The 288358-nt window shown below is 39.6% G+C and overlaps 1 protein-coding gene and 1 long non-coding RNA gene across 35 annotated transcripts; both read left to right on the top strand.

Annotated features, from left to right (window-relative positions):
• Positions 1-41756: 41756 nt before the first annotated feature.
• On the top strand, positions 41757-74863 carry LOC106041829 (uncharacterized). 2 transcript variants are annotated; one of them, XR_001210735.3, is made up of 4 exons: positions 41757-41933; positions 71692-71843; positions 73146-73203; positions 73413-74863. It is a non-coding gene; the product is annotated as an uncharacterized lncRNA (long non-coding RNA). The 2 variants fall into 2 exon arrangements; XR_001210734.3 differs by lacking the exon at positions 41757-41933 and adding an exon at positions 50365-50599.
• Positions 74864-85487: 10624 nt separating this feature from the next.
• On the top strand, positions 85488-288112 carry ARPP21 (cAMP regulated phosphoprotein 21). 33 transcript variants are annotated; one of them, XM_066992408.1, is made up of 25 exons: positions 147946-148558; positions 166446-166545; positions 168112-168253; positions 183252-183420; positions 185158-185363; positions 186129-186161; positions 187021-187110; positions 191262-191406; positions 192620-192698; positions 194016-194075; positions 194964-195104; positions 212891-212999; positions 214799-214900; positions 221434-221471; positions 223475-223534; positions 226053-226285; positions 233573-233803; positions 238125-238294; positions 240451-240555; positions 242987-243250; positions 250709-250835; positions 280033-280080; positions 284564-284731; positions 285948-286099; positions 287301-288112. In XM_066992408.1, exons 5-25 carry the CDS (start codon positions 185196-185198, stop codon positions 287556-287558), a joined length of 2781 nt encoding a protein of 926 aa, XP_066848509.1. In that variant the 5' UTR covers positions 147946-148558; positions 166446-166545; positions 168112-168253; positions 183252-183420; positions 185158-185195; the 3' UTR covers positions 287559-288112. The 33 variants fall into 33 exon arrangements, with proteins under 33 accessions (XP_066848508.1, XP_066848512.1, XP_066848514.1 ...); XM_066992411.1 differs by lacking the exons at positions 147946-148558; positions 168112-168253 and adding an exon at positions 85521-85645; XM_066992413.1 differs by lacking the exons at positions 147946-148558; positions 166446-166545; positions 168112-168253 and adding exons at positions 85545-85645; positions 145907-146070.
• Positions 288113-288358: the final 246 nt, after the last annotated feature.

Raw genomic sequence — 288358 nt, 5'->3', positions numbered from 1 at the left:
GTAAATCAAAATGTGCCTTTAAAGCTTGATGGAGAAGGCATTCTCCTGTGAGTCACCAGGATTTTTGTCATGGATTTTAGAGGGAACAGTGCTTCGGCATGAGGCAGACCAGAGCTCTGCCCACTCACCTTACACGTGATAGGTGAATGAAACAGGCCAAGAAGAGGAAACCAAGAGCTTAAATTTCTTTGCCTTCTCCTGGCACAAGTTATGTGATTGCGCAGGTAGGTCGATGGCTTACTCATGTTATTACCAAGTTTAGGTTGCTGTTCTTCGGTTCAGTGAACTAATTTCTCATCAGTGGGTGCTCACTAACAAATTACCGTAGACAGGCTATGTAGCAACTTTATCCATGGGTCTGTCTATGAGTATTCAAAGTCATCCTCAGGTTTCAGTAGGAATGGCATCTTGGAATCCAGGATCTAAAAATGTCCCCAAGGTTCCTCTGATCTCCTCTAATCCTGAGATCTCATAATGAACCCTTTCATCAGGCTGATCCCCTAATGCTCAGTAACTGTACCCTCAGCTGCTTCAGAGCACTCACACAGCTTTCTTCTTCGCTCCCTCTGCCTTTCCCTCCCTCTCTCTTTTAATAATAAGAAGCAAACAAGTGGGATAATCTGGTTTCGTCTCTGAATGGCACGTAAACATTTCTTAAAATACAGCTCAGCAGTTGTCAGCTGTTTCACTATAGGGATACTTCCTATTAATCTCCAGGTTTTTACTTTCACATTTGTTCCTTGTAAAAATAAATCTTTGGAAATACTATGAAAATATGGAGACCCCAAATCTCGATATTTTGGATTTTAAAAAGCATTTTCCATGTGGGAAGCCTTCTCTGTCTTTTTGTATGTCTGCCACATCCTGTCTTCTGTATATGAATATTACAGCCTGAGTTAGTACCAACTGTCTAGCTCAGAAAACACTTGATGCCAAACTAATATTGATGGTTTGATGCTACATTCCCCCACACCACCACCAAATCATAGGCATTTAATAACTCCTAGTGCCATGAAGTCTAAGCATGCTACCATTCGACCTGCACAGAGCTGCATGAAGTGTCCTCACAGATTCACAGATTCACAGATTTCTCTAGGTTGGAAGAGACCTCAAGATCATCGAGTCCAACCTCCGACCTAACACTAAGTACTCCACTAAACCATATCCCTAAGCTCTACATCTAAACGTCTTTTAAAGACCTCCAGGGATGGTGACTCCACCACCTCCCTGGGCAGCCCGTTCCAATGCTTAATAACCCTTTCGGTAAAGAAGTACTTCCTAACATCCAACCTAAAACTCCCCTGTCGCAACTTTAGCCCATTCCCCCTCGTCCTGTCACTAGGCACGTGGGAGAATAGACCAACCCCCACCTCACTACAGCCTCCTTTCAGGTAACTGTAGAGAGCGATGAGGTCGCCCCTGAGCCTCCTCTTCTCCAGGCTGAACAAGCCCAGCTCCCTCAGCCGCTCCTCGTAAGACTTGTTCTCCAGACCCCTCACCAGCTTGGTCGCCCTTCTCTGGACTCGCTCGAGCACGTCCATGTCCTTCCTGTAGCGAGGGGCCCAAAACTGAACACAGTACTCGAGGTGCGGCCTCACCAGAGCCGAGTACAGGGGCACAATCACTTCCCTCGACCTGCTGGCCACACTGCTTCTTATACAGGCCAGGATGCCGTTGGCCTTCTTGGCCACCTGAGCACACTGCTGGCTCATATTCAGCCGACTATCCACCAATACTCCCAGGTCCTTCTCGGCCAGGCAGCTTTCCAGCCACTCATCTCCCAGCCTGTAGCTCTGCTTGGGGTTGTTGCAGCCCAGGTGCAGGACCCGGCACTTGGCCTTGTTGAACTTCATGCAGTTGACCTCAGCCCATCGCTCCAGCCTATCCAGATCCTCCTGCAGAGCCTTCCTGCCCTCGAGCAGATCGACACACGCACTTAGCTTGGTGTCGTCTGCAAACTTACTGAGGGTGCACTGGACGCCCTCATCCAGATCATCAATAAAGATATTAAAGAGGACCGGCCCCAGTACCGAGCCCTGGGGGACTCCACTAGTGACCGGCCTCCAACCAGATTTGACTCCATTCACCACAACTCTCTGGGCCCGGCCATCCAGCCAGTTTCTAACCCAGCGAAGCGTACGCCAGTCCAAGCCCCGAGCAGCCAGTTTCTCGAGGAGAATGTTGTGGGGAACGGTGTCAAAAGCCTTACTGAGGTCAAGGTAGACCACGTCCACAGCCTTTCCCTCATCCACCAAGCGCGTCACTTGGTCATAGAAGGAGATCAGGTTCGTCAAGCAGGACCTGCCTTTCATAAACCCATGCTGACTGGGCCTGATCGCCTGCTTGCCCTGCAAGTGCCGCGTGATGACCCTCAAGATAATCTGCTCCATGAGCTTCCCCGGCACTGAGGTCAAACTGACAGGCCTATAGTTCCCCGGGTCTGCCCTCCGGCCCTTCTTATAGATGGGCGTCACATTGGCTAGCCGCCAGTCAACCGGGACCTCCCCCGATAGCCAGGACTGCCGATAAATGATGGAAAGCGGCTCGGCCAGCTCCTCCGCCAGTTCTCTCAGTACCCTTGGGTGGATCCCATCCGGCCCCATCGACTTGCGCACATCCAAGCTCCGTAGCAGGTCGCCAACCATTTCCTCATGGATAGCGAAGGCCACATCCTGCTCCCCATCCCCTTCCACCAGCTCAGGGCACTGGGTGTCCGGAGAACAACCGGTATTGCCGCTAAAGACTGAGGCAAAGGCGGCATTAAGCACCTCAGCCTTTTCCTCATCCTTAGTAACTAGGTTTCCCCTCGCATCCAGTAAAGGATGGAGATTCTCCCTAGTCCTCCGTTTCGCGTTGATGTATTTGTAAAAGGATTTTTTGTTGTCTTTAACGGCAGTAGCCCTCCTTTCCGACTAAACTGATTTGTAACTCCACTCTTTCAAGAGATGATGTCAGCCTCTAAATGGAGAGCCAAACTGGCATCAGGCTGTAGGTGCACAGCCAATCTGCTTTCCATATTGTTCTTTTGGCTTTAATACATAATGAATAATCTGTTCAAGACAGTCTGAAAACCTCAGCACAAGCAGGGTGCACTTTGTATCCCTAAATTCACTTTTCACATTTGCATAGGCCTCCTGCCCAGTGAGGAGTCTGTATGCGTGAGAGGGAGAAAATAGAAAGCAATCTCAAAGAAAACAGCTCTGTGATTTTATTTATTTATATGATACTTCTCGAAACCATGACTGAAGACTGTGATTTTTCCACTGACATATGCATGCAATTTTTCCTGAGATGCAGGAACTGAATCTGTCAGCCTCCTGATGAGCATTACAGAGAGAGAGACACTCAGGATAATTTAATTAGACCCCAAGAAATTACCCAAACTGAAGGACATTTTCTGGTTGTCAGGGACTAAATTCATCTTTAGAACAGGCAAAAACACCACCCTGATTCAGAGACTCTCCTGCTCTCTGATCACCTCTGAATTGCATTTCCTCCATAATATTGAGAGTTCTGTGACCCTTAGTAGAGATTTGCTTCAAGGTCTCATCTGCGTCAGATCCATAGTGCACCTAAGGAAGTGAGGAAAAAAGTGACCTTATGCTATAGTGCTAAGTGCTATAAAGAATGATCCAGGTCCAAAGAGTAGTTTAGAGCAGCATCAAGATGTCTAAATTACCTTGACCTGCATTAACTATTGAGGAATAGATGCAATAATAAACGATGATCTAGTTACTTGGGAACGGCTGATTCCTTCTCATTGCCTCTATAGTTCCCAGCTCTGGAAGAAGTTATAATGCTGCTTTAGCAAGTTACGTAGATTCCTTCCTTCCTCCCTCCCTCCCGCCCTCCCTCCCTCCCTCCCTCCCTCCCTCCCTTCCTTCCTTCCTTCCTTCCTTCCCTCCCTCCCTCCCTCCCTCCCTCCCTCCCTCCCTCCTTCCTTCCTTCCTTCCTTCCTTCCTTCCTTCCTTCCTTCCTTCCTTCCTTCCTTCCTTCCTTCCTTCCTTCCTTCCTTCCTTCCTTCCTTCCTTCCTTCCTTCCTTCCTTCCTTCCTTCCTTCCTTCCTTCCTTCCTTCCTTTTTCCTGGAGGTGAACTTAGTGCAGGGGAAAAAAACACACAGTAGTCTGTCTTGGATAAAGTAGAGTTGGAGGAAAGGAAAGGAAAGGTACAGATAGAAATAAACCTGGATAAGTAGGAAGATGTATCTTCCTCCCTTATCATGTCTGAGCTGTCAATTTTGCAAGCTGGGACTGATGGCATACAACCCACGTTTCTCATTATGGCTTGATCCTGTGTTGCATTGCTTGAGAGACCTGTGCTACTAGGTACAGATGCCAACTGAGCTCAGAAGAATAGGATCTGTTCATAGCTGTGCTAATGATTCCCTGTCTGACCTTTGCCAGAATTGTGTTTTCTTTAAAGCCAAATTTTCTGATCTGAGAATGACGGAAGTAAGACCCTTTAAAAATATTTTGATATCTTCATATGCAAAGCTGTTGTAGAAGGGGCAATCTGGCATTTGCTACTCTTCTGAGATTCTTTCTCTTCTGAATAAAGCAAGAGGTTAGCATGACTGGAGCCCTTTACTGAATATGAGAATTATGCAACTTGCCTACTCAGAATAATATACTGTTATTAATAATTATACGTAAAATAGTTCATGAAGTCTCTATTTTACAAAAACTAATATATTAGCTAACTAAAAGTCATGTTCAATGACCCATCTGCTAATTGTCAAAATCAGAATTCACCCTCCATCTGTTCAGAAACATACACAAAACAAGGCATTTAAGTCATCAAAGAATAACTGATCTAAACAATGATGATGGATGTGGCTTTGTAAGCTTCTCAGGTTTATCACAAGTGGTGGAATCATATCAAATAAATGTTGTTAATTTCTGCCAGGCAAAACTGCTATACAGACTGTTTCAGATACTGTTGTTATCATTACAGGTAACTTTTTATTCCCTGATGCAAGTGATTTACATTTTATGCTGGTTCTGTTAATTTAAAAATTAAAGCTCAGTCCTATGTTTTCAGGATTCCATTGATGGTACTGCAATTTAGAGATCTGAGATCTGGGTAATTGAGATGACACTTTTTAAATGTTTAGTATAAATATAGTATATGGAGTAAGTAAACCTATTACTCACCTATGCAGTATAAATATAAATGGCTTCCATAATGTCATAGATTCTCAATTTTCCGTGTGTAGATTTATCTCAAAGCATTAAACTTGAATTTACAGAAGCTAGCTTTGAAAATGGATTTACTGATAGAAAAAATATTGACAGTGGTGAATATTTTTAAAAAAGTTTAACAGGTAACATGAAAGGAAGTGTTGGATTTTATTCACTGTTATTTTGTGAAGAAACGGAGCAGTGGTTGGAGGGGATGGAATGAAATGCATATGAGGTCAAATCTTATGGTATTTAGCACCATTTCTGAATCTTGGTGGTCTTTCTATAGTGTAAAGTGGGGTACATTTGGGAGAAACTGCCCAAAGGTAAGCTAGTTTGGAGCACTAGGAAAAGAAAAAAGAAAAAAGAAAAAAGAAAAAAGAAAAAAGAAAAAAGAAAAAAGAAAAAAGAAAAAAGAAAAAAGAAAAAAGAAAAAAGAAAAAAGAAAAAAGAAAAGAAAACAAATGCTCTTATTTACATTAGAAATATTAATGGAAGTAAAAATAGCTTTTTTCTGGTACTTTTCAAGGATACTCTATGTGGCCGTTAATGCTCATTCAGACTGAGCAGAAATCTGCTGTGTGTTGAATGCAGAAGCTGCAAGGTGACTCCTCAGCAGCTTGTAGGCATTGATGGACCATGGTTTTTAACTTCTTGAGTCAAATTTTTAAAAGTGATTGGCATGTGTGAAATTAAATCAGCAAAAGCCTACAAGCTTATTAAATCACAGCTCAAGCAACAGGAAAGTGATCTTCTGCAAGTCTGATGTTTTGACAACAATTAATATCTGTCCATATTCTACCGAAACCAAGGAAAAAGAAAGAGGCTTTCATTCTGAGCAGCCAAAGCTCAGCTATAGGTTAAGATCTGAATTAGGTCTCACTAACTGTGCAATCATAAATAGAAAACAAATGAATGGCCTCAAATAGGGGTAGACACATAAGGTAGACACATTTTTTTCCTCTTGAGAATTACCCATACTTAAGCTTTGTTGTTGGAGATATTGTAGATTTTATGATACAAAGCAGTTTGTCCCTGTCTATGCATGCTGGTCATTTGTGCTTGACACTGTCATATTTCTCAGTCTTAGGCATTTCTTTGGCACATCAGAGAAATAGTTTGGGAGAGCAATGAACTAATTAAATGGGAGAGAAGTTGAAGGCAAGTTCATGTCCACTTCAAGTAAATATCATCTTAATTTTTTAGGTTAAAGTATCTTTGATCAATAATAAACTGAGTAATTCATTCCTTAAACTTTAAACAGGATTACTTGTAATTGCTTGTAGTATGATTTTTGTAATCATCTCAAAATGCTAAATTTCTATATACATCAAAGGGGAGCCAGTAAACATGGGAGAAGATTATTTATTATTTATTACTTGTGCATGGCTCATGATATACATATGTGTTTATAATGTAGAAGATACCCAGCATGTCTCTTAAAAATAGCTGGAAATGTAAATCATATTTTCAGGGGTATTTCAGTAGTACATAAAAATTATTTTCTTTGAAGAATTAATAAGTAAAGATTAAACATACTTGTAACACAGTAATTGCTAGTAATTTATTACATGGACTTGAATATGTCTTAAGACAGAGCTTAACACTTCAGAATGAAAACTTCAGGACAGGACCTCTCCACACACCCAGAAAAGATGAAAAAATTGAAAATGGTTCCTTCTCATTTTTAAAGTGGTCTTTCAAAAAGTCAGTTCAAGCAAAATAACTTTTAAAGGCTGTTTTGATGACAGTCTAAATAAACTAGTTACTGTTTATTTTTATGAAAGTTTTCTAAAATAGTGCATTTGAAATGGGTCAAACTCTTCCAATTAACCTTCATCACAAGGAGTTTCTCTCTTTGACCCAGCTCTAACTACAAACATCAAACTTTATATGTAAAATGGCAGTCTTAAAAAAGGAATCTTAAGAAAATATTATTTCTGCCAAGAGAAATCTCATTATTTCAAATTAGGATGGTGCTGAATGGAAATAGAAAAAATGCAACCATGTGCAGGACAGATCTTGCTTAAATGTAAGTCTCTGCTTTTGAAGACTGTGGGGAATGAAATGAAAAGTGTGGCTCACTTGGAAAACAGTTTTCCTGCATATATTTAATTGTGGGTGACTTTTTCCTGTCCTAGTTCTGTAAGCCAAATGATACCCTGGTGTGCACCAAGTGCAAAACTAACCTGGTGATGATGATGTATATAGTTCATCTAATGTGTCCAGTCCTTCTGTTTCTGGGAGTCATCTGCTTATGACACCTTTTGCTCTTCTTTCTGCACTGGGCACAGCAGGGATTTAGAGGTGATTCTGTACCCACACAGTGGAACTTTTGTTGGTTTGCCTCAATATTGCATTATCATGAGTTTATTAGAAGTTAGGCAGTGAATAACTTTTCTTCTAAATATGCTTGTTCATCTCCTTGCAGTATATGTGAAGCAAAAAAACACTTCTATTCTCATACAAAGGAGTTTATTTTCATTGATTCTTTCCTTATCTTTATATGAGAATATTTTATCCTAGAGCTTAATTAATAGCTGACCTTCTCTCCGTCTGCTTTAAGCCAAGGAAATATGGTGTTTCTCTTGTAATTACATATCTGCCACAAGGTATTTTTCTTCTTCTAGAAGTTCAAAATGTTATTGACAGCAGGATGCAGTCTTTTCAATATTTTAATCAAGAAGCCCACTAAGTTTGTGTGATGCCTTTGCTCGCCAACAGGAGTTTCTTAGTCTTCTGGAGCATTAACAGCAACTGATCGTTGGTCGGAAGATCTAACTAGCTCCAGGTTATATCAACCTGACAGACAGGACGTTATCTGAGGGCAGCAACTCTTCATTAATTGTTCATGCAGATGACCCTGTGGTGGAAAGGTGGACGTTTTATGATTTGCCTTGGGCAGTGTAAACAAGCCTGAAAAAGCCATTGCAATTAAAGGATGTTAATGAGGAAACAATGAGAGAGAGGGTGGCATGGAGAGCGCTAGTGTGAGCACAGCAAGGGTTTATTCTATTCCCACTGCAGCCAATGGTCAAATCTTTATTGATTTAAAGTGGTAAGGGAGTAGCACTCCTGGCTAAGATCCAGCGCGATAGCTTCCCGTATCTCGTATAAGTTGCTGTCAGGGAATGATGGAATGATGTTCTGTCCTGTGTGAGGCTGACACAGCAAATGACTGTTCTTTCTCTAATTGCTCCTGCTTTAGACACTTGGGTCTCTGAAGATGCAAGGACAAACTGAATGCTTCTCTGCCCTATAGTCTGCTCAGAGAACCAAGGACTGAGAATATCAGTTGGTTCATAGGTTGAGATCAGTAAGGGGTGTTTTTTTCATCTTCTGGAGGAGATGGCATGTACTATTACGCTTGAAAACCTCTAGTATCCATAACCAGAGTGGCTGAATAGCATGAAGTGAGTGCTTCAACACTTATTGCAATGAGCTGAATGGACTGAGAAATCTGAATCTCCCCATTATGGAGTTTTTTTTAGGAATAGTAAGGAGGATTATCAGGAAAAAAACAGATCAAGAGTAAGATCACCAACTGAAAGATCTGACTCCATGGGATCAGGATGATATCACTGTTGGCACAACTGACAGCAGTGTAAAAACTGCTTTCCATGTTGTGAAAAAAAGAGTCCCTAACTGCTTTTGTTTCATTTTATCAGAGCAGAAAATCGAAGAGCTACTGCCTGTTCTGAGCTCCACTTAGGGTAAAGGTGATGACAAAAGGTGATGGCAAAAACTTTTGCTCCATTAATATAATATAATATATATAATATAATACAATACAATATAATATAATATAATCAATAGTGTAGATCTAACAGTATTCCTTTCTGAAAGCAAAATCAAATTTATGTCAGAGTCTGCTTTGGCACTAAAAAGGTGGCACTGTTCAATTCTAAGGACATGCTATCAGGAAGCAAATATGGTCAGCTTGAACTTACAACAAGAAGAGTCTGGGAAAATAGGTTGTGAACTACTTATTTATTTTTAATGTGTAAAATTATGACGCTGTTCTAGCTTACCTTAAATTTTTAAAAGATTTTTTGGTGTTCCTAAAAGATATCAGATTGATAGCAAAGGAGATTAAAGTTTCCTGGCAAACTCATTGGCAACTTCCTGATGTGTTCTTGTCTTAATGCTCCTTGTGCCACATCCAGAAGGGAACTCATGCAAGTGAGTTTTGTGCCCTTGCAGTTCTCCTCCTTTTTCACAGATCTTTGAACTGTGATGATCCCTGTCCCTGCTTTATTTATGTAGGCAGTTCCTAATCCGGAGTAAGACATTCCTAAATACTTGTATCCCTTCAGTGCCTCTGCCATCTTGTGTACCTGCAGATCCTGAATCTCTAATCTGGATGAGGATACTTCATTTTAGCAATAAAATAGGGGATTTGCTAGGGGCAGTTTGGCCATGTTTGGATGAACTGGATGTTAAGATCAAAACTGGGGCCTGAACCAGCTTCTAAAAATTACCTCTAGCAAATGGTTGCTTTTCTCAGAAGGCTTTTTACCTATACTCTGTCCTTAGATGACGAATCCTTTCTTGGCAAGAGGGCAATCCCTTCTGGCCCATCCCCAGGCTCTGCCTGTGCTCTCTGGCGTTGCCATGAGAACCAGCCAATACGTAATGGACAGCACACTGACAGATTAAAAAATGGTTAATTTAAGGGATAACATAAGTAACCAGTAAGACGGGTACTGAACACTTATTATACAAAGGTTGAAATGGGAACAAGAAAAAAGTTCATAGGTAAACAATGCCTTGCTGCTGAGGATAGAATGAAGGTAGTTCTTCTCATCCTTCAGAAAATAACATTTTCCTGCTGCAGAAGCTGTCTCCCCCATTTCCTCTCAAAATCATGTATTTGTTTTACAAATTTTATTAATTAAATATAAACATTTGTCTTACTCCTGCCTAACAAGACCAGATTTCTCCAATATTGAAGCTAGGATAAGATCTTTTTCTTTCTTTCTTTTTTTTTTTTTTAAATGAACCTATCATCTGGCTACAAGCTACATTGTGTCTCGGACTGCATACCTGCAAAAGAGGCTGAGAGGATGGAAAAATTCCCAGTGCATAATCCAGAAACACCGAAGTGAGACGTTCAACCTGTTCATATCATTCTCTCTGTCTGTGCTCAGCTGGAAGCACAGCTGATCTGATCGAGAGTAGATGAGGGGAGGTGGCTAATAATTGTCAGCTAGCCTGTACCTTCAGTGAATTACTGCGAGACAGGAATAATGAGGAAGCATAAGGGAACGGTGACTCAGCCATGTGTGTCTGAGTCACATGTGTGTCTGAGTCACAACGCCTTCTGGGTCTGCTCTGCCACTGTCAGTTTAGTGCAGGGTTTTAGGGTTGATTTTTTTTTTTCCCTAGCACTTTTTCCCTAGCACTTTTTCAGAGCTGGGTCTAGAATCAAGCTAGTGCAAGTTATCTCCTAATGCTTCCTTTTATCTGATTTACAAATGAGTAAGTGATGTAAGGTGAGGTTAAGAGGTTTTTCCTTAGCATGGCAGCTGTAATACAGCTGATTTAGATATGATGGCTTTATTTCTGTAGACAGAGGTTAAGTGCAGTTGACTGGTTCAGTCAAACAAATGGGGGAATTAAAATAAATAGGCATCATAAATTGGATGTATCCTAATCTCTCATCTTTAAGGAGATAGTACATATGAGACCTATTCTCTGCCACAATAGCCTCTAAACTCTGGTCCTTAGAGAGCTAGAAAATAGTCTCAGACTCACCAGTCCAAAATGCCACGTGTGCTTCTGTGCCAAATGTTTATTATCTCCTGCAGTGTGAAGAGCTTGAATGAGACAGCGGGAAACACTGTGCACAGGACAGGAGTCGGATGTAGGCCTATCAGAGCTTGACCTTGCTTCTGGATTTTCTTTCTCTGGCTACATTTCTAGCCCAAAGCCTTCTTTTCAAGCAAGTGCCTAAATGGTTATAAAAAGTATTTGGAAAGAAAAAGAAAGATCCAATGTGTCTTTGTTCAGCTACTGCTATTTCAGGAAAGGAAAAACTATAAATGCTGCTAGTATGACAGTTAAAAAACCTGAAAAATTCTTGCATTTTCTCTGTCTGCACCTGTAATAGTCACCCTAAAATGCCACACAATTATGACTTGTTGAATAGGGTGATTTTTTTAGGTAATGGGGAAAAGGTATTGTGGCCCATTTGTGTTAGTGCTTGTGTGTCTTTCGACCTTTTGCACATACAGCCCCCACCAGCACTGTTAGCAGTGTGCTTGGACAACTCAGCCTGTGCATTTTCCTGTGACTTGCACATAGTTGTCTGGCACATGGAACGTGGATTTGATGATACCGAGAGTGGCTGTGTTATAGATACTGTTGCTTTATAAATTTTCAATCACAGTACACAGGTGTTCAAACCTATAGCATATCTTTAATGCTAAGGCAGTGTTGGGGTAAAGAGGGGTGTGATCTGTGATAAGGCTGTGGCTTTGCTGTCTGTGGTTAGTGCTACAATGGTGGCAAAAGGGGAATCTAGAACAAACTCTGATCCCTGATTTTGTTTCCTGATTTCATATAAATTCTTTATGTTTCTGCTATCTGAGCTAAGGAATTGGCCTCTGCCATTGCTTATGTGTGCTTGACTTATGTGACAAAACAGGCTGCAAAGCTGGCAACTGTCAGAACAATCTTTCCATTAAACTGATGGTCCTTTTTAATATAGTCTGTTTTCTTTTAATGGTAGATGGTATAGTAGTGCAATGGAAAGCAAATTATTTTTTCTTTTTCATTTAATCTTCTTAGGGAAAGAGCTAATCCTCTGCTAATTTCCTCCATCAGAGCAAGCATATGTCTCAATCACATTTGTAGCTGGAGCAGAACAGCACTCAGCTCTCAAATTATGCTAATAACCATTTAGATTACTTCTCTGGCATTTATTCATATTGGGGATCTAGCAAGTAAGTCTTTCCAGTACGTGATTTTATGTGTTAAATCCGCGTTATTTTCTTTAATGCCTCTGCAAGCTTTGGCATGCAACTGTCCATGGCCTTGGCTTCTTGTCAAGCAAATGTGAAGCAATACTGCAGTCCCACCTCACTGCATCTGAACCCTTACTTCTTGGTCTTTCGTACTTTGACCTGGCAGAGACAGGGATCAGAGGAAATTCCAACTTTTACTTCAAAAAGGGGGCATATTTTATTTCAAATGTTATGTAAGTAGATGAGGTCTAAGTCCTGTTTGTATGGCATTCATAGGAGATAGTGTAGTATGTCATCAAAACTGTTAATATCATACTGGGGAGGGGGTTGGACTGGACTGTGTGTATAGATGAACATAAAAAAGCCAAAAGAATTCTAATAAAACATGAGTTATAACCTGCAATCTACAATATAGATTCCCATGTATTCTGAATACTAGTTTTGGAGCACCGTGCTTATATACCATACAACTTTTACAATTTCATTTGTTCCGTGTCTAAACTGAAAATTTATCAATTCTCCCTGGTTTTCTTATCATATCAAAGTATGAACACTGTTCTGTGGATGTACATACAATATAGTACGTTAAGAGTGATTGGGACTAAGTCAACAGGATTGTCACTCATATTTTGATGTACCTCTCCCTTTCTTGTCAACTTCCCCCTTGGAGTACTTCTTGATGGATTTGTTCTGCTGCTGACAAGCACAGATGAGTAGTAGCTGTGTGAGTAACACTAAATACAAATTTCTTTGCAGCATCTCCTTAACAATGCAGAACAACAGACATCAATCATTTGTAATTGAATTCTTGGGATGAAAGATCTCCTTTTGCATCAAGGTGCACATGAATCGTCAAACTCATGTTCCACAGTTGTAAGGATCAGTTGTCACAACCTAGCCATTTTATGTTCCAGAAACCAATGGTTATTGTAAAACCTGAAAGAGCATTTCATGCAACTGTGTGCACCTCAGAAAGGGATAACTGAAACATAGGGAGGATTTTTCCTTTACTCAATCTCTTCCAAGAGGTACACTGAAGCCTGTTACGGGCTCTCTGTAGAGTGAAAGGTTTCTCGATGTAGATCTATGTTTTGAGCTACATTTAGGTTTATGTTTGTACACGTAAACTTCAGTTCCTTAGTAGTTAAGCTTACAACAGAAATACAGCATCTTTGACTAGAAGCTGGAGACTAACTCTAACCAGAGAAAAGCATGCAATGATGTTACATCACCACCATAGTTAATATGAGGATTGCCTGTGGAACTAAGCCAAGAAGAAATCTTTGCAAATACATATTTTTTATCTATGTTCAATCTTTTCTCTCTCTCTCTCTCTTTTTTTTTTTTTTCAGAATCAACCATCTGAATTCTCAATTGAACAATTTTTTTTTTTTTGCTTTTTTCTTGCTTAAATTTGAAGTTACTTTAAGCAGTTGAAAACAGTTGGGCTGCTTTTCTGTGCATATTTGCTTAGCCTTCTGTTTTCTGCATAATATTCAAAGTCAAATCTTTGGCAACATTAGGAAATATTTTCTTAATTATACTATGAAGAAAGCATTTGATATGCTTTATTGTCAGTGTAGCAAAGCTGTGTAACCATTATGTATGTCCTACCATTGGAGCAAATCTTCCTCTAAGACCCAAGATCAACAAAAGACTTAGGCATCTGCTGATGAGATGAAATGCTATCCCAAGGCAATTTTTTTAAATAACACTTTTCATCACCATCTCTGGGATTCTCCATTACTGTTTTATTTAGTTTGCTTGGGAAAATTGAGAGAATTTTGTGACAATGTTGTTCACAGATGGAAAAAAGCCCTGAGGAGAAGCACAGCAATATTTTTTAGTTTTCTTCCAGTACTGCAAGGTTTAGCTGAAAGTATGTTGAAATACAGAGATCATTTACTGCACCAATTACTCTGTTCACTTTATTATCTTTTTCCAATATGCCATCAAGCTAGTCCAATAATAATTTCATCAATGGATTTCTCTTTCTCTGAGTCACTAACCTAATTCTTCAAAAATTTGTTTTTAAAATAGGAGAATTTGTATGAGGGATGCATTGTCAGAACTGATTTATGTTACTTTGGTATTGATTGAGACTGCTTAGATATTCAGCAGAAATTTTCTTTCTTTCTCACTTGCAGAGCACACGAAGAATCACCTTCTTGAAAACTCATCTGTTAACAAATGGTATAAATTATTGTCATTAATGACATTACCAACAGAAGGCTCTGTTTAATAGGAGGGGTGGTTGTGTTAAAAACCTGGAGAAATACCTAGTGAGAGATGACCATGGTTCTGAAGAACTTTTAATTTAAACTTATGGAAAGGGGGTAGTGAAGTAAATTAGAGAAATGTCTTGTCTAAAGTTACGTGCAAGTGGCAGAATTCAGGTTAGTATCAGCAGAGCCACTGAGTCATACTGTCTTCTCAGGACACCATCTGTTTCAACAGACATGTATTTTTGTCTGCATACATGCTTAGTCTTTGCTAATGTGCAATCCTCTTTTTATAACTTGTTCTCTTTCTGAATATTGTAAAGATTATCACATCCTTAAGAGGATGACTGAAATACCCAATGATCTGTTGGGGGATCCCAATTAAAGTTTTAATGCTGTAACAGCTGTTGTCTACTTGTAAATGATTTCTCCTAATTTTGGGATTTTCTGTTAGTACATAAAATGCTTTGTTATTAAATGTGAAAGTCCCCAAGGAATTCTTCGCATTAAACTTTAATAATTGAAGAGTACAGAGGAAAAGCTGAAATAGAAATGACTACATTCTAGAACAACTTTTAAAAGTGCCACATCTACTGAAGATATAAAACCCCATGACACAGCATGTATTTTTGTTTGTCTTCTGGAGGGACCAGCTCTCAAATCCCTAAAACAAGTTGGCCAGGATAGATTATTTGGAAAATTAGAGTTCTCTTAAAATCTCTTTACACCTAGTAAGACATTCTGTTAAGATCCAGAACAGGTCTACTAGCCTCAGCAAAACTACAGCTATTTACATCTTCTGAAAATTTGGCTCACTGTATGCATAAGGCTATCTATCATATACTATTCGACTGCTGTCTTGAGCCATTTCCTTGAACTTCTCACATCAAATCAAATATGACACAGTGCTGGAAGATGCAGGCCAGGCAAATGTGTAGCCTGGAGATGATACAAAACATCCATTGGAGAGGATTATTGGGGGTAAAAAAACAAATAAATAAATAAAATCTATATTCTAAGGGACATAATATAAGGAAGATTAAAACCTCAAATTTACCCATGATTCAGATGACCAGCTTTCCCTGAAAGTGTTTCTTACAGTAGGCATTTAGCCAATTTTACCTCAGTATTTGCAGGTGCTATAGAGGTATAAGGTGATGATGATAACAATAATAATAACAGTAGTAATAACAGTAATAATAATAGTAGTAGTGTAACAATATATATTACCAGAAGTAGTATAACAAGAACAACAATGGAAAGATATTGAAAGTAATATAACCAGATGTAATGAATGAAGTCCTGCATATTCTAAACTAGTGTTAAGTGTAGCCAACGTGGGACTTTTGGGGGACTGATCACTTCATTAGCAGACTCTAACCTCATCCTGTAATACTGACATTCCTTTTGTTTTTTTCTATCAAGGCTGGCCATAATTATCTTTTTCCTCACAATTTCATACACCTTGTTCTTCAGAGAAGTTAACACTAGCTGTTGCTCTAGATCATGTACCTCTGAGCTGTTGCACAGGGAGCTCAATATATTGCATGTTCAGCAGTTGCTCCAGTGTAATTTCAATTTAGATGAGTAAAACTGGCACATATCTTTTCCACTACAGCACTCATTTGTGTACTGCATCATCTCGGTCTCTATGCTAGTCACATGCATTATGCACATAGTACATGCTGTCAAATCATTGCAAGGCCCGGGGATAACCTCTGTCACAACCACTAGCAGATTTAAAACCATCCTTGCTTGCACACAAGGGCTTTCTCCATCAGGGTCTGTGCCTGGGTGTATCGCTGTAGTCCCCAACAGCTTTGCACCCAGCTAGACACTCAGGAGAAATAGCCTGGGCTTCCCCAGCTGGGAGGAGCAGTGGCTTTCCCTTTCTGCTCCTTCAACAAAAAGTGGACCAAGAGTTCTGCCACTAGGTTGCGTGAAGAGGTGCGTGACCGAGCTGAGGTGGGCTGGATCCATGTGCTTTTCTCTTGTTATCAAAAAACAGAAACTTGAGGAACTGCATTGGCAGAGACCATCCAGCACAGCGGCTGTTCAAGTTTGCACACCACCAATGCACACAGGGAATTTAACCGCTCCAGAAGCTGTGTTTTGTGCTTTGTGAAATTCAGGCAGATGAGTTTTCCAGTTTTGCATTAGAAGCACAGCTTTAGGATTGTATGTTCTTGTAGGGGTTACACAGAGGTTCACTGTCTGACAGAGAGTGATACCTTGTAAAGAGAGACCAGCCTGAGTTGAGCACGTGTCCAGAATTTCTTAGCATGATATAGGGGATATTTGTTTGAGTTCAACTGTTTTGCTTAAGCACCAATCTTCCTTCTTCCTTCATTTAATTGCACACTTCAAAAGCTTTTACTTTGAAAAAAAAATTGTTAAATAACTTGATGAAGTAGGATTTATTGGACTTTTTTTTTTAGTTAGAACAAAAACAAATCAGCACGACAGTGTAATTATGAGTTAATTATTCACTTAACTTTCACTTTTAATTTTTATTTTTAATCTTGATTTCTTTTTCTGTGCTGAAGAATAGGAAACAATCCAAACAATGAATTAATTAATTACTTTCAGCTCCTTGATCTCTTCCTTGTTCTTTCCACCCTCTCTTTTCAGATCATTAGAACTATGAGATAATCACGGCAAGATTTTATTTGCTAGCTCCTTCCTTTCTCCCAACTCCTCCAGTCTTCCTTTCTCCTCTAAATCCCATTTTATCTCCTTTTTGTATGCACACCTTCCTATCAATTTTCCATTTTATGCTTTAAGTTATTTCAAGAGCAGGCAGAAAAGGAAGGGGGGAGTAAACAAGACCCCTGCCATTATTAGTTTCTCAGTGGGTGAATTTTGGCAGTTTTGCTCTAGACTGTTGAAGTCAATGGAGCTCTACTGAAATGTGCTTGGGCATCTCCAGTCTCCATTGGCGTTGTCAGAGACATCACTGTGCTTTGCTATTTGGATCTGGAGCATAGGCAATGCACTGTTATGTATTACTGAGTGCAAAAAAAATCCATGCCTCCCACATGGTACTTAATTAGCATCACTTCTTTTTCCTACCTGCTGCAGCTCTCACCCTCAACTTCCACTCCCTGGAAACTGGGAATTAAATCTGGTAATGGAGAGGGAGGTGTCTGTTGCTGGCAGCTTTGCAGTGCAGGCTTTTTCAGACACACCAGATTCACAAACTTCCCTCTCCCAAGAGGCAGCAGTGGGGAATTTCTGTTGGTGCTGTGCAGGACTGTGGGGTCCAGACAGGATCCAGGGATCTTTTCTGCTCAACACTGGAAGAAGCAGACATGAGAAAAGGTTGTTGTGATGAAGATCTCCTGGTACATCTCCTGGTACTCCTGGACCAGTGAAGAGTGACAGGAGAAAAAGACAGAAGCATTGCCTTTTGCAGGCAGACATAAGCATGGTCTGCCTGTGCTCCAAATGGACTAGAAGCTAATATATTTGATGTCTCAGTGGACCAGTGAAGTTTTCAGGGCTGACTGTTGCTACTTGCTACTTGCTTCTGTTCATAAGTAACTTACAGTCAGGGCCTAGGAGTTGCTTGGACTGAGCAAACTTATGCCTGCCACCACAGTGGGGACCCGAACACCTTTGGGGCTTGAAAATACTTGTTCCTCAGGGTAGTAGTGGCGTCAGGTCTAATGCCTGAGCTCTTCTGATGCAAAATTCAGTTATCTTATTTCTGCCATGCACATCATAAATAGGTAATGACGTTTCTTCTCCATTGTTGTGACATGCCATTTTCTATTGGTTTTTCTATTTTCTATTTCTAAAATTTCTATATATTTCTATATCTTCTAAATATTTTCTATTTCTAAAATTTCTATTTCTAAAATTTTCATTTTCTATTGTTTTTTTAAATTTTCTATTCTATACCTCAAGACCACTTGAAAAAATACGTCCTGATCCTTCTGCCCTCACCAGCAGAGTTTCACAAGCACTTTAAGCTGGAATAAGCCATCGTTTACACTAAGGAAGACATCCTTTCCTCTCTTATGCAGACATTCATTCCTGACTCAATGTTCCTCCCTCCCTTCAGCTGCCCAAGCCCTGGCATGTTTATGCAGCAAGTTGAGAACCAATTCACATTAGAAACTGACCAGCAAAAATAGCTAGGTTGACTTCTTTTGGCAGCAGCACTAACTTACGTCATCTGAAAGTGTACATGAAAATACGGTTATAGTTCTGCTAACTAGGAAAATGATTAAAGGTCCAATAAGTCTTGTGGTTCCTTTTAGCTTGTGCTTTTACTGGGTGCATTGAAATACATATCTTTAAGGTGATAAGTTATACTCCTGCAAGCTACTTAATATATGTAGTAGTACCTAATGATGCAGAAATTCAGAGCCCATTATGGTCAGAGACTTTTGGCATTAACTTCAATAAAGACAGAATTTCACATGGAATATCAATATTAATGAAAAACAGATGAGAATAGTAACTATAAATTCTGCTAGTAAATGGTGAAATCGGCAAATCCTACTCAACATTTACTGTAGTATATATTTTGTCTGAGTAAGATTTGCAAGATTTGACTCAAAAGAGATGCATATTAACTTTCAAAGTTTTTTGCTATATTTTCATGGTCTTAAAAAAGCCGTCATTATGCAACTTAATTTTTTTCAGCTCTTTATCTTGTTCTTAGCATCTTTCTCATTTTCTTGTTTAAGCCTGTTGGAATAGTCTTCCTCTCTTCTTTCTCTGCTCTCCTTTCCCTTTCCTTCTTCCTTATCTTCACCCTCTCCCTATCCTTCTTTTTTTCTCTCCTCTCCTGCTAGTCAGAGAACACTCGTGTTTGTATACTAGCCATGCTGTCATTTCCACTATCTGAATACCCATATTAACTATGAGAGCTGTGTTTTCTAAGGCACAGCTCTGACATGTGCTCTGTGAATAGTTACCCCCTTACAAAGCAAATTGACATGTACTCTTTAAACATCGGCTTATCAGTGTTTCTGTGTATTGATAATTATACTAAAAGGCTGCACATCTCCTCCAAGTGGCTGAGCATTACAAATCCCATAGGTGTTGAAGAAGAGACATAGAATATCTGTAAGTAACCCAAGACCTCCTTCTACTCCTAATCTGGATGGTGTAGGAAAGAATAGATGGCATGCTTATCAGCTCTAGTAGAGTTGTCACATTCAAATTAAAATGCATCTGTAGGTGGCCTCGTGCTTGTTTGTGTTAAAAATAAGTCATGAACTAATGAGTCAGGGTGCTCTATGTAGGAAATGAAAATGGCAGGTGATTTTTTTGTTATGTTTGACTTCAGTCTAAAAGTATGTATTGAATAATGACAAGTAAGTTTTTTTCTCCACTTTTGCTCTACCTTTTTCCAACATACTTCACTGACTAACTTCTTCAGTTTCCCAAACTGAATCATAGAATCATAGAATTTCTCAGGTTGAAAGGGGCCTTAAAGACCACCTAGTTCCAACCCCTCTACCACGGGCAGGAATGCCACCCACTAGATCAGGTTGCCCAGGCTCTTATCCAGCCTGGACTTGAACACCTTCAGGGATGGGGCATCCGCAACTTCTCTGGGCAACGTGTTCCAGTGCTTCACCACACTCTGAGTGAAGAATTTCCTTCTAAACTGGTTCTACAGTGAGTAGACTCTATGAAATTAACATTGAAGAGAGCCTGCAATTGCTACTTACACAAGTTATATCTAACCAAAAATTGATTTTAAAGTGAGAAAGAGTCAGCTAAGATGACAGATAACTGCAGTTTGGCTTCTGAGCCCTCAGATACTTCCCATTGCTCTCAGCAACGAATACTCTAACAGAGGAGAAGGCCGGAGAGTAGAGGATGAGTCACATCACAGGGGAAGAGGTCATAAGTTATCTGATAGGAGATGGGCAGGGTCCTGACTTAAAGCTTCAGCCTTTGGTAATGCACCTTCTAGAGTAGCTTCTTGGAGCAAGAAAACCCGAAGGACAGAAACATCATTTCTTTACTTAGAAACCAGGTATAGCCAAAGAGGACCACTGTTTGGACCAATGGCGTGTATCAGAGAGCAGGAGGGACAGAATGCAATGGTCCAGAAGTGAGATTATAGCCCTAGCTGCAGGGAAGGTACTGCCTTTGGACTTCTACTGTGTTGTAGATAAAATAATGATTATACTTGGGAAAGGCATCTATCAGGAAGAGGAGACTGCTAATCACAGTCTATGTACATATCCAGGGCTGAGGGGGTCTGGAGTATCATGAGCTCAAGGGTGACGCCATCATGGGAGGTGGATTTGGAACAAGTCTGTAAAATAGAGTAGATGGTGTCATGGGGACAAAGGGGTCAAGGAACTAACTCACTTTACTCACTTTACGGGTAGGAAAGGGGATGCAGGGACACTGGAAAGTCATAGCCAGACTGAAATCATAGAAGGCAAGTCTTGGGGTCAGGAACTTTTGGGCACTGTTTGGATAAATTAACAAATCATCTTACCAGTCTTTTAAAAAAATGCTGCTTTTTAGGAAGTTACAGACAATGACTGAGGATGTCTTGGGTCTTGAAAATCAGAAAAATGTGCACATTAATGCTGAAAATAAGCAATTTTATCTGTGTCCTGTTAAATTAAACATAAGGTGATATTTTTCATCTTTGAATCTTGACAAATTGGTATTTTGGAACAATATGTGGAACAAAAATATGTAGCATAATAAATCTCTTTGTAGAGTCTTTGCTCTTACTAAAATAAATGGATAACTAATTTTGGATTGTTTTCAGGGAGATGAAGTAAATATTTGTTTCTGAAAAGGCAGTTATATTTGAGCTTAGGTTTTCTACTGTTACTCTGAAATACTGACTTCTTTCTATAGAGTTTATCTTTTTCTATAAAGAGATTAGAGTTTACCTTCACAAACCTGTGGAGGACTTACACAAAAAGTGCATAGTTAAGGATTCCAATGACTTCAATAATTTCTTTCTCATTTTTAGTTTAACATTAGTGCAACAAAGGGAAGTGCAAAGTCCTGCACCTGGGGGGGGGAATAATCTCATGCACTAGTACTTGCTGAGAGCCAATCAACTGGAAAGCAGATTTGCAGAAAAGGACCTGGAGGTCCTGATGGACACCAAGTTGAATATGAACCAGGAATGTGCCTTTGCAACAAAGAAGGCTGCACCACGAGGAATGTTCCCAGCAGGCTGAGGGAGGTGATTCTTCCCTCTCTGCTCAGCACTGGTGAGGCCACACCTGGAGTGCTGTGCACAGTTTTGGGCTCCCCAGTACAAGACCTGGACATATTGGAGAAAGTCCAGCAAAAAGTCACAAAGATGATGAAGGGCCAGGAGCATCTCTCCTGTGAGTGAAGGCTGGGAGAGGTGGGACTGTTCAGCCTAGGCAGAGGTTTGAGTGCTGATGTTATCAACATCTAAAAATACCTGAAGGGACAGTGCAAAGAGGACAGAGCCAGGCTCTTTCCAGTGGTGGCCGGTGCCAGGACAAGAGGCAACGGGCACAATTGGAACACAGGAAATTCCATCTGAACACCAGGAAGCACCTCTGTGCTCTGTGGGTCACCCACCATCACGAAGCACCGGCACAGGTTGCCCAGGGAAGTTATGGAGTCTCCCTCCTTAGAAATATTCAAAAGCCCCCTGGACATGGATCTGGGAAACTAGCTGTAGGTGGTTCTGCCTGAACAGGGGAGTTGGACCAGATGACCTCCAGAGGTCCCTTCCAACCTCAACTGTTCTGTGATTTTGGAATTGTGAATTTCATGTAGTCTTCAAATCATTGGATTGTACCTTTGCAAGCAAGAGCAGAGCATGATCTAATTAAGACATCTATATTCACTTACTCATATCTGATACTATGTTAATATTGCAAATTTTAGGAGAGACATATCTAAAATTTGGGGCCCTGCCTTCCCTCCCCCCAGTTTCTTTTCCTTTTTTTTTTTTTTTTTTTTTGGCTTTTTTTCTATTATATCTTTTTCGTAGCTGAATTGTGAAGCCTCGAGGTCCCAGGATGCATCTTCTCCTCCTGATGACTAGTAGGGACTTTTCAAAGTGTTCATCATATGTCACCACACTTGGAGAAAACTGCTAGCTGTGGACAAGAAGCAGTCACATTTACTATGAGTGCTGCCAGTTCTGTTGGAATTTTCTGTCTATGAGCGATGGTACTATTGTCAAAGTCGAGGGCTCGTGGTGGTATCTGGCAGGGAAAGACCCATCCTATGCTTCATTTCTTACCTTCAGTGTGACTATGGACGAGTCATCTGGTCTGTGTTCCCCAGGTGACAAATGAGAAGCATAGGCCTCTCTACCCCATAGATGGGTTGTGAAGATCATAATATGGGAAACCTATTAATATGCAGTATATAACATATTCCATTCAATATTATTTTTATCAGTATCATAGGAATATATGCAACCTCTAACTGAGTTCAGTCCCATCTTGTTGAACACATCTGCCAAGGGAGCAGGAACTGAAGCCATGCATGCTGACTCTGCCAATACTGTATTCTGTCTTGGCAAAATGACAGAAATTGCAAGTGCTTGGACATAGACCAATTCCTCCTGGGATGCCTCTAAATGAAAATGACTTCATATATATAATTGAAAAGGTAAAACAAATCAAACTGCCAAACAGCCATTCAGAGAAAGGAAATAAAATACATCTTTCTCTTCTCTTTCGTATGCTTACATTGCTTTGCTATAATGATGCCACCTGCTTCCTTTTAGGTGAATAACAGTCTTTTATTTGCAAAGGTTTTTCTTGAACATATTCCAGTTCAGGAAGAGCATGTTCTTATGCTTGTAGAAAAAAAAAAAAGCACGACAACAACAAAAACCCTCTCAAAGCCAAGACTTACGTATGTGGACAATCTGTCTGTCAATATGCACCAGATGTGTTAATCGTAAAGTTGATTTAGTATTCTGCACCCATATTTTCTCATGAGGTGGACTAATGAGAAAGGAAAATAGATAAGGGAAATATCAAGGAGAATTGCAATGAAAATTTAGATTGTTTTGCAGACAGGTAAATAGAAACGGGGATAAAACATGGGAACTTTCATTTTGCCACAATTGCTTCTGCTGTACAATACCACACACTTTGAAAAAAAAACAAAATTTAGGATGGAAAAAAAAAAAACCTTTGTTACAGACACCTAGCTGTCTCCATCATATCTGTAGCTAAACATTCTTGCACTATGTTTGGCAGGAGAGTTAATCACAAACATGACTTGTAGCAAATATATGTTATTATCAAGTATATTCTAGTTTGCTTATGATGGGCATCTGTGAAAACTTGCACAGTTTTAAAGAATCCATTGGTGGAGCACAATTCTTTATTGCTGAAATACAAACATTATGTGACATAGCGACATTTTCAGTGATTCAAAAAAGAGACATTACTGTTGCAGGGTCCTGTATGCTGACTGATGTCCAAATTCCTTTATCAATAATCATTCAAATTAAATTGTCTATTCAGACAGCACATACTGGTGAAATCATTTGTTACCAAAAAGTTATCCAGTATAACTGATCACTTTATTTCCTTCTAAATAGCTCCCGTCTCCTTTTATTACTAGCTTCAAAACAGTTGTTTACAAAAACAAACAAACAAATAAAACTTCTTTCAACCTTTCATTATAGGAAGATGGTGTGAAGCAAAAGAGAGAGCAGTGAACGAGGATTCAGGTTACCTGGGGTTTATGTTAAACTCTCCCATCCATCTGGTGACTGATGTGGGCCAACTCAGGAATCTTGATCTCTCTTTTCTGTTTCCAAGATGGTGATGATGATACTGGCCTCCTTCAACAAAGTCCCTTGATACCTGCTTGCTGAAGATGTACATTGTGTGAAAGTCAAATATTTCACCAGTTATGCAGACAAATGGTCAGCTCCTGCTGCATTCGATCCCTGCTCCCTCTAACTTGAGCTTATTAAGTTAGATAAAAATACATGACAGTAGAAGATAACTAGTTGCCTTCTGCATGCATAGATACATAGATAATCTGAATCAGATGGGAACAAAGAACAGATGTTCTTTAAACATATGTGCAAACAAAAAAATGCAAATGTGAACGTTCATAAGCAGTGAATATAACAGGAGAACTGAATAACATACGATTTCAGGACGTAAGCAACTATTTTTGTGGAATGGTTTGGAAATTTTCAGCTAGCTCTAAAAATGGCACATGTAATAAAATTAAAGGATTTTGGGATTTTTTTTGGAACTTTGAGCCATAAGGACATTTATCTAAGTGTCTTTGGTCTTTTCTGAACACGAATAAGATGGCTAAATGGATGACATCCAAGGATATGCATCTGTTTGCGTCTAGACTTCTTTTTATATGGTTGAATTTGTAATGTAGACAATTCATTAACTTTCCTTTCCAGACTCTTTCAGTGCTCAGTTAATTTCTTGTGGTTCAATTTCAGTCACCCTACACCCTTCCAGAACTTTTGGTTTTCTCAAAGTGAGCATTAAAACAACTGATTAAAAAAATCAACTGTTCTGTTATATTTTGATATTCTGTTACTGTTATATTTTCTTTCCTTTGAAATATCTGCCTACATTTGACTCCAAATATCTCTTAGCCCACTTTTAAGTTATTACATCATAATGCCATTGATTTCAGTGCAGATCTGCAACATCCTGTGGAAGAAAATTAGGCTGAAGTCAAGTCTGTAATTGTAAAGATATTTTTCTACTACCTGACAGGCTACTTATTAGCGATATTACAAATAGGAGACAGGTTGTTAAGCTTGGATTAAATGTCTTAAATCACTACATGCTATCTTCTTTTATTGTTGAATGGGAAGAAAAAGACAACAGTGAGCTTTCTGAAGATATGTAGGAAATATAAAATACAAAATAAGTAAAAGATATATATATGTGTATATATACATATTCTTTCTCTGTAAACGAATTTGTGTTTTCACTGTTCATGCTTCTGGAATTTCAGAGATACTGTGTTTTTATTCTAAATATGGAAAAGCAAACCTAGAGGACATTGTTTTTTGTCAGAATATACATTTATAAATTGTCATGAAAATATGACTCTTTTCTTTTTAGAAGATTTTGAGGACATGAGTGAGAGACAGACGTGTTAAAATATATGTAGTTCTCCAGATCTTTTCATACAACTATACTCAAGAAATCCCATATACCATGCAAAACAGAAACATTTACAAGGGTTTTTCTTTGATGTATACTGGCTTAAAATGTATTTCACTCTTGAGGAAATACACGTATGATATATTTTATACACCATCAGTAGCAAATTCATCTTGGTGAAAATTATTCTCTCTATTTTTAAATCTTCATGTTTAAGTATGTCATCTGCTTCCTAAAGTCAAAGATATCAGTTCTCTTTTTCACACCAACCTGAACAAAGCAAAGGGGAAAGCTGTAAAATATCTGCAAGTTTGCTTGATACCAGATTAGCTCTGATTTACAAGGATGCTCATGTTACTGTTAGTGAATTAATATATTTGTACTAGCCTGCTTTAATTTAAATGTGTTCCAGACCAGTTAAGTGGAAGAGTTAAATAGGTGTTTAGTGTTTAATAGATATGAATATTAGTTTTATTTAACATATTAGTAGAGCTGGGTATAAAATGGTTTTCTTCCACCTCTAGAGGTTTTGAGATTTAGCAAGAATGTTTCTATGCCACATGAGCAAAAAGTTATATAGTCTGTTGGGGTTTTCAAATGTACACATGTGCCCTCACACATATACAGGGTCCTTTTAAGTAAAGAAGGTGGGTTTTTTTTGTTGTTTTGTTTTGTTTTGTTTTGTTTTGTTTTCTATATAGTCTAGTGGTGAGGGTGCTCAATGAAAAATCTAAGTCCTGAGTGAGTGGGCTGAATTTAGGTAATTTTTATGTCTGCAATACTAAGTACTGTGGGATGGCTTTCTCTCCTGTCATCTCAAGAATTCTGCACTGTACCTGATGGGCCCTACCTGAGAAATGTTTAGTCATAGTCATGCTGTGAGAGGTTTGATTTCTGTGAATCCATGAATCACTGAGAAAGCATTTGGTTGAAAAAAAAAATAATCCAAATAATTTCCATTTAGTCATTCCGTCTGCTGTTGGTTGTCTTCTTGCATCTTCCCTTCTTTTTCTTCTCTTCTCTCAAAACATATTTTGCAAAGATGGTCGTTTTCAGATAAATCTGTTGAAATTTTAACAACAGTGATTTATTTGAACATCTGGCACATCTGGGGTTGGAGTCCTGAGAATAACTAGCACCCTCCCTCCTGTCCTCCTCATTCATACTTAAAAAGCAAAACAGGCATCCTGTGTTTTTTCTGCTACCTTTCTTAGCATATAACAAGTAAGAGACTCTGCAGGAGGGGAGCCTTCATACAGAGAGCACACAAACCTCAGAGGTGGTCAGTGCAGTTGGCAAGCGGATGCTGGGATGCTGGGTGCTGCCTTTGCCTCTGCAGCAACTCAGTTTTCTGCCCTTGCTTGGCTTCTCTCTTGTTCCCTTGTAGTCTTTCCAGATGCTTTTTCCTATCCCCACAATTGCAGTTGATTCTTGTGCTCAGATTCATCTGATTTTTGAATACCAAGCTGCCTCTGATTGTTTAAAGTGGCTTCAAGCTTCTGTTTCTCTGCTTTTTCTTCCAGCTTCTCCTGTTGTGCAACTACAGGACATTTGCATGAAGGTCCAGATTGCCAGATGTGTCCAAAGCAGGGTGTGTCCCAACAGACTTCTTTTTCCCTCATGCTGAACTAGCTATTATTTTTGTTTTCAGCTGCATCAGCTCTTCTGGCTAGACAGGGTTTTGCATGGTGTGTTTTAATGAACTCACTGAAAACTTCAGGCTGGTGCATCATATCGCATTTAGCTAACTTTTCAGTCATTACTCAGCACACACTGCCATAAGGTCCTAAAATGATGGCTGGTTTTCCAAGCTGAACATTCAAATCTACTTGGATCAGCTGAGCAAAATCCATTTCTAAAGAGCAATAGCTTTATATTCGAGAAATGTATTGTGATGCTGAGCATCAAGGAAAGACCTTGAACATATTAGTCCTATAGACCACCACACTGTATTTGCTGAAGTCCATACCATTAGCTAGCTATCTTGAAATCACCTTTAAACCACTCAAAGGCAAAACTGGTAGAAGAGTGTGTTTATTAAATGGGTAAAAGGCTTTGAGGCTTACAGAGGTTTATAATGGCACAAGACTTGCAGACAGGCGTGGTTTTTTTCTTAAAAAAAAAAAATTTAAAAAAATAGAAGGGCTCTAGAATTTCATCACACACTCAAGTGACAAAGCATTAGATGTTTACAACCTCCCAGCTATGGATCTTGTTCTTAAGAACCTTTACTGCTTTTATGATAAATGTTTGAGCTGGGGACTCATCTCCTCAGTTGTTTACCTCCCCTCCCTTGTTCACCAATGGCCTGACCAATCCGGTGGCCTTCTATCATAGAGTGACTGCATCAGTTGACAAGGGGAAGACCAACTAATATAATCTATCTGGACTTCTGTGAGGCCTTTGACATGGTCACACATGACATTCTGATCTCCAGATTGGAGAGAGATGGATTTGAAGGGTGGACCATTCAGTGGATAAGGAATTGACTTGAAGGCTGCACCCAGAGAGTTGTGGTCAACGGCTCTGTGTCCAGGTGGAAGCTGGTGATGTGTGGTGTCCCTCAGGGATCCATCTTGGGACTGGTTCTGTTTTTGTCAGTGACATAGACAGTGGGATTGAGTTTGCAACAACAAACAAGTCTGCAGTGTCTGCAACAAGTTTGCAGACAATACCAAAATGTGTGGTGCAGTTGATACACCAGAAGGAAGGGATGCCATCCAAAGGGGCCCGGACAAGCTTGAGAAGTGGGCCCATGTGAACCTAATCAGGTTCAACATGTCCAGGTGCAAAGTGTGGCACCTGGGTTGGGACAATCCCTGACATGAGTACAGACTGGGAGAAGAACTCATTGAGAGCAGCAAGATAATGACCTGGGGGTTCTGGTGGACAAAAAGCTCGACATGAGTCAGCAGTGTGTGCTTGCAGCCCAGAAGGACAACTGCATCCTGTGCTGCATAGAGGGGTGGCCATCAGGTCAAGGGAGGGGACTGTGCCCCTCTGCTCTGCCCTCATGAGGCCCCATTTGGAGTGCTGCATCCAGGTCTGAGGCCCCCAGCACAAGAAGGATGTGGAGCTGTTGGAGTGGGTCCAGAGGAGGGCCACGAGTATAATCAGAGGGCTGGAGCACCTCTCCTATGAAGAAGGTCTGAGAGAGCAGGGGCTGTTCAGCCTGGAGAAGAGAAAGCTCTGGGGAGACCTCACTGTAGCCTTTCAGTACTTAAAGGAGGCTTATTAAAAAAGATGGAGAGGGACTTTTTACTCAGGCACATAATGATAGGACAAGGGCAATGGTTTTTAACTAAAAGAGGGGAGATTTAGATTAGATGTTAGGAGGAATTTCTTTACTCAGAGGTGGTGAAGCACTGGAACAGGCTGTCCAGAGAAGGTGTGGATGCCCCGTCCCTAGAGGTGTTCAAGGCCAAGCTGGATGGGGCCTTGGGCAACCTGATCTAATGGGGGGTGTCCCTGCCCATGGCAGGGGGGGTGGAACTGGGTGATCTTTAGGGTGCCTTCCAACCCAAGCTGTTCTATGGTTCTGTGTTTCTATGAAATGTTAAAGGCAAAGCAAGGTCATGGCATGTGCTTGGCTAAACTATTACTGAACAGTTCCTTAGTAAGGAATAAAGAAGCTTTGTCTGCTTGGTGAAGCAATGAGCAAGTCCCAGTGAGGAGCCTTTCCACATACTGAACATTGTATTTCACATCCATCTGTGAACTGACAGGCATCTTCTGTGCTTATGTACATGGCTAACACTTACTCATGGTACCATGACATTGCCCATTTGACAAATTTTTGGATGAATGGTGTTTCACATTTTCAAGAGAAAGGGTGAAATTCAGAAGGCTTCTATGTACATTAAAAAAAAAAAAAAAGTATACCTAATAAAAACATCTGTGCTGTAGAACCAACAAAGAATTTGATAATAGTTACTTAGACACTGGTGTCTTGTGGCCACTGCTTATTCCGGTGTCCTTTGTTCCCTTGTGCTTTCACCATCTGTTTGACATTTGCTCATAGACTGTTAAGTTTAATGGGCTCTTTTTGGTGTGGCAACATTTTCACTGCTGCTCTTGCACAGTACATAACCACAGCAGGGTTCTAGGTGCTCACACAGGGATATTTTGGGGTTACATTTTTTTCTTGACACTGAAGATCTAGACTAAGACCCCCATGAATTTTATTATGTTCCAAGAATTAGGTTTGTCTCTCCTGCCATCTACATAGGAATCAGTGATTTAAAAATTTGGAAAATTTTAAAAGCTGGAATCAGTGGTTTAAAATTTAAATGCTTTTTTTTTGATATATTTCCCACCTGCCCTTCCACCCAAGTCCCGTATTAAGCCAAAGCTACTTGGTCTCTTTCAGGTACTGTACATTAAACACATTAACATAACATCTGTTGTCAGTAGCTGACACATCTTGCTGTGCTGGGATGGATCATGGTGCATATGGATGGTATTTACTGCTGAATAGATAGAGGGAGAGAAGGGGATAAATGGACAGAAAATTGTGAGCTCTCCAGCTCTCAAAGCCAGAGGTTTTAAAATCAGTAATTCTTTTGTCTTCCTCTGCCTTCTAAAATGCCTACTGACAACATCAGTGAAAAGAATGTATAGAGACTTGCCATTGTTAGTAAGCTGCATTAACGCATGGATTATGAAAATGAGTAAATAAGTAAGAGAGCAGCCTTAGTTAACCTGGCAGAAGTGCGAATCAAGTGCTGCTCTCACTTGACCTCCTATTGTCCCCTTGCCTTTGTGTTTAAATATCTGAGGACCTTTCTGTCTTGCACATTGTTATTTAGGCAGAAGTAAGCTTTGTGTTGGGCTTTGTGAGGCCAAAAGCCACAGCCTGTGCCAGGTCCTCTTTCACAGCCTGGGCCCCATGGGGCTTGTCTTTGGAAACATCTCTGAGAGATCAGAGATCTCTGCCACTTCCTCATCTGGTGCCCCCAGCACACCGCAGCATGGTAGATTTGCAATGGGGCTTGGCAGAAGGCTGGGACCATCACCAGCTGGAATTGCCCGGGGCCAAGGGCAGTTCCTGTCCCTGGGATCAGCTTGTACACCTCCAACATACAGGCCTCAGTCATAGGTTCAACCTTCTTCACCATGATCTTCAGCCTCACTGGTGCTAGCCAGCTTGCTTCATGCCTCAAAGTCTGCTATCCTCGTATGGCTCTTTCTGCATAGCCCTGTGTAGGAAAAAGCACAGACTCCACGTGTGAGCCTTCACATGGTGTTTTCAGGGCCTCAATCTTTGAGAAGAATAACAGGCAAGTGTTGCCTGTTGCAGTTGTTGCTGTTTTAGCCATTTGTTTCTTTAATGTCCTCTAATAACAATAAGTGCTAGTTATTCCTAAGAAAGAAGCAGCATGAAGAAAGGGGTGAAAATATAATTGTTTGCTAGCACAGATTTACTCTTCACTGGAACTGTAAATGTAGATTAATTACTTCTTTTTTTGTTTAGTTTGAGGCTACTTCAAGTTTCCTAGCAGGTTGTGTTTTATTTCCTTTTGACTGCCAATAGTGTGTGCTGGTCTGAAGCATCTTTAAGAAAAAATTCCTTTTGTTTAGCATATTATATCCACCCCATGAGATTTTAGTCACTGTGTATGTACTAACAGTTAAATGGGATGCATAGAGAAATCCCAAATAGTGTAGACATTCTTAACACATGCCTTAACCAACTTCTACTAATGTGCTTTCCAGATTATTGAGAAAGAGATGTAAAAAATGTAAGTCAAACAAGGGAATGAATAAATTAAATATTTTACTATGAAATCCCAATCTATGACAACCTCTGTTCCAGAGGGACTGTGGCGAAATGACCGCATGGACATCAGGGTATCGTTACGGATCAATAACTTCAACAATCACTTTATTGAGGGCAGGCTCCCCTCTTATACCATTAGCTCTACAAGCGGTACTTTCCCACTAGCTATTCATTGGTTAACAACTTCGTCTGGCAACAGCAAACATTTAGCAACTTCCATGTCTTAACAGTTGGAGAACAGGCAGTTTGAGACAGCAAGGCATCTCGTTAATCAACCTTCTTTGTTCATTCCAACGTGTTTACATTCCTTATGGCCTCATCGTTATGAGTCTAATGGTATCACCAACCACAGAGCTTGTCGACCCCCATGGCGATACTCCCACAAGGACCTGTTTCTAATGGCAAGTCCATCAGAATCAGTGGAAATGACTAATGGGTTAGGTCATATTTTTCTCTTTTCCAGGAAAGTCACCTTATCAAGAGAAACCTGAACATGTGCTGATACACTCTCCCAAATTGGATCTGAAGTCAGCCAGCCTGCACTTTACCTGTGCTTTGAGCACTCATTATCATCCTATCAGAGTTTCTGCATGTCTGAAGAGGAGAAGTTGAGGCAAATGTGCCAAGGGGCAGCAAAGAGCAGAACCAGGTGAGGAGACAAAGTGAGATGTCAGGTGGGAATGTTGGAGGTAGTGTTTCATGACCAGCTCTGGAAGGATTTTCAGACAACTTAGCTTAAGTGCCTAAAAGCTTTGCTGAACTGTATCAAGGAGAAAAATCAGTAAAGAATGTGTTAAGAGAGAAAGAAAATGCCTGAGCACTGTAGTATGGCTACGCTATGCCTCTGTTGCTGGGTGAGGAGGGTGTCTACATGAAATTTCCTATTATAGATTGCCAGGCTGGAATAACATTTTTGTTTGTAAATTATGTTTTCTTTCCAGATTAAGCCAGACTGAAGCACTCTGATACACATTGATGATAACTGTGAAGAATAGTCTTGTAATACCTCCAATTCAGGCATCACACAAAAAGGCAAGTCAGTTTCTGTATTTTTATTTGATTGTGTTTAAGCCAGTATTGACAATATCGAGTCCCAGATTTGCAGCCGTAAGGATTGCCAGTGCTGAATTGGAGACCTTCTGCCTTAAAAGCACATGTATGGAGCTAATCAGATAGGAAACAATATGCACAGGCTGTGTTCTGCGTTCTTAGCAGAAACCAAAGAGGATGTCTTCAAAGCACAATTAGCACAGCATGTATATTATGCCTCCTGGACTATTAAATGTTAAATTCTGTAAGAGCTAGACCAAGCTTATGGGCATATATATATGATATTAACATCACAGTAAAGTTGATTTCTCTTTGTCTGGATGTAGTGAAGAAATTTGAAGTTAAGGCATTATTAGTGCTGGTTTATCCATTTTTTTTTCTTTCTGTAGAATGATAATTTGATGCTCATTTAGCATTTTGTATTCAAATCTGTGGAGAATATCAGACCAGACAGTCCTTTATATTGTATTTTCCTGGTGTGTTTAAGCTGCTGTCTACTGTTGCATTAGTTTTCTCACAGACAATGTAACTTACATTATATAACAATATAATTATTAGAGTATAGCACTAAGTCTGTTTAGTGAAACATACAGCTCTTTAATGAACACTGGAATTTTACTTCATTAGAGGAGCAAAAGCAGTTCTTATTTTAATTAGGAATTCCTCTGGATACTAGAAGGGCTTTTAACAGAGGCTATATTTTTGGGGACCTTCGATCTCCAGTTAAAGTCCATTATTTTGTGTTACCATTTCACCCGGGGAGAGGTTGTCATCTTATCATCTTGGCACAAACACTGTGAATGTCCTGAGGTATTTCCAGGGAAACATTTTGGGAAAGTCAGAGCAGCTGTAAAGAAATCTAAAGCAAATGGATGGCAGAACAGGAGAAAATGGGTTGAAAGGAACAGAGAAAAAAAATGGATAAAAGTAAAAATAATAATAATAATAATTTGGAAGATGGCTGAAATACTTTGGAAGACTGAGGAGAAAAATGAACAAATGGAAACATAGAAGAAAAAAAATAAAAAATGTAGTAAGGAAAAAGTTAAAAAAAATAACAAAAAAAAGAAGGATTAAATGTGGAAAATAGGAAAGAATGAAAAATAAGAGGGAAAGAAAATGAATGATGGAAAAGGAAAAAGGAAAAGTGGATGGATATGTAAAGGAATATGGAGAGAGGTTACGTCCTTAGCATTGTCATGCGGGCATTACATGAGTTTTAACAATAACTTCAAAGTGCACTAGGAAAAAAAAAGGCATTTGTCTCTGGATTACAAAGACATTGTGTCAATTTTCAGTAGTCTGAAGCCATAGGTAGATCTATGTGGTTCAGAGCTGACGATGTCAGATTTTGGAAGTAGGCTTGTGAGGTGTTCTGTGCATTTTAAGCAGAAAACAGATATACTGTTGAGACAGGGAACAAGATGAAGGATGTTGATTCCATAGGTCTTAGCCAGCACAGTGGTATGTCAACGACCCCAAAGATAAGTGAGTAAAAGAGTATGCATAGATAAGGGAACCAGGAAGAACTGGCTTGACTGCTGGAGTCTGTCAAAGAAAGGAAGGGTCAGGAATTTAGCAGCAAAGAAGACTCCTGGCCTTCATCAAAAGACCACCAGAGTATGCTGGATGACCACCCAAGGACTCCAGTACGCATGCGAATAGGGACAGGAACCTATGTTAATGATTCTTGATGAATATATAAGAGACTTACAGGAAATGAAATGAATATGTATTTGTCTCACTAATATAAGCACCCTGCCAGTAACCCTTGGTGTGTGTGTGTTAGGTGGAGCGATTCCCCCCATACCCAGCGCCGTAATAAAGAATACCTGCTTAATAACTTTGGTTATTGAGTTTTCACTGCGTCACTGTGACCAGTGCCAGAACTTAGTTTTTCATTTTGGCTGAGAGAATTCACATTTCATGCTTCTCTACAAGTGAGTCAATGTTTATAGTCACAGCTTGGCCCTTCTATAAATTCTATAAAGAGAATGCAATTAGAGGTCAGTATTGCTTTGTCAGTTTGAGAAGATTTGTATTTCTGCAAAGGCGTATCCAAACTTTAAAGAATATAGGCCTTACCTAGACGCATTGAACCTTCAAAATTAAGCTGGAAAGATTCTTTGAAGACTGAGATCATGTATTTCACAGAAAATTTTCTAGCCAATATTGGGGTAGCAACTCTGATCTGCAAGATCAGGGTTGGGGAATATCTGAAGGTGTTCATAGTTTTCCTTACCATTCTTCAGTTGCTCTGAATGCTAGTTTTAAACAGCCCACTGTGTGAATTTCCTTTAGACACAAGGACAATGATTTTTTCCCAAAAAGTTATGGCATAACTGTGTGAGTCTAGCAAAGATATGCAGCTACTAAACAGAAGGAAACTCTTTCCTGAGGAAAAAAAATGCTGATTTTTTTTTTAAGTCAGAGCTCAGTGTTAAACTTTTGTAAGATATTTTGACTTAGAAGTGCTGAGTTGCCTGTTGTATTTATTGATTTGAAATTATTTTTTCTTAAATCACTCAGTTTATTTACATGTTTGAATATGTATCTAAGATCTGAACTTTAGCCTTCTGCTGTTTAAAATTTAGGCTCAGATTTATTACTAAATCTGCAAACTTTTATTCTTGCTATATTAAATCATATGAAAACCTAATGTAGTTATTTTTGGAACAGTTAATTAAGACAAACTAACCATACTTGCCTGTTAAACAAGAACTGTTATGCCCTTACAGAAAAGTTAAATTTGGGGTTGAGATGATTGTTGGTGGACTAATTATGCAAAAATCTTTATTTAAAAAATGCATAAAAGAACATTTTCCTAAATATACAAAGAATGGAATAGAGCATATTTCTTTGCCAACGTCTTTTAGATGTAATTTTGCCCAGAAGTTACTCTTTCTAGACTGTTTTTTAGAGCTACACTCCTTTTTCAGTCCATTACCTTCACTTTGTTTCTTAATTTGTGCTTTCCTGCTACTTTTACTGCTTCATAAGCAACTCTACTAAATAAATGTCCTAGAACCTGTCTGTATTTGTGCATGTATGTACTCTCCGTTGGCCAGAACCTAGTGTTTTGGAAGCTGCAAATTGTTCCCATCTTTTTGTCCATGAAAGAATTTCTTATGTTTGTTCCTTTCCAAATTAAGAACACTTGTTAAATCATTACGTTTCAATAGAATTTTAGCAAATCGTGACGGTATAATGAAAATCCCTGTTATGCATTACTGTCTTTTCAAAATAAATTATCTCTATGAATATTTATTAGCAGTTTTGCAACAACTTCTCTCAACTCCTTCTATTAAAAGAATCAGAAGGGAGGGCTGAGCTTTACAGTAAAGCTGTGACTGAACTCTGGATAAAGTGCTGGTCTGGACAGGTCTGGTTGTGAGCATCATCAAATTGAGAATCCCTTCCCATATGCCTCAAAGCCAGTTGCTGAATTCTTTCATGCTTTAGTTCACAAGATAAGAATGCAAACAATCATTTTCTCCTGTTATTTGCATTGCCCTTTTAAACACTGTACTCTTTCCCATAAATATTCGCAGAAGGTAAGCCTTAGTTTATCTTTGGTTGTCTTGTACCCATATCTAAAAGCACATTTATCACAGATATTCCAAGGCAGTTCTCTTTGTGCTACTGTAATATAAGGCCACTGTAGTTTTCATCTTCTCAGGAAAATGTTAGGGTGGTGACAGATGAAGTTCAGATGGTTCTGAAGTCAAGTTAAACACAGAGGAGTTCAGGCATATAGATGAGTCTCCTGAGAGTATCTTATCTACCTGGAGTATACTTAGGTACAGGCTCCCTCAGGAGGTAATCTCTCCAGTTTCAGACCTAGGTAGCAATACCACAAGACCAGCCCATCTCTGACTAATGGTGATTTCAGGTTTTTGTACTGGCTGAGATTCAGTGGGAATGCTTAAATGCAATATACCAGTAAAATAAATAAATCATTTAGTTAACTTAATTCAGTGTTCCTCTCTCTACCTGCTTTAGAATAGGGTTAATATTTTTCCCTGTCAGGACTGCAGTGCATTTTAATTAATGTTGGGAACACTTGTGGAGTGAATAAGTACTTCGTGACCACCTCAACTTTAATGCTTTTATGCTTTTACTTCTATTACAGCATCATTGTTCTTGTTGGGAAATGGAAAAGAACTATAAAATATACGTGTGCAGAGTATTTAGTTTATATGGACTTTAAAATTGTTTTCTCTAAATCTCTGCAGCTTTTTAAATACCTCCACATGCTGCTGTACAAGCAAAGCTTTTTTTTTTTTTCTTAAGCAGACCCTAACAGTTCATCATGCTTTTGAATAACAAGTGGTTGATCATGTATCTTAATTGCAAGAGCAAATTGAAGGCAGTTGTAGTATTCATCAAAATAAATCATGTATTAGTTAACTAATGAAAAAGTCAACAGAAGAATAATGCCACAGCAGTGCTAATAAACACAGGGGCAAAATTTTTAGCTGGTATAAATCAGCATAGCTTTAGTTTCTTCAACTGAATTGTGCTGAAAGATACCAGGTAAAGATCCACTGACCTTTTTTTTGGGTAAACATGTGAAGAATTTATGCACAGTATTTTTGCACTGAGAAGTTAGGGGCAGACATTCTTATATACCTGTTATTAAAATGATGCTTTTTATCTGTCTTCAGAAAAAAAGAAAAAAGAATCATGTTACTCATATAATGGGAGACTTCTGCTTCCTTTCTAGAGAAATAATGTGATTTGTGATTCCCATTTTCCAAACCAGGTTGATATGCTTAGGTACAGAGATTAAATGTCTAGGATCAGAAAGTTCAGTTATTAAGTGAAGTAAGGAACTGTGATGCTGCGGATATAACATTTTGAGATCTAGCTAGATAAAAGATTAAAGGCCAAAGTTATTCGGTGTACAAGAGGAAAAACATTTCACGCATAAGATAATGATTTGCTTTTAGAGCAGGAGTGCAATAGCTATTTTTGGTGCAGTGCTGGCTTGCATAAACTGAAATGTTTTCTCTGAACACTACTTGGGTCTCTCGTTTTTATTGCTTTTGCTTCTTGAGAATCTCTCCACTGCTTGCAGGTGCTTTCCAGGTGTACAAAGTTCTCATCACTCAAAAAATCACCAGTAAACAGGGGTCAGAGTAAGAAAGTAACAACATAGATTTTCTATAGGAATCAATACATTTTGCTTTAAATACAGCAGGGCAGAAATGTTTTTTGAAGCAGAGAGAAAGAACAGAGGGCAGAGGCAGCTTCAAGGTAAATTAGTAAAGGTCAAGTGATGCAGAGAGGGACCACAGAAGGCTGCCACATGGTGACTCTTCAAGGGTGTGATAAAATGACAGGAAGAGCTCAGAAGTGGGGCAGAATAGAGGTAAGATGGAGGGCAAATCTCCTGTTGAGGTGCAGTAGCCACATGATTTAAAAAGACCTTCAATACATTTAGCTATGAGTATAGCAAGTGCTGGTATATAAGACCATTACTTGGAAAACAAAACCAAAAAAACAACAGCCAAGTGCTAGAAAATTAGGAAATGCCAGATTTCTGGGAGCTGTGCTGCTTTGAGTCTGTTCCCATGCTCTCATGCTGGCTACAGGATAATGTAAGGGCCCTGTGGGGGGAAAAAAAAATTATTACATGCAAAATTTAAAGAAAGTAACAGTATACATAGAGGTGGACAGTCATTTTCAGTGAAGGGAGGTGTGCTAAAGCACCTTAACACAGAGAAATATAGAGTGAACACAAAGAAGGACTTTAGGGTTGAGGCTAAGGGTTTATTTAACCCAGGATTGTGTCTCCATACATAATAATATATAGAATAATCCTTGCCCTGGAATGTTCTTCAAGTATCGATCTGCACAATAAAGTGGGCAAAACATGCACTACATTCCTTCTTTTTTACCAAAGCCTATACAAGTATAAGCTACCTTGTGACAGTTAACAAGAGAGAAGACTGAGGAAGAACAGGCTGAAGTACCTTCCATTCACCATTCAGATCACATATATTTATGACCTTGAGTTTAAGCAACGGACTTTACAAAAGATATACTTGGCTGCTTTGGCCACTCATTCTCAAGAGCTTCTGATTTCAGTGTGTGCCATTGTCAGTGACTAGCTGTCAATACCTGGTGAAAAAACATGTTCAAATGATTTGCCGTCTATTAATATATGATTTGTGAACATACAAAATAGGCAGTATTATCAAGTCATTGACAATTGAAATCATCTATGAAAGAACATGAACTTAAGACAGCTCAGTGAAATCAATGACCAACTCTCAAAGATACCTCGTTTTAAGATCATCTGCATGACAGATTATTTTTATCTGATTGCAAATGACTATTCAAATAATTTCAGAGACTGTTCCTGGGTGAGTGTTGCATAATCATGATAATTTGTGTCAGAGAAAACTAGCAGATTCATTTAATTATCCTTTTGTCCTTTCCTCGTATATTGGAAGGTTTTGTTTTGTTTATATTCCTTTTCCTTTTGCACAAAAGGGAAATGTTTTAGACGGTTGTAATAACTGATGTTTGTGTGAAGAGTAGCCCTGATGGTGTGTGTCTGTCTTGAAAGCTCCTTGTGGCTGTAGGGCTCCTCCACTCCTGAAGCAGAAACAATACCCTGTGACTTCGGCAATCAATCACACAGCATGAATAATGAGCAAACACTCAAAGCAACAGTCACATTTGCATAAACCATTCATTCAGTACGTTTGAATAACCACCAAATTAATGAAAAGCAAAAGGAGTCCATGGATCATTTGCCAACAGGAAGAAGGGCTAAAACCACTGAATAGATGGCTCACTGAAAACAATGTACATGGCACTGTCTTTCCATAACGAAAAAGAGGAGGCAGATCAGAGTAAAAATTGCCAGAAGAACCTCTTCTTGCCACCCCTGACAGGGTTTCTTTCTAAGTAGTTCCTCCAAATCACTTTGTTTCGTCCTGTGATCATTTTTTTCCAAGGCAATAAATAAATAAATAAACAAAACAAATAAAGTTGGGACCCCCTGATCCTAGAAGCAAAGTAGGAGGAAAAGCAAGTAATTAAAAACATGGGTTTAATTGAGTTTTTGCAGGTGGAGAGCCAGATGTAAACATTATCAGGAAATACTGGTTTCCAGAGATGCCTGTGCTAATCAGTTTTTGTTTATGGTGCAGTAGATGCCTGGTAAAAGCAGTTATATGCAGGTCTCTAGTGGCATTCAAAACAGGGCAGTTTCGAAGCAAGCTCAGAAAGAAATGTACTTGCATTTTGTCAGTTTGATTTCTCTTATTGTTGTAGAAGGTGCTAGCAATCCTCTGCCAGGAGTTTATATTCAATTTCAAGAAAGTAAACTTTTCCAGCTGTCACAGCTGAAGGAAAAAACTAAAATCAATGGATAGCTTATCAGGAGGTGCTTTTTACTTTGCTGCTCCTGCCACTGCTCAGGTTTCCCAATTCTTGGGAAGCCTTTTTTTTTGGAAAAAAAAAATCATCATTCAAATGAAGATGCAATTAATTTATTTAGGAAATTCTGTAATCCTGACATAAGAACAATTCCATATAAGATAGAAAATCAAATAATTCATGTCTCCATCAATATTTAAATTAAACAAACCAGTCTCTACTTAGTTACTGACAGCTGAACTCTATTTTTTATGAAGATACTTCCACCTGTTCTTCCTACTTTGGCAATACTAGATCAGCAGAGATTTCATGCATACCACTATAATTACATACATTAAAAGATACATATTTATTGCTTTGGTAACTCTCATAAGTAAGGAGAGAGCACAATACACTTCTGAGAATTCAGTCACTAGCAGACATGGCACTACCAGACAGGATCGTGGTCTGTCTGCACAGTTCTGCAGCCTGGGCTCTTCCAAAATGTCAGTATTTGACATTAATTGATTAGACCAAATGCTGGTACTACTTTCAGATAATTCACCTCTTGCAGGACAGGCATGTTGTTCAACAGGCTGTAGTCTTCCGGAGAGACCTTTTAATTTAAAGCTTGTGTCAGCAGGTTAAACAGTTACTCTGTTCAACAACCAACATCTCATACAGCAATCATTTTAAAGACACCAAGCCTGACAGCTGACAAAATCCAGAGAGCTGCCAGTTCCACAGGGAATCCTGTTTTAGGGAATATGGGAAGGGAGAATGTCACTCAGTATATGGCTTGCTTACTCCTAGAGCAATGCAATGCACTTTGTGCTTTTGGATCCTTCTGGAATTCTTCCAGATGCTTTTGTTGTGTGTTTTTTTTTTTTTTTTTAAGGATTACAGGCAGAAATACAACATACTGACTTCTTATGGCACTTACTTTGCAAGATTTGGAACAGGGTCCCAGGGTTTAAAAGTTGAATGAACTGGGTCAGTTCCTTTGTATGCTCACAGTAGAACTATTATATTCAAGATGTTACCACTCTGACTTCTATAGTTACTGTTGTTTCTACACCTAAATTACTGCAGGATCAGCCCCTAAAGACTAGAGTATTGCCAGTGAAATCACAAACTCCCCTTTCCAGGAAAAAAAAAAAATGCTGAAACTACCCTTTCATATGTTTTATGCACCATTTTAACAGTAGCCATCTGATGTAAGATTCAGTTCCAGCAACCCAAAAAGGAAATAACATATGATGTTTGTCTGTGTCATCTAAATACCAAATGCTAATGACTGCTTTCGGGGAGAAGTATATCTTGCAATTAGTCCCCATGAAAATCAGCTGAATTATATTTTTAAAGTAACATTCATAACAGCTGGTTACAGATACAAAGCAGGTGAGTTTCATGACTTAATTGATAGAAAACGTGAAGGCATCTGGAAATTTCATTGTTATGCTTTTTGTATTTTAAACTAAATCACAAGTGAGCTATTTATGTTTCTTTGCTGTTTACTCTGCAGAAGAAACTGCTGAGACACATACAAGATATCTATCTTTATTTCTCATACCTGCATTTGTCATGGCTTGTTGCTTGCCTGACTGTTGCTTTATATTTCTTTTGTAGCTCTAGACTTTTTATCCTGTTTTTTGTTCTCCCACCTGTTCTTCAGTCACGTCAAAGGATACATGTTCTAGGTAGTGCCTTTCTTGATGGTCATGTCCTTTGCCTGTGATAGCAGCAAAAAGCAGAGGCTTTGCCCAGTTTCTTTGCAACTACAGATATGCAGGGCTGTTCAAAGCTGTTCTGATTGTAAAGCTCTAGATCACCAGTAGTGACTTTAAATGCTACATGCTCATCTAAAAAACCCAAATGAACTGTCATTGACATGTATTTTTCTTATTTCTCTGCAGCAGAGGATCTCATCAGTAGTTCATCTTTTGTCTTCCCAGAATTTCTCACAAGTGTTTCAAATCAGTAAAGCTCAAATGAGAACAGAATGGTAGAAATCAACAGGAGAGCTATAAGAGGAGTAACAGGAAAATAAATAAACATAAATGAGCCACAAGGGGAATAGCATCTCTAGGGAAGATTCCAGTTATCTGGGGCCATACCCACTTTGTCCTCACAAAGTCCCCTTCCTGGCTGCAGAAGATCAGATTCACAGCTCTGCTCTGTCTTGTCTCCACTAGATTGGTGTAATCATCCATGGCCTCCTGATCTCTCTCATCATACCCCTGATGTTTGTACAGTAGGTCTTAATACTGGTTCCCTTGCCTAATTTGTAAACTGTAATACCCTTGCTTTCTTCACCTGTTAAGAACTAGCACGTTTTTTTACTATCCAGATTTGTTTTCATTTCCTAACATATCCATCAGTTGTGTTTTTGTTTTGCCAGTTTAACATGTGCAGATGCTCTAACGCTTGTGAGCTTGTCAGCTGTCTTTGACAGGACAGCCCAGATTCCACACTGTCTTCCTCTGCTTCTTGAGGTCAACCAAACTCAGCTTCCAACTTCTCTATCAGACCTATCTATTAGCTTTTAATGGCAGTCCTTCACCACTGGTACTATGCCTGATTTAAACTTCCCAGACTTAATGTTTATTCTGGAAGAAATAAAATCCTTTGGGCTTTCAAGCTAATGCTTTATATATTGATGTACATAGTGAAATGCATTGCTACATCAGACTATAGTCTTGAACTTTTAGTTCCTCATATACTACTCACAGTTTAAATTAAGTCCTGAAGCTGTAAATTGCTGTGAGAAAGTTTGGTGTCTGTATGAAAATTCAAAGAGCCCCTACTGGTGCTGAGGCTCTGTTGAACACCGTATAGAACCAAGGTCCGAGGCACCATTTATCATCAAGAAAGGACTGTCCTATTACCTAATTTAAGAAATCAATGGAGGCATAATCCAGAACAATGTGAAGAATTTCAGCACATCTCCATGTTGCTTTGAGCTGGAGACTACTCCACACCATGCATGCTCTTATTCCGTCCTTCCAGTTAGTCCTTTTAACCGCTTCAGTGCTTTTCTCTATATTCTTGGAAGAAGATAAAATCACCCATCTGTATTTTCTCTCTCCCAGGCTAGATACTTGTCTGAATCTTTTACATCCATCTGCTACCTTCTCAGTTATGTAGTGAAGCAGAACATCAGAAAAAATCAAATATCAGAGCTAGAGATTTCAGCTTTATTCCAAGCTCAATGAATAGTTTTATAATTACTGTGTGTTTGTTGTTGTTTGTTTGTTTGTTGGTTTTTTTTGGTTTGATACCATGAGAGCTGAAGGGCATGATATCATGTAGACTTCATTCCCCCATGAAAAGTGGTAGTACTTCTAAATATTCCTGACATCACTATACAGTTTATCATATCCAAAGGTATTACCAGCTTTTAATTTAGAGCACAGCTCAGCCATATTTCATTTGTAGACAGAAGTGTTTTTTATTTCTTTTAATGTTTGAATCCAAAGTATGCAGAATGGCTAGGCCATGAATTTAAACTTCCCTTGTCTCTCCACAGATTCCTTCATTTGCACTATTTTGTTTTGATTCCTTAAATAGAATGTAATTTTGAGCAACCAATCAACAAATTTCAACAAGATATAATAGGAAAACAGTTCCCAACTGTTAATTCCTTTTTTTTTTTTTTTTTTGCATCTGTAGTTAGGTTCATTAGAATAAAATTTCCAGGCTTGAATGATAGGCTATTTAGGACATCAGATAAGTACTTACCAATAAAAATTCAATCTATTCTAGCTTAATCAAGGAAAACAGTTGTTTGTTTCATTTAGACTACAGCAAGGAGAAAACAAAACTTAACTAAAACCAAAGAGAAAAATCTCTGTATAGCTTACCAGCATCCAAATTTGCAAATTCTTGTAAGCTCCAGAATCAGAGATGGGGATCTACTGCTGCTTCTTTTCTCATGGTAATTTATCTTTTATTACCAACAAGCTGAAAGGTGAAGTTAGGTGTGTTGGCATAGGTAGCCAGGAGCTGTTGAATGCTGTCATCTGAACACAGGCAACCAGGAGCCCCATGATTGTTTTCCAGGTAACCACAACAGCAGAGCTGTTACAAGCATTTAGGGGATAGTACACATTTCATGCACTGTGGAATTCATCTATCTTCTTCCCAGTTTATCTATCCTAAATAGCTTTGGAAAGTGAGTAGCATTGATTTCACAAGGAGGAAACAATGCCGAAGCAAGCAGAGGAAGAGCACCATGGAAAGGTGTAGTAATCTTTATGTTTGATGCACTAGTTCACTTTTGTGCACAACAGAAATTCTACTTCCAAGCTCTGTTTCATTAGCTAGAGGAAGGGTAAACTACACTGTTTTGAGGGGACATATGCTTGTCCTGTTGTCTATTTGTATTTCAATTTGTATGTCAGTACCATCTAAAACCATCACCCCTTGGTCTCCTTAACATCAGTGAGTTGCCCTTGTCATACGTGAGGTTCTTCCCAGTAACACCGTTTTCCAACTTTGTTAGCTAGACATTCACAAACCAAAATGTTTCACACCAGATTGAGTAGATAAATGATTAGTCTCTGTCCTTAACGTTAAACTGTAAGACAATACGAATTGTATTTTGACTGTCTTCAGGTACAGGTTGATATACATGAAGACATGTACTTATTTTTAATTTCTTAAAACGTATTTGATCATAAAGCTATTGACCTCATACTTTGAACAATTTTAGCACTCATGAATATTAGCTAGATATGTGGTTACTCAGGTTTTGTTGTGACTGCTCACTAACTCTTAGTTTCTGTGACAGTAACTGAGGCCATTCTGCAAACACAGACAAGTCTGCCTTACATCAAAATATCAGCACTGCATTCAGACTGTATTTTATGCAGGGAAAGGTTATTTCAGAATGCTCTAGGAACTTCTTACTAAAGTTTAAGCTGTTGTATATTGATCTCTTTATTATTTGTAAGGGCTTTCACTTCCTATAGGTCTGATATTAGGAATCAAAATGATTTTTGTATGGCAGAGCAGTGACTTCAGAAATATGCTTTGGAGTGCCTTGTCCTGTTAGGGAGAGATTGATCCATTCTACTACCTCAGTGCCTTTTAGGCTTTCTGAGTTTTAGCATGTACCCTTGTGGAGCATAACGTCTCTTTGGTGCAGACACTTGAGTCTCTACTCTCTACAGATGATTACCTCTCCTTTTGGAAGCAGCAGCTGTGCAGTGCTAAGAACTCTGAAGTAATTTTTCATTCCACTAAGAGATTGGTGTATTTACTGTCTGCTATTGATTATTACTTAATCTTACACTTTTTCCCTCAAGGACAAAGAAATAATCTTTCTGGAGTTTGTTTTGCTCTGTGACCAGGGAAGGAAAAGCTGTGGTATTGCTGATTGAAGAGGCTGTTCATTTTTGAATCAGAGTGCATTTGTTTTCATTTTATAGCTCAGTTACATCCCAGAAAGATTTATTTTGAGGTAAAATGTAGTGAAAATTGCCAGGTTGGTGACCCTAGTGACCAGTTTTGCTGTTCACCTGCAGAACAGTTGCAACAAAGGCACATGATGTTCCAGAGATCTCTTTCCCTGTTTGAAAGAAGAGCTTTTTTGGTTGCACGGCATGCTTGAGCACCTGTAGTCTGTTTAGGCAATCAGAGAAATGAGCACTAGCTGCTGTTGTTGGGTACTCTCCACTGAAATCATATCTGGCTTCTGCACTGCTCTAGCTTTGGACATTTTCAGTTGGTGCTAACAGCAGTGTCAGTGTAAGAAATGTCATCTGCTGGGCAATTCACAAAAGCAACCATTTTATTTTGCTTGTCCTACCGTGCTGAACAGCCAATGAATGGCAAAGATGACAGTTTCACGGTGGGCTACATCTACATTAGTGATTTAGAGAGGAAGAAGAGCCCTCAGGACAGAAATTTGTTTTTGCAGCAGAGGGAATTATCTCCCAAACAACAAAGTCAGGTTAGTTCATGAGGAGCTAAATTGAGCATGCTGACTTTTCTATGCTTTTGTATACTAATCCTGGTGCTCCTACTCACTGCAAGGGCTCCTAACTGGCTCCCCATGGACCTGTTCTCTCTGGGTTCACTCTCATGTCCCCTGGCCACTCGGTGGGTGAAGAACTGTGTGTAATGGGGCTGAGAGATGCATATGCTTCTGAGAGGGTGAGCAGGTAAAACATTGGGCCAGTGTTGGCAGGTCAAACACAACTGAGGAAGGTTATGTTTTGCAGCAGCCCTCTTCCTCCCAGGAAATACTCTGTTGGCTCTTTGCTCGGTCTATCCAGCCATCAATTTATATGGAACTTTCAGAAACATAAGAACCTTTAAGATTTCTGTCACTGTCAAATTTGCTTGAAATAAGCTAGGAAGTCCAAAGGTTCAAAAAGGGAAAACGGACTGATGAGCAGAGACTACTGAAGTTTTTGTTCATTAAACAAGAGTAGGCTTAAAAGAAAAACTAAAAAATACATATATAAAAAGGAAGGGAAAAAAAAGGGAGTGAAACTAAAAGTACAGACTTAATTACTAGTAATCTTCTTGTCCAAAATTATTTTTGAGCTGCACTCTATATTTAATTATGAAAAGAAATTAGTGAAAAGAAATAATTTGCAATATTTCCTGTAGATTTTGTGCAAAGACGGTGATCAAACCATATATTCTATGGCCCGAGAAAGATAAAAGCAAGCCTGAACAGCTTGATGCAGTATTTTAATCTCATATATATGAAAAACAAATCATTACCCATAATTATGAAGTACAATAAAGAATAACAAGTATTTCTATTTCTATAGTTGTGGGCTTTATTTATTTATTGTTTTGTTATTTTGTGAGTGTGGGCTTTTTGTTTTCATTTTTTTCACATGAGTGATGGTTTTAAAGGGCTTTTAATTACATACTTGCAATCTACACTAAGAAAGCTGGCAGCTCACTTGCATCTAGCAGCATCTCACACGTAGTTGAGAACTTTGAAAGGAGTTTTTCTTTCCTCCCCTCTACTGTCCTGAAAAACTGAATTTGGTAGACCTTCTGTTTGACATTCCTGGAGACTGAAATACTTTATTTTCTGACAAATGGCAAGTTATCCCACCTTTTCTTACCCCTGTGCCCCAGCTCTCCCTTGAGCATATGGAAATCCCCATAGTGGTTAGGACTGTCCCAGCTCTGCTCTTTTCTTTAACTAACACAGGTTACTGATGAGATTGTAACTGAACTGGACAGTCTTGAAAATCCCATCCCTTATCATCAGCCCTGTGCTAAAAGTATGTAAGGAAGCAATGCTATTCCTTTGACCAGAGGCTCTAAGAATATACTAGAGGGGGAAAAAAAAAAAAAAAAAAAGCATATATATATATATATGTCTAGAACACAGAATATTTCCCTAATCCTGACTAAGGTCTTAACTCCCATTCTCATTCCATTTTATACCTTTGACATCACGGGATTCTGCTAGTGTCAAGCAGAAGGAAATTGACCATGTAGCGCTCACTGGCAGGTCAAGGATAAAATGGGCTGTGCATCAAGATGTATGAGCAGTAAAGATACCCATTTCCCCTTTAGCCCACTTACTTATAGTGGTGGATTCTAGTTCAGTATAGAATATTAATAAGCAGAAAGCCTCAAGACATTTACTCAGGAAAATTCTTCCAAAAACAAAATCTGCTTTTCTTTGCAAGGACATTAAACATAACATTCAGCAGCAGATCGACAGCGATTCTTTTGGACAGAATTTCCAGTCCCTATAAGACAGCACGTAGCAGTGGTGGCTAGAACCAGCAAAGCCATGAAACCTCTTGAGACATCATGAATTAAGTGCACATCTGTGAGTTAGGAGCATATTTACAGTGATGGAACAAAGGGCTGAAGACAGCCCTTTCTGCTTAGTGTTTTCGACTGGCATGCATGAACTCCAGATGATGTGCTAGAAAAGGAACCACCTGGCTATTCAGCCCATTCCCTTTTCCCCTTTTCCTCTCACCATCCACAGCACCTGTGCTTCCAGCTGTGCAGGTGAGAAACTCTTCCAGCCAGCCCAGCTAGGATTCTGCATAGGTCAGCACTACCTGTGTAATTATTACATCTCTCTCTCTTTTTGTAGAGTAGGAACAAATGTTTTATATATTTGCTTTGCAAGCCCACTTTTCTTGTAGCAGAGATGTTTCTAGGCAGATCTTTCTGGGCTGAGTGATTTTTCTCTTTAGTTTAGCAAGACATTTGCACATCTGTCTTAGCACTGGCCCCACATAGCCCTGGATGTGCCTGAACTCTCTGAGCTCCTCATGTTCAATGTGAAAGTTCCCAGGCTGCAGCTGTGACCAAGCACTGATTTTGGACATCTAGCCACACTGCAAGAGCCATGGGAGACTTAATGTGGGAGGCAGCCCTTGAGTACACAAAAAGATAAAGCTGTTCCCACAGGACAGCTGGAGCTATGAGTGCTCAGCTGATGAATCAGAACAGGCAGGCCCTGCATCTATGTGGCTGTAACCACATTGCAGGGTTATGGAGGATATTGTCCTCTTTTTCTCAACTTATAGCCAGGAAACTATACAGAAAAGTGAGCACCTACTTTGTGAATCTGGCAGCCAGAGAGATCCCAGCCAAAGATACTACCATACTGCATCTTATTAATAATCCTGATGTGGCTACTTGTGATGCTTTTGTTTGATAAGGAAATAGGAGATGTGCCCTGTACTCAATTTTTCTTGTTGGTGTACTAGCTAATTCTATGCAGTTTGTGTGTTTTTGAATCTTATTTTTAGGTATCTAATTCATTCTGTGTACTGAATGAAGAGATGAGGGAGAGGGAAAATCAGGAGTGCAAAAACATGTACTTGTGGACTATGTTAAATCATCTAAAATAACACTATTTAAGTATCTTGCCTGGCACAGGTTATCTGTTATAGCCACTAACTGTGTATGGATGTTCCACAAACCTAGGGATGTCTAAAATGATCACAGAATCATGGAAAGGTGGAGGTGGGCAGGGACCTCTGGAGGTTACCTGGTCCAACCCCTGTTGAAGCAGGTACACCCAGAGCAGGATGCCCAGGACTATGTCCTGTTAAAGATCTCTGAGGAGGGAGACTCCACAACCTCTCAGGACAAAAACGGTGGTAGATGCTTACATCTGGACACCTGGATCCCACTGTGGAGGTCTGTATCTCTGCTCTGGATTTATCTTCTGAGGCTTAAAGTTACTTTGGGATATGGTAGGCAAGTCCACGTGTCTTTCTTGGATAGAGCCTTAACTGCCAAGGTACTCCTGCTAATAAGGGTAGCATGACCCTCAAGTCCATCAGGTATACTCCAGTGAAGCACCTACTGCTCAGAGTAATGAAATTTCTCATTTAATAAAAATATCTGACCATCAGCCAAAAAAAATTAGCTGATTTAAATATCCTTCCGCAGTGCCTTCAACGGCTACTGGCTTCATGATATCATTTACATCTCTAGTCAAGTCTCCTTATTAGGACTATTTCTGTCCTGAGGTTCTTGGAGAAAACAGCTTTATTTTCCCAGGGAGAGGCTGCTGCATTAAGCAGAGGAGCGTAATGCTCAGTGGCTGCAGTGTCTAACATGCACTATGAGAAGCACAGTGTTTAGGCAAGGGAAAAAATTCAACATACCATGGAAGGCAAACAGAGCTCATACAAACTTTTAGGTTAGTAGACAATCAGAGGAACTGAATACAGACTTTGGTTTTTATTTATTTTTGTTTGTTTTTAAACTTAACCCACATGCATCACTGATAGATTTTTAAAAATGTTTTAGGAAACATTTTCAGAGGTTGTGAATAACAACAAGAGCGAGTGAATTACTGGGTTTTACTCAAGTGAATATTTGCAATGCTGCTTTATTGCGTAGATACTCCTGCATCTATGCATTACTTTTCAATTTAATTTTAGTATAAATTAACTTACTCCATGGAACAAATAAGTGGCTTTAAAGATAATAAAACTCCTAAAAGAATTAAGATTAGAAAGTAATGCTATCAGTGACAAAGCTAATTAATGTCTTTTTATCACCACAAACTAGTGAACTATAACCAGAATAATTGGCCTAAATAGAATATACTGTTTCTGTAGCCAGGTGTCCTTTACTCTGCTTTACATTAATTACTCCAAGGTTTTGTTCTGGTCAAATAAAATTTGGATGGCCTGTCCACCTCTTTTCTGAAAGCCTGAGCAAATGTCAGGTGTGCTGCTTTGAGAAGTCAGAAAGGGTAAATCTGCAGCAGACAAGATAAGGACACAAAGAGAAAGTAAATACAGAGATGAGGATAATTGCCACTGTGGATGATTTTCAGCTGGCTCCAGAAAGAGTCAGGCAGGATATTCCCAGGGAAAAGGAACTTGACTTTCCAGAAGGACAAAATGCTTGGGTTGGAAGCTATACTCATGTTTTGTTAGTGTACCTGATCAACCTGATTAACTCAGGTTTGCTGGGAGAAAATGACTTTTTAACCCTCTGTTTGATACTTGTTACTATTTTAAAGTTGTTTTAAAGACCAGTGTGAACTGGTCTGTTCCAGGTTTCCCTGAGAGCTGAGAACAACACAGATTTATTTATTCATTTTTTTATTGTGGCCCTTAAAAGTCCTTACCAGAGGGGTAGCCTTCTGTAATAATTCCACATACAATGCCTGTATTCCACATACATGCCTGTAAAGCATTACATAAAGACCAAAGAAGAGGGACTACTCAAGTAAGAGACATCTGGCCTCTGTCTGGAAATGGTGGTTGATAACACTGGGCAGGCAGGAGGGACAGAGGAAGGCTTCTGAACCGCATCTCCCTGTTTTCCTGGCAACTCTAACTGAGCAGTTTGAGTAAGAACTCTGAGTCCAGCAGACTTGTGTCTTCCAGCAGCTACTACTTTGTCTTCCCTTTCCTTATTATTGAAGAAATTATTCAACTTCACAAGGTAAGAAGAGCTAGTATCTTGTCTGGTTAGTTGAAGTGTTGGTTGTTGGTATCTGAAAAAATGGGATTCTGTTCAAAAGCAAGCAAACCAAAGCATCAGGTCAACCCTCTCTTCCCTCCTGTGCCTCTCCAGTCTGGATTAGTGGAGATGAGGTAAAGTACTTGGCCACCCTCCTACCTGATTTTGTGCCCCACAGGACAAGCGGGTAGGATGCTATGGGGTTTAGGGCTTTGAAGGCATAAGAATAAATTCTTGTATATAACTTTCCCTATGACAAAAAAAAAACAAAAAAAAAAACAGAAAAATGGAGATTTTTAACAGTTTGAGAGGCTGTTACAATACTCTCTTAATTTCTTCTTTTTGATAAACATCTTCTGAAAGTGAGCATAAGATTATCTTTCTTATTATTATTTAATTTGAAAAAGACATTTTTGCAGGAGTGCACTAGTCAGCTCGTTTAGCTTTTGCTTTATATTCTTGTGGCATTTCTGATGGGTAATAACTCAAAGGATCTGTTTTTCCCTGTCCTGCATCTCATTTACTGAGCAGCTCCTGCACCTGGCGGGCAAATCAATTCTAAACCAACAGATTTCAGGGAGGTTTGATGCCATGATCTATGCATTTTGCATCAGTTCAAATGCTGAGATCTCCTTTACTGATCCTAAAAGTTTGCTGCATTAGTGCAATACCACAGTGAACAGCCTAGTACCAGTCATGTGCAACTAAATAGGATGAAATAGATACTTAAAGATGCATTAACCATCTTCGTAACTTAATTCATGACATGATATATACAGCTGACATCAAAAGCCTTTCATAGCTGTTCTTTAATTTCAGTTTCAGTAATGAATATAGATCCAATTAGAATGGAGCTAATACACATTCAAAAGAATTAACAATACCCCTATTTTCCATGTTGAAGTAATGGCTGCTATTATAGACTTCTTGATTTTAATCATATTCTCAAAAATGACAGGAGATGCGGATTCATAATGCTAAGCTGATGCTACAAGGGATAGTTGTGTCTCTGTCTTCTTAAAAATAAGTTAAATTTTACAAGCATAGAACAAAAGCTTCTTCCATGTACTACCTATTTTCGTGGAACAGCAATGTTTACCCAAGCAACCAAGAAACAGGTCACAAACAGCATGTTTACCAGCTGGAGTGATTCCTAGTAGCCAGCCCTGAGCTCCAGCTATGTTAGACAAAAGCTTAGCCAGTCTTACTTTAAGTTTGAATTGGCTTACAAAGGCTGTGTGGCACTATCTCCAGATCAGATCTGAGGCTCTGGGTCTAAAGAATGTTATCTTTGTGATGTTGAAAGGGGTACTGGAGCAGTCATCACCATTTAAACTGGATAAAACATTGCAACATTTATGTCACCATCTACGGTGAGGTGACTGCGGGGGAAAAATGCTGCCCCTGAACTGACTATTTCACTAAGTGGTAATGTACTTTTTTTTCAGAAGCATGTTAAACTGAACTGGAGGAGAACTTGCCAGTGACGGGAGATTATTTTGTGTCCTCTGCATTAGGCTGTGTGCTGAAAAATGATACATATTCAAGGTTGCTCTAATTTCTATGACTTGGGCCGATGTAAGAGGGAGAAAAAAATTTGTGTAGATGCAGCACATAGGGAATGAATCTACTTACACAGGCTTTCTTCTCATTCATCTACCTTTATGCTAAAATGTGTGCATGCCTCTTCTGACTGGATTTATCTGTATGACTATCCTTTACCTAGCTCATACAACTGTTAGGATTTGCTATCTCAGGGTAGCATATGAATGATCACAGGCCCTGTGAACAGGGCCAGCTTTTTGCTATGTGCAACATCTAAGGCTGTGACGTAAGATCTCTTCAGTTTTACTTGCTTTTCTGACACTTTCTGAGTTGATCTGTAAGTCAGCTTCAGTACATGGGGGAGAAGATAGGTTATGCGGCATCTCAGGTAGAGACACTGGAGAGTATTACACTTTTTGAAACAATAAAGCCAGGGAGCTTAACTGGACAAATAAACCTATTTAGAGGAATTGAAAGTGTACTGTTTTGTTCTTGCTGAAGAAAAATTCCCCAAACAGGCTCACTTTTTAGTAAGTGCTTGACTGATGCACAAGCTCAAAGTGAAAGCTATTGATAGTGTCTGGCTGCAACATCTGTAAGGCAATACAGGATAAATTTATCCAGATCTGTGTTGGAGGATACCTTGCATTCAGCTGAGCTGTTAATCTAAAGCATGTATTAGTCAAAGAATTTTAACATAGTCAAAGAATTTAAGTAGCTTGGATCAGAAAATTTCATCAGCAGGGACACAATCCTTAAATTGAAAGTGATACTGCAAGCTGCTGAATGAATGTACTTTTGTGTCCAGGCTTAGCTCTATTTACAAGCAGTTTTTAGATGTCCTGCATTTATTCTGGTTTTGAAGTTTGCCTGATGGGGACTGTCTTTGGGATGTGCTTACTTCCCCTTGGCAAGTGTTGTACCTCATAATTAATGCTGCCTGCCCCAGTGCTGGGAGTATTCTTGCTTCTTTTTCCTTTTTTTTTTTTTTTTTCTGGAGAAAGTAAGTTAAACAAACCTTCATTTATTATATGAGATAGCCCGGTATGTGTCTTTGTCAAGATCCAGACCTGCAACTACATTAAAAACTATATTAAGCATGGCTAGAACGGACATTGTTGGATACACATGGATATACTCTCAGTAGTAAACAGAGTTAGGAAAACAGCAGCTGCATTTTACAGTGGTGTTAGGAAGGGAAGTATTAAAAATCTGTTTCTGTTTAATAATATTAATGCATGATCCTTTGTCTCTATTTGATACTTAGCAGCTCTGATGTTTCTGTATGTAATACCTTCACTGTATTAGGCATATGTAACTTGATTATATCCAATGTTGAATCAGATATGTACAAGGAGAGAGAATATTAAGCCAAGTATTATTGTAGCACTATTTTTTCCATACTAAATGGTGTGAATATGCTTGAAAACAAAATTTCTGAAGGAAGATAAATACTTGATATTGTGCTGATACGAGCCTGTAATGGAAACTCTTAATTCCTTAATATGCTTCTTTCCCCTCTATTCCTTATTTCATGCTGCATTGTTCACAGCATCAACTCAACTGTGTTTCAGTAAATTCTTTCTTAACTGTTTCCCAGCTCTTACAAACTTCAAACTTTTTCTTTCTTTCCAGGAGCTATTCTCCAGTTCAAAACTGCTTCATTATTACTTAAACCAGTTACCTAGAAAATATTAAAATGAAATCTGTTTTCTTTTGCAAATATTTTGAAGAAGCAAGAATATTTAAGTGTTTATATTCTTCTTTGGCTTTCTGGCAAATTCTTTTAATTTTTATTCCACTACCCTATCTAAAACTTTAAAAATCAGTACTGGTCTCAAAATGCTTCTTTATGCTAAAAATCAAACCCAAACCATTCCAAGAGTTATTAAGATAATGTGGTGGTTTTACTCGGGTGGGCGGCTGAGCTCCACCACAACTGCTCTCACTCCCCCTCCTCAAAGAGGAACGGGGAGAAAATACGATGAAAAGGGCTCAAGGGTTGAGATAAGGACAGGGAGATTGCGCAGTAATTATTGTGACGAGCAAAACAGACTCAGCACAGGTAGATAGTAAGATTTATTGCCTATTGCTAACAAGCTAGAGAAGCAAGAAACAAAGGAAAGAAACCAAAAGCACCTTTCCCCCCATCTACCCTCTTCCACCTCCTCCCCTTGAGCGGCGCAGGGGAATAGGGGAGTGGGGGTTATGGTCAGTCTATAGCGCTTCGTCTCTGCCGCTCCTTCTCAGTCACTCTCATCCCCTGTGCTGTAGGGTACCTCCCATGGGATGCAGTCCTTGGTGAACTGATCCGGTGTGGGCTTCCCACAGGCAGCACCTCTTCAAGAACTGCTCCAGATATGGGTCTGTACCACAGGGTCCATTCCTCAGGAGCAAACTGCTCCAACCTGGATCCCCCACGGGCAGCAGCTCCTGCCAGGTCACCAGCTCCTGTGTGGTCTCCTCTCCACGGGCTACAGGTCCAGCCCGGAATCTGCTCCGGCAGGGGTCTTCCACAGGCTGCAGCCTCCGTTGGTGCAGGTCCACCTGCTCCACAGTGGTCTCCTCCATGGGTTGCAGCATGGAACCCTGCTCCACCATGGTACACCACGGGCTGCAGGGGGACAGCCTGTTTCACCATGGTCCTCACCACAGGCTGCAGAGGACTTCTGCTCCGGTGCCTGGAGCACCTCTCCCCCTCCTTCTTCACTGACCTTGGTGCCTGCAAGGCTGTTCCTCACTCCTCTCACTCTCCCAGCTGCTGTGTGGCGCAGCATTTTTTCCCTTGTCTTAAATATGCTCTCACAGAGGTGTAAAACAACATCGCTTATTGGCTCAGCTCTGGTCAGCAGTGGGGCCCTTATCAAACATGGGGCAGCTTCTAGATTCTTCTCACAGAAGCCACCCCTATGGCCCCCTGCTACCAAAACCTTGCCACATAAACCCACTACAGATGATTAATTCCTCTTTAGAAGCATGAGAACTTAGTAAATTGTTGCTATTAAAGGTTCGTATCTCAGGTCTTGTTCATAACATGACTTGTAAATGTGTGTTTGTAGTGTGCACCAGCAATCTCCTGTCCCTCCTGATATATTCTGTCTCTGTGTGGGTAAATCATTTATTATAATTGTATCAACTATTTAAAAGCATGTACTACGTATAAGGAGAGATTCTTCAGTCATCAAGCTGAAGTAATTTTTCTAGTTCTAGATCAGCATTGGTCCTTCTATCATCACCATGTTAATATTTGCAGGAACCGAAGACTGCAAGGGAAAATAAAAAAGTCACAGATGAAAAAGCAGCATTAAAATTGTGGCTTAGCCGGGAAGACTGGAGAGCAATGTCTGGCTGTGGATCTACTGAAATTGGTTCTATAGACAGAACTAAAGAATGTTAGCCTTTGTTGTCAATCCATTTGATACCTAATCTTCTGGCCCTCCCTTTCATAGGTATCTCTTCTAGTGTTTGGTTATGGCAGGGATTGTCTGTACATCTCTTCCATATTTGCTGTTATCTATGAAATACCACATCCAAAGTTGGACGGAGACAAAACCTGTACTTACTAAAAGCTGAAATCATAGTTTACAGCAAAATTCAAGGGCAGGCTTTTCATTAGTAGGTTGAAAATAAAAGATAATAAGTAACATGGTGAATCTTTAATCCAACCTTTACAGTTGCATACCTCTCTAGTTGCACAACCTCTCAGGCTGGATTCATGCTATGGCAGCCATCTAAGAAACTCTGTTAACGTTACCTCTTCTGACACGTCTCTTTCTAAATAATGTATATGGAAGAAAATAGTTTTACTCTTGTAAGATATTACCACTCCTGTGGCACTTCAGTGAGAGCACCCCAACGTTAGAGCCAGCAGAAGGGAATAAACTGCACCTTGACCACTGCAGTTCAGTCTGAGGTTGGAGGGCAAACTCCTGTTTTCTGGGAGGTTAAGCTGCTGTAGTGAACTGAATCACAGCTCTGAGGGGCAGAACAAGTGGCCCTTTCCGAAGCCTTGTCCTATGTGAGAAAAGGGTGAGGCTAGACAGGCAGAGCTGGCTGGGCCATAGATCAGTACTCAAATGAGGAGGCTCATTGCCCTGGCCTCCCTCCAGACAAAGAAAGGCAACTGAGACAAAACTGGAATGTGTCCAGGCCTATCAGATCTATTAGGTCAACCTATGCCAACCTATTCCACTCAAAAATATCCTAATCACTAGGCTGCAGGAGAACTAATATTTGCATAATTGATCTGGTGATAATGTCCTCTCTTCTTCCTCAGCTGGAGAGAAAAGCAAGACTAGCCTTAGTCAGAGAAGTTTTCTGATGATTTTTTTCCTCCTCTCACCTGCTCAGCAAATAGAGTGCAGACTGTAGATTGTATTTGTTTCAGAACTATGCCTTTAGAACAATGATACATGGTTTAATTTTACTATTATGCCAAGTCTCACTGAATCCAAAGGAGATTACTCATGGTAGCAAAGTTCAAGACAATAAATGCTTGCAGGATCAGGGATCAGGGGCTGTCTCTGTTCTTTAGTCTGAAGCATTGTCATTACATTGTGCATTACTGGTAATTCGTTTGCCTCAGAAGTTTTCCTCCTGCTTTTTCTGCATTGTACTTCTTTGCAAGATCTAATTGCTGTGCTTGTCTCTGCTAATGCATGGGAGTCTTGCACATGATGTTGTGCTGTATTAAATGCTTTAACCAAGCCAAGTTGAATTCTGATGGTATTGCACAAAAAGCTTTGCTGCTGGGTCCAAGCAGGCAGCTCAATTCAAACCTAGCAGGCACGGTGCTTTCCTGGGTCAAGGCCTCCCTGTGAGTGCTCTAGTGCACATCCTCCTCCTATACCTGCCAGGCTAACTATATCATTCATTAATGACTCTCACCAGCTCTCTTGGTCTTTGGCACGTATTCTTATCTGCACAGCTTCCTATTGCACTTGGGCACTGTCACACAAAGTATCTTCAAGATAAAAAGAGACATCTCTCTCTTTTTTTTTTTTCCTCAAGAAAGAGAAATGAGGCTTGGCTTTACATATGAGTATTAAAATATACTTTCTCTGACTTACTGTTGTATTTAGAGGCAATAAATAGAGATATGATCAGCTGGTCTCTGAAGAGGGGAAATGCTGAAACTGTCAGTAGGCAAATTATTTCAAATGATGGTAATTAACAGGCTGGGAGGTAAAAAGATGGATTTCTTTCAGCTGTAGGGATATTAGGTATTACATGAACAATAACAAGATTGTTGTTGTTGCTGTTTTTAGGGAATTGTCTTTAAATTCATCCCTTCCCTAAATTAACTATGCTGCACATCTACTGTTTCAGTTCAGATCACAGTAATGAGAATGTAGGTGTACTGATCTTCTTTGTTTATTTAAACTCTTGAAGGGCAACAAGTACTTCAGAACTTTTGGATTTTGGTGATTTCCTCTATAGATTCCTTTTTTTAGTTTATTGTAGACGAGCTTTGTAGTATGCTTCCCTTACTATTAGTGATACTGCAACTGTCAGATATATGGTACAACTATTGCAATGTCCTATACATAAAACAGAATAATTTCACAGAGCCAAGAAAGCAGTAATCGCTCATGCAGAGGAATTGCCAGTGAAGAAAAATTTCTTATGAGTATTTTAAATTTTTAATGTTATGTAAATTATTCTTACACTAACATAAACAGGAATGCAGGCTATGATTTTCAGATCATTTTGAGTAAAATTTGTTCGCATTTCTTTCATTCATTCGGCATTTTTATAGCACTACCCAATGACAGTTTCCCTCCCTTTACCACCCCATTCATCCATTAGTGCATAGATAATGACCTCATTGCGTTGCTGTGAAATATGCTTATCGCTGGGATTCATTATTCTGTCATGGCAAGGCTATTTTTAGCCCAGACTCCAGCTGGCAACTGAGAAGAAACATAGGAAAGGAAATTGCCTCAGGTGCTATTAGTGCTATCTAGTTGCCTGTGGTGTCTACCATTTAATGTGAAGTGCCCTGGAGTGCATGGCCCCAAAATTAATCTTATTTTATTTCTTTAGCCTGAAAAGCAGTATCCCAGTCTGGAGAGAAAATATATATATATATATATATATATACACACACATTAAAATAAAAAATGAATACGTGCCCATGCTTTAAGGGGGAGCACTTTACAGCTGATCAATAAGGGCAGGTAGAAAAATGTATAGCTGGCAGAGCTGAGATCAAATTTGTTATCTTCACGTTCTGGACCATGAGCTTTAGCTGTGCTGGGCGCAAGTTCGTGTCATGGCATCAGCTGATGGCTGGGAGATGTTTGCCTAGACATTTGTGCTTGGGAGTGACAGAAAAATTGTTTGTTTTTTGTTTTGTGTAGCACTTGGATTCTTTTTCATTTTTTTTAATTTTTTTTTAAGAACTTCTGTGCGGGAAAAATACCTCTGCAGGTGTTCCTGCTGATTTCTGTGACTTACTAATGATTTTAAGGTTGTGACCTACCTTTGGGGGAAAAAAAAAAAGAAATTCTTCAACTTGTCTGACCTATCAAGGTGTAAGATTTCAGCTGGATTCACTGGTTGTACTATTCCCCTCAATACAGCTTTCAAGAGGTGTTAACTTGGAGTAGAAAACTCGCAGCTGCAACCAGCCTTTGGTCAGAAGTGAATGAAACTAGCTGCCATGTGGCTGGCAGACTTGCCTGCAGGAAAGGGACTTTAAAGGCTACTATCCAGCCCAAAGCGCACAGCTTTCTGCATCTAAATTTACCAGTTTCAACAGAGAAGCTAAATGAATGCGAAACACAAACTACACTGGAGAGCTCTCCCTTGGATTTAGGCAAACATTTTGGAGTGTGTACAGTTTTCATTACTCTAGCATGTAGCCTGACTCACCTTGTGGTCCAGACTTCTTTCTCCTAAAAAATTCTGATGGAGCAGACCTGCATGCTTAAGGTGTTTTGATTAAGAATTGAAGGTGGTTTTTTTTTCTGATCCATCTTGCATTGCTAACACTATTCATAAAATTGAGTTTGAAACACATTTAAATTCTCCACTAGAAGAAGTAGCTAATCTCCCCCATGCCAACGTGTGGTGTATAGTTTTTGTGTAGAATACTCATTTAAACTCATTATTTAACTACAGTCCAAATACTGATTATGAAAGTATGTTTTCAATAGAAAACATATGTGCTGACAACCTTTATAGCAAGACTGTGCACATGAAAGCTAATTCCCTTTTAGCCTCAATAGAGCTTGTGGGAGTGGGAGGGAAGGTAAGGGCTGTTCAACAGGAAAGCAAGCTTGGACAAAACACCCATGTGCAAACCTGTCATGAAGAACTGCAGACCTTACTGATGCCAGAGGGGGACTGCAACTTAAAAGTAGTCACATCATCTTTTCAGTTTCTGTATCTCGCAGCATAGTCTGACGCCTCTATGCCCTCTGGTTGCGTAACAATCCAACCCTGGTCTTCCTCAAGACCAGACTGAAGTGGTGAGACCACTTTCTCTTGAAAAATCCATAAAACTGTAATGAATCTTCATGAAAATTAGCTGTTTGATTCTGAAATTCATCTCTAGATCTTCTTTAGTCAAGATGAGCAGCTATCATGCTTCTGTGATTCACATGACTAACTTGATAGATGTGGTAAACAACCTGCAATAGGAGTTGTATGCCTCTGGGAAAAAAACTTTATGCCAACATAAAACGATTTCAACGCATGCTGTTTATTAAGGGAAAAAGATAAATTTTTATAAAACACAGCTTTATCCTGCTGAGAGGCATGACACCCCCCCCCCAAAAAAAAAAAAAGTGTAGTTATTGAGGTGGGGGGAGCCAAAAGAGAACTGCAAATTTCTGAAAATTTTTATAGCAATACGATCCCTTTGTAAAGGCCATTGCCAACACTCGTATTTTGACTTGAGTTAAACAGAACTCCGTGCTTTGCCTCGGGCATCATTACTTCCAAACTACTCTAAAATGGCTATAATATTCTCCATTATATCCTTAATTAAGCATCACAGGACAACGAACAAAGAAGCTTTGCAAGAAAAGAACATTTTTATACGAATTTGTTGTGGAGGAGGGAATTGTTGTGTGTGGCATTTCTTCGTTGTTCTGGTAAAGCATGATGGAAAAAATAAAACACCCTTACAATATTTTTGTAATGAATTTAATCAAATTACGTGCTATGAACCTGCGAGTGGATAATGACTTGACAGTGATTGGTGAACACCAAGGTGATTATGAAAACATAAAGTTTAAGGAGCTAAATATAAAATGATCACTATATGTATAAATCCATTGTCATTATTCCAATAATTCTAAATAACTGAATTTAAATAGTAGGTGGTAAAATATTGTTCAACCATCAGCCTGTTTCTGGAGCTTTAAGCTACTAGAAATGTCATTTGGCAGCAGTTAGAGGGGGACAAATGAATGTTAATATTTCAGTTATTTAAGAGTGGCAAAATATTAAACCAGCAAAGAAACCATGAGTTAAAGTGATGAATAGAAATCTTCTGACTGGCTTGGAAAACAATCTTTTTCAGACACTTGGAAACTAGTATATTCATTTTAAAAAATCCAATTAAATTAAGCTAAAAATATGTTGGTTTCCAAGCAGCTAAAATGCCACTGTAACCTCTGTGCTCTTCAAAATTTCTCCTCTGAATGAGCCTGGCTGCCCTTCCACGTTCACTTATGTTTGGGTTGGGTATGTGACAGTAATGCCTTGAGGTACCAGCAAAGTTGGTTCCTCAATTGGTTCCTTCCTGGACGCTTCTCTAAGAGGAGAAGCAGCCTCTGCTGAGGAGCTTGTGGAGCAAAGGGACCAGAGAAGCATGGGACTGAGAAATGAAGACTTCTCCATGGCTGTTAGTGGGGGCACTGATGCAGAGCAGGACTAAGACCACAACTCTGCATTTGGTGATATTCAAGCAGGTGGTTTCTCCTTGTCTGAGCCCTATTGGTTTCCTGATGGTGGTGAAAAGTAGTTTGCAGATATGATGTCTTTGGAAGGTGAGACAAGACCTTTGTCAACCCCTTTAAACCAGACAGGTATCTGATTTTTTTGATCAGAATGGTTATGTTGTGAAAATCAGTTGTCATAGCAAACAGGACCAACCCTAATTCTTTGTCACCATAGTGTTAAAGTTGTTTTAGGCCATTTTCTGTGCAGAACTAACCATGCTACCAATGGAAGCTGTATGAAACAAACCAAGTGTGTCAGCTAAGCAGAAGCACACTGGTGAACTGCCCCTTCTAGTGTCACGCTCTCCAGTTTGCCCGTGTGGTGAGGACTGGCAGAATGATTTATTGTGACAAATGTACAGGTTTTCCAGAGTAGCTGCTATTGTGCTGAGAGCTTTGCAAATGCAGCATGCTGGCAAAATGCTCATTTCCCATGTGTATCAAAGTCTTCGATTCCTTGCTCTGTAAACTCTGGTTTGTGTTTTTGCAAAAGAAGATTTATGACTCTAAGTGGAAAGCTAGATGAGACAGTTAAAAAAAATAAAATTTTCATATGGACAAAGGGAAAGTTTATACTAATTAAGTATAAAAGCAAAAGGGAGATAACAGTAGTTTTTTAACCTGGAGTGGATGAAAATGATCTGGAAAGAGAAAAAAATCTTATTTTGCATCTGGGATCATGTGGTCTGAAGGACCCTTGGCATAGGAGCTGCTCGGGTCTTTCTGGAATGACTCAGAAGTTGGTGAAAGAAAACAAGGCTGCTTAAAAACAGTGGAAACTCAGGAAACCCCAGAGCAATTCCTTCTTCATTTAGAGTTTCAAATATTTTTTGTAAATTTAAATAGGAGAGAGAAAAACAGCTGCACAGTGCTTTAGGGATTATATGCTAGTCATTAAGAAAACATTCAGTGGCCTTTGCTATTTCAGAGCAGACAGATGATATTGAAAAATGTTATGACAAAAAAAAAAATTGAAGTTAATAGTTATATTTGTCCACTAGGTTTCAAGTAGGTAAGTGGAAAATTACTGATCAAAACCCAACATTCCTGATGTGTTTGTTTTTCTCAAAGAGGATTAGAGCTGCTTTATACTATTTCTTTGTTTTAAATTGTGGTATTTGAAGATTTTGCATCTAAACACTTCAGGAGCAGGCTTTGTGGCATTGGGGCACCCCTGGCAAGAAGGGCTGTGGTACATGGGGTTCCTGTGCTCATCTCGGGCTGCTGGGACATGGCTGCCCAAGAGCAGAAGAGGCCCAGAGATTTCAGGGCTCTTCCAAGGGCTTGTTTGAGGGGAAAAGACAACTGGTGCAATTCCTGGAAAGTGGGAAATGATTTAAGATCTATATGTTTCAAATTCCAGGTTGGTCACAAATACTGATGTGAAATTAATGATGCATGAGTAATTTTTATTAATTATGGCTTCCTGTTTCAGCCCAAGAATTAAGTTAGAAAAAACTCTCTAGAACTGATGGCTTTCTACCTCATTTTAGCCTGGTTTTGCAATAGTATCATAGGGCTTCTCCTGAACCTGTTTGCTAATTTTCACTAATTTTAATAAAGGAATGGATGTCTGAAATGTATTAGATTCCTATGTACTGAGTGAAACTTAATGGCAGTGGAGAGGAAAAGCCCTTTTTAGTGCCTACTGGGGGAGGGGAATGACACACAACAAAAAACGAACATTATTCCTGCGACCCACATGCATAACTCAGATCCAGTCACAACATTATATATCAAAGCATAATTAATAGCTTAAGGGATGTAGAAGAGATCTGGGGAGCAACAGAAGCATTGGAGGACACAGGGGAAGGGAAGGAAGAATGGCAGCATAGCCCTGGAGGAGGCATGGGTTAAGATTCAACCGCTGGGAGAAGTATTGCAGCAGTACACACAAGTGTATGGCTCAAGTCCATACAAAAATACATTAATCTGAGGTATGTAGAATAACTTGTTCTTCATCACACTTCCAGCTGTAGCAGCTAGTATCTTTATTAGAGGGAGGTCTTTTTGCATTATGGGGATCTGCAGTTCATGTTATTTGGTTAGCTCTGACTGGACTTGTGAGTCGTGATGATATTTCTGTCTCAAATCAGATGAAAATAACTCTCTGACTGTCAGCAAGCTTGTCCCAGAATAAGCCTCCTGTGGTGCCTGCTTAAATGCATCCCAACTGAGTTTTCTGCTATGTTTGCTTAAAATGATTAGCAAGCAGGTTTTCAGAATTAATATATTTGTTGGCATAACTGAGAAAAATGAATGTAACATGCAGCTAGAATGAGCTGCCTCCCATTTTGGTGACTGTTCTGTGCATACACTTTTTTTTCAAATATTCATAGTGCATAATGTAGCTATTGTGCTTGTTTAATTTCATCACTTGGCAGTTTGTACAGTATGGTCATGTTTCAGGAAACTAATAACTTGGATCACAAAGAATAAATGTAATTTTTTTCCTCCTCCATTTTTCAGTTTCTTCCCATTGATTGAAAAGCTTCTGTATGTGAATCTCCCGGATTCTTCCCCCATTTCAGCAAACATCAAATAAGCATGCTGTTGTCTGCTTTTCTTTCCTGGCACATCCTGGCACATCTAGCATTTCCTTTCTTTCTCCTGTTTTGAGTGATATCCTGAGGTGTTAGAACTGAGTTTTTAATATCTAATAATTTCCTTTAGAAAGTTGTCCACAACAATTTGTCTTGGTTTGGAATTTATTAAAGCCACTGCATTTGAGGGCAGGTTGGGACTAAAAGGTCAGAATAGAGCAAAAGTCATGCCGCAGCCAGATCTGCGTATTTCAAATCATTTCTGTATGCTTCGGTGTAGTTAAGAAGTCCTGTCCCATTAATAAACCCTCTTCTGTTTTTTCTTAGTATTCCTTTTTATATTGCTTACATCTGTCATGCTGAATTGAAATAGTGATGCAGTGCTTACTGGAGGTGGTTGGAGGATTGGGGGTGTTTTGGGGTTCTGTGTTTATTTTTTTTGGGGGGGGGGGTGTCAGGGTTAAAAATGCGTGAAAGACTACCAAAAATAAGAAGGAAGAAAGAAGGGAAGGGAAGAGGAAAGAGGAAGGAAGGAAGGAAGGAAGGAGGAAAGGAAGAAGGAAAGAAAGAAAACACTTGCGTCATCCTACCCACATAATAATCAATTTTGCAAATCTTAGTGATGAGTGAGGTTGCTTATTGTTGTGTACTACTGTGGGATGAGGAGAACTGTCATATCAGTGCCTAATGTACTGAATAATGGGCCTTCTACATTTTGTGCATTTGCTTTGTTCCTACAGTGACAGATGCAAGGAATTAATTTCTCTTAGCAAGAAATGTTCATTGAAGATAAGGCCTGAAATAAACACTGACACACAACTGTGAAACACCCTGAAACTGTTTCTTGGTGACAAATTACTGCTGAGGTACATAGACCCTTCCACAAAAGTGACACCTATTGAATTTATTAGACAGATTATAAAGAGAGGACTGAATCATTTTTGTCCTGTTTGTAGAGCTGACATTTACCAGCTCTCCTAATGAATAGGATATAGGCTGCTGGAAACAAAAGTCAGATGGTTATGAAATCTCTTGGACTAATGGCCATGGATCATACAGCTACCAGCAGTGTTTTTGTGCAGTTGTACTTCTGTGTGGAGGTGGACATAGCCTGAGACTGAAGCTTAGGTCATTCATCTTTTCATGGGAAATTGTGCTAGAGTTACAGTCGGAGCTGTGAAGCCTTGGAGAATACATTAAAGCATGCAAACAGCCGGTACATTGCACAAGCTGAGGTGGGATGTGCTGACCAGGTTGCAGCAAAGAAGGAACCTTAGGGGTTGAAAATTGTGCAGCGGAGCTAGTGGGAAATTTGATTTTTACCAAGTGAAGGACCCAATGAAATCAGTAAAGTGTAAGCAGACATTTCAAAGTTGGCTTTTTATATAGGAATAAACGCTGTGATAAATTTATTTTGTGGGTGTTTATCGTTGGAGACTTCTGTTAAAACATTGGTCATGAGTCAGCCTGAATGTGAGCTAATCTTAAATTATGTTTCTTATTTACATAGTCAAAAAAGATTTAATGTGGCATGTCTCACCAATACTTTGCAAAGTATTGAGCTCCAGTTTATAGAGCAGGAAACTGAGATGCAGGAAAGTGATCAAGTTGCAGTCATTCCTCCCTCAGCCTGTTGACGGAATTGGTGACAAAATCAAATCTGTTGATCACAGCCCTGTATTACTTTCTCCAGCCCAATTCATAGAGCTACAGCTCATTTTAGTCTCATAATCTTGTTATTTTGGTATTTGAGTCCAGGTGGCTGTGGCGTGGGGCACAAATACTGTATCTCCTGTATCGTCAGGTCACAAGTCACCCATGCATTCAAGAGTGTGGCAGGCCATGTGGCTTAATGTGCAAAGGCATCAGTTCAATGACTTGTTTTTCATGTAATCCTGTACTTAGAATGCAAGCTAGCAAGCTCCTAATTAAAAGGCTTCTATATAATTTGCAAAAGCAGAAGCATAAGGAATTTCCCTGTTGCATATCCATCGGAATTGTTATCAATGATCTTTTAAAAGGTAAACAGAGAAGTAATCCTCCCTCAAGGTATCTGAAGGAGAGGAGAAGAAAGTATCCTTCAGCAGCTTCGGATCAAGGCATCTATGAGACAAACAACTTCTGGTGAAGGCAGATTTGTGAAGTTATCTCTGCTCTATACTCAACAGCTGTGTTTGTTTGTTTTCCTTGCTTTGCATTCCCCTTCCCTACAACAGCCCCACTGTAAGTGGTGTCATACTGACAGCCAGGCACATATGCTGTATAAAGAAAGCTAAAAAAGCCCCGCTTCTGAACCTATAGTACAGACGATTTTTGTGGCATGGCTCGTGGTAGTTGTTTCACAAGGATTAAATTGATACTTTCCCATAGTGCTGTATAAATCCAATGCACTGCTTTGATCCCATTTTCCTTCCTGTTTTGGTGGGCTCAGATATATGGATGACTCTACCCCCAGGGTAGGATGGAAGGAGATGCAGTGAATAAAACAATACAAATAAATATTACACAGCATTTTCTTTCTGTTTGCCTAACATAGGAAGAGTTCTGCAAATAAATAATCTGACTTTGGTTCAGCATGCTAACATGGAAAGGTTGATCTCACTTGCAGACTTCTTCATGAGTTTCCCACAAACATGTGAGTGGAGCAAATATATCTGAGTAGCAGGTGCCAGGAGCTTTGGGTCTGTTTGGCCTGATGCATGTGAAGACAGCCCAAGGCTGTCCTGTTTCTACAGTGAAGTCTTTGAAGCATTAACTTTAAAATCTTCATCGCGTTAACTAAAGAAGAAAAAAAAATCACTTTGATTCCAATTTTTCCCTTCCAGTCCTGTTTGTGCTCTCTTCTCTAACATTAGGGATTGGCTGGAATTTGACTCTGCCAGTCCTTTCTTTCTTTTTACCTACTCCAAAATATCTCCTGTGTAGGGGAATGCAGAAACCTTTCTCCATTTGGCATAATATATTTCACACAACCAATGTGATCTGTGCCATGGCACTTGAGCAAGATTGTGCACATACAATTAAAAAAAAAAAAAGACGAAAAAGACAAGCCCCTAAGTGCTTTGAATCTTAGAAAAGATTGTTTTGATATCCTGCCTTATGTGTAATTTTAGTATTATTTTTTTCTCCCCGGTGATTTAAATTAATTTGAATCAAATCATTAGTCCCCAGACTGGTACTGAACATAATGATTCATTCCTAAATTAATATTGTCTACCCTGAACTACTCCTGTCTAAATCACTGGAAGACTCATGCTCCTCACAAAGTCAAATACAGTCAAATGAGTTCTGCAACAGTTCATTAGGTAATGATGTAATTTATGTGTCTGGGCTAGCAAAGGTTTCTTGCTGTGGCTTAAAATGGACAAAGTATGGGTAACTAAACAAGTGTTTTGAAATTTTTAACATTTCCCTGTGTGGGGAAAAAGGTAGGGTGGAAAGAACAGTAAGCAGAGTTTGAATGAGGACAAAATGCAGCATTCAGTACTGCAGGAATTTCCAGCTCCAACCTTGCTTCTTCCTAGTACAGTATGGCTTTATATAATAAACCTGCCTCTCTTTCAGCAAATTCTATCTTATAAATGATGTGCTTGACACCAGCACTTGAAAGGGGCTATACTAAAGAGATCTGTTAGCATGAAGAATAAATGCACATAATTAGGCTGAGTTCAGTGGTCTACGTGAAACAAGTCAGTCATTTTAGATGCCTGTTGTACATTGGACCCCTCACATCACTATATTACTGTACCATGTACTATATTTCAACCACCTCAATATTAAAGGAGAGACTGGCAACAGCACACCAAGAGCAACCTACAGGAGATTCTCTGTGGCTGTGCAAGAGGGAATTCCTCCCAAAGGTCTTATACAGTACATCTCCAATGAAACATGGAGAATTCATAATTTTTACCAGTTGAGTATCAAACCTTTCTGGTTTTAATTGTTGTTGTTGTTTTCCTTCTAATTATCATCTTATGACAGTGGCTATTGTTGTGTATTACCAAGACCCCCCAGTAAATGAGCTTCTTTCCTTGTACACCTGTGTTGACAGGGTATGGCATTTTGGAGTTAAGACTTAAGTAATCTTGGCCTCCTTAGGGGAAGAAACTGTCAGTTGTTCCACATAATGAATGGAAGGTTTATGGTGTGAGGCACTGCCTGTAGTATTAAGCAGCAAAGAAAGCATGCCTGTCCTATACTGTAAAATGCTGGCTTCAGGTTATGGTACCTGTAATAATGAATAACTAAATGATACAACCTGACAGCTGCTCCGTTTTATAAAATATGACTAAGTTTGCCTAATTTCTGTGTTTTCATGAACAGCTAGAGCTTCCTATCTTCCTTCCACAAATAAGAGAGAAGTAGCAGTGATGGAAAAAGAAATAATATAATTATTTCCTTTTCCCTCCCCTTTGCTGCGATAAGGTGATTACCTGCCTATTGAATCCTTTAGTGCAGGTCTCTTCTGAAGCAATCTCATGGAGCATTTATATGACCAGCCTTGTTTGCACTGGTTACTTCTGTAACCTGAATATGCTGGATGCAGAAAATATATTTCATTGTGTCACTCCATTCAGAGGAAGTGAAGGAATAATGCTAAAAATGAGTGACTGAGATGGTGGAAGTGACATTCAAAATGTCAGTTCAGAGGGGTTTGGAATAATTCAGGTATAATGGATGTGAATCACGCCCATATCAGCAGATTTGCTATCTGGAAGCCAGTTTACTGAAATGCTTATCTAGTTGTATTTCTGCAGCTTCTGGGTTGTTGGCAACTGCTCAGTCCCCAGGGTGTGTGGAGATGGGCTGATGTGACTGCTTTTCATCTGCTGACCATCAGCAGTCCTATATTGCTGCCATTGTTTTCAAGGTACTGAAGCATAGAAATTTCTTGTGGAAAACTGACCAAGGCACAGTCCTGGGTCTATTAGTAACAAGTATTTTTATAATAGATGAAATCTATCAGAATCATAAATAATTCAAAAGTGTTCAAAGTATTTTTAATACTTTTGATTCTACTTTTGTTTGGGATTGGTCTTGTGGTGCCTTTTTTTTTTCCCTGTTATCAGAAGTATTACAGAACCTGAAATAGTCATAGAAAAGTTACAAGAACACTCTAAAACACTCAGTAAAAGGTTACTTTGTGTCTTTAGGCCTTAAAAATGAGCAATGACTTTTTTTCATTTGTTCTTCATTTAACGGGATTTCTAAACTATATATGGATGTACAAATTGTTGGCTATATCAGAATAAACTCACCGAATAAATTCTTTAAACAATACACTAAACAAATCCATTAGTGAAATATTTTACTTTGATTCTATAAAAGCTGTAGTTCAATCATGTAATTTTCTCCTTTGGCAGATTTTCAAAGTTTTCAAAACATAGATTGTTCTGTAATTTTAGTCCCCACAGCTGTGGCAGAGAGTTAATTTCCTTACTAGTGAAGCCAATCTGCATAATCATGGTCTGAAACAATGGTATTTTTTCTGCTTTTCCTGCTGAATGTCTGCCTAAAGTGATTCTAGTCCTATCATAAACTGCTTGCAGGAATATAGAGCAGAATGCACAACAGAGAGGTTTCACATGAAACATAACATAGTGAATGATTTAATAATGCTGCAAACTGATTGTATGCATAAACATGTGTACTACTATTACCGTGGATGAGTCGTGCCTCGTATTTGTGTTTCCCAGCACATTGTTTTACATGTAGACTCCTCTTCTTGAAATCTCATGCACACTGCATTTCCTACAGACAGCCCAAGGAAGACTCCTGCTTTCCCAGAGGTGAGCAAAGACTTAAATTTGTACAGATTCCCACATAAAGTCTCTCTTAGAATGTGTCAAAAACAACAACAACAAAAAGACAGGCCAGAGAGTTGACAGGTGAGTACTGCAGTGAGCCTCTGAGAGCATGTCAGCTGCTGAAAGCAAAGTAGTAATTGGGCAAGAAGAAACGGTGGCAATAAATGAACTTTGATAATAAATATTGCTGCAGAAATTAATTCCCATGCAGTATCAGTGGGGACCAGTGAGGTGCAAAGGGATGAAAAAGTAAAAGCAAGTTTCTGGCGTGCTGATGATTGCCAGGCAGTCTTTTTTTCACCAGAGGTCCAGGAACTGAAAGGCTTCCCATGCCCTAGTCAGTGGGATTTTGCTGACAACTTCAAGATTTCATGGCATGCCCAGCATGCCTTTTATTGCTGCCTGCACTCTGAGATGACTTATTCTGTCCAAACCCAGTAGTCAGGTGAATCCTGTTTTTTAAAAACACCATGAATAGAGAGGTTCAGCACAGGTTCCCATTAGCCATGTTATGAAGGACCTCTGTGACCCATTCACCCTTTGCCAAATATTACTATTAAGAATTCCAGTTCAGACAACACAAGTGTTAGATCTATGTGCATACATATCTGTTTATACGTTATATGTATATGTATATTCATATATATGAAAGCCTTGACAGATGTGAGCAGTATGTGTTATAGCTGGTTGTAACACGTTGAAGAGACAGCATTACAAGTTGTGATAAACCATGTGGCTGATCTGCATTTTAATTCTACAACAAGCCATAGCAGTTGAACCACTGTTTTCAAAGCTGTAGTTAAGGTGAGCAAACTGCATCTAATTCGCACCACACATGGGAAGCTAAATTTCCAAAACGGAAGAGGACCAAAGAACTGGTTCACGTAAGGGAAAGTTAACGGCTCCTTCAGGGAAAACATAGGACTAGAAAGGTATAACTAATCCCTGTTTACAAACTACAAGTCAGAAGTACCTTGCACCCTGGTTCCCTGAGCAGAGGGTGCTTGAAGAGAAAAAAAAATGTAAGCTCCAGACTGGAAATTTGCTTCTTCCAGAGCTCAGTGCTATACTTCCCACATGCCAACTGCTTCCACTTTGGAAAGCAGAAGCTACAAAGATTCAGGAGGTGCTGAGCTTAACGTTAAAACATGTATTCATAAGCCTGAGCACTTTCAGAATCCAAGTTTTATCTTTCCTGCTATATAGATGGGGAAACTGAGGCACAAAGAATATAACCTGTTTAAGGTCAGACAAGGAGTCTGTGATACAGCCAAGATAAGAATTCATCTCCTTCCTTATCGTGAGGCTTCACCACTTCTTCCCAAAATACAATTGGTTCAAGGTCACCCTGGCACCCTGCCCTCTGGCACGGTTTCTTCCCTTTGTTGTAATTTTGACCAACTCCATTGTTGAATTATTTTAACAAATAAACAGTTACAATCTTACTTGTTCTTTCTTTCACAAAAATTGAGGCATGTTTATTTATTTTAAGAAATCAAAACAGCCTTCCAACTGTTATTACCTTTCAGAGTAGACATTAAATCCCAGGATCTCTTTTTAGATTTCATTTGTGTATGTTTTTCTTAGTCTAACTTTATTGAACAATATTCTATTCATATCAAAGTTTAGGCTTTTGCTTGATGAAGTTGTGCTGCTCCCTTTTCTAGTTATTTTAATATGCTATTTTAATTGCCCTAAATAATTGAACTGTTTTGCACATAGAAATACCATTTCATTGTTTCATTTCTGTACAGAGTTTACTCATTTCTATCATAACTAAGAGGCAGAAGTGATTAGATAAATAATGTTAGTTACAGATGATAAAAATTGAAGTCTGTCCCTTCTTTCTAAGCCTGATGTAGTTGCTGCACTACTCATTAAATTCAGACTGCCGGTGAATTTATATATTGAGTGTTGTTATTTTATCTGTGTCTCTTGCTGCTCTCTGCTGTCCCACTTCTTGAGACAGCAACAGGAATCTGATAGTGCCGTATTCTTCAGGGATATCATGTGTTTCACGCAGTGAGACACCTTTGCTGTTTCTGTAAACAGGCAAGCAAACAAATGCAGCTGAAGGACTTGGGAATGACTTTGCCATTGAGGAAAATATTCTGTGTCCTACTCACACTGTTTTTCCAAGGCTGTAACTGTAAGCAGTCTTTCAAGGTTCCCCTTCTCTTGTCATCACTTAGTGATTATATTGACTGGATCTGTTTTATTTGCAGGCCGTACTACAGGGTTTGGCATCTCCTGGAAGGCCGGGAAACCTTTTGGAGGCTTTACTTTTGATGGAGCATTGGAATACAATGCTTGGAAAAGAAAGCAAACCATCTTCTGTCATGAGATCAAGGAGGGGACTGCTGGTCACCATCTTTTGGTAAGAAATATCACTTGATGAGTTCACACCAGTATTGCTGGGGTTCTGCCTGCTGTGCTAGCCCTCCAACAGCTGTGAGAATCATATAACAAAGTTTTTAATCTCATCTACAGAAACCTTTTATTTCACTGAATGTTTCCTGATCTTTATATGTGGTTTCTCAGTATTGGGTATACATGAGAAAAGGTCACTGATAATATACAGATACATCACATTGGTACTTAAGGGGGGGCTATGTTGAGCCTGTGTGTGTAGGGAAGACTGCAGGGTGATGGGGAGGTGTGCAGATAGAGTCCTGGCAAGTGGGGGAAGGAGGTGAACAGTGGTGAGACCCGCTGGGTCAACCAGGAAAGCTGAGTTTAGCTCTGATTCTTAAACTGAGGTTCATGAGTTTGAAATGCTAAATGGACTGTCCACTTCATGGGTCAGTGCTGATTTAGAGGAATATGGCAAAGCTTTTAAACCCAGCTAGCTGAAGACTGATCCTGAGAGCTCTTTCTTGGCACCTACGAGCAGCCTGCTTTTGGAAAGCAGTGGGCTTCAGATGTCGCTGGTGATTTTGCACATCTAGGAAGGAGAGCACACCAGGCTGTCCTGTCAGCCCTAGAGCAGGGTTTTGTCTTCAGATTACAACCTTGAAGACTGCAGAGAGTTTTAAGCTACAGAGGTAACAACAACAAAAAACATTAAATGAGGGTTGTACAGTAGGTAATGGTGCCATGTTCAGAGCTCCGTAAACACGAGTCCCTGTCCTCATGTGCCAGCTTGGGAGCTCGTTCCCAGTGAAAGAACCTGCCCTAGGGCTCACCAGATCACAGCACCTCCTCCTCCTTCCAGCTTCTCCTGGCCCTGGCCGCAGCACCAGGAAGGAGACCCCAAGCACTGCAAGTCTGTCTGACACTCCCTCCTCGCCCCATGCCCCAGGCAGAGCACCACTGGGCAGGGCTCACAGGGCCACCAGCCCTCCAAAGACCAGCACGTGACATACCAGAGTCCTCACTATCACCCACACAGGCCTTTTTTCAACCATTTTTCACCCATTTTTCAACCATTTTTCATCCATTTTTCAACCCTAGACCTCTTCCCTTTCCTTCCTGGTTTGCCACTCACTGTTTTAGTCTAGCCTCTTCCCACCACAGGATGGATTAGGGTTTGGTTAGGGGGGAGTGAGACCCTCAAAGGGCAACATTAAAGGATGCCTGCAGACTGTCAGTGTAAGTCCTTTGGTCTTATTAGTTGCAGCTGAATCACAAACATGCTGTCTGCATGAGGATGAATTTTCCCTCTTTTCTTCTTTCCCAGCCCCTACCGACAATGCATTATGCTCAGCTCCTCCGTTTTCCGTTGCTGCTATAGGACTGTAAGTTTTTTTCATTACCCATAACCTTCCCCCTGCCCCCTTTGCCTCGCTCGCACATCCTGGAGAACCTCAGACCACTACTGTGCTGCCGTGGCCTTAGGTCATGCTGTTTCTCTCATCCTCTGCTGAGTGTGAAGGCATATTAACTGCAGCTTCTGAGAGCTGCAGGATCGGCAGAGCTACTGACGGAGTTTGCTTTCCACTCTCAGGGCTGGAGCAGTTGACAGATGTTTAGAGGATTTCTTGTCTCTGGACCAGCGCTTCATCTGTTCCAAGTTATTCAAAACACAAACAGGGGGTTGGCAGGAGTGAAACCTGCTCAGAACTGCGACGTCAAAACAGAAATATATTTTTAAAAAGACAAGTGTCAAAAAAACAAGTGTTTGTGCGGTTTATAACAAGATGTATTTAAATGGTTGAGATTTTCTTCTTTTAACCCCTTGTACTCCCACCTGAAATGACATTCTTCAATACCTACAGCAGTTTTCCTGCTTAAATGTACTAGCTAATAACATAATTTGGGACTATCTTGTCAAGTGTACTGTTGTAAAGCTGTAGTGTGATCCTGCAAATGCCATGAGCAATACTGTTGAACAGAGTGGTGGAGGGGGCATTTAGTGAGAAATAAAAAAACAGAGAGGGGTGAGGGAGAGATAGGGAGAGGAGGATGGCGGGATTAAACAACCTGGGTTTAGAGGAGAAAAGATGCAGTTTTTCATATTTCCAAATCTAAATCAGTATAGGTAGAAGAATTTCGGGAGAAGGTAGCTGATACTGCTTGCCTGCTAGCTCATTCAGCTGCTGTCTTATTCAGCTGCATGAGCGTAGTAACGCAGGACTGGTAGCTGGTACAAAAATGAATCGACAACTGAGCCCTCTGAAAAAAGGTGCACTCCATTGGTTGAGTTACAGTATGCAGGCTATACGATAGTAACTCCAGTCATAAGTAAAGGAGTAAGTTTTCTTCTGAGTTTTTTAGACAGTAATCCTAACAAAATTTAAGGAAAAACATGGGAAGCAAGTGTTTAAATAAGCAATGAAAACAAAGTGCAAAAAAAGAAAGAGGACAAAAATGAAATAATTTCGGTTATATTTGTTCTATCTTTTTTTTTGAGTTTGATGATTATTTGGAGGGGAAACAAAAACATCTCTCTGCACTAATAAATCAGCAGATTGCATCTTTGTTGGCTCTTCAGCTGTTGCAGAAATACTTCTTTCTTCAGCTATTGATGCTATAGATGTATTTCTCATGTGGGTGCCACTGCTGTCATTTTCTACTCTGGTTATAATCCTTGTCATCAGGACAGAGTCATGCAGTGATACTACTGATCTCATGATAGTCTGTGATCTACGCAGTAATCTGTTGCTGCATTTTCTTTTGAGCATGCCTTTGGTGATAGTGGATTCTTGCTGTGTTGTCACTGCCCATTGTCATGACAATGTGCTTGGTAGGAACACTTATTATTTTTAGGTGTTTCCTGTTCTTGTGGCAAATAGTATGGATGCTCCAGCATTTTCAGTTTTTGTTGACGTGTGATGTGAAACTGAAGGCTCCAAATGTACATCCATGGTATATTTATGAATTATAGTTTTGAGCTTGCAGCACTTTTATTACCTTTGCAGCAGTCTGGACTGTGACTGAGTGCCTGTTCCTTTTTCTCTCCAGCAGATGGATGGCTGCACAACCAGGGCCCAAGCTAAAAGCGATGGGACTGATATTCTTTTTACATTAACATAACTCATCTGACTTCAGCCCCAATGAACTTGACTGATACTTAATGTCAGTGACAAATGAGCAAAATCTGCTGCATGCAGTGGATATTTTACTGATTTCTATTATGTCCTCTTTTTTTTTTTCCCCTCATGTTAATGTAAGTAGAATTTATAAATTCTTACTGTCCAAAAAGAAGGCACATAGCCAGGGAAGATGCTGCAGGGTTTTTTCTACACAAAGAAGTGGTGATATTCACCCATGCTAGATTCATAATGAATGTCAGTTTTGATCTGTTGGTGTGCATTTGGGGGTGGCCACTACTTAAACATTCATACTTAAAGCATTAAAACATTTTGTAAACTACTGTAGCTGAGGGCATTAGGTACACCTACCAAGATAGCATAAAAATTGGTGAATGGGTGTGGAGACGGAAAAGGACAGAAAATTATTTAAAAATAAAATTTTAAAAAGCAAACCTGGGCAACCTGTATTTCACATAATTGGATCCATACAATAGTACATCCTTATTCTCACTAACTCCCAGGTTTACGATGTATTTGCTTTCTGTCACTGGAGGCATTTTGGCCTGCTATGTTGTGAACCTGATGCAGAGGTGGGCTCTATCTCTGGACATGGTGCCAGGTTGCTGGCTGATCCTAGAAGCACCCTGCTGCCTCCAGCCATCCCTGCTTGCTTTTGAGGCAGACCCAGCAGACTGAAGCCCAGGTCTGAGTCGAGGAATGCTGATCCTCTTGAGGGCAGAAAGGCTTTGAAGAGGAATCTGGACAGGTTTGATCAATGGGCTGCGTTCAGTTGTATGGAATTCAACAAGGCTAAGTGCTGGGTGCTGCACTTGGGTCATAACAAGCCCATGCAGGCTTGGGGAAGAGTGGCTGGAAAGTTGTCCAGCAGAAAGGGACCTGGGGGTGCTGGTTGACAGCCGGCTGAACATGAGCCAGTGGTGAGTCCAGGTGGCCGAGAAGACCAACAGCATCCTGGCCTGCATCAGGAATAGCGTGGCCAGCAGAACCAGGGAATTGATTGTCCCCCTGTACTCAGTGCTGGTGAGGCCACACCTCGAGCGCTGTGTTCAGTTTTGGGCCCGTCACTGCACAAACGATCTGAGTTGCTGGAACATTCAGAGAAGAGCAATGCAGCTCGTGAAGAGACTGGAAAACAATAGGTGTGAGGAGGGGCTGGAGGCCCTGGGGCTGCTCAGCAGGAGCCTGAGGGCAGAGTTCCCCGCTCTCCACAGCTGCCTGACAGGAGGCCGCACCCAGGAGCAGCATGTCGCTCTCCTTGCTCAGGTGGCAAGCGACAGGATGCAGCCCCAGGCTGCACCGGTGGGGTTGGGCTGGGTGTCAGGAAGGATTTCCTCACAGAGAGGGCAGCCAGGCCTTGGAAGGGGCTGCCTGGGGCAGTGGTGGGGTCTCCATCCCTGGAGGTATTTAAGAGTTGTGTGGATGTGGCGCTTAGAGGCATGGTTTAGTGGTGGTAGTGTTAGTTTGATGGTTGGACTTGATGCTCTTAAGGGTCTTTTAGGTCAACCTAAATGATTCTGTGGCTCTGTGAAATACAAACCTATAATGGTGGGCAAAGACTTCTAACATGGGAAGTTGGAAGGCATGTTTACTGTGAGAGGACACTTGTGAGAGCCCAGATACATAACCCTGCTCTGCCATGGAACTAAAAACTGGGGGCACTTTTAATTTCTGTCTTGGAAGCCAGCAGCACTAAGCTGAAGTGTCACTGTCCACACCTAAAAAGCATTCTGATTTTTGTTCCCTCTTCATTCCCCTTTCTTTTAGGAGTAATTTATTTTAAATTGATTTTGTTATTAGTGGGTCTGCTCAGAGGCAGTGCACCTGTTGCATATATTGAGAAACTGACACCTGACTTTAGTGGGAGCAGGTGACAGTATTTTAAATTAAGCTGTCCTCACTGCAACTGTCCTTCTTTCCTTTATCTCCCCATCCAGCCATAAATAACCAGGCAGCAGAAAGCAGGTAGTGTTATAAATTGTCAGGCTACACAATTGCCTCATGTTCTGCATTCTGTTCTCCTTCCCCATTATCATCCATTTTAAACTAGAAGTTCATCCATTTGTGGCTGTGCCATAAGGGTATGCCGAATAAATTGGTATTGTAGTATTAAAGAATACAGATATATGCCAATATATTGATAATGCTCAGCAACTCAAAAAAACTCATACTAACGGGAGAGTAGTGCTTTGTTACTGTCATTTAAAGACCAAGAGGAGTGAAGCATAATATGTGGAAGAGCGATTATCATTCATAGTGTCTCATTTAAAAAGATGAGTGCTGGTTTCATTTGCTGTAGTGGCCCATGATCTATTAGCCCTCCATTTCCCTTATACAGTAGGTGTTCTTCTAATAAAGAGCTCACTACTTCTCAAATGTCAGTATATCATCTGTTCTATGTCTTCAGGGTGGTTCTACGACTCGGTTGCAGGCAGGAATTGCAATGAGATATGGACCTCTTTTTTTCCAAAGTACTCAGCTAGAAAGGCATGGCACAGCAACTGCTAGGCTGCTGGGGTGTCTGACAGGGGCTCCATCCTTGGCTAGCCTTGTCTTGCTCTTGGGCTTGTACTCACTCTCCACTTCTTATCATGGCGTTTCAGGCCACCTTAGTCTGTTCCATTCCCCCTTGTAAGGTGTTTTGCTGTATTTCCAGAGACGCAGTAAGAACTGTAACCTGTTTCAAATTGCAGATACTTTCTTAAGCATGGCTTTGCTATCATGTAATGTACATGGATTAGGTTTGAGTTGCATAAATGAGCTCACACTAGTACCTACAGCTCATTCCCTGCATCAGGGCTGGAAGGTGAGTGTAACTTCCTGGGGGACTGCTTCCCATGCTGTTCCAGGCTGCTGTAGGCATGTAAAAAGGACAATCTCAATTGCTCATCAACCCAAAGTTTCATTTTCCTTTATTATAAAATGCGAAGTTGCACTTCAGTTCCAGCCTGGAATATGGACCTGCGTTTGTCAGCTGTATAATGCTGAACATACAAAAAAAAACCATGTTTAGTTTACATGAGGGAGAACACTGTTTAATTCTTATGTCTCTTCTCATATTGCTTGCAATGTGTCTTTTCGGTCTCCCTTGCTGTTTCAGTGATATTTTTTTTCAACATTATTATTTTTGCCCAAGGAGTCAAATGACAGAACAGCATACACAGTGTAGTTACCTAAATGATTGCACTCACTGAAAATGTGCAAATCCCAAGGCCAAGGCATACTTTGTCTGCTTCCTACCTGTGCCTAACGTGTAGAAAATGATGTATTCTGCGAACAACTCACAGCCTTCTTGGAAGAAAGAGACAGAACAACATCTACCCTGTCTGAAAACTTTCCACGCTTTCATTGTCCAGAATATGACTGGCATCTTTAAGTCTCAATAAGTATAAGAAGACAAAAACAGGTTTGGCCTAAACAGTCACGTTCCCTGGTATGCCAAATGCACGGGTAAGTCAGCTTGTAGGTGAAGGGGACTGAAGTGGGTGCTGGCAGGTAGGTGGATTTTTTGTTTTTCTTTTAATGACTAGGAGGTTCTAAACTGAGTAGTCATGCACAAGGCAACAGAAACGTCTTAACCATGCTGCCCATTTCCTAGTAGAACTATCTGTTTCCCATTTTGGATAACCTTCAGGCATTACACAAGACCCCACAGACTGTATCCTGCTAACAGTTTTAGAGCCACACACCCCTCCAATTGCCATTGAAATTCAGATGGAGAGAGGTGGTTTGCATAAAAGTGATGACACAATATGGTCCATGATCTTAACAAACCAGGCTGATTTGCCAGATGGGTTTCTACTGTTGGGAGCAGACAATGCAACATTTGTTGTGTCTGATTTTTGCAGCTCCAGGGATGGAAACCATAAGTGGTATCACTGAAAGTAGCCTGACATTGGTCAAATTGCTTCCCCTTATCATTCTTCAAAAAGTCTTTAGAACTATTTTTGACAGTGAAAATTTGTGCATAAATATGCACAAAAGCTAACTTGAGAATTCAAAAAAAAAATAAATCCGTTTCTACATACTTGAGCCAAGCTTTCAGGATATCTTTCATGCCATGCTTTTTGTGCAGTGCCAATCTCAAAAAATTATACAGAGCTGTTGAGAAAGAAACTGCAATACAGTGCTTCTGCTCTGCAAACTAGTAACATCTGAGAGGCAGCATGATCAGTTGGACAGCATGATCCTCTTCTTGCTTCCTCCTTTTTCTTCTGATTTCAGGGGTTAAGTCACAGCCTTCAGAAGTGACTTCTACAGAAACAGTCACTAATAAAATCAGCTTTAGCAGGAGGAAGACGATAAACTTTATTATATTTGTGCTGCCAACTTCCAGGAGAATAAAGAACTATTTAAATAGATGCTCTGACTCCATGTAAGGAATCACTGACCCTGGGATGTGAATACCAGAATGACTGCAATGATGTATTCCAGGATGGAGACTAATCAGGAGATGAATATGTGTTTGTCCAGTTCCATGTTAGTCTTGTTAGTTAAGCTGTCTAGTGAGAGATACAGATGGGGGCAGAGGGAGGATTTGTTATCTGCTATAACAAATCAGTCTATAAATAAACATGCTACAGAATTAGCACCATAAGTTGGGGAAATTGTTTTTTTATTATTATTTTTAGAGAGATGAGGATGTTTTATTCCACCCAAAACCGGAGGCACTCAAGCTAAAGAGTGTGAGATGATTGTGAGAGATCAGAAACAGGAATCAAAGTCAGTAATAATCTTTTTTGCTCTGCTTCTTGCTTGCAAGTAGGAAGCTTTTTCATAGGAGAACTCAGTGATAAAATGTGAGTTGGCCCTGGTAAGGGATGTTAAGGGTAGATCTGGCAGCATCATGGGATGAGCCTCATACATAATTTGGGGGTGGAAGGGAGCTGTAAGTGAAATATAATTATGGCTTGCCTGGCTGGCAATGCTGCCTTGAAGTTGTTCTCCTTCCTGTATTGTGAAGACAGTTTCAGTGCAGCTAGAAATGCTGTTGCTAACCAACACATGAATGTGAACACTAAGAATATAAAACCACTGGCATTTTTAGAGAGAAAATGTGAAGGCTCTTCATCTGGAAGATATTTGTACTTGGTAATAGCTTCTAACAGTGATAAATTTGTGCGTAATATCATTTCACAAATGAGAGGTTGAAAATGTGAAAAGATTCCTCTGAATATGTACCCCGAGTGTTTTTAGGGTTCCTGACATTGGGGAGGTCTAGCCCAGGCTGCCGTCTAAAGATGGACTTGTTCATTTCCATGCAGATCTTTCTGTTCTCCTGGTTAGTAGTGAGCAAAATAATAACAAATATTGGAAGTGGTTATATTTCAGGAGACTACATCTTGCTTATAAATAGAGGAATCGCAGCACTAGCCATAATGATGCATCCAGTCAAGCATCTTTAATAAGCTCCTGATGCTCTGCTCCATTTGTGCCAGACGGCAGCCCAGCACAAACATGGGAGATGAAAGTTGCCCTTCAAAGCTGGGTCCGTAACAACTTGCATTTCACCTGCATGCTCTGCCAGGCTGTAGAGCTGCACAGGGCCTGTCTCCACAGCAGAACCAAATTTGTGCTACCCTGCTAGTCCTGGGCACCAGCTCTCCACTCGTGACTTAGGGAAACTCATTCTGTGTTACCAAAAGAGGAACAAAGACAGAGATTATTGCAGTACATGAATGCCTGAAGAGCAACTGCAGAGAGATGTGTTCCATATATGTGTTGTTTTCAAATCCACATTCTTTTAAGAAGAGTCAGAAAAGTCTTGACGTTCCCCCAAATCATCCTTGAAATCATTCAAACTTGTTTTTCTGAGTCTGAGAATTAACTAGGATTGAACTATGTTTGACGTGAAATAAATACTTCACGTCAGTAAATACTAACTTGTTCCTAGTCATTCAGAATAACTTCTTTTTGAATATGTTCCCTTGCATGAGGCACAGCAATGCATATGTAAAAGCAACCAGAACCTAGATAAATGTATTCCTATAACAGCAATACAATCCTGTTTCCTGTTAGGTGCATTTCAGATGTACATTTTATGTTTAATCTCCAATCATTACACATGGAGCCAAGTCCAAGCTAGACATGAGAGACTTCTAAGGAAGTGCAGCCTCCCCTGGAGTCACCAAATGCCAACTCCAAATGCCAACTCCATCACCGCATGAGTTGTCTACAGGACCAGGTGACATCCCATTAGCCCTGGGGAAAGGGTCTGTGGATGGCTGATCCCTTTTCTGCCTTTTCTCTTCCTTTGGCCCTTTGGCTTTACTGGCAGTTTGTATCAGTCACATGTTGAGGCCAATGGCCAACCCCATGTCAAGTCGATGCAGCTTGTACCACCCTTCTGCTTCCATGCTCCCTCTGCTCATCTCTGCTATATGTTCTTCTCTCAGCTGGCAAAATTTAACACCCCCATCTCTGCTCATTAGGACTTCTTAATTCTCTGTCTTGCTTCTCTTAGGCTCTTACATCATTCAAGGGCACTTTAAAGCACCTGTCTCAAGCAGATCTGCCATCTGATGGTTTTAAAAACTTAGTGTATATATATATATTTTTCTTTTGGGGAGCAGTCTCTTCTGTTTGGGGTGAAAACAAGCTGTGCTCAAGCATTACTTCATGTCTCTAAAAATAAAAGTTGGCTTTCAAAGTGCACACGTGTTCCCTCTCCCTCTGCTTCTCTGCCCCCCCTCCCTTCCCTCTCTCCACTTGCTTCTTTCTGCTGGAGTGACGGGGGGACTTGGCAGCTACTGAAGATGGATCCTAAGTGGTGCACAAGTGCACACATAGCAATTTGGCACACAGCAGGGGCTGGGGGCGGGAGGCATTTTGGATTTGTCAGCTCATTGGCACAGCTAGGTTCTTGTCAAACAGCAGAAGTTGCACAAGTCCCTGGTGGCTGAGATGCAATTGGCGAAGCTGAATTGGTCTGGAAAAGCAAAGATGCGAGGCCATAGGATCATTTCTTCCCCCATGCTGCATCACAATTCACAAACAGGGTTGCAGCCTGGTGTTAGCTCCTCAACACCTACCCTCTTTCTCGTCTAGTGGGCCCCAGATTTTATGTCAGTTTTTATATCTGTTCTTTGCCTGTGTATCTTCATCTCTGTGCATTCACTTATCAGCAGTTGTATTAATTGTGATTCTGAGGTAGTAACTGCTTAGGAAATGCCTCACAATTAAGGCATTCTGCCAAGTTAAAGTCCAGTTGCCAAAATATGTTAATATTCCATTGTACATACAGACAAGCTGGAAACTTGAGTATTGATTTTGTCTTGTTCATAAGAATTTATTTTATCTATTCTACTAAAATAGCAACAGTTTGCAAACATCTACCTCAGAGTGTGCTGTTGCTGTAGTGTGGTGTGTGCAGGTTTTTGTTGGGTTCAATTCCCTTCAGACAGGGAAGGGAAATTAACTTCCACACACACGCACCCCCCACCCCCCGTATACTAACCACCAGGTGGTTTGGCAAAAGAAAGAAGAGAGATAACTACATAAGATGTAGTGTAGATTGGCCTCATCTTCAATATAAACTACTTACCTACCTGTTTAGTGCTACTAGGATAAAGTGCAACTGAGTATGCCAAACTACAGGTATTTGGACACTTGTAGCAAAAACCTGGGGTACCTCCACGATGAGACAGAAGCCAAGTGTGGCTTATGAGTGTCTAACTCTTGTGGATCTGACCCGATCTATTTTTATTGTCTCATATCCTTGGGCATAGGTTTCAAAGTGGAACAGTACAGGAATTGGAGAGGCTGTACTGAAAAATGCTTTTCCTCTTACTATTGTAATATTGTTTGCATTGATAGTGCATAGCAAGCCGGGCTGACAACATCATAGGAGACCATACATTCCCTAGAGAAGTTTTGATACCATTAAAAATAATAATAATTTAAAAAAAAAATCAAAATATATGTGAGAAAACTCAAAGATAGAGTAAAATCTCTTGGGAGATTTACATGCAGGTACATCTACAGGAGCAGGTCCAACTTTAGCCTGATGCCAGAGCCCAAGTAGCTTGTTTCATAGTGCTTGCGCATTATTGAGTGATAATACCAGCTGTGCTCACGTTCTCAAATTGCAGTGAGATGGTGGCTGTAAGGGGACAGGCTGTGCCTGCAGGAATGTTTGGCTTGCTGCTAGACCCAAGAGCTGAGGGCTGGAAACAGAGATGAAACAGGAAGAAGTAGTTTCTTGAATCTATTATTTATTAGACCTCTCTTGGAGAATACGGTTTTGCATGTCAAATTTTTTGTTCTGACATGTTTACCTTCTTATGACATGCATTGGCATATTGCCCCATATACAGTACAAGCCCAAAGCAGACAGCTAAATCCCAGTGCACCCAGAGGTGAGATAGTGTCTTACCATCCCTCAAGCTTTGTGACTAGCTTCCGTCTTCACTTGGTCTTAAGCTGTTTGCAATGGGAAGCCTAGCTAAAGACATGCTAAAGTATTTCCTGAAATGGATATGCTACCCGTGCCTCAGCAACAAATATCCTTCATTAAATTGATGTCTGATGCTTTCTTCTTTTAAGGAAAGCTATAATTTTCTTCCTCAGTCAGCTTAATGCCTTTGAAAGAAACTGAACAAAACAAAGAAAAATCAAAGATAATTGTTTATATAGGTGGCTGCCTGTGGTTACTTAACAGCTTCTGTCACATCAGGACAAACCAGTCTTCCCATGTTCCAGTTTGGTATGTACTATAAGGGTTGCAAGAAGTTGATTTGAATCCACATTCCTTAAGAGAAATGCTCGTTCTCTAGAAAGTTGGGTTATGTAGCTCTCATCACTTGACATCTCATCTCTGAAAGGCTGTAAAATGCAAAGAGAATTGTCCAAATTTACCTAATGCTATTTGAAAGCTTTAAATGCTAAATATGTTGTGACGATTTAGTCTTTAGTCTAAAGATAGATATTCTGGCAAAATGATTTTTTTTTTTTTTTAATGGAACGATTTGAATGGTTAGTCAGGGTAGAGAATATTTGGCTATTGCAGTCTTGTGAGACCATCTAGACTCAGCTGGGTAAACAAACAACAGAGCTCTAAGGGAAAAAGAGAACCTGCCCAAATCTTGGCCCGATCTCTATGCTGCTATCAAAAAGAGATTTGGCTGTGAAAATTAATCGAGTTCTTTTTTTCCCCAGGGATCAAAGGGGTTACTCAGAGGATGCAAGGGGAACGTAGGGATTCAGCTGTGTCACGTTTTCCAATTTAGCTGTCTAGGGAGCCTCCCACATTTTACAGAAGTGGAAACATCCAGTTTAATTTCATCTTTCTCAGACTGTGGCAGCGTTCTTCTGAAGAAGACGAAGTCTCTCAGTGTTTACTTTTGGTATTCGTTCCTTTAATTCTCCTACAGTTTCACAAGTGCTTCTGGTATATTTTTTAATTTTAGCTTGCAATCACATTTTTCGAAGAGGCACCATCTGTTTCCTGACATAGTTTAAAATAACAATCCAACCAACACGAACCCCACAGTAAGGCTTTGCACCTTTCCCAAACTAGTACGATAGTTTCCCCACCTATATTTCTCCACAAATGCTGCCACCATTGGATCTCATCCCTTCTGATAGGTTTTGCAGAAAGAGGGGTCTTGCAGCTCTTTCATCCTGAATGGAGTCATTGTAGGCAAGCAAAATGGATGCATCAAGAAAAGCTCACAGCAAGGACTGTGGAAGATCTGCTGCTCAGTCAGAGAATTTGGAGCTGGAGCTCACGTTCGTATTTAAGCTGCTCTCTGGTGCTTATCGATGCAGCAGTACATGCTGTTATTGCTGCCCCCAGTGCTCGGAGTCCCCTGTGATGCCTGGGGAGCAGAGGAAATCGAATGCTGCAAAAATTCCTTTAGAAAAGAGAAGTGGCCCAACACTGTGGGTGTTTTATTTTAGGTAGGACATTAACAGGCTATGTTAACACTGCAGGTTATGCGGGGTGAGAAAGTTTTCTTGATTTTGGCTTTTATGCGCCACTTAGAGCACTGGCTTATTGTACCTTCTCACTGCATGCAACAGCACTGTGTGTCTGTGTGCTTTCCCTGTGAGAGCCTGCCATCAGGTAACAAGATGGTGTGGGGCCCAGGTTTGCCCGCAGGTCCTGAGGACCAGAGATCTCAGTGCTGAGACAGGAGAGGCAGCAAATGCAAATGCTCCCAAATCTATCTGTGGCTGGCAATTTTGGAAGGGCCAAAACCACTGCTGGAGGGAAAATTCGGCTGAGGTGATGAACTGGAAAGGACCACTCAGGGTTCTTGGGCTTCCACCCAGATTCCCCGGCTGGTGGCACTGCCCACACTTCACTCATTTGTGTTTTCCCTTTAATTAAAGGCAGAGAGGGACAGTTATTTCCCCACGAGCTGCTTTGTGGTTGGATTGCGCTCCTGCCCCGGCTAATATTAGCTGCACAGCTGATTGTCATGGTTTGAGCCCCACAACAGGTGCAGGAGGGCCGCGGCACTGGAATCCAGCCCAGTCCAGTGCCGACGCTGGCACTGGCCTTCCCATTATATCAGGAAGGGCCGCGTCCCCTTGCCGCCATGCCACGGCCCCCCCGGCTGCCTCAGCTGTCCACAGGACGTGGAGCGGGGCGGCAGGCACCCTGGAAGCAGCAGAGCCATCAGCCTTGCGGTGGGGAAAGCCCAGAGAGTCTGGATGCAACCGCTGCTGCTCAGTGGACAGGGTAAGGAGAAGGCCTTAGCACAGCTCCAACTGCTCTCAGAGGAGGGAGACAGGAAAAAAAAAAAAAAGTCAACTATCAGCAGTGCTGATGAGCAGATATGGGCTGAGTTTGCTCATGTGTTGGCCCTGGTTTCTTTCCAACACAGCAAAACATGAGCACTTTGTGGTTTTTTGCATTAATTTTAATCGGTGTTCTCTAAGTTTAGAATGCTCCTGTGCAAAATTACTTTCAATTCCAATGGCGATTAGATAGCACTGACGTGTTTTAATAATAAACATGGGAGAGATATAGAAAAAGAAATCGAATGTGCTGACTGCACTTGCGGGGAGGGGAGAAGCGCTGCTGCTGTGCTCTGAAAGTATCAGATCTGCCTGCTCAGGGATAGGGTCTCAAGTCTACTGTCTCCTGGCGTTTTCTTTTCTTTTTGAAAGAGTAACATCAGCTTCTTGTGGTAAAAACAGCACAATGTCAAGGTGGCATTTACTTAGAGAAGAGGGGGGAGCCAAAAGGCTTGTAGTGCTTCACAGGACCATTTCTGGTACCTGTTGCCTCTGTGTGACCCTCTCCTCTTGACTGTGCGATGCGAAGCAGGGCCAGCAGGCAGACCAGAAGAGATCGATGTGCCGCTGCGTGGCTCTCCCCAATGATCCTGCACATGTGCATGCACTTGCATGGCACCTAAATGCATGGTCGTGTGTGGCATGATGCAGATTTGCTCGTGGAGTTGAGCAGGCTCTGTGTGCAGTGTGATAGCCTGCTGCATGCTGGAAGTCATATACTGCTGCTTTTTCTAAATTAAAGCACAAAGCGTTAAGAAAGTCACCTCTGAAAACCAGTGAGTTCTGCTCTGAATAGGTGCATGGCCAACAGCAGAAGGTCAGCTCCAGCGGTGTTCCTAGAGAGCTAGATTGATGCAAGACACACTGAAAACAGTGGCAATTTCTCCCTTGACTTGGAAGGCTCTGGTTCAGTGTTCTCCTCACCAGTTCCATACACGGGTAGTGGTGAAACAATTTGCTGGGAAGTTGTGGAAAACTAAATAAGTGCTATCTGGGCCAAAGAAACAGTGTGGAACTGATGAGGAAGATACTAACTCCACATGTGGCAGGTGCCTCTAGGCACAGTCTAGGAAATTTATTTCCAGGACAGGTTTCTGTCTGAGGTTGTTAAAATTTTAGCATTGTCTTGACCAGACAAAGAGAAACTGCCTTTCCTCAGTGCTGCTTGTGACAATTGTGTGGTGGGTCCTGTCTGAAAGCCCGCCTGAGGCTCTCTGCTGCAGAAACCACAAGGACTTCTTGGGGGTCTGTGGGATCCTTCCTGGGCCACGACCTCTGACTGAGGACACTGTGCTACTGTAATAATATTACTGTCCTGCTGCTCGTGACCTCTCCACAGCCAGCACTGTGCTGGGGACTTGACGTGGTGGTATGGCAACGAGGACACTATGTAAACTACGGTAATCCCATACATCTCTTATGCCTTGGCTCATGCTTCCAGCCAAGACTTTCGCCAGCTCCCTCTCTGCTTCCCACTGCCCACCCACCCTGGTTTCTGTTGCCCATATTTTAATATGCAAAGAAGAATTTGTTGTACCCCAAACTAGTGCTTCAGAAATGCAGGAGCTGCTAGGCAGGATTGGGCCAGTGCTGAGTGCTGGCATATTGCTGATGGGAGGCTTGTCAAGGGCACAGAGAGAATACATGGCCATCTCCCTTTGAAAGTCATTTACTTGCAACTTTGAAAGCATCTTTCCAAGCAGCTCAAAGACAGGCGATTTGCAAATTTGATGCCATTTTTTAGATGCAAGTGTATTTCACTGCCAGTAAACTTCTGCAAGATAGTAGCAGTCTAGGTCCCTGGAAAGCCAGCTCTATTGCCTTACAAAGTATCTTGCATCCACCTAGGAAAGAACAAGTAATGTGAATCTCCAGTGGTGCTGGGGACACAGTAGATCAGAAAATCCAGGATATAGGGCAGCACATTTAATTGTTTATGTTTTTCCCATAATGATTAAAAACAAAACAAAACAACAACAAAAAATGATCAGAATTGCAGAAGTTTGAGAAGAGTAAAATGCTTCTCCTGTTTTGCACAAACATTGCTGATCTTGGATAGAAGTTAGAAGGCATATCCAAATAAGTTTTACAATTGACCTTTCATAACCAGGCAGGTCATGCAGTCATTGCTGTATCTGCACAATTCTTTTTTTATTATTTTATTAAAATTATGCATCAGTTTCATAGGAAACTGACATTATGGGTTTATGGGCTCCTGTATTACATTATGTAGTACATTACACTCATAATTTACCCTGCCATCATAATCTAGTAATTTCTTGGGTATTTAGCTTGTAATATCACTGCAACATTATGAGAAAATCCAATTACTTTTCTAAGCAGCATAGGAATCCCCTCTGGTACTGTAAACACATCACCTGGTCAAATTATTTTAACTTGGTGATAAGGAAATAGAAGAACATACTATAATAATATGCACATTGAGGTACTGAGGAAGATGATCCGTTTTGCTTCATCAACTGTTAGAAACATCTATATATATATTCTAGGGCATAGGAGTATGTACATGTGTGCATTTAAGAGTGTGACTTGCATAACATACAAAAGCATGGGCTGGCTACTCTTAACTTCAACCTTCTTAGGATCATGATGAGGATCAACACCACTGCTGATGAGGCTGATGATAGCCAAGCATGCAAGCAAGGTATCCCTTGGTCATATGTTGACAGTCCTGCGCTTCTGTGGATTTGTAAAGGAGCACTTCTTTCCCTTTCTGTCACAGAAAATCTGATGATGTCTGCTCCTCACCAGGGTCTAGAGATAAAAAGCAAAAGGCTGTTTGGCAGAGAGACTGGGAAGAGAAGACTGGGACAAATTTTCCACCAGGTGTTCCCCAGAGTGAAGGCAATTTTCAGACAAGTTTATTTGCAGCTACAGTTGTGTTTTGTTTACAAACTCACACCTCCTAAAAAGCAGAAGAGGGAGGGGAAATTACTGGAAACGTAGGAATAAGAATGCATGAACAATCTTAATGGAAGCTGTAGAGGCACTCAAGTAGATTACATAATTCATCCTTTGGGGAGGTTTGAGGGGGATGAGCCCACCTGGAGGTGAATCCGTTGCTGTCTAGGTGCCTCCTGTTCTTGTCTCACTTGTTATGAGCAACTTTCACTAGCAAACTAGGACAATGATAGCGTGCTCTCACTATGACTGATTCCCTTTATCCCTTTAAATAGCTTGTCTTGAATACAGTCAGATCTACCTAATGCTGGACTTTCCTTGTTATTTTCCTAGCTAATTCAGACATCTCTCCCTTGCTGCTACAGTAGCAACTGCACCTTTTCTTACACTCCCAACTCTTCCCCACAGCAGTTAAGAAAGGTTAGATAAAAATCTATGCAACCCGCCCCTCAGGCCAAAGGTGTTAGTAGGTATGTGTGGAGAGGAGGTCGTGAAGGTAGCATGGCTCTTACCAGAGAAGGAAAAATCCGTTACATACGTTTCTTCTTAAAGGAAGGAGAAAGTGATTTGTTTACAAAGCAGGCAGGTTCATGTTTCCTACCTTAAAGGGATGTTGGTGGCAAGGCTCATAAGGAAGGTGCCCCTTTGAACCTTTTAACCACACTCATGCACCTCCAGGCAGGCCAAGTGGTAACAGCAGAGTGACGAGATGGAAAACAGCAGCAGGCCCCTGGCAATCACGCTTGCAGATCGCCGCGCAGTACAAAAGCCTAGAGCTTGAGCAGGGTAGGTGAATACCAGTGATGGATGAAGTTGAGAGCTCACAGAGAAATGATATAATAAATGGTTGGTCTGACTCAGTGCTGGGGCCAGTCCTCTTTAATATCTTTAATATCTTTAATATCTTTAATATCTTTAATATCTTTAATATCTTTAATATCTTTAATATCTTTATCGATGACCTGGATGAGGGGATCGAGTGCACCCTCAGTAAGTTTGCAGAGGACACCAAGTTAGGTATGTGTGTCGATCTGCTCGAGGGAAGGAAGGCTCTGCGGGAGGATCTGGATAGGCTGGAGCGATGGGCTGAGGTCAACTGCATGAAGTTCAACAAGGCCAAGTGCCGGGTCCTGCATCTGGGGTGTAACAACCCCAGGCAGCGCTACAGCCTGGGAGATGAGTGGTTGGAAAGCTGCCTGGCAGAGAAGGACCTGGGAGTACTGGTTGATAGGCAGCTGAATATGAGCCAGCAGTGTGCTCAGGTGGCCAAGAAGGCCAACAGCATCCTGGACTGTATAAGAAGCAGTGTGGCCATCAGGTTTAGGGAGGTGATTGTCCCCCTGTACTCGGCTCTGGTGAGGCTGCATCTTGAGTACTGTGTTCAGTCTTGGGCCCGTCGCTACAAGAAGGACATGGAGGTGCTCGAGAGAGTCCAGAGAAGGGCAACGAAGCTGGTGAGGGGTCTGGAGAACAAGTCTTACGAGGAGCGGCTGAGGGAGCTGGGGTTGTTCAGCCTGGAGAAGAGGAGGCTCAGGGGAGACCTCATTGCTCTCTACAGGTACCTTAAAGGAGGCTGTAGAGAGGTGGGGGTTGGTCTATTCTCCCACGTGCCTGGTGACAGGACGAGGGGGAATGGGCTAAAGTTGCGCCAGGGGAGGTTTAGGTTGGATGTTAGGAAGAACTTCGTTACTGAAAGGGTTGTTAGGCATTGGAATGGGCTGCCCAGGGAAGTGGTTGAGTCACCATCCCTGGAGGTCTTTAAAAGACGTTTAGATGTAGCCCTTAGTGATATGGTTTAGTGGAGGACTTGTTAGTGTTAGGTCAGAGGTTGGACTAGATAATCTTGGAGGTCTCTTCCAACCTAGACGAATCTGTGATTCTGTGATTCTGTGACACAGTAGAAAATGTTTGGTTAGAAGTGATGGGTAATAAATAAGCTCATGTTGCTACAGATTCTCCAGGCAGTGCTGCAGCAAAAATGCTTTCTGATTTTCTTTCTCTGAGGGAAAAAAGGTAGGGAGTCAGAGGCTCGTAATAACCAGGCATGAATAAAACTGTTTGCTGCATGCAGTTGGTGTAATCTAAGGCTGATCCAGACCCAAGTCAAGTATTCCTTCAGCTGTACGTTCTCAGTTGTCATAGCTAAGATTACAAAACAACTTCCCTTGCGGCTTGTCTAATGTCACCGTCTAGGGCTGAGGCCCCTCTGTTGTATTTGTGGTTATAACACCTTCTTTTCTTGCAGTTACTGTCAGAGCTGCCAGGAAGATGGGGACAATCAGACAGTTTGCCCTAGGCATAGGCTCATTATATATGATACATGGTAATAAATCAAGGGCCACAGACTCGACTTTTGCCCTTAAGTTTCCAAGTGTTCCTGTTTATCATTTTCCATATATTTTTTTCATTTTTGTATGATTTTTTCTCATCTGCTCATTTTTATTTGAATACAAGTAAACAGACCTCTATTGCTATTGCTGTAATGGCTAGTTGGGTAGGCTTTCCAAATTAGTTTTTGGTAGATAAATAAATATTATCTGGATGCATCGTTACAAAATTAATAAAGACTTTGATTAAGAAATCTATTAATTGATTTGGTAATTTAAAAGAGATTTCTCAAGAAATAAATTAGCAACTCTTGGTTTAAAAAGAAGAAAAAAAAGGAGTGGGGAGAATACACTGGCTATGTTTCTAACATTTTGAGGTAGCTTCAAAGAAGCTAAGTCTTACCAACAGACTCCTGAAATAAGTGAAAAAAATATCCACTTTGTGTTTTCATTATAAACACCTAAGCAATGCTTTAGAAATTTCATAGTGATTAAAAAAAATACATCTGAGGGTTAGTGAGCAGTCAGGAAATGAGATTGCTAAAATTATCTGCATAGCTTGAATGTTTAAGTACAATGTGTTTTAAAATATTTTCTGCAGGGTTTTTAACTCACTCCATGAAATGACAGCTGTCCAGTATTAATGCATAAAGGAGGGGCCAGGGGAGTATTTCATGTCCACTGCCAGATGGGGTGCTAGTGTGTGCAATGGGACTAATAGGACTGTCTGAGAGAGTTAGCATTTATAAAATCACCACTGAAGTTAAATGACATAGTTCATGTGCTATCGTACATTTGTATCAGAGTTTTAGAAGCTGTGATTTTAGAAACTTTGTAATTTCACTGCTTTCTTGTGCTCCTGATTTTATTTATCCTATTTTCTTAGCCATGCTAAGGGTTTCTGGGACTTGGCATGCACAGAGGATTATTTTGAAATAGGCATGTAGTGACCTATGATTTGATTTATGATATTAGGCAAAGGCCCAGCAGTTGCTATACAGACCTACTGAGTTCCAGCATTTAGAAAGCGAGGGCTTTTGGAAGCCCTATTTTGGAAAATACAGGATTTTCCAACTACTGGCATATATGATGTTAAATCCTGTAATGTAGTTTCCATACTATTGCATTATGTTCCTTCTTCATTAATCTGTTGGCCCCTAAGCCCCATATTTTTAATGATCAGTTAGCTGGTTTGTTACAGATAACTCTAATAGGGTTAAGTCTGGTTGGTAAGCAAGCCTACCAACTTTTACTTAGGAGAATAAAAGGGGCTGGAAGAAATGTATGTTGGAGAAGTAGATAATTACATATGTAATATGTCAGTTCCAACATCATGTTTATCTTAATTTGAGAATCTGTTAAGAGGTAAAGAAACTTTCCCTAGAAGACAGCTAACTAATAGCAGTAGTTTGATCTGTTCTGCTATTGTTCTTTTTATTTGTAGATTTTACATGCTTTACAAAGTGGTTGTGAATATGGTTATTCCTACTTTATAGATGAGTAATCCTCAGTGAAGCATTTTGTTGGAGATCAGAGAAAAACTTAGAGGGGAGCATTAGATATGCTGTCACTCACACTGCGTCCTCTTTGACTTTTCGAAGAACTGTGTTTACAGCCACCCATCAGTGACTGCAAAAGGGAGGTCATTATGGAGGGACTAGGAAAATATTGCTCCCCACTGCAGGCTCCAAACAGCACGCACATATCTGGCGTAGAATTTCAACCCTACTGCTCTGCTTTTGCTGACAGCGCAGTAATGAGCTGAAACAACACCACACTATTCCCAGAGCTGCGTAGACATTGCTAAGGCCAGTGAATAAGTAAAGCTTACTTGTTGTGACATGGTATACTTGTATGTTATTCATATACTTGTATATATACCAGGTCTGATGCTGTTAAATAAGAAAATCTCTCCCGATTCTAATTTCACTCAAGAAAAAATTATAAAGGAGGGAAAAAAATCAATATTTTCAAACTGGGAACGTATATTTATCAGATTTCTGAGAGAGATTGGCTAAATACAAAGCCTCATGTAACGATTCAGCTTGAATAATTTTGCCATGAAATTAAAATCTTTTTTCCATTTTCACACTTCTAGGCACCAGAGATATAAGAACAGTGTCAAGCCAAGTAGTTGGGGAAAGTTGGGATTGGGCAGAGCTGGTTATTACTCTCCCAGCGGTGTGTCAGGCCCTCACCAACACCCTGAATTTAAGGCCCCATTGGCTGTGTGAGGAGAAGAAGACGTGAGTAGGAGCAAGAGCGGTTGCTTTGGCTAGCACCAGTTGTTTGTGATGATGGTGTCAGCAGCACACAGCGCCAAGAGTTTCGGGCCCCAGCTTGGTAAGGCAAATGAGCAGATATGAAGAGTTTTGTTGGCTTCAGCACAGCTCGAGTGGTACAGTCAGTGTCCTGATGGTCTTCAGTGAGCCTGACTGCCAAAAGCAGGGAATTGTAGTGAAGGTGATTTGTTTAGAGTTTGTATCTGGAGAAGATTATAGCAGAAGTCTGTCAGGAAAGCTTGGGCTTATTCTGTGGGGGTTTGGGCTGGTTCCCTAGCTGTGTCTGGTTACAGGAGAGAGGAGCTCTCGACATGGGCCCTCCCTCTCTGACTTGCCCTGTCTCCTCATAAAATCTTCTGCATTACAAGGAGGCTTCACAGAATGTCACAGCAGAGACAGGGATGGTTTTGGTGGCAGGTTATGAGACAAAATTTTCCAGCCAGAGCTTTCAATGAGCAACACTAGCCAGAGTAAACATCCTCACATCTGGCCCCTGGAAAGGAAGAAAAATCAGTCTTAAATAACCAACTTTATTGACAGATAACTCAGTCTGTGATGTGTGAAAGATCTTGTGCTTTTCACTGAGTCAAAACTGATCGGTGCCATAGTAACCAGGTGGTTCACCAAGTGGCAAAAAAACAGAAATCAGAAAATGCCTTGTTACAACTGGTCAAGTGCAGCACAGGTCCTGCCTGTTTTGCTCCAGGTCATCAACTGAGGTCAAAAGAATCTCTGCACAGTTCAGATTCAGAGCCATCAGCTCCACTGTTCATCCCAAATTTTCGTTTTTTTTTTTTTTTATTGCAGAGTGAGGAGATTCATCTAGCTTAGGTTCTTGACAAACAGTCGGGACTCAGGGAAAGAGATGGGGCATGTACAAAAAAGTCCTCTCCATGCTACAGTTCCTCACCTTTGGGCATTGAGGAGTTTAGGAGCTTCCTGAGAGGTGTGGCATCCCAACCATCGTGTTTGTTAGACGTGCCCCTCTTGAATTTGCCTATGCTTTTAGGTTTATTTTACACTTTTGGCCTCTACAACACCCTGTGGCAGTGAGTCACAATTTAATTACACCTTGTGCGAATAGGTTCAATGCCTCACTGGAACCAGCAATTAGTACTTGCAGTGGCGATGCGAAGAGACATTTCCCGTGCGAAAAGTACTTTTCATCAGCGCTACTCCATGAGGGGAGCTGCCTGTTGAAGCTTGTAGAAGATAACAGTTTTGAGGGGGAAGGGGCAGTGCCAGCTATCAAGTTGCTGACGAGCAGCACTGCAGCAAGAGTAGATAGTTAGGCACTGTCAGCGTGGTGCCGCTCACTTTGTGCTACCTGGCACTGGAACAATTAAAAAATCCACATCGCTTGCTGAACCCTAACTGCTTATCTGGTTCACTGTGGCCATGGAAACACCTGACCTATTTACACCTTAAGCGGAGTGAGTGGCAGTTGCTGGAAGCAGGGTGGGAAAGAAAAGAATGCTTTGAGTTTTGATTTTGGAGATGTTTAATTAAGACAATGTATGTGCATGTGTGCTCATGAGGGACAGCAAGAGGAAAATGGTCCGAGCAGGCCACGGGTTCCTGTCTCCATTCAGCTGCAGCTTCAGGCACTCCTTGAGCAAAAATGATTTGCCAGGAGCCTGTGTTCTGCATATGTAAAGCAACATTTATCTTCTCGTCCACCATTTCCAAAGGTTTGTTGGTGACTTTCTCAGGTCTTATGGGAATTCATCCTTCTGTCACTTTGACACAATGTACTACTTCATGTTTGCCCTGCAGCATTCATTCCTAAAAATGTTCCTAATGTAGAAATTAGCTTGTTCTGTCCAGGAAGGAACTGAAAAGTCTCATCCTGCACATGAGTTGCCCACACACCTCATGACTCTCACATGCTCCTTGTTCATCTCTCAGTACAGGCAGGAAGATGGGAATGTGCAACATAAAGTCATTTGGTCACACTGATTAGAGCAGGAGATTTCATTTAATTGCAGCTCGGGCTTTTACTTACACTGCAGGTTCCCATGGCAGGGTAACACTCTGTAAGTTATCAGAGCATGGGCAAAGCAGATGTCAGGCTGGCTTTTGAAATTCCTGGCCTTCCCCAGGCCAGTAGAGAACATAACTGATCTTCTGAGGGCAAGTATTAATAAAAAGGGGCAAATTAGGTAATGACAGTTACCTGAAAGGGAGCCCCAGCTGAAGGAAGAAGAGATCTGCTGGAAAGAGGAAGATATTAAAGTCTAGGTATAAAGAACTCTGCAGATACAAGATAATCAAGGTGCATATTAAGAATGAAAGGAGCTCCAAGACTTTAAAGATCTGTTGGGAAATCTTCAGGAAAAAAAAAGGACGATTGCATTCAGTATTAGTGAGAGAGAGAGCCTTTAATATCCCCAAAGCATTTGATTAATAACCATAGCATCAGACCTCAGGAATGCAAATTTGGTAGCTCTTTAAGATGAAAGCTCCCCTCCTCACCCCCACCCTCCTTTTTTTTTTTTTTTTTTTTTTTTCGCATGTTTCAGAACCATTCACGTTCTGGCAGGTAACAGTTTTTATCCTGAAAGTAAGGGTTGACTGAGGAACAAACTGTGCAAATTCTGTTTCTCAAACACCAAAATTAGAGAGAAAATACCATCTGTCTCCTCTCCAGCCTACTCGCCCTGGTCCCTGTAATGCCTTCTAGTGGAAAAACAGTCAAGTTAGTCATGAAGACACAAACATGGCCAAGAGCAATGCACTCTAATGTAATGGCCTGTGTGTGTTCGGAGGGTCTGCTTTGCTTCTCCTCCCTCGAGGAGGCAGGTGGAAGTCCTGGTCCCAGCTGGATGGGGAGGATGCTCCCACTGCAGTGCTGGGCTTCTGCCTGGGCTTGGTGGGACACCTCTGCCACAGCAAAGGCTTTCATGTGGCCTTCCTGAGCTTTCCCCTCGCCCTGCTATAGCAATCAAACTGATGGAGCTTTGACAGCAGCTGTGACTCATTTCAGGAAGAAATCCACTTGAGTGCTCATTATCACTTCAGCATCATTTACATTTTTCCCAGTTGGGGTGAATATTTTGTCGTGACAGGGCGCAGGCTGTTTCTTTCGCCCTGGGAAGCCCATACAAACATAGTCTGTACCTGAAAGCTCCTGCCAGAAGCTTTGCAGCTGTCTGACTTCTGTTTTTTCTTTATTTCCTCCTCCTTGTCCTAAATGGCTGTCTGGGTTTTGGAAACTAGTTACACAACACTGTTTTCTCCCTCCTCCAGCACTGCTGAACAAATTTCAAGGCCATGGAAGAGGGGGAGGATAGACTGATGTGCTGAGCCACCTTTGCCCATCCTCTTTATGACTGGGGTGTAATAGGTACAGTTGATTTGAGACTGCCAAGAATTTGCTGCCAAACTGAATTTTTCATAAACTGATTATTGCAAAGTGCTCTTGGCTGTGGAAAGTTCAACACCTTTCTAACAAGCTCAGCACAGCTAGTAAGAAGGTTACTGTAAGTAATCCCCCTCTGGATCCTTGGCCAGGATTTTGGATTTACTGAGAAAGTGTTTCCACCCCTATCCCCTCGCCCCTGAGTAAACCCACTTAAGGTTTTTAAGCAGTTATTATTGGTGCGTGCATAAGAAGACTTTTCTCTGGTGTAAAACAGCCTACTTTCACTGATTTTGGTGCACCGAGTTGCTTTAGTACTGTGTGGATGATCATATGATTTGGACACGGTCAAATCATAGAATCATAGAATATCCCAAGTTGGAAGGGACCCATAAGGATCATCAAGTCCAACTCCTGGCACCGCACAGGTCTGCCCAAAAGTTTAGACCATGTGACTAAGTGCACAGTCCAATTGCTTCTTAAATTCAGACAGGCTTGGTGCAGTGACTACTTCACTGGGGAGCCTGTTTGAGTGCGCGACCACCCTCTCGGTGAAGAACCTCTTCCTGATGTCCAGCCTAAACTTCCCCTGCCTCAGTTTAACACTGTTCCCATGGATCCTGTCACTGGTGATAACAGAGAATAGGTCACCTGCCTCTCCACTCTGTCTCGCGAGGAAATTGTAGACTGCAATGAGGTCCCCTGTCAGCCTCCTCTTTTCCAGACTGAACAGGCCCAGTGACCTCAGCCGCTCCTCATACGTCTTCCCCTCTAGGCCTTTCACCACCTTCGTCGCCCTCCTCTGGACATGCTCCAACAGTTTAACATCCTTTTTGTACTGTGGTGCCCAGAACTGCACACAGTACTCGAGGTGAGGCCGCACCAGTGCAGAATAGAGAGGGACAATCACTTCCCTCGACCGACTAGTGATGCTGTGCTTGATGCATCCCAGGATACGGTTGGCCCTCCTGGCTGCCAGGGCACACTGCTGGCTCATATTCAACTTGCTGTCAACCACAACCCCCAGATCCCTCTCTGCAGGGCTGCTCTCCAGCGTCTCATCGCCCAGTCTGTACGTATAGCCAGGGTTGCCCCGTCCCAGGTGCAGGACCTGACACTTGCTTTTGTTAAACTTCATGTGGTTGGTGAGTTGCTTTAATACTGTGTGGATGATCATATGATTTGGACACGGTCAAATGGCTGAGACACATTGGTGGCAATCTGCACCCAATAGCTTACTCTTAGCATTTTCATCCAAAGATAGTTATGGAGCCAGGGAAAGGAGCTGGCTGAACTACTCAATTTATCTCACAATTCCTGCTTTGTGTTTTCATCTTGCAAAATAATCACCTCAAAAGTTTTTGATTTGTAATGTGCTCATTCTTAATTTCTTGCCAGTGGGTTATCAGATAGGTAGGTAAACTTGTCTACTTAAGATGTGATGTTGTCTTTGTTGCCTAACTGGTGACTGTAACCCTACAAGCAGGAACATTCCTCAAGACGTAGGACAAATTCCTGCCTGCAGGTGAGTACCTTTGTTGGACAGAGTCCCCAGAATATGCTTAAATTGCATGAGTGTCTGCAGAAGGATAAATAGAAAACAGATTGCAGTTGAACCAGAGCTGCTATTTGCAATTAGCCCAAATCAAGTTTAGAGCTCAAAAAATAACTCACCAAGAGCATTACTTTGGACAAAGCATCCAGTTTATCTACTCAAGACTGTGCCCATTCAGACACTGTGGAGAACCTGGTTCGTGGTGGCATCTTGATGGGAAATCCAGCTGGATATCCCAGGGGTTGGGCAGGTGTCCCATGGTGCAGGTGCATCTGCTTGGCAAACCTGGTAGAACAGATGCCAGTTCTGAGCGAAACTTAAAAAACAAACAAACAAACAAAAAACAAACAGGATTTTATAACCTATGTCCCTTAGATCAACTTTCTAGCTCCTACTTTCAAGTAAATAGTATCTTAACAGCAGCAACAGGGGGAGAGCATGTCCTTATTTATTATTCTATTTTCTTTGCCTTTTCTTAATATTTATATCATATATAAATATGGCATATATAAAATATGGCAGGGCTTCACACATGTCAGGGACATAGATGCTACAGAAAACCCATGCTCCTCCAAAAGGGAGATGTTTATGACAGCGCCAAGGAGCAGAACAAAGGCACAACGTGCTGCTCACTGCCAGCAGGAACTTGTATGGAATAATCTGTATGCTGTATGGGATACATGTGGACAACATGGACACAATTTAAAACTAAGCCATCTGTTTGAGAAAACTGAATGTTTTTGATCTGTCACTGAAACGAAAACAGAAGTAGGAGTGCTGGGGCTTGGATGCTCTTGGGTGGTACAAACAAGCAAGACATTTCCAAATGTCCGAGCACACCCTCTTCTGCCAGGGAGAGGGTGGCAGTGCTGGTCTGTGGAGTAGGGAGGAGAACAGTTTCCATGCTTGCAAGAATTGTGAATTAATTCAAGCAGTATGGATATTTATAATTAAAATATTTCCACTCTGATTTGTTACTGAGATTGAGCAACTAGAATGTTCTTGTGGGTGTAAAATCTAGAAAAGCTGGCGGGGGGTGGGGGGGGGGGTTGGGGAGAGAGGGGAGGGAAGGCATGAGGTCAAGTCAGGAATTCTTTTTCTTTTCATTTTACTCTAGTAACATGCCTTTTTGCTGTCCTCTAGCATCCATTTTGAAATGAAAACCATTTTGATTTGAAAAATGAACCTTTGTAATTAAAAGAGAATTTCTGTAAGACATTTTAAATGATGCGGGCTGTTCACTGAAAATGACCTAAAACCAATGCCAAATCCTCTCAAGAATTGCTTCATTGAGTGCTTTCAGCTAGCTCTTCTCACTGCATGACATTATCTACAGTAGTAGGAGTTCTGCCCTTAAAACACAAAGTGCATATCATGAAAAACTGTCATTTCATTCAGATAATTCATAAATATTAAGGATAGTTGTTTGACATGACAAATGATACTGAAAATTACTATGTGGTAGGAGAGTAAAAATGGCAGCTGTGAGTATACTAAGTTTCCAAAGCCTTTGGCAGTAAGAATTCTTATAGTCATTGTTTTTAACAAGAGAAATTATGTTTTGTTCTGTTTTTTGTTTGTTTGTTTGTTTTTAACATTTTAGACATTGAATAATATGCCAGTAAAGATGGGTGAATTTAGGTTTTCTTTTCTGAGAATAAAATAAAATAAATCAAAAGCAAGCACTGTAGGTTCCACCTAGAATGAAATGTCTTTTCCCCAACTTTATTCAAAGAAAAAAGCTCCACACCAAGTTCTTGTTTGTATATGTTTTTACAAAAACGTGTTGTTTTTTTTTTCCTTTTTTTTTTTTTCCGGAGAACAGTTTTGGATTTTCTTCCTGATTTTCCCTTTAATCAATTAAGAGAAGGAGGAGAGGGAAAAGCTGCCATTGCAAAGTTTGACAGTTTCATTAAAAAACAAATTAAAAAGCTCTTTCATTTCTTCAAAAAATGTAAACTACTCCTCAACAGCAGTATATGAAGGTGGCCAAAAATAACCAAGCCTTCTGTTGCTTCATTGCAACAAAAATGTGTATCTGCAGTGTAGCACTAGAGAGATGGGTCTGTACATCTGCCTCTGTGAATCAAGAGTCTCCTTTTGGTGGGAGCTGGGCAAGGAAGATTATGGCATGTTTTACCGCTTGCCATATGTCCCTCCCAACCACTTCATCCGTATATATAAAACACAATTTGAATTGACCTCTAGAAGGCAGGCAGCCTTTAGGATGCCCATCTGCCCTCCCTTGTACCTCCACACCAAGTGGGTTTCACTCTGAAGGAGAGGGCAACATCAAAGACTGAGATGCTCTTTCTCTTCATCTGCAGAACTCCTTACAATGAGTTTATGGCTGGAGCAGATGAAAATAGGACTGTGAAAGGGCATGCAGCTGCAGTGGTTTCCATAAGCAGTTGCTCATCCTCAGGGAAACGGGAGTGCAGCACTTGTGTGCCTGGCCTGCTGGTTCAGGGCATGCTTTGCAGGAGGCTCATTTCTCAAGCTTGAATCGAGCTCTGTCTGACACCAGCTCATGGGGAACAGCACCAGAAGTGTTTCCTTCCATTTCACTGTAGTCGAACGCCACTTTCACAGAAAGCGCAGGCAGCTCTTGAGCTAACTAAACTGTCTGCAAATGCCACCTAGCTGAGGCAAGAGATGAGTTTAGGACCAGCATGTGCCAGCGGGGTGGTGGGAAGAAACGCAGACAGCGTGGGGAGTAGCCAAGCACCAGCAGAGCTTCTTCCCTTTCCCACCACTGGGAACTGGCAGGACTGGGGATATGGTACCAGTCTGGAGTCACCCAGACACAGCTCAGATGAATCAGGGACCACAATGTTTCAGGTTTCCCCACTCTGCTACCACTGGCTGCGGGAGAGAAGAGAGACAGTGCTTTGGTTCTGCAGGTCCTTTCTGTTTTTCTTGCCTTTGTTAACACAGATATCAAATTTGAGGGGAAAAAAGCTCCGCATTTTTTTCAGAGAAAAAAAGCTGAAGTGCTGTTTTCATTCTGAATTGTGAACAAAAGTGCTCTTGACTTTCTCAAGGCACAGAATTCTAAAAATTCACTTAGCATCCTATTTTACTGGCTTTTCAGTTCTGAATTTATTTTCTGTATTCTTCTCTGGTATGTCAATAACACACAGTACTAGTTTTGCTCTTTTTTTATTTTTTCAATAGCTGAAATACTTATTTTAATAAATTCTTTTTTTAAACCTTGGGAGCAGCTGTTACTTGGTGTTGACTAGCACATTTTAACATTGCTTGTAGATCACAGAGTTTCTTTTTTACATTATAGCTGAAAGTGTTTTCTACTTAGCTTAATCTTTTCTATAGGTGTCTATTTAGGTACCATTCATTTGGATGTATGAAAAAAAATGAAGTAGGGCCTCTATTTCAATTTGCGCGGCATTATTCTGTTAGACCATATAGTCCAGCATCAAACATTTCTTTAGACATATGCCTTGCGTAGTTTCATTTAAAGCATTCCTCTGCTTGGAGGCATCAGGCAGACCCCTTGGGCAATTTGTTTCCAGTCGAGAAATATTAATGTTCCTATGTGATAAAGTGCTACTGTTTTCTTCAGTTTCATCTTTCTGTGGCACTGAGATTGTGAACGCAACAAGTGTTGATGAACGAGGCGCTTGCAGAGCCAAGCAGCAAACCCACATCAGTGAAAACAGAGTGGCCTGATGTAGAAACAGGAGTCATCTTTTGATCCATTAATAATGCTTTGTGTGTACGTATAGGTTGCTCTAAAGTGCAGTCTCATTTACTAGATGGCTATATGACAAATGTAGTGCCTGTGTCATTTCTGACCTCTGCCTATGGAAAATGAGCTTTTAAAGCCGTGATCTTTTATATATATTGCCCAGCTTGCAGCCAGAGGATGTCGCATATATGTATGATATCATCAACTGATAAACAAATTGTTCTTGCAGTTTGTCCAGCATCATTAGTTAATTAGACCCTGGCTTTTTAGGCACCTGGAACAAGCAGTGGGAATATAAATTCTTCTGATAAAAGGATTTATTTGTAACGAGTCTTGCCACATAATGAGTTCCAGCTGGGGGAGACTGACCATTAGTGGATGACTCACAGCATTGCCATAAAGATCAGAGTCAAATATTCAGTGTTACAAGGCTTACATACACTGGGTGAGAGCACAAATTCTAAAAACAAATCTTTTGACTCCATTTTTTTTTTACTGTGTTAGATTTCATACAGTCCTCCTAGGCCTGAGAGTAAACATGTAGGACACAGCAGACTATTTATTTTATTTCACTCTTTTATTGCTCTTCCTTTCTCTGCAGTTTCAAGAGGAAAAGAAGCTGAGTATTTAATATTGCGAGAATGCTCAGCCCTTTTCAGCTGGGAGGTGTCAGAAGCAGCTGCAGACCTAAATGAAAGGAGCTCATCTCTGGAAATTTGCTATGCTGTAATAAATGCAGGGTTCTGCTGGTGAGCTGCTGATGGTCCTTTAATGTCTTTATACTCCAGCAGTACTCAAAGGCACTGCGCTTCCTCTCTCTCCCTCCCAGGCTTCAGCAGCTCCTTGCCCCCTTCTTGCTGACCCAGGCTTAGGATTTGATTGTGTGAAGGCGAGAGTTCACCACAACATTCAAGTACTAAGTACTAGGCTGAGTTTGAAGAAGCGGGCTGTGCCTGTTTTTATCATGCAGCCAGCAGCTACCCTTCCGCTCAGATTGATATTCTCGTTTACTGGCATATTTACTCTAAACATTTGGCTCCCTGAGTCACCATCCTATACCACGTCGTTGGTGTGCAATACGGCAGTTGTTATCTATTTGTTTTATTTAGGTAGCACATGCTATGCAAGGAAGAATACATTTGCTCAATATCCTGGTGCAGTATTTCCCCAATTAGAGGGACTGCATGACAGAATGAAAACCGAGGATTACCTTCCAGCCTCCAGGTTTCTGATCTTTTTCTGCTAAGCTGGGAGCATCGGCATCTACCAGCCTGGAGACTGGCGAAGTGTTAAGAGCTTGACAGGTTCCCCAAAGACACATTTACAGCTGGGGAGGTGAGGACAGCATGTGCAGATCTTGGTAAAAGGATCTCAAGAGTCTGAAGGAGGCCCTGGGGAACCGTCTGGATGAAGTGCAACCTGTGGTTTAGAAGCCTTAGAAAGCATTTTCTCCTTTAAGTAGTAGAGATGCTGAGTCCAGTCATGTTGGGATCCATCATGGGGTACATGAGTATTGCGGGCTGGCAGGTGAGACCCCAAGGATGAAAGGGGAGTGAGAATGACAGGCACACAAGACGCTGCCTGGAGCAGCACTAGGTAATGTGGAAGAGCTTGGGCTACAAGAATCTTGTAATGGGCAAAGGAATCGTTCTGGGGTTAGCATGCATGTGCAGATGGATGATAAAACTGCAGGATAGTTTGGATTATTTGGAGATTATCACAGCTGAAAGGCAAGAGTAGTGTTCACTGCTGGATAGCAATGGGAATAAACACAGCATAAAACCCAAAATCTCTCTGACAGAGGAGTAAAGAGACGAATAGTTGGGATTCTTCTCAGCATAACAGAACACAGGGTTGTTTCTGTGCAGTGTTGAAACTATGGTTAGAAAAAAGAGCCGTATGTGGTTTATCAGACTGTAACGAACGTGGCATTTAGAGCCCTGCGGGAGGCAGTGTTGCGGTTGTGAGCTGTCACCACATCTGCTGAAGCTTGGCGGTAAGATGCAAGAGCTGCAGTTGCAGTGCAATACTGGTTGTTTGCAAACGCCCTGGTTTCAGGGACAGCAAAGGATATGGTACCAAAAGCTCTGCTTTTAGCAGATTTACAGTAGTCTCCATCGGTTGACCTGACTCAGGAGGGCAGGTGCACAAGCAACATGGGAGTCCAGCTGATGATGACCTGCAGGATGGAGGAGATGCGAAACCCATGTGAAGGCCTGCAGGCCACAGTAAAAAGGAGGCATCAAATGACCTGACAGTGATATAAACTACTTTCCTAAGGCATGTAACGTTCTGGAAATCTGTACAGGTCAGCCAATGCCTTCATGTGAGACCAAGCACCCACACCTGCAGAACGAGGTAGTCCCTGGAACTTGGAGGAAAGGATGTGTGTGGTGGGATAGGAGAGGAGGACAGCCTGCGTGCCCATGGTCAGCAGGTATAAGGCAGTTACTACCTCATGGAAAAAGTTTTCTTGTTAAAAGCTCATTTTGTTTCATAAGCACAGAGCCCTCACCTGAGCTTACCCAGCACTCGGTCGGCAGGTGTAGTGTAATAAAGAAAAGAATTGGCAATCATTGTAATGAAACTTCAGTTTTTCCATAGCTTGGAATATTGCAGTAAAATACCACCAAAAAGTGACTTGCTCTGACTGACATGATAAGTATTAACATTGGGAAATCATTTTCTGTCTTAAATTTCCCTCACTTTTTTTTTTTTTTATTTCAGATGCTGTTTTTACATCAGTTTGATTTTTTTTTCAGACATAAATAGGCCCTTACATAAGACTTTAGCTGTCTATTTTCTTCTGAAGTTGCTCATTTGTTCTTCTGTTTTAGGAAACCTGTTGGTAGCTAGGATGTGCCAAGAAAATACAACAGACCTTTTGCTCCTTTTTCCCAGCATGCTACCCATCTGTCCCAAAGTCTCATTGCTCTTTAATATGGAAGACTTTGCAGCAGAGAAAGAGAAATAGAAAGAGACTAAAAGTACCTTTATATGGGGCAATCTGCCATTTGGCACGAGCCTCAGTCTGAGTCAATGTTTAATTGTATTTGCTGATCATAGTTCTGGCCTGACTATTTTTAAATAGATGTTATCTATTAAGAAAGAAAATGGGAAAAGCACAGCAAATTCACACAGCAAAGTGCCTGAATGCTTTTAAAATTTTATTTTTCCTTTTAAAATCAAGAGCCTGGGAAATTGAAAACATCCACATTATACTATATAGAAGTAGAGACTTTGAAGCACCAATTTACTAAATATGTGCAAAATCCAGGTGTAATTCATCCCCGATGTTGCAGCCAGGATGTATTTATTCCAAGATCTATACAAAATCCTTTAATTCCCTGGTCTGACAAAGGCCGGCAAAAAGACAGGTTGTATTGTACTGCCAGGCATCATAGGCTGTGTTTCTTTTTTCCTAAAATGTCCTCAGTGACCTCATTGTTGTGAAGTATTTTCTATGGTATTGTATGCAAGAGCAGTCAATGTGGTTCATTCAGTCTATACTATCATTGCAATTAGCTAATGGTGACACGTTTTCAGACATAAATACATATATATAATATATAATTTTTTTTGAACTTCCTTTGTCTGTGATCCCACACCATGATATTCCTCTGCTAACCATGCTGTGAGAATGGGGTATTGCTCTGCAATAGGAAGCTGAGCTACAAAACCAGAAATCATTCTCTCTATGGCTTAGTGAAGGAATGTTGCAGTGTCACTCAACCTGTATGCAAAGCAGCCTGCAAATGAAGAAGAACCGCAGTGAAGCCGGAGTAGAGGCGGGATTGGAGGCTGATGCTCCCACCTTCTAGCTGCCTGGAGAGCAGGCACAAATCTCCTGAATATCTGGCAGGAGAAGCGTGTGTCCCAGCAGCCTGAAGTTTCTTGCTGGAACAGTTTATCCGCCCCACCATCAGGGTCCCACACAGGTGTGCCTTGCTTGAGATCTCTCTTGAAGAACAAGAATCCATTTCTTTTTGGCAAAACTGTTTCCAGGTGCAGGCGTCGAGCTCTGCACTTGGCTCCTAAAGTTCCACGTTCCCAAAAGCAGCCTGCCACAGCTGTGACAACACTGCCAAATAATAACAAAAAAAAAAAAAGAAAAAGCTGTCCATTTTCCGTAGCTCATTTTCTCTTAGAATTAATGGCAGTTGTAAAAAAGCCAAAATGCCAAAATAAAATCTGACCACCCCTGGGAATTTGACATGGAGTTTGGCATGGCTGAGGGCAGGGAGAGGAGCAGAGTATCAGGCTGCATGTCACGTGCATGGAGGTGATAGGACAGCTTTTCCCCATGAAAGTGATTCCTGGCTTTGTTTTCTAATTTTCTGACTTGGTCTCCAAAGGAAGTACAAGAAATAAGAACAGATCACGTATAAAATACCCAGGTGGAGTGTCGCTGCTTTAGGTCTTTCATCCTTAAATTGACAAGGATGTTGGGAGTTTCATAAAACCTGAAGGATGCATCTCTTTTCCTCTGGCAGCACAATAATAAAATCAGCAAAGGCCAATGTTACTGTGTGGATACATCGCTCACAATAAACATTTGAAAGGCATTACAGCTCCCCAGTAAATGAGGCTGTCAAAAAAGGCCACTTTCAACAAATCATACTAAATTATGGCATGTGAAAAGTATTGCAGATTAGCTACTCTTAGTTCATTCTGCGCTTCCGTGAGTGGCAGGCAAGAAGAGGGAAGCTGGTAGTATTCAGCCTTTTATTAGCTATGTAAATACAGGGGAGGTGTCACGAACCCCATTCTTCTGCTGCACGCCCTGCACCTTTGAGATGTAAGGGGGCTTCGCTGCGTCTCCAAGGAGATTGGCAGCCAGTGCTGGAGCGGACTGGCTGCGGCTGTGGCACATTGTGGTCTCTTTGTGGAGACATGTTGAGTATTTTTCATGTGCCTGATCTCATTGAAGCCATTCAGGCTGAAAATGTGTTTTGCTCTTTGTGTATCAGTGTGACAACCAGTATAAATGTCTTGTCATCTCAGCATTAGCAGCTGACTAGCAGCCACCCAGCTGTCCATTCCTGCCTGTGTTCTCTGCCAGATCTGCCACCAGCTCTCTTTGCAGCCTTGGTAAAGTCATCTCCCCCTGCCTGCTGTCAGCTTTACCAAGGGGAGCTCCCAATGCTCACTTTCCTTTGTGGTTGGATCTCATGGATGAAAACCTCAATAGCAATGAATTATTGGTGTTTGTGGAGGGAATTATTAGTATTTATTCTGCCCCTGGCAAACTCTGTGTTCTTGAAGGAAGTACCCATAACTTGTTATGGTGTTTTAATTAAAGAGAGCAATCTGTAATTAACAAAGGGATCCTGTATTTTATATGTGATTTTTATTATTTTTGTTAATCAGCGGTACCTGACAGATGTTAAATTTTCAATTACTCATAGTGCTTTTTTGCATATTTTTCCACTTCAAGGTGGAGTATTTGGGTGAAATATTTTTGCTGTATCTTAAGACATGGTCAACCTTATGGGGAGGCTCTGTTAATGTCAGTGCTTGTGGCAGTGTAGTACAAGTTAGAATCATAGAATCATAGAATATCATAGAATATCCCGAGTTGGAAGGGACCCATAAGGATCATCAAGTCCAACTCCTGGCACCGCACAGGTCTACCCAAAATTTTAGACCGTGTGACTAAGTGCACAGTCCAATTGCTTCGTAAATTCAGACAGGCTTGGTGCAGTGACTACTTCACTGGGGAGCCTGTTCCAGTGTGTGACCACCCTCTCGGTGAAGAACCTCTTCCTGATGTCCAGCCTAAACTTCCCCTGCCTCAGTTTAACACTGTTCCCATGGATCCTGTCACTGGTGATTACAGAGAATAGGTCACCTGCCTCTCCACTCTGTCTCGTGAGGAAATTGTAGACTGCAATGAGGTCCCCTGTCAGCCTCCTCTTCTCCAGGCTGAACAGGCCCAGTGACCTCAGCCGCTCCTCATACGTCTTCCCCTCCAGGCCTTTCACCACCTTCGTCGCCCTCCTCTGGACATGCTCCAACAGTTTAACATCCTTTTTGTACTGTGGTGCCCAGAACCGCACACAGTACTCGAGGTGAGGCCGCACCAGTGCAGAATAGAGAGGGACAATCACTTCCCTCGACCGACTAGCGATGCCGTGCTTGATGCATCCCAGGATACGGTTGGCCCTCCTGGCTGCCAGGGCACACTGCTGGCTCATATTCAACTTGCTGTCAACCACAACCCCCAGATCCCTCTCTGCAGGGCTGCTCTCCAGCGTCTCATCGCCCAGTCTGTACGTATAGCCAGGGTTGCCCCATCCCAGGTGCAGGACCTGACACTTGCTTTTGTTAAACTTCATGTGGTTGGTGATCGCCCAGCTCTCCTATCTGTCCAGATCTCTCTGCAATAATTGCGTGAATCCAGGAGAAATGAAACATCATTTGATCTCTGGAGTAAGCACTTAGCTCTACCCATGTGCATTTACCATTTAGATAAAGTTTGGGTGCAACATAACTGAAATTCTGCTCTCTCCTTGACTTGGGCACCTCTTCTCCAACCACAGTAAGTCCTACCCTGCACATATCCTCCAAGTAGGGTCCCAGGCAAGTGGTGATCTCACAGGAAATAGAGATACACAGCTGATACATATAACGTCTTCCCTGCATGTTACGTGGGGACTTAAACAGGGAATCCTCCAAGCATATCATCAGGATCAAGCTCATAAGAGACTTGGCAGGATAAGACACCAGACTGGTCAGCTCTACAGAGCCCAATGGCGCGTGAGGAGATGCACATCTAGGCATACAGGGGCCTGTCAAGTTACTTTGAATGCTCCTGAGAGAAAGTAAATTTCAGTTGTTGGGCTTTGTTTGTTGAATGCTTTGCTTCTTCTGTGGTGTAAGTGACTTGCTGAATGTTAAGCATATAAGCTATATAGAAACTTAGCTTAAATCCACTTCTCCTCTAATAGGTGGCTGTTTCTATTAGCTGGCTGTTTAGACACTGTCATGCGATAATCTGATCAAAACAGCTTACATGCAATTGATTATTGAACAAAATATTTTTTAGTTGTTCTTTTTATTTCATTTCTGAGAAAAAAAGTTTCACTTAAAACTTGATTTTGTAAACCTGATGAACTAAGACACTTGTTGCAAAGACAATGATATATCCCAGTTTGAATGTGAGGCATATTTTATTTTAGCAAGTGGTTTTTCTTCACATGGTTTTTGTTAGGCTGGATAGCTGAAATTGGTATTAAAACCTAGTAAGGACCAGTGATGACAGCAGGACAATTTTCAAAGAGCCTATATTTTTCTGTATTGTCCTGTAGAGATGTATGTTTGCAAGAATCTAGCTGAAGATGGCCATGGACATTAATTTCCTACAAGATGTGAATGACCATTCATCTGTTTCTGTATACTTTTAAAGACAGCAAGAGCCAGTCTTGAGGATCATATCCTCCTTAAATAGGTTGCATTGCTGCAAAAGCTGGCAGAAAAAATCCTGAACAGCTTCGCACTGTTGGCGTTAGCAGTTAACACTCTTCTTGTATGTGACAGCGCATGTGAAAAAGGCACATGGCCACCTAAGCTCACTGCAAAAAGCAGAGGAAAATAGTACAGAGCTGTCAGTACTACAAGAATTATATTTGTTCCTTGCTGTTATGTCCTGCACATACTCTGCAAACTCTTAGCTGTTGGCACCCGGATTTTAATTTTCAGGCTAAGTCCCTTGATGCTTTCAGCGCCCTCACGTCACTGGTAGAACTGTTCCTGCAAAGCATAGCCTGATGGAGAGGCTATAGCTGCAGAGTTAGTCTGAATGTTAATGGGACATGGAATTGGTATAGATAGGAAGGGGGAGGAGATTTTTCTTTCCAACCAGAGATGCCTCTAGCCAGTGAAATTGGCGTGAGCCCACCAGTCTTCTACTTAGAATCATAGAATCATAGAATATCCTGAGTTGGAAGGGACCCTTAAGGATCATCAAGTCCAACTCTTGATACCGCACAGGTCTACCCAAAAGTTCAGACCATGTGACTAAGTGCACAGTCCAATCTCTTCTTAAATTCAGACAGGCTCGGTGCAGTGACCACTTCCCTGGGGAGCCTGTTCCAGTGTGCAACCACCCTCTCTGTGAAGAACCCCCTCCTGATGTCGAGCCTAAATTTCCCCTGCCTCAGCTTAACCCCGTTCCCACGGGTCCTGTCACTGGTGTTAATGGAGAAAAGGTCTCCTGCCTCTCGACACCCCCTTACGAGGAAGTTGTAGACTGTGATGAGGTCTCCCCTCAGCCTCCTCTTCTCCAGGCTGAACAGGCCCAGTGACCTCAGCCGTTCCTCGTACGTCTTCCCCTCCAGGCCTTTCACCATCTTCGTAGCCCTCCTCTGTACACTCTCCAACATTTTCATGTCCTTTTTATACTGTGGTGCCCAGAACTGCACACAGTACTCGAGGTGAGGCCGCACCAGCGCAGAGTAGAGCGGGACAATCACCTCCCTTGACCTACTAGCGATGCCGTGCTTGATGCACCCCAGGACACGGTTGGCCCTCCTGGCCGCCAGGGCACACTGCTGGCTCATATTCAATATACTTGTATACTGAATACTATATATGAAGTATACAAGTATACTTCATATACTTGTTGAAAGACTTCTGCTGGAGCTGGTAGAAACAGTGATGTGGCCTCTGTCTTGGACCAAGGGGCACATGTGTGCATGCTGTGTATCCAGCCAGGCTTTGCTGCGGGGGCCAGAAAGCCTTTAGCCTTTTTCTTCTGCCTCTCCCTCTTCTACTTCCTTACCTCCCACCTATAAACCTACATCTGGATGTAACCACTATTGTTTATTTTGAAGTCATTTGGGAAACAATAAAACAATAAAAGGTTAACATATCACTCATATCACTCTCAATTTCTCCATTTATCTGTAAAGATACCATTTAAAAGAGTAGCCAAGTTTTAGGATGCACCCCTCGGACTATAAGCAAAACCTTCTCAGATATCCTCATCACCTTCCCTCCTACCTCCCCTCCTACCCAGTGATTCAAAAAAAAAAGAGGCTTCCTTGAGGGGAGTGCTTACCTGTGCTTAATTAGAGATTTAATGATAGCCTTAAATGCTTTTACAAATAGGAACCATCAAGTGAATCACAGCTTTGTGAAAATCCCTGGCAGGGAAACATGGGTTCTGGGACTTCCAGATGGTTAACCATGCCCTTGTTTAGAGCTTTACTGAAGAGTGCATGGCAAGATTCACAGCTAGAAATACTAGTTCTTGCCTTTATGTATTTATTTATTTATTTTATTTTGGCAATCCTCCTGTGCCTGCAGGTTTGTCATTCTCTCAAAATGAGGTTAGTGAACATTAGTGTTTACCAAGCAGGAAATAATTATTGCTTCAATGTGTTTATAAGGTAATACAGATTTCTAAGGTATGGGAGGGAAAGTCCTGGAGGTCCCTCTCACTTATTGTTGCTGAAGGGAAGAATGGAAAGGCAGAAAGAAGAGAGCAAAAGATAGGAAGAAAAAAAAAAAGAATTAAGAATTAAGAAGCTAATAACAGAGAAAGCTCACTGCCCAGGCTATGTCTCTTGCAGCGTTCAAATGATTTTTCCTTGTAGACAGCTTTGCACGGCCCTATTTTTAGAATCTCTTTAATAATTGAGTTGTAGCGATTGTGCTCAGCAGTTAGAACAGGCAGGGAAAATAGCATCTCAAAGAAACAGTGCGCCAGGGTAATAATTTAAATCAAACTGCATTATACTGTGTTGCCTTTTCCTCCCTCGCCTGGAAAGGTGAAATGCTGCAGAACCCTGAACACAGGGGAAAAAATAAAAATTGGGCAAGTTTACAGCATGTAATAAAATCCATCAAGAGAGTTTATGTTTTAGAGGTGGAGCACAGGAAGAGGAGATCTGACCAGCTGTTAGCAAATTACTGTTACTAGGTGCTTTATGATGGTGGTACCTTGACTTCCCGCCATCAGCAGTGAATTGGGAGAGAGCAGCCTGGCTCTACATTGCAGTGAGAGTATTGCCACTGAGAAAAACATTTGTCAAACCACGCTGAAATGAGCACAAAATCTAGTGAGATCCATGAAACTCCAGTTGTACTTTAGGTGTTAGCTGTGTTTGGCTATTGCCTGACTGTACAATAAAGTCAGCACAGTCCAGCATGGAGCTCCTACCGACTGTATTGTGCAGCTGGGACAAGCAAAATTCAGCTTGCCCATATTGATTGCAATGTCTTGACGTTAGCGTCTCCTTATGAGCAGCAAACCTGGGGCTGTCACAGGGAAGTGTCTGAGGTTTGGGCAGCAAATCCAGAATAAATGGATCAATGTCTAACAGCAAATGCAGGACAACAGCTACAGTGGTAATTTATAGATTATTACACCCTGTTTTGATTTTTAGTGAATTCTATCCAGCCAACCACTTAGCAGCATTTGAAACGGTTAGCAATTGTTGATATTTTTGCATCTTAGTGCTACTACCACATAATACTGTTATTTCAAACATAATTTGATATTTTTTTCATTATTTTATGATAATATTTTTATTACTGATATGCCCAAGCCTGGTGGCATGATTAAATCTACTTTAAGATTTTTAAGCAATTTGCTTTGCAGTTCCAAATTGGTTGTCTTGTCTTATTTTAATATGCTTCATTACTATACAGTCAGAAAATACTTTGAAACAGAAAAAGAGTATAAAGTATTATGATTAGCACTAAGTAGTGGTGGGCTTTAAAAATATAAACATCGAAGTTTTCTGTTATCATCTCATAATGTAATATTACAGCACGGTAATAATTAGAATTCATCTCTGAACAAAACCATGGGATCTTGTAAAAAAAATCAGAATTTCAAAAAGGAAAATCATTGAGCTCCTATTCCCTAGAATTTTCTTTTAACATAAAACTCTCTTAAGCAAAGAGAGAGAGTATTTCTTATCAGTAAAAGAATCCAGGTGTTGAGGTGTCTGCTTGGGATGTCTGAAAACTGGGTGTAAGCTTGAAAAAATGCAACAATCCACTGGCTTTTCAGAGTAGGACCTTTCTAGGTGATGACCATAAAGAAGCTGTACTTGTCTATCAGAAAGTTTGATCTTGCAGCCAGCATACTCAAGATCTGCTTCAGCATTCCTTTATTCAAACTTTTTACTATTACTAGAGTTTATTCATCAGTATTTAAACTCAGATTCTTCTCTTATAACACCTTTTCCTTCCAATTGTGTGACAGTTTGTATAAAATAATAATATTGACATTGTGATATGAGAAATATTCCTACGATAAGAAGCTGATGTCAGAGCCTGGGAAGCTTATGGCTTCCCTTCAAACTTCAACAACTTGACTGTCAGGTGAAAAGGCTTTTTTTTGAAAAACAATTATATTAGCCTAGGTCACAAAGGTCCACAAAAAGTACTGGAAATATAATTGTATAGCATCAGCCTTCTCTTCTGTTCTGACCTAATTTGGAAGGGAGTCCCTTCTTTGAAATTTAAGAAGAATATTAAAATGAATTCACTTCTATGTTTTGTCTTAGTTGGTTGGGATTAAAAAAAAAACTTTAAAGAAAAGTTTTTTTTGTTTTGTTTCTTTTTGTTTTGTTTTAATGGTGGGCACTGTTTTTGCCTTGCATCTACTCAGACTAATTTTTGCAGATATTGCCATTGCAACTAAATTTTAAGCTCCCATTTTTTTCAACCAATTTGGAGTTGTTGTATCCTAGCTCATGAATTGTATGTTGACCCGGTTCCCAGAATATTTAGTTTAATTTTGGAACTGTCAAGCAAAATAAAATGTGTGGTGGAATATGTCTAAGGATAAGTAGTTCCTCAGTAAACATGGAGATAGCATCCAAATTGTTAGCTTTGAAGTGTCTACTGCCTGTCTGCAGGTGAACTAGTTTGAAAATTAAAATAAGACTGCCACGTTCATAAATAATAAAGCAATCCTAGCAGGCTTATGTCAGGGGTTGTCTCAAGAACTGGTATTTCTGAGACTGGGCTAGAACTGTGATCTTGATACAACTCCTATAGGTTTGCCTGGGCTATCACAAAGCAGTAGGAGATGCTGAGGTGAGACCAATGCATACTTTAAGGCAGGTTGCTTATTTTTCAGGAACCTTTGAGGTTGCTTTGAGACCGAGATGTAGCCTGACAACCATACTTTTCTGACATGTCATCATGGGCGGATTAGATTGAGAAACCCTAATTCCTGCAGTTTGGTGGCTTCTGGAGACAGGATGTTAACAAGACCAGGTGCAGAAAGCATCTTTCACTTTTCTTCAGCTGATAAGGAAAAGTTATTAGATGTAGTAACTGAGGGCTAGAAGGGTATGAATAGGCAATAAAAAAATTAATTGTATTGTTTTCAGCATCATATTTGATTTTATGCTTACTGAATATTGGCTTCTATTTATTGTTGTGCCTAAGTGCTGGAGTTATATTTCAATATAAAATGTGTATTTAAAAAAAAAAAAACAGTAGTATGAATTCCTTGGCACAAAAAATTCATTGTTTATGGTTTACAGGTTGGCTGATATGCAAAGAATATGTGTGAATAACATCTCTCTGCAGAAAGATAGAAAGATAGAAATATACATACATCATTATACTTACAGGCATTCAGCAGAATGGCAATTTTCAACTTCACAGGCTTTCCTAAAGCTCAGCTGCATGAGCCAATTGGACCCATGAAATTGAAAATGAGCTCAGATTGGTTTGGAGGGATTAGGGCTACAAAGAGAATCCCCAGAATGGCGAACTTGGCCTCTCTGAATTATTAGAATCCAACCTTAGAAATTCTAGTTGGAAACTTCATTTGATGGAATTTATGGCATGCTGGAGAGTCAGCAGACCTGTGGTCTCAGAGACAGCTTTGTGGTTTAAATGTTGTGAGCTCTCAGCTCAAGCCTGACTCCTTCAAAGCCTGAACAGATCTATTTAGTATTTGGGGCATTTAGGTGGATTACATGTCAGCTGGAAAGCCCACAAGTCCTAACTGCTCATGTAAGCTTGTAACTCTACTTCTGTTCATCTCAACCTTCCTTTTCTGAATTATGAGTGACTGAATTATGAGTGATGGGAATTGGCATTTAATTTATTAATTTTGTTTTCAGTGGAGGGAGAAATGGAGGAACCTAACTTTTTTTTTTTTTTTTTTTTTTTTTTTTTTTTTAAGAAAGAAAGAAAGAAAGAAACTGAGCTAATAGTTAAAAATCTGGAAAATCCTACAGGTGTGACCTTGTTAGCATCTCCAGTATTCTCTGTGTAAATACAAAGTCTCCTTCCACCACAGATTCCTAAACTGATACCAGTAATTCCTGCTTTTGCTACATCCCAGCTTCATAGGAATGTGAGAAAATATCTTCAATAAGACACAGGGTGGCTGAAATACCTCCATCTTGGTGACAAATAAAAGCATCCTGCTGTTGGGAAGGTGCCTCTTGCCTTTTACAGCTTAGGCCATTCTCATCTCTTCAGTGTTCAGCCATTAAGGGTTAATCAACGTCTTAATACCCATTTCTTTACAGAGTTGGCTGTAATCATTTAATCTGGTTTTCAGTGTATGTTTCAGACCCAGTACAGTTTTAAAAAGTGAAATCCTACCATTCTTCCTCCTGAGATCTTTTCTTGTTGCAACCCCTAGAGAGAGAGAGAAAAAAAAAAAAAGCTTTTACAGACTTTAGGATCACTTGATACATCAATTACTTTTTTAATCGTGACTGTAAGCAATTCTATCAAAGCAGAACTCTAGTCATGCCCTTGTTGCACCATCTGTGTGTATGGTAAAAGACGTTCATTTAAGGATATGCTAAAAGGGAGATAGGTAAGAAATTCAAGTCTCCTATTAGTGTCCTAATTCATGGACACTAAACTGCTGTGCAGTGCTCTAATGGCTTTGTAACTAAATTCTACACAAAATCTTGTTGTAAATAAGTTTTATTTTTAGGACAAATATTAAGAATTAACAGCAAAATATATAATAACCATTTGAATATATGGTTGAATATCTATCTTCCCACAGAGGCTAATTTTTTTTTTTCCCCCCCTCTGGAAGCTTGAGAGAAGCTGATGTTCTCATAACAGCATCTTTCTTCCACTGTTTTTATTCAGACTGGCCTCTGTGAACAAGCAGTCATTATCCTCACTTAAGACACCCATTGTAAAATGACCTGCTTTCTGTGTCAAAGTAGAGAGAGTGAAATTACTGTTAGTCTGGTGTTTAGTAGTCTCATACTGAAAAATAAACCTCCAGAAATGAAGAGTAATTGAAAGAAAATGATCATTTCATCCTAGCCAGGTAGACATAGCAGAAGGCATCTGAATATTAATTATATAGGAAATACGAAGTCAATTCATTGTTATGTTATCAAAATCACTTGGGATGAGGCAGCAGGCTATTGTGACATGCTAAATTTACTGAAGGGTCCATTTTAAATTATATCCTAATTTAAAAACTGATTAAGCAATTTGCTTGTAAACACATGGAAATATTGATTATGTTCTGAAACTGTAAGTGCATCAATATTAGGAGCCTGAGCAGTGTTCTTCCTACATGGCAATGTAGTTAAATCCAGCTTGAAATGCAAAAGCTACTTCAAACTTCTCAAGGGGAGATGTATATATGTATATATTTGAAGAATATATACAAATGGGTTTTCTGGTGCTGTATTTGTAGTCATTCCTCTATTCAAAAATGTTTCTTTGAAATAAGAGGGTTTTATCAGCCTAGAAAGTAATTTAAGACTTTGTATTATATTTGGGCAAATACGTACTTCTTGCTAATTTATTACTATTAGATACTCTAATGTAGAAATGCACTTACAGAAAACCAGCATAGCTCTCAGGAAGCAAAAATTGCCTCACGTTGAAGAAATCATATAGCGATTTTATGGTACCATTAAGGCTGACCCTAGGTAACTGGTTGGGGAGATTTTATGCCATCACTGCACCATTCATCCTAAAGTGTTAACCCAGCATTGTTACAGCATCTTAAGTGAAATGGAGCTCCTGATAGGTCTTAGCAATTATTTTGCAGTTCTTATTCATTAATATGTAATGGTCAGATCTTGTATATTTTACTATCGTTTCTCCAAGCAGGAACAAAAATAAGGGATTTAAGAGCACCATAATTATCCAGTTCTGACATATTACAGAGCTAATTCATTGTGAGCCAAATTTTCAAAAGGTGACATTCAGGCTAAGTTCTCAAATGAACCAGTACCCAGTTCTGCATTTCAGTTAGCAAAACTGCAGGAGAGTATCTAGATCCAGTGATTATTTTGGGGAGGAACCTAGTTTGACTGGAGCCAACATCATGCCCTGGTGCAGTGACCACTGATGCAGAAGCCACCAACCCTGAGGAGGCAGGGGAAATGAATGGTTGTGGAGGTTGCTGCTATTCCTTCATTGTGCTGAAATTAAAAGCACCTGCTTACACCTTCAAGGTTGAAAAGCAAGACTAGTTTATTAGGTATTAAATATAGTATTAAGGATCAATGACTTCCTAATTCAGCAAATTCAGGAAGTTTGCAGAGATATGAGGCTTCAGACCTAACTGACTTCTGGTGACAAATCTATCTTTAGACAGTGGTTGATATGGATCTGTATATAGATGCAGATCATGAATACAGCAGGGTGGAAACAAGGTTTGTACCCCTGGGCCCCAACACTAGATTGTCTACGCATGTATTCATGGAATAGGAAGGACGCATATCCTTGTATCTCCATCAGCTTTCTCTGTTGGCTAGCAGGCAAAGAAAGCAGAGAGCAAACTTGTGACATCTGCAACACTTTCTCTAGTACAACTCTCAAAACTTGCCTAAAACAGTCACAGCATTTCTTCAGAAACTGTATTTCTTGTACCAGGAGGAAGACTATTCTGAAAGCTGATGAGAAACCCACTGCCATATCCACTCATATCCACTCAGGTACTGCTGTTGGTGGAGTAGGTAGCACAGCCAGACACTTCCATTTTTAAGAACAAACAAACAAAACCTTCTTTGTTTATCAGTAGTTATGTCTAATTCCACTCGCTGGATAGGTACTTTCCAAAGCGTATGCTTCGTGCTAAATTTCATTGTAATTTCATGCATTGCCATCTAGCTACTTCTGAGAGCAAAGCTATGCAAAAAGCTGGATGTTTTTCCATTACTAAAACCAAGCAAATGAAAGAACCACTCTGAAAAACTTTCCTGAAAAGCCGTATTTCCCGAAAGACCCGAATCAGACCTTTGAAAAGAGCAGTTGTTTTGGAGATGTGCATTTTTGCTCTTCCCATGAGCATCCACTAAAATTACAACTTTTATAACTAGTGCTCAGACATGTGCAGTAGAGATTTAAAAACAAAGAAACAAAAACAAAAACAAAAAAACCCTAGTAGCTAATTTTCCTCATGTTTCTACAACATTTTATAAGCTAAATTCTCTAAATAATTTAACTGTCCAAGGCTGCAGCAATAGAGTGAGTGTAAGCAGCCAGTCTTGGCACTGCTGGGGATCTGTTAAAGAAGTAACAGTGGACTATTGATTTTCTGCCCCTTTCAGTCTTTGGGTCATACTACACTGCACAGAGGTTTTGGCTGACATGGTTAATATTTGAAACTGTCTGACATGCACATATCAGATATGCCACATTTCTCATAAAGGTCTTTCACAAGTTCTGGCTTTCTCAAGGAAGTATGATATGTGTGTTTTATCAGTTCCATAGCATGTGTTGCTGCCTATAACATGTTTAATTAGGTGCACAGATTTTCTGTTGGTCTTCAGTTACTTGAAATGGTTGATCAGTCAAGGCACTGACAACTGAACAGCTGTGTTTACTTCTGTTGGTACTTTGTTTGACCCATTTGTTTTGATCCCTCTAACAAAGAAAAAGCCATTTTGATTCTCTTTTTGGCTCAGAAAAACTGAGTTTGGTGTATACAGGCCTGTGTCCTAACTAGAGCTCTGCCCTGCATGCATTTTTCAGATGATGAGGAAGGTGGAGCTCAGTCCCCATCCCACTGAAAAGGGTGTTAGGGGAGCTGAATGGGACTTGCTGGATTGCCAGCAGTGAAAGAAGGGGAGTCAACGGGGTAGAGTCTGGGTGCTAGAAAGCAGGCTGCAGGAAAAGCTGAAAATGAAATCTGGAGAGAAACAGAAAAGACTAGGAATAACTATACAAATAACACTGGTCTGTGTACTATAAGGAGTTTCAGGATAAACTCCCTACATTTGGTATTGATGAAGAGTAAGTTATTAGGGAAGAGGAATGGATCTGTGCTAAAAGTCTTAGGTTTAGAGGCTGTGATTGCTATGGAGGGAGAATGATTGTGGGACAAGGAGTCAAGCTGGAGGAGAAGCAAGTCAAGGTCACAATCAGGGGTTTTGAACAAAGCATCACACTAGAATCCATACAGATGCACTATTTCTAGAACCTGAAGTGGTTCTTCAAGGACCTTGAAGAGAAGCTTTGCTTGTAGAAATTTCTGTGAAGCCCATTCCCTGGCAAAGCATGTGCTACTTTTTAGTGTTGTTACACCTGAATAACACTAACCTACTAGACCTCTACTAGGAAATTACAGAATTAGCTTTTCCTGTGTCACTTTAATTAGCCCCTCCCTGCACTGCACATAAATAATTTACTCTGTGCAAAATAGACTTTAACTGCTTGATCAATTTTTTCCCTCTGGACTCATGCCTCATTCATTTCAAATAACAGATCTGATACAGCAACAAATACAAACTGTGCAGCAAAGGGTGCTCTTTATCTAAAGAGCTCCTGTCCCATCTGTTGCAGAAATTAGGGATTGTATAGTGAAAATGGAGAAAGAAAATTATCATAGTGAAATGCTTTCCTGAAGGCTTTCCTGAACGCTTTCTTTCTTTCTTTTTTTTTCTTCTTGCTGCTTCTGATTTCTGATGCAATATTAATTAAAATAAGACAAAGGCAAAGAAGCTTTTACAAGTCCCATTCTAGTAGTTCCACTTTGAACAGAAAATGTCCCCTTAACTGAGATTCAGTCACTGACCATGTGAAAGTTGTGCTATTGATTCACTGGTTGGTAAATGGATCCAGTGAGTCTTTTACATGACACTGAATAGGAGCCACAGTGCCTCTGTAGCCACCCACTCTTTCTCAGATGAACCCATAGTAACTTTCAAGTAAACTCCTGTAACTGGGAGTTGAGAGGCACATCAGAAAGACTTTCAAATTCAACAGCAACAGCACTTCACTGAAACCCATCAGATGGCAGTGAAATGTCTTCATTTTTACAGAAACACGAGGGGCTCATCTCTATGAGCATTTGAGGACTCACAGCAGCAAATGAAATCAGTGGGAGATGTGCTTTGGATATAAAAGATGCCATTGAATACTAAGTACACATCAACTCTCTAAGAAAGTTGAATGCCTTTTTAGCATCTTTTTATTTTAAATAACAAAACAAAAAAGTTGAGCTTCTGAGGCTCAATTCCCATTATTTAAAATTGTTAGAATCACCTTCTAGTCCCACAGAGTTTGAAAAGAAAAATAAATATTTCCAAAATTGCTTGAATGCTATAACATGCCAAAGAAAAGTTTGTAAGAAAATCATTTTATTCAGAGCAAGGAGTTAAAGTATGAAGCCAAACCATTAACACTCATTGATGAGAAACAAAATATTGAATAGGTTCACACAAGGTGAGTACCATCCATCCAGTGTGTTGTATGGTGCAAGGAATCTGCAGAACAGTAGTATGTGGCCATATGATTAACAACTCCAGTGCATTCTCACAAAGGGAGTTACACAGGTTTTTGAAGCTGCTTAAGAAAACAGGAGGTTAGGAGGAGTCTTGAGAGTGACAACATCAGTAAGGTGCAGGTGAGTATGCTATTAATAATAATTCTCTGCAGTTTATCATGTGATTGTCATCATTGCACATGCAGACTTGTGTGTAATTGTAGAAAACTTTTCTGTAAGATCAAGTTTCTTTCTAAGAATGGCCATGAGCTGTCATTTATTGTTTGTTGCTAATTGCAACTCTATGAAAAGCTTTTAATAGGTGCCTCCTCTCAACATCACTCAAAATATTTTTTCCTAAATGAAATTCACTGTTGTTTTTTTTATTTGTTTGTTTTTGTTTTTTCTTTAATAGTAGTCCAAATTTAACCTTTATTCTAAGGACCTGCTCCATGTCTGCCATAGGCTTATTTGTAATAAACTGTTTTTAATTACAAGTAGTGCTGGCCAGGAGACAATTTCATACTTATGCTGCATTGCAAGCTTCAGTTGATACCCCTATCTTTTTGTTTCCCTGACTTCTTCATTCCCTGAACCACACTTTTTGCAAACATCATATACTTACATTTAGTCATTTAGATGTGCTGAGCAGCTGGCACTAATCATTAGAAATAGTTAAGTGTTTTGTCCAGGTTTGCTCATGTGATTTCGGAGTTCAGTTTGTGGGGTAACAAAAAGAAATCTGAGTTACCCTAGGGGAAAGAAAATCTCATGACATCAAGTAAAAGTATAAAAAGGAGCAGAAGTGCAAATGTGGATGTTCTCCCTTACCTCCTGTGTCAAGTCAGAGTTAAGAAGAAGGTCTTGAATGGTTTGTTACTGGTTGGAACACAGCAGAAAAGATTCATAAATTTATGAAGTGCTTAAGCTTGCTTCCCAATCTAAGTTCAAAACTTGTTTAGCTCCTTTGAACTATGAAGAACCTTCCACTTCTATTAAGCAACAGAAAACATAGTGGTACTCAGAATATTGGGTTCTTATAACCACGTGTCAAGATTACTCAATTTACTAAGTAATCTAAAGCTTTTGGTTTTCAAGGAGACAATAATTCAAATACGATATAAAACAGCAAACAGAAATATTCAGCATTTTTCATAGCTTCTGAACCTTCACTTTCTTTAACACAGCTCTGATTTATTTTGTGAGCTTGTGTGATAACTTAATAAAAAGGCTAAGAGCACCACAGTGGTATCTGTGATTTAGGGAAACGAGCAAAGCAGTTGATATGTCAGGAATAATAATGGTATACGCCTTTTAGTCAAAATAATTAGCCTTGAGTAATACTGTGAGATATGCATTGGTGTTAATGCCCAGTCAGAATCACCTGGGTATTTTCTTCCACTGGGTCTCATGATGACAGGGAGAAATAAATTAAGCAACAAGAAAGAGCAGGTAGTATATGGGTATCATTGCTACACCAAAGTTTCCTCTAGATGTTTGTTTATTTTCCCCTAATAACTATCTTTTGTGGTGATGCAGAAAGTCATCTTTGGTCCTGTGAAGAATGTTTGAGAAGCAAAGTTGAAGAAACGAGGAGCTGGAGTTTTACGATGAAATTTGGTGACAAACAGAAACAACTAGGAGGAAAAAAAAGGTCTGACATGGAATGTAGAACAAAAAGTACCTTTATTTTTCTGAAAAAAGTTGGTTTATATTCCATTAGTTCCTATTCCGTCAAATTATTATCTTGCATAAGACCTGATGAAAGGTCATTTATTATCTGATGTGCTCTCTGACGGTCTAGTATTTTCCACCATACAATTGTTCATTAATATGGTTGCATTTAACTTTGTTTTAGGAATTCACTGTACTATACAATTACCTTGAGACCGAAGAAGAATGCATAGAGAAAAGTAGAAGTGACCAGTTTACAAGAAATATTGTGATACATGTTATTGAGTTTCTGTATGGCTTCCTTGGAAGTTCCAGATTTTATTTAGGCAGTCAGTGGTGGTCCACAATGCATGGGGCCATTTTAGATCCAGAATGTATGCAAAATCACCTTTCATTCTTTATTTTGTCACATTTTAGATAATCTGTAAATATCTTGGGCACCCTCTGACATTTGGCAACGAAATTCATGCATAGTGGACCTTTTTTTCGTCTTCTTTTCTTCTGGAACAGTGTTCAAGGAGGCTGTTCTGTCAGAGAGCATCACTAGGGCTTCCTGTCATCAGGTATCAATGCTCCTTTCCCTTGGAGCTTACTTCTGTTGGCAAGAATCATGAGCCACATCAAGTAACCTTCAGATCACCATTCAAGGCACATCATTTGCTGTTCCTGTCTTTTTCTTTGGGGTTTTGCAAACAGCATACATAATTCATGTAGCAGGTGCAATTTCCTGTTGTCATTGTACTACAGTATGGTGTGTAGTAGTAATCAGTAAATTAAAAAATAATAATAGTAATAAAAGGAAGTGAAGAGACCATGGTGGGAAATCGAGATATTTGGATATTCTCAGAAGGTAAGCTGGAAGTGAAATGCTGCAGTTGTATACTACTACTGCTGTTCACAGTATTCTCTCTACTTTATTTATCCTGCATGTCATGCATTGAGGTCCACCTCCATCAGTTAGGAGTTTAATTGGAATTGGAAGGATCGTGTAATAGAGCAGAAGGCTTAAGTTAACCACAAATGTAGAGACACATGCTCAAAAGTAAAAACAAAAAAGGAAAAAATGGAGCACAGCTTAAGATGCTTTTCAGTTGTTCAGGGTGGTAAAACAGTTTTACATTATTAATTAACGTTTTAGGGCATGCTATATCTAAATAGCAAGAGACTGTGTTTTGTGTGTGTATGTGTGCGTGGGAGGTGTCATTTCACAGCAGAAATAAATAAAAAGCGATCATTTTCTGAAAAGTCAGGTTTTACTCACGGTACAACAAAAAGGTGAAAAGCATGTTTTTACTATCAGATGAAGAGTTTGGGTATTTTGGCAAATGGCATTAGGAAAGTGAGTCAGTAAAATAGTTTGAGGAAGAACTTGAGGTGTACATGCATGTCACTCCCTGTTTCTGCTATTAATTGCCTGTCCTTGTCTCTGGCAACCAAGCTGTCCCTCCTCCATTTCACATGTAATGAAGACACCAAGAAAAGTGGCACAGTCCTTTCCTCCTCACTCCATAGGTACAAACACTGAAGCCCACAGAGGGGTTCCTCTTTTGGTACAGCAACTTTAGGATATGCCCGGAAGCCTTCCTGACCATGCAGATCCTTATTGCCCTGTTCAGAGCATTTCACCCCGTTCTTCATGCATTGCCCCCTCCCATCCCATCTGCATGGCCTAGGATGCCAACCTCAGCCTCTTACTGCTGAGCATCGTCTTTCCAGTGTCTCCCCCGTCACATAGCACCTACCAAAAAGCAGGGTTCATGGGACTGCTCCCCTCTCTGCTCCTAACTCTTCCTGGTATCTTGCTTCATAGTCTCTTCTAGATGCAACATCTTTTTTCTAGAAAGGTGGCAGGTAGATGAATGTGCATATCAGTGATTGAAAAATACCATGAAATCTTCAAAATACTTGACTACTGTCTCGTGTACAGTTACTGTCTTGCTGCTCATGTTTGTGTGTATCTTTGTGTGTGTGTGTGTGTGCACTTTTGGGCCCTGAACCTGTGTTTCACTATGCCAGTATAGTGATTTACAAAAACTGTATATTTTTTGTAGGAGTTCACAGTGGAGGGTGTTGATATTTTAGCATTTGACCATTGTAATGATCCCGCTTAGGCATATAAAGGGGATTTGGAGTTAATTGAAAAAAATGTATTCTGTGACTAAGAATACATAGTAACAAAGAGCAGCTAAAAGCAGTTGATTGTAAACACCAGGAAAGAAATCTTCCTTGCTGGAAAAAGAAAAAAAAAAGCTAACTTTTCAAGGGGACTTAGGTAAATAGTAGAACTAAATAGTGGACAAAATCAACACTAAATAAAATGCCTTAAGAGAAATCTTGATATCAGCAGCAATTACACATTCTAATATGTCATTTATAAGATAATGAGGATGATTAGGGCAGGTGTCCGATTATATATTTATAATTAAGCCGTTATCTGATATCATTTTAAAACCAGTCAATACCAGAAACTGAAGAACACAGCAGCAGGTTTTTGTAAAGTCTATCCTTCGTGAATCTCTGTGGCTAGCTGTGTATTGATGTCTACAGTTCTGTTGTTAAAGAAATCATCAATCAGTCATTATGGTATGATGCTGGATGTACTTTGGCTTTACATTCTGACTACTGCAGGCCAAATCATTGATATGATTTATTTTCTAAGGTTGTGTGTTATAGAAGTTAACCAACAATTCAATAACTCAGCAGCCTCCTTGAATATAGCTTCTTTATATTGTTTTGCTCTCATGAAGCAAAATGGAAGGCAGAAGGCCCAGCTGAGATGCACAGTTCCAGCTTCTCTGCATTTTTCAGGAAATATCCCAGTGAAGTGTGTTAGAAAGTTAAATGATAGAAAATCTCACCAACTCACACGCTTAGCTCTACCATTGTTTGTGGCAGATTTAGGTAGAAAGTGAATTTTATAGCTTCTCGCAATTTTGATAAAGAAGAAAAATATACTTTTAATTTAATGCAAACATATGCATACAGCTATCTATTATGCATCTCAGATTACATGAAAAACAGAAGTTTCAAGTCAGATTGCATGTTTTGAATTCAGATACCTGAGCACGTTTTATTTCTGAAAAGTACAAGAAATGTATTTCAGCAAGGGTTGTTTAAAGACAAAACAGTAAAAGCTGTGAAATTTTGTTATAATTATCTTTAAAATTTCTGATGTGTTGAAGTTCTTTAGACTGATGAGAGCTAAAGCTCTTGTAAAGCTTTGACAAATGGCAATTTTTTTCTTTGAAAGATAATAATAATAAAAGAGGTGGCTATTTAAAATCAGGTGGAGGCATGCATCCCAACAGTGACTCATGCTCCTAATGCTCTTTCTTGTGCCTGATACATCAACATTTGCTCCCTTGCCTAAGCCTGTAGCTTTCTTTCTGTTGAAAGAGGAAATACGAATTTTACAGCAGGAGCCGGGAGAGCAGACTTCTGCGATGTGTGTGGTGAGACCTCCAGCTGATAGCATTAGCAAAAATTTACCAAGAGTTTAGGAGGACTGCTGCCGGCCCGCTAGCCCCACTAGGCACGGTGCGTTTCTTGTCTTTGAGACCACATTGCACAGCCATGTGCGAGAAGCACTAGGCATGAACGGTAATCCCCGTTCTGCGCTCCCTGTGCTCGGGGACCCACAGAACCGGGGCTTCTTTCTGGGTGGAAAAGATAACGTAGTGAGGCAGCGGTGCCACAATGCTAAACAATTTCATGAGGCTTGGAATGATATGATTAAGTGAGAAAAGTGTGTGTGGGGGGGAGGGCATTTCTAGCTTGCATATGTTTGTGTATATATATTCACATGCGAATGTATACACAAGCCTTTAAATGCTCCCCTGTGCCAAAAGGTTTGACAATCCCAAAGTAAACAAGATGCCTTCTTTATCTAAAACATCATGACGTTTTTTGAAATACTCTCTGCACATCTCTTTAGGGGGGACTGCAACCTTCAGATATATCCATAAGCATTCCACTGAGTTGCTACTATTATTACTAACTGCCTTTGGTGAAGAAAATGTTTTAGTAAATCATAAAAGGTATAAAATAAATGAGTGTAGATTCATGTAATATTTTTTCCTAAGCTGTTTCACATGTTCCTCCCACCTTAAATGAAGGTTGCATAATACATGTACCATGATTATACACACAAGATTTTAAAATATCATTTAGCAATAATTAGTTTTCATGAAACAATTGAAAGCTAGCAGAGTTTTCTCAATAACTCTCTCAGGAGCTAATCAACTGCTTCACTAAAGCTCAGTCTTTACTGTGAGTTCATTTTCCTTTCATCTTTTGTCTCACAGAATGAAACAAAAAAATTGAAAACTATAAAAAACTGTAATGTGAAAAAGTAACAAAGTGAAGAACACAGCATACAATCAGATTATATGAAAGGGTATTGGCTTTACGTTAAGAATTTCACTGATTTCTAATTGCCCAAAATAAACTGTCTCAACAAAAGGCCATTTTGAATGTTTCTCTTAAAACTGTTTTGTATGGAGGTTAAATTCAAATCCTACTGCATTATCAACTTCCCTATGTTCAGTATTAACACATATATATGGATATATGAACAAATAAAGCATTGGCTCCAAATATTTGGGCTGAAATTATAATATAAGCCACATAATGAAGTAGTAGAAAGTCTGAGGGTCTTAAAACTGTTCTTGAGAAAAGAAAATTGCATCTCAACTATCTATTAGTCTTTATCACAGAAGAGAGAGAAGGAAGTACGATGGCTTGCCTTCATTCAGGCTGTGATCTACATCTGAGCTGCTGGTGGCTTCACAGTCACTGGGAGACTGGGAAGAGTGTAGAGAGAGCATTCAAGCTTTTGTTTGTGTGTGGCTTATGCACCCTTTCTCTCATAGTTCTTCCTGAAATATTTCAGAGCCTTGTTTTGAAGTGGATTGTTGAAATCTTGGCAATCTTTTAAAAAAGGTATTTTGTTTACTAGGCAGCCCTTATAGGATTTTTTTATTACCACTATTAAGATGGGAAAACGGACATCTAAATGCAGGCATATTGGCAATGTGCATTTGTGGTTATCAATTAGGAAAGTGATGAATTAGGGTTCATTAGGAGTGTGACTGAGAACAGTAAAAGTAAATGTTGACATGACATTATAGGCTCAGAAATACACTTTCACCTGGAATAACCTGTATAGAACAGGTCACTGTTTTAGAGAGGATTCTGTGGGAGTAGCGGATGTTTTGGGAAGGAATGACAACAATGAATAAAGGCGTAGGAAATCTCTAGTAGGAAGTGAAAAACTTCTTTACTTTAGAAATAATAAGGCTCAGAGGAGATATAGAAGTATATAAAGCAATAAAAAGTTGCAAACAGTAAAGGAATTTCTGTTTAGCAGCGCTGGTGGAATATACAATTGAGGGTGCTTAGAATTAGAAAAGAAATGCTATGGACTATTAGCAAAATTCATGCACATGGATCTTTTTCATTCATAGGAAAAATATTGTAAGTTAGTGCTAGAAAAGAGCTTGGGAAGAGTTATTTGAGTATTTACTTTAGTTCACATCAAGATCAGAGGTAAGATTCTGGTAGGATCAGATCCACTATGGTGATTTCTACATCTGTGTATGTGTGCGCAACTCACAAATGTCCCTTCTTTTACAGTAAATATAACTGCAGTAAAAGCAAGAAAGGAAAATCCCTAACCCTGGCACAGTACGCCCCAGGAGACACTTTAATATTTGTAAGATTTTACCTAAAGGGAGAAGAAATTTCTCAGCTGGAATTTTTCATGAAACTAGGATGTAGTTAGGCTATGCTATAGGAACTAGGAGATAGTTAGTCATGCTGTAGGAACTGAAGTTATTTGCTGGCCATAGAAGAGGCTGAACAAGAAGACCAGTGTAATTTCTTCCACTTATGCAGTCCTTTAATCTTCTTGAGCTGGTAGACCTTGTGAGCGTAACTGATGGCATCTATATAACCCAGAACTTGGTCCAAATCCTTACAGACTTTCTATGGCACCTCTGTTGCAGAATGTACTATTTATTTTATTTTATTTTATTTTATTTTATTTTATTTTATTTTATTTTTTTTATTTTAGGTAGAAGGGATCACATCAAATACCTAAAATAATGATTTGGCTAAATTACAACTAACCAGAGATGATCTTATGGCTTGATTCTGTGTATGTGAAGTGAGCCCTGGCGTGTGGCATGATGGCACAAGGAGTCTAGAGCACAAGAACTGCTGAGACAATTGTGGAGCCTTTCACCACCCAGATTCAGTGCACTATAGGTTCATGTACTGTGGAGCAGGCATAGGCTCAGACGTGTCCTGTCAAAGCCAACAGCAAACACCAGGTGCACTTACTCGGAAAACAGGGTCAGGAAAATTATGGAAAGTGCAGTGGTTGCAGCAAATGGATAGTGAGCCTTCCCTCCGATAATGTGTTAATTCTGTCCCTGTGGCTTGGCTCGTGTGATAGAGTCATAGGTAAAAAAATGAACTTAGCTTCACATACCGAGCTGTCATTATAACGTGAGTAATGACTTACAATGCTTCAGTCTGGGCAACTCTTTCTCCTTCTCTGCTGCTGTTCAGCCTGTAGGAAAAGGCAACTCATTCCAGAATTGCTTCAGCCAGGCAAGGCTTGCTTTTGTTTCTCTCATTCCAGAATGGCCAGGAGAGGTTTGACCATTTTTTATCATTCTCAAGGAGGAATGTCTGGATAAAGTCATCCTTTCTTCCAGCCCAGCAGAAAAGGCTCTCCTAGTTTACTGGTAGAAATGGAGTATGTTTCCTTCTATTGAAGTCCCTTTCGACAAGAAGAAAAAAAAAAAAAGAAAAGAAAAGAAAAAAAAAGAGATGAAAGTTCATAGCAGACAGTTTGCAAAAATGAGCATATGAAAGGTCAGGGAACATTTCTATGGCAACAGATTATCAAATAATAGCAACAAACACTTACAGAAAGGCCTGAGATGGATGAGGAAAATAAACCCATTTGCCTTCTCAGTGATAAGTTACAGTCTGTATTACATCTCATGAATATTATGACCCTCTTAGAATAAGAGAAGGGAAGACTTGGGACAAGAGTAGCTAAATGTTTCTTTTTATAAGGAATTACATAGAAAACCCTAGAATTTCCCACAAACTGCAACAACAGAAAAAATATCAATTTGTTTTCTTCTTTGGTGTATTAATTGCAGTGATTGCATTTATACTGTATGCATGACATTCCAGTATGTTGTTGTTCTTCTTTGTTATCACATGAGTTGGTTTGTTTTCTCAGCAAAACTTGGCTAGTTAACAGTGACTTGTCATTCATCTGAAAGTCTTTTCTAACGGTATGACTGATCTTGTCTGCCTTTGATTAAATTATGTTTTAAAACATACTTTCACTTGGACTTGTAATTTTTCCAGCTGCTGTTTCTCATTTCACCAGCTTGCTGAGCTGATTTCAAATGGTTTTACTGGAAAATAATTCTCTTGAGACATATCACATAACTAAAAAAGCAAAACAAAAGAGAAGCTAATTTACCTGAGAGAATAATCCTAGAAAAACATCTACTGCTGAGTATCAAATAATAGTTTAGTAGTACTCCAGAACAACAAATGAGTGTATTCCTTTGGTCTTGGGACTTCAGTCTGCTGGACATCACTGGGAGATCTGGAAATTGAAGTTTTTGATTCCATCAGTAACTGTTTGGTTTGTTTTTTAGTTTAGTTTTTTTTTTTTTAAACATATAGTTCCTCCATTGCTCAAAACAACATCACCTTCTGTTCCAGCTGCAATAAAAGCAGCTGAGTACTGAACTGAAAAAATGGTTATTGCGCCCCAGCAGTGTGCTGCTATAAAAATAGTTTTTACCTCATAGCCCACCTTCATACACACAGTGTTTTACTGTTGGAATCGAACAATTGTTTTAGCCTGTAATCCATTGCTTTCTTTCTTTTATTTTTCCTTCCAGCTCTCAAAGAGGCCAGCAGTAACATCTGTTAAAGTTACGATACACTGCAATGACTTTTCTGATGCTGGAGCCCTGTAGCACATTGGCTATGCAGTAGGAAGGAGATAGGCTTTTCTGTCTACATGATCTATAACACTGTGCTTCTAATTCAAGTTGAGTGAACTATTTTTAGAGGTTACCAAATGACTTAGAATAAAGAAGCGATTGTATAACAGATGTGAAACTGAACATTCAGATTATCTGGCTGCTAAAAACCTGGAAGAAATCAACCGAATTTCAGTTCAGCTGGAGGGAGTAAGCTTCTTTAACAGCATCCCAAGTTAATTTACAGCATGTTCCTGAATGTAGAACCTTTGCTATCATGAGCTATGGATGCTTTAAAGACAAACAAACAACCCTTTCCCCCCTTCTGATGGCAGACAGGAATTTTACTGCGAGAGATTTATGCCAGTGTTTGATGTTGACTGCATTGCACCTAGAGTTCTAAATCCCATTAGAAACTGCTTATCTTACTGAGGAGTTTAATAATATGCTTGGATAGTCCACAGTCAAACCAAGATGAGTTGTGCTTTCACATAGTAGGAAAAATGATAAATAAGATGATGTCTGAGTACGTGCTAAGTGTCAGCTCTGTCAGGATCATGGGCTTGAGATTTATGTTTTAATATAATATTTCTCAACTCTTATTGATTGCTGCTACTTAAAATTCGCAGGTTCTTCTCATAATGTTTTGGGAATATTGGAAATTTCACTACAAACTCAACACCTGGAAAGTTTTGCATTTGAGTTAAGGAAAAAGTAATATAAAATGACTATAGTGTTTACTCTTAAAAATGGAGACAACTTAATAACCTTAATATTTCAGCAGTTTTCTACAGCAGTTTATTAGGTGCGCTGCATGAGGCTAAGATAGAAGTTTTTCATTACATACCATGAAATGAGCAATTTTTAAACCTTAACCATTGTTGTATAACACCCTTGTAAAGATGGCCATTAAAAATTAAGGCTCAGCTGAAATCAGTGACATGAATTCACCAGTGCTCTGATTTCACCCCCAGCTGCTAAAATTCTGCCGCCTTCTACAAGTTGCTGGCTTTGGAGCAAATACTGATGATGAAGTGATTTCTACTTTATTGTAAGGTAAGACAAGCTGATGAGAACATGCTAGGATGGAACAACAGGATGGAGTCAGGATGGTAACCTTTGCGTACCCAGCTTTGGGGAAAAAAAAAAATACAGAATGAACTAGAAAAACTGGCAGATGGAAGGAGGCAATACCCTATTGTGGCTGAGATAAGGGCTGACAGCAAATTCTCACTGGTTCGGTAGACAGGTGGAAATTTTCCTGCTGTGTTGGATTTTTCAGTTTAATATGGTGGAGCTCCTTACTGCTCCTGTGCTGGGGGCTAGGTACTAGAGAATCTAAACGCTGCAGGACTGTGGGGAAGGAGCAGAGCTGTGGCATTTACTAGCACTGGTCTTGGTGTGTGTTCTGTCTATTTGTGATACCCAAACACAGAGAAAACTCTGCTAGTCAAAGGGAAACAAATCCAGTTGCAGTGCATTTTTTTTTTCCTGCTAGTTGCATTTCCAACTCCAATGAATGAAAACTCATCTGCAGAAATAATAATTGGGTTTGACACCACAAGCACAGCAGTAATGGAAGCAGATTTCTCAGCTGGGCAATCTGATGATCTAACAAGCTGTCTCAATAAGATTAGCAAGTTGAAGGTCTTGTGACATTATTCATTAGTTTTCTAACACACTAATCTTTACAGTACACTTCCCAATTTGATGTTATACCTCCTTCTCTAGCTATAAGCTCTGTTCTTTTATACACAAGATAATGCTGCTTATTAATTCATTGACACTCAGCAGTAAAAAAAACTGACACTCCCTAGCACTTCACCCCTCTCACAACAGCTCTGAGGATGTTTGTTTCACATTGATGTCATTTTGTCTTTAGTGGCAGGGGGATGAGTTGATCAAGAGGGCATCAGTAAGTAGTTATAAATTGATATCTGGGAAATTTGTCAGTGCAGGAATTAGTTTTGAGCAAGAGAACTGGTAGAATATAATTGCATTTTCAGGAATGGTCAAAGTGCAGGAATGTAACAGTTGATTGCCAGAGGAAGTATCAGCATTCTGTGATTAGCAAGTTCTTTGTTCATGACAGTGCAGGAATTGGAAAAAGGCAAGAGTCAGAATGTCTACAGTTTCACACAATACGAATGAGTGTGTGTAGTGGGTTTACGTGGCAAAGTTTTGGTAGCAGGGGGCCATAGGTGTGGCTCCTGCAAGAAGAATCTAGAAGCTGCCCCATATTAGATAAGGGCCCTGCTGCTGACCAGAGCTGAGCCAATAAGCGATGTCGTTTGCACCACTGTGAGAGCATATTTAAGAAAGGGAAGAAAAAAAAAAGAAAAAAAAAAACAAACACTGCCACACAACAGCTGGGAGAGAGAGAGGAGTGAGAAACAGCCTTGCAGGCACCAAGGTCAGTGAAGAAGGAGGGGGAGTGGTGCTCCAGGTGCTGGAGCAGAAGTCCCCTGTGGCCTGTGGTGAGGACCATGGTGAAGCAGGCTGTCCCCCTGCAGCCCATGGTGTACCATGGTGGAGCAGGGTTCCACGCTGCAGCCCATGGAGGAGACCATGGTGGAGCAGGTGGACCTGCACTGAAGGAGGCTGCAGCCTGTGGAGGACCCCTGCCGGAGCAGATTCCGGGCTGGACCTGTAGCCCATGGAGAGGAGACCATGCAGGAGCAGGTGACCTGGCAGGAGCTGCTGCCCGTGTGGGACCCGTGCTGGAGCAATTTACTCCTGAGGGATTGACCTCGTGGTACGAACCCATATTTGTAGCAGTTCTTGAAGAGCTGCTGCTTATGGGAAGCCCAAGCAAGATCAGTTTGGGAAGGACTGTGTCCTGTGGGATGGACCCCATGGCACAGGGGAAGAGAGTGACCGAGAAGGAGCAGCAGAGACAAAGCGCTATAGACTCACCACAACCTCCATTCCCCTGTTCCCCTGTGCCCCCCGGGAGGAGGAGGTGGAAGAGGGCAGGAGGGGGGAAGGCGTTTTTGGTTTCTTTCCTTTGTTCCTCACTTCTCTAGCTTGTTAGTAATAGGCAATAAATCATACTGTCTCCCTACTCTGAGTCTGTTTTGCCCATCACGATAATTGTTGAGCGATCTCCCTGTCCTTATCTCAGCCCTTGAGCCTTTTTCAAGGTATTTTCTCCCCCCTTCCCTTGGAGGAGGGGGAGTGAGAGAGCAGCTTTGGTGGAACTCAGCTGTCCACCCGAGTAAAACCACCACAGCATGGCAAGAAAACCATAACAGAACTCATGTATCTGTCTGTCAATAATGCTGGCCATATTTAGACATCATTAGGATTACAGCAAAGCATTGTCTGTACACTGTCAGATTTTAAAATCATCTACAGGTCTCTTTGCGATCACTGGTAGTACTTTTTGTAATAATTCCTTATCAGTGTCAAAAAAAATCTTAGCATTCAAAATCTGTATGTCGTTTTCAGGTCAACCTAAGAGAAAACTAGGTTGTTATCATAAAATAACTGCACTTAACCAAAAGGACAAATATTAGCTTCAGTTACAGGGACAGAGGATTTGCAGAGGAAATATGCTGTGTTACTCCTTTTGTCAACAAAAAATTGTAATGTGGAAGAAAAAAATGTTTGGTATGCATAAACAAAAATCAACAAACAAAATGTATCTAACAGTATTTGTTTGTCTTGGCAGTTTCACACATTTCTTTATAATGAATCATAGTATGGATGTAAATATCAATTGCCATCTCTCAAGAATTAGGAAGGTTCATCCACTTGTTTTTTTTTTTGTTTGTTTGTTATTCGTTGTGCAGATGAACATTTTGAGTATCATAAGGAAAAGCTGCTCACAAATGGAGCATTTTTCAGTTTGGAAATAAGATGACCTATATCGTTTTATTTAGCCTATGCCTATAAATAGAAATCAGCTGCCTGAAATGAGTTTATTGTGCTAAACTAAACTGTTTTATTTTGCTACTCTGCTAATCCTGGTAAGACTGAAAAATAGTTAATAGGCAATCTGTAAGATCTGATAAGATGACATTTGGAAATCCTGCAGTCATATTAGTCATTAGCCATGGCAATATTCTGCCATAAGGCAATGAGTCAGGCAATTGATGAGAGAACTTCATCATGATATATCCTCCGTCATGAATATAGAGAGAGGAAGGAAAAGGAGAAAGAGTGTATGGGACATAGGACAGGAACATGGAGGAACAGAAGGGTAAACAAAATCTGAAAGAGCTGCTTTTAAAAATTTCTTTCCTTCTTTCCTTTTTTTTTTTGTGAGATGTAAAGTGTAATGGGGGTGATGATGGAGAAGAAGCAGACAGTGTAAAACATGAATCTTGAGGACCTACAATGTATGCTGCCCTCATCCATCATGAGTGCAACATCACTGGAAAATCTAACTTTTCTTGCTTTTTAAGCAGGTCATCTTCTAGAGACATGGACACGTGGCAGATGTTGGCTTCCTTACAGGTGTTATATAAAAGTCACAGAAAAGACTTGCATTGAAACATTGTTTAATTTTGCTCATTTTCTCAAATGGCTATGTGGATATCTATGGCTTTAACAGCTATCATCATGTTTGCAGAGGAGCATCACCAAAATGACTGGGAGGGCACAGAAGGCCTACAGGGGACACCGGAGAAATGCTCACCTTTGAAAAATATTGCTGGGCACAGCAGTTAAAAGGAAAGAGGTCAGCTATTTAGGGGTTTGTGGTGCTTTTATTGGTGGGCAAGTTATGACTCCCCTGCTGCTGTTTTGGAAATGAGCACACTGATTTTGGCTGTGATGCTCAGGTATGCAAGGCTGCGTGCCTGCCCCATCCCTGCAGTCAATCTTAAAAGCTGCCAGCTCCTGGTAGGAGAAAGGCAGGACATGGAAAATATAAGTATTGTACTAGTAGTAAGAATGGTACACACAAGAAGAAATCACTTGTACAGCTAAGATTTTAGTGCAGCACCTTTTTTTTTTTTTTTTTCCCAAAATTCATCTCTTTAATGCGCGCTTTTCTCTATAGCAGGGTATAGTGGCTTAAGCACCTTATTTGCAGTATTTCCAAGTATCCATGTCTATCTTGATTTGTCCTGAATCAAATTCAGCTAGGTCCTCAAGTGATGCGCAGTTCTATCAAAAATTGGTGAGCTTTGTAATTTTACTCCTGCGGATTTAGTACCACTTGTCCAATGTACTTGTATTAGAAACAGTCAGGGACACTACTGCCTTTATTGCAAGGAAGCTATTACTAAGATGCTTTCCTTGAAGGTACTTTCTTTAATGGGATTCACTGGCTTTCTTAATCTGCAAGGCTCATCTCTTTTCTTAGGCATTTCAGGAAAGAGATTCCCAGTTTGGTTTGTGTGTGTAGGAAAGTGATTACAGTTATAATGCAGGGAAAATCTGATCTGGTTTATTTTGGCTTATTTTCTGAAGTATTCTGATTTGTGTAGAAGTGCTCCACCTGTGATAAACACTATAACTACTTTATAAATCAAAATGAATAATTTATTGTTTGTGCTTTTAAAAATTGTGTTAATCAATACCAACATTTCAGAAGAATACATACAGATGATATTATTGGCAAACAAGATTGCTGCGGAGATCAATGTAAAAATCTCATCATCTTCAATGAGACTGTTTTCAGAGTAGGATGTAGGATGTCACATTTTTGCAGACTGCCATTATGTAAACTCACATTGATGGATAGTCCTTTACCCGGAATTACAACAGCCATAGGAAAGATCAGAAGAAACAGGTGTGAAAGATAAACAGTGGCATCAGGTGGTGGACTGAATAGCTCAAAATTTGCCATTAAATAAAAAGTAGAAAGAGGATCAGAGCCTTGAGGCTTGAAGTCAAGACCTGACTCCTGCTTAATGATATTGCTTCACATGCAGCTTTCTCAGGTGATGCATAGCTCATCTTTCTTGGGCTGTGGAGATCTTGTAGCATGTAATACCAAAATAAATTGTAAGAACAAGCTTCAGCAGATTACTCCCCACTGCCACTAATTGCTTGCATAATGGCATCTCACCTTTCTCTCTGCCCTATCCTTGTGGCCCTGTAATACAGTCACAGATATGAAACAAGGCTGCTGTTCACCATGCCTATCTTACTTTCAAATAGCTTAATAAATTTCTTCTTCTTCACAAGGAATCTCAGAGGTCTTGTACTGACTTTATTTTCAGGAGAATGTTGTGATATAAACACATTTAATTATCTTAAACAACTAGAATTTTCAATCACAAATATTACAATAAACAAAATTATTGTTGAAAGCTACATAGCATTACGATAATGCCATGTAAGATTCGTTTTTTTTTAGTTGTCATTTTATATGGACATTTCACAAGTTTTCTCTGCATTAGGAGTAAGCCATAGAATTGTAACCTCAAACCCTGGTACCACTTGCTAATCTGTGACTAATTTTCCCTATTCTGACATTATTATCGGCCTTCTCTAGTCATTTTGATATCTTTGTATAAAGATCAGCTCAACTGTTTTAGTACATTTGTATCTTGCTCTGTGATGTCTCATTTCTTCTGTGTAAGTGCTGTTACTAATAGTCAAGTACATGAAGAAGTCCAAGGACTCCATAGTTTTCTTTAGATTACAATTATTCCTAGATAATATCGGAAAATGCATAGGCTTTCCAGATTAATGTGTCTAAGCATAAAAATGATTTTACATGAAGACAATCAAGATTAACGGCAATTGTGGTTCATTATCCAAATGTATTTCAATTAAGATCATCTGTCACATAAACTATCAACAAATAAAACAGAATTAAGGGTAGTCCAACCTTTCAAGAGTATGTAGGATTTCTCTTACCCTGTTCAAATGAGTTTTTTGTGTATGTGCATTCAATTGACTCTAAACATGATTGATATGAAATTTCTTGATGGGCACAGAAATGTGACTGCAGAATATAATCTGGCCCCTTATGAAAGACAGACAGGCTCTGCCCAAAATGCTGCGAGTGTTTGAATGCAAACAGACGTGTCTTTTAAATACGTTAGTCCAGTGTTGAACAATTGCACCAACCACAGAAAGCAGGTGAATCTTGAGGAAAAACAGATTTGGGGAGCTCTCTGTGTGCACAGAGCAGTTATACAATATCTAAGGGCAAACGGAGATTCCCCCCTGTTGATTGAAGTTGGAATAGCACAGAAGTTGCCAGTTTTTTTGAGTGCTGAGCAAAAGAACTTTATTAGACTCAGGAAACTAATGTTATTCTGAGAACTACTCTCTTCCTGCATCTGCCTCTCTTTCTGCCACCTCTGCTATTTGTTAAATTTCTGCCAAGAGCCTGCCTGCCCTCTAAAGCTTGCCTTGTAGACAGATTTAGAAAAAGAATGCAAGTATTTTGTACTTTTTACTTCATAATGTACTCATAATAGCTTTTGGTAAAATAAACAGCATGGAAGACAACATTAAAGAAAATGGATGGATCTTTGATTCTTTTAATTTTTTATTTATGTATTTTTTAAACTGTAGGACATTCCCTGATGCTAGGGAGTTTCATAATTCACATAACTGAAATGTTGATGAGTAGCAGCCTTGGAATGAGATCTTAAGACAGTAGGATGATCATACAGTTTACTCTGTGGGTCTTGGATCAGGCCCTGAGAAATTTTCTTTTTAAGTTGTTTGCTCTGTAGGACCAACATAGTTGCCATATGCATCAAGGGATGTTCGAAAGCAGACCAAAGTAGGGTATCATCTGTTAGGATCTTTACAAGGCCAGAGCTATGCTATCTCATTATGTTATACTGAACTTTCAGGGAATTATTTAATATGCTTCCAGGCTTTTTCATGAAACTGGAAAGTGATTAGAAAATTGAAGCATATAATATTAAAAAGAAAATGAAGTGAATCTGAAAGAGAACTGGCTTTTCTCAGGAAAAAAAAAGGCAGCTTTCTTATCTGTTATGTCAGCAGTAGAAGTAAATATAAAGGTAACGCATAAGTAAGTGGCTCTGGCAAATTGATCTTCTTGTTTCTAGGTGTTTCCACGCATGGTTTCAATGATATGCCGCTCATACCTGGCTAGACAGATTCAGTTGTGACTGTATGTGCTTCAGTCCTTTTTGGGATAATACCCCTATTTGGATTATGTGTATATTTGCATAGATATTGACTTCCTGCTTTACTAACAGGGAGAGGCATAAAAAGCAACTCCCCTTGGGTTGGCAATAAATAACTTTCTTATGTGGTTCCCCATAATCTTAACATCAAGGTTACTAGGTAGCAAATAGAGTAAGAGAAGCCACACTTTACTTAACCCATTCTTTCCCCCATGGTTGTCAATAAATTTAAATTTGGCTGCAAGAATCCAATTGCTGTTGGCAGTGCAGGCATTGAGACTTGTACAGCTTCTGCAGCCTCTGGTACAGGCTTCAGTCTAAATATCGAGTTCTGAATTTCATTGCTAGCCTACTCAGTGCCCACACAGTGTCTTCTGTAGGCTCTGGCTTATTGTATTACTTTTGTCAGTCTGAAGTGAAGTAATTTATATTTGTCACAACTACCCTTCATCTGGTGTGGAGCAACCTTTTTTTTTTTGTTTGTTTGTTTTTGGCTTTTTTATCAGTGAAGGAGTCTGGTATTTTGAATAATTAAAAACACATAAATAGTTGATCTGGATGATACAGCATATAACACTGAGATGTCTTATGTAAAAGCCATATGTTTTTACTTCTACCGTCTCATTTGCTTGAAGTAGATTAAAAAACTGTTCTCATGAAAAATTAAAGATGATAATAATAGGCATTATTATCCTGTTTACTACATGCCGCTAATATAGAGAGATTTAGATTTCTCCTGAGGAATGGTTTGATGTATATTTGTTTTCAATTAAATTTGCATATGCTACTTTAAAGAGAAAGCAACTCTATTTATCTCTCTCTTTTCTTTCACTGAGGAGAGAATAAAAGTTCCATACTTCTCCCACTTTACTACATCACTGCAGGAGAGGCCTGTATTGTGCATCGTAAAAAGACTGGGAAGCTGGGTAATTAATCATGAGCTTTTATGTAATAGAAAGTTTAAAATTCATTAGCTTTATATCAGAGTGAGTGTTATGAGGGAGAACATGTGAATGAGAGGGAGAGCCTTATAATTAAGGAAGTGTGTAAATAATAATGAAAGTCATTAGTGTCATTCAGTTTGTAAGAATGTCATAATGTAATTGGAGCATTAAAGTGAAATTTGTGATGACAAACATTAACGATACAAAAGAGAGAAAATGTGGTTATCTTTAGTTTGACAGATAATGTCAGCTTTTTTGCAAGGCCCAGATGGTGCACAGGAAAATGTTATGAACAGCTTTATTTTAATATTTTTTATGATGTGATATTTGGGAATACAATGTCACAAACACATGAGGAGGTTTGTGTTTGTGAACCAATAGTGCCTTGCAGAGTACAGAGCCCAATGCTGAGTGACTGAAGCAATAGACAGGGAGTTCTGTCATTGATGCAAGATTGTTGTTGCAATAAATGTAAGGCGCAATGTAGCGTGGTATTACAATGCTGTTAAGTTTTCTGTCCATCTCCCTCTCTCCCTCTGGATGTGCACTTTGAATCTTTCTTTCCTTTTGGTTAAGAAAAAAAAAAAAAAGGAAGAAGAAGAGAGAAAAGAAAGAAAGAAAATGATTTAACAATTACAAGGGAAATTATATGATGCTAAAATTTTACCATGTTCTGCTCTTTCAATGAAGGGACTTTCTACAGTATTGCACATTGCAAAGGCTATAATTTCAGGGTATAAAAAAATGTAGGTTCCAAACAATGGAAAATTTAAATATGTCTAGTGGATAAGGCAAGGCGAAACAAAGAGAAGGCAGCTGGAGAAAATCTGGGGGAACTGTATTAATTTAAGTCTCAATGACTGAGAAATAACTATGCTTAAGACACCAGTCCAAGACCTCAAAGTAGTGGAAGCTTAAGTGTCTGTCTTAGCATTCAATCTGTGACGTGTATCATGATGGGGTTTCATAATGCCCCTGCTCGCTTTGTAATGAATGGACCTAAGTTTTACATCAGCAGCCATCCATTCCTTACTGTCTCTTTTCTGCAGCAGGCTTTCTGATGTAAAAGTTGATTCCAAAGTGTTCAAGAGAAACACTGCAAATTGCTAAATTGATGATAATCAAACTCATTCTATAAGATTCTTTGGAAATGAGCAGTGGTCCTGGATGAGCAAAGCTGGAGAGAGAGGTGAGGGTGTGCTGGAAAGCAATAAGCTCTGCTCCCAGGGACAGGACTCATGCTGAGGCTGCAACGGCAGTCAGCCCGAGGAATAAAGAGCCCACTGGGCAAGTGCAATGTAGCAATACCCATACCTTATCAAATGGATTCAAAAAATCCTCAGTACAGTTTTAACCCAGAGCTCCTTGAAAAGCCTCTGAGAGTCCCCAGTTGTGTGAAAAAGGCCCCATTTTTGCTGGTTTTATCACCACTGGCAGAACTCGAGAGGGTGTTAAAATGACACATAGTGGGAATTCTTCTGTTTACTGTAGGGCTTCTGCTTCTGTTGGAGATTTTGGATATGACAATCCAAAGTAGAGTCATTGCCGACTATGAACATTATAGTTTCATCTGAGCCTTTCTTGGTCATTTTTATCAAGCATAAACAAAACTAACGTAGTGGTACATAAGGTATAAAAAAATAAGCTGTCTCACATTGTTTCCAATATTTTGTGAAGTGCTAATTTTGGAAAGCATGATTTAGAACAGAGTGGGCTTTTTACTTGTTTGCTTGTTGTTTTCTAAATGTCAGGTCGTTTCTGTTGTTTGGCACACACTCTTAACTCCCTCTGTTGTGGAGGGTCTCTTCATCTCCTCTTGTGCAGAGTTCATGACCAAAATTTGAACTCCCTTGCCTGTTGTTTGCTGCTTCTCTAACTGAGCAGGTTAATAAAGCTGTGAGAGGGAGGGGTAAATGCAGACAGTCATAATTTTGCAGAACTAGCCCTTTTTCCCCTTATGTTATGTGCAATTCCAACCTTTATATTAATTTGTGTACGGATTCTGAGAATTAGTTTGTGATCTAGCAGGTTCATCCCTGTTTAGATAAGATGTATTGCTCGTAGACTTCTCTTTTAATTATTACTGGTACAATAATGTTTAAGATGTGACTACCCACAATACCAGTGGCCGCATCTTGAAGTCATTATGCTTTTTTTTTTTTCCAAATAATATCTTTACTAACTTGAATTGAAGTTACCTTAGCAAAGATAAAGCTGAACCTTCTTCCACAAGTAGATTTCAAACTGGGGATCCTATAAGAGCAACAATTTTCATCTCTTTAAAGAGTACTGGACTCCTTCATTTCATATTTATGGTCTTGAGTCAGCAACCCAACCTTGCAGCTGCAGCCAAAGGAGGTCTGAGGTGGGAGCAGGTGCATGATAGTCAAAACCAGTGGCACTCTCCCAGTTGACTTGCTCCATATAATAGTTCAAATACAAATCAACATTGAGGCATTGTGGTCAGCAGGAAAACCTGAAGTCCCAGGATTACTATGCATACATATTCTGCTCATTGGAGGCCTGTAATGTGGCTTTCTGGCCAGTGTGTGCCTCAGAGAATACAGCAGTGAGGTACAGTGGGCTGCAGGAAAACACACATCCAGCTTACAAAGATGGGATGGGATCCTTTCTAGCGTTTCTGATGGGAGAAGTTAAACATTATTCTTAGAATAAAACATTGTAAAGGAAATCCCCAAAATGGTATCTAGTTGAAGAGTATCAACGTGCCGGTTTAGTATTAAATCATGTGTGAAAATCTCTGCAAGATAGGCCTGGGCCTAGTGTCAGTGGGAGCCTTTTCTTAAGTTGTTGCATTTCAGAGAAGACTAGATGTTTCTAGAAGCAGAAGTTAAGAGGACAACATGTTCACGGGGATTTCAAATTGAGAAATTGGTAGTTGGTGAATACTCTGGGCTCCAGGGGCCAATCAGCACAGCGATTCTTCTTTTCTTCACCTCCAGATAATTTGCTAGCTTCAGTCTCCAAGTTTTCCTGTTGTATCTGATCTACGCTATCTACTACTGCTTATTTAACAGACAGCACATTGAGTTGCATCTGTGTGCCCTGACCAAAACACAGAACAGAAAACTGGTAAATGTTACCAAAACCCATACTCCTCACAACATGAAATAAATAGCTGAACAGAAATACCTCACAGTCTGTATGATTGTTCTTTGTCTACTTAGGGCTGTTAAGTTTATCTCTAAAACATACTGGTGTTGCTTTTGAATGTTAAACCAGACCTACAATCCCATAACCGTGTTTTACTGCTGTACTTAATATTGCTGTGGCAGGATTTCTAGAGGGTAAATGGCTATTCTTTTCAAAATTGCTTTTTTCCCCCTCTTTATTGTTTCTGTATCTACTTACTCACCCAGGAAGTCCCCTAGTCCCTTGGCTTCTGCCAGGATAGTTTAAGGACAGATGATGTAGGTTTTATGATGGTTCAGCAGAGAGAGAGATAGACCGTGTACTTTTGAAAGTTTTTATTGTCCATGTGTTGTTATAGTAGCTGAAAATCGTTACCAAAAAAAAAAAAAAAAAAAAGCTTGTCTGCTTTCTAGGTGTGCTGGAAGGAAAGCTTTCCTTTTATTCTTAGCTTTAGACAAAGGGCTGCAATAACAACTTTTCTTAGTGAAATCTTGAAGGGAAACTGCTTTGTGCTAGAGAAGTTGGGATACTTATGGCTCTTATGCTGAGGACTGTAAGTACTCCCCTGGAGATGCTGTGTTTGTCATGTCTCCTTTGATCCACTCATATTTGTGATCCAAACTGTTCCTGGGCTCTTAGGTGACCCTGAGCCATTGGATTATTAAAGCTCATAAATTGTATTGAAAGACTTAGGAATTTCCTCAGCTTGATTTCTACCCTACAATACTCTAATGTACGTGGGTAGTGCGCATTCCCTGCAGTGAGTCACAGATCGCAAGATAACCAACTCACTGCATTCCCTGCCTGGGTCTCTCCTCCTCCTCTTCTTTTTCTCACCATTTTCTCTCTGGCCCATCCTAACACCAAAGCGTTCATTGGCTGACTCTCTCCTCTTACTGCTTTTGCCCACTCACCACTGCACATCTCATCTCTTTGCTCTAACATGCATGTCGCATGTACATATAATAAAACAAACCCCCACAAATACTGTGATGCTAAGTCATCAGAGATGGGCTTATGCCCAGAGCAACTGAGAACTACCCACTGCCTGAATTGTTTAACCTGTCAAAGCTCTTTGAATGTATGAAGGATACCAGGCTGAGCCCTTTGGCTTAAAGTGCGGCCTTTGAATTACTGTTGAATATCCTTTGTAAACTGCCAGCCCCCCTTTAATCCATAAAATCCATTTAATCCACTGTCTCTCCAACACTGTGACCTGAAAGTCCTCTGTCCTTCTGCCTATAAGCATAAATTAAGCAAGAAGCTTATACAGGAGAGACCATTTGCACCAATGCTAGCTCTCGAGGCTAGAGTTCAAATTCCTGCTCATTTTCTTTTGCAAGTCACAGCTGAACAGGGACTGCAGTTTCTGGTCTTAGGAGGGATCAGAAGACCAGCATTTGTTTATTTATTTATTTGGTGGGGTGAGGAACTCCACATTGGAATAACATTTTCAAGATATATAGATACGGTACATCAAACACTTTGCAATTTCTAAAAGAAACTAGGAGAGGATTTGAAATGTCAAACACAAAGAAATGGTGTGTTCCTTCTAGTGGGGGAAAAAATATCTTCCTCAGCCCCTGTAGCAACAGATTATATTTTTAAAGGGCTGTTCATTGATCTTCCTCCAAAGAGAGAGTCTTAGATTTAGGTACTTGATCTTAATCCTAATGAAGTCCATTGCAAAATTCTCACTGACTTCATTGAGCATAAAGCTTTTTTCTTTTTTTCTTTTTTTCTTTTTTTCTTTTTTTCTTTTTTTCTTTTTTTCTTTCTTTTTTCTTTTTTCTTTTTTCTTTTTTCTTTTTTCTTTTTTCTTTTTTCTTTTTTCTTTTTTCTTTTTTCTTTTTTCTTTTTTCTTTTTTCTTTTTTCTTTTTTCTTTTTTCTTTTTTTCTTTTTTCTTTTTTCTTTTTTCTTTTTTCTTTTTTCTTTTTTCTTTTTTCTTTTTTCTTTTTTCTTTTTTCTTTTTTCTTTTTTCTTTTTTCTTTTTTCTTTTTTCTTTTTTCTTTTTTCTTTTTTCTTTTTTCTTTTCTCCCTCCCTCCTTCCTCCTCCTTCTTCAGTCTGAACTACTATACAAGCTGTACACAAATCACTTGGTTAATTTTCCTTTACTTGTGATGTTGTAGCTGAAATAAATATTTCAGCTCTTCCTGAAAAGTGTCTGAGACTAGAGCAGTTTAGCTATATTTACATATTGTAAAGAGCCATTTTAAATATAAGTGCAGTATTTTTAAGTCCATCTGCAAATTATGCATGATTAATTTGTTTGTAACACGTAGTACAAAAATGGGAAAAAAAACATTTATATAAGCTACTAATACTGATCTCTTTTGCAGAGGACAAAATACATCAACAGTTAGGTTATTATACTGCAATGCCTTAATCTGAATCATTCCGTAACTCCTAAACAGACTATATACTAGCTTTGTTTCACTGAAAAATGACTAGAGGCGGAAGAAATGTGCAACCAGTCGTGCAAGCTTTTATTAAGAAACACTGCATGCCTTCTATTACAAGAGTCTCCTGTGGTTGTAGAACTGCACAAATCTCTGTATATTTGCCCAACATCATATACTTCCAATCTGATTCTGTTTTCATAAGCCCACTAATGTTTTCTTGATTTCTTAGTGAAATTGAGTGAGCATAGTTGCAAAGCGTGCCCACACTGAAAAAGTAATACAATCTGTCGTCATGCTTCAAAAACATCTCAAGTTGATGCTGCCTGTTGGAATTTTGTGCGTGTATGGTGTGTGTATGCCTCACTGTCATATGGGGGTCCTGTTGCACAAAGGCACTTGGCAAGACCAGAGTTCTTGAAAGCATGTGCTGCAGGTTAACTGTCTGCTTATTGCAAAAAGTACTTGGAGAACCAGGTCTCGTGTCTCTTTTTTTTTTCTTTTTTTTTTTTTTCTTTTTCTTCCAATTATCCCTCAAATCTGGCTACGTAACAGACAGGAGAAGTTATCAGGGATCTTAAGAGTTTATCAAATTCTGCCTCTGCTTAAACACAGAACTCCTGCTGACTTCCACGAGGCTTAAATGGACAATTATCCCTGTGCATGCCTACAGATCAGTACAGACAGCAGCAAACCATTGCCATGGTTTCCCACCTCTCAGATACTGTGATTGTGACTGTGCAGTGATTGTGATTTTGTGTTTATTTTTTCTGCAAAGAAAAGTCCAGAAAAAGCAAGGTGCATACTCCATTAGATTCATATCTAACTCTTGGATGGTCTGACATGACTTCTACACAAAAGGAGGTAATGTCACCTCCTTGCACATGCTGTGTTTGATGCTGTTCACCATTCTGAGCTGAAACAGTAGCTAGGATGAGGATTTTTATTTATTTTGCGTATTTCCTTTGTTGTTGCTGTAGCTGGCAACTTTTAGCATTTGGTAACTTACCCCAAACACATCCTGCCACACAGGAGAGAGTGGAGTGAACTGTGAGGACTACAGCTTGGATGCATTTTTATCTACTTCCAGATCTGAGGTACAGCTTCAGTGCTTCCCACTGAGGACACCCCAGTATCCAAACTGTGAGAGAGAAGCTGTTGACACGTGGCTGTTTTACATGTTCATTGTACCTAGTGACCGGGGCAAGGTTTTGAAGCAGCCCCCTCACACCTACTCACCTACTTTACAGGCAGGTGAGTTGTGAGCCATCTAGTGAAGTCACTGAGTGAGTACCCCTTTCCCGTCTTGATGCAGCCTGAGGTCCCTCCCTCCCCTTAGCTGGGTAGCCTGCTTAGGAGGTAAGGGATGATGCGCAGTAGCCAGGCAAAGTCTTCTGCATTTCAATGCATGCTCAAAGCAGTTTTGATATCCATAAACTTAGGTCTGCAGTGGAGATGGCTGGAAAACAAAAACAGGAAAAAAAAAAAAAAAGAAAAAAAAACCACAACCCACTTCAAAAGCAAAGAATGGACCCTACCCCAGTCACCAGCTCTTGCACACTTCAGTGCAGTGCCATATATAGCCTTTCTGCCACTCTTCTTCCTTTCAGGAGCAACTTGTAGTGGATACCATGGGGATATGTTAAATAACGAAATCAAAAGTAGATGGAACCACACGCAACCCTCATAGGAGGAAGCCACATCAGGAGGTGCATTAGCAGCACAGGTTTTGGTGTGTGTGGCTGAATGCCTCTGATCACTTGAGGCATGCACCAGGACTCTGCTAATGCTCACCCTGGTGTGGTTCATTGCTTGCTGTATTCTTCCAGTCTGACTCCATTCAGCGGTCCCCAGTAAAAGCAGGTGTTTACTGCTAAGGGGAAAGAGGGATTCCAGGGGTGCCGGGATAATGCCTACTAAAGCAAACAAGGGGAAACCCTCCACCCTCTGTATATATGTCTGCATTCGACTGGTATATGAGTTCTTCTACAGTCGCTAATTGCGGAAAACTATTTTGAAACAAGGACTTTTTGAAAGTACATAATGAAAAGAGTGCATTTTTCACTGTATATTTTAAATAAGAATTGTCTGTCTGTGGGAGTTGGGCTATTTGTAACACTGTAGACAGAAACAATCACTATGTTTCGTAGTACCTTGCTGCTTTATATTTATTGACTGTTTATTTTTCATCTATAGGATTACTAATTGCAGCTAGTACCAGACGCTTGTCTCCTTTCAGGTTATTGTAGTAGAGGGCATTGTACCAGATGCATGGCTATTCACAGAGCATGCGTTTCCAGCAGCTGAATTGCTGGATCTGCTCTAAATGATCTATGGCAATTACATTTGGCATTGTACAGCTATAATTTTACTGTGTATTAATAGCCACCTAGCAAAAAGGTAAATGCCCTTTTGTCGGCTGGGAGCAGGATGAATGCTTGGATGTATTCAATTGGGTAAAACGAGGCTTTTTTTTTTTTTTTTTCCACAACGGATAGCAGAGGTTTTGTGTGTTGGAAATGCGTGTGCTGGTGAAATGTCTGTTTCCCTCTGCCTCGATGGTATGCAGCGAGGCTCTTGGAAAAATAGCAAGTCAGGTCCTAGATGGAGACACGCTGGGAAGGGAGGAAGAGGGGGCTCATGTGCCCCATTTTAAGTGGCTAATCTGCTCCCACCCAAAATCTGCTGCAGTCTTCACCCCCTCCTCCCCTCCCCCCCCCCCCCCCCCCCCCCCCCCCCCCCCCCCCCCCCGCCGCCTCCTTTCAGCAGCTCGGCTCATCAGTGCGGACGCTGTCAGCTTTCACCAGCAAAAATAGTAATTAAAAACACCCTCCCAACACCTTCACCAAAGCTGTTCTCGGGGGATCGGGGACCCCTTTTTTCCCCCGTGTTTTTGGGTTGGGGGGAGATGGGGAGCGCGTAACGAGGAGTCGGAGGATATGAACGAGCCTCCTCCTCATTAGCGTCGGCCGGCTGCTTTGTCTCTCTGCTCCCGGCTGGGGATGGGGGCTGGGTACAGGCGGCGGTGCGACGGAGGAGCAGGATGCCGCACAGCCCAACAGACAGGGACAGACAGACGGCCGCGGTGCCTCTGAGGAGAGGGGCGGGAAGGGAGGGGAGAGGACGAGGCAGGTCGGGCGGGCGCAATGGCGGTGGGGCGCGGGGTCGCTCTGAGGTGGCCGTTGGCGCGGCCGAACCAGGGCGAGCCGGAGCGGCGGTGGTAGCGCTGAGAGGAGCCGGCGAGGAGCGACACGAGAGGCGCCGCCGTCTGCGGGCCGGGGCGCACCACGCTGCGTGGGCGGGGAGAGAGAGAAAGAGAGAGAGAGAAAGACAGAAAGGGAGAGGGAGAGACTCGCAGGCAGGCAGTGCGGCGGGGCAGCGCGGCGCATAAAGGACGGGGGACAGGCAAAGCAGCGGGTGAGCGGTAGGGACTCCAGTCAGGCACGGAGGGAGCCGGGACGGGGACAGGGATAGGCAGGGCGAGGCAAGCCAGCCCGGCACGGGTCGGCCTGGCTCGGACAGCAGCAGCAGTAGTACCAGCGGGAGCATCACGGCGGATCTCCTCCCGCGGCGGAGGCGGAGGCAGAGACCATGTCTTGCAGGAAGACAGGCGCTGTGCTGTAGCAGCAGCGTGCCCGCCGCCACATAAACAAACCGGCCAGCAGCTGCCCCATATACCAAACAAACAAACAAATAACCCGAGCCGCCAAGACGCTGGGGTCACAGTCCGTTTTCAGGCAAGGTAACAAAAGGAAAAAAAAAAAAGGAAAAAAAAAAAAACAAAAAACAAAGCAATCTGTAGACATTTGTGTGGCGTGCTGTTCTTTGTTGTTGCGATTTTATATTATATTTTTATTATTATTTTTCCTTGTAGCATGTGTTTCGTGTCATTTCGTCTTCCGTGTCGTAGTCGTTCCCCCCCCCCCCCCCCCTCCCCCCCGTGCTCTTTTTTAATTGTGGAGGTCAGGGAAGTTGGGCGGGCGTGCATGGGGGGCAGCATCCCAGCTCCGAGTTGCGGCGTCTGGAGGAGGAAGGAGGGGAAAAACCCCGCTAATTAAAAAACCCTGCATCTCAGTGATATAGCGGGGGAAGATGAACTCGGGGCCGAATCTGGAGCCGGATTTCTCAGCCGGGGTAGGTGGTGCGGGTGCCCGGGGGGCTAAGGGGGGTCAAGGGGAGACCCCCTGTTGCTCCCGGGCTTTGGGCACGCAGGCCTCGGCCGGTGCCGTCGCCCTCTGGCTGGGGACGGGTAGTGGTGAAAGGGGGGGACACGGCCGTAGGAGGGGGATCGCCGGCCTCCAGAGGGGTATTTTGGTCGAAGCGAGTCTAAGCGTCAAAGGGAAGGCAACAAAAGGCAAACTTTCCCACGCCGGTTTGCGAACGACGCCGAGGAATCGGCTCCGAGACCTTTGCGAGAAGGAAGGAAGGAGACTAGCAACTTGCATTGTTCTTGCGGGTCGTGATTTGAGGGTAAAGGGTTTACTTGGTGCTTCGGTGGCATCTATCTTTTTGTTCTTGCATGCAGTGAAGGAGAGGTTCAGTCGTGTTGTTAGACAGCCTAGTGGTCTGTATTCATTAAATATAACGCTACTCTGCCTAGTGTGATTTTACATCTTTGTATGTGCATTTCAGCAGTATCGCTTGTGGAGCTAAAGACATGCTTATCCAGCACAGCCATTGCGCAGTCTTGTTTAATTATTGTTATTTTCCTGCATTCATTTACCGTCTCAGCCACCTGGGGGGAAACGTACTCAGATTCGGGGATCATTTTTGTGTGCTAGGTGTGTCTTTGCACCACTGCTCACCCTCCCGTCTTTGTGCTTCCAGGTGTGTGCAGTTTTGTTTCAGTTCATCCCACTGCTGTTGTGTGACATTCAGGTAAATGTGCTGAGAAATGAAACAAAGGAATTAGCGAGCAGCACAGGTGTTCATGGCTCACCTGTTTGACTTCTCTACCACAGCAATTAGGTAGATGTATGTATGTCTGGTGTGTTTCCTTCCTAACCTTCTCCAAAATGGCATATGTAAGTTCTAGGCAAGTACAGAGCATTGAAACTGAGAGTTACAGGGAGGGGAAAATTCCTGTAAAGTGACCTGTAACTTTTCAGTCACATAATCTTAACTGCACACTGACTTTTTGTTTTAACAGTCTTCCTCATGGATCGAGGCAAGTTTGTGTGCACAATTAGGCTTGCAAATTGCTAATCTTGCATGGGCTTTGCCTCTCAGTTCCCAGCTGGGCATGGTTACCTTGAGAGCTGAGGTATCAGCACTGTTGGAGCATGCTATAGCAGGGAGATCGGGTGTGTTCTATTCTTAATACTATTTAATGAAGGTGCTTCTCACTCTGCAATATGCCAAGCATAATGGAAGGACAGAGCGATGATTGGTTATGGATACTGGAAAAGGAAAAATGCGAAGGTAAAAATGGAAATTTAATGAAAGAAAATGTTGTTGTGTGGAAAGCTAAGCGATTAGCTCTTAAGTCAAACTGTTTTGTGGTGCCTAAAATGATCTTAGCATCTTTAAGAAGCTGTATGGAACAAACTGTAGGTAGAAAATGACTGCTGTTTTGTGCTGTTGATAAATCTGATTGTATTGGGGTATATATAAGTTGAATTCTGTTTAACTTCCTTTTTGATGTTGAAATGTCTTACAATAGAGTAGCATTAAGGAACATTTGCAAGATTTTTTTTTTCCTTTTCTTGTGATTACAGTGCTAACCCGTTTTAATGGTTACTATGTATGTTCTTATTGGTAGCTTCCTGAAGCAGGTGTTCAGAGTTTTCATTGTTGCATGTAATGCTCACTGAATGCAAGCAGCTGTAAACCACTTGTGATAGATGTGTAAAAGCAAATACCTCTAGATAACTACAGTGTATGCCATTACACAAGATGTGTTTAGATAGCTCTCAAAAACTGCCTGGTTTAGTTTCACAAATCTGTAGTCAGAAATATGTTTACTGGCCGTTAGCAATAATCCTTGCCTGCGAAATCGTATATAGAAACTTGCCTTGATTAAAGATACTGTCTACAAAAGAACTGTATTTTCTCTCTACTGCCTATGGTTTTGCAGGATGGTGGTCTGTGCCTCCTGCAAAATCCTTCTTCAGGCAATCATTTCTTCTTACTGCTTGCCAGCCCTTCTGACTGTCTTGGGGCTAAGTGTGCAAGTGAAGGTTGTTCAAATGAGTGTTCACTACATCATATCCTTGGAGGAAAAATTGCATGAGAGGGATACAAGAAACAGTGAGAATTTTAATGTAGGTGTAATGATAGCTCATGGAGAGATGTAAGGACAGCTACTTTGAAACTTTATCCAGCTGGGGTAACACTTTGGGCCAAATAATGTTTTCCTGATGGTGCCGCATTTCCTGTGTGCTTTATTGGAGTTTTTTCCATGATTACAGCGAACTGGGCTTGGCCTAATAGATCACTGTTACCAAGTAGAATTTCTGGGAGTAGGTAAAAGAAATCAAATCTTAAAATCCACTGTGCCCGTGACTTCCTCACAGGTTATGATTTTAACAACTAACTTTAAACTTAGAATAAACATGGGGTGGGAAGTATGCTATTTCTAGGACGGCTTGCTTACAGTCTTTTCTTCTTCCTTTAGGTATCACTCTCGCTATAGTTGGTGGGAGCTTTATATATGGAAGTGTGTCCAGAGTTTGGTTCAATGGTTTTATCAGTGCTGAAGAAAGACCTAGGGACAAATCTTCAGCAGCTGTAAATTGATGTAGTTCCGTTGGATTTAAGAACAGTATAGATTTACACCAGCTGATGATATGTCTCTCTGCTTATAACATACAGGATCCATAACAGGCATTGAGTAGTATCATCAATTTTGATGGCGTTAATTTGAGAGTAGGAAAATGATTTTGGCAGACTGGCAAATCCTTGTTCACAGGGACTACTCACAAATGAATGTCTTGATCCAGTGAGTGCTTCCATCTCAATTTATTTGCTTAGTTGTAAAGAGAATTGGTAACCTACATGATTATTTAAAGGGAATGCTATTTGTGTTAAGTAATATCTTTTTCAAAAACATCATTAAAGATTGGTCAGTTGAGAAGTAATGTAACTACAGTGCAATAAACTTGCAAAATCAATTTGTCCCCTGCTCATTCATTTATAAGATTTGAAGTTCTGTATTAATGTTCTCAGCAGGTAGTAAGTCACGCAAATGGGTCACTTTTTCTTCTAGAAGATTGAAACCTTCATCAAGTGAGTAGTTAAGGAGTACATGGCAAAGACTGTGTACGTTCCAATGGAAAAGATTTGATTCTGAAGACTTAAAAGTGCTGTGTATGTCTTTGTACTTCTATGGAAACATGCGTTTTTAGGGCACATTCTGTTTTGATGACAAACTGCAGTCCAGGTAAGTAGACTTCTGCCCATTTTAAGGCTGGGTAAATGGAATTGCAGAGAGATTATGCAGACCATGTGAGGTCACACATCTAGTTTTTTACAGTGCCTGTAAATGAGACCCTTTTCAGTCCCTAGTCTTATGCCAGTCTTATCTCTGGTGGATAAGAGTTCCTGTTTAATTGATGGGTTTACTTGGGAATTTTTGGATCTCGTACATGAAACGGTGACTTTCAGGAAACATGTAGATGTAAATAAATTTAAATGCTTATGTTTAATACAAATACTACATTTTTACATAATTCAGTGATAAGCCCTTTTAGCAAGGAAATACCTTTAGGACAAGTGAAAGGACTGTCTCATGCTTGGTTGTGGTTTCTTTTTGAATTACTGAGCATGCCTATAAATTCAGGTGGACATACTGCGTACTGTTAATGGACCAGATACATTTTTGGGGGGCTCTTATTTAAGGAGACTTAGACTCCACCATAATAATAGCCACTGTAGCTTGTGTGAGTATGCCAGTGTGTATACACACAGTTCATTAGAAAAAAATAAAGAGCATTATAAAACTACAGAACTTGTTATTCATCGAGAAACAAATCATAATATCTGTGGTGGGTTCATGCCAAGTAAGTTCTCATTTGTCAATGAAGTCCCAAACCACTTGGTTACAGGACTTCAGAGCTAAACTGCTCATCGTTTTCTTGCATTTCTGAAGTAACTTCAGTTTAAAACTCTACGTTATCACATATGGTGGTTATACAATAGGTGAACTAGGTTTCAGGTAATTCATTATAGTTATACCTTTTTTTTTAAGGTTCCTTGGGTAAAGGACTTGCTGAGTAAGTGTCCTTGCATTAAAATACATAACTTCTTCAGTTGTGGTAAAACTTCTAAACTACATTAGACCGTTCTGGATTACCAAGTAAAAAGCTAGTATATGCAAACATCACATGATATTTTCCCCCCCCTTACTCCTAAATTCTATTTTACCGAGGGGAGGAAACATACTAAATATGGCGAGAAATACAGAGAAACCAGGAATAAACAAAATAACCTGTTTTACAGAGGTGAGTTCATAAGGGTTATTTAGATTTAATTGCGGTTGTGGTAAACATGAAAAATTCTAGACAGTCCAGTAGCTGTGGGTTTTTCTGTTAATGCTGAAGAAGCTATGAAGTGCGAGAGAGTGATAATGTCATACAGTATGACATAACTATGCATTCTGGATTTCAGCTAGGCAGTGACAGCTGGGAATTTGAAACTTATGATTTGGATATCCAATGACTTTCTGAAGCAGGGGGTGTAGAGTATTTTCTGGTCACTGGTATTATGTGGATGCAGCCAGCTTGTTCATGTAGCATTTGTTGAAGTATGTAAGGTAAGAAGTGCATTTCTATAACTGAAAGAAAATGTTATCCACAGAGAAATTGGGATGCTTTTCTGCTATTTTTCTCCAAATCTGATGTCTGCTTTTGATCTTTTCAGGCCAGGAGCCTTAGTTAAAAAGAAGGGTACCATAAGAAAAGTCATATGAAAAGTATTCTTGTATTTTAATGCTTTCTAGTGTATTTCCCATTTACTCTTAGGCAATACTATGATTTATTTATGAGCTGTTTACACAGCACCTGTGTTAGAACATCTTCCAATTGAGCAAGCTGTCTGTTCCTAAATAGATACCTTAAAGTTGTTGAGTCAAAAGTTGGCTTAAATGGTCAGCAGAAGAAAGTTCAAGAATAATTGCCAATAAAAAAAACAAAACCTATTCCCCCACTGCTAAATACAGGTTTTATTTTTCAGTCTGTCTTCTGTTTGCAGTCTACAGTAAAACATGAATATATACTGATCAGATGCTTTCAGGCTTCTGTATCATCCCAATTTTGATGGTTGCACAGCAGTGATTTTTACAGGGTTCATAAAATCATCTGAGCCAGTTTTATATTCTAGGGATTGAATTTAGTTATCAAAAACATTCCTGAACAGCTAATAATTTTGTCATTAATTAATAATGTTGCAGTATTTTTATTGCCTTGTTACTGGAAGTCTCCCTGTGTCTCCAGTCCAGAAAGCATTTTTTAAATTTTCTTTATGCTCTTGAATGAGAGAATCAGTTTGTGGTGCTTTTCTTTGCAGGAAGTACAGGCATCTCAGTTTTGGTGACTTACAGTGCCTGCAGTGCCTCTTTGGATACAGTGCTTTATTGACTCTGAAGAAAGTTATCACAGTCTTCCTGAGCAAAGAGGGATGGGATGGCAAGGCTTTGCAGTTTAACAATATTAGCTTAATTCAACTGAACCGATTAGAAGCATATTATAAATACAATTAAATTGTTGTATAGTTTAATGTTCCATGCTAATTAAGATTGAATTCAGTGGGAAGTTTTACTGGGGAGCAGCCTTCAGTGTTGATGCTGTGATGTGATAGGTACAGCACGATGCACTTCTGGAGAATATGCCTGCTCTGTGCTTTTTGGGCTTTTGTGTTATTGAATGTGATCTGAAAGCATTTGTCTTCAGTTGCACAAACATAAATTGTGGTGGTCAAAGCTAAACTTTAAGGTTTCTCTGTGTGCAAGCAAGCGTTCCATTTCTAAGTACATTGCCATAGGCATAACATTTAGAATCATTTGAACGAGCTTGTTTAATGTATTATAAAGTATTTGTCATGGAGTCAGAAATGTTTATGATGTCATAAAATCTTTAGGAGAAAGGCATCAAATAAATTGGTCCACTCTAGAGGCTCACTGCAGATTTTAATGTAAGCCAGGGAAATGTCTGATAGCTCTATAATTTGTGTACTTTATAAGCCATGAAATTGGAATCGAGGAGGTCTGACTTCTGTGCTTTTGGGTTTTGTTCTGTTAAGGAAAATTCAGAACTTTCCCCTACTAATGAAAAAGGAAATTGTGAGCACAGATCTGAAAGAAAAGCATAACGAGTGACTTAGGGGGTCTTTAAGTGCCTTATTTCATAACACACTAACACAAGGAAAGTGATAACCATTTCTGATTCAGGTATGATTATAGGGAAGCTTTAATTCATACAAGTTTAACTAATTTGGAAAGTGCTCTATATCTACCAGCTTTATGTATCTGAATATGCTTTTCTACTACAATACAGCAATCTGTTCTGCATGTAAGCAGCAAAATGGAGCAGTTTCTAGTGACAAGAACTGTAGCAAGCAGCACAAGAGTCCTGTTAGATACTGAAAAGACAATGAATTATTACTGATGGATAATGTAGTTTTTATTTATTTAACCTGTGCACTGATGAAAATGACAGCACCGGAAAGAAGTCCTTGAATGACCTGCTTCTTGAAGTAACTACCTCAGAACTGAAGGCTGATATAGGGGTGTGGTGGGGTAAGAGACCTAACAGAGGATTAGCAGCAGCAGTACTGTTTGAAATGTGAAAGCGGGTATTGGGGCATCAGAAATAGAAGGACAGCAAAGGGCAGGAGAATTTTCAGGAGATATTCCCTGAAGATTAAGTACCTGGAAATTTGGAGAGGAAAAATACATACAGCTGTAGCCTCTTTTCAGTATGACTTTTTTCTTGATTTTTGGGTGTGTATATACATAAAAGATAAATCTATCTCCTTATGCATGTGATGTCCATGCCCTGTCTTTGCATGGGGTGTCAGGACACAGTGGGTACTACACTGCAATCCCATTTTATCTCTTCAAATCTGAGATTGCAGAACTGTAAATGCTCTCTCTCTTCTGTATTTTGTTGCTGCTGAATCGCTCCTCTCTGCCACCTGGCAGAAGAGAAAGGAAGATCACTAAATTGTTACCAAGGAGGAGGCAGGGCAGCTACACAACAACGTGTGCTAGGACAATGCTTCTTGGCCTGGCTTAATGTCAGTGCACACAGCTGGTGGGCAAGTCCTGGTGGTGCTGGGGAGGTGGGTTCTCTGACATGTAGCCAAGCAGCCTGCGAAAACAAATTGGTGTATATCCTTAATAGTGCTTGCCCCCACGTGCCAGTAGCCTCATAAATTAGTATTTACTGAAATAGCATAAAGGCCCTGTGACTACATAAATTCATGTATTTTTTTTTTTTTTTTTGCAAAGGGCTTTTATGTCAAAGGGCTTTTATGTTCATGGCAGCAGGACTGGTAGCAAAGAGTGGATTGTGAGATGCAGATGGTGGTGCAGCATTTTGGCCGTATGTGGTTTTGCTACCAGTAACCGTACAGCCGTAATCACTGGGCTGCAGTTTCTGCAGACACCTTGTCCACTCATTCATTTGTTGTGATCATTTCTGCAGTGCGGAGGAAGATGCGGCAAGCACCTACCTCTTTCAAAGCCTATGCATTTCTTTGATGTTTTTGTTACTCCTGAGGGTTTTTTTTTTCCTTGAAGGAGAACAGAGAACATAATTTGTACTCACTAAGGCTAATTATGATTTTTCCTCTACAGATGATTTCTTAGAGAGCTCTATGTTCAAAGAATTGCTGCTAATTCTTTCCTTTATTGCAGTAATATTGCAGTCATGTCCAGATCATGAAAGTCAAAATGTAAACTTCTTTGGCATCTCTTTCAGTTTGTTTAATAACATATACCTCTGTCACATCTTTTATTAATGCTGTTAAGTATTTTAAATCCTTGTATAATAAAACTGCTTCAATATAAGAGTTTCACAAAACAAAATGGGGAAAATATCAGTGGTACCTTAATAAAACATTTTATTGATTAAATAGCACAATTTCAAACTATGGAAAACGAAATCAGTGCCAGTTACTTCAGTCCTTTGAGAGAAATTACAGTAACACCTGATTGTTTGACTTGCATGTAAAATCACAACAGACTACACAATTCAAATTGCATGGTGTACTAAGAACAGATTTTGTGGCATGGGAATATGTTTTTTTAGATTCACATTGGCTGAAGATCATAACAAAGGAAGAGCACAACTAACCCAGGTACTTCTGATGTGCAGTTAAGTGTTCCCTTGCAATGTAGCCTTTGCTATCTACATACAGTAGTTAGAATGAGGCTGGCATGTGGTGGCCTAACGCACAAGTGCTCTTCAGAATATCAGCTGTGTTATGCAAGTGGTTTCAATGTCTGTCCAGACAGGTGATTTCAATAAAAGGAATTAGCACAGGTCCTCACATGCAGACATTTGATGGACAGGTGATTTCAATAAAAGGAATTCCAGTGTTCTGTTTTTGACATCTGCTGGTTTATTTCTGGGCCAGTAATTTAAGGTACTATAGTTAAATGTTGTAAAATTGAGATAATTTCAAGTAGCCTTACAACCCAAGTGGAGGAGGGAAAAAAAATACAGAGAGCATCCAATGTTATATTCCTCTGGCAACAGTAGAGCGGGAAATAAAGCACACTGAAGTTATGACTTACTGCATCCTTAGGTATAACACACAAACATGGGATCTTCATTAAAACCAGCCTGCAGCCCTGACTTAAAAATTACTGAAAGGGAAGTTAAATGTTAGAGGAAGTCGCTGCTATCCTAATATAAACTTCTTTTTCTTTACATTCCTATTTCAAGCCGACGCTAGCATTTATGTCTCTGCCTTTTTCCTGGTCCCTTTCATGTGTGAAACAATTGTTCTGTTCCTTATATCATCTGACCATTCTTCCTACTGGGTCTTCACTTTTGTAAGTGCCGTGTGTGTGCTTTCCATTGTTAAACTGCCTGGACTTTCTTTGTTTTGCCATGTTTGCTTACATGTCTTAGGTTTTGTTTCTTGCATCTGTCCACATCAGTTGCATGCCTGTATTTGAAATGACCGAAAACTTTGATTTTTTCAGCATAGTTGTGTGCTTTTTAAAATGATTCTGTAGGAATTTAGGCAGTTTATACTCAAACCTGTTCTTTAAAGTATGTTATCATTATTCAAGCTATGGTGGTTCCCAGGTCTCTTGGACTCTGTTCTGGTATCTCCTAAGGAAAGAGCACCAAAACAGTCCTGACTGCATCTGTAAAACAAGGTTTTGTGGTGGGTTCTAGAAGACCTTATGCTTTTGAACCTCTTCATGTATTAGTTCATATCAGTGTATCTAGGGCCCTTTGGGTCTGTGTTCAAATTCCGTAGCTCTGTAGGATCGTGTGTTTGCTGCTGGAAAATGTTGTGTCCTGAGCTCGCCATCTATTTATGTAGAGATCATTTTTGTATTAATAATATTGCAATAAATATCATGGTTTTTCAGTTGCTCAGAAAATAAAATGTAATGGAAAAGACACAGAATTAAATGCTTCTGACTGTGTTTATTGTCAAAGACTTCTTATGTGTTGGCTCTTTGACCTTTCAGATGGACTGCTGTCTGGGGTGTGGGCAGAAGACCCCACACGTAGCACAGCACCTCGTGTGTTGCATTGGATGCAGTTTACTGTATTAGTGTATTATGCAATGAAAAAAGAAAAATGGATGTAGTTTTATTTGTATGTAATCTGTACACTTGTTGAATAAGCTTGGAAACTGCACCAAAGCCTGAAGGCTCTATATTCTTGTAATTTTAATTATAATTGTGTAGCCATGTATCACATTTAAAGTAGAGGAGACTGACTATAAAGATAGTTATAGAGTAAGACATCTAACTATCTGCATTTGAGGACCTGTGCTAAATACCTAATGCATTTATAGATTTTCCTTGTAAAGACAGGGAAATAAAAATGATGTAACTTGCTACTGGTATCTGAATGTTGAGGATTATTTTTCCTGGAAACAGTCTTTTTTTTTATACATTTTGTTTCTCATTTTAACCTCTCTATGTTGTTGGTGAGATATATCAGGAGAAATGCCTGCATTCAGTTGCTAATTACTGATTTAATTGTTTTTTTTTTCAGTAACTGACATTAGTGTCTAGTTCACTAATTGCCCGCTGTACTCTGTGAGTTTATTCTGAAAGCAACAATTGGAGTATTCCAAAATGTAATCAAGTAATATGCAAAGATGATGTATAGTAGTTATGAACTGATTTTCTTTTGTGGGTTAATTTTCAGACTGGGGGCCAGTCAATTCAGTCATCTCTCCAGTACCATTGAATTGAAGAATTTTCTCACCAGTTAAACCTGAAATTCTGTGCCGTGGAGTCACTCTGTGTTTTAGTGGGGTGTCATATTAACAAATTGTTTATTCCATAGGTAATGGTGCCAAAGTACTGAATGATAACTGAACTATTGACTTTAGCTGTTTCCTGAGGAGATAATTTGTGATATTTTTTTTTAAAGCACATGTGTAAACGGCTATTGTTGCACAGAAGACATGGAACAATTTATTTTTTTTAACATAGCCTACAATTAAGTTGGCTGAAGAAAAGCTCTCACTTTTGCTGACGTAATTCTGTAGCTTTAATCCTTGCAAATAAAGGTGTGCAAATGCTAGTCCATGTTGCTACAACTCGGAGAAATGTGCAACTTAAATGTATTTCTGCAGGAGGGAGCAGGTATGGCTATAAGTTCCTTCCAAAATGTGCATCCATGTATTTTGTGGTCTCTCAAGTTAAAAATGCAACACTTGTATTTCTGAGTAAAACTAAAGTAGGGATGTTTCCCAAATGACTGGATTACCAGTCTGCTGCTAAATTGCCTTTCCAAGCCAGTGTATTGGAGTGTGTTATTTACATAGAACAACTAGGCTACATCTGGAAAGAGAAAGGTGAAACACTTGTTTTCAGCTTTGTGGAAAATTTGGAAAATGGAATAGGTGAGCCCCTGTCTTGTGATAAGGGAAGCTGCTATGAAAATAAGATTGCTTTGTGTATTGCAGCCCACCAGGATGGCTGCAGATGCAAAATGTAGTCTTCATTACCCCCTTCTCTGGCTCATTAGTGTTCCCTGAATGAAAATTGTTGAGAAGATGGCTGACAAGATGCAAAGCAACTTAACATGAGGAGGATGATGCTGGGCTAATACCGATACTGTGAATAAGTATGTAGCTCTCTAGGAGAGCTGCTTCCAATGATGCCTGGCTGTAAAGTGCAGGGGGAAGGCTGCCAGTGGTAATGGGTCAGTGGAGGCCTGTTCTTCTTTGCCCTGCATGAGCTACAGTCATAAAATGCATGTTTGCTTCAAGAAACAGAAGAAGACCCTTTTTAAAATTGGCTACCTATTCCACTGAGAGTGTATGTTCCCTGAGTCCATAGCAGTAAAAGAGGGCTGCTGCCTTTTAAAAAATATCCTATGGTACAGACAATGATGCACCATAACGTTTTTATCCTGGAAAGGGACAGATCTTCAGTGCTTCCAAATGCCTGTCAGAGGTTGCTATTTGGATCGTGCAGGGTTATTCTTCTCCTGTGGAAGCTTTTTAAATACTTGTGTCTTAACAAGGGGCTCGGCGAAGGGTGGGGATAGCTACGAATAGTGCCAGTTGGAGACCTGTATATATACCATATCAATATTGTCATATACACAAACAAAAAAACAGCTTTTCCAGAAAAAGCATTTTTCCAAAAAGCAGAGTATGTTTCTTGGGTGTATTGTGAGTGAGCAATGTGAAACAGTTTCAAGAGGGGAATGGGTCTACCATGAGACAGTAACTTGGAGAAAGATACCCTAGCAATAGAAATCCATAATCAATTTTTATTTTATATTTTTCTTCTTAACATTCTCCTGCGCAGAATTTCCCTTCCTCACACTCAGCTTCAAGAAGTGTGGTGTCTTCATGGAAGGAAGATAGGCAACCAACCATCTTTGATCACTGAAATTTTTCAAACAAGAATTAAATTGGGGAGCAAGGAAAGGAAGGAAAAAAAAAAAAGGAATTGTTTTCAAACAAAAATGCACTTCCACCATCATTTGCGCTCCACAATGAAAAGTATGCCATAGGTATGTCCGTATGTTACGCAGGTGTTTGTACTATGTGGTAGGCAGTGAGGATAAAACCTATGGTATTTATACCTATGGTAAAAATGAATATTCTCAGACTTTGGAACATGCTGGGAGTGAATTCTAACTCAGGTAATGAAAGCAGTCATAGACTGAAATTGAACTGATCATCCTTACTGATTGATTGCCTTGTTTGGTTTGCACTGGTGCTCTACAGCATCCTTTAATAAAGCATTCAGCTGCTGTGCCCATGCCTCTTCAGGATACCCTAGAGAAGCAGTCCTACTGTGAAACTGAAAGATGAGAGGCTGCTTTCAGAAGTGTAGGTGCTGCTAATCAGGGGAGTAGAAATATGAAGAGTACCATTCTGCTTTCAATCCTACAGTTGTTGTAAATAACTAAAATATCATCACAGTACTATTTAGATGCTGATGTGACTACTTGTTTTTCCCTGTATTTGTTGTCAGTACTACAGTGCAGTCTTGCATAATGCCTTTTTCTCAGTTCATTTCTCTTTCTCAGAAAGTAAATCTGAGCCGTTACTATAAATTGCTTGTAAGTGTTCTTTCAGTCTAATTAAATTTATAATGAAACAGATCTTGTAGACAGAATTTTACATGAATAAATGTCTTTATTGGTCTTTCACTCTTTTACCTATGATCTTGTACTAGTTGTTTCTAAAATGGTTTGATACAGAGGTTACAGTTAATTGCAGTGTGCTTCAGAGGGTCATACAAAAGAAGCATGTAAATTTGTTTTCTGATTCTTATCACTATTGTTAAAACTGCTGAACTTTTAGGTTTCGTATATGCCTTATCTCCTGATGAACAGTCATAAAAATATTTCTAAGTTTACTTAGCTTTGTCAGTGGCTGCTTTTCAGCTTTATGCACATGTTCGTGCATAAACTTCTTCCACCAACATTTCTGTGTGTAAAGTGGGCACTGGAGAATGGAAATTACTGGAGAATTAAGGCTGTGTACCTGGGGAAGGGGATTTTGCTAACCTTTCAATTCTTGTTTTGACCAACTTCACTGCTAATTTAACCTCTGTATTCTTCAGTGTCCTCATCCTGAAGGAAATGCCCATTTTTGGTACTCGTTCCCTGAATGTATTTTCCCCTCTTAATTAGAGACTATGGCATTTTTGAGTGTTTTATAATAAAGGGGCACTACGGGAATATAAGCGTGACCACTCTTGTGTTAATATTAGGTACAATCAAGTTAACGGTATCTTTCACAAGTTAGCTTGGTCACAGTTGCTATTTGTGTGTAGTCCTTCAATCAAATGTGAAGATGTTCGCTAAGTAGTTGCTGCTGTTATCTTTGCTGTCGGTGTCAGGTATTATTGCCTTTATTTAGTCACTTTTTTCTTTCTCTCTTTTTTTTTTCCCCACGGTGCAAGCTACAATGTGTTTCTGGTAGTTTTAGAGGAGGATAATGTCAGAGAACTTGAGCAAGATGTACAGAATTTGAAAAGCAAAGTTTACATATGTTTAAAAAATACAGTCATAGCCATGTTAAAACTTAAGAATTCTAGCACCTGAAGCAAAGCTTAAAAGTGATAGGTTTCTTTCAACTGGTTTATTTTATACTTTATATCTAGAAATACATGGTTATGTATAACAGGAGTTCGTTAGACCTGGTCAGGATAGTGGATAGTTTTTTAAACAGTATATTTTAATCTGATGATTCGTGCAAATAAATAGAACGCATTCACAAATGCCAATTTTAAGTGTTGCACAGCTTTCACTGAAGTAGGTAGATTTTTGTTTTGCAGGACAGCATTTAATGGACAAAATGGTTTGAGGAGGAAGCTTTTGATAAGGTTGCAAAGTAGATATCACCGGTTTTATTATAGGTTTGAGTTCCCCTCTTACATGCCTTTTAATCTTCAGTTTGTATAGAGAGTTTATGCAAGGTCATTCCCCTTTTAATTTAAAAGAACAACAAAAATAATTGTTTTTAATTCCCTGTGCTAGTTTCCATTCAGTGTCTCAAAAATACTAATTTTCCTTAGAAAGCTGTGATTCTAAAATAACTGTTATTTAAAATGTCTCCTTTGTTTATGTATCCTTTTAATTATTAGAGTGTAAATATTTTACCAGACAGCTTTTCAATCTGTATCATGAAAATGTATGATATTGCAGTGATTGTGCAGGTATACATAAGAACTCAGTTGCCTCTTACATCTCTGCTTGGGTTTGTAATTTCTATATCAAGCCTCTTATTTTGAGTGAGAAACGAAGTTCTAATTCAATGGGGTTTTCTCAGAGGTTGACAAATAGAGGCAACTTAAAACATTTTAACATTGTCTGGTTTTCTGTGCTCGGTATATGCGTGAAGTTCTGGCTTTTGCCTTGAAAGCTTCCACCAACTTTTGTGGCATCACGGTTTCGTCCTTGGACATGGCCTGGAACTTGCTGCAGCTTCCCTAAGTGATTCCTTAAGCTACCTTAAGTGCTTTGCTGTGTTAGTGACTTGCTGCTGATTTCAGCAGCTTCTGAAATAGCTTTCAGTGGTTCTGGATAAAAATGTATTTCTGCTTTGTCCTAATTAAAGTTCTTAGTAATTTTCATATTACCGTTCTATGCCAGTAGACTGGAAGCTGGCAAATGTTGTGCCACTTTTCAAGAAGGGTAAGAAAGAAGACCCTAACAATTACAGGCCTGTCAGTCTCACGTCAGTGCCTGGTAAAATAATGGAGATGATGATCCTTGAAGTTACTGAAGCGCACCTGGGGGACAATGCAGTCATTGGTCCCAGCCAACATGGGTTCATGAGGAGTAGGTCCTGCTGAACAAGTTTGATTTCCTTTTATGATAAGATCACCCATCTAGTCGATCAAGGGAAACCAGCTGATGTGATCTTTTTGGACTTCAATAAAGCTTTTGACACGGTTTCCCATAGGATCCTACTGGACAAAATGTCCACCATACAACTAAACAAAAACATCATACAATAGGTGAGCAATTGGCTGACGGGCAGGGCTCAAAAGGTTGTGGTAAATGGGGCCACATCTGGCTAGCTGATGGTCACTAGTGGGGTCCCCCAAGGCTCCATTTTAGAACCAGTCTTCTTCAATGTTTTTATAAATGATTTGGATGTAGGACTAGAAGATGTTTTGAGCAAATTTTCTGATGACACTAAACTTGGAGGAGTTGTGGACTCTGTTGAGGGTGGAAGGGCCTTGCAGAGAGATCTGGACAGATTGGAGACCTGGGTGATCACCAACTGCATGAAGTTTAACAAAAGCAAGTGCCGGGTCCTTTACGTGGGACGGGGCAACCCTGGCTGTACGTATAGACTAGGCGACGAGGCGTTGGAGAGCAGCCCTGCAGAGAGGGATCTGGGGGTTGTGGTTGACAGCAAGTTGAATATGAGCCAGCAGTGTGCCCTGGCAGCCAGGAGGGCCAACCGTATCCTGGGATGCATCAAGCACGGCATCGCTAGTCGGTCGAGGGAAGTGATTGTCCCTCTCTATTCTGCACTGGTGCGGCCTCACCTCGAGTACTGTGTGCGGTTCTGGGCACCACAGTACAAAAAGGATGTTAAACTGTTGGAGCATGTCCAGAGGAGGGCGACGAAGGTGGTGAAAGGCCTAGAGGGGAAGACGTATGAGGAGCGGCTGAGGTCACTGGGCCTGTTCAGTCTGGAGAAGAGGAGGCTGACAGGGGACCTCATTGCAGTCTACAACTTCCTCGCGAGAGGGAGTGGAGAGGCAGGTGACCTATTCTCTGTTATCACCAGTGACAGGATCCATGGGAACAGTGTTAAACTGAGGCAGGGGAAGTTTAGGCTGGACATCAGGAAGAGGTTCTTCACCGAGAGGGTGGTCGCGCACTCAAACAGGCTCCCCAGTGAGGTAGTCACTGCACCAAGCCTGTCTGAATTTAAGAAGCGATTGGACTGTGCACTTAGTCACATGGTCTAAAATTTTGGGTAGACCTGTGCGGTGCCAGGAGTTGGACTTGATGATCCTTATGGGTCCCTTCCAACTTGGGATATTCTATGATTCTAATTTTAAGCATGGTATGGGCTTTTTTTTTTTTTTTTTAACATCTTTAATTACTGCTGTAAATTCATCTTGGGTAGTTGTTCTGACTGCTGTGCAGCACCAGGTACCCTCCATCGTGGCTGTTTGCACCTTTCCTGTTTTCTTGTTTATGCAAGGTGGTACCAGCCATGGATGTGGGAGAAGTGTTCTAATTGCTTTTCCCATCTTGTTCTTCACATAAACGCAGAGTTTAATTTGAAACAGGAGTTATCTTTTTTCTTTTCCAGCTGCTCTGGTGCCTTTCCTGATCTCCAAGTTTTCTCTTATGATTGGAAATCTTACAGTTTCCCACTTGCTGCAGCTAGCTCCAGCCAGTCTTCTCTTTTTTTTTTTTAGTAACATCCTGTTTCTCTGAATTCCTTTTGAATTTTATGATTTTTTTGATACCTGGCATTACCCATGTGCCGCACTGCTGTGAATCAGGCAGCAGCACTCCAATGCCTGTTGTCTTCCCTCCACACACAAGAGTGGCTTCCCTGGTGCAGAGTCCTTGGTTTGGTTTTGTAATGGTTCCTTATATGGCTGAAAATGTGTAATGTATTTTAAATGTTGCACGAAACAGGTGGCTAGTGGCGTGAAGTCCAGATTTAGTAATAAAATAAGCCTGGGGTAACAGTAAAACATTAATGTATTTAGCATTAACTAGCTTTTTGAAAGGTCAGATGGAAACCTTTTATATCAGCCGGTAGAGCCAAAAGACGGTGTTTCCCTACTGTGGTGAGGCATGGATTGAGTTACGGACTGTTGCCTTGTGTTTTTGAGTGTCTGATGAGAATGTATATCCGCTGTATGAACAAGTAGGGCACTTGCATTCGGTAACTTTGTATGTAGAGTGAGGCAGAAGCCTAAATTGTCTTTCATGTATGTCGCTATTTAGTTTGCATGTATATTTTGTTAGGACTTAATGTTGCAGAAAACTTACCTATGGTCTGCTAAAGCAGCTGTGAATCTTCTAGTGTTAATTACGGGAGTGTGTCAGTGGTTACAGGGTGTCACTACTCTTTTGTCCCCAGCAGGTTGACACTCAGCTGACTATGGTTTCCCCAGAACCCTTTAATTGCAGATAACTCTGCAGTCAGTGTTTGGTGACACCTTGTTTTACTCATGCCCAGGTTTTATTTTCATATAAACATACATCATAGGCTGCAACTAAATTTTTGCATTCATTGTGGCTGTGAGCTGTAAAATAGAGCTAAGGTAGAGGGAAAGCATAAAAACGATCAGGCTAAATTTAAGCAAGTAAACTAATGGCCTCTTTGGTTCTTAAAATCACGTGCGTCAACCAATTACATATATGTATAATGTGGTGACGGGGGAAAAATGTTTCGTTACTCTAATATTCTATTCTTAAAAAAAAAAAAAAATACCATTTGGGTTATTTTCTTTTTCTTTTTTTTTTTTAAAGATGGCCAGTCAAAGGCTCTGAAGTATCACATAAATATTCAGTGATTTAACCAAGCACAGACACTAAGAAGAGAATGAAATCTTTCAAGAAAGCATTTCAGGTGAGAGTCTTACTGCTCTTACAAGAGCAAGTCTTATGGTACATCCTTGGGATCAGACTTTTTCAAAAACATGTTTCCCAAGAGACAGTCCACAGATGAAAAGACAGCTGATTCCTCCAGGGGATTCTATAGGAACTGAAGGTACCAAGAAAACAAAAATGTAGTAGTTGTAAAGCTTTTTACTATCTCTGGTTCACATCTGGAACCAATAATCTATAGTATAGGAGCAAGCCCAGAATCAATGCAAAAAAGCTCCAACCTGAGGTATTCTCCTGGGAGGTAATTTTGAGTTTGGACCATTCTCAAAGTGTTTGGCAGAGAAACTAAAGACCATTGAAATAAGTTTTATGTTGTGTCTCTTGAAACAGAAATAAATTTAATGTACTTAAATTATCCCTTCAGACCTCGGGCTCTATATTAGTATGTAATTCTTTTGTGTTTTTTTTTCTTTGTTCTCCCACCACCCTTGTCTGAGTTGCCAGAGATTCCAGCTAGGTATGCAAAGTTCTTTCTTGTATGATACCGGTTCACATACCTGGATTAATACAAATATTTAACAAATTATGTCAACAAACATTTTTCATAAGAGATTATAAAAAGTGAAGAAGTGATTTTAAAAGAAAATTATGTGAATGTTTTTACTTCTGGAAAATTTGAAAAAGTCATTTAAATGCTTTGCCATGTTTTTAGTTAGGTTATATCCACAGTTTGTCAGGTTGCTCACACAGATTTCTTAATCTTTGGACGTAAATGAGAAGAGCTTTGAGTTCTGTAGAAGAAAGAGTATTTTCAGTATAGAAGACGGTAAGCTGATCTAGAGGCCCCTAATAGGGAGTATAGTACTTGGATGGAATTACAGCTAGAAGCCACATGTGATTATGGTGTTGGAAGGTTGGAGCAGTAGCGTTGCCAATCCCAACTTCAGTTCAGTTGCAATACTGCTAATTCTGCTGTGGCAAGGAGTCAGTGCAGTCTGATATCTGAATCAATTGTTACAAGATATTAAATGTTCACATACTGAGAAAATTACTTCCGCTGAAATTCAAAAAGTTTCCTCCAATCCTATTGTATCTGAACCTCTGGCAACCCAAAGAAAATGACTATCCAGAAGTTAAAGGCTTGAGAGACCTTTCGTATAGCACAGAGGATAACAGGAAGGCATCCGATGATGAGAAGAAAGGAAGGGATAGCCTCTAGAGGAGGTCTTTTAGAGCAGTGGTAGGTGCATCGCCAGTGGTTTGCAACCCATCTCACAATGCTGCATGAGTGATGCTTGAATGGCCAAGTGTTTTGTCCTTCTCCAGTAGCCTGTTAGTTGTTATATTGCCAGTAGTGGTTTCCACCAAAAATATGAAAACTGCCTGCTTTCATTATGTCTGCTCAGTCTGAGGCTTTATCCTTCAGTAGTTTTTGTAGACAAGTCCTTTGAGGAGCGGGAAAGCCTTAAACTGTTTTAGAAGACTGATTTTAGCCTCTCTAATTGACTATGTGAAAGAGTTATATTTTACAGTTGTGCCTAGACTTTGCAGCCAAGATCAAAGATCTATTAAACTCTTCCTTTTTCAGTCCCATACACTGGAAAAAAGGGTCCATTGCATTGAACAAACATAGGTGGGAGGCAGATGAAGAAAGAGCAGCAGAAATTCACATTCATGTAGCCAAACAGCATGGGAGGCAGATGCATTTGTAGCATTTTATTTTTATTAAGGTAAGTCACATTCTTCTGAACAGTGAGCAGGAAAGCGACTGCATGTCTTCAAACTGATGCCTTTATTACGATAGTGTTGAACCTAAAGTAGTTAGTAGTGATTTGGGGAAAGTTACAGGAATAAGGACACCTTTTGAAAATTATTTTACTTTTTCTTTCCTTTTGTACTTTTTCCTCTCTGAAGCAAAGGATAATACGAAAAAAATTACAGCTTGTAGTGTAATCAGTCTGAAATAATTATTTAAGTTTTGCGTAGTATACTTGCTGCCCAATATTGCTGATAATCTTAGCTCTATCTATCCTAGAACACGATAATATTTATGCAGCTGTTTAAGCTGTAAACAAACGTGTCCTATTTAAGCATGTGTAATGTACTGAAATGCTATATGCTTCATTGTTTAGGATGTGCCAAGTATTAAAAATTAGCAGAGCCTCCAGAATAATTATGTTTGTGTCATGCTCTGATCACAATCAATACATGAGAGATGCAATGTTTTGGTAGAAGATGAAATAGTCGAGAACCAGGCAGTAGTTGGTGATATGAATTATAGGTGTAATATGGACTGAATCAGGATTGTTGTGTAGACAGGCAATCTTCAGGTTTTCTTCTCCTGATAAGCTTGAAATCTTTTCATTGTGGCACCCTGGTCTCACCAGCTTCAAACTGCATGGACTGGGATCATGTGCGGTAGACAGCGTGCTTGCAAGTGCTAGGCTTTCCTTCACTGTTGCTTCTAAAACCACCATTGGAAGGAAGCAGGTGCCCACCTTCTGCCATGTTTATCGTTTCTCTGTTGGTTTTTTTGTTTGTTTGTTTGTTTTTCTTTAAATTGGTGACATGCTCTTTTCAGTGAAAGAAACTTGATTCTGTAAATGTTTGTGAATAGGTATGTAAACATTCTGGGTTTATATTGGTTTTCTGAAAATAGAAGTTTTATTGGTCAAAGCAAGTATATTTGAGAGAGATGCTGGTTTTAGTATACTATTATGGTGAGAAGAGGTTTCATTCAGTTGGCACTCCCATGTCCAGCCTCGTTTTCTTCTGAGATGTCAAGCCACTAGTATGGATGCTGAAGGCTGGTTAGTTTGTGTTTTTTCTACTCTGTCAGTGTCTTGATATTTTGATTTTGTGAGGTCTGTAAATGTTTCCCAGAATGAAGGTTTACAAGACAGTCGAAAGACCCATTGTTGAACCTGACAGTCCTATCAGATGATACCTTTTAGGAGGCTATTAGCCTTTCAAATTCTAACCTTTGATTGAGTAACAGAAAATGTAACATTAGGCATAATTGAACATGCCAGTGGTTGTTTGCCAGCCTTTGCACCTGTCATTGGGCACAGTCATATACAAATGTAATGAGTCTCAGACCCTTCACTTTTAAATCTCCTATTAGACTAGAAGTATCATAAAACTTGTCTGGATTTAAAATGGGAATAATGTGGATAAGGATTAGGAAAAGTCAGATGAAGAAAAGACATGAAAAAGTGCAGTGAACTGCTTATCTATCCCTTGTTCTTCAAAGACACTTCTTGGCAATAATCGGGTGTTTCCTAGCTGTTTGAGGTTTTGAAATGTGAAGATTCAGAAAGCAATAGTGTGTCTGGATTTTATTTTTTTTTTTGAGGAGAAAACAGTCAAAGGAAGGCTAGAATTTTCCTCTTTCACAATTTCTGTATGTGAAAATGTGTTAGAAATGAGGGGGGAAAAAATCTGCAAAATGTAAATATGAAGGCCAAGCTCTTTGAGTGAGAGATGGTCTTTTATTCCTCCCTCACCTCTCCTTCTCTCCCCAACCCACAGAATAATCTCCAAAGCTGGAAATCATAATAATTCGTATTCACATTTGTCATGGTACTTAAAGGGTTGGTCAGGTCCCACTGATTTAACTGATTGTGCAGTCTCACAGGCTTTGTCTATATTGAGAAGATGAAAAGGAGCTGGGAAAGTAATAAACATGCACACTGAATAAACAACATATAGCAGCGAATGCTGTAAGACTTGTATGATAATGCATTTTCATATGGTTTGTGAGAATGGGTTAGGATATAGACCTCATGTCTGACTCCTGGGGATAAGGAAAGAGGGAATGTTTTTTCTCTTTAGCTTGAATTTGTCCATCTTCAAAACTCATTGGCCCTTAGTGTTATTTCTGGTATCATATTATTGCACACTGAAAAGTTTCTCTTCTGCCACAGAAGATCTTATTATGACCTGTTAGTGGAAAATGGAAGGCCTTTAAGTTGACTTAAATTCCAAGGTCTGTTCTTGGCTGGCTGCATCCATACTGAGAACACAAAGGGGATACAACTGTGTAGGTGTAGCACATTAAACTTGCAGTAGCAAAGTAGGGTATAAAAGGGATAGTAGATTTACCTGCAAGGTATTTTAAAAGTGTATTAGTGTAAGTACTGGCATTCCTAATACTTGGTGCTTTTAGCTTTTTTTTTTTTAAATATCAAGTGTACTGTATACCTAGATAATTAGAACACGTGGAAGTGATAACATTCGCCCTTCCTTTTCTTGCCCTATTGTAAGTTTTCCTTTCTTCTCTTCCCGTAGTTTTGAAACAGACAAGGAGATTATGTACCAAAACTCCATTAGTACTAGTTGAGAATGAAATTCTTGGGATGGCTGCTTATGGTTCCTCCAACAATCATAACTAAGCTAAGCTGCACATATGTATTAAGACATAAAACATAGAATATACCAATGCATAATGTTTCTTATAACACATTGTGCATGCTGTGGGGATCATCACTTTGAAAATCTTGACTTCTGTGTGCTTAAAATCTCTCTTGAAATCTAACATTATTGTATTTTTTGCATATAAATTTATTTGTGCCTGATGGTGATAAAAATCAGGTCACGAATGCCATCTTAGTATCCCTGTGAACTCTGCATAGAAACCAGTTCTTCTCCTTCATTTACCATTTTTGCAATAGAAACTGATACAAGAAGAAATAGTTATTTATGCATACAATGAGATTAAAACTCTAAGCTCCCATTATGACCCTGTTATGTCTCAGTAAGTTCCAAATGATCTCTGATATTTATTTTTTTTGAAAAACCAGATTGAAATACTGCTTACTTGGATTACGGATATAAGCAAAGGAATACTTAAATAATATTTTTATTTTGTTGACCAGAAGGTATGGGACCATTTTGCAATCTAGTCAACCTTTGGTCCTTGTCCTGCAGTACAGTTAACAGTTCCTGTGTCAAGATTTCACCATGTAGATGTCAGGAGATTATTGAAACTTAGAACAGTGAGGAAGTAAACCCACAGTGTCTGCTGAAGCTAACATCACCAACTTGCCCTGGCGGCATAGCGAGCCTTGGTCCCTCTAGTCCAGTGGTGGGATTCCTAGGCTGTCAGCTTTTAGCCTGCTTCCACTCTCATCTTTCCTTTATCCTGTTCAGTTTGGCTCTCCGATGTTTGAGTGTTTTAGTTAGCCATATGAAGTAACTTACACATACTGGAAGATTGACCTGAAACTGGTCCTGTGAGGGTCTGATTATTTCTGCTCAGTTGAAGAAGATAGCTACACAGTCAGTGTTACTTTGTTCATCATGCTTTCTGCTGTCATCCTCTTTCTAGGACTCCTGTTGAAATTGGGAGAAATTTGCATGGAGCAGCATGGCAATTTGTAATCATCAGCAGGGTATTCTATTTGAAATGATTTTGTTCTATTTGCTGTAATTGAAATTGAGGTGCGGAAATTTTGTTTTGTTGTATCTTTGACTAGAAGCTGGGATTTTCATAAGGGTCTAAGGTGTCCAAATTTTCTTGGACACTAATGAATGCTTAAGAGCCTTTGTTATCCTACATTTTGAGAAATGCATGTTTAACATTGATAACAGGATGTTGATATAACTGTTACTGTTTTAAGAGATTTGGTTTTGTCCCTAGACATATGTATTGCATTATTGTCTCATACTGGCTGGTGGATTTGTTTACTGTATTATGGTAGCTCTAGGCAGCTCCTTTCAAAATTTGCTATGGAGGATGCTGTGTAAACATGGATTAAAAATATTCCCCTCATCAAAAAGGATGCAATCCATTTAATTTTGTAATGTTAAAATCACAAATTAGACTTCAAGATCATGCCTGGAATACTTGAAAAGCAGCTGCAGCCTTTCGTTTTAGAGGTGCTGTATTTGCAACTGCTGATAATCTTGAATTGGTGTTGGAAGAATGTATCATGATATAGTGGCTATGACAGCCACAACTTCAAGACTCCTTGCTTATAGTCCAAGGTAAAGTCATCAATAAAAGCAAATGTTTTTATGGTCATATACTTGCAGGGAGATCTCAGGTTGCATGCTTAATTTCTATGAGCTGGTTGTGCAATTCAACAGCTCTCTTCATGAGAACCAAAATTCAAAAGGCGGGTAGAAAGAAGAGAGATGGCTGGTCCTTGGCGTGTTGTCTCTTTAGTTGTCCACTGATGTAAAAAAACAAACGAACAAAAACAACAACAACAAAAATATCCCTTAGGTATAACACTTGCCAAGATCATAGGTGTGAAGTGGCTTCAGATCTCCATTCATGGACGACTTTCTGAGGATCAGGGCTTTTCTGGCATGATTCTCAACTTGAAATAAATTTCGCTTGTGGTATTTGTTTGAGCCTGTGGTACGTTGGCCTATGTGGTGCAGTTACATGAGTTGCTGGTGGGCTTGTTCTTGGTCCTTCTTAAATCATGGAGGTTTCCTAAATGTAAGTCACTTAACTATTTTAGAAGGCATCCTAGACTGTGCCTTCAGGTGTTCTGACTCATGGCAGCAATGGTCCTACTTGAAAGTAAATTAAAGCACTGAGCTTGCTGCTATATTCCTTTTTTTTTTTTTGAGCTATTCAATAGTTTTATTAAGTAACTTTTTTTCTTTTTTCTGTTGCACTTTAAGGGAAGAATAAGACACTTGTCTGGTTGTTCTGTATATATTGCACATGTGTTTAAAAGTCAATGCTGGTTTTTAAAGCCTGTGACTGATCAGATACACAACATAGAAAATTAGGTGATAGCAAAAGGAAAAAAATTGCAGCTCTGCCATTCCTTTTCAGCAAAAAAGAATTCTTGAAATGTCAGCTTGATTTTTTTTTTCTATTTTAAGGAGAATTTAGAGAACATTGCTCAATAATTAAACCTCTTTCTATTGGAAATATTTTGGAAAATAAGTAAGTTTTAGAGGAAGCTGAAGCTAATTTCAAATCTATTTGTTGTTAAATTATTTTTTCAAGTCCTCCCTTAGGTTTGTTTTCAGATATTACCATAATTTTCATACTGTTGGGTAGTTGCTCATTTTATTGACATATTTCTTGCAGTAAGAAAATGCTTGGTGTTTTATACTGCAATTTTTTCATTTCTATAATAGGGTGAAAGGTTTCATTCAATCATACAGATTTATCTGAAAGTCGTGCATTATTGTAAGTCCAGTGAATCTTCAGAACAGTTGCTTCTTTGTGATTATTTACACTTGCTCCTGTAGATATATGCTTAAAGTGGAATATCTGTAAGCATGCTTATAGTCAGCACCTATCTTTAACAGTTCCCTGGGTGTTTTAACCACATACTGGAATGGAACCTATTTACTATTTTATTTGTTTGTTTTTGTTTAATAGTTATAAACCAAATTTCAAGAATATTTTGTGAATTTGGAGATACTGTGGCACTTACAACACTGTATTTGAAATAGTTGCTTGTTTTATTCTGTTGTAAGAAACTGCGATTTTTCCCTCTTTCCCTCTTCACAGTTTGAACTAGTACAGTAGATACATGTTTTAAAGCAATATTCGATCAGAAGATTGGTTTTGCTACAAACTGTGTCATAAATAAAGCCAAACATGTAGGATGATAGTTTTACTTCTTTTGTTGTCTTTTGCAGAAAGTTCTCAGGCAGATAATTTTTAATGCCAGGAGAAAAGACAAGGGCATAAATTCTGGCCATTGCACTTAGATGATAAAACATGCTTAGGGTAAGGCCTTTTTCATTAAGGAGGCTGATTTGCAAGAAGGATCACAGTTCCTCAGAACCAGGCTTACAGCAGCAGAGTGGTTACTGACTTGCCCTTTCTCATAGTTGTGTCATGTTTCATCAGTCTTTGGATATCTTGAAGATATCAGAATAAATCCTGAGGCTCAAAAGAATAGCATAATATATTAAGAAATATTGGCCAAACAGTTTTTGTCTTCTGCAAAAGTTCTTGTCTTCTGGCTTCAGTTCTTGCAAGGGGGAGGGTCAGGCTAGACTCAAAATACAATTAAATTGGCAAACAGTATTCCATTCACAGTTGTGTGTTTGTTTTTTTTTTTTAATGTTGAGAGGAGAAAAAAAATCACTGGATTACGTGGTTGAGTGCTTCAGCAAATTTTTAATCCCTCTCCCATACAGCAAATTGACTTAGTTTGTGGAACATTCTCTTTGGCATTTTCTTCTTTGAAAAAGAAAACACAAATATTACTAATTGCGTTGGTATATGAAGGATGCATGTAATGCATTTTGATTTCTATCTGGCATTGGGTGCTGTACTAATTAAATTTATAAAGCATCACCTGATTGTTATATATTGAAATTAACTAATTTTATGAGCAGTTTCAAAATTTCAGTGAGAGAAAGGATCTCAAGCTTGCCTCATTTAGAAGACTGTGAATCAATATTTTTCCCTTCCTTATGAGAATTCCAGGGCCAAATTTTTACCTGCTCTGTCTCATATCTTCCAAGTACTTGCACGACTTGGTATTTAAAGAAACATATTTTGTTCATTAAAAGGATTGTTTGCAAATAGAGAATAAAATGTGTACCTCAAAACTCTCAGAATGAAATATGTCCTTGAATTAAACGGGCAGCAGAACTGTACCAATGATAGTGGTCTGCATCAGAGGCACTTAAGATCATGCTTAGCTTGCCTAAATGTCACAAAAATCCTTTGGCTTAACCAATAAAAGACAGACTGTAAGATGCTTCTGAAAAGCAATTTACATGCTAAAATGTTCATAACTGGCCAGTATGAGATTTTATGTAAAGAATTAAGAACATCTGAAGCTACAGAGTACTCATTAAATTCAGAAATCTTATGGGTACTTTCTTGAACTTTTATTAAGGTCTTTTGTTTTTCCAAAGACATATAAGTGAAGGTCCCATTTAACAGTTCCATTTAGCGGAGACCCAAACCTGGAAATAAAATCTTAAGGAACCTCTAGCACAGAGCTATCTTTGAAAGATATCAGTTGCAGAGCCAGTACCTCTGTTTTTGTTCCTCAACCTTTACTAATATATATTCCACTCTACCATTTCAGTGTTCTGCTTTATAATCAGATTGCTGTTCCTCTCTGATACGTAGCACAGCAATGGGCTGGGGGGGCATGGGGGGGTGTAGAGAGACGATGTAGCCATTCTGCCATGGAAATAGAATATATTATGGACTGTAGAATTTCTGTCCTGTACTTCTATTCTGTAACTTAAATCTCAGTATTTTTAGATTACTGATGTAGTTAGTGGTTTCTAGTGCCAAGTAAGATAGATTGTCTCACAGCAGGTAAACACAATTTTGGATATTATAGAGTTTTTTTTATTATTGTATTCAAACTTGTGGAGACTTCAATCTGTATAACAAGATTTAAAGTACTCAAAAAATCTCACTTTTTCTGATTTTTGTTTTGAATGTACTTTTTGATAAAATATATGCTTTTCTACTTGAAATTTAATAGGACATATTCCTTGGAGACGTTGGCTTGAAAGTTTGATTTCTGCTGTGTATTCATTGCTCTTTTACTAGTTTATGTGTCATGAAGCTTTCTGGCTGGGTATATTTGGGGTGGCCAGATACATTTTCAACAAAACTAATTAGCTCTCTTTGTCATACATATGTCATAATTTCTTCCCAGAAAAAAAAACACAAATAGACATCCAAATGCTTTTTCTGCCTCTTCTTTTGTTCACAGTATCACATGGAGTTTGGAATTACCCACTGGAAAAGTCAAACATAATGCAGAAACCACAGGATTTCTGGCAAGATGTTTTCAGCAGCCAAAGCTACAAATCCACTCTAGGAACTGGCACTGCTGCTTTTGTAAACCAGGGCTTTTGCCTTTTCTCTTGTTACAATTGTAATAATTGCTTTTGGAGAGGATTTCTTCCTCTTGCTAACCCTTCCCGTGCCAGTAGAGCATACCTGAACCTGTCTCTGCTTCATTTTTGTAGCTTTGGTTGAATTTTTTTTTAATTGTACTGGTGTTGCTAATAACAAAATGTGATGTATATCAGTACCTGTCTTAAGATGTGTGCTAACATAGATTGGGGATCTCTGAGAACATTTGTTTTAGAGACAGTGGAATTAACAGAAGATCTGAATGTTGATATCTTTGTTATTTCCACAAGTGAGCATAAGCTGAAGCAAATGCAATTATTTCATTGGCTTTTGTAACATGCATTGTATCATTAGCCAGTTTAAATTCTAAGTTATAGTATTAATTGGTGTTTTCCTTTTTTTTTTTCCCAAACGATGGTAGTATAGTTTGCATTGAATTCAAACTGTGGCATGTTTTAACATTCTTTTTGTAATGTGTGGTGTTTCTTGACTGCATTGCCAAAGACCATCCAAAATGGGACTAACAAAGTGGGATTAATATAGTTGTATAAAGTATAAATATCCATATACTAAAACATAAATTTTAACTATGTAAAATGTACACGTATTTTTATATAATTATAAATGTTTATAATTTCCCTGTACTATTGGAACAGTAAGCTAACTAATGTTGGTTTTGCCTTAATTTCCTTTTTCTTCAGAAGCACCTCAAACAATGATAAAACTTGGGGGAGCAGATCTGACAAGGAAAAGCAATAATTATTGGGAGATTCAAAACTCTAAATGAAGTGCAGCTCCAGATTGGATTGAATATTGCTAAAATATATGCCTCTTGCAAGATTTTGGATAGGATAGTGGTATCTAACAAAATGAACTTGCTTAATGAGGCATTTGGCTTTAGGCTTTAGGAAGAATTGAATAAAGGAATAAGTAAAGCTGAGCTTTTAGTTACTGTGTGTAAGGCAAAATGTATTTAATGCGTGGATTAAAAAAATAAAGTATTGAAGGTACGAGAAGCACAGCTTGACTTGCAGAACCAAAACAAGTTTTAAGAACTTCTGCATTAAATTAAAATGTATATATTTAAAAAAAATAAAACTAAGCTATATATTCTTTCAGATTTTATTATAACAGCAATCCCAGTTTACCACAAACAGCTTGAATTTTCTCCCCTAGAACATGCTGGATACCTGTAGTCTCTCTGTTACAACTCATGGACTCTGCAGTAGTTCTGACTGAAGTCAGTAACTTCTGCTGTGCTGTTGATCAGCATTTCGTATTGAAACCATAAGTATTCATTCCGTGTCTGCAATTGCTTATGATAATTGCTGTCTGAAACTGTTTTTAGTGTTTGTGGAAAAGGAGCTCCTCTAGTGCGTTCAGTGCTATGCTGCAGGGCGTGAAGGAGTTCTGCCTGCACAATGCAGAATGCAGTCCTGGTGGAGGAGGAGTAGGAGAGAGGTGTAAGGAATGGCTGAAGCAGACTCTCAGTTGATAGAAGTCACACTAGGTGTAGGTAATAATGGAAGTGGTGTATACCTGTTTATATGTCAATTAAAAGGAGTTGGCTTTTTTAAGCCTAACAGCGGTGAATGAGGTGATGTACAGTTATTTCCCACAGCACAAGAAAAATATCAAGAAATCAGAAAAGCAATTTAAAATGAAGAACCTGTATTGGCACAAGAAGAAAAACGTACAAAAGATTTGTATACAGCTGGGTGGTGGAGAAGGGTGTCCTGCTAAGTCAGTGAGGTGTGTTTGGAGTCACGAGAGCTGTGCTGCTTTCTGCCAACTGAGAGCCTGACCAGTTAGTTGAATGATTTTGGTTTTAGGGAAATTTGTCAGGATTATGTCTGGGAATGAGATACAAATTGGCATGTGTTTGACATGCGTGACTCTGTTGAATGCTGGACTAAAGCATACAACTCGTTCCAAGGGTGCTGATTGATACATTTGATTATCTTGTTAAAAGTTTGTGTTACTCAGCTTCTGACAAACGTATGTGATTGACATTTATGAGCCAGTTCAATCAAAGCATCTTTTCATGCTGATCCTGGAAAACTTCAAATGGTCATCATGACAGAAAAAAGAGTGTGGGTATTTTTTTTCTTTTTTGAAGCCTTTTATTATGCATGAAAACAGGTTTTCCCTGTAGGCCATCCATATTTATTTTCCTGGTCAGACCTTCTAGCTTTGTAGAAATATAACAAGCTAGGGGGAACATGGTCGTTTATTACTTGGCTGAAGATGGTGAGATTGACGTGAGGTCTTCTGACAGGAGATTGAAGTGGAAAATATTGGTGAAAATCCATTAGGAGCAAGAGGATCTCTTTGAAATACAGAATCAGGTAGAAATCACAAAAAAATCACTTTCTTTTTTTGATTATTAGACTGTTCTCATCCTGCTGTAACTTGTAAATACTGGATTTCATGTGCAGGTTGGGAGGAAAGTTAATGCTAGTCTTTATTCATCTGAAGACAGAGGCTTCAGCTGGGATGCTGTTCCTCATATCTGCTCTTCTCCTGTTTTCTTTCTAAAAGAGAATTGGGTGTCTCAGGATCTGAAGTCTGATCCAAAATAGCTCAGTTCATCCCATTTATGTTAAGTTTGACCATTGTTGCCACTGAGGGCTAGTGTGGGTCAGTGGCCTCAGCACTGTTACAGAGATGCTTGTGTTTCAGCCAGTCCTGGAAAAAAAAAAAAAAAAAGAGCTGTACTATCTGACAGTTTGTGTTAAAATGCCAACAATAAATAAGTCTAAATAACCTTTTATCCACAAAGGTCTGTAGCATGTGGGAACAGAAAATGTAGGCAATCACTACATCAGTTTTTGTGGTGATGACGGAGAGGGGACAAAGTGAAAACGAGGAGGTGGGAAATCAGGCTTCAAGCATTTCCACTATAAATACTCTGTCCTTGTTTTTTTAAGGTTAAACAGACAGCTTACAAATCCATACATGTGAGAAAACAGGAAGGAGCACTCTGTACTGCAGGTCTAATGACGTAGATTCAGAGGACTAGGACTGATAACTGAGTAGTAGTGTGTACAAAATTAAAAAATATAGGATTTGTTTTATTTGCTTTTTTTTTTTTAATAGGGTTTATTTTCTAAAGCTTTTCTTTGAAGCTACCACAAAGACTTGAAGCTTTTGTTTTCAGTTTTAAACCTGAGATTGCCTTAGAATTGCTTGATGCTGGAAACTGCAACTTTTAAGTAAAGGTCAAATAGCAGCAAGTTTATGCTTTAAACCACAAAAGTTTGGCAACATCGAAGGCTGTGTGTACAGATGATTTTAAGGTAATGCTGTAGTCAGTTTGTAGTCACTGTGTTGTGTAGTGGAAATCATCTGACATCTGTCTCCAGTGGCAGAGAGGATTCTCTCTGTAGATTCAGAGGTCAGAAGTGCACTCTGAATCCTCCCATCCCAATAATTTCAGTGTATGGGCTTGTACCTCTGAGCCATCCATGTGAATGGAGAACCACCATGAGATGAGGAGGATCCTGACATGTAGGTACTGCCTACCTCAGCCGCAGGAGCTGAAAAGGACTTCACCACTCTGCTCAGCAGCTTTATTTGGAGAAGAAACTTGGCTGTCACTCAGGCAGTGTGCAGCTGCTGCCTGCTCCTAGGTAAACTCTTTGGGCTTAAAACCTGCTCATCTTCTCTTCTGAACTAGGACATGACAATACTTATTCGGAGCATAAGGATCTCAAAATTCCTCTTTTGGTAACTGAAGCATGCAATACCTTCGAGACCATGAAAATATTTCCTGGTGCTTAATACAAGAATGGCTTGCTCTCCTATGGTGGGCTTTTAGGGTTTTGTTAGAAGCCTCTGTTTAATTTCAGTTGATGATCAGCTATCAGATGCTCATTGAGAAGGGCTTTCTAATGCTTTTGCTCATTGTTCTATTCTGTGCTTTTTATGACAGCTCATCTTCTGGGTATAGTTTCTAAACTCCTGCATGAAATGAAGTGTATTTCTTCCTACGGACTTTTTTTTTTTTTTGGAATCTGCATGGCATGCGTTGTACAAACATATGTGGCCGTATGCTCCCTCTTCTGTCCTTTTGTCTTTGAGCTTTGGCAGTATCTGCTCCAGCTTGGTAGCGTCCTCAGCTTCTGAAGTGAAAATCCTATTGATAAAGAAAACCATTTGAAAAGAAACAACATTTTCATCCTGCAGCATATTCTGATCAGCTGGTGTTCATAAATTCTTTGCTAACTGATCATATCATTTGTGTTCAAGAGGGTCTACAAAAAAGCTTGGTGTGCACCTGCGTTTTCTCTTTCAGTGCTGCGTGTAGTGCTCAGATTGCTTTAAGGAACTAGAGGCTCAAATTTTGTCGCAAGCTCCTGTAGACTACTTCAAAGATCCCAAGACCCCTATAACATTTGGCTCACTTGCAAATGAGGAAGGTGCTTTTTGCCTAGCAACAAGCTTTGCTGTTTTTACCTGAGGATCAAAACCCCAAGTGCATGTGCTCAGCCTCTTGCGTCACTTGGGTGCTGAAGGTTTGACAGTCAAATCAGCACTGACATTTCTGTTGATGTGCAGGAAAGAGAATAATCCAATATGTTTCTCCATGGCAGTGTTGTCACTGCAGGACTGATAATAGCAAAAAGTGCATTCATCGCTGAATAACTAGATATCCTGGAAACATGCGAAAAATAGAAACGTATTTTCCATCAAAACCTCTCACTCTTAATGGCTATTTCCTGACTGATGCCTTTTTGCTATTTATATACTCCCTGAAGCATTTTGTAGAAATCTGAGTCTCTTTGGAAACCCACCCAAACAACCAGAAATGTATTTTACGTATTGTAGTATGTAAAGGGTTAGTCATCACTTGTAAGTTACCTAATGAAGGAGGAGGAAATTTATATTAAGGGAAGGCAAAGGCTTGACTCTGACTGGTATATGTCTCAATTCTTCCTGCCTTCCCCCCCCCCCCCCCCCCCCCAATCAGAAGATAATTCTGAAGGAATTTTTAAAATCATCTGAACAAACATGGGCATTGCAGGTTTGAAAAATGGTAGCTGCATGCTGTAAGCTTATTTTCCCACTTTTTCTTGGGAAAATATATGGGATTTTTTGTTGTTGTTGTTTTAACTTAAGATTCTGTGGTTTTCTCATAGATTGACAATGAAAAATTATGTTGGCATCAGAGATCTTAAGTGTAACAATACGGGGAATTCAGTTTATGAAGAAATGTGTCTTTGGTAAAGCATGATAAGATTATGTTGAGCATCTGTAGCACAGGACCAGAAATGCCATTTATTGAAGTCTTGGCAGATCACTTGCTGGATCTGATACCCTTTGTTTGCTCGGTTTGTAGCCTGTTTTTGTTTTGCTCTGTTTGCTTTATGAACAGTTAATTTGTAACGCTGAAGGATCCTGAAATAATCTTTTGTTTTCTGATTTTGGTACAAATTACTTATTTCTAGGGTTAGTTTTGAAAGCTTTTGATTGCATGTTATCTCCTCTGGTTGGCTGTTTTACAGGTGAAACTGTAACGCACTGTATTTCCTTGGGTTTCTTTTTTTTTCCCTGTTTTTGTTTGTTTGTGTGTCTGTTTTGATTTGGGGGGATATTGGCTCCATGAAGTCTGTTTTTACATGTGCTTGATTGCTTAGGCATGATTTTCTATATTGTTACTTTGGCACTCTCATAGTGATCCTTAAAGTATATTTCTCAGTAAGATAAATTTACTGAAAATAGCCTGTTGGAAATACTAGAAAGTAAGTGGGAAGACATACTCTGTATTATTCTGCACAAATAAAGCATGTTGAAGAAAGGAAATACTTTTTGTATATGTTAGTTTGTAGGCTTATAGAAGTGTATAGAGCTGTGTGCTCTTTTCCTGGGTGCACCTGAGATTCTGGAGGCAGCAGGACTTGATTTTTGTGAAGTGGTAAATTCTGTTTCTGTCTCATGAAATTCAGCTACCTTAATGTTGTGAGCCCCTGTGCACGGTAACATACTGCAAGGCAATTGCAACAAGGTGCAATTTCAAGTGTCTCAGAAACAAGGCGTCTAATATTAGACTTGAAACAGTCTTCAGTTTTTTTTTTTCTTCCCAAGCAGAGTGCTGTGGGTTTCTTCCTACTGTAGTTTTTGTGCATGCAGCCATGGCTTGTAAATCAGATTTGTCCCAAAATGCTCCTTTTTTGTCAGACCAGTTCTTCAGCTGGCCAACACGGGCCTGATGCGCAGCATATATTACACCGCTGAGGCAACTCTTTCTTCAGGTTTATTTCCCCGATGATAACCTGGAGATCTCCTATGTACCCTACACGTAGCCTGAAAAGGAAGTTATTTTTGGCAGTGTTTGGAGGGATAGGGTTTCTCTTCCCTTCCTCCTCCTATTCTTGACCATTTCAACTTTTATTCAGCGTATTAAAACAAGTACCTCAATTTACCGCCCTGGCAGAGGGTCACTTTCTAAAAGCATCTAGCTGCTTTTTCAATTCTGTTTGAATATTGAGATTTTAATTGTAGCACAAGCTGTAGTTAAAAACAGTCGAGTCTTTCTTGCTCATTCCCTCATTGATTTCTGTTGAAGCAAACAGATGAGCTTATATATAAATATGTATATATGCTTTTTATAATGAAAAGTGCTGGAATTCACTAAAAAAGGTTAAAATTGAAGTGAGTAATCTTCAGTGCATAATGCAATTGTTAATTTTATCTCTTTGCGTAGGAGCTGTTATGACTTGAACAGCCGGCTCTAGCCTTCATTAGAGAAGAAGCAGGCAGTTTTGAGACAGGTGCAGCTGGATCAAGCTGTGAAAGTGATTTGCTTTAAGCCGGTCATTAGTGTTTGAAAACTGGTCCTATCTATTGCATCCTTAACCGTACAATGATCATTACCGTTATTACTTTTTAATTTTCATCTTTTCCAGGTTGACGATGATCCGTCAAACTCCCTGAAGAACCAGCATGGAGGTTGGCATGCTGAACTGTTAATGGGGACATGGGACTCAAGTTGTCATTGATCATTTGTGTGGACTTAACTAGCGAAGAGCAACAGAAGACGCTAGCAAGACGGTGGGAATTATAGCAGTTTTTCAGGTAAATGGTTTCTTTGGTGTGGCTGATAAACTATGACTGTACTTGTTTTTTTGTTGTTGCTGTTGTGTTTTTTTTTCCATGTTGTGTAAGTATGCAGATGAGCTACCAGGATAACGTGCCCATGAAGAACTTGTTTGTACGCATTTCTTGACTGTAAATCCTTAACAAATCAAAGATCTTTTAACAGACCAATTCCTGGTCTCGCAGTTCATCATGGTTTGAAATGTTAGCAAAGTGCTTCAGGTTTCAGATGTAGCAGCAGAATAACCAATGCCATTACACTTCCTGGGTAGGAGGGTGGGGAGAATGAGACCAACTCAAGGCTTGAATTGGCTTACTGTGATCTAATTTATAAGCTTAATATTCCAGTTGCCTTGTTTATGAACCAGTAGTTTCCTATCTTGCAAAATCCGTATTTCTTCTCAAAATAAAATAGTGTTTTAATGTATCATGTAGGAAGGATTTTATTTGCTTACCATGTCAAAAATGAGCAAAAACTTGAACCAGTAAGGTTTTAAAACACTAGTATGTTTGATTTTTTCACTTTAAAGAAGCCTAAAAAATTGGAGGTAAGTGATGATGGATCTGTTGAGTGTTGATTACAAGCCATAAAAAGAAACTTGGCAAAGTGTGGTTTTGCTTAATTGCCACTGTATCATTGTTGCGAAGTGGCAAGATATTGCAGAAGACTTTCTGAAATAACTCTTCTTCTCTACTGCAGTTTTTTTTTTTCTTAAAATGCATCTTAAGCCACATGGATTGGGGGGGGGATTAAATTATTCATGAGTCTCATTTGACAGTTGATAAGTGGGGGAGGCTTGGAGAGGGAGCTAGAGGGAAAAAGAGAGAGAGAGAGAATAATAACAGGCTTTAACTTTAAAAAGCCTTTAAAGCTTCTGTACAACAACCTATTGTGAGCTGAGAGTAAATGCAGTTCAGTTGAGATATCTTCATTAGAAATAACCTGCCAATGGCTTCCTGTACGATTTTCACAGTGCTCGAGAGTGACATGGGGTTTGAGAAGAGGCTTATGACTTTTAATAATGGAGCTGTCAGTTTGATGCCTGAAAATGCTGACCATGAGAGCTTTATTGCCAAATTTAGATTTCTTATTTATGTTGAGTTATTACCTCTCCAACTGACTTTTTATATATATATATATATATATTTTTTTTTTTAACCAATAGTGAGTGCTACGGGCTTCTGCCATATGCAAAAGCCATGGTTGAATGTTGAAAAGCTGCGGTATTGTTGGTGCTTGCTTTTTATTTTATTTTTGACTGTTCTCTTTTTCTTAAAAGAAAGAAAGGTCTAGAGGAGGGGAGCACTAGCATGCTAGTGACCTGGAAGGCAGAATGGGTCCTTCCCTGCCTGGTGTCACTGAACTCCATTGCAGAGGGTCCCTTACCATCCCTGCCTGCACCTCTGCAGCCAGGGGCTGGGCAGGGAGTCCCAGTGACATACCTTAAATCTGTTTTCCACCAAGACTGTTTAGGTTGGAGTTCTGCTTGTTTATCCCAACTCAATTCTGCTGTTACCCAATATTGCTGATTCACTACATCACTTCACCTGGGGCATATGTAGCTTTCAGATTCCAAGCTGCTTGGTTTGGCTTGTGTATTGAGGGGAATAAAATGACTTGCTTGGGAAGAGAAAAAAAAAAAAAAAGTAAAATAAAAATTCACTCCTGGTGTTTTGTTTTATGTGTTTTTGTGTTGTGGTATCTTGACCTTTCAGGTCACCAAATCTTGTTATTTTAATTTCTGTCTGGAAGAATGTCTGAACAAGGTAAATTGAACCAGGAGACAGCAGAGGAAGCTGTGAAAGAGCAGGAGTCTGCCCTCTCCGAAGCGACCCCAGACAACTGTATCCTTAATAAATCTGAAAGCTCAGAAGTAGAGGAAAAGGAGGAAAAGCTGAGCGATGCCAAGACAGAGCTGCAGGTAAGACACGAAAAGTGAATATGTGTGTTAAGTATTAATGTGTTATGCTTGCCTTTCCACTTCTGTGATCTCTTCCATTGCCTATACTTCTATTTTTTCTCTCATAATTTTAGACTGTCTCTTTTTTATTTTTAATTTTGGTCCTTTTATCTCCCTATAAAATAAATATTATTGTTATACCTTTCAAGCTCTTTAGGCTGCTGTCCATGTTACTAATTTTTCTGAGAAGTTAATTCCTACACATCTGTGTTAAAGCTTGGTGAAATATTTGACTGTTTTCCCTCTTTGGGGATTTAGAAAACTACCTTGATCTCATGAATTTACAGGTAATACTAATAAATAATTACTTAATGTGTGGTTTGGTTTGTAGGTGTTACTGCCAACAAAAAGTTGTTATGCAAAGCCTAAGAAGATAATTTAATAAGAAGACTATGGGATGAGGGGGTCTAAATCCTTTTTGCTCAATGGAATATAGAATAAAGGGGGAGACTATAATTTAAGAGGAATTTGGAGAGGGAGAGCATTTACTTAAGTATGCCTTTTCTTGTACTTTTATTATATGCAAAAATTGCAAATCACTGTGCAACATTTGTTTTATTTGTACATTTGTTCCAGACTGGGTTTGGGGAAGTTGTTTTTGCAATCAGCACCTCATTAAAATAGAATTCTAGGAGTGGTTTGATCTCTTTATTTATTGGTAATGCTCTTGTCATGCACATTTTCCCCTGAAATGATAACTACTGCACTTTTTTTTTCTATAACCAGAAACGAGGTGCAAACCAGAAAAAGAGATCCAAGGTAATGGTCCATCTCTGTTTGGAATTGCATGATGAGGTGTCGTGGTAGGATAAAGAAATTCAATCAAATGTCTGTCTGCAGTTGAAATGTTGGCCTTTCATCAATTGGTTGTATTTTTTTTTCCTTGCTTTTTTCATTTTGTCTTTCCTTTTACCCCATAATCTTGCTGCACAAAGGCAGAGGAGTTCCTCTAGATTAAACTATGTCAGTTTCCCCTTTATTTATCCATCATGCTTTCGTGCTGCTGAGTTTATGTATGCTTGTGTTAGGCAGCATGTGTGTTTGAGTGCACCAGTAGAGAAGGAAAAAAAATCATTGATTTTGCTTTAGAAGTTAACGTTTTTGTTTGAATTTGATTTTAATGGTGTAATCTCGTTGTAAAGGAGCAGAGACTGACCATCTCTCTGGGGAGATGTGGGATGGGGAAAGAATCTTCCTGGAGTGTGGGAGGGAAGCTTCTTTCAATTTTTCAAGTGCTGAGTCTGTGAAACTTGCAGGTTTTATTGTTTGTATTCCTTTGGTATAATGTTACTGGAAGGAAAAAAAACAGAGAACCTTTGAGTTATACTTTATGTTGAATTAGCTTTGGATTGGAATAACTATTTCAATTTTTTAGTGGACTTAGATGAAGTAAGTGAACTGCAGCGGAAATTATTAAAAGCAAAAAGAAAACTACCACCTTCCGTATGTGGCAAGTGGCTCATTGCTTACAATCTGTCACATCTAAGGCAGATAAGGTTTTTCTGGGTGGGTATGTAACAGTTATTTGGGATGTTTAGGGATAGCTGATGTGTGCAGCTTATGCGACTTGAGGTCAGCAGGAGTTTTCTCTGTCTTGTGTTCTTTCTCTTTTATTCAGTCAGGAGCTAAAGGAAAACTTGTCCGGAGTCTTGCTGTGTGCGAAGAGACATCCCCTCGCCCAGGAGCAGAAAGTCTTCATGATAATCAGGTACATTTACCATCATTGCTGTTAGCTGCATGGTTAAACTCCATGTGCTGTTGCATGGTTATGTTACTTAACTGGGCATTTACCAATGTCTTTCTTGGGGGAAAGATTACATCCAACAACAAACACATTTTTATGAAGTTATCTGGTTTAGCGTGAACTTTATTTTGAAATACTAGTTTTACATTATGTCACAGGGTGTTGTTTGCTTTTTTTTCCAGACCCCCTGAAAATTTCAGCAAATGGAAAAGAATTCAAAAGAATTTAGATTTAGAAAAAAAAAAGTAACAATCAAAAAATATGTTCTTTTTTCTAAGGCTATCTCCTTCAAGGCTGCACCAGTTACAATTATGATTATGCTCTGGTTTTTGGTTCCTCTGAGACCCCAGTTCATATCAGTCACATCAAATTTACAGGTCCTTCACTCTCTGAAATACTTTAATAGAGTCAAAGGTGCCTCCTACTGAGTGGCATTTGCTTACTAAACTCTTGGTGTAGAGTTTCCAGTATCAAAAAGCTTATATTTGAGTTTATCTGTACTGGTAGTGTTGTATTCCCAGCGGCTGGTAGAGTTCTGTCCCTTCACCTTGGAGTCTAATGCTGGTGGTAGTCTTTGTAGATTCGCTGCAAACCACCCCCCTCCACCCCCAAAAGCAAAAGTAAAAAAAAAAAGAAAAATCAAATATTTGTTTGCTTGTTAAGAATAAGACTTGAGAAGGAAAAAAAATAAAATCACAAGCACTGCATATAATTTGTATGTGCAAATGAGATCAGCTATAGAAAGAGTTTGAGGAAATAACTTCTTGTGAGCTTAGCACAAAAACAAAAATCACATTTAAGTGTACTTTATCACAGTTTCTTCTGACTTGAAATAAAACAAATTCAGCTCTCCTCTTAGCTCATAAGTATGGAGAGGTTTTTCTTTTTTTTTTTTTTTTCTTGAAAGACCAAAAACCAGGTTGTTTAGCAGGGGGACTTCTACATGTTCTACTGCTCTACAATGACGCTTATGCAGTTGATAGGTTATTTAATCAGTTGTTCTGTTGTAGTTATATGCTTCTAGCTTAACATGTGTTGCTCAAGATGCGTGGCTTTTGTTCTTTCATTTGTATTTTCTATTGTTTAACGGAGAATGAAAAGGAGAGTAATATAAATATAAAGAAGTTGTACTAAGCATGGCGCCGTAGCTGATAATGTACTGCACAGGTCCTGTACCACATCTCCAAGAGACTGGCAGGCGTTGAGGTAAAACTCCTGTACAGGTCGTGCCCCAACACCAGGCAGAGGAGGGGTTCCTGCCACACAGCCTCTGGTCTTACCTGATCTGACCAGGTATGGCAAGGATTTCCTGGACCATATTGACACAATAACGGAAGATAAAGTGACTCCCAGGACCCCAGCATATGTTTTGTAAAGATGCAGTTGGCTGGGTGTAATTAATGAGGGAGGAATTGCATTTTTGCTCTTGCTGACCTCTTGCTAATGAAAGCAGCTCAGCTTTGCCATGGAAAGCTGGACCTACAGTCTCCTCCTTGGACTGGCTGAAGGGTACAGAAAGTTTTGTGCCAACCTAATTGCTTTGCTTTCACTTTAGAGGAGGAAAAGCTTATTTTCAGTTTGGATTTATTTATTTTTTTAATTATTTTATCTTAATGGTTTACAAAGCACAGGAAATTAATTACCAGAGAATGTATGGTACATTGCCAGAACTACAGAGTATGGATTATACTGCAGACTTGATGTTTGTATTTATATTTGAATACTTGCCTTTATTCCCCTGTGCAGGGAAAAAAAAACTTGTTTACCTGTATTACTTGATCTTGAACGCTTACCTGATGGTTCACTATTTCCTTACTTACAAGGAATGTTGCCTTTAATGTTATACTATTGACCAGTAAGTGTATTATTGCAATTTGAACATTTATTTTGTTGTTCACTATACTTACCTTGTATCAATGTATTTATTAACATTGTATTTTATTATTGAGAAAAATCAATAAAAATATAACAAAATATACAGTAGTTTGCTTTCACGACTCTACAGCTCTTTTGTGTATTTCTTCTAATGCAATCAAATATGTAAGTATTACGTTACATGTAAAACAGTATTTATTGTGTGTTCATATGTGTGCTTATGTGTAAAGTCTGTCCTTTTTCTTTCCAATGAAATAAGTGCATTTTAACAGCCACTGTGAAGCTTAAGATTAATGTCCTGAGAATGGCACAGCCAGTTACATTTTTCTCCTCTGTTGGGAAAAGCTAATGGCACACTCACTCTGCTCTAGGCAGTGCAGGGAATCAGAGCTGTCCTTCAGGGTCTTTTGGCAGTGGTTGATCCAAACGTGATTTGAACGAGAAATTGAACTGCCATTTGAAGTGAAAGAAAGCAGGCATAACGTTAGCCCCCTGAGAGCAACTGAGCAGGTTAGCAAACATTTTTCTATCTATCCTTATCTCAAAAGGCCAGGAGTTCCCCCTTGTTCCCTTTGTACACTCAGATTTTGGCTAATATTGTCATCCAGAACTAACAGAAGCAGGGATTAAAGATGGTATTTCAGGTTAAATTTGGGCTCTAGGGCTATGTTTCTCTTTTACGGTACCTTACATCTTGAGTCTTCCGTGCCACATTTGATTAAGCTGAGAAACTATCCAATTCCTGTCTTACCGTGGCATGTTTATGCTGATATCTTGTTCTGTAAGGATTTTGTCTTACATGTGTTATGGTGACTGATTTTAGTTCTCATTTAAAAACAAACAAAACGCGCACACACACAAAAGACAAAAAATAATCCCAAACAACCACATCCAGAAACCTAAGGTTTATTTTTAAAAAATATGTTGAAAATATCACTTGGATTCATAATGACCTGGTTACTTTAGAAATAAATAAATAAAAATAAAAACCACCCAAAAAAAGCCCTTACTTTAAAGTTTCATATTGATATTTCTGGAATGCTGGTATTCTTTGAAAAATTGTGACATAAGGGAGTTTACTAGCATTCAACAATTTCAGATTTTCTCTATTAAGGGTAAATTTGGATTTCATTAATGTGATACCAGAAATTTATTGGGCATGCAGGATTCTCATGTATTAAATACTGCATTATCAGGGAGTTTTGTCACAGCTTAATGCAAGTGTGCATTTTTACACCAAAGCATATAGTTGGCCAATTTTTTCTTCAAAAAATGTGAACACAGAAGTATGCTCCCTTAAGTTTTGTACAATCAGCTTGTTTTCTTTGGAGGTTATCATGGCATTATTTATATTTTTCAAGATGTATCAATTTGTGTTTTGTCCAAACAAAACCAATGTAAAGTAATGTTGTTAAGTGGGAAATAACAAGTTTCTTAAAGCAAATCAGAAAAGGTGAAACAGCTTGAATTCTTGGTTTTAATTAATTTTTAAAGCTGAGGCATGCTTTCAAAAGGACTCAGACTCTGAAATACTGAAGTTTGAGGATAAAATTTGTGATGCCTTGGAAAATTTCACTTACCACAACTTGTTAGAAAATGGTGGTGCACAATTCACCCCTTAAGCTAAAGGCCTGTTTGCATATGTCTTTAAATATAAAGTACCCAATAACTTAGTAAGCCCTCTTGAGTACAGCTGATTTCATCACTTGCTGGCATGCTTCTTCTGTCAGAGCTGAAAAGCTCAGGCTGGCTGATGCTACATTTTCTTGTACAAAGCAGTTCACGTGAACTTGCAATGTTCTTTTTTTTTGGGGGGGGGGGGGGGGGGGAGTTGCATCTATCCATAAATCATTATATCACATATTTAATATAGGTTAAATTTTAGAATTACTTAAAGCTCATATGAAATGCATTTCACTGTTCTAGCAATTCTTGGAGGAGAGTTATTAAAGTGTAGAATAACGTACCTTTAACGTACGTAGGTAGAATAAAAGCTTATAGATTGCAAACAATAGGAAAGAAATTCACCTAGTATAAGAATTTGGCCTCTAAGATGTCATTATTCTCCTGGAGAGAGAGGAGGGGAAAAAAAAAAAAAAAGGAAAGAAATGTATCTGGCTTTAGCTTTTCTAGCCATGCACAGTTTAATGCATATCTGCATATCTACACAGGTTAAAAGTCATGGGAACTGTACTGAATCTGGCCCTGAATTTATCTTTTTTTTTTCTTCCTCCCAACAGGAATCAATACAACTACAACTTTCAAGTTTTCCTGGTTTGCAAGAAGAAGACAAAACTAGTAAAGATGACACCGAGAAAGAAAAAGAAAAGGATAAAAATAAAGATAAAAACAGTGAAAAAAACAAGACCAGAATGTTATCAAAAGGTGAACTTGAAATATTTAAATTGATATAATTACTTTAACAAGCATGTATTTCTTTATGTGCATAAATACACAATATTAATGTATTCTCATGCATTGAGAAAATTCAGAACATGTAATGTGTATGCATGAGTGTTTTTCATACAAATGCTGGGCTTTGAAAGTGAGAAACCTTCCAAACTGTTTTAATGTGGATGTTATATATATATATATATATTTTGTGTGTGTAAAATTAGTTCTTCTGAACATGTAATCATGGTAGCGTGAACATATATACGTAAAGGTGTGATTATATAAGTGTAAGACTAATACTTTTCCCTGTTGATGATAATACACTGACAAGTCATTTGTACAATATAGGCAGCAGAGTAATCCTCTTCAGTATTGCTCCTCTATCTTGGAGAATTTCTCTTAAATAGCGTAAGGAAATCCACCCGTGACCTTTAACCTGTATTGCCATCTACTATTAGTTATCTGTCATCTATTACCACCTTCTATGACTTGTTTGGTTTTTGTATCTAAATATAGTGTTAAAAAATATATATTTTTATTTGTCAGTGGTACCGAGTTGCAATGTAATCTCTTAAAAAGAATCGTTGCCTACCTGGGTGCGGATCTGCAGCTGGTGTGAATTGTCAGTTGGCTTCAATGGAGCACTCACAGTTCACATCAGCTTGAGGATCTGCACACGCCTTTGACTCAGGCAGTACGACAGTACTGAAAAATTAATTCTAACTGCTGTCACACATCACCGTTACCTGCCCACTCTTAGGCATCACTGGGTTTTCAGTCTGTTAATGCTAATAAAATTCCCACTGGCACGATGCTTCATTTTCTGTGTGTATAGTGTATATTAAGTGATGCAAAGACGTATCAGTGGATAAAACTATTTTTATACTTCGTAGTTTAAAGGAAGAACACGGAAGGATCTTGATTGGCATTGAAGATACCTCATGATTTTCAAATAACCAACGCTTTCCTTCAGTGTCTAGTTTTGGTTCTGCATTCTCTGTGAAACACTATAGAGGAATCATGCACATCCACCCTATGCTTCCAAGAGTAGATTTTTTTTCACCTGAACTCCAAACGAATATATTATTTCAGAACATATGCTCACAGATTGTCACTGGAAAATGAAATTTGGTTTACAGTATAGCTTAATCATAACTGTTGAAATAAAATAAATGAATGTGAGGTGTTTGTTTTTATTTTTCAGATTGCAGTCAAGAGTATACAGACTCAACAGGCATAGATTTGCATGAGTTTCTCATAAATACATTAAAGAATAACCCCAGGTAGGTATTTTCTACATTACAGCTGGTACTCTTGAAATTGTAGCTGGCATTCTCAGAAATCCCATAAGCTGAATCCCATAAACTGTACACCATGTTTTATTAGTTCTGGAGATGGTTATGAGGGAAAATGTAAAGGAGGTAGGTTTTCAGCTGAGCAAAAAGCTATAAGAAGTCACTGATTCTTACTCCCCTTCTAGTTCACTTCTAATTTCGCTTTTTGACATTTGGTATTTGTCCTTAGCTTCTTGCATAAAGCCTCTACATGATTTTAGCAGTAGTGTAGTGATTACAATTGGAGACTTGTATGTGAGTATAAAGTAGCTTTCTTCTGGCAATGCTGTACACAATTAATATTGTGTGCATAGTGCTGAATTCTGCTTTTGGTATTTCCAATTTTTATTTGGAGCAGTTAGTTCATATCAAAATTAAATTTACCTCTAAATGTCTAAGGAAGAATCTGTTACATTTTTATACTTTGTGCTTTAAATGTTTAGTTCAATGGCATCTGTTAAGTAGATACTATATAATACTGAAATTAAGGAAAGCTATGAATAATTAGTTACCTAATAGGTTGTGTAACCTTTTGTATAGATAACAAAGTCCTTGAATTGTTTTATCTGCACAACATTAAAAACTTCAAAAGCGCTAAGGAGTGTTGGACTCTGTCAAGCTTAATTGTATGTGTGGGACTATGCAGGGGAAAATTTTACGTGTTTTCTTCAGGAGAAGGAGGAAAAGAAGGAACATCTGAGAACTTCCAGTTGAAAACAGTATTTGGAGTGAGAGCAATATTGCCTCCTGGGAGTCATAGTTCAAAGGCATTGTTCTCCATTGTATCCTCTAACTAGATTAGCTTGCCCACTCTTCTCACTTAATGGTCAATGCCTAGGGAAAGATGTGTCTGACAAAATGCTGAAAATTTCTGTGGACGGCATCTCTGTTCTTGCAAGAACTAGGTTAGTCGAAAATCTAATTTTCCATCAAAAATGGTGATAAAGCACCAGAGCTATCCATAGCAGTCAGGGTTATTCTTTGCAGGGACTGCAACCTACTGATCACAGCCCTGTGTGGCTAGAAGCACTCTCAGACTATGCTAAGAGCAAGGAAGGGCTAACTCTGTTGCTCGTGTCAGGGAAGTTGCAGCAATGCAGACTGGAATCTTCTCCAGATGTGCCAAGGCAAAGCACATTTCATTTTTAATCAGGGTGGCTGACCACGCTCATGGAATTGCCTTACAATTATTGATATACTCATTTTTTTCAACTAAAATGGCTATTGGTAGTTGATGCTACAGTTCCTTGCATTTATTTTTGACAGGGACAGAATGATACTCTTGAAAATGGAACAGGAAATTATTGACTTTATTAGTGACAACAAGTAAGTAGAGCTCCACGCTCGGTTACGAAGTCGTGTGTGTGTGTAGAAGTGCAAGCTGAGTGAGTGATATACTCATATAGACCCCAGCACTCTTGAGCCCTGTTACGTTGCAAGATCAGGCTTTTATTTCCTGACACATTTGGTCTGCTTAAAATACGGTGGATGTAAATGAGAACCTTTTGCTTTTCCTCGTGTCATAATCTTTCAGTTGCTTCTACTGGCACTCTACTCTTCTGGGTCCAAAAATACTAGTCAAGCTCTGAGTGCAGAGGATACCACTCAGGTATTTCTAAGTAGACATACTCAATCAAATATGCTATCATGCAGGTTTCCGTGTGTGCTATGTTATTCTAGCATGTTGGAAAACAACTAAACTTTGGGGAGGCAGGGAGGGAGGGTTACTACCACCTGCTCTTTTTAATAAACTGTTTCTGCAGCTTTAAAAAGTAGAGAGTCAGAATAGAAGAAGAGGAAGAAATTACACTCTTGGGAAATAAACGTTTTGACAGAAAGAGAGGAAAAATGAGTATGTGCCTTCCAGCATCGCTCTGCCTGATCTCTGGGACAAGGGCAGAAATCTGTTGAGGGATTATTTGTGCAGGGTGTGTGTGTATGTGGGGAGCGAGTTCTTCCCCATGTACAACATGTCCAGTCAATAGCATAATGTGTGAGCTTTGTAGCATGTAGAAATGTGCTTGTTAGAAACTGTAAATGCAATTGCTTTCTCTTGTCTGCCTTCTTGTAGCAAACATCTATGTGCGAACACACAAAGGAGAAATTTTCAGTTAGATTATTGTCCACTGAATTATGAAATGTGTTGCTATTGTTATTTAATTATAGCTCAGAGGGAGATGTAATTATCAATGCAATTTGCTTTCTTTTTACCAGTAATCACTATAAAAAGTTCCCTCAGATGTCATCATATCAGAGGATGCTAGTACACAGAGTGGCAGCTTACTTTGGAATGGATCACAATGTGGATCAAACTGGAAAATCTGTAATCATCAACAAGACCAGCAATACCAGAATGTAAGTAGCGTCTGTTTTGTTTTCCTCGTTCCCTTTCACAAGACCTGGTTGGTACCATGACTACATGTAATTTTTTCAGTTTATATATGTAATAAATATACGTTTTGTTTTGAGTGAATACTGTTTATCACTTTCTAGGGTGGGAGAGGAGGACAGGGATGTCTCCACAGCTAACATTGTCAGCTTGTTTAAGGATTTAAAGGTAGTTAAGGAGAAATCAACCCAATCCGTTCTTTGCAAGAATTTTGTCCAGTACCTTGGAATGTTATGTTTCCAGACACCTTAGTGCCACCAGTGCCACTTAGCGCAGAAATGAGTTTATTACTTTACATGTATACTCCTAAATAATCTAAATTTACTTGGAAGGTTGCCTCTTCCCTTGTTCTGGCTCTCCTTGCTTCAAGATTAATTGTCTGCCCAACCTGATTATTTAACATTTGGTTCCCCTCCACCACCTGCCACTGTTCATTCCCCCCTTCTCCTCCTGTTTCTAGTTTATTTCATTTTCAGATCTCATAGAGACCACAGAGTCCTTATGGGTTATAAACTCCGTCTGATGGTTCAAATGCATTCTGGTTCAAATTTCTGGCAAGTTAAATGTGTGCTGGCATGCTTTATGCTTTCCTCTGTGAACTTGTATAAAGCTAGCAAAAGCTCAATACAAAGCTTTTTGGCTAATTCAACAAAGATGCAGTCACGTCTGTGCCTACCAGCATCACTTCTTCTGCCGAGTGTCCTTATTCTTTAACCATCATGGAAAAAATGGTCTTACTCTCCCTCTTTACCTATAAACTACATAATGAAGAGGAAATAATTACAACTGCATAATGCAGTTTTGATATCTGGTATTGAAACAGGAAAGCCCCATTTGAAAATTGTGTACTTCCTGTATTCAATTAGTAGGAGAAATAAAAACCTTTATTTCTTTTACATATCCAGATGATATCCATATCCTTTATTTCTTTTACACATCCAGATGATTTACTTTGACTCAAACTGCTGAGGATGTGTGTATGTATGTATATTTTTAAATGCTATTGTCTTCTATTGTAGAAGGCTCAGATTTTGATCTTGCAGAAGCAGGTAGTCTCTCTAGCCTAGCACAATGGTATTATTTCTCTGAACTCTAAAAACCTTCCATATGTGTGAAGTAAATTTAAGATCATGGAAAATTTCTTGTAGATTCTTTTCATGGGCTATCCCTGAGATACTCAGGCACCTGAAAAATAACACTTAGACATCAATGTTTTTAAAGGTTTAAATAAATTGTGCTCCAGAGGTCTGATTTTGAAAGCTGAGAGAATTACAACAACTCGATAAATGTGACACTCAAACTGCTGACACTTAGGATCTGATAATACCTGCCCATGTGCAAGAGCTATGTTTGGTATGAATAAGAAAAAGCTGTGTATACAGCAAACTAGTGTTCATTTCTAAGCTGTAAATGAGGAAAAAAAAGCTTAATTCTCTCTTAAACAAAACACAATCATATTTGAAAGCTTTTTAGGCATTCCTCTCTTTACAGTTGTCCCTTTTCCATTTGTGTTTGTCACCTCCGTAGTGCAACAACTGCTGCAGACCTTCCCTTGCAGCATTGCCTTCTCCTGGCTGACTTGGTAATGTGATATCATCACATTAATATTTGGTAACGCCTTGCATGGCTGCGTGGCTGTGCATCTCGTATTGATAGCATTGGAAGCGCTGATGTAAATGCTTTCACAGTGCTTCTGGAGAGGACACCAAAGTCCTAGACCTCTTCAACAGCTGAAACTGAGTACTCTGGTGAAGCTGTGGCTTCTTGCGTGGTGGGAATGAGAAAGCAAGTCTGGTTACCAGGCGTTAACTGATATCTCTGTGGGCAAATTCTGAGGGCAGGATGCTGCAGGAGCGTGCTGGCTCCGATGACCCTTTCAGCTTTGGAGGTGGTGATGCAGGCTGGAGGCAAGTCATGCAGCCAGACAAATTGGTTCTGACACCATTCGTGTGCAGATCTTCCAGAAATGAACACAGGGTTTGGCCCTCATTTTTTCTGTGAGTACAACCATTCTGTAAGCACCATATAAACTGCAGGTTTTTACTCCTTCTGCAGTGTTTGAGGGTAGATAACTGAATCATATACAGCTCATATTGCATCATGGTGCTTCCAGTGTGTTATCTACAATACTTTGGTACTGCTCTAATGTAAAGCTTTGTAAAGGTCCTCTCTTTTTTCATAATTGGAGGAAACGGCATGCTTTTTAAATGTACCTGGCTCTGACAGAAAATAGACATTGTTATCCAGTATGAATAAGGGTTGATGAGATTTTATTATCCATAGCAAATAGTCTACAATTTCCACATCTGAAAGTGTCCAGTGTGATTTCATGTGTGTTTCATTTCAGTATTCTCAGGAGAAACAATTTTATGTAGTTCAGAGTCAGCACCAAATACTGGGAATGTGTTGACTCTATTAATGACTACTTGGAAAATATCCAGGATACTGGAGTATCTGGAGAACAATCAAAAGGCAGTTCAGTGTGGTTATGCTGTGCTGTAAGCCTGAGTCTTGATTGTTTAATGCAACTTTACCAAGGGGCTCCGTAGATATTTTGAAGATTTGTGTTCTGTCAATAAATTATTTCCTTATGCCATATAGTTTCCAAAATACTTAAGCTGCATACGCTGATGAGGCTTGAGTTCTTCAATTTAGAAATTCTGCGCTGCCTGTTACTTCTGTGAGTGCGCACCTGTTGGAGAAGAGCGTATGACTGCGGAGTCACTGCGTGGGCTTGAATAAGCACCACGTGGTTTATTTCTGCGGTTGGGCGAGGGCTCGTGTCACATTTTGGCTCCCACTTGCAGGCGATGAGTTGTTTCCTCACTCCAGGAAAAGAGGTGGATTCACTTTGCTCACCAGAGACTTCCTGTTCTCACTGTCCACAGGTTCCTGGAAGCACAAGTGTCAGAAGAGTTAATGGCTTTGAGATGAATGGGCTGGTTGGGAAGATTGGGTGGATGGGGCTATATTAGAGGCACCACAGTATGGAGTAGGGTCTGTCAAATGGAGGATATGAATGGAGTGGATGAGGGCATTTCATTTCCTTCTTCAGTTGGCAATCTGATAGAGCAACATATGTCCGCTTTTGGGTACCTGTGCCAATTTAAAAGTACCTCCTTTTAGGGGGGTTGGAATTGGAGAATGTGCTTATTGAGGAGGCTGTGGCTGGAAGGAGGGCTGTAACTTTGTCTGGTTAACCAGGCTGTTTTATAGAGAGGGGAAATTGGTGGTAAAAATGCATTATGATTTGATTCTCTCCAGGATTGCAATCTTGGAGCTTTAGTCACCTCTCAATGGAACCTCTAAAGAATGCAGTCAGACCCTAATGAGCACTTTTGCAGTCTGAGGACTACTTATAATGAGGGGTTTAGTCTAAGGTGTTTTTTTTATTTTTTATTGAAATGTGAACAAGTCATATTGTTTGATATTTTTTTTATATGAAATTAAACTCTAAAGCACAGAGGTGACCTCAACTAGCCAAATGCTTGTTAACCTGCAAAAGATAAACCTGTACTCCAGCTCTCATTATGGAATAGTGGGTCTTCAAAACAAATTATATTTCAGTATGTCTTCTGAAATTAGGACAACTTCAAAAAAAGAAATATCTTTTTTTCCTGGTGTAACATCTTAAAAAGTTCTGCCTAAACAAAACTGTCAACCTTAATAAATAAATAAATAAACAAAAATTTCATTCTCAGCCATATACATGCTAAAAATTGCACAGAAAATGGAGGACTTTTAGTATTGTTTTTAGACCCAGAGAGCTCCAAGTACTACTTAAAATGGGAAGTCTACTTTATTCAATATGAAGTTGCTCTTGTGTGACCATTGTAATGTATATTTGTCTGTCTTCTGTGTCCGCCTGTCACCTATCTAAAGATATACTAAAATGTATAGGGAACTTAAGAAAGTGAAATACGATCTAAACAGAGGTTTGGAATAGAGGCAATATGTTAGGGCATCCCAAACTGGAGACAAAAAATGTGTGTCACCTTCTGTGTATTCCTCGTAATTCCTATCAGACAACTGGAAGTACCTCAGAGCATTTTACAGAAATTGTTCATATTATAATATGTATTAGTGCAACCAAATTCATTCATTATGTTATCTGTGATAGGTGGAGAAACATAGGGGAAGTACGTTTCACGTGCTTGGTAAAGGGAAAGGCTTTTCATTTGGTTGAGATCATCACACATCTGACAAGTATGTCTGTACCACAGCCCCCACGCGTTCATGTACATTTCTATATATGCGTGAGTGGCAAGGTTAATTAGAATTCAGAAGGTGGAGTGCTTATGATATATAATGGTTGTATTTATACACTTCCATGCATTCTGAGGTGAACACACCTATTATGAACTTTATATCAATACTCACATCTTCGGTTATGACTAATTTTTTTTCCAAGATCATCATGAGTTATAATCCTTGTAATATCTGGTTCTTTTCTGTCTTGCTCTGTTAGTATGTAAATGTTTATATAACACTAGCCCAGTCGGAAGGTTTTTTCTGCCTTATAGATACATCTAAAAGTTCTGGGCAGTACTAAGATGTTTTAAGCAGTTCCTTATAGTTCAGAGCTGAACTGTATAAGCAGGAGACACACACTTTGTATGTCAGAACTACAGAAGTCTTGCACATTATTCAGTCTGTACTGTTCTGTCTTCTCTATGTAAGGGTGATTTGAATCACCAGTGCAGAAGAAAAGTTCTCATTAGCTTTCTTTTGTATATACACAGTGATCTTTCTGTCGATAACATCTGTGCTAGTAGAGATGCACTGTGCTAATTTCACCATTTTACGATAAGAATCTGGACTTTGGTACAGGATCCTGCAGACATGTCAGTAAAATGGCATTTGCTGTATATTGACAATTTCAACGAGGACTAGTTCCTAGGAGATTTTTTTCCCCTAGGCTGATGTTACAAGATCACTTCCTTGAGATGCCAAATGTAACAGCCTGCAGAGCATGCAAGAAAGTATGCCTTTCCCCTTGAGTGAATAAGGTATTCATGGTTGCTCAGTGTAAATGACTAATTCATTTAAATAGTTGTTTGCTGATGGGAAATATAGAACATTTTCTACACACATTTGGTAACAGTTTGTTTTTAGTCAGGTATATGACAGTAGTTACAGCTGTGTATCTGAATGCATATATCTATTGTTAAGTCTCAGTCAAAGCAATCAATATTTGCCAGAGTTTGAGACAGTTTTGTTTTCTAGTGTTTTTTAGTTTTGTCTCCCCACACACACTCGGATAATACAGAGTAGTTCTCTGGCAAATGGCTTGCTGTATGGTGTTGCACCTCCACTAAAGCACCTTATGGTGCCCTTGATTATCGTATATGCGCACAGGGTAATTGTCTTATGAGAACAGAATCGCTTTTATGAGCCACATGATATAGAAAAGCATGTCAACACCATTATATTTATTTATTATTTTTTTCCGTTGAGGTTACCTTTTTTTCAGGGAAGTATTAATCCAGCTCTATTACTTAGTTTCCTATTGTAGTTACCTCTTTCACATGCTCACTACAGCATAGGTCTTCCTTGACTACTAAGAAATAAGCGAGAATTGGGGGTAGCTGCACTTTCTCTCTGGCTTATAATTGGTGTTGCCTAATCAGTATACCAGTGTTGTGTTTTATGAATGTACAGAGGAATGTAAGGATGTGTAGGAGATGCATGCAACTTATATGGAAAAGCTATACAAATGAGAAACAGCACTTTAATTGGCTGACATTTTGTTCCAGTTTAAGACGAACATTAAGCAACCAAGAATTTAGTAAAAATTTAAAAACAATTAAAACACACATTAGTAACTATAAAGATTCTGTAGCTACATAGTAACACGTGCAGGTTTGAAGTAACAAATGGTTTTCACAGATTTTATTTCTTGGACAACTTTTCATACAATGTTTTTTTAACTGGGATCAGATTAAGAATGTATTAGGGATTTAAAAAAAATCAATGCAGTGGTAATTGTGTTTAGGATGCAAGAGCTCTGTTTCCCATCAGTCATTGCTGTGATGTTTAGGTTTTAGTCTTTAGCTTATTGCCGGCCTTTCACACTGCAGCCTGGAGCTGGGCAGTGTATCTCTGCACACCAAGCAGGGGAAAGCTTTCACATCCCAAAACAAGTGGGGAACTTCCTGAGAAAGAATTCAGAAGAACATTAAGGGGGTTTACACATTTCGCATTGAGATTCAGGATATGTCCACCTCCAGAAGTGGCCTGAACTACCTATGTATGTTACTAAGTGTCAGGGGTTTAGCAATATATTAATATTATGCTACAGGCATTTGTTTCAGGCATAAAGTTGCAGTGTTTCTCTGAATGCTTTATCTGAGATTGTGCTTTCATCATGTCAGTACTTGATGCTCATCTGGAAGAAAGTGAGCTTTTTTAATATCTCTTATTTCTTTTTGAAATTTGTTTGTTTTCTTTAGCTTAACAATACTTGAATTTAGACAGCCTTTTTTTGCTCAACAAGCAATCTCTCCTTTTAGTCACATGCCTGTCTTACATGTAAGAAAAAAAAAAAGGTTGGTATACTTGAGGTTGAGCTGAATTTGACTCTTAAATATTGTCTTCATTTATATGTCTGTCTTTGCAAGATGTATACCGGACCCCATGCAAATGACTTGCTCTGTAAATGAGATGTTAGGGTAAATGAGCCAGTTCTAATAGCTCCAATATTAAATTTTCATCTAATGTAATTTATCAAAACTAAATTGTTTATAATTAAGGTGGACATGTACTTTACAGCTGTTGTATAGCATAATGAAATATTAGTTAGGCATTAATTGGAGGACTTCTGTGGTATTTTCTTGTTTTTTAATTCTTGCAACTACAAGATTGCAGTTTTAAGTTTTCGTAAATGCAGAAGGATATGGTCACCTGGACTGCATTGGGGAAAGAGGAGTTTACCTAGAAAAAGAGTGCTATGGAACAGCAATGAGGTAATTCAATTGAGAGCTCTTCCATGCATATTTTATCACTATTAACCAGTGTCTTTATGTGCCCATCCAAACTGTAGCAGAGAAGTGCCTGTTAATCAAGCTGCTTTTGTCCAGTTTTTATACTTTGAAATTACTTGAGGTAGATCTGGAAATCTGAAATGGCATCTGTGATTTACTCAGAGTGAACTCCATAAGTAGTGGAAATAATGTTTTCAAATCTGGGCTGTAGTTTTCAGAAATGAGCTGCTGATGTGCAAGTAAGTGTTTTGTTTTTTTTTATGTGGTCAAAATTGTTCTTTGTAATTGCCTTTTACAATTCTGTTGCATGCCTCCTGTTTAATGTAGGAAGCATGACATGATCAGTAGAAATGAAAAAATATCATGATTTTTGAGAATTTTTGTGTCTTTACAAGCAAAGTCAGTTGCTTCTGCTCTCCAAAGATAGACTTGTTAGGCTGTCTCGGACATGTTATTAAAAACACGCTTTTCTTCAGGCCAGTGATCATTCACGGGATGACTTCTGATTCATGAGTCTTCCTGCTCAAGAAGGAGAAAATGCCTATGGCTTGAAGTGGAAGTAAGCAGAAGAGTTTATGATGTAGCAGAGCATTACTCATATACATGGTGTATTTGAAGAGGACTAGCAGTTTCTTCATTAGCTTGTCAGCTTTTGGGGAACCACCTTGCCTTCACTGGAAGTCTTCAAATCTTTGACTCGCTTTTCTTTTGTTTATCTCTTCCTTGTTAATTTTTGAACTTCTGAGGTGTGAAAATGTAATTTTAAATAGATCTCTGCAGTTATGCAACACTAGTTTTCAGCTACTTGGAGAGTATGCCACATCCTTAAAATCAAACATTAATGAATTCCGCAATATGCTATGCTACCACTCCAGAGCCTCTACTAGCGGGAAATAAATTGACACTCTGAAAAATGTTCAGTCTAGCTAGAAATCTTGAATATCAAGAACTAAATCCAATCCAGGGGATTGGGAGCAGGAGAAGCAGGTTCCTGAGGTACAGAAATAATCCTAGTTTGAGCACAGGAGGACAAGAGAGTATTTTGAAGCTCTCAGTCCCTGGCTGAGAGAAGGCTTTGCATTTCAGCCCTGTGCAGCAGAAGAGCTGGTATTTGAGTGCACCCTTGGCCTGCTGGGTTCTTTCGGAGCAGGTTTCCATATTCTGGACACAAAATACTGGGCAGAATATCGAAGTCTACTCAGGCGAACTCAGTACTCAGGGAGTCAAGATGTACTGTGTTTTTCCATCTTGTGAGAAACACTCCGTAGCCAATAACTTAGGCTCAAGCGAGGATCTCAGTGAAGTAGTAATTTTTTCGCGATTGCAATGGCGGGCGTCCCACAAGCAGGAGCTCACCTACTAGTTCCAAAACACAGTTTATATACTTTTTGATGACAGGACCCTCCCCTGTTTCCCCACTGAGTGGGTAATCCAGGTTCACAATCTATCTGATGTTTCACAGACAATGCATGGCCTTTAGTTGCCGGCCTGTTAAATTTCAAATTTCTTTTGACTTTTTTACTGTTTGAAGTGGTAATGTTTCTTCACTTATCTGACTTGACTTAACACCATGATTTTCACCTAATTGTTCCAAGGGGTCTGGTTGTCTGCATTTTACAAGGTCGCCTGCTAAGTTTTCTTATCACTGCAAGCATATCTCAATACCCCATTCCTTACCTTTAAACAATGTAACTCTGCAAAAACAACATTTTTATTCCCACAATCTGTAGGTTAAAACGGAAATTAAGTGTGGAATTAAGTGTTGGGAAGGCGTGTGAGTGTCATGAGCTGTGTTATGATAAATTGGATCAAATTCTTTAAATACTGTGTAGTCTGAAAAACTCCAGTATCTGGCCCTCTGCTTGGTCCTCATGCAGAATAACTTGGCATAGAGGAGATTCAGTGTACATTATCTCTCCTGCAGCTTTCAGTTTCACCATTATCTTCATAATGAGAAATGCTACCAGTGACAGCCCCACAGAAATCATGCTGCTAGGGTACTAGGTCAGAAAATTTTGAAGTGGTGAGGGTTTTTGTTTTTTAATACATGGCAATCTACCTGCCTGCTCTAAGGAATGGGAGAAGGTGACAAAACAGACCTCACCTCTGTGGGAGTGTGGCCATGGGGGTCGACAAGCCCCATGGTTGGTGATAACATCGGACTCTTAACGATGAGGCCAAAAGGAATGTGAAGCGTTTAGAAGGAACAAGGAAGGGTGATTCAAGAGATGCCTTGCTGTCTGGGACTGCTTGTTCTCTGGCCGTTAAGACATGGAACTTGCTGTGTGTTTGCTGTTGACGGGCAAAGTTGTTTGACCAATGAATAGTTAGTGGAAAAGTACTGCTGTAGAGCGAATGGTATAAGAAGGGAGCCTGTCCTCAGTAAAGGAGTTGAAGTAAGAGTTGAAGTTATGTCATCAATAAAGAAGTAGCAGTCACTGATCTTAAAAGAACCCTGGTGTCTGTGTGGTCCTTATGCCACACACCTCTGAACAACAGCAAGAAAAAAACAAAGTCTTAGCTTCCATGTAGTTTTACAAGCTCTGTTCTTTTCAATCCTGTAAGATTTATCTGAACTCTGATCATTTCTAATAGAGAAGGAGAATACCTATCAGAATTTTTTGTGACTTTTAATATCCTTGTTGTTTAGTAATAAATACAGAACATGTTTAGCATGCAGATGCTGTTCTGAAAAATGTTAGAATGTACAGTCTTTAACCAGGAAAAATGTAGCATTTGGTATTTATTTTTTTCATACGCTACAGAGAAGGCAGCACTTTGTACAGGATAGATTTTTTTGATTGCTTTCAGTGTGCTTTTATCATCATAACAGAAGTTCTTAGTGACTCATACTATAAAAGCAGCAATCTGTTAATGAGGCATTTACCTTCAAATGCTTGAAATGCCATCTTGAGTGGTTTTAAGTATTAAGTTGTGATAATATAACTGCACTATACTTTAACAATTATCTGTATTTAAATTCCCACTCTGACTTTTAGAAAGTGTGTTTGAGCATCCATCAGCCCCTGAATACAGGGTCCTCGTTCTCGAAACTATTGTTCTGAGAGAATTTAATCAAATAATTTAAGCACTAGGGCTGTAATTCTGCCTTACATCATTTAGCTGGTGCCTTTTGACAATGATGGTATTTGCTTCCAACTTCTGTTCTGCAAGTTCAAGAATTTACAAATCCACATGCCTTCAAGGTCAACGCAGTCAATTTTACTGCAGATAGTAGACCTTTTTGGTCCAAAAGGTAAAGCAAAGAAACAGTAATGCTTATGTAGTTTTATTGTGGCTGTAATGTAGAGCCCTAGGAGAGCCTCCAGCATAAAAAAAAAAAAAAAAAAAGCACAGCTATTCACAAACTAGCAAAGCAAGAAAGGATACCATACCGTGTCACAGCATGCCTGCAAAATGGAGGCCAATGTGGTGTTGGTCTGAGCAGTCGGTTTAATTAAAGGCAAGTGCAAATAACAAGAGAACACGGTTAAACCATCAAAACACCTGTATAACAGTGCCCTAAATCTTCACAACTTCTCCACATCCTGTCATCAGATGCACTTCTTGCTTGTTCTTGCCGTCCCATTACTCTCCTGATGGTCTGCTTATGGAAGAACACAGAGTCAGTTATTCATTTCGTTTGCCAGATGATGATCCTGCGGGTACCCAGGGGTGCTGTTTTGCCCGTTCCTAGCCCCATTACCCTACCTGTCTGTCCCTCTGTTGCCACTTATTCGGGAGAGGATTATTAGCATCCTGTCCCCCGTTAAGTGCATTAAATGAGCATTGCATTCAAATGCAAAGCTGCACTTTTTTTTTTTGACTTGTGCATACCACAGCGATCTTCACTTTTGAACTTGCTTTCCAATATTGCATTCCTTCAGACAGCTGCCTCACTATTACCTGTGAGGTTTTTGCAGATGATAAGCGCTACAGCACTTGCTAGATTTTAAACTTTATCAGGCGCTGTACTGGTAAACTGTCTTTTCCACACATGGTGAGGTTGTTGCTTCTTTTGAAAGACATCTTGCAACAGCCTGTGCACTGTGGTGCTGTCAGAAACATATGCCACATAATAAAGATTGATGCACTGTGTAAGTCAGCCCTGACAATCCCGGACTGCTTGTGTGCTCTGCTAATACAGTGACTAAGTCTTGAGAGGCATAGCATTCAAAGCTTGTGCTTGTCTTTTTTCATTTGTCCTTTTGGTGTGGTATCTGTGTTTCCTGTTTCCTAGCCAGTTATTTCAGAACTAATTAACTTATTTTAAATGAATGCAGATTTTTTTTCCCAGTTCCATTTCTTATTGTTACAAATGGAGATACAACTCAATCTGAATTTAGTAATATTTATAAAAGGCAAGTAAACAGCGCTGGGTGCAGCAGGGAGTCTGCACTCTACCAACATCCACACACAACCGTCGAACTTTCTAAATATATAGAACATTTCTTTTACATATTCATAAGAAACCTGAGTACACCTATACATATGTATGACCTATCCCCGCTTCGTATTATAATTAATATTTTCACAAACTCCTCCTTTTGGCACCTGTGCAGTGTCTCTTGGTGGTGGTCGTTGGGGGTCGTGGGGATGAAGGCTCACAGTTCCACCCCATCACCGCTAGCAACCTTTTGTTCCTGCACAGACCCTGTGGGTACCTGGATCTCGTCCAGACCGCAGGAGCGGCTTTGACCAGCTCCCTCTTCTTCTGCGCATACTCTGCCCTCCACAAGGTTCCCGAAAGCAACAAAACGTGCTCGACACCAACCCATGCAAGGCCGTCTTTTCCCGCGTTTCGTTAACCCTTGAAACCACACTAATTATATGATTATCATATAACATTAAACAACAAATTTTAACAGTTTCAACCAGCAAACCCCCAGCAACTTCCATGCTTTAACGACGGGAGAACAAGCAACCCGAGAAGGCAAGGTGTCTCCTTAATCACCCTTCTTTTTTCCCTCTAAACTCTTTACATTCCTACTGGCCTCATTGTTAAGATGTTATCACCAACCTAGGGGCTTGTCAACCCCCATGGCCACACTCCCACATCTCCCCCTTCTTTATTAACATCAACCATCTTCTTGACACGAATTATTACTCCATATATCACATTATCTTCCATATAAACGTTTATGAAAGTTCATTAGGATGTTTCTAAACATAATGCATGCAAGAAAATGCCCCATGACTTACTTAGTGTGTGTATCCTGATGTCTGTTACCACTTGGCAAAATGTTTTTAGAATGTGTTGTTTGATTAAGTACTGAATACCTGGTTAAGACACTTAGGTAGTAGGGTTTTTTTTGTGTGTATTTTTTGCCCTTTTTTTTTTTTTAACGTTACTTCTTACAATGGTTGACTTGGAATGAAAAGCATTAAATGAGTACGTAATGGGGAATTTTCCTTAAATATTCCATTAAAAAGTATGCCCGAGAACTCTCTTCTGTCATACTGACATAAATTGAGAGTAACTCTGAAGTCAATGGAAGAATGAGGCTACGTCACATTAAAATCACCATAATGATAGTGGAAAAGTTATATAATGGATGTTGCTATCAAACCTTAACTTTTTTTTTTTTTTTAATTTGATACACAGAAATGTTTAGTTACTTATTCCAGCTCTAACCTTTCCAAAGTACAGGCTTCATTGTAAGGAATGAATCCAGAAAAATTGTTGGGACCTTGTTTAAGTAGGGACTGCAGATGTGTTTTAAGTAACTATAAAATGCCAATAGAAAATTATAATAGCAAACTTGCAAGACAAAAAGCAAACAAAAGGTAGTGATGGAGATTGTTTCTGCTAAGGATTTGTTACTGTATATCAGACTTGGGTTTCACAGCGTGGCTGAGGTTGGAAGAGACCTCTGGAGGTCATTTGGTGCAACTCCCCTGCTTAGGCAGGGTTGCCTGGAGCTGGTTGTTTATCCAGATGGCTTTTTAAGATCTTCTCGGTGGGAGGCTCCACAACCTCTCTGGGTAAACTATGCCAGTGCTTGGTCATCCCTACAGTGAAATTATTCTGGGCACAAAAATATGAAACTTGACCCATACCTTGAAGTGACCATTGTAATGTTCTCCCAACACAAAAATGAGCCTGAAAGAGTTGAAATGACTGCATGAGAAAAGGAGCACAGCCACTAGAAATGGGGAGCAATATTGCTCTGAGATTTTACCTGAAGGTTTTCCCCAAGCCTGGACCTGACAGTTCAGTAAAATATATAGAAGTGCTTCTGAACCAGGGGAAAAATGTACTTGATCCAAGGTGTAGCAAGACCTTTTTTCCATACTGTGTCTGGGAATTGGGTAAGCTGATCACTCACCAAAAAGTTATTTTGTAATCAATTCTTTCTTCATTGTGAAAGGAAATGGAATATAAAAGGTTTCCTGAGATTTTGAGCAACATGAGGAGACTATGCAGAGGTCTGCAGATGCTTGGGAAATTTAGGGAATCTTAGCATGGCAAAAGGTTTGGGTGCTGCAGAACCTACCGAAGTTGTCTCTCTGTAAGTATTCTGCTGATACCGACCTGAATAATTTGCTAGGCAGGATAGAGAAGAGAGGTGGTCTTGCCTGCTGAAAAGGCCTACCTTTTTTTTTTTTTTTGGAAGATCTGAGGGGGGTGATAAAGGGGTTCTGCATCTGTCTGAGGATGCAAGGTAAAGAGCAGTGATTTCCTCTGAGAACCAATTTATCTGAGTGAAAACTTTACTGGGAAGGAAGAAATACACAGTGTTCTGCTCTGAAACTTGTTGCCAGGAAAACAAGTATCTAACTGATACTGAGGGTTAGCTGACAACTTCTAGGAAATGCTAAGTGAATTCTTAATGTGATTTATGTTTTTGTGAAGTTGTGCTTTAGGGCACAGATAGTTTATTCCACCAATAATGTCAAGCAATAATAAATTTGGGTGATCAAAAGGTTGTACCAAAGAAAAACTTCATTCCCTGTTCATTTTTTTCCTCCCCTGTGTGTTGGTTTCTGAGCCTGTAAGGTATAATTGTCATACATTCAGATTTTCTCAGTACAATTCCATATCACAAAAATCCCATTGATATTAAGGGAATTGGTATCTCCTTAGGCTTTTTTGGAGCAGTGGAATTTGAGGTTTTCGAGTGATCCACTGATCCCAGGTATAGGGACTAAATGAAACACTGAATGTCATGCATGTGGGCAGCAGTCTTTGCAAGCATATATTTGCAAGTCTGTTTTCTTGCACACTTTCATTAGCCTGTAAATAAATGAGTATATGGGGTTTGCCTGGGGTCAACTCCTCAAAATGGGATAGATAATATAGGTTGGTGGTTTTTTTTTGTTTGTTTTGTTTTTGTGGAAGATGCCTAGGAAACTAAAGTATTCAAGTTACTGATAATTCAATGTCTCCTCCAAAAGTCTATGCAAATCCCGTTTTTACCACTTAAATTGAGGTGTATTTAGGATTTGAAGGCAACTGCTATGGTAGTAATAGTGAACAAACTCCTGAATCTACATGATATTTTGATTATGAGTGTAAGCCATGCTTTGGCGTAAGATCTTAATTTAGACCTGTACTCCCTTCACTCCCCAAAATTCACTCCCTTCCCTGCATGAACACAACCTAGTGTATTGTACAGACTCTACTAATGACACTGTCAGGGCTAAAAAAGCTTAGAAGAAAAGTAGATGTGATATTTTATCAGTTAGGACTTGTATGAGACGAGTTCACTGTATCTGCTGTATTACTGTAACTGTATACTGTATTTATTATATTAGTATATTGACAGTATGCTGCACCTTATGCAAAATTAAGTATTCTTTTTTTTCCAACAGTTGATTCACCTGCAAGTTCATAAACTAATGCAGCAGATTTCTCCAAATAAAATACAATAACTCTATTTCCTTTTAGCAAATGAATTATATGATTATATGGGATTTTAAAAGCTTTGAATGTGGCACTTGCACCAGCTTCCATCAGATGACCAGATCCCCATCTTTGCAAAGTCAGCCTCTTCTGTGCCCAAGTGATTAGAGAATTTGGTTCCACTTACTGTTTTTAAACTTTGCTGTCTATATCCTGCTGGTTTTATAATTTTGCAATAGATGTTTAAAAAAAAAAAATGCAGTAAACAGTATTGACCAAAGAAACTATATGTAAATATCGCTGGGCTGTGATATATTTGAAATAGTCCTTAGTTTATGCTTGTCTCAACTGATTGTCCTTTTCTGAAATTGAGCACTTATGCGGGGAGGCCTGCAGGTTGGTTTGCCCTAAGATGCTTGTTGCTGTGGTGTCCTAGTTCTCACTTGACAGTCTTCCCTCAGCTTTTGCATCCCTATTTATCCAGCTAGTTATGCTGTTTGCAGCCTAATTGGTAACCGTGACCCGGACTTGCAGTGATGACTGAGAGGGGTGGGTCATCTTATGGGGCTCACGTAGCCCTGCTGTGTTCCATAATGCTCTGTACATACACAGGCTCTCTCTGCCCAGACAAATGTCTTTTCACAACCGGGGATCAATCACATACTGGGCTTATAGATCAATTTTACTAACAGGAACATTACCAGATCATTAGATTACGGCTTGATCTCATGCTTCTAATCATCTTCTGACAGGTGAAAACATTTTATAAACAGTTAATGAAATGAAAATTGGATTAAAACATGAAAGTAATATATGAGATATGAAAACTTGTTATTTAGATGCTAGTAGTCAGAGGAGACAATTTGTTTTCTCATACTTTTTTCTAATTTTTGATGAGTTTGAAACTTTTTTTTTACATTTTAAAACCCCAAGTATTTATTATGCTTGATTTATAATTGGTTAGATGCCTAGCAGATAGTTTGCAACTATAAGTTTTACACTGATGGTACAGTTGCAGAATTTTTGTTTGTGTTCTAAGCCACAAAGCCAGAAAAATAGCAGTCTTCTGCTGGTGATCTCAAAGCAGAATATCTGAGGTAACACATCTTTTCTGGTTGTACAGGTACAGTGTTTATTCATGGGAACAAAGGCAGAAAAGCTACCAAGCAGTCCATTAATTGGGATTTGTAGTATTTCTGGTATGAGCAATCACCACTGCCTTTAATGACATAACGACTGTGCAGAGTGCCAAGCCTCTCTGGGTTTGCCAAAAAAGGGACTCAGTAGGTCAGGTTGATGGTTGGACCTGGTGATCTTGAAGGCCCTTTCCAACCTAGATGGTTCTGTGATTCTAAGGCCAGTAGGGCATTCAGAGAGCCTGCTAGCTTTCACGCTTGGGCTGATTATCTTAAAGTGCTAACACCTCCAGCTGATGGATGAAGGGTTGTTGAATTCTCAAAATATGTGGAAATGAGGCCATTATGTTTTGTCACTTTGTCACCAAAATGCTAATTGTGAAAAGATGTGGGAGTCCTTCAAATTCATACAGGAAACAAGGCAGGAGAGCTGCTGTCTCTTAATACTAAATTTTTAACAGTACATTACAAATGCTTCCTGTGCATCTGAGAATGAATTGTAACGGACTGTAATTATGGCATGAATACATGCTGTTTTTTGATTAGAAATACGTTGCTAATTAGTTAAGTGCAAATCTGAGTGATAGAACAACAAAATGATGGCTGACTTAGGCATCAGATTTAATTTTTCATTCTGGAATAAAACAAAGCTGAGATTTTTATTTTAAAGTTTGTAGAGGAGTTTTAGAAGTTATTTATGAAGTCACTGAATTCTGTAAATTTTACATTTGATTTCTTCAGGCTTGTTAATGTCAGTAACAGTTTTGTCTGGTTTGTGGAGATCTCTCAGGTACAAGCATCTCCTTTGAGTGCTGCTGCTAGAAGCAGAAGTGCTCCTTCAGCAGAGTGCAATGTTTGTGTTCCCTGGTAGAAACCTTCTGACACAACGTGCAGTACTGCTGCTTTTTAAAACCAGTTTGTGATTTATCTGTGGGTGATAGTGTATGAATTTCAGCTCTTCATTTCTTGAGGCTGTTGGTTGCCCTATTGAAATCAGTTGGACTTAACAGGTCAAGGGTTTGGGTCCAGGAATGGCACAGCCTTGAGCACTGTTAGCAGCTACAATGGGTTGCAGTGACCAGCTCAGTGACATTTGATGCTTCTTAATATTTGCTTTTTATGTAAGGTGTGAACATGGGAGAATGTGAAACAGCTCCTCCTGGCTTTTGAACTTGAAAACTTGAAGCTTTAAACATGTATCGTTTGGCAGCTCTTAAAAAATAAATGTCTGGATGGGTTTCAATCAGTGAACTAATTGATACTCCCTGACACTTCTGGAGAATTTTCCCCACTTAACAGTGATGAGAAATTACTTTAAGCAAAATACCATCAGTCCCTCCAGTTAACGTTTTTATTTGCTAGGAGTGAGAAACCAGGCTTTACTCTTAAGATTTCCATCAGTTTTTCCTTACTTGTAAAGGTGGGCAGTCTTCATGAAGCTGCAGCATTGCCAGAGATCCTAGCTACTGAAGGAACAAATTAACATACAGTATGCTAATTTGTTTTCCCGTCCTTCAGTCACAGGAGTCTAAATATTTCAGCGACTGAGACTTTGAAATTCCTGCTCCTTGCTAAGTAACAACAACAATAAAAGCTATTCATAGCAATAACACTGAACACCGAGGCAACAGCCCCAGACAGCTTATAGGCAGCATCTCACCAAGAACATGAATGTTAACTGGTTTTGCACTGAATGCGTCTGTGAAAACAAAGAGCACTGAGAAAATAAAGATCAAACCAAAACCAAAAGAAAGATTTTTTATTGCTATGTTTTACTTTGCTGGCAGACCAGAGCAAAGGTTTTCTGAACATTTAAAAGATGAAAAAGGTGAAGAATCCCAGAAGCGATTTATCTTGAAGCGAGATAACTCTAGTATTGATAAAGAAGACAATCAGGTTGGTTCTCGGTTCGAGAGTTGCTGAAATTTTTTTTTTTTTTTTTAAGGTGGGCTGACTGATGTTATTGTTGTTCTTTTGTTGTTGCTCTCTTCCTCCTCCTCCTTCTTCTCCTCCTCCTCCTCCTTTTGCACTCCCATCCCGTCCACCCCAGCCTCCTCTGGTGTACATACTGTGGGTATCATCGAGCCCTGGCGCGGCAGCTTCAGCCATGGCAGTGTGTGGGTCTGCATGGGTGGTTTGCTTGGCGCAGGACTTGCTGCATGCCCATGGGGGGGAATGCCGAGGCTCCGGGCTGTGTGGAAAGGCTGTGTCAGTTGTATTTCTAAATGTCTTGCGTAACTATGGCAGTTGTTCCACTCCCTACAGCTTTCTCCTTCAGTTGTACCCATTCAGAGTTGGATTTCAGTATGGACCGATGATAAACTGGTGTAGCCCAAAAAGGAGAAAAAAAAAGCCCCAAACAAACATGTGATGGTGAGGCCAGGTTGCTTTTTAAACCATCCTAAAATAAGTTTTGACCAAAAATGAGTCAGTTTCATCTTTTAGTTCCCTCCCTTCTCCTTTGCCCTCACCATGTTTTACTTGTCTGTGTGACTTACTTGCTTGTTGTGCATGTACCGTGGCAGAAGTGTCCCCCTGTGTTGCTTGTCCCATAACACTACATTGCTGTAGGTGTGTCAGGTGCCTAGGGGAGTGCCAGGGATGTGCGTGCATTTTTGCTGCCTTCACAAGTGAGTGTTGTGCTGTTTCGATCTCGTGCAAGCTGTGTGTGTGGAATATATTAACAAAAGAGAAAAATAAAAATCAAAACAGGTTTTGATGTGAATTGCTGTTCTGAGAAAATTCTCACAGGTAAGTAGACTGTGTGTGTTTTCTTTGCTTAGGTTGTATTTGTTGGAGGTACCTGCCAATGAGTCTCTCATTGCCACTCTCCTTCATGTTTTCAGTAAACGACTGATTTTCCTTTTTTTTTTCCCTTGTCTTTACATTGTATATAGCAGCTTTGCCAGTTATGCTGCATATCAGTTGGCTTCAAAAACAAAACCCAGACATTTTCATGGTGTGGTGAACATGGGGATCAACCTAAGGAAAGCAGCATGACCAATCTCACAAGGTGCTGGGTGGGTGGAGAAAGAGCAATGCTTGAAACCTAATTGCAAACGAAGCCTTTCTTGCTGGGGGTCCTCCTCTGTTCCCTGCCTCCCTCAGGACACAGCCATTTCCTGCACTGTGGTTTATTTAGGGGCTAAAGGGGCCACAATTTTCCCAGTAAAACTGAAGTTAAATGTTCCTTATGGTGTGGAAATGGTTAAAAGTCTTATGCCAAATATTTGGGACTTCTCCTTGTCAAGACAGCTCTTGGTAGGTTTCTTTTAGGGCTTGTAGCTTAGTTCTTATTGCCTGGTTTCTGCCTTTTCTTCCTTGATTTCATAGGTAGCACAGCGCTGCCTGCCCCCCTGCTCCTCATGCCACTAGAAGAGCTGAGAAATGGTAGCAGTCAAAAGCAATGGCACTTAGGCTTGGGGTGAGAACACCTGAATTTAGGACTACAGGTTCGCAGGTGTCGGGCAGAAAGCCTCCTTTCAGCCCCTTGACTCTGCGGGCAGCATCTACCTGGAAAGCTTCGGGTGCCCAGCCCAACACACAGTGCTTTGTGCACCACTGTAGGAATGAAAGCTATCGTTTTCATGCTTCATTTGTTTGAGTGAACATTGATTATTCTCAGCTGATAGTTTCTTAATGGCAGTTTTTAACAGCTCAACTTATATAACCCTCCTGGTTTTTTTTCTGCTCAGCAAAACAGAATTCTTCCATTTAGAGATGACAGACGAAGTAAATCAATTGAAGAGAGAGAAGAGGAGTATCAGAGAGTGAGGGAGAGAATATTTGCACAAGATGTGAGTAGTTGTTTTCATTGCCCCTTTAGTGCCATACCTTTCCTGGTAGTCAGACAGTATTCTCCCCCTCCGATGTGAACGCTGCAGCTGGATTTGCACTGTGGAGCTGGAGATGACAGGGAAAGGCACCTGGAGAAGAGGCTCTTAGAGGAGCGCGAGAAGTGCTGAGCTTGCTTTCTGGAGGAGGAGGAGATGATGATGATAAGAGTTGCTGAGAGATGGATAGACAAGAGATGAGGCCCAGCATGTTGTCCGAGGAGTGCTTATCCTGTTTCCTTGAATGTTTGTGTTTGTGTGGTCAAGGTTTTCTTTTTCCTTCTCTTTTGCCAACCAAAAAGCAGTGATTTAAATGGACACTCTCAACGATTTCAAGTAGTAGGATCACATACGCCTCAAGCTAGATCATTTTTTTTCAAGCAGCATTCTGCAGAGCCTCCCGATGGTTATGTGCTTTAGACCACTGCTGTAGGACTGAGGACATTAAGAACAAAGCAAAAACAGAGGTTAAACGTGAAGTTGCACTTTTTTTTTGGTTAATGACCAATTATTTCTGCCACCAGAAAGAGTCATGTTGTTGATGATTTTACTGTGAAAGAAATAAAAAGGAAATGGCATTGTAATTCCTGCCTTACCAAAAAATGAGAACTTTCACAAAAAAGCTACACGAAAACATTTAAATTAGAAACATCTGTGAGCTCTACCTCATGTTTCTGAAAAAAGAAAAACATAATTTGCTGTACTACAGTAATGAAAGGATCCTAAAAGGGGAGAGAAGAAAGAAGTGGGGGAAGTTAACATTTTATTGTTTTATCTCATCTCAGTGGAAGCTCTTTCACTTAGAGGAAGGTGGGAACAAAACCAATTAAAACTTACTGAATCTTATTTGGCAGTGTCCTTTTAAATTAAAACTGTTTATATGTTGCAGGACTAATACTATTCTTTAAGGTATCCTTTTATATTGCTCTGGTTTTGGAGTTTCATACATCCAAATTATTTTTGCTGTAGCAGAATACATTCTATAGTTTTAAGGTGTGTTGTCTCATTTGTCATAAGTAATTTTGCTTGTTTATAAGTAGTTTGCTGAATTTTTTTAGGCTGGCTTTTTCTTTCTTAACTGTGACAGTCCCAGTAAAAGCAGAAGTCCTTCAGTTCACATTATGCTTTCAGCATGTGGGTCTGATGTAAATATTGTCACAATATATACAGTAGAGTTGCTGAGTCGTTCAAGATCCTCTTTTTGCAACCTGTCTCCTATATGAAAGTTGCTGTTTATGGCTTATAACAAAGGAGCTTGGGCAAAACCAAAAATAAATTTAAAAAAAAAAAGGGGGGGGGTTGTTGAAGCAGACTGCAAATGAGGCAAAACATCATGAAAAATACCACATGGAAAGTTGTGGCCAAAAAAATGTCATTTATATCATGAGCAGCAGCTAGATATGCCAGGCTGGGAAACTGAAGTGGCTGGAGAAGTGTGCTGAAACTCATTCCCCAATGTGCTGCTGTTTTTGTCTTTAGACTTGTGAACTTTGAGGGCAGGCAAGTGGTGAGCTTGTAGTTGCCCACAGCTGGAGGTTGGTGTGATCTTTTGGGTTAGCATCTCCAAGTAGCAAGTGACAGTGTGGTTTGTGGTAGGCATCTTAAATGGATTGGGAGTGAGCTTTTTTAAAGATCAGCAATGTAGATATCTCTCCCTCTCTCTCTTATATCCATTCATTTTCTCTCTCTCTCTCTGCTGTTGCAGGTGCTAGTGAGCCAGGAATGAGGAATGAGCCATGTTGCAGTGAATTTCAGCAAGTTGTGCTAATAATATGAACAGGAATTTGTTTCTTAGCTGAACTTTTTTTTGTGTGGAGCACTCCTCACAGATGAGGTGTTTCTAGGATGATGGCAAAGTGTTGTAGTAGTGAACAATATCATTTTTTGGTCAATTTTAAGAGGGGCTTCATATTGTAGGTAGCCACTTGCTGCATGTAGGACTTCATAGTTTTAAAGCATTTTGTGATCATTTGTTATTTCCCCACGTTTCTCTGAGGTAGGTACCTAAGCACATAAGTCTTGTCATCTTGCAAATTACAGACACAGAAAGAGAGACAGGGAAGGATTAATCATACAGTATTTTTATTATCTGTGTGCTGTTTACACTCCTGTAGTCAAGCCTTTATCAGTGCCTTGCTTATGAACCTCAGAAAATGGTTTACAGATATTTCACTTCTAATTAGAGTATGCATGAAAAAGGTTTGCATGAGAAGTCTCCAAAGGGCAGCAATGAAGGTCAAGAATACTGCCGTAACTTCTTGCACCTAGCATTACTCTAAATATGCCTCAAGTGTCCCAAACTCTGTGGGCAACATATCAGCCCAAGAATCAGAACTTAGAACAAAATTTAGGAGGAAAAGGCAGCCCAGTTACAGGGGAAAAAAATTCTGTGCATGTTTCTAGTGCTGTGAAAAATGTTTTAACCTGGCCCTCACATGTTGGTTAACAGAAAGCTTGCTTGCCCTTCTTTTGATTATTTTATTTTTGCAGCACTCTAGTGCACCAGATATCTTCATCTCCAAGTGGAAGTTTTAACAAAATAAATACGTTCATGAATAATGCCATCATTATGATAGATAGCCCTTATGATGATTAGTCTGATATTAGCCAGTTTAAATTATACTCTCTGTCAAGTTTTCCATCTGCTGTGTTGGCTATCATAAATTTTGATAAGGAGAGCTGGAGGTTTTAATGACTCCTGTCATGTAGAGTCATAGCAGGTGGCAGGGACTGAGAGAGAAGCATGTTAATGAAGTATTTTAATGAAAGGATTGGTAAATAAAGGATTAATGAAAATCAAAATGTAAGGGTCGATGAAGAAATATTTAATGCATTTGATCACTTAAGCTCACTGAAATAAGAACTGCAAAACATGTACCTCCTAAACTTTTCAGGCTGCTAACAACAAAGCAGCACTGTGTGAGCTCTGTCATTCTATTGTAAGGCCTACAACCATCCTTTTGTAAAACTTACTTTATTGGAAACCTAGCTTTACAACACCTCATGAATTTTACAACAAAGTACACTGGAACAGAGAACCTGGAGCATCTGGGTCTTGAAAAGAAGTTTCTCATCTGAACTGTTTCAGTTGTTATTAGTACATTGAAAAGCTAATTGTCTCCCCCGCCCCTGAACAATCTAAAAGAATAAAAAAGTATATGTTGTTCTTTCTGTATGCATCAATCCAAATTGTAGATTTAACTGAGACTCTCAAATGTGTGTGTAAATGGTATAGTACATTTGGCTTTTAAGCATGCAGAAAATTGATTCTAAAGACTAGCAATCAAATTACTTAGGAGAAATTTAATTCTTTGAGGTTAATGCAATATATAACTTCATGAGCCAGAATCATATAAGGGCCATCCATTGTTCATAAATGCATTCTCTAGTAATTATTGTTTATTCACTGAAAAACTTAGATGCTTTATTAATTACACAAATGCTAGAATTGCCCATGGTATACATGGAACTTATTAAAGGAAATAAATCACACTTTTTATTTTTGTTTGTTAGTTGTAATGGCTATTTTTGACTAAGCAGTGTATTATGAAGAGCCAGATCCTTTAGATAAATTGTCACGATTCCTTTGCTTAAGAAAACATTGAGGATATTTTTGCTCTCTGATTCAAGAGTCACAGAATAAAGCATGAAAAGCTGGCTACACCCTGTCCTATCCTTCTAATAGGAAGAAGAGCTTTTAAAATAAAGCCAAAACAAAGACATGCCTTGAGTTGGCTACCATAAGCCAATAGGTATTAAGACTGCTGTACAGAGCCTGCCTTTGTTGTTGCAGATCAGGCAATAAGCATTAGTTGGAAGCCTGAGACCTATCACATCTTGTTAACTGACATGCAGATGATTATCTGATGGTATCCACTGCAGGATATTGCTGCATGTTAATAGTTATCTTTGTTGGCTAATGCAATTAAGAACAGCAACCCCCAGTATACCTAGTGCACTGGCAAGGCTGATGCACGTTGAGACTTGAAAAGGTTCTGGGAAATTGAAGAGTAAAAGACTAGTTTCATAAATGACAATTAGTTGTAATAAGAACCCCAATGGAAATCTGACATGTAGAGGTTCCCAAGGAGGTGAATTTGTAGATAATCTTGCATATCTTTTTTTTTTCCTTTTGTAGATTTGTTGTCAGTATCTTTGATCAGTGTATGAGAACCAAATGTTAAAAATGTTTTTGACAACAGCTGTGCTGTGTACTTAATGTTCAGTTTAAAGCACTAGGAAGGCTTATTGATGCTGTATATCAGGAAAGCCAGTCCTGACCTTGTAGTAGCTAAATTGCTATCAAGAGCAGCTTAACCATGTGATTTTTTAACACTAAGAATAACATAATAATAAAAAACCAAACAAACAAACAAAAAAAGCCTGTCTTCTTAGCCCCATGCCTGTACTGAAAAATACTTTCCAAGGGTCGGTGGCCCTGTGCCAGCATCTTCAGCCAGGAAGACAAATGAAGTAATTACAGGATCTGTCCTTAGGTCTATAATGTAATTTGTAGTGGTTCCCATCAAGACACTGTAAAGGGAGCAAACCTCTCCGCTTGCTTGATGAAGTGTAAAAATCTCATATGAATTCTGCCCATGTATTAAAAAACCTAAAAGATAAAATGATAATAATAAAAAAATACTCATAAGCACTTTTGCAGGCAGGTACATGCCCCTTTGCTTCTGTAACTTAGTGGGGATGCTGACCAGTACTCTGGTTGAAGCTGAGGTTTTTACTCACTCGATCTGGAAGAGCAGCTGTACGGCTGCTTTGGGTGTGTGACTGCACTGAAGTTACTGCACAAATGCCCGTCATGAACCTCAAAGAGAAGACACAGTCCCACAGCTGAGGTTGTACAAGCCCATAGGGTAATTTCAGTAGGCTCGTATGTAGTTTGTGCAGAAGTCTGCATAGTCACATTGTTGATGAAACCTTGTGAGTAAGGTACACAAAATGGGAGAAGATGCTGTGTTATAGTTGTGCAAAAAGATACCGGGTGGAACAGTTTGTCTCCCCTCTCAGCTTGGGGTGAAACCCCAGGTCTGCTGTAAGCAGCTGGAAATTGGTCCCTGGCAATGGAGACTGACCCTGGTGTGCTGAGGTTTTGTGCTAATGAGAGATGCATTTGCCACCAATGTAGCCTAGAGCCCTGTGTGTTGATGTTTCCTCTGGAATTCCTCACCTTCAGCTGGAGCGAGTGGTAGGAGCTTACCTGGGAAGCCTACACCACAGAGCTGTCTGCTGCAGATAGCATCCCCCACACGGGTGATGGGTGGACAAATTACAGTGCTAACAAGAAAATGTGCTGCTTTCTCAGGGCTGAATTCTTTCCTTGAGTGTATTGATACAATGGCACTGGCAGTGGTGCTGGTTTATAATAAGGGAAAACTTTGCCCATCTGTTTGCTGAGGCCTTGGGAGCAAGTATGGTGTTGGTTCTGGCATTAGCCAGGGCTCTTTGAGTAGGTAATTAGCTGACCAGTCTCAAAACAGGAACATCCCAAATCCATGCGTTTCCTATAGAATTAAAATTTGAGATGTCTAATGATGCCATTCCATTATTCTTTGAGCTGAGTCCCACTGTTGTGGAAGGGATGGGCGTAATCTCTGGTGCCCTCCACCCTTTGCTTTCCATTTGTTTAAATTCTGTGCAGGTACTGACTGTCCTTTCTTCTGTACCTCATGGAGATATAATCCATGTGACAGCTATGAGGCACTTTATGTAGACAACATGAAATAGGGGGGGAAACGAAAAAATCAAAGAGGGAGAATTATTCATGGGAAATTGAGCACAGCTTCATTTCTCTGCAGAAAAAAAATAAGTAGCACCAAAAGAATTACACGCTTGCCAATAGCATTTATTTCTTCTGAGCCCTTCACCTGTCTTGGGATCTATGTCTTCCATCAGGGAACCTTTTTACAATAGATTTTGTTATTGATGTTAATATTATTGTGAATATTATTATCATCATTTTATATCTCAATGTGGGTATGGCTGTTTCCTCTCCAAGTGAAATCACTTAGTATTTCTAGGTACTACAGACTATTCTCTCTCTTTGAAGAACTTTGTCGACTTTGCATGCTCTCCTCCTGTTTGTCCTCCCTACCTGCAGCTCTGTGCTATTCTGTAGCCTTATGTCTAGGTGGTAGGGCAGACTGGTGGAACCTTATATTATGTAGGAAAAATGTGTTTTCCCTTTGAATCGCCAGTATTTTGCACATACTGCCTTCTTCTGATCCCAGGACTGAGAAGTTTCAGTTTGTTTCCAAACTGAGACCCCTTATTGGCAATGTGTTGTAATGCATGAAATTTATTTTACTGGTCTGACCTTATTCTTGACCTTTTTTCCCCTCTTGTCTTCTGCAAATGCAAATGGTGCATGAATTGAAATCCCCTTAAGCCTGAACAGGGGAGAAAATTCTAAAATCAAGGAAGGAATTGGAACAGCAGAGCATATCTAGAACGTCTGATACAATGCCTTTTTTATTTTTCAGTCAGTTTGCTCCCAGGAAAACCTTTTTGTGGAAAACAGGTAAAAAAAAATAGCTTGCTTTTTAAAAAACAGAATAATGCTTAGCTGTTGCTCTCTCTTATTTTGTGTATCCATAGCTGCTTATCTTAATGCAAAGAGCATTGAGCAGATTCATAATCCATATTATCTGAAGTGTTTTTCTGTTTTAAGAGGGGTGTGGGGCACGGGGGTATGGGTAAGGAAGAGTTTGCCTTTCAAAACTGTATTTGAACAGATAAGTAAGGTATTAGTGCTGCTTTTCCAACACTTTGCCTTTCAGTTTAAAAAGTAGTTGCTGTGGTGGTGTAGGAAAAAGCCCCTCTAATGTTTTATTTCAGGTGACTAATCTCTCTGGAATGCCTTCAGAATTTAATTTATCTTTAAACACCACTCTAGCAGCAGCTGGATGACTGTATTTATGCATCACATTTCTGCTTCTGGTGTTCAACCTGCTTTCCTGTGGGGCCGAGTGGCAGCACTGACTTCACTTGTTGCTTGTGATGGCTGAGGAGTCCCCCAGATTCCACCTGCTTTACTCCTGCAGTGTAATAATGAAATGATAGTATCTGAGCCAAATGTTACTTTGCCATTACTGTGTGATGGTTCTTATGGATGTTCATTATAATAAATCCACTTACAGCAAAGGGAAGAAGAAACTGTGTTAATTATGAAGATGTACAGAATACTAAGTGTTAGCTTTGTAGCAGCCATAAATAAGCATAACTGTGTTGAAGATTGTAGAAACTGTGTGCCTTTAAGGCAAATAAGGCTTTCAATCAAAATGCTGGGATTTCACTGGCAAGTGCTGGAGCAGTGCTAGCCCAACTCTGTCCTGTGCAGATGTTAAAACTGATCATCACTGGCTTGAGGAAGGGAAGATATCTTTTACAATATTTCTATCTTTGTCCATCATTATTTTTGTCATTTGTGGGTAAGGCTGTTCCCATGGTAAATGACTCCACAGTAACGGTAGAAACCAGCCTTTCTGATGGAATAGTCCTTAAAGTGGAAGGAGGGATGTCCCTTAAAGAATGGCCACAGCCACCTAACCACTTTGTGTTCTGAGAGCCAAGTATATTACCTCAGCTGCTGCTTCTTTATCATGACTGTGGAGATAATGTTTTGTTAAAATAAATCTAAATTGTAACAAAGGAACCCTGAAAAGCCAAAAGAAGATGTTCCCAAGTCAGTAAGCTCAGCTCCTGTGCTGTGAGGTGTAAGATGGGAACCTCTGAGGAATAAATGACGAATTTCATAGCCAGGCCTCCATTTGGTTGTGCATCAAGTCACACACTTGTGTGCAGGTGAACATGGCCAGTTCTGATGTCTGCATGTGGTTCACTTCGTTTGAACCTGTGAGCTGGATTACCAGCTTTCCTGGTGTGAGGATACACACTCAGGTGGAGATCAGTAAAAGGCCAGGGTGAAATTTGGGCTTGTGTTACCATCAGCACTATTATCCGGAGAGAGACCTCTGCTGCATCCATCAGAACACTGCTTTTTCTTGCTGCATGCCTTACAGCCTTTGGCTAGGTTAAACACTTAAACTCATACTTAGCTCTCTGCATATGAGCAATCTTGTTGATTTGCTGTGTTGAAAGTATGAATAGGTTTAAGTGCTTTGCCTCTTTTCATCAGAGAACTTGAGCATTTATCTGAGCTGCAGAGACTTCCAAGGGACTTAGCAAGTACATAAAATTATATGTGGTATTTTGCTGGCTTGCATTTTTATCTTATTAGGTGATATTTTTATTAATTTTCTTTTGGAGATAGAAATATAGTTCCTTGGCTTCTGAGAATTACCTTGCTTGGTAATGGGAAATAAATGGCCTTCAGCCTCCCTGGATGACATTTCTTATGTTCTGTTGACAGTGTGCGGGTGGGGTGGGGGGGCAACTTTAGCCTTGGTTCTTTAACTTTTAATCTGGCAAATGGGAAGATGCTCGAAACTAAATGTAATTTTACAGATAAGAGAAATTTGTATTGCTGTATGTGCTACCATAATCTTTCTTTTCATTTTTCAGTAGGCTCTTGGAAGACAGTAGTATATGCAATGATACCCATAAGAAAAGACAGCTGTTTAGGTTTGTATGGCTTACTATATTTAATGTTTCCCAGTAACTCTCACTTCTGATTCTACCTGTGTCCTCACCAAGGGATACCTTGACGGGTCTGGGTATGTCATTTTTCTGTCTGGAAGGGAGCACAGAGATCAAAGTTATTACTCTGCCAATCCTGTGCTCTCTGAGTGGGGAGGTCACAACAAAACTTCCTTTGGCTTTACTGATCATCAGCTCAGTCAGCTGCTTGGACTGACACAATTTGGTGGTGACTGTGACTGGTGGAAGTTCATTCTGCTTTGGTTCAGGCATGTTTCACAGACTAGTGCCCAGCCCGACTTTTTTTTCTTTTCATTGTTTTATTAAAAGCTCAAATAAAAATATACTGACGTAAAACTCGTTGAAGTTTTTAATTTAGAGCAGAAGTGTTTTGAAAAGTTTTGTGCCCCCTCCCATCCAAACCCTTGTTCCCTCTGCCTGGAGAACAGTCAGGTGTATCCCATATCCCAAACGACATCCCATGATCCAAGGAATCAGTCCAAATTTTCATGGAGAATGCTGGAGCAGTGGAAGACCCAACCTGAGTATCTCTGAGGGGCTTAGGCAGACTCTCTTCCAACACCAGGAGCACCCACAGTTTTAAATCAACCAGAGTTCACCACAATCAACCAATAAACCATGATAAATCTTAATCAGAACAGGCAGAAGTAACAAATGCTTTCAGAAGCATGTCCTTCACCAAACATGGGGATAGCTAGGTAGAAGTAGAGTGATCACTATGCTCATCTACACATTGTTGTTTGCATATGTAGCAGTGATAGTCTGTCACTTTAAGTCTGAATCATTTGTATCACATAATTTTTCACAATGAGGTGCAAGGATGCAGGATTATTTGATGTGTACTTGTGTTTGCCAACTGTGTATGTCTGCACAGCAGCTGCAGAGATGAGAAGACCACTGAAGGAGGAAAAGAGCTGGAGCTGCGTCCCATGGCCACAGGCAGAAAAACTTCTCCATGCTTTAGGCTAGCCTTGATGATCTGAGGGTCTTGGACTGGGCATGCAGGAGTAAGGAGGCATCGAAAATATCCACGCAGAGGCTTTTAATAACTAATATGTATTCAGGTTTGGGGAGCAAATAAGAAATAGAGAACTGGGATATAGAAGCATTCATTTTCTCTCCCTGCTTTTTCACTAGAATATAAATATAAGATTTTTTTATACTAAGTTTTAAGCAGAAGAATGCAAAAGAGTTTGTAAATAATATACCTCTTTTTATTTCCAATTAAATCTGCAGGATAGTTTCTTTTTAAAATCTTTTTCCTTTTTCCTTTTTTTTTTTAATGTTGTTGCTTCTGTGCTGTTTCTCTTTGTGCTTTCCCATTGTCTGGGTATAGCAAAGGTCAACAGGTAAATACTGCCAATCACATTGGTGTGAGGCTCTGGTCACAGGCAAGGAACGCGTCAACCTGATCTGGTCTTTGACACCCTGCTCCTTCACGTCCTCAAGGGCACAGCTTGGCAGGTTCTCCAAGTAGAGAGCAAGAGCCACGTTTGCAAGGAGAAGGCGACTGGGGAGGCGGAGAATAGATACAGTCTCATCCTTTTGATTTGTAGAAAGTGCCTTGAGCCTGCAAGATATTAGAGTGTGAAATAAGACAGAGGGTTGGGAAATGTCTTCTCAAAGCTTTCCAAAAGTCAGTGTTATTAGCCTCACTTGGGATAATGGCTGTGGTGCTCTAAGCTGTAGTAGGCATGCTGGTTTTGTCATTTTAGCAGCACAATGTAAGCTATTCATCATAAGTAAGTCAAATTCTCCTCTGGTTTCTGCTCTCTGCTCCCTTTGCTGCATTGCCATGCACGGTGCACTGGCTGCTTTACAGCTGTTCAAGTACAAGTAGTCCCTACCTAGAGCTTTTTGCAATTTAACGTTGGGATACAGAGGAGGAATGTGGTGCCAAAACTGGTGGGATCTCTAAATGGATCATTAGCATTGAAGAGTTTGGGGTCATGCTAGGAGCTAGAAGGACACATTTAGGGAAAGGGATTGGATCACTTTGCAGAGCAGATGAAGAGGCAGTGAGTGGCAATAAGCTGCAATAAAATTGAAGAGAGTGGATGTGAAGACAAGGCCAGAGGGCAGGTGAATTTGTTGAGGAAAACTGTACAGTTGATGGACAGCAAAGAGAGAAGGAGTGAGGGATTTTCTGCAGGAGGAGATGATCAACAGGCAATAGAAGTGCTATGTCAGTCCTATGTAATATTGCTTCATCAGTCCTGTCTAGTGAAATGCTCTTGGGATATATGCAAAAGGGAAGAAGCAGTAAGTGCTGCTTACACTACTACAACAGGAGCTACAACAGTGTTAATTTGCTGAAGGTGGATGAGTATTGGGGTCAAATTCCCCCTTCCAGGCATGCTTCTGTAAATACAGAGTATTTATTTTTCTTCAGTAGGCTCACTGCAGAGTACCCAGAGATAGGCTCTAACCTGTTGTCTTTTTTTTTTTTTTTGGTGCATAAATCTTTTTTTGATGTCCGCAGGGGTAACAGAGATAACTCGGGGAAGGCATCTGGCAGTCGGCAGAGCAGTACGGAGAATGAATTGAAATGGACAGATCACCAGAGGCCATGGAGCAGCACAGACTCAGACAGTTCAAATCGAAATTTGAAGCCAGCCATAACAAAGACAGCAAGTTTTGGTGGCATAACCGTCCTGACAAGAGGAGATAGCTCATCAAGTAACAAAAGTACCGGCAAACTGTCTAAAACAGGTAGCTAGTACTGTATTGGGTTCACAATACACTTTGTCATGGGTGATAAGTGACTGTACTGAGGATACCAGATATGTGTGTCTATCTATATATATTCTAGTAGCAATAGTAGGTCTACAAACCCTAGGTGAAGTAGGCTTTTCCTGGATTAGAGCATTTGCACAACCTATTCAAACACTATCTGCAATTCCTGTAGCCTCAAAAGGTAGTAGTCCTTTTGAACAGAACAAATTAACAGCACATATTTTACTTTTTTGTTAATCTTACTCTTTGTGAATAGGGAAGAATGTTGTATATCCAATGAGAAATCCAAGAAAATTTTGTTGTCAGTGCTAAAATGCAGACCATCTGTACAGCCTCTCCCTATCTGTTGGCCGATGAGCCAATGTGCTGTGGTGGAAGCTCTTGATTCATAGAGGTCCTGCAGCCTCTCCATTTTCTCATTTGTTTCCAATTAAATGAAAGCCGTATTTAAGGGGACTATGAACCTGGTGGGAATTCTGCATTTATTTGCATTAGCTTCATGGCTGCATTAACATATGAGTGAGTCACAGGGTCTGGATCTAAGTAATTTTAAGCCATGCCATCAAGCCACTTTATTTTATTTTATTTTTATTTATTTATTTTATTTTTATTTATTTTATTTTATTTTATTTTATTTTATTTTATTTTATTTTATTTTATTTTATTTTATTTTTATTTATTTTATTTTATTTTATTTTAGTGTAAAAGTGCATAATAAATAATGAGTCCATCAGATAATTCCATCAATTTGATTCACTTGATAAATATTGTACAGGGAAAGTGGTAATCAATACTTAGCACTTAGTGCTTTTTCAGCTTGAGAGTGTTTTATGGATGGTACTTAATTTAAACCCAGTTTATCAAACCTAGATTAGTCGGATTTCACTCCTGTTCTCCAAATGGTATGATACCTTTTCTCTGCTTCAGGATGCCCAGGAATGGTGTTTTCAGAATAAATCAAACAAACCTTTGACTTGGTAACTACATTCTGGATCTCAAGATCTCAAACGTAGTCATGGATTTTGGTGCATTTCACAGATGGAAAGTCACCAACTAGTCAGGAACCTTCTCTTTCAAAACCTGCTGCTCATAAAGATGGTGGGAGCTTTCAGAATAGCCTGCTCGTTTCTTAATGCTTTTATTTTACCTTTCTTTTTGAGACCTTAGACAATGTTTGTTTTTTTTTTTTTTTAATCTTAAAATTCTCCTTCAGTTTTACTCCACTTCTGTATATGTGTAATTCTGTGGAATTAAGACATGAATTTGTCTTTGAATATGGTACAGTATAGTTTTGTTTTGTTTTGTTTTACACCTCCAGATTGTTTCTGAGCATAAGCATATGTAACATAGCACAACCACTGTGTACGTAGCTTTGAAAATGTGCTCCTGTGTTTTTGTTTTTAGTCATATAAAGGATGAATAGGCTACACAGTGTAGTCTGAAGTATGCAGTAGACCATGTTTATACTTCCAGGTTTCTTTGCCTCCCATGAAACTTTCGTTGCATCAGAATTTAATTTGTTATGCATGAATTAGGGAGGAGGCAGAGGTTGCTAGTATGCTTTTTCATGTAGTTCACCTTCAGCAGAGAACAGTTAAAAGTACTTCTCTGAAGCATAGTATTGCAGAAGTTCAGAGCATTTACCACAGTGTCAGGGAAATCCAGTTTGAATTGTTGAGACATCTAGTTGCAAAAGACTAATACTTTTAAATAACCATTTTAGTGTTAAAAACAAACATATTAAAGGGTGCACTTAGGAAGATATATTAAAGGAGACATCTCTGAAACATTCCAATAATTGTAAATGCATCTGCACTCTATAGGCACCAAACCCAAAATTGCTTTCAAATGAAAGCTCTTACAATAAATTTTTAAAACATAAATGATATTAAAATTCCATGTTCTTTGCAGAGAAATTACATATTGTAAGTAGTTTGACTTTTTTAAAGCAAAGATCACTGTGAAAGCTAGATGAGGCATAGAAAGAGTAAAAAAGAAATTAAATAAAAGGGCCTGGGGGAGAGCAAGGCTGGATGTCAAAACAAAGACGCATCTTCGAAGCCAGGACACAAAGTGAAACTGTCAGTCAGCCTGTGGAAAGTCAGAGGAAATAATATCTGAACTGCTATTTCTGTCCTTCTCTCTGAAATGTTTTTAAATGACATTAAAACAGAAGCAAAAGACTTTTCAAAAAATAATGGAAATATGTCTTGTTAGTGTTCTCTCTTCACTTAAAAAGAAAAAAAAGATGCTTAGTGCATTCATACAGCTGTCAGAGCCTCCATGTGCTATTTGCGTATGTTTTGCAAGAGGTACTTGAGGTACTAAGCAACATTTCATTTTGCATGTTTCTGTATTAGATCTTCATTACTCTGTAATCCAGTCATAGGCAACACTGGACATATGCAACAGTGATAGGCAACAGTGGTCCACAATTACACAGTTAAAGCTTTATCATGGTTTGGGGGTTTTGTTTATTTACAATAGTGATTGAAATGGAATTTCCCAGGTATCATTACAAACAGAAGGCACGCTGCTGTGGTAAGGCAGAGCCAAATAGATGCTAATTCTGTCCTAGTTTTCATCTACAGAAAGTACTGGTATATTCTTTGAAGTGCTTTATGATTCATAGTAATGGATTTAAAGCTTTTCTGTCTTAAGCATAGTAAACATGAAATCTGTCTGAAGTCTGCAGTGGCTCAGAATGTTCTTCATTGGCCAAATGATGGAAAATGACAATTTTGAATGTGAAAGTTATTCTACATCAATGACAGTCATCCAGAAACACTGTCAATTATGTTTCTCGAGCATGGACTTTAAGGGATTTTCATTGATGGCTAACAGCAGCCTTTGAGAATATATATTGCGATGCAATATTAGCAGTGTAGTCTTTCCAGATCATTTCTAATATTGTCACCAGAATTAAGTGTTCTGCCCTTAACCTTAACTTTGACAAATCAGTAATTGATTTTACATAGCAGAAATAGAGGAACTGAGCACAGAAGGATGTTTGCCTCCTCTTAGGCAAAGACAGATCAGAGAACATGCTGTTCTCCACAGTAGAGTGTAGCAGTGTCTATTAGTCTTATATTTTAATTGCATTCAGCTGTATGGTAATAAAAGTGTTTAACAAAGGAATTATGCTACTTCATTCTTGCAGACTTCACAAAAGGGTCTGTTTGAAATCCATTGTGTGGCTATTATACTGGTTCTGAGTACTATTTTCATGCACCTGTTGATTGTTTAGAAGGCACTGTTCCACTTAAAAGCACAGTTCTTATATTTGAAATAAAGTTTTCTACTTCATTATTTTGCAGCTTAGTAGATACATAGATGTTTTATTTAAGTCACAATTCAGTGCTGAAATGGGGACTTAATAACTTAACAAATCACTACTGAATCGTGTTCCTACAGTGTAGGGACATCCTACAAAACCTTGGTTAGTTTAGATTTCCCATAGGAGTAGTGGACTTCCCAGGGTTGACTAAATGTGTGTAGGTGCAAGTGAAATAGACGTCCCTATGGCTAACAAAGATATATCTCTGCAGTCTCTAACCACACCCATGAAGGGAAAATCTAGCTCATAAACCACCATGCTGTTTTCTGGCACATTACAATAGCTTTTAATGCACATTATTAGGAGGGAAGACAAGATGTGTTCAAAAGAAATGTGTGCATCTTTATATCTACTTAATTATTGGAAGACATACTGCAATCTTTACTTTCAATACTGCATTATTTAGCTTCTCTTAATGCATTATTTTCCATTAAGTGGAATGCACATCTGTTGGAGTATATTTCTTTACCCCCCTTTATGAAAAGCTGGCTGTCTTCGGATATCAGCTGTGTTGATAGATATCTGTAGGAATCATTAACTTCCTTGGAGTGACTCCAAGTAATTGGAGCCCCAGTCTAATCTCTCCTGTTAGGTGTTCGTTGCTACTCCTGTCAGGCGAAGGCGATTATACTGCAGGCGTTTCATTACATTAACTTTTTTTTTTAATGAGATATCCTATAAATTATAACTTTGTATATGGGTTTTGGGAAATTTATTTCCGCTTCCTTATGATTTCCTTTAATCAGGTATTAGCCTGATAGATCTCATAACTCCAAGAGAAGTTGTAGGAGTGCTGCTGTGTGGGCAATAAATCTTGAGCCAACTGTTTCAGTCATACACTTCCCACCAACTGACTGTGTTAAAACATCAATCTTAATTTTAGAAGCACAGCTTGCAGAAAATTGTGTTCATGTGAGCACGTATGATTATCATTTAAAAAAAAAAAAAAGGAAAACCCCCTAAATATATTATAATATACAGAAATGCAAGTGACTTATGAAAGTAGCAAACAAATATTTCTAAACAGCACTGTACTGCTCCTGAAAAATTGACCAACTGGAGCAAATATTGGGTACAACTTGTGTCCAGTTGATAAGAAAGGAAAAACTTATCATGGACTCACAAGATGGGCTGAGCAAAGAGGCTGAAATTCATCAGATACTGAATACTAACCAAAAGAAAATAGAGCAAGCCATGTCACATTGCTCACTAGAGCTTGAATACTGGAAAATGAATGCAACCTTCTTTCTTTCCCCCTAAAAATTAAGCTATTAAGACTTTGTGGTGATTTTTCTATCTCATTCTCTTTCACTGCTCTTTGAACTGCTATATCTGTCAGAACACTTAAATATATTTATATTAATTGGAAATGATGAGAATATGAAGGTGATTGTCAGCTGTGAAGCAGTAAGAAATAGAAGTAGCCATCATTGCATACTGGAAAAAGAGGTTGGGTTGTGTAACGGGGGCAAAAATCTCAATTACTCGAAACTTCTTGCAGAAGTATTTAGTAAGACCTTTCGTAATGTGAATCTGAATAAAGTTAGATAGTTGACATTTTCATTTGCTACACTACTGAATGCATTAAGTGGTGATTTCTTATTCCAAGTTTAGAAACTGTGAAAACAGCTAATCAGAGCTACAAAGACAAGATTAATCGGTGGTAATTTCCAAACATTAATGTTGGAATTTATTTGGCTTAATATGTCTAGACTTAAAATGATAAGAAGTAAGTTGTAGTGTTGGGAAAATTTAACGTAAATTGTAGTAATACTGGATAAATGGTGGCAAGAGTGATGAAGTAATAAGATCTGGGATTTTTAAAAAATATTCAGGTAATTGCTAAAATAATTTTGTGCCTTGTTTTCATTCTTTCAAAATTGCCAACTTGATCTACTGCTACATGATAGAGCAGATTTCTGATCTTTTAAGGCAGACATTTCAAAGCTATCATCTTAGGCAACGTGTGGTGATAGCTCCAGAGATTGTTCTACTGTTCCTGGCTGCCATTTGATGAGTACATCTGAATTCATTACAGTCCTTTGGCTTTTAACATTCAGAAGCTGGTAAAGATCAATCTGTGATTCTGCCATAAAACCAGCTGAAAGGAAGGGAAAAAATTGGATGTCAGAGCTTCATGTTTTTATTTTTTATTTTATTTTTTTTTTTAACCTAACAGCATTTCTTCAAATAGCACAAAATGGGGAGAGAAGAATCTCAACTTAGGTTTGATACTACTTCTAGGTGTAGAAATAATAACAGGGATGTGGTAGTGATGGGGGCTATGGAATCTCATCCTGAATTTCCAGGTGGCTTTGTAGCCAATGGAATTCAATAGATGACAGAGAAAAGGAGAAAGTAAAGCAAAAACTCCAGCAACGTGAAATGAATGTAGAATTGCCAGAGGGGTCCAGGAAAGGACCTGGTAAGTGCCATAGGAGGGAAATAAAATTCCAGCAACTGCATTTACATCTGGGAGAAAGATGCCAAATATCACTTGTAGCTTGCTGAGGGGATGACCTCCAAGAGTATCTCTGCAATTAGTACAAATGCTGAAATCTTTAATCATCCAATAAATAGGACTGTCCCCGGAGGAATAATCTCTCCGTTTCCAGCCTCAGTCTACACAGAGAGCAAAAATTAACTAAAACATTAAACCAACTTCTTCTGTAAAGATGTTTTTTGAAAAAATCGTATTTGTAGAAATAAAAAAAAATCTGAAATCACTATGAGTTTCTTGATTAGATATTGGAGAAACAGATTTAGTGTCCTACCAATGGCAAGAAGTGCACAGCTCATAAAGAGGATTATCTCTGTCATAGCTGCAATACAGAGGTGAAGTTTGAAATGTACATTAGCTTTTAAACAACAGTCAATAATGATCTGTGGAAAGACACTGTATGTTTTAGATAACGGGATGCCGGTGTGATTTCTTCAGGGGAAACCTGTTTTGTTCTAATTATGAGGAAAGAAATGAATTCCAATATGGATTTGATTGAGAACTGAATCCAAGTAGTTGACTGCTGGGTCCTTCTGTAGCATCCCCATTATGAATGCTGTATTTTGGCCTTGAAGTAAGAAGTTTGATGAAACTGAAGTCTGAATTCTGTCTTTCCTTTTAGTTTATACCTGCAGGAAGACCCTAAGAAGGTTATAAAAAATTTAAGTTGCACAGAAGTAAAATACAAAAAAGTTGCATTTTTTTTTCCATCTGGAAAGAAGCATCTGTATAAGACATTTACTTTCACACCTCCTATGTATTTGCCTTAACATCCTGCTATTCATCTGAAGGAGCTATTCATCTGAGCCTTATGTTCTCAGAGATTCTTATCATTTTTACAGGACAGAAATTGCAATCTGATCAAGTAAAATCTCTGAAATTTGGAAATTACATTGTTTTAAAAGAATGCAGCTCCCTATCCTCCCAGGCACAGATATGTTTTAGCACATTTGATTTAGCTTCATCGATCAGCTTAAATAATCTAGGTGCTGAAAAATCAAAGTTGCAGAAATGTTAGGTAGCTGTGAGTTAATGCCACATGTAGCACAGCTACCATGTTTTCTGACTGAGAAAGCAGTTGCTGTTTTTTTTCCTTGCAGAAAACATTTTTAATTTCTGTCCCTGTGTTTAGCTTTTATACTTTATGAACCAGTGCCTTTGCATTCTAAATACATACTGAGCAGTCTGTGTTCTGCTTGATAAAACTGTTTACTAGATACGGAGGAACAGGCTTTGCTGGAGGAAAAAGGGATCTTTTGAATTAAGTTCATCTGAATACTGAGCTCAGTGGCGAGGGAAAACTCCACTTCTACCAGCTGGGCATAGACTAGTGCTTGCCTTTGCAATATGTGAAGCCTTACACCTGTGTATGCGATGTGTCTGATGGAGACTTGGGTCCCTCATAACTGTGGTTGTGTCTCTCTGTTAGGCTCAGAGTCTTCCAGCAGCGCTGGCTCCTCAGGATCCCTGTCACGAACACATCAGCCTCTCCAAAGTGCACCTCTTGTCCCCGGGGTGACGGCCAGCTCTTCAGGCACCATGTCCTACCCTGAGAATGGGATGAGTGGCCAGGTGGCACCCAACAACACCAGCTATATCATTCTTCCACTTGAAGCTGCAGGGATACCGCCTGGCAGTATCCTGCTCAACCCACACACAGGTCAGTCCAATGCTCTCCTGCCTTGTACTGGCCTTCAGTGGTTCTGATGGCATCTAGGGACTCAGCAAATTCCGTGTTTCTAGAGAGATTTTCTGGTCAGAAGTGATAGAAACATAATACTCATGCAGACCCAGGCAGGATTTTCATCTTGTAAAGTCCTGGCGCTCCTTGGCTATGAATTCTCTGAGATCCCATTAACTGTAGTAGAGGTTGATGCTCTTCCATATCGAACATGCTGAGATATGGTGCAACTGAATGAAGTCTGATGCTCAAAGTTTTAGAAATTGCATTTAGCAGTAGAAGAATTTCAAAAGGCTTAGATGCTGCTTTTGAATTAGCACTTTGGAGTTGATTTTCTTATGTAAGCTATGTGATTAGCAATTGTATTTAAACTGGAAGTTTTGTGATAAGAGAAAGTTGTATTCTCCTCAGTTCTGCATTGGTCTGGTAGTTAGCAGAACTGCAGAGCATAAGCAAGATGCTCACTGTCGTCTAAGCACTTTAGAAACCACTCAGCTTGAACCTGAGTGCTTGTTGAAAGTTTAAGGCAATTTGTTACCTTCTTGGTCCAGATGAACCTTAAAAAGGTTCACAGAGGTTGAGACTGTGATGCTTCTTCGGTGTTTTTGCACTATTTCAGTGACCATGACTAGCTGTGCTGTCATCCTTAGCTGAGTTATGCTGGGTTTAAAATAACAAAGCATACAGTGCACTGAATTTTCCATTATGCTGGGAATTGAGATTTCAACTCCAAAATATTTTTTTTCAAAGTCTTTAATAGAGCATTCAGGAGCTTTTTATTTGAGGATTATTACTTAAAACCAGTATTTTATATATATTACACCTCTCTGTTATGAGATCTTAATGCAAATGTGTAAAGCTGATCTGTGAGTCCACTACTAAAAATATTCTTTTAGTTAGAGTGGAGTCAAGAAAAACTGAAAGTTGCAGTATTTAAGAAAAACACGCTCTCAAAAAACTATTAAACCAAGCTTTCCTTAGGCGTAGACAGATAGAAGCATCTGGTGTTGCATAATACCCATCAGTACTGTCACTAGACCAGAGTACCCGGTCTTTCCTCTTAGTTTGCCTCATTGTCTGCAGAGGCATAACCAAGAGCTCCACGTGTGTTGTACGTTTAATATTCAGAGAGTAAGTGGGTTTTGTGCACACATAGTAGTGTGTTGTTGTGTTTTGTGTCTTTTTTTTTCCAAACCGTAACTTTTGTTTCTGTAGTTAATTTGTAAATATATGCATACTGAAGAAAATGGAGGGAACAAATCCATCTAAGGACTGAAATTCTCAACTTCAATGTATAGCTTTCATGCTGTTACATGTGCTGGAAGTCAGTCTATAATGTAGTGTCTACTGTGTTTTTAAAATGCAGCAAAATACATGCTGCAAATTTGCCACTCCTTGGGCTCAAAATCTTTGCATCTTATTACAGTAACATTACAAAAGAAGCTCTGTAGGGAGGAGACGTAGAGATTGCTGGATGCTGTGCTCGACTATCAAAGTGATGGATGCTGTCAGAAACATAGATGAAGAGAAGACAGTTTAAAGAAAAGGGAAAAAAAGAGCTTTGTTTCCTGTAATGAACAGATTTTCTTTCTTTATGTAATATTATTCTTTAGTTCTTTATTCTCCTCTTGGAGAGTGGTTACTTCCTATCTTCTCTTTTGATCCTAACATTGTGTCCTTTAAAGATCTTTGCTTCCTTTCACACTACATAGACACCGACTGTGCAAGCCCCTAATGGCACCCAGAAATGCTGTCAGACTCCCTTCTCTCATTATACTGCTCAGCTCCTTGTCAGGTGTTAGCAACCATGCTTTCTTTTCCATATCCAGTTTCCTTCGACTCCTCTCCTTGAGTTTAGCCCTCTTCTTCCCAAGATAGAGAAGGTTCTGGCTTGCTTTGGAAAGAGACCATTAATGCAGCTATGTTCTTATACTTTGCATTTCACCTGCCTCACCAGTCTGTTTTACTCTTTAAAGGATTCCCCTTGACATGTTCTCTGACTTGACCTCTTTGACAGTCTAAGAGCATTTATGTTTCATTCTTACTCCTTCAAATTGACATAACAATCTTTGTCCTATCAGGGCCACAGTTCATAACTTAAATATGTCTTCCCTGTTACCATCTGATCTCTCCTCTTCATTTTCTGTTACAAAAATTCTTTTTAAAAGGTCTTTTTCTCATCTGTGAAAGCATTGCTGGACTTTTTCTCTTATAGTCCTGTCATCATTTGCTGATCCACGTGAAACGTTCTTTATGGTTTCCCTTCAGCATCTGGCACAGGCTTCAGGAGCCTGTTACCCTGCAAACCTAGTCTGGCTTCCAGCAGGCCACTTAGTGCTTTTTGGACTCATTTTCTCCGTGAGCCTCTGCCACAGTGTTTTTCCCTTTAGACAGCAGTCTGTGGCATTTTGGTTACAGGTATTTATTCTTTGCAGCTTTGCACCATGTGACCAGCAGGGTCACAGCTGATTCTTAAGGAGAAGATAACCTTTAACTAAACTTCCACTATCTCGTTTTGTGGGACTTGAATATCCCAAACCCATGAGAAGACACCAATTGGAAGTAAATATGTGTTGTTGCAGAATCACAGAATCGTCTAGGTTGGAAGAGACCTCCAAGATTATCTAGTCCAACCTCTGACCTAACACTAACAAGTCCTCCACTAAACCATACCACTAAACTCTACATCTAAATGTCTTTTAAAGACCTCCAGGGATGGTGACTCAACCACTTCCCTGGGCAGCTATTCCAATGCCTAACAGCCCTTTCAGTAAGGAAGTTCTTCCTAATATCCAACCTAAACCTCCCCTGGCGCAACGTTAGCCCATTCCCCCTCATCCTGTCACCAGGCACGTGGGAGAATAAACCAACCCCCACCTCGCCACAGCCTCCTTTCAGGTATCTATGCTATTCGTAAGTATCATTGCAGCCTTCCCCAGTCTCCTAAAGTACTTCTGCCACCTGAGACTTCCAAGCTGAGAGGGAGGAAAACAGGACAGGACATTTCTCTCCATGCTGTTTTCACCCAGGGTCTTCATAGCAACAAGCAAGAAACCATCTAATGCACAAAACTGACCTCTGCTTACCTTCTACTTGCTTTGATCGTTACCTTTCTCACTGTGAGCGTGACTTAAACCAGCAAATGTGGAGAGAGAAGGCAAGGTTTCTTTAGCTGGTTCTTCTCATATGGTTCTGACCACAGTAAGAGGAAGGAACCGAAAGACAGGCTGATGAATAGACAGAATAGGCAGAGGCACTAATTCTACCAGAGGTGGTATAAAAACCAGAAGTTTGTCATTTCACTATTACTGAGTCACCAGATTCCTCCAGACCTCCCATTTTATCTGAAATATTCCTGCTTCAGGTAGCTACATTGTAATCGCTTTGTGGTTTAAATTTATCATTTCTAATGTAAACATATAATTCCTTTGATTTATGAATTTATAATTTATATATTTGTCTTCACTTCTATAAAGTGAAGACAAACTAAGGTCACAAATACATGTTGCCTACAGAGGAAAACCAAAAAGAAATGTTTTTCCTCTGTAAGGCAATGACTTTGATAATTTTTTTTTATAGATATTAATTTTGCAGGATTGCTTTCCCCAGCTAAAATATCTGAAGCAGAGTTCAGCAACTTATACGTATGTATGTACCAACTTCTGCCCTTAGTGGAAATGTATGTAAAAAGATTTTCACAGACATCTTAAGTATTTCTTCCCTGATAACTTCCAGGGCTGTCTCCCGTAATTACTTAGGATACCACTCTCAAGAGAATAGCACTGTTACAGTGTTGTCAGTGCTATAACAGTGTGTAAATAAATTAGTAACAACGTCTTTTTTTTTACTTCTATGTATATGAAGTACAGTGTGTCAAGAGTAGCTGTATACATTTAGCTACTGTTGTGCAGCAATAAAATGTACATGAATATCCTCTGGCTCCAGTGTTTGTTCCAGAGTTCAGTTTTAATATTAACTGATTCATCATTGAATGACTTCAAGTAATCATAGCACCTGAATCATCTTATAGTCATGGCAACCTTTTACTCACTCTTTAGAAATTAGTACTGCCAAAACAAAAATCTGTTATCTGAACAAAAATCTGTTATCTGTTATCCTTGCCTGAAAAAAAATAAAAATAAAAAGATGGCCAATACTGTAATGAGGCATTAAGAGTAACTAGAACTTTACTGTTGTAGTAGGTCAGTTAGTAATCACTTAGACAAGCTTCTGGACTTTCACACAGAAAATAGAACATTTTAAAAAGTGTTCAGCACTTTTTGGTGTTGTTTTGTTTCAGGTCAACCATTTGTAAATCCTGATGGGACGCCTGCAATATACAATCCTCCCAGCAGCCAGCAGACAATGAGAAGCCAGATGGTGGGACAGTCTCAGCAGCAGCCTTCATCCCAGCAGCCTCAGCAGGTTCAACAGCCACAGCAGCAAATGGCAAGTCACCTTGTCACACAGGTAGGTGTGGAGGCCATTGGAAAAAGAAGTGAAGCTCTCAAGGATATGAAGAATGACAGAAAGATTAGGGTAGGGAAGGATGCAGCTAGAAAAAATAACTTTTCTTTTGAGATAAATGGGGCCCATGATATATGTATTCGACATGGATGAAACAGCTGGAGTAGGAGAATTCCTTTAAAAATTCCATCTAAAGGATGGTTTCATTTTGAAAAGGACCATTAAGCTAGTTGGAATATGTCTACATAGTCTTTAAATTTATTTTGGAAAAATTGCCATGTACGTGAAAGTTGAAGCATTCAATTTCAGACTAGTTCAATCTGTAGTTCTGTACAAATTGTGAAATTGAGTGAAGTTATGGGAGCTCAGATCTATATTGACTCTTTGCCGGACAACTTTCCATGGCTTGGAAAATAAAAGTGTGTATTAATGGTTTCTCCTTTGTAATGTTTAATTACTCTCCCCATTTTCTCTATTTTTACTGGTGTGTAGGTTTATACTATATTAATAGTAAAACTCTTGGTAAATTTGCTCCCTAATGCTAGTAGACCATTAGCAGTACTGCGTAAAATTTTACAGTACTATTCTCATTATTCATTTCTGCTATCTCGATAAGAGAGTTGTGGCATGCAACATAGGTAGCGGTTACAAGAATATTTACACAGACCAAACAGGCATGAAGATTTTCATCACCACCATGCCTGAAGTAGGGTATTGACCACTGTTTCTTAGCTGCAATGTCTGTCAAGCTGAGGGCAGAACTAGAATCCATTAGTGATAGCGTGAGAGGGGAAGGAGGAGAATTTGAACAGCAACTTTTCAAAGTTTACCATTTTGTGGATCTTTAAGGATCCTTGAGAGCTCTGTGCATGCTTGGCGGCTCTGGCCATTCACACTTCTACAGATTTCTCCTGATGTGATGTGAACTGCCACAAACTTTTCCCTGTCCCTTTCAGCAGCAGTAGGGTTGAGTTAAAAAATTCAGGAACAACTTGGGGCCCTACAAACTCTTCCTTTTGAAGTTATATCAGGGCTAGGCTGTAGGTAGCCTTTTCTCCAAGCACCCCTGCCCCAACAGGAAGACCCACTATCTTCTGTCTGTGCACCATTCTCTGGCTACAAACCCACTCCTAGCTGGAACTCTGGAGCTACAGCAGTAGTGGGGAACAGCAGCATAGTTTAGGCACAGTGCCATTGTGCTTCAACTCCTTGGCCCCTGGATGGCTGTGGCACATGGCCAGCCATAGCCAAGCATGGGCAGCAGCCTTTCAGTCTGATTCAAACTTAATTTTGTGGATTGTGTGCCTACTCCCTCAGCATGAACTGCAAGAGGGAACTATTCCAGCAAGAATCCTATATTCTACTTGCTCCCAGAGCAACCAAAACCTACAGGGCTTTTTGTGTTATAATTTGGCACAGTTTCATCCCAGCTTATCCTGTGAGACAATGTTTAAATTCAGTGAAGTGCTCCGATTTTACTGGGTTTGGACTAATGCTTGTGGTTTTTGTCTTGATTTGGTCTCAGCGGTTTTAGAAGGAGGTGGTAGCAAACCTGTGTAAGATTCAAGTTAAATGATAGATTAAAATAAAAGGAATAGTAAAGCTATTCCAAGGCAATAATGCTGTAGAAAATTGTTCTTTTACTTAGATAAAATGTGATTTGAGCTGACAGACCTCCCTCTTGTTAATTCACAACCTGTTTTTTCTCTTTCTAGCTACTGTGTTCTGCCAAAGCAGCTTTCCAATCAGTATTCCTTTGCCTATAGGACACTCAGAGTTAAATCAGTCATTATCGGCAAAATCCACGTGTATACTTACACTGTGTTGCTCTTCTATTTTATCTCAGTAAATTAAATGTAGAATCATAATTTTGGCTTTGCTTCACATCAGTAATAAGAGAGTGTAGCTGTGGCTTTATTTACTCTAACAGCCATCAAATATAAGAAAATAAGCAGAAATTCGTAATAAAGAATTGTTTGTGAAAAGCTAAATCGAGGACTAAAATCCCAGTACCTGACCTCTTGTACTGTACTGGTGATTAGTCACCTGCATTTTCAGAGCTATGTTTGAGAAAGACCTTTGTAATCAGTAACAGAGTTTGTTGTTGCCGTTCTCTAAGTGGGTTGTATTTATTGTCTTTTGCTGTGTTTATTTTGCAGCCTGTTCAGGCAATGCAGCCATCTTCTCAGTCAGTCCAATATCCAGCAGTTTCTTATCCTCCCCAGCATCTCCTGCCAATCTCTCCAACGCAGCAGTTTTCTGTGGTACTAAAGACTTTGTATTTTCCTTTACTTGAAGTTGTGTGTGTGTGTGTGCATGAGTGTGCTTGAGAGCCTCGAGGGCTTGATACTGCAAGGGGCTTCCCAAAATGAGACCCCCATCTCAATCCCTTTTAGCCTTAACACTTTTGATACTGACAAGCATTTTGTAAGAGTGTACCCACTGATTCTCGTTATCCAGCCTGGGCAATGAAGTTAGGAGAAGGGTTCTCTACCTGGTTAGTGGAACCTCCAGAAAATATTCTGTTGTGCCTGTGTTAGGAGCCTGTCTTTCACCACTTTGTCAAGGGAGCTTAAATTGCTAACTTGAGTATTTGAGATTTGAATATTTTATGTCCACAAAGACAGGAGAAGAGACCTCTAGGACATCAGTATACTAAAACTGCTGCCTAGATTTATTCCCTGATCATACCAGAGCACTTGGAAAATAGGGTATTGGTGAGCCAGCTGCAAAAGGTGTGATACTATCATGTATCATGACAAAGCACTAATGGCTCACATATAATAAAAATAAATAGAGTACACTTTTGGAGTCTGAATCTGGCTTGGTGCTTATAAGACTAAGTTTACATGGTTGTAAAATTAAGCTGATATTTTAAGAGGTGCTACAAGTTTTTGTTTTGTTTTTCTTTTCTGTTATTCTCTCTCATGCTGGTAATATTGTTTAAGGCTGATTTTTTCCAAGGTAGAGTTGTCACCTAGTTATAATATAAGATGGAAACAAAGCCGAACAGATCCCTGCAGCTGGAATAGCATTATTAATTCCTGGTAGATGAACAGTAAAAGACAAGAAAAAAAAGACCACTGCTGAATGGAAGTTGGATATCTCAGTGCTAGTTCCCGTGAAAACTGCAGGCATCCTGCAGGCATCTCAGTTTGTTCTAAGTGGTAGTAATACCTCGGCCGATAGTTTTAGCAGCTAACTTAATAGAGAAATTTCACCTTCTTTCTGAAATTGTTTTCATAAATGCTGAATTAGTGTCCTTAATATCCATTACATTGTACATACAGTGTGTTAAATTGTAGAGTTTTGAAGCTCTTGGTCTCTGTTGTGCAAATCCAGAGGCATTCCAGGTGCAGTAAAGTTTCTCATTGAATTTGTTTGCAATCATTTGCCATCCAGGTAGTCAGTGTACTAAGTTTTTAAAGAAACAACTTCAAACAGACAACTTATGTGCCTGAACATGAATGTAAGGTGACGCTAAATTTAATAGCGATCCTTTCTTTTGTCACCTGAAGTTCTGGCTAAGAGCGTTTAAAATGTTTGCACGTTATCTGCTTGCAGACTGGAAGGGTGAGTCTCTGTGTAGCAAGTGCTTGTTGCAGTACTCTCCGCAGAGACCCTTTTTTCTATTTTGAAGTTTTCCGTCATAAGTATATTGTGTGGAATGGTTTTGGAGAGTGAAACACCATAAGGATGTCAACACAATCAAAGAGGCTCCGTTTAAAAATAGATTGGGCGTTTTAAGTAAAAATAATATTTGTATTGCTAATTCCCTGTTCCTGAGGAGGAAATAAAGAAGGGACCATAGTCTGCATATTAGCACACACTAGTTTTATGATGGATTTATTACTATATAGAATACATTTTAATGTTGGATATTTAAGTCTTGTAGTATGGGCACAAATGAAGATGCATAGAGCCACATTTGTAAGTCTTTGACCTTCATAAAATAAACTTGAGAGTTGATTTTGTATGGATATTTTTGCAAGACTGAACATATGCTGTCTAGAATCCTTGTGTCATTACCAGCATGTAATGAGACTTAGGTCCATTGACTTAAATTGGTATGTTCATCCTACCATAGATTTTTCCCCCTCTCCAGTCAAATAAAATACTTGTTTCTTTTCAACGCTGAATAAAAAGTCTTGAAATAGTAACTGAAGACTTAGCTTTTTTTTTACCTTCTCTGCGTTTGCAACCTTGGATTTTTTCAAAACAGTCCAAAAAGGAAAAGGTCTGCACCTGAATCCTACTGAATTCCTCTTGGGATCATTTTGAAACACAGGTGAAATTACGAGCATGTCTTTGGCTGAGGAATTCTGTGGGGAAGAGGTATTCATCATAAAGTTATTCTTGTGCCCTTTATACAGAAAATGTCGTCTTCTGAATGCTGTAAAGTTCACTGTCATTTAGGGGGAAAAAAAGGGAGCAGGAAGGGTAAAAGCCAAAATAATTGGCTTTTGTGCTAATCACCTTGCAGCCCAGAAGTCTTTGTCAAAGCATTTATAGTCATTTTCATTTTAATTGCCTTCATTTTTTGTAGATATTCATGCAAAGTTTGGCACTTACTTGAGCTGAGCAATTCGTTTTCCCTTCATGCTCTGTTTGAATCTATTTTGTTTTGCTAATTTGCATAAGTGTCTACCACAGATATCATGTCTACACCATTTTCTACTGGCTTTTGCCCTGCAGAGAGATGACATGACAACACAGTTTAACCAGATGAGCTTGAGTCGTCAATCATCAGGAGACAACCCTGAATCACCTTCTGGCCCTGTCTACCCGTCACCTATCTTACAGCAGCCTGCGCAGCAGACAGGTTACATTATGGCTTCCCCAACTCAACAGCTTCCCCCAGGAGGCTTTACAGGTTCAGGTCCACCAGTGTCTCAGCAAGTGCTGCAGCCACCACCGCCACCCCAAGGCTTTGTGCAACAGCCACCACCACCTGCTCAGGTAGGCAAAACCTTTGCTTCCCTCTGTTGCCAGTTTGGCATGATGCTCTTTGTAACATCAGAAAAAGAATATAAAATATATTCTCCAAGTTCTTGATTTTTTTTTTATTTTTTTTTTCTTGGTAAAAGTTTAGCAGATTTTTAGGCAACAGGAAACTTGCAAAGCTTCTATCATTTCCTGGGTTTTCAGCAATTCATTCCCTATCCCCAAACAAGTTTCTGAACATATGTTTACACTCCAGGACACATCTGCATATGAATATGGAGGAGGAGAGTGAGTAAATATCCGTAGTCCCTTTTCCCTGTATGTATACCAAAAGAGCAACATACACATCAGCCCAGGTAGTTAATCATATTTAATTGACTTGAACATGTGAGATGTCACAGATCAATAATTTTTACTGTCTTCCTGAAGACTGATTATGTTTTACTGTTCACTACCAAACATCTCTACTTGTCTCCTGGGTACCTTTACAGAATATTGAAAGTGATTGCTATCAAGAAGTAAAATGCACAGATGAATTTCTGGCCCATTTTCAGGGCATACACTTTAAAAAGCTAAATTTCTTATCCAATTATGGATAACTTCATTTAAACTTTATTTTAAAATGCTACTAATACTACGTATCCTATTTTCATTTTATCCCTTTGAAGAAGGTATTTAAAAAATAAAGTATAAAAGGTCAACATTTCTTTTAATGTCAAAGTAATGAAGAATTCATGCTGTTATAATGTTTTAAGTGGGCTGGAGATCCAGCACCTTGGTAATTAACAATAGAAGAAATCAGAGGAATACTGGATGCTCGCATCCCGTAGAGGACTGTGGCATCCATTGTTTCTGAAGTTAGAAATTATACACCCCTTTTTCTGAGAGAAGGATTATGGAAAAATAATATTAAGGAGCTGAAATTCAAAATAATGTTATGATTTTTTAAATGGAAAATAATGCTAATAAAAGGTTTCAGTGTTGACCAAATGTAGGGGTTTTCTGTTTGTTTGTTTTAATTTTGGGAGGAAAAAATGACTTGAAGAGCAGAATCCCATGATGCATCCCTCTCCCTGTTCAGATTGTGTTTTCTAAGTGACTGTGGCTAGTGGCTGTCCAGCATTCTTTCCTCACATCTAACCCCTGCTGCCCTCAGTGTTTTCAAGTGTCATTTAAGCAAGCCTCACAACACTTCTAGTGAACCAGATCAATGCGAGCACCTCCATTTTACAAGCTGCCACTGCAACAGGGGCAGAGCGGTACGCTTCACAGCCCTGCAAGCTGGGGGCTTTGCTGTAGGAGCTGAGGGGATGGCAACCATCACACTGCCTGGTGTGTTGAGGACCCTGCTATGGGGCTGCATGCCTCCACCTCTCCCATCTCAGGCGAGACCAAAAATGTAGGACACTCTGGGGTGTCTACCTAGACCCCCTTCAGTTGACTTTGGTGCTTTTCTGAGCTTACGTCACAGAGTTGCTGGCTGTGCAGTGGTCATCTGGGGGTTGAGTGGTGGGGCTTCCCCTTTGTGATCTGTAGCTCGGAGCAGGGTTTTTTACTCCGACTAGCTTAGCGTCACTTTGTGAAGCTGTTTTCTGTTATTAAACTTGTTCTGTTGTTCCTGGTGAGACAGAGAAACTTCTTCAGAGGACAAGTGAAGAGGAGGTGACTTCTCATATATAGGTTGCTGTAGGACCAGTAATATTCTACTGGTATGTCTTAATTGCTGCTGTGTCTCTGTCCATATCACTAATGTGCTACGTACAGGGGCTTTCCTCTTACATCATAATAAACTGGAGAGTTACTGAGGGGTGGAAAAAAAGAATCTTCTGGGTTTGCAGCAACTTTAGTTACTTCCTCAGGGAACAGTTTTTCTTCGGGGAGGGGTAGAAAGGTGCAAAATTCAGAGCTGTCAGCTTCCTCTGCTGTTCACACCTTTCATTTCCGAGTTGTCACTCCCCCAAAAATCTTGTCCTTGTCTTGTTCAAATATGTCTGTGGAAGAGGGTGTGGGGGGGTCAGTCCCCGCTGGCCATGTTCACATACTGTGAAAGTACGGTGGCCTTGGTCTGCTGGAGAGGGAAATGGGGCAGCAGCTTTTTGGCATCAGCATACACAGATGGAAAATTATGATCTAGAATATGGGATGGTGGTTTTGGTGCTTCTCATAGCACAAATAGGGGATGTCTCTTACAGGAAGCTAACTGAAGACTTGGGAAATAGTAGTTCCTCTGTTCTGACTGCCTCTACCAGCTTTACCAGTTCAACTTACTGGGCAAGGCAGCTAGACCAAAATGCCCTCCCCTGCCCATGGCAAAACTTCTCTGTGGTACTGGTTACTGCCAATCTGAATCCCCTGTTACTCTTCTGGATTTAGATGTGATACTAGGCTGGTTTCAGATGCCAAAGCAGGTAGTCTGAGGAAGGCTTAAAACCAGAAAAGCAATAAAGATAGCAATGCCCGCAAAACACTGTGATGCATTAATCAATGCAAAGTAATCAATGTAAAAGAACTTTTATATCTTAAATGTTCCTATTGAATTTACACCAGTGAAAGAGAGGCTAGACTCTAATGGCTAATTAGTTCCCATAAATGCATTGCTGATAAGGTTCTAGTAGATTGGCTGTGGGGCCATCTATGCTGCTGGAAGATAGGAGAGCAATGAAAATTTGTGTGGAAGTCCTGTACACAGTATGAACTTTTCCTTTGGGAGCTGAAAAATGGAGTAAGAGAAGCTCTCCAAGCCTTCAAACCCAAAGGTACTACATTAAATTATTAGCTTTTGTATTAAAATTCAGTTAAATATGTCTCTACAGCTGCTCTCCAAGTTGATGTATCAAAGTAGCAACAGACTGAGTTTGGAAGGGCATGCCTAAGAAGTGGTGAGAGGACCTCTTACGCTTCTTTTGCCACTTTAGCTATTCCACAGCTTAACAACAGTCATGATTTAATAACCTGAAAATAGTGTTCTGTCTTTGTTCAGCTAATTGGGAAGAAAAAAGGACAAAACACCTTTGCTTGGGTTTTCTGAAAGGGACTTTGAGCAGCAAATTCCCTTGTTTGCTTTCTGTATCGTAGATAGGGAACATCTTCACTTTCTCAGTTTTCTTCTCTTTTTGATATTTCTTCAGTAGCACTTACGGGCTCAAGCACGTCAGTAAAGGTCCACAACAGTTTTTGACAACATTCTCTCATTGGTGCTTGTCACTGCTCAGCATTTGGTGCTTATAGTTTCTGCCTCTGCAAATGAAGAAATGGGAAAACGGCAAGTACTATGACAATGAGGAGGCGGCATATACTCATTTAAAACTTATCTCCGCCTCTGACTCACTCTTTATGAAAGTTTATGAAAGGGCAAAATGATGTCCAGAAATGAGATGGCATGAATTCTTGGAGAGGTTGGGAGAAGTAATACATGGTGAAGGATTTTTCACCTGAATTAACTGTGTCATTACTTTGAGATGGCTCTTTGCAGAACTCCCCTCCTAGAGAATCCATAGGTATCATAAGACAAAATCCTTATTCATAGCATGTCTCCTGTAGAAGACATGAAAAAAGGTTGGGGTGTCAATTTGGAGGCAGAAGTCCTGTATGTGGGTGGTCTTTTCTTGATGATCTGATGCAATGGTATTGGAGGATGTGCCTGCAGGTGTCGTACACAGGTCGTTGTTGTTTTGTTACTGCTATTATAATTGTCATGGAGGTTAAGGGGAAGAGAGAAATCCCTGATGAAAGACTCAGCACAGTCAGTAATGATATCGGGAAGAAATGTACCTTCGCGTTTCAGTACATTATTGTGGTTTCTGTTGTCTTCGCTACCTTTTTATGTAACTGTAGCTGCCATTAGCAATTGAGTCAGAATCATTAATCATCTGGATGAAGGTGTTAATCCAAATATAACTAGATGTCAGCATTATTAAGAGAAGGTAGAATACCTGTGTGATGACAGAATCAAGCTGTGAGTCAGTAGAGAGATAAGCTAGGAAAATAAAAATGAGTCTGAAAGACGTGTGGAATTGTATTCCTACAATGAAGAAATAAACAGCGTAAACTTAATGAAAGCTGTTAGAGAGCATCTGAGAGACACCTGGGCTGATGATGCATTTTCACTGTATGTGGACAGAAAAAAAGTAGAAAGCCAGTGCAACGTTGACTCTTTGCCCATCACTTAGAGACAAAGCACGGTAAAAGGAGAAAAAAGTAATGGCAGTACATGCAATGAGTGTCTTTGAAGTGAAAGTGATGTACCCAGTTCTGTTGCAGTTTAACTTAATTTATTAAAAAATATAGATAAAATAGAGATACGTTAGAATGGTCAGCCTCCAAACGAAGAGGAGATTCACCTACAAAATAAGAATATCCCAGACAGAAAGGATCATCTGTCAAATATTTTCAGGGTAATTAGTGCAGAGGGGGGATTTTTCATCATGTCAGTGATTAAAATCATAAAGTAATGTCTTTAGGCTAAAGAAGGTGGCATCTAGGTTATGGTCTCAGACGGGCAGGTTTTTTTAGGATAATCAAATAGTTGTGTTGGCATGCTTGTTAGTGTAGTGAAAACTTCTCAGTTCTGTAAATGTTATACCATCTAAAGGTCCAGGATTAGACTGTGCATTCACATAGGAAAGCAATTCAAATGTAATTTGGTATTTCTGTAGGCTTCAGCAGAAATAGTGTTTTTTGTTAGAGAGCACATAAGCAAGATATTAGTAATGCTGATGTAATGAGAAACTGAAAAATTCAGGAGGGTCAGAGGGGACAATGTGAGCAGTACTTGTTACTTGCAGTCCCTCTAATTTCACTGTTCACTAGGTAATATCAAAAAGGACAAATAACATCTCGCCTACTGAAATATAGATGTACTCAAGATAAATGAAAATGGATCCTTCCAGACCCCGATCACCAAAGACCTATTTTATCCATGTCTATATTTTACACCAAGCCATTCTTTTAACGTCTGATCTCTTCTTTGCAAGATGTGTGTGTATTTACTAGCAAGTTCATCCATTAATCTTTTAAAATTGAATGATTTTTTACCCAATATTCCTACTACTAACATTTTTCAGGGTGATAGATTGCACTCTGATAAGCTTCTAAATGGGGTGTATAACAAATGTATTACATTACAGTGAATTCAGAAGATGAGAGAAAACCCTTTGACTAATTCTGATGAAACAAATAGTAAAATCCAAATACACCTGTAATGTTTCAGTGTAAGTGCATGTTTTGATGCTGAGCATGTTCAACTACTAAACCTCAAAACTCTACTTCAAAATCTGCTCTTTAGGCTATGTTTTAAAGTTTATAGTTATAGACTCCTCTCACAAGAGAGAATTCACACACACTTGTGTGTTTTCAAATATCTAGAGTTTTGTCTGCACAAGGAAATGAGGAAGTGGAGGGTAAATCAAATAAATTTAAATTCTTTAAGGGAGATTAAGATAATAATAACAATAACAATAATAATAATAATAAAAGAGATGATATTTAATCTGTTCCTCTTCTCCAAGGCAGGATCAACTATATTTCTTGACTTGACTTAGCTTGAGTCCTCTCACCTCCGTCAAGTCTACTATTGTAGAGTCTTGCTGAGAGCAGTCAGGTTTCCACATGATGAGTTTATGGCACTAAACTGTCCTGATCCATTATTTACACTGCTATGATGTTTAAAGAGTAGATTTGCACCCTAAATGTCTGTATCTACTTTCCTGGCTTTCCTTTGCACAGACACAAATTCATTGTGTTTTGTTTTGTTTTGCTTTGTTTTTTTGTCCATTTTACAAGGCATTTTGATTTTACTTTAGTCTCTAAGAAAACCAATGACTCAAAGACAGGTTACAGCCATTATGTCTCACCTGGTGTCCTCATGAGGGAAGATAGCTAACAACATTTTCCAATCGAAACATTTTTGTCTTTTTCATATTGGTTTGAACCTATCTGATACTATCGGGTGGGGGTGGGGGTGAGGGGAGCTATGTGAGCTATGTGATTTCCATTGATTCAAGAGAAAATTAATAAACCTTGCAAAATGAATGGGTATTCGACCTCTTGACTGACAGGTGATATTGATTTTCAGCCTGTTTGGGGGTGTTCTCTTCACCAGTATCAACTAGTCCAGTTATGTTGATTCAGATATTTTTTCTACCAAGCATATTCATTAATCATTTGCTTGCCCAATTAGCCATGCATACCCTCTTCTCTATTTTTTTTTAATCTCTGCTTGTTCTTTTTCATCTGACAAAGTCTCTAGGAAAATTTCTGATCTCTTTTACAATGTTCTCTCTGTATACAAAATAATGCAGTTACCTTTATTCAATTAATTCTTTCCTTGATGGGTAATCAGAATGAATGAACTCTTCCAGAAGCATTCTCTATGTATAAATAAAAAATAGTTCTAAGTTTTGTAAGAAAAAAACAAAAGCATTTTGTATTACTTCATGGATGTGTCTGAGTAGGATAAATGATACGTGCAAGGAAAGATATTGAATGATTTTTAAAGAAATGTTGACAGACTTGGCAGAAGTCATGAGAGAAATATCATTCAAGCCTGTGTTCCTCTGCAGTTTGTTGGTAACATAAGCTTCTGAACTTTGTAAATTAGCTGCAGAATCAACTGCGGATGAAAATGAAAAACTTTGAGTGCTCTGAACTTGCTAAGGGTCAGTTGAAAACTGTTTAGCACAGATTTCTCAGTAATGGTGATAGAGCACATACAGAAAAAATCCTTAGCTTCATTTGCCCTCAAACTTCACGTCCAGCTACGTGATAAGGTGATGTAGAATGCATTGTTCTATAGTAATAATAATAGAAAAAAGAAGTCCACCTTGCAGAACTTGCTGAATCAATGCCTTCCTTTAGCTCCTGCAAGAAAAAAAACTATGATTGTTTTTGCACACTAAATGCAAAAGGAGCTTTATGGGGAAACGTTCACGTAAGGAAGGATGTAGCTATTAAAAGTGGGAATTTAATAATAGTTTCATACAAGTATTACAGGCATATGGATTCTATCTTTCCCTCTCTCTCTCACCTATCTATATTTTTTACTCCAGGCCATTCTTTGCTTCGTACTAATCATTTCCTCCAGAGTTCGCTTAGTGGTTCAGTATGCTGTCTATGCGTATTATGTTGATAATGGAAGGTGTTGTTTGCATCCATTTTTCTGCAGCATTTGATACTTTGCTAAGATTTCTTTAGTATAAGGGTGTAGGGGTTTTTTATGCATTCTGTATGTTTCTCTTCTAATTAAAACTTTTTTCTATCTGTTTCTCAAAGCATCTGAGTGAATTTGGTAACAACCCTTTTCCTAGCAAAGCTGAAAACAAGCAGCAGTGCTTGAGGAGACATGAAGCAAGTCTCTCCTCTTGATTACTGTTACCAATATGCTTTACCTTAACTCTTGCTCCTCTTCCATTTTGGTTTTGTAAGTTTTCGAGTTTTTGAGTATGTAGTTAGCTGCTGTTCTCTCTCTCTTTGCAGATGCCAGTGTATTATTACCCATCTGGTCAGTACCCTACCTCAACAACTCAGCAGTACAGACCCATTGCCTCAGTTCAGTACAATGCACAGCGGAGTCAACAAATCCCGCAGACTGCACAGCAAGCAGGTATTTATATCTGCTACTCATTTCTTCAGCTACTCACAGTACATTTTACTGGTGAAACCTATTGGTTGTGTTTTAATTTTGAATTTGAACGATATAGGAGAAAGCTGGTTATTGTTTTCTTCGAAAATATGGTGAAAATTGAAGATTGGAAACTGCTTGGAGGTACCAAGCAGTGGAAGAATGGAGATTGCATTCTCCACCACTGCTGTCCTGCATGCAGTGCCATGTCCTCAGTGTCAGTGCTCCACATAACAGGCACACAGAGAACATGAGCAGTCAAGCCAACTACATTCAGTTTTGTCCTTCATCGTGCAAACTCCACAGTCATTTGTAAAACAAGACATGTTTCAGCTCTGTGCCAGAGGTTTGCAGCACTGTAGACCGGGCTGGTGCTGTGTTTTGTCATTGTTGTGCTCCACCCCCTTCTGCTTTACCTGAGCCTGGGGAGCCGTGCGGTGGCCCATGTGGTTGGCGGCTGGAGGGACCAGTACCCGCAGGGATGTGCGGCTGGAAGGGGGGCCGTTACACTGTAAGAGAGTGAGTAGCAGGTCTCACAGTGAACCGGTCTCTTTTCCTGCTGTGGCATGCCACTCCTGATGACACCAGAGTAAGAGGGGCATAGAGTTGTGCGGCTGCATGTTGGGGAGGGTAAGGGCTGTGCTTGTGAAAGGATCCTTGCATTTCTGGTGAATAAACAGCTCATTTGGTTTTGGAGGGTTTTGTTTAAGTTGTTGGTTGGGTATTCCTTTAGAGCACACCTTCCATCATACAGTGTCTCAAACAGTAACCCCAAGGAGGGGGTGTTGTTTACCAGTAGGGCTTGCAATTACAGACATGCTGGGTAGGATAAAGCATTCATCTTTCTGTCTGGGTTTGACAGAAAGTCTTCTGAATGGCAAAGCAGGTTCCCTGCAAAGGCATTGATAGGAAAACCTTTTAAGATGCAAATCAAGAGCCCAGACAGAAGAAGGGAACAAGACTTATGGGGTCATGCAGCCTGTCACCCTGTCTTTGTAATGTAACTGCTGGCAATTTTGTTCATGTTCTCTCAGGCGGGCAGGAAAGCAAAGACACAACAAACAGCTATAACTAAGCAATTGATTACTTAAAAAAAATAAAAATGCTGATCTGTGCTTTAATAAAATTGATGTTGGTCTGGTCAGTGTCAGTGGTGGCTAACAGCATCTGCTTTCATAACTTTGTATTTCTACATTCCTGAGAGAGAAGGAGGTGAGATATTGCACAAAGGTCATCTGTCTCTTCTAGCTTCTTCTGCCTTGCAGTCTGGCACCATATTTATTACCTCAGTATACTGGATCTTTGAACCTAAGTGCAAATCAATTTATAAGACATCTGGCTCTGCTGTGTTATTATAAAAGCATATTTATCAGTTTAATGCTACATCGATAGCATAGTGGGGATTATGGTAAATGAAGTGCAAAAAAGATGGTCTGAAATACTTAAGTGATGTTCTGGAGACAATTCAGCTATTTAATCTTGAGGAAGTCATAATTTTAAAGATACATAGTAGCACGGTAGCCATTATGTTTGAGTGCAGACAGTGCAAAGATGCAAATACTAATTTTGTTTCTGTGTTTACTGCATCATTTTCCACATATGTTTGGAAAATATTAGTCAAGGAGACTGTAAAATCTCTAGAGCATCGGTGTTTTCCTGCAATTTGTTCTTTCAGTTACCTGCTCGGTTGGAAACATTATTCTTATCTAGTTTCAAAATGAAAACATTGTGACTATGATTTAGACTCCCTGCTGTGGTCATTGTAAGCATTTAGCTGTTCTCAGATCTTGAGACTTGACTGGGAACAAATTCCTCAAGCTGCTTTATTCCTTTGGACTCAGATAAATCCTTTCAAATAACCCTTGTCTGAGCATGTGATAGGCATGCCAGGAAGCAGTTTGGAGGTTCCTGCAGGTTGTCTTTCTTGAGGTATGGTGCAAGGGTGAAGTCATGAGGATAGACTCCTGAGTTGGATCACCTTGTAGTAGGTGTACCAGAATGGAGATGTTATTCTCCATGTCCCATCAGGTTGTGGCTGCTGATGGGGCCCAACACAGCCCCATACCTCCAAGAAGAGGAACTACACCTTCTACAGCAAAGTGAATTTCATCCTTCATTTCTGGTGTTTTGTTCAGTCCCATTCCCCCTCCCCCTGCCCCCCCCCTTCTGTTTGCAAGCACTTAACTTGCAATTTTGACCAGAGTCAATGAAGTTATTGAGTATAAATAATGTTTTAGCTGAACCAATACAACATTGCAATGTCAAAAACTGTTGCTGGGACAGGAATTGGAGAATGTCAGGAGCACCTTGGGTCTGTGGACTGTTTAGGTTGTAATGTTCATGGTCATAGTCAGTCACTTGGAAGAATGTGGAATGATCATTTTGAATTTATGTACCACTACATACCTTGGCATTTGGAAAATAATTAGCTTTCCAAAGCATTGTATAACTTATATAAAAATAAAGAAATTATAGGAAAGCATATTATTTATGCTATAGACTTGCTGCAGGATGTTCACTGTGAACACTGAGACACCAAAGGAGTGATTTGGTGATGATTTCAGGTAGTTTTCTGCCCAGTGTCACAGAATCTACTTTTCTTCCCATCACACATCCTGTCAGCCTCCCCACACGTTTTGCTCCATGTGCCTTGTGGCCTCAGTCCAACCTGCAAAAATCCTCATCTCTTTCAGTACCCCTTTGATGCCACACTCTCAGCTCCCACTCACACCCACTAACTTCTTGCTGGGCAGGAGATGGTGTTTTGGCACTGCAGCAGTTACTATGAGGGTTATTCAAGGAAGTCTGGCAGGGTAAACACAAATATTTTTTCCTTCAGAAACCAGGACAGAAAAAAAAAAAAAAAGTAAAGAGAAACACTTCTAGACCTTCCTAGAAACTTGTACTTGACTGGAAAACAGCAATCACAGAGTTTTTGAGACTGTTTTTTCCCAACCGTGCTCCAGGATGGCACAAAGCAGGCTGTGCTTGTGCCAGAGATAACTAGGGGCAGGAGAATGGAGACGTTAAGGAGAATAGAGCCTGTAAAAGAGAGTGCAGGTCAAGAATATTGAGGATGGAAAGGGGCAACAGCTGGGAATGAGGCAGATGGAAAAGATGAGTGCAGAAATGGTTTCCCTGAAGACCTGGTGCTGCTCGCTGCTGCTGTGGAGAGAAGACAGCTGCAGCGCAGGCAAGCCCACAGGAGCCCATGCTGGCTGCCCATACCTGCCCAGCGGCTCCCATGGAGGTGTGAACAGGGAGGCAGCATCAGCCTGGAAAAGCTTAGACAATGATTTTAGTAAAATAAAGTTTGCCTGCTCAGAGGAGCTCTTGCAAGCTTTCAACTCCTTGCATCAGCAAGGAGTTCAGATTTTGGTTTTCCCACTTTGGGTTGCAGAGGTCAAAGTTTGATCTAATGCCAAGCAATTTGTTTTCATTTTTCTTAGAAAAGGTCTCTGCAGGAGCAGAGTGATATTGATGACTTTTACAGCAAGCAGATGAAGTAAAATGTCAGTACAGCATCTGTAGTGGCTAAGGGAGTCTGTATTCTCTCATGGTTCTGGAAGGAGAGCAATATTAAGTTAAAATGGCTCCAGGGCAGAAAAAAAGATGAGCTCACCTAAAATTAGTTTAGAGCTCTGACAGCAATAAATCATTTGGAGAGAAGGATGAGAACTTTTCTGTGTATTTACTTTTTTTTTTTCTTTTTCAAGCAGGGGTTTGTATAAGAACATAGTTGACACATTTCTGGCAGAAGCTTGGGACAAAATCTGTTGTCCATGAAGATTTTATAGAAACCTTTTCCATTTGAATTACATTTGTTTCTTTTCAGGACCCAGACAAAAATGGGGTGTTTGATGTGGTGGCATAGCCTGTAAACAGAAATGCTTTTATTTCACTTGGAGACATACCATTGTAGCTCTTCTTCATTGTGCTGCTTCTGTACCATTCTTGTGTCCAGTCTTGTGCACTGCACAGTTTTTCCAGGTGTTGTTACTGAGCTGGGGTTGGGTTCTAGACAGTATCTGTCACACCATGGCATGCATAGGACACATTAGGTGGATTCTTAGGCTTTTCTCAGATGACTGTTCTCAAAAGCATTGTGCTCCTTTCTCAGAGTATTTGGGTATGTTGCCGTTACTCATTTCTGCCTGTTATAACAGGTGATACTTAACATACTGAGCAATGCACAGTACTATAACCACTCAGAATTATATACTATCTCTGTATTCTCATGTCGCTGTACTCTATAAATCACACCTCTAACATCATGAGTAAGTATTTCCATTTTCAGCAGTTATTTCTATGTTGGTAGTTTTGAAAGCTTTCAATCCTAGTTTTTATGGCTGTTTTTCTTTTTTCTTTTTTTAAAGAGATATTGATAAGACAGTATTGATTTACATTTTACTATGGTAGAAGAAATCAGTAATGGGCTATTTTATGTCTGTGTGTCTATTTACTCTCATTGTAGTAAGTGCTCTGCACTTACAGGATTTTTCATCTTTTAAGTGCTTCATAAAGATGAGCTGCATAAGTACATGAGTATTACTTTGGGATATATAACTGTTATTGCTGTTCAGAAATGAGCAAGCTGCAACAAATTACATGATTTTTTCCCACTCTACTTCATTATTGTATGCCTGTCTCATGCATTCCAGATAATTTCTGAGTGCAATAGAAATTCTGTGGAAAAATCATGTTTAGATTCTTGTTTGGACTATAGTTCTAAAAGGCAGTTTCCTTGATTTATTGCATAGTTGTAAGGCAAAAATGTGTGGCATGTGTTTTCCATCAGTAGTGAAGATCATCTTCTGAGGAAATTAAAGCTAAGATCTGTAGTATTTGGTTGAAATATCGTCCAGCCAAAAGTTTACACTCATATATCCAGAGAAAATTAGTTTGTTTTCACCATAATTGGCTGGTCTATAATTCCTGCAATCAATATAGTGGTTTTAGGATTTCTCATATGTTTGAGAATCAATGAATGTTTACATTATAACTTGTTTCATTGTTCAGATAGCACTGGCACGTTCAGATTGCACAGGAAATCTCTGCTCTTTCCTAAAAGCAGAGTAGTTCGTTGTGTTCATTCAATTTCACCTTTGACAAAAGGAAGATAATGTGTGAGGAAAGTATGTGTCTGAATACTGCCCAGATACCGAGTCCCTTCTTAGTAAGTGCCATAAATATCATGTAAACAGCAAACGTTTGTCATGGAGGAAAAGTAATATTTCTGATGGAAGACTCTATTACTAGCTTTTACAGCTTTCAGAAAGGAAAAAGAGGTAATTGTCTCTCTAATGCATCTCCAAAACAAATTTTAAGCAAAGACAAAATGTACCTTAACAGAATGCATAAATTTGCTTAACTACAAATCAGAGTCAAATTGACAATGAAATACTGAATTTTTGCTTAATTTAATAATTTAGGTGTCAGTGTAATTGAAGAGTGTTATCTTCAAGTCTCTTTCATCCTCTTCGTCTTCTGAAAGCATATGTCACTCTAAACCGATAATGAGAAGGAAAAAAAAATGGGGAAGGGTAATACGCAGCACTAAAAGAAAGATTGGTTTGTTATCATGGTCATTACAGAACCTTATAAAGAAGGATTGCAGCTTTCTACCTTCATTAGCAGCCTGATAGGAGCTCATGGTCCACGATAGATTTGTTTGCATAATTCCATCTATAATTTCTGTGCTTATATAAACATAAACAACTTCAAATTTAAGTATCTAATTATCTAAAGAAATTGTTTTTCCAGCAGTAATTGTTTATTGCACTATTGAAACAAATTTGTACTGAAGGTGTCCATCTGTGTTTAATAACCAGAAATGCAAATGCTCTGTTTTTCAGCAGATACTGCTTATCCTGAAAAGCATTCCAGGGGTTGTCTCTCTCATATTAAGGGTCATGACAGGAACAGGATGGACGTAGCCCTACAGTTTTAGACACTTAAGTGTTGTGCCAGTAACATTGGCGTAAGGCTTTGAAATTGCACAGCATTTTATTAAATGGTAGGGCCAGATCAAGGAAGAGTTTGCAGCAATTGCTCTAGGAGGACAAGGCTCAAGCTTGTGATCTTGAAGTGATCCATACAGATAGTTTTTGTCTAAGTATTTTATGGTTAAGTTAGAGTTGCCTTTCTGCCTGTACCTACAAGTGCTTCCATGTTGACACCAGTGAGCATCTCAGACTATGACCATCTGCGATGCAGAGCTAAGCACTCCTCCTGCCAGCTGCCACAAGGACTTATTTCAGGCAGGTGTGTTGTGGAAAGTGTCTGTAGCAAACCTTGGGGCTCAGGCTTGTGTTATGGTTTTTGTTATTGTTGTTGGCTGTTGTTGTGGGGGTTTTTTTGTTTGTTTGTTTTTGGGGGGGTAGGGGGAAGAGGGAAAGGGAGCACTTAAATCACATCTGGAGAAGAAGGAGACCTCCTCCTTTAACTTAAACTGGAACCAAACCTTAAAATTTAGGCATTCCCTTGGCAGGAGAAACCTACATGCTTTGGTTGGCCCAAGAGGGTCTTAACCCACATTGTTCACTGATGGGGAAATTATCACCAGGATCTCTGTAATTCAGGGGCATTCTCTGTCCTTCTTACAGTACTTTCTTTAGGTAGGTGAAGGAGACTCTGAAGAAATATTTCATTTTTTTTTTCATAAGGTGACTGGCTTAACCAGGACTGAAGCTTACAAATGTTTAAATTTCTAGTCTTAGAAACACAAAGTCATGTTGCCCTTCTGACATTAAGCAATAATGCTGGTCCAATAATCAAGAAACATTTAGCCTTGCAGAGTAACTATAATTGAAATTAGTAGCAGAATTAATACTACTACCTACACTCCCTCTAGTGTATGAGATTTTTGAAATTAAAAGGCAGAATAATTTTTTTTGAAAAGCTTTGTTTCTTTTCAAAGGACTCATTTATTCAGCATTCACACCAAAAGAGGGCAAATACTGAGGGAAGAGAACTCTGTTAGACTTGAGCCATAAGAATCTTAAGACAGACATTTTGGGGGTTTTCTTTCAAAGCTTCTCAACTTTTGTTCAACTTCTCTAGCTCTAATTAAAATCCAAGTAATTTCTAACAACATTGCTAGAGTTTCAGAATAAGATATACATAGTTTTTAGTGAATTAATATGTATTAATGTCATACTTGTTAATGTACAGGAGCAATCAGAGAGAAAAGATTTCTGGTAGTATTGTGCAGTGGATAGGACATTGAAATATCCCTTGTAAAAATTGTAGATGCCATGTTAAGATGTAGGGAATGCTCTGAGGTATTCAACAATGTGTACAAAGAATCTTTGTATTTCTGTCTTTCCTTTGCCGGAAAGTCATGTATAATCTCTATTTCTAATTCTGTGTTTGATCAGTGCACAGTGCTCCCACTTCTTGCAATGGAAATTTCCAGCAGCAAGTAATTGAGAGGTTTATATTGTAGCCCTGTAGTGCAAAGAAAATTTCATCTTTTCATATATTTTTTTATTTTCTGAAACCCTCTTGCCATTGCTAGAACAAGTGGAGCCCCACCACTGACAGAAATGCTAGAAGGGCTGTCTGGGGTAGCAGAGGACAGCTCTAGCTCTGCTTCAGGCATGCTGCCCATGGTAGGTCTCTAGGCTGTGGGGCTCAAATTTTCTGCAACTTTCCCACAGATGAAAGCATGCAACAGGATGGAGAAATGTAGCAGGGCTTTGGGGTATAAGGTAATGACTGAAGGAATACTCCAGGTGTACAGCAGAGGTCTGCACTGCAGAGGAGAGGGGAGACTTATGGTTGCTATTGATTGAGGTTGTAAAAAAATTGAAACATTTTATAGCTGTAAAATTTAACAGAACAGGATACTTTTTTAGATGGGAGAACTGAGGAAGGAGATGTGTGTGAGTGTGAGCTGCCTGGAAGAAAGGTCATGGACCAGAGGAACTCAAGAATGATATCCCAGAAACTGAAGCAGTGTTTTGCTGACCAGCCTTGATATATAAAAAGTGCCTTTACCTGAATTTTGTTCTACCTTAGTTACAGTCAGTTACTGTTTGCATAAGCTGGCTGCAAGAACATTGGCCCTCTGCGATCGTAAGGACTTGTTCATTTTGATTTGCCACCATTAGATACATAGACTGCATGCATTGTTAAATGATTGTGGTAATTGCAAGTGATGGGAAATAAGGTTCATACCGTGGCTGTGTGAATGAGGCAGCCCTTCAGAGTATTCCCAAAGGCAGGAGCCAGTTTCCTTAGCAACAGGCGAGGATATGTGCTGCCTCTCCCAGCAGTTCTTCACCTCTTCCTCAGGTCCTGTTCTCCTCTGCAGTTTGCTCATTACACACCAGAGCAGAGAGCATTCTTGCAGCATGAGCTAATTGTAATGCATGATGGCTGGTAGCTGTCATTGTTATTGGACACAAAATAAAAAAATTGAATTTGCTGTCTGAGTGTCTGGTTCTAACAACAGCTTAATTATTTCTGTTATTACTAGTGATACATGGTCCCTGCTGAGGTTTCACTTCCAGTGGGTATCTCTGGCATTTATCATTATGAACAATAAGGATAAACTCATATTTTCTTGCTGCAGACTCTGTTGATGATTCCCTCTTGGCTAATAGGATGTAGATTGAGAAAGGAAAGTGGTGATTCTTTACTCAGCCTTTGCTGCCAGTCTTGAGACCTAGCTATGAATACAAGTCATTTTATGTTAATTCACTCCAGAACTAACACAGCCTTTGCGAAGTAGAAGTTGGTTGATACTGCTCAGACCTTCTGTCTCTGTTTCTGCTTATGTGCTGGTAGTGAGACGTGACTATATCCTCATCAGAAATGTTATTTTCAGGATGGAGAGACAAATAGTACATTACTTAATATGCTGAAATGAAATTCATTTTTACAAAATGCTCTTTTTAACCTAGAAATTTCTATAGTGTAGAAGTTCGAATCTCTAAGCCAACCTTACCTGAATAATGAGAAGTTAAATGAGCTTTTATCCTGGTTTATCTAAAGGGGCTAAGATTATAAATATTTTATCCCTGACTCTCCTTCTCCATTTTTGTGTTTAATTTAAATTTTATTTTCAGTGCAGTGCCAAGGATCCTACTGTCTCCATAAAATATAATCTTTTGTCTACCATCACACTAGTGCTTAAGGAAAGGAAAAGAGGCCAATCTGTGCAATAACAATTATCATACTCAAGGCTACAGCTAGTGTTGAGAGCCTTTTGTGCACAGAACCATGTATATCAATGTGAAGAGATTTTTTTTCGCAAGTCTTTGAATTTTTTCATCATCTTTAGTCATGGCCTTCCATGTATGTAGGAAACCCACAACCATAGTGAGTGAGTGAACTTGCCCTGCATATAACAGTGGTCTTCTGTGTGTTGCTGGTCATTTCTGTATCAGTTTGCTGTGACTATTTAGTGAAAAGAAAAAAAAAAAAAGAGGCTGAGCTTTCACATCAGTGTGGCAGGACTGAGTCTTAATGGTCCATATGTCTGGATAACACAAATGTGATAGAAATCTAAGTAAAGAAAGCACAAGAATATATTATTTACTGTTGGTCCCACCCAATTTTACATGACTTATGCAACACACATTATGTTAAAATTAAGTCCCTCACTGAAACATCTTAGCCTGAAGAAGTTACTTCAAAAATGCAGCCATTTCTGAGCAAGCAATTATTTAGGCTATATATATATTTATCTTCAGCCCATGTCCAGTTATAAATGACTCAGACAACACAAAATATGTTAACATAAAGCATCTCTGAAAGATCTTGGTCCTGTGGCATTACTTCAAAAAAAAAAAAAAAGCAACCTGTTCTGAGCAAGCAGATATTTAGGCTATATTTATGTATCCTTGCTCTTTTTGTCAGCCTGTATTATCAAAACAATTTATATGCTTCAGCACTGTCCTTGGGGCTTCCAAGTAGCTTGCTGATAAAAGCAGAACATCTTCAATAACATATGCACAACATTGTTGAATTTCCAGTTAGCTTATTGTTGGGCGCTACCTTTCATCAGGTACTGAGTCTGTAGAAATGCAAAAGACTGGATTTTTACAGATCCTACAAAGGAACCTCCCCAAATTCAATTTTTAAAGTTGCCAAGTATAAAGAATACATGAAAGAGGGGAAATATATAAATTATAAACAGCAATGTGCTACTTCAAAATGACTGCTGTGTTAATAGTTTGGATCAAATGGCAATTTTAATTCTGTCTTCATTGGAGAAATACAAAGCAATTAATCTTTTGTAGCACATTGTGAAAAATAAGGGCTTAAACAGGATCTCAGTTGAGACTGTTCCTTCACTTAACCTTGAGCTGGGCAATAAATAATTATAAAAGCATCTACATTGCAAAGCAAAAGTAATTTGGTGAAATAGAATTATATCATGTAATAGAGGAATTAGAAATCTGAATTAGGTTTCCTGCTGTCCTTTTTTCTACAAAATGTGAATTCGTCTCTGATTTGTGTGTAAAAGAGTGGAACTGGGTTTTACAAAGCACCTTCTGTACCCAACCTATCACCAAATCATGAACTATGTTATTTGTATTGCAGTGCTGGCATAGGGAAATGCTATTGTGCTCTCTCAACTATAGCTCATGTAGAGCCTGTGATGATAGGGTTTGTGTTATGGAGAGAGAAAGTGATGTCTAAGGTGTATGCATGTCTAACGCCTTTCAAATAATCTTCTGCTCTTGACGCAGGGCACCATATCATCTGTGCTGCATTCCATTAAATTTTCAGTGATACCATGTTATATGAAGTTTTTACTCTGTTCTGGTGAGCTGCTAAGGAGACTGAAGGTTTGTCATTACAAGTCAGAGATACTTTTTTTTGCAGCCTCTCTCCTGCCCGTGCAGCTACCACACTGCTGTTCCTTACAGCTCCCTTATGCATCTCAAAGTAGCACTGCTAATCTTGCTTCACCTTGGGGCTTTTCTACCAACTCAATGAAAGTTGGGCAACAAAAGTATCGATGAAGCATATATGCCATAGGTCACCAGTTTGTCATGGAGCTATGTCAAGGGTGCTTTGATAAGTAGAGGCAAAGGATGTGGGGGGAAAAAAATGGAAAAGGAAGTAAAAGATCTCTTTTCTACTCCAACTGTGTTTCTACTTACTGGCACACTGGACAAGATCTGTTCAAGCTCTTGGTTAGCTCCATAAAAATGTGAAGCCACAAGAAACTTCCTAACAGTTTCTTCCACAGGCTGTACTGTTTCTGTTTGATTGTTATCAAAAATAGTGCTTGTCTGTTGTCCTTGCTCAAGAAAACACCCTGCAAAGTGCTTTGTTTACAAAAAATCCCTAAGCATCCTCCACCCCCACCCCAAGCCCCCAGATTGCAGTCTTTAGTGTTTGTTTCTGTCTTTCACTGATGTTAAGGTAGCATTGATAGACATCCCAGCATTGCACTCTGCAGCATCTTTAGCATTGCGCTCCTCAGTAGATGCTCATATCTCACGCCCACGAGTTCCAAGCCGGGAACTGGATAACCTCAATACCAAGTGGAGCAGCACTTGTGCATGCTATTGGGAGGGCTCTGCTGCTAGCAGATACTGAGTGTGTCCACGTCACAGTGCCTCGTGTAGCTTGTTAGTGGATGCCAGGTGTAGTTTTTGACTTGCTGTGACTACTTCCTAAATAATATGAAGGAAGGAAAAGCAACTGTTGTTGAATGAAAAATAAGAACAGCCATAACAGATGAGGGGAAAAGGCCTAATACTTTTTTCTTCAACAGTGACAGAAATAGCAGCAGTTTTGCAGAATAGCAGAACTATCAAGCACATGGTCACATTTCTTTAGAAACCTTCCCAGTTATGAGCAGTTTGCTGCTGAAGTACTTGTCTCCATACTTAGTAGCCCTCAGTAGATATTTTCCTGTGAATTTGCCCAGTTGCTTTTTTGAGCCTTTGTACGTTTTCTAGTATCCACAGTACTTCATGGGAAGACATTTTATAGCTTAGCTGCATTCTGTCTGAAGAATTCCATCCTTTAGGGTTATTTTCCTTGGAGCTACTCTCTGATAGACTTCATTTGCAGTCCCTTAATTCTTGTGTTGAAAAAGAAAAACTGAACCCTCATGCTGTAGTTGCCATTTTTGTGCCTGCTATGATCTTACTGACCTTCAGTCAGCGGTAATAACAATACTTCTTGTTTCCATAGCACACAGATGTGCTTCATGTGAGATGCTTCAGGATATATACTTATCATTGTTTAAAGAAAAGTGCTACCACAATAGGATTCTTCACATCTTTAGGCTTAGAGCCTAAACCAAAAGCCAAACCTCTCGGCTTACAGTTCTGGGAGAGCAGTGAGGTTAACAATTTTCAGTCTTAATACACTGTGTTTATAAATGCATATATGCGTGTTTCTCTCTGACTCCACAAATAAGCCAGTAATTTTTCCTGAGAGTGAAATTTTGCAGCTTTTTTTTTTTTTTTGAGTCTGTAAGGGTTACAGCAAGGAAGAAAATATTCCTAAGTGCAATAATACAAATATTCTGCTTTTCTCTGAATCACCCTTCTCTGTCTCTAGAAATATGGTCTTGCATTATAAAGAGCAACAGATGTTCCTGGGAAACATAACTAGCTGTGGGTTTGTAGGGCATTGCCCAAACTCCTGTTGAGTCTGCATACTGGTTCCACTAACTTCATGGAGACACCATGTGTCTGCAGTAAATCATTTATACTTCCATGGTAGAAACTTTGCAGTGATAAAAGCTCAACTGCTTTTATGCATTATGTCCAGGTGCTCAGAGCAAGCTATAGATCTATTACAAACTAAACTGAGGAGATTTTTTTAGTTTCATAAAATGTAAAATATAAATGTAATGCATAATTGCACATACACTCCTTGTTTCCTCTCTGCAAATTTGAGGCTAATCAAATTGCTAAAAAAGCTGACAGGGTATGCATCAATTTGACAGAACTTAATAAAACAAACTGTAGCTTGTACAAATGGTATTTCCCCCTCACCCCTTTTTTCCCCCTTCTTGGAGTATTTACTTGCCATGTTATAATGGAGAAAATGGAAGTACAGAGCTATTCATTTCTATTAAGAGTTGTAGTCAGGTTAGCAGTGTGTGGTAGGGCTGAGTCTTTTCAGTCCTCAAAACAAAATCAGTTTTCTGTCCAATTTGAAGCCTGGAGGAGGGCACAATTAGTCTGATGATTTGTCTGCTCCTTCTGCTCAGTCCTGATTAATGTTATATGAGTTTGCAGTGGCATTTGGAATGCATTAGACAGCTCATTTGTGCAATAATATGGCCTATTGTGTAAATATAGAGTGATATGATTTATTGGAGAAACAGGTGTGGGCACATGGAAATGATTTGCCTTACAGGGTTGTTTCTAATTGACTAGCAAAATGCCATTTCTGAGCAGGCCATAATTAATCAGCAAGAACTCTTTTCCTGAGTTTTCTCCTGTAAATGAACAGACCCAGTACATCCGTCAAATAGAAAATGAGAGAGAAAAGGTCTGAGTCTCCAGTGAGGCAAGTGGTTGTATTGCTGTGTAGCAATCCCATTGGGATGCTTTACTGAGTGAGAGTGTCATGGGCTTTGAAAAGAAATCCCATATTTCATATTTTTTGTAGGATTGTTGAAGTTTTAATATACCAGTGGTAGCTATTGAGTGCCATAAAAGAAGGCTGAGATGAAGGAAGAATAAAAAATGGCACAAAAAATGGACCGGAAAACCAAAACAGTTCTGATAGCACTTTAAATGATTTTGCATATTCTCTCTCTTTTCTTCCTTTCAGTAGTGATGTGGTGTTAGTTTACAAAGCACAAAAGTGAAAGTCGGAACCTTATGTTGGATATCCATTTTACAGGAGCATTAACTTTTTTGTTAATGTTTTCAAAATCTTTAGATCTGGAGATGTTTGGTCTGGAGATATTTAATCTGGAGGTAAAAGAAGTGATAACCCTGTTTTTATAACACTGTAGTAATTTGAAAATCTCAGTAAGGTTTTGTCATTAAAAATGTGATCTAGCCTGGTTTTCATATGTATTGTGTTGGTGACAGACCAGTTGCACTGAGAGGTAGGACTTCACCATACACACTATGCTGGTGGTGGAACAGGAGGGATGCTGGAAGATATGCTAGCGGTTAATTTCTGACTCAACTTCAGTAAATTCAATAGTACCTCATTCATCTTTGTGTTCAGCAATTTGGATCTGGGATCTTTATTTAGTTATTTATGGAAATTAAAGGAGGACTCCCAGCTATCCATTGTTTAGTCCAAAGTCCATACAGCTTGCAGGTTAGAGAGGGTAGGATTTCCTGGATGCTGAAAAGAGAAACAAGTCAAGTACACCTGTGAGGTGCCTTAAGGAGTGAGGTTTCACTCATCAGGTGTGAGTGCACCTTAAGGAACTGCCTTAGTCTTCCTGCAAATGAAGATATTAAAAGCATTTGGAGGGAATTTGTCAGCTGAATTTTTACCTTTGCTCAATGGGTGGCTATCCCAGTATTATCTATTGCTTTCTAGTGTCTAAAGAAGGATGGTATGAGAAAGAAGATACTGAATCTGTCCTTTTTAAAACCTTTTTTTGCTAAATACTGGCTTCTTATACAACTCACTGTATCTGTCATACTAGAAATGCAGCCCATGGGCTGCTGCCATCTGTGAGAAGAATCCTGTTGGCCCCAAGAGTTGCCCCTTGTTGCATGAACATGGGGAACTTCTAATTTCCAGTAGCTCAAAAGTTCTTCAGATATTTTTTTTCCGAAAACAATTTTGTGAGGTTTAAAACAGTCACTGTATAATAGAAAGAAAGGTGAACTAGGCAAGGTTTGTTGAAATAGTCCTCCTAGTACAGCTGCTTTCACATGAAAGCCAGCTGTCTCCATTGACTTGTCCCTTCTTCGTCTGCAGTGAAGTACATACTCGTATTCATTCCTCCATTCCTGTTCAGGTAATCATTTCAGGAATGTTAGCCCTATCTTGCTCAGTAGGACTCGCTTACGTGTTTTTAAAAATGCTTGCCTGTAGAAGTTTTTGTTTGTTTGTTTGTTTGTTTTTTCTAATCTGATGCAGGAGCATGAACAGAGAAGAGCAACAGCTGCTTCATAAGAGACAGCAGAATGTATTCTGATCCCAACTAATCAGTGGCTAATTTCTTAAAATCTTCAACATCTGTTCTTTGGGATGACCCCATGACCAGATAAATTTGTGTGGAGCTTTTTTGTTCTATTGTTTTTCAGTGTGATTTGTGTCAACCTATTTCTTTCTTAAGATGAGCATCCTTTATAAGATTAATAAAAGACCCACAAAAGAAATACTTCTGAGTATGAGAACATGTGGGCAGGTATGTTCTTCCTTGTATAATTAAAAAAGGAGGAAAGAAAACGTGCAGCTTCAAGAGCCAGCACTCCTCAAAGTAGGCTAACATTTGACAAGAAGATAGCTCTCAGTGAAGACTACTGTTTTAAGTGTCCCAGCAAAAGCAGATGCAGATTTTATTGAGTCTTAATCTTTTGAAATTCACACTTTGCCTGCGCAGTGTAGTTCTCATGGGATTTTCCCCCCAGCTCACAACGGATCCATCTGGAGAAAGTTGCCAGCAATGTATACCGATTTATCTGTGCATGTGAATGTCTAGCATTATGTAAGGGCTGAGGTGAAGTAAGCTGTCATGCTCAAATCCATTTTGAAGTCCTCCTGCTTTTCATAATGTAGGAAATATGAAGATGAGAAATTCTGCTGGAGAGCACTTCAGCAATTTGCAGGGCAAATTCTGTTGCAGTATATATGGTGATTATGTAATTAAATACTACATCTAATTCATGTATGCCTATATTGCTGGAATTAAGATTGCAGGGGCTACTTTTGCATTGCCATTTCTGATTTCTGCATATTGAACTGTGCATTCTGTAACCATGAGGTCTTGGAGGCCTCAGAAACTGTCTCTGTTAGATGGTGTGGGAGGCATAAAAATAAACATTTTCTGGTCACTTTTGCCACCCAGATTACTACAGTACTTTGAGGGTTGTTTCATTGCTTCAGAATGGCAAGCATCTGTAAGTTGTGGGGTAGGGAAGTGTATTCTTGATTCTTCTGTAATTGACAACCAAGTCAGGCTGTGGTGGTTACTGCTTCTTCCTGCCCAATTTACAGTACAGAGGGGAGAATCCTTCCACTGCTCAGAGGTAAAAACTTGGCACAACGTTTGTGGTCTGTTGGTAAGGGATGCTGCAAACTGGTTCCATTATTTATTTAGCAAATGTATATCTGAAGTCTTTAGAAAAGAAAAAGAGGAGGAAGGACTTGTTACAACTTCTGATATTCAAACTGCTGTTACTGAAGAAACAGAAATGCTCCTCTTCTTTTCCCTTGCATGAAGAATTCTATTTCTGCCTTATACTTCTATAAACTGGTGTAAAAAAAATCATAATTACAGTGTAGTAAACTCTTTTACACTGTGTTGAGCTTAAAATAATGTTGAATCCATATTTCTATTAGCTAGCAATGAAAAAACTATTAAGAATAACACTTAACATACAATCAATTCAATTCCTACAAATGTTTCTAAAGAATGATGGTGCTTCAGAGCCATAAATAAATGGAAACAATAACCTGCACTGTGCTGTAATTTCTGTACTACCAAGAATTTAAATTCAAGGAAAAAATGTTAATGTTCTTTCCTCTAATCATTAAATCAGAGCTACAAAAATAGATAAGGGGACAGGTTCAAAAAGGTTTTGAGATCTTCTTTCCCATATAATATAGGAAACTTTCCCATATAATATAGGAAAAATAGGAAAATACTACTAGGTTCTGCCACTTTTGCATCTTCTTCCATTCTCCATCTTTAGCGAAAGTGTTTACCCAGCTTACTTTTAAAGTATCAATCTGTATATAGGCATTTAATACCATTTCAGTAACAGGGTCACTGGAGCATTTTTCGTATGGAGACTACGTGCAGAAACACAATTTTCTCAAGCATTTACTGGTATAAATTCAAGAAATGACCAACTCTCTAAGTTACATGAACTGATTCTATAAATATGCAGTATGTCTGAGGTCCTCAGGTTATACAGTAACGGGTATTATAGAAATAAATATTGATTATCATTTACCAAGGGAATGTTTTAGATTGAATAGATTAAAAAAAACAACAACAACAAAAAAAAAAACCTCCAGCAGAAACTAATTTTGTTAAATGGGCTTTATCTTTTGGAGAAAAGCCGACACTGTATAATTGCTGATAAACTTATTTTGGTCTACAGCAAGATGTAACTACTTTGAGCAAGTCATTATTTTCTTTTGTTGCTGTTAATTTAGGAGCTGTAAATACACAGAGGTCTGTTTCCTAGTGTTTCAAAATGGGGGTACTGTACCAACTGGATGCAGCTATAAGTAATTAAACTTTTCCTGATATTACAAGAAGAGTCTGCCGGGTGGCTATGTATGGCATGATCTAGGAACATAATACTTTTGAAAGGATAACTTCTGAAGTCCAGGTTGACTGTGAAGTCAGTCTCGGTCTGGCCTATGCTAATGAATTCTAATGAATTCTAAAGTAGAATTTAGCCCAGAATGTCTCACACTAAAATATTTTTTGACATTTTTACAGTAGTAAGACCTTGCTGTGGGAGGACACTTTGGCGCTGTGCTGTCTCCATGCTCCTTTTTCAGTGCTACTCTGAGCCACGGGGAGAGCCTGGCTCTTGCTGCAGGTTTGAACTTATGTGAGCAGGGAACATGTATGCCCAGTAACTTTATTCCTTCACAGAAATGGTGATGCAGGTGCCAGCGCGTATGTGGTGACCACAATCTTGTATGTTCCCCATTCTGTTCTTGATATCAGCACAGCTAAATCATGGCAGCAGTTGGGACACTTTACCAAAGCCTTGCAGCAGGTATGGTAACTGCAGCCTGTGGGCCTGGAGCTGGTGGCTTGTTTCAGTGTCTACAGCCTGGAAGCAAAAGACATTATTTTCCAGCTTCTGTGTAAAAGGTAGCATCTAAACTGTGACTTACTGTGCCAAATGTTTTTCCAGAGCCAATTTGTAAATGTTAACTTTAGCTGGGAAGCCCTAGCCTTTCTCACTGTTGTAATGTTATCTTCCAAAAAGCCAACAAAAATACAGCTTTGATATGTTTCTCTAGGCGCTTAGATGCCATTGCATGTGAGGTATTATCATGAAAACCATGTTATCGCAGTAATTCAGGGGCCTTTGGGCATCCGATGTTGCCAATTGCCTTCACTTCTTGCTGGTATGTAATTTATCACTGGTGTGGCCTACCCTGCTAAAATGCACCCTTTGTGGGCAGAGGCGAAGCTAATGTACTTTCAAAGTGTATTTGAATTGCTTCAATAAATCACAACTGTCACTATGAGCAGTTCTATCACTTGCCAGCACAATATGATATCTTCATAGTTCATAGTCTTGATACTATGCTGGACTTTTGTGTAAATTGTAATGCATAATGCATCATAACTTATTTTATCAAATGAATTTGAGTGGCCCTGAATTCTTTCCTTTTTTTTTTTTTTAATGGAAACTTTGCATTGCCTTATAAAGAAAACAGCATTTTTATGGGAAGTTTTTTAATTACGATCATTATCTCTTTATTATTAATTAGCTTTAAGAACACTTGTAGACTTTTTAATTCAGTTTTTAATTCAGTTCATTTTCATTCTTTTATGCAGTTCAGTGCAGCAGGGAGAGCTTTATTTTTTGGCTTGTGTACATTTCTCCTCCCACTTGGCCATGTAGCAGGAAGAACATCCACATAGAGATCCAGGGATGTGGTCTCCGCAGTGAGTAGAACAGCGGGGAAGTGCAGGAACCTTCCTGCTTCATGGAGCTTATTTGCTATCTGTGCAGAATACCCACCATACTAGTCAATTGTCTGGGATTTAAAAATAATAAAAAAGAACTTCCTCGAATCCAGAAAGTGGTTGCAGATAAGCTTTCCTACCTGAGCCCTGTAGAATAGTGAAATGGGGAAGTCGCAGGTAGTTAATTATGCCAAAAGCATCATTAATTCCTTCATCTGGGAAACTTTTTGAATCAGAAAGCATCAGGGAGTGTGAGCGGCAGAAGGATTGCTGGAGCTGCGATGTGGTGCCCTGGCTCAGGCATGGGCTGGAGAGAGGGAACATTGTGCCTCAGCATCCAGACATGCTCTCCTGGGCAAGACCAGGTGTGTTTGTGCCATCTGCCTGCTCTCCCAGTCCCAGGCTGATAGATGGGATGCTCCGATCCAGCTGCTTGGCCTCCCTACAACACAGGTTCTGGTAATGTCAGTGTAAGCTCTGGACAGATACAAGCTCATCTGGCATTTTCTTCTCCTGCCAAAGTGGTAGATATGAGCGTCACCTGTGTCTGGTGCAGGACCTTGCTGCTCTTCGGAAGCTCCTTGCAGCAAGAAGATCTCCATAGCTCTTTTTTTCTCAGGATGTTCTGGCATTAAGTATGATGTTTCCAGGACAAGCAACCAAACATCTTCTTTTTATGGACATGCCTAAAATGCCAGTGAAGCTTTATGAAACAATTTGCCATGGTGGCTCCTATGGAGGTGGGGGGGTGTTGCTTTCTGCTTTCTCATAATTGATGTGGTAGCTCATTTCAGAATATGAAAACACGATCTATAAAGTACTCAGTGTTTATAATTTAAAAAGTTATTTATTGGCTGCAGATATATTAGTGAAAATTGTGAATATTAATCTGCTTTTTAGTGTGAAGAAGTTATGCTAATTGTTTAAAGTTGAACAGTGGTGCTACTGTAAGGAAACTTTGTAGCTGTAGATTGAATACCTCGTGAGGAGTAGTCTGAGTATGACTTACATTTGTCCTTTTCCAATTACAGACTTTAGTGTTTATTCTCCAGGTTTACACTCAGAATGAGAGCTAGTTACTTAACATTCTGCAGATGTGTTTACAGATTCTGTGATTTTCTCTTTTCAAAAATTTTTGCTACACAGACATTTTCTGCAGATTGGCTAGGCACATCAACTATCACTTCAGAAATACATACTGTAAATCTAAGCTGGAGAAACATTTCTGTCAGCTGCTTTGTGGTTTGACTGAGCAGCCATGTGAGAAGTATATGAAACCAGTTACGCCATTCAGATCACATAAGCAGGAGACAAATATTTTAGCCTAAAGTAGACCTCGATGATGGTGCTGCATTAACTTTAGTCATTGCATGTACAGGAACGCATATGTATCTCTACCCATATTTGTAGATCATTTCATAGGATCAGGGCAGCTGAGGGTGGAGTACAACAATAATTCTGGTTAAAAAGTACTAATATACCTGCTATTCCCATAGAATACCTCTCTCCCATGTCCGCTAAATCTCAGGAGCTGGCAGTTGCCTCTTGGCAAACATTGGAAAGCCTTTGCAAAAACCTTTCCAGGTTAATTTCAAAATGCACATTTGTATCGGTTTGCTGGCCCCAACATTTTGCAGAGGCCTTTATTCTAAGACTAGTGCTCAGACAGATGAATCTTACTGTAGACTCTTCCTTGCCTTCTTGCCAGTATTGGCAGTCTTTGGGCTCTGGGAATTCATCCCTGCCCTTGCAGGTGCTCCTGGGGGACACGCTTTTTTGGACCAAAGTAGGGTTCTTCAGCCAACTAAAAATTTTGCAAAGTTCTGCATGCAACTCCTAGCAAATTTAGTACTCAAAGGTCTTTCCATATTATGTTATATCAGAGATCAGTTATTTTTCCACTGACTTTATCTAATATGTATATACCACTTTTCAGCACTGTTGGACATCAGAATGTCTCATGAAGAATTCTTCCCTTAAAACCTTATTCTACAGATAATACACAGAAAGAAGTAATGCACTCAGGTTGTATTATATCCTAAACAAGCAAAAAGCTATCAATATTTATGATATATGCAAGAAAAAGTGCTGTTACTGCCTCAGAAGCCCACCTTGACCACACAGCTAGGTTATCTTCAGTATTTATGCTGAGCTGAACGCTCTGTATGTTTATGGTCTTTGCGCTTTTTCCATAGCTCTGAGCATCTAGCATCAATCACAATTGCAGACCTTGCAAATAACTCACCAATGCTCCATGGCAGCTCTGCCCCAGTGATTTTTGACAGCAGACATCTCCCCAGATTGGTCTACAGCAGACAAAGGAGAAATATTCCAGAGACTTTTCTACATTTAAACTCTGTTATGCTTGCTTTCTTTTGGTAATGAAAGTAAATTTTGCATACTTTAGAATTGCACAAGTGGAGATATCTTGAGGAGAGATATGGGCTCAGAGCTGATCCTGTGGGTTTCACAACATTTTTGCTTGGCAGATTGGCCTTCTCAAGCAGTTGCATTTGTTGGGTTAACCAAAATATTCTTTTGCAATGGTAATGCTGGACCGCCTATAGCAGGAGTTATCCAACTGACTAACGAGCTCTGCAGTGAAAGGTGGAGACAAATGTCATATCTATTCTTTTCCTAGTTATTCATAGAAGTTGTCTTCAGGTGTTAATCCTTACATTTTCAGAAATGCCACTAAACCCATTTTAGAGAAGAAAAAGGTGCAAGTCTACATACACCATGCATTCTCTCCTTTTTTTCTATTAACATTGTTCATGTTGTTCTGACCACCCAACACAAAAATTGACAATATGTTTTCCTGTGATATGGCGATAAGCATGCTCTGCAGATTTAGCTGCCTGACCAGCTTTAAATTGCTTGTGGACAATTAAACTGTTTCATTTCTTTTCCTTTTTTTTTTTAAAACTCAGTTTTTGAAGTCTTGGAAATTGTTAGTGTTGTATTAGGAATGTCAAAAAGAAATGTTTTTACTTTTTCAGACATGTTTGGCTTTAATTCACTTACTCCCTCCTCCTTCATCAAATGAATAATATGGCCATGGCTGAAGCTAACTAGGCATTGGGGTGACTACATCTGTAGATTTTGCTGTTCGTTTCCTTCCAAGACAAGGGTTTATTTGGGAGATACAGCCTGGTTTTAGTGCAGATGTCCGATGTATTGCTTTCGTACATATGGCAGAATTGGAATAGGTGTTTACATTTACACAGTGATACAGAATTGACTTGATGCATAGAAGAGTGATAGAAGACACGCACATGTACTTTATCTTGTACTTCAAGGGGTAAAGAGGACAATGGAAATGGAGGGTCTTAATGATAACACTTGCTTTATTAGAAAATCCCTGACCCAATCTGCTTATGAGCTCTTTTGAATTAAGCAGGAAAAACAGGAAAAATGGACTTAGATCTACTAGTAAACTAGAGGGGTTTGCTTGCAAGGTATGGACGACTGGGATCACTGTGCATGTTCCTATATGCCTGGTAGACTCCTCCCTAGATGCAATTTATTTTATTTTTTGCCGATATCTCTTAGTACATAGCTAATGCTTATTCTAATGGCACTTTCATATATGTGCATATATGTTCACAGGGCCACATGGATACAGGCTCAGTCTCATCTTCCCCTGCCTTTTAGCTTCTGGATTAAGTAGTGGCTGTGCAAAGGGAGAGTTGAGAAATTATTTGATTTCTTATCTTGTAGAACCGGATTTTTTTGGAATGGGACTTCTTTTTCCTTTGATTGTTACCCACCTGGTCAAGTTTCTCAGCAGCCTTTTAAAAGATGCTACTAATACAATGTTAATAAACACTTTGGTATCTCTCTCATTGGAAGTTTCCTCCTTCAAGGAGCTGAGTTCCCTGGCCTCAGTCCAGAAGTGTTCTTAAGCCTGTAAATCATGGCTCTGAAATCAAGAAATCCGCTCACATGCTTACAAGTTAAGCAAATGTTTAAGGGCTCTGCTGTATAGGGGCCAGTGTAATCACCATATTACAGGTGAGTGCTCCTAATATGAAAGGTTTATGAAAGCTTCCCTTGAAGTTGAGCTGCAATGCCCAGCTTGTGAGGGTGAAAGCATAGACTCTTAGGGAGCATTTAGGGTGTTAGCAGTGCCTCATCCAGGTCAGACCTCAATAAAACACAGCACAGTATGGTAAGCTGTGCATCACCAGTATGCTGCAGACTTTCTCCAGCACACAGGCTGTAGGCAGGAGTCTGTACCTGAAGCTATGTGAAAGCAAAGTGGCAGAAGCAACACGATGACATGGACATTCATCTCCATGACCACTGGTGAGTGGCATCCTGCCCAGGCTTGGGATGCGGCTTTAAGCAGCTATGCTTTCTAATGCAGTGCACACAGATATTTTTAGTTTTTGCGCATTTTCCTGGAGAGTTTTATGCAGTTCTGCCTGAGGCTTGCAGTTTTTCTCTGGGCAAATTTATTCTCCTGGGCATTCATTTTTCAGTCTCCATCTGTCGTGTCTATTCAGAAACGCACAATCTTCAGTGCAGGGACTACAGCTATACCTTGAAGTTTGCACAATGGCTGGCATGGTGGAGGTTCACCATGGGCTTATACGTGTAGATATTCCAGCAATACTGAGAGCTAAGTTATAGATCATGGAAAATCAACAGTTTGATTAGGCCAACTGATACTTATTTGGGGGCAATCCAGAAAATCAAACTGATGTAATGCAGGGATAAACCTGCTGAAATTCAGTGAATCTGTGGGCTCACAGCTTGCATGGATGCATTAGACCTTTTTTCAAATCTGATCCTGCTGCTTTTGTATTTGGGAACTCACCTCACATTGTTTGGGTGGCTAGATGTCCCATTGCACAAAGTTCTTAATGTTTACTAACAAAAGCAATGGGTAGGCATTTGCAAATAGTATTTAGAATATGGCCAGGAACTGCTTTATATATCAGAAGGCAAAGACAGACGCATATATAAAGGGTTTGTTACACAGGGTACTGTTAATCTCATGAGCTGCACTGACTGTATATAGTGCCTGCAGCCCCGCTGTATATGCAGAGGCTTAAACACCTCCTGCTTTGGTTTGCAACAGCACAGAGAGCAGCAATTCCCCTCACCCAGCTGATGGTTTGTGACTCGGACATTTATTGTTATCTTCCTATATCTTGAACACTGTCAATCACATCTGTAGATGGTTTTGGCTGGAAATAGATAAATATATGTGTGTATGTAGATATGTGTATGTATATACCAAGAGTTAAGTTGGTGCCAGTGTTTTTTTTTGTTTGTTTGTTTTTTTATAAGGGCTTGAATGTTTTTATAAGGGCCAAGTGTAAGGTCGTACCAGATACAGTGTTTATATTCCTGCCCTGAACTAAAGGAAGTTACCATTTCACATGAAAAATACCCACATGTGAAAATTGTAATTGAAAAATTTATAACAAAGGTTACATTTTGCAAGTCTGCAGGATACAGATTTCTGGGTAGAGAGTTGAGAAAAGATCAGTTTTTTTCTTGCAGTTTTTAGTCACAGCTATTGTACTGGTTCTTTTTTCAGAAAATAATAATGGTAAAATAGTTAATTATATACTTAATTTCCTTCTAGTTCACTTTAAATCTTAGCTTCAAGGTAAGTTTAGCTTTTCTGCAAGAATATATGAACACTTATATTAATAATGTTATAATCAGTGTCTCTGAATTCAGCAAAATCCTGAATACAGTGTTCTGTAGTTATTTTACATGAAGACCCTCTGTAATGCATTGCTGGCAAGGCCATCTCTCTAGGTGACACTTTCTAGTGTGAGTTAAGACTTACAGCATGTCATATATTAAAGAAATGTGGCTATTAAATGTTAATGGGCTTTTACATTGGTGTTAGTTGTATATTAGCTCTTAATTGCGCTTATGTTGTAAATTAGCTATTGAAAAATCCTGTAAGGAGGAAGTGCAACAGACTGCATCTGTATAGCAACTTATGGCCACAGTAATGGCTGTGACTAAACTTGCATGTTTTTTAAGCATCAAAGCTCTTAAGAGAAACCCAGGAAGTCTCTACAAAGATGTATTGGCCTGCCCGTGAGCCTGTTAGCTCTCATTAATGTCAGCAGGATTGGCATGCAGGGGCTGAGGGCAGAGGAATTGAACCTGGCTTTTCCATAGGGCCCTCCAGGACCTCCTTGATGTCACTAGCACTGAGTAGCAGACCATAGCACATTCCTTCAATGGCTTGGCTTCACACCTCTCAAAATGATGTTTTCCTGGTCCTGCAGTAACCTCCCTCCCTGCAGGCTTTGGGCATCTACGCTGCTCCAGGGTAAACCCTTGCTCATTGTGCTGGCCAAAGGAAAGCTCTTTCCAAAGCCCATCTCCCAAAGGCTGTTGAGTCTGTTCATGCGACTCAGTGGATTAGCTTAGTTAAACAGCATAAAATGTTTTCCTCCTCTCTATATATCACCTGTGTCATTTGCTGGATAAGTGACTTTTTTTTTTTTTTTTTTTGGTCTCCTATAAAATTCAGAAGCCTCAGATTACCAAAACAGCTGCACATGCTTTGTCTGGGTTAATGCATTTAGGTCAGGCTCCAGGCTCTGGGTAAGTGCCAAGATCCTGGATCAGCTGATTAACCGGAATTATGCTGCTGTAATGGAGCCCTGCATTATTGTGTTGCAATTATTTTGGCTTGCAGCTGGCTGTTCCCTCTATATTTTTACTGAAGTGAGATAAAAGGATTTTGTCTTAAAAATAGAATTTCTGAGTCTTACAGAAGCTTTGAGGTACATACCATGTCTGATAGAGGTGTACATTCATTTATCTTCAAGGAGAAGAGAAAATATTTTTTTAATAATTTTTGAAAAAAAAAACAGGAGCAGTGCTAAAGGGTTTCAAACATGAAAGAAAAGTACATTGAAAAGAGAATAAAATAAGTGATTAAAGGGTCATGTAATAACATGATGTTAGGTTCTCAGCAAGAACAGGTTTATTTTCCGCATCAAGCCACTTAGCAGTAGCATGTTGTGCTTAAAGATCTATAATTTAGAAATCCTTTGTGTAGAGAATCAAAAGAATAGATCCAGATTTTAAACAGAATTAACATGTTTCCCCAACCTTAAATCTATATTTATATCTATTCAAGCTCATTTTGATGCCTATTAATATATATTTCTAGTCAAAAAACAGCTCTCTCAGGTTCTTCAGTTGATCGTGAAAAGCAAAATGAATACAGCCATTTATATTTGAACTGTTCAACTGTGCCCTTCTTGATGTTCTTGTTAATAATGCCAGGTCTCCTAGGAGTGCTCTCAAGCAATTTTATCACATAAGCTTTTTGTTTGACCTTACCTGCTGTTCCCCTGGAACACTGATTTGGGGGTCGTGGGGGTGTGGAAATGCCAGCCTGCCTTAATTAAAATTTTAGTCTCAGAAGATGTTACAGTCTGTGATTGCATTAGGTATATAATGACAGTATTTAATCCTCTCTCTTATTTGTCTGGGCTTTATGACATGGTAGCAAGGTCACGGGGTTTTAAATTTTTTAGACGTGGAAAAGTAACTGATGGGCAACTGTGCATCTCCAAGTGATTCATAAAACTCCTTTCATTATATCCGTGATTTGCAAGTTAGCCCTGACGTTAGTTGCTTGGATGATGAGAGGAGAAGGGTCTAAATAACAGTTCAGTGATCTTTGTGAAAACACTTTTTCCTCCATGGGACAGTGAGCATGCATATAAATAGGTTTTAAAAGTTGATGCTTTCCCTTGTCTCCAGCAGTTAGAATTTGGTTTCATAGAAAAAGGGTAAAAGAAAATGTTGTGGACGTTTCTTTTGTGCTGACATATAAGAAGCTCTAAATATCATGTGATGTGCAGTGCTAACTTTCATCATCTCACATTGATATAACCCAGACGGCAATAACAGGAGGCTTTCTGCCACTAAGATGGGCCTATTGATTTTATACCCTTACTATTCTTGAAGAAAAATCTCTGCACAAACCAATCTCTCCTAGTTTTGGTATAAATGTAGCACATTCGAGTTTACATGGGTCAAGCAGAGTTAAAAATAGACTTGTGAGGCCCTGATCTTGCAAATTGCTTGAACTGGGAGTGTTTGCTTAACTATGGGATGCATTATTCCCCTGATTTTGGGGTTTTGTTAGCAGCTGGGAAGTTCCCCTGTTTGGCTGTGGTGTCCAGAGTAGCACATGAAACCATGCTTTGGATGCTCTGTGCTTTGGGTTTCTTACAGGTTCTGAGGTTCCAAAGCAAGTAGAACCAGGATTTCAAATAGACTTTGAAGAAGAATACATGAAGAGTATCCTCTTCAAGGATGGACAGTTCAGCTAGATAAGGCAGTCCTTGCTCTAGCAGTGGGATGTGACTAGGCATAGGGGGGATTTTCAGAGCCATTACACACAAAATATTTTCTTTTGTGGCTGGGTATTTTCATCTGCAGTTTTAACCAAGTCCAACAAATGGGTTGTTCTGAAATAATGCAAAATTGCAGCCGATTTCTAAATTTGATTTCTTTTTCTGAAGATGGAACAGTTTAAATATCTTGTTTTGCACTGTTGATTTTGTAGAACAGAGAACTTTTTAAGCCAGAGAGAGGAAGAGCAGGGGGAACAAGCTGTCTTAGCACCACTATTTTTCTTCCTTCTCTTGTGATAATAAAGTCTTGCTGTCTTATATCTCTGATGCATACATCTTTCTAATCTCCCTAATGCAGCTAGATATGGTCCTTTCTCTGTGGGTCTGCCAACAATGTGGGTGTTAATCTGGTACCAGCTTCAGGAAGCATGAATGTACTCTTAGCAAAGCTACGGCTAATTTAGGAACAAGGGAGCTACAATTCTGGCAGCAATTATATTCTAAGAAAGTAAATTCAAAATCCTGCAGTTTTATAACCCTAGCTCTGTAGAGAATTATACAAGTCACTGTCATTCTAATCAGATTAGGAATATTTATCCTGTTGTGTTTTCGATGAATGTAACTGGAGTGCCATTAGCTAAAAATTGTTTTGATCTTGCACAACTTGAAAGAATCAATGTGATTAGTTTTCAATTTTGAAAACAAAACTAGCATAATACCATGTGCTTTCCCTTGCAAGCTATGCTGCTGGAGTGGGAAGTGCTTTTGCCTTAAACAAGAGCAGCCAAAACTGTAAGTCACTCACTTGAGAAGGCTTCTGCTGGTGCAGAAGCTCTGTGCCTGCAGAGTGCAGCGGGTGGTGTGGGGAGAGGAGCATGTGCTGCTGTAGTTATTGGTACAGGTGCTTTTTTGTGTGTTTTAAGCCAACTTGCACCTCCAAGTTAGCTTAAGACTCCTTTATTTCAGGCATAGGTGTTCTTGTTTTTCCTTTGTGTATGTGTGAAAATGAAATAATTGTATGGTCTTAAGTTTTCAGGGGAAGAGGACAGATTTTTAGCATTAAGCTACTATGTATTTGTTCTTTCAGCTCATGTGGTATCCAGTTTATACCCATAAATTATTTGAGATGTCTTCAGGGGGAGCAAAGCCCAAATATCTTACTAAGTTAAGACATTTTTATGTGTAGTGCAGAGAGAAAGCAGACACAGTAGGGGTGGATTGATCAACTGCAGCAGATTTGGTTTACAGCATGTTTCAGATCCAAGCTTGAGCGACAAAATTGCTTACAAAGTGTTTTGGATTCCAGCTGCACAAGAAGCAGTTTAAATCTTCAGACTTGTATAGAAAATAACACACCAGCAGGGAGAAATTAATTAACATGTCTTCTGTGGGAGTCTTCCAAACTGCAGACACTTAGGGGTGGTGAGGCTGAAAACAAATTCAGCTTAATTTTATAGCAGTGTTTTCAGTGAGACTTCCAGTCTACTGTGTGTGTGAAACTGGTCAACTGATGACAAACTGAATAATTTGGGGTGGGGGGAAGACTTCCTCAGCAGCCACCCAAATCTAATGTATAACGTGCAGACATGAAAAGCCAGCCTGAGCTCAATGCTTCTCTAGAGCCAGCGGCATATGGGGAGATTTTGTAGCTGGTCATTACAATGTTCGTGTGGGAGGTGAAACATCTGGTTGCAATCCAGATGTGAGACAAAGAGTGTCAGCAGGAGGTACTGACAGACCCCCCCATAGCACAGGGGGCTTTGTTCTGACTGATAGAAATCCCTTGCCTCAAATTCCAGCTTTCACTTGTGCTGGGAAAGGATTTGAGCATCCACCTCCCACGGCTTGGCCAACTGGTCTGAATGTAAGTCTGTGCAGAACTGAGCCTGCTTCCCCAGCCTGACCTTCTTCCCTCATATTTTACAGGTAACTCTTAGGGACTGTTTGAGAATCAAAGGGTTCTTTGTGCCAAGACAGAGTGTTTGATCTTGCCGAACTGCTTGCTTCATTTTTTTCTTCCTTTCAGCTTTGCAAGTACTTTGGGATGGACCAACTCAGAACTTTTGGCAAATAAGTGAGTTGCCAAAAACTTTACCAAATTTACTGATGCGTGCATGATGGAATTGTAGTTTTATGAAGACATTTTTTCTTTGACAGGTAACTTCTCACAGGTATTCTAAGCTTCTGTGATTATAAGGCAAAAACTACATCCCACCCATACCTTATTTTAAAAAGTAAGGGAAAACAGACTGGCAAAATTGTGGAAGTTGATATCAATCAGATTCTGCAGCTTGCAAAACTTAGTGATTGTTTCTCCAGTGGGGTGAAACAACCTAAAATACCCCAGAAATAGCCCTTAGGTAGCCACCAGCTGAGTTCTCTGCAGGTGGAGTCAACCTGGTGTCAATGCCAGTACGTGATCAAAGGAAGGAGAGACTGGGAAGAGGAACCACTCTCACACATGGATACTTAGTGCTTTTCACTGGAAGACTAGAAAATTACTAAGAGCTAACTGTCTAACATTTTTCATAAGTATTTCAAGCCTGGATCATGTAATTCACTGTTCTGAATAATACTGGACACAGAGCACGCTCTGATCACACCTTTATTCCCAGAAGTTCTTATTAAGCTGATGAATATCTTCTAGCAAGCTGTCTAACCTCATTTTGGAGATTTCAGGTGATAGCAAGTGTGCTTCTTCATCTCTAGGTAAAATGCCCCCTTGCTAATTATAGACTCTGGTGAAACTTTACACTTTATTTCTAATCTGGATGATTCTAAGTTTATCTTCCAACTATGTAACTTTTTCTTCACTCTGTTCAGGAACCACCTACCAGCAGCTACCTTTTCATCTTTTGAATGAATGGAGTGGAATGAGTTCATCAGGTCTCACAGGAAGAGGTGCACTTTCTGATCTCAGATCAGTTTTCTCACTCTCTTCTCCCAGTTTTGGGGAGTCTTTTGTGGATGTGAGCACCTGTGGCAAGTGCAGCACTTGGGACTGGGTTACCCTTCTGCAGGATCTGTGCCACAGTAGGAGACATAGGGCAGAGGTGCTGGGTTGAGAAAGGCACTGCAGTACTTGTGGAGCGGGCAGGAGTACAGCCAGATTTGTGCAGCATTGCATCCAGCCCCGTTAGCCCTGCTGAGGTCTGTCTTTTGAATTTCTTTTGGTCTCAGGTTGCCATGCTGCTGCAGTGTGTTGTGAAAATGTGCATTTTGGTCGTGTCCCAAGTTTGCAGGTGACCACAGTTTGGCTTCTCATAGAACTACACTAAAGGGAGAATATTAGCCTTCAAATCACTTCACATTAAAACCTCTGTAAATTTATGTGATTGCATCGGATGAGCTTAGATGCAAAGAACCTGTTAGATGCAAGTGCTGAGGGCAGAGTAATATTTGTGGTTCAGGAAGTCGTGCCAGACCAAATTCTCATCATCCCAAGTGCTGATTGTGTGTCAGCACTCCAGGTAAAAAGCCTACTACAAAGCTATCTTGCTAATATATGCTTCAAATCTAAAATGAGCAATGGAACAGTCCCTGCAAGCATGGATGTGCTGTTCATGAAGGGCATGTGCTGAGGCCAGCAGATCAATGCGCCTGCCTTAGTTACAGCTCTGAGTGACGTTACTGGACCCAAGACCACTGTGTTTTATCTTTTAAGCTCCACAGCCTCATTAAGAAATTAAAACATTTGTGGGTGTTTCATGTAGTGTTTTTCCCTCTGGGATGTTTAAGGTAGCTGACTGTCAGCATGGTAATGCAAACTATAAAGGTTCAGAGAATTACCTTGATGTTATGACAGCCTCTTCCATTTAGATTGCGATCCAAGGCTCATTTTTCCTCTGAGGCATTCATTGAAATTCTGTGCACAATTTGTTCCTCTGCTTGTTTAACAATGTCTCTTATGTTTGCCCTGATTTAAAAAAAAATCTTCCTTTGTAGCAGAGATAACATAGAGCAGGATGATATAATTGCAGTAAAGAGGCCCTGGAGCTTGCAGTAATAGGATGGTTCATCTGATGTGTTACTGCCATTAGAAAATATGTATGTTCTCAGGGGACAACAAAGAAACTTTTAAGGATTACACTTTATGTAGTAAGAAAGCTAATAACCAAAGAGCAACTATGAAGAAAACTATTGCTGCAGAATGGTGCCACTTCCTGTTTTCACTTGTTTCCTGACACCTGTGTAGCTCCAAAATATCCATCTCTGCCCAGTGATGGATGGCTTTGTATGCACTGCAGTCAATTCCCAAGCCTTTTGAGAACACTATTATTTTCATTTCATTGAAAAATAAATAGCATGTCAAAAGCATGGCAGAGCTGAGTTCAGGATTGAAACTGCTGTGTGTACAAAATAGTGTTGGGAAAATAGCACTCTCTGATAGTCTGTGCCCTTGGAGGGAAAAAAAAAGTTTGCTAGAATGATACAGTTTCATAAGCATTGCTGAAAGCTTGATATATCAAGGCTATCAGTTATGAGGAGTCTCAGTTCACCCATCTTCATTCTTTCCCTGGACAGTGTGCAAAAACATGAAGACATCAACATACAGTAAACACTGAAGGATCTGTTTCAAATGTTATGTGGCATGCAGAGTCAAAGTTGCATAGTTTTGGCTGTGGAGGTGGAAAATTCAAAGCAGATGGTTTCTGATATTAACAAATTCTTGTACAAATGGATTGCCACATAGACTGCCAGTTCTTGCTGCTTGCTTTTGTGCTGAAACAGAAGCCATCTAGCGTAAAAGACTTGGGCAACTTTTTTTGTTGTTGTTTTTTCGACAGCTTTTTCCTCTTGCTTCTTGTAGAGCTTGTTGCGGATAAAGGAATTCATTCACCTTTTCTTATTCTGTACCACTCTGCACTATTGGAGTGTATCTTTGTACATTATTGGGTTATGGTCAGTACATGAACTTGCATCTTTCTTCATATATTTAACATCATAAAGGGTCAGACTTTGCTGTCAGAGAAGTGGCTTCATTTGAGTTGTAGAGCCTTGAAGGGGAAAGTGGATTTTGAGCAACTGCATCTGGGGTTCTCCAGCAAGGTCTGACATCCATAAATTCTTTGTATTAGGGTACTAATAGGGTACTAATTGTAAAAAATGTCTGAGGGTATTAAATGAGGGACAGATGACAGCCACCATCTTTGCAAGAGAGCAGTAACCTTAAACTTACCTGTTTCCACCCACAGTTCAAGGGAGCTAATGGTCAAGAGACTACAGTAGCCTCTTCTGAATCACAGACGTGACAACTTCCCCTAAAGGCAAAGAAGAGTCAGGAGACAATGCAGCCAGATTCTTACACTAGTATCTCTCTGCTCCTATTTAATCATATTGGAAGTGTGTTAGAATACATCTGAAGCACTTTCTCTGCTTGTATTGAGGTCCCACTGTGTGGTCAAAGCATTGCAAAGTTCTTGCAAAGGGAGTGGGAAAGAAGTCTTCAAATTGCCCAGGGAGTAAGCAGGACTCTGCATGTTAGGACAGGGGTGAGGGGTGCACATGCCTTATGGGCAGAAGAAAGTCCTTGAAGAGTAATGGGATTGTTAAAATAATAATCCATAGCCTAGTGAACCTCAGCACTTAAACCTTTTTGACACTTTTTGCTGTCCTGCACCTGAAATGCAGTATGATTGTACTATCTGCTAAGCAGTGTTTGCCTGCTGATACAGAGAAAGATTTCACCCATACGTTTTGACAGGGCAGAGGTGCAAGTCAATGTAATGCCCCCATGAGGTGATGCCTACATGTTCAGCATAAGGGTAGACACCCAGTCATTTTCATAACTCGTTTCTGTTTGATAGTTATGTCTGCCCTGAACAATAAATGTATCATATTGGTGAATATGGAACAGAAAGCTGAGGCGAAGAGACAGCTGTACGTTTGAACATACAGCAGAGTATCAGCAGTAGCCTGATTAAAATAATGGTGATGCAATTACATTGAGCAATGACAGCCGGGCTTCTCTCTTGTTTACCCTGATGGTGTCAACTGTCTGCTTCTGCATAGCACCATTTGCTGCCCTGTGCCAGTGCATCACAATCTAGCACAGTGAGCACAGATCCAAAATTTGGTAGCATTCCCCAGCTTCACATCACTGAAGATCCCACAGTCCACCATCAATCCCTCATTCATTGCTATATCTGGACTTAAGTTGACAAACATAAGTGATATGAAATGAATTATTTTCTGCAGCTTCCACTGTCAGTTGACTCTTTTCTGCTTAAATTTCCAGTCTTGTGAATACCAGAATAGTAGTGTTACATTTCTTTACTTCTTCCTTTCTCCCCCCCCACCCTCCCTATAATTGGTATACAGGAGCAGAAGAGGACTTGCAATTTTACTACTGCTGTATAAGCCTTCTGTAAACTCAGTTACAGCACTCTGATGTTGGTAATTTTTGTGACTAAAAAATATGCTGACTCTGTGTTTGTGCATAGGAAAAGAACAAATTTGAATGTATAATAATCTGGTGCATTTGGGAGATGTTTGTTGCTATATCCCAGCCAAGTTAATCACTCATGGATTTTTTTTTTGTTTTGCTCTGTTGACAGGAGACGTTAATCTCATATCTGTGGAAAAGGCATCTTTAATGTCAAAAGTGTTCAGATATACCCAACTATTCTCTAGCATCAGAAAAGATTTTGAAGGAGAGCTATCAGTTCAGGATAGACTGGCAGAAACAGAGACATTGGTTACTTATATAATGAAGAAATACGCAGGTGATGTTTTCCAATTCGTGAAGTATATTGAACCTTGTACTGTATTAATGAATATAAATTGAGCAGACGTGACATACGTTTTTTATATAAAAATAACACAGCATTGTTGCTTCTGATAATTCTCCTTTGCCTGAAATATGCTTATTCTGAGAACATCACTACAAAGTTAATAGTGCACTGCATAACTACATATGAAATATACGAATGCTAGAGGACAGAGAATGTCTTAAGGAGGAATTATTCACGTATTTGCAATGACTGTGGCTGGCTGCATTTTTCAAGGACAGGATCTTTCTACATCTTCCTTTCCTTTTCAACTTTTTTCTGCAAAATCCTTCATCTCTAAATATTAGCTTCACCCAGCCAGCCCACTTCCATCTTGTAAGGCTGTTTCTCAGGCCAGATCACGTTGCTGCTGAGCAGCACTTTGTTTCCCATCTACTTTTCTGCTTCTTTAGTGGCTTAGCCCTCCAGATAATACAGACTTTGCCCATTTCTCAGTTAGTCCCAGAGGAGCCAGAAAACCAGCAATGTTGTGGTGACTTTGAACACAGAGCCAACAACAGGTTGAAGCCAAAGCATCAGCTTTTCATCCTTGTGCAGCCACTTGCAAGTTCCTCTTGTGCCAAATGTGAAACAGTAGGGTAGAATGTGACTCTTAATATGTTCTAATCATATATAGATAAATAAAAACTGGCAAGGAGGAGCCAGTGTGTATATAGATACTGTTCTTGATTAAATCAAGCCATCTTTGTTTACATCATGCTAGGGGGGTGTGTTGCAAGAAAGGTAAGAGGGAGGGAGGTGCTTTCTGAGGCACAACTCTGAAGATAAGAAAAGTGATGGGTTAAATTGTGAGGCCAAATACTGATGTCCTTGAAGTTGGTGGGGGTTTTGCCTCTGGAAATACCTTGAAGCCTTTGTTCAGGGCCTTAAATCATGGACTGAAGTCAAATGTCCCTCAAGGTGGTATTTCCTGCAGGGTTGAAGAACACGAGGAAGGTGTGCTGCCTGCTCATATCAGCCTGCCAGGGCTGCCAACCTACGACACGGTTGTTCCCCTTAGATTTTTATTTCTATCAGTGCTTCCATAGAAATAGAACACCTTTTTGACCAATGTGGGGAGAAACACTGGGATCATTCGCCATTAGTGAGAACAGTTTTAATTTTGGCTGTAAAAGGGGCAGCATATTTGAAGGTGGCTTTCTTCTTGCAGGTTACCAGCCTGTCCTGCCGAACCAGCAGCAAGGATTCCAGGGTCTCGTGGGAATGCAGCAGCCTCCCCAAAGCCAGAGCCTGATGAATAATCAACAGGGAAATCAGGTGCAAGGCATGATGGTGCAGTATCCAGCCATGTCGTCTTATCAGGTACTTAGAAGCTGTAAAGACTGCTTTTCTTCTTTGGAGAGTGCTTAATTGAATTAAGTTTTCATATCACAGAATGGTCTTTATTACTTCATTAGGGCAGCATGTGACAGGAGGTCTCCTGATAAATACCATTCTAAGTCAAATTGGTTTCTCTGCTTCCTGTTTATGTATTCTTACTACTCCCGATTTTCATTCTGAATTGGGAATACATTAAATGAACTACTTATTGCAGCCTACAGTACAGGAGAAACTTCAGAAAGCATGAAGGAATTATACTTCTTGTGAAGAAAATGAATTAAAGAAATAAAAAACGATACTTTTTTTTTCACAGTTCGATACCGTTTTCTGTAATTAAGTTGAAGGCTTTTCCTGTTCCAGTTAAAAATTACTCATGCATGAAGTTTCTTGCCAGTGCCCTAAGAGAGAGGATCTCACCATGTCTCCTAAAACAAACTGTAGCTAGAGGGATACTTGTTTTACTGGAGTTAGGGGAGAGCGAAGGAAGTGGCTTGTGTTTTACCGGATCTGTAAATTACCCAAAAGTCTGTATTTTCCCAACTTGATACATGGATTCTGTGAAATATGACAAAAGCTTGAGGCCACCTATGAGGTGGTCTGTGCTTATGTTTCTGGTGTGGTCCCTCTGGAAAGTTAAGAAACAGTGATATTAACTCCTTTCAATAGATTACACTGATTGAGCAGCCATTCCTCCTTTCCATCGCCTTCTTTGAAAACACCACAGTAACCCGGATGGAAATTGGTGAATTGCTTGCGGCCATGATTTTCTCCTCATGTCTTCAGATTTACTATATGGAAAATGTGTTTTAAAGTTAACGATCAGGTTAAAGGCTTAGACCTTTTAGATGGCCTTAGATATACCAGGGTTGAGTCTTCTGTATAATAAGAATATTTGTTTTGCGTTATTATTAATGTAAGAATATGATCTTAGAAATTCACATTCAGCTAGATCATGACAGAACCACTTACTAGTCCCTGGAGCACAGTGACTTATTTTTAACACATCTCTAGTCAAAAAAAAGATCCTCAGCCATTAGAATAGTTCTGAGCAGCAGAAAATAACAATTTTTTTCTGAGCATGTCATATACCTGAATTCAGATAGAAGGAAAATAGGAATACTCTGAACTTATTTTAATTTATTTACTAATTATTTTTTCTACATATTTCTCTACGTCTGTCTAGGTGCCAATGACCCAGGGTTCTCAAGGATTGCCACAACAATCATATCAACAACCAGTCATGCTACCTAATCAATCAGGTCAAGGAACACTTACAGCCACTGGAATGCCTGTTTACTGTAATGTCATACCTCCTGCCCCACAGAACAATCTACGGTTGATTGCCCCACACTGCCCCTCCAATAACGTTCCAGTTATTTCTGCCAGCTGCAGGACAAACTGTGCGAGCATTAACAATGCAGGGTGGCAGGTAAAGTACTGACACTGGCTTAGAGTGGATATACAAGGATAGTGGTGCGTTATTTGACAAATAACTCATGGCCTTCAAATGAAGAGGAACACAACAGAATAATCAGTTGAGGACATAAGTACTGACTATGCCCAAGTGATTTGCTGCTGGAAAAAATCTGTAAAAAAATAAATTTTGAAAAAAAAATGTTTGCTGGTTAATGGTGCATATTCTTGTCATGTCTGCTAGGTATGCCTTTATAGCTTAGCTAGTGACATGAATTCATTGAGGTAAGATTTTTTCCTACCACTGAACACCACTGTGTAGATTGTAATATCCTTGATTCGGAATAGTTTTGTACTTTGTGTTGAGTTTGTGAAGCTAAAAGTATTTAAAAATATAATAAAATCACATTGTACCAAAGCTGTAATGGAAATGAAAAAAAAAACTAAAACAAAATGAAAAAAAAATACTGAATGGAAGGAATAATTTATATACACTATAGAGTTTTTTATGGATATATACTGTATTGTAGTGTTTAATCACAATAAAGCTATTTGACCTCATGGAGAAAGGTCATGTTTCTACCACCTGCTTGGCCTCCTCTCTGTTTCTGAGTGAACTTCCCTTTGGTTCTTGTCTTGTTTCAGAAGAAGCTAAGGGAGAGATGATGCTCAATGAGCTTGTGGGTGTTTGGGGAAAAGGCTGGATGTCTAACAAGCAATACCATAATAGCTAAGGCCATTTAGAAATATTAGCATAGACACCCAGAAAGAGTTCAGTGAATGAGGTGCCAGATTATCTTAAACTAAGTTTGTGCATTTCCAGTCCCC

The sequence above is a fragment of the Anser cygnoides genome, chromosome 2 (assembly GCF_040182565.1).
Source record: "Anser cygnoides isolate HZ-2024a breed goose chromosome 2, Taihu_goose_T2T_genome, whole genome shotgun sequence".
Classification (NCBI taxonomy): Eukaryota; Metazoa; Chordata; class Aves; order Anseriformes; family Anatidae; genus Anser; species Anser cygnoides.
Note: the sequence above shows the minus strand (reverse complement) of the source record. Positions and strands in the feature narration are given on the sequence as shown.

What these genes read in the sequence shown, in the direction of transcription:
- ARPP21 (XM_066992407.1), top strand. Translation starts at nt 185,196, where the DNA reads ATGTCTGAACAAGGTAAATTGAACCAGGAGACAGCAGAGGAAGCTGTG. An exon ending in GACTTTATTAGTGACAACAA is followed by an intron (nt 194,076 to 194,963) that starts GTAAGTAGAGCT and finishes TCTTTTTACCAG; the next exon opens with TAATCACTATAAAAAGTTCC. An exon ending in AGAGAATATTTGCACAAGAT is followed by an intron (nt 214,901 to 221,433) that starts GTGAGTAGTTGT and finishes TTTATTTTTCAG; the next exon opens with TCAGTTTGCTCCCAGGAAAA.